We start from the raw sequence: 288,358 nt of genomic DNA on the forward strand, positions 1-288,358 counted from the left end.
GACGAATTGATAACCTCCTCCTTTTGGAAGTCGGTTGAAAACAAATTAAAATGCACTAAAAAGTAATAAAAATAATTGCATATTTAACATATTTTTGAGAGTCCTCCCAGGTAAAATGAAATGAAAAATATTAGACTACTTAAAAGTCGATTTACGATTATATAATGTACTTATAATTATTGCTATATTTGGAGTCGGTGTCAGCCAACCCTATACTATACCTATCAAAAAACAATCCGAGAATACTTTAAGAAATGTTTCTTACAAATTAACTTTTATACGATATTATACTGGGTCAATCAAGAGGCTCGTATCGCTTCTTTCTTTTGACTGTTGAAGCGTGTGCCTGTGGCTGACACCATTTATTTTATTTATTTTATTTATTTAAAGCATTGTGAAACTTCAACATTTGTACAACGTAAGAACTAAATTAAATATCTTCGTAAGATTTTACATTGTTAAATTTGAAGTTGATTATTTATTAACAACTCGAACACATTGCTTACTGATGTAGTTATAGTTATTAATTTTTTTAGTTGTCTCAGACATACATATGTCTATGCCTTTGGTATTTAAGTTGTATTTTTATGTTACTGTGTCTACATTCACTCAGCATCACGAGTAAAGTTAGAATATAGAATATTTTAAATGTTTTAAGCTTATATTTTAAGGCCTCCTCTCTCTTCGAGGAGAAGGTTTGGAAGATGTTCTACCACGGGTTGGTGGAATACACATGTAGTAGAATTTCGATTAAATAAGACACATGCAAGTTTCCTCACGATGTTTTCCTTCACCACCGAACACGTGGTGGTGCTTTCCTGGATTTCAACCAGCAATAAACGGTTGAGATGCCTGCGTTCTAACCACAGGTCACTTCAGCTCTTTAAATGTAGTATTGATATGAAATATTGAGGCTGCATTTGAAGTCGATCTTTGACTCCAGACGATATCTTTATTGAATCAGAATGTGTTCTTTTGATCCCATTGAAATTTGAAGAAAACATTTTAAACTGTCTTTTCTTTTTTCGCTTTTTTCTTTACATATTTGTAGTTGTTTATTATCAATTCGTTTTTTATTAAGCTTTCAAATAATTCGTTCTGCTATTGTTTGTTCTTTATCATTTTTATTCTTGTAATATTGTGGTTTGTTTACAAATAATGTTTAAATAAAAACCAGCCAGTAAAATCGTATTGTTGGAAAAATATTCATTAAGATTAAACCTTATATAGTTTAGGAAATACGCGATATTCCTTAGCAGTCAATCTTAAACGCCATTACATTTGCTAAGCAAATATTTTACATGAAATATATTATTCTGACATTTCTAGTTTATTTTCGACGGTCTATTTGGCTGACGTCCCACATCGAGACATATTTCATGTATATGTTATCTAAAAATTCACTATAACCACGGCGTCACTGCGTCGTGGTTTTATCAGGACACGCCTGATCTCGATATACCGATATTTATTTAGGATTCCGATCCATATTTGGTTTGGTAAAATGTTGATTCGTTTGACATGTCTCTTCGATTTTGGAATGCATTAGAGTTGGAATGACGGATCAGATACCATTGGTCAATTTAGACAGAAATATGTAGCTCACCTTAATTTAAAAGGTACATAAGATATATTAGTTATAGTACGACACAACTTAGATGTGGCAACTTCAACATTCGTAAAACCGATCAAATCCGAATTAAGTACGCTATCCCAAATTATCAATATTTCTTTCTTGTGTGAATATGATCTTAACCAAATGTAATAACTTGTAATATCATATTACTTACGTCGATTTGCTTTCTCCAGTTGAACTGACGCGACAATCTATAGCGACGAATAGCGTCGAATGGCGCGATAGGGTGCCATTTCTATTGGTTGTGTAAATCGGTAGTAATCGGTTTTATTGAATTTGCCGATGCCACATCTAAGTTGTGTCGTAATATACCAAGGTTGCGCATTAGCAGTGTAAGCAGGCAGGTGTAAATTTTTTTAATGCTCATAGCATTGTTGTACTTATAGGTGACCTATTAAAACTAATATTATTTAAGAATATTTTCTTGTAGTATCATTTTAACAGTGTGTTTTTAAAAGTTATTATTTATCCTCTATTATATAAACATAAGCATTTTTAGGACATGTTGGTTTTGCTTAATGCATTTAATAAATATTCACAGTGACGTTCAGCGGATAGCTGTGGTCATATACCAGATGTGGTCATGTGGTCATTTGTTTTGTTAGTACTATTATGCTAGAGGTTCCATATTCAATTTTATTTGACGTTGCGTTTTAAATTTAAATACTAGACCGTCATCCAAACCACATACATATATATACATAAACGTGACATCAGTGGCTGTACTCCAAGTTAAGATAGTACATGTCAATCCAGATATCATTTAACTTTTTTGAAGGCCAGCAACACGCCTGCAAGCCCGGAATTGCAGATGTCCATGGGCGCTGGTAAGCATTTTCTATCAGCAGAGCCTTCCATCTATTTGTCATTTATACCAAAAAAAAGCCACTAGTTTTCTTTCCTTAATGTAAGAGTTATTCAAAACTTCACTGAGACATTTTAGAGAGAGAGATAGAAATATAATATTTGAACTGCAGTGAGACATTTTTAAGAAAGAGATAGCAGTATAAAAATTAAATTTATTCTAGAACTAAAAGGACATATGTCTGTTCTGTGATAAATCCAAACGTAACAGTCGGTAGTAATACGTACAGACGCATGTCTTCAACAAATATATCTTTCAAAAACAGAATATTTGATTATTTTTTCAGGAAATGGGATTTTCCCTCAAGGAAAAGGATTAGAAGCTCGCTCGCGGTTTTACATATCTGAGTATGTCTTCCGTAATGCAAGCTTTCACGCGATGTTTCCTTTCAAGATAGATCACAAGATGAATTGTAAATATAAATTATTAACTAGAAATCACAGCGAATTTTGGTAAGGAATGAATTACTTGATTCAGATAAAGGATTTGATGATTGAAAGATGATGATCAGATGGACTTTTTGCTTGTCCTCCAACTGAAGTCATAAAAATATATACAAATTATTTATTACATTAAATTATAACATATGGTTCAGTGGTTAGAGCGCGTATATTTTAACCGATCATTACGGGCTCAAATCAGGCCAACACCAATGAATTTTCATGGGCTTAATATGTGTTGTCAGATATTATTCGGACAATATTATTTTAAATTTTAGCTTATGTGTAATTCTGATGTAGTTAATATGCTAAATTAAAGTTTCATAAAAATCATTTCTGGAAATTTACTTTCTTAATTTAATTGTACTCCAGCTCGGTATGTATCTAGCTTCAATGTAATTCTGACACATATGTATCCACCAACAAGCATTGGAGCAGTGGAGGAATATGCTTCCAACCTTCTCCACAAGTGAGAGGAGGCCTTAGCACAGTAGTGGAAAATTTACAGACTGTTTCTAATTATTACTATCAAATATATGATTGCTTTGTTCTGTAAAAAATTTAAAAGTAAGTTGTTCCAATCGTATTGACTATTGAACTTGATAGTAATTTTCTATACGTCGAATTTATTTCATTAAATACAATACATAGTCAATAGCAATAAGACTAGTAGACAGTACATATACATATCAACGACCTCTATTATATTCCATAAAAATATAGTATTTCTCCATAAAAGAATCTTTTTATGACTTACATTGATAGCAGCGTTGCCAGCAATGCATTCTGAATCGTAATTTATATATGAGTATTGTCCGGAATAGAGAATTGGAATCGAGCCAGCGTCCGATAAGGGCGAACACACATTGGCTGACAGTTGCCTAAAATGAGAACAATGAAAGAAAAACGCTAAATTTGTCCAACTGATTAAACTGTGTTGAAAGTTTCACTTGTGATCTGTCTTCGCCTTAATTCGAAGTTAACATGTCTTTTATTGACCGACATAAAAAGGAGGAGGTTATCAATTGGTCTGTATTTTTTATGTTTTGTCGTCTTTTGGCTATGTGAAACGATTTTTTTTTTTTTATTTGAAATCTAGTGATTCTCGTGTGGCTCCAAAAATAACAATAACTGTAACTATATTATATAAATTTAATTCGATTTTTAAGTAGTCTAATAATGTTTATATTATTTTACTAAGAACAACTCTAAAAAATATTTTTATCATTGTTCTTAATGTTATGTTATGTTGAGTTAAATTTAAAATGTTAACATGTGAAGGAGTTGAAAGAGTTAATTATTTCATATTTTGATTTGATAATACACTTTAATAATCTATTTTATATGTCAGGGTAATTGGCTTTTTTGGCACTATTAACAGGCCTAAATGTCAGTTAGCCTATACACCTTCCTTTCTAATAAGGCAATGGTAAATATGTAAACATACAAACTTGATAGCCAAAATGTGTATAAATTTTTTTTTGTGCTACTTAATAGCTACCTGAGATGGCCCAGTGGTTAAAACGCGTGCTTCTTAACCGATGATTACGGGTTCATACCCAGGCGAGCACCACTATATAAATGTGCTTAATTTGTGTTTATAATTCATCTCGTGCTCGGCGTTGAAGGAAAACATTGTGAGGAAATCTGCATGTGTCTAATTTCATCGAAATTCTGCCACATGTGCATTCCACCAACCCGCATTGGAACAGCGTGGTGGAATATGTTCCAAAACCTTTCCTTAATGGAAGAGGAGGCCTTATCCCAGCAGTGGGAAATTTACAGGCTGTTACTTTACTTTTTTTACTAACCTAATTTAATCAATTAAGTATGTTCTAACCAATATAAATCTATACATATAAAAGCGAAATGCAACTCAATGATTAATCACGAAATCTCAGTAACTATAACACCTACAAATTAGAAATTAGGCAGGTAGGTTCCTTGATTATAACTATTGTCGGGACAAATCCGCAGGTTCAGCTAATATTTTTATATTTAGAGCCGCTTAGCAAAATAGTAATAATATTCATTTTATCAAATGAAATGTGAGGTATGGGGGGACTCATCAGTCACTCATCACTCACCAGTTATAAGTGGTAAATTGCGTTTCGAATGGTGTCGAACTTTTTAGTGGAACATTGAAAGTAAAATGAAGTTGAGTAGTATTGTTTAATAATAATAATAAGACGACCTCCGTGGTCGAGTGGTGTGTACACCGGTTTTCATGGGTACGCCACTCCGAGGTCCCGGGTTCGATTCCCGGCCGTAGATTATCATTAGTTTTCTATGATGTATTGTGTCTGGGTGTTTGTAGAACCGTTGTTACTTCTGATTTTCCATAACACATGTGCTTTAGTTACTTACATTTGAATCGGAGTAATGTATGTGATGTCGTCTCATATTTATTATTATTATAATTATATAATTATTTGTAGTGCAAACAATTCTTATATAAATTTTATACTAAGAAATACACAAAGTGGCTTAAGAATGGTTAAGTAAGCGGCTAGTTTAATTTGTTTCAGTTGATATCACTTATTTCATTAATAATTCGATACCTTAGCACAATAGTTTCAATTGTATATTTAATTTACAGGATTCGAATGATTCAAGATACTTTAAAAATTTAATTAACAAACTCTTAACGAACAGTCTTGAATATTAGTATGCTAAGCAAAGCCCTGTTCACCTTCAGTTTTAATTAAAACAGAAGAAAAAATGTACACGTAAAGCAGATAGTTAATCAATATCATTAAAGAAACTATATTAATATGTTTTTTTTATGGAATAGGTTTGCGGACGAGCATATGGGCCACCTGATGGTTAGTGGTCACCATCACCCATAGACAATGACGCTGTAAGAAACATTAACTATTCCTTACATCGTCAATGCGCCACCAACCTTGGGAACTAAGATGCTATGTCCCTTGTGCCTGTAGTTACACTGGCTCACTCACCCTTCAAACCGGCACACAACAATACTGCGTACTGTTGTTTAGCTAACCACTGGGCCATCTCGACTCTTCCTCGAGTTACTTTCACATTTATAATATTGATATAGATTATAACAAATAAAAAATAAACCTACCCTTAATTTGGTGTGTATTCAAATAACCTGAGGGTTTATTCGCGACCATAATTTTAACCCAAATCCCATTTAAACGATGAACGGTGACATTTTTTTAAATTTTATTACATTGTACAGATGAGTCTCATTTGTATTCTGAATACGCCCCATCGGTTCGGAAACATTTTTTACCAAACACTTCCTTTATCCACGGGTATTAAGTTACATTTAAAAACGGTTCATAAACGTATATTTTGCGTTTGTTCAGCCGAGCTAGACTTGTTGAAAACTGGCCTGATAAAAAAATATATATTTGAATTTAGAACGACTGATTTGAGTGAGACAGAATATACACGATATGACAAAGAGAATTGAAACTATAGAACAACAGCCGAGGATAATTAACCGTTATATTCTCCTAACTACATTAATTAACTACCTTCTATACAGTTATATAATAGTTTATCCTGGCTCACTATCATGGCATTGTCAAAACTACTATATCTAGAAACCTAGGTTTATTCTTTAATATTAGTATCTGTTGATAATGAATTTGAGGACGCTTGCAAATATTAATTTCAATTGGGAAATGGGAGGAATTAAATTTTCTTTTAAGGTAATCATTATCATTGTATAAAACAGACTTCCCTTACCGCTGTATGTCCAATGTATGCTCAGAAGTTTAAAATTCCGCAACGGATTTTGATGCGGTTTTTTTAAATAGATAGAATGATTGGAGAGGGATGTTTTGTAAATAATATATAGATAATATAGTAAAGAAACACTCATAATTTTAAAAATTTCTTGATACCCCAAATATACATATCAGTATAAGCATTGCATCCGTGCGAAACCGAGGCGGGTCGCTCGTGTATATAATAAACGTAAAATTAAGTGAAATTTGTACAAATGTAAATAGATGCATGCTGTGAAGAATTGTAGAGAGTAAAACACAACGGTTACTTTCTTAAATTACGTTCCGAACCGGTGGTAGCCTCACTTAATTGTTAAATGACGATTCAAAAGTGCTTGTAAAAGCCTACTTGAATAAAGTTTATTTTGATTTGATTTGAAATTGATTATACAAGTATTATTAAAAGTATACAAATCATACCGTACCTTAGTTCAATCAACATAAAGTGTTGAAATCTATTCAAAACTGAGAATTCGCAAAGTGAGTTATGCAACGATACTGTTTGCAACCGTGCAAACAATTTGCAATACTTAAGCATGATATTTCCCGTGAATAAGACCAAGTTTCGGTTTATGCTGGAAGTTCAACAAACAACCGATCATCACTCGAACTTCAGACGAAACTATGGGAGACGACTTAATAGGGAACAGACAGTGCGATTACGAGGAATTGCAAAAGCAATTGTTTGAAATTGCGATACAGATCTGTTCAATCACAAAGACGCAGTTAACGCGAAATTATCAGTGTGCATTAACAAATATAATATTCTCTCTCCCTTTTTTTATTCCTTTCTTTTTCTATTCTCAATTTGAATAAAGTATATAAGTATTTGCTTCGTGTAGGACTTCGTGCAGGACTTGTAGGTAGCCCGCTTAGATCATATTCTACCGCTAAGCAGCGATGTTTAGTATTATTATGTTTTGGTTTGAAGGGTGAAAGAGACACGCACAAGGGACATAACTTCTTAGCTCCGAAGGTTGATGACACATTGTTGTGATGTAATAGCAATAATAATAATAAGGAATAGCCAATATTTATTCCAGCGCTAATGTCTATTGGCGATAGTGACTACTTACCATCGTTTGACCGGCTACCTATACCATAGATTATTTAGATGAATTTGGTTTGGGGACAGTTTGAGTCAAATTAAAAAATATGTATACATAAAATTCGCATGATTAAAGCCGCGTTTTATACATAATTTGCTGTCATTTCTAGTGAAAAATATTATTTGTAAATAACAATAAATATTGGACAACATCATCAACAATAACATATTATGTATAATACATAAGAATAAGTTTGATATGGGGATAGTTTGAGGGGAAAGTTAGGCTATTTTATTTCAATATATAAAGTTATAAATGTCCGACGAGTAAAGCCGCGTTATATAAATATATTCAGGTAATTTTTCACTCGTGACAAATATTATTTATATCTTAGTTACATTTTTAATATAAATTTAAAAAACAAAAGTTACTTTTGCCCTTTCCGTTCATTTATTTTCGCTTCGTATACCTAAAATAATGCCTCGTGAAAAGTTAATCTTATTTCATTTGATTTTCTGGTCGGAGAAGTTTTTAGAATACACTTCTGAGTCCGAAATTACAAAGACGAGAATAATTTTAGCCGCGAACCTGATTCTGTTTTAGTCTCAGATTGTTTAACCAACGCTGATCATTTCTTAAATTATTTAGCAGCTTATTAATTACTAGCGATCTTCCCCGGCTTCGCACGTCTAAAACTGTCAGTGTTTTTTTACTATATTGTGTGAATCAAGTTATGTGTTAAAAAACTACATCAAAATCCGTTGTGTAATATTAAAGATCTCAGCATACAAAGGGACATACAGCGGTGAGTTTTATACAATATAATGAACAAGATACTTTGAAACCGATATAGTTGTTTCTCCTTTATTGTGTTATCATTCTATACATGACTGTTTCTACATTTCTTGCATTTAATTGTTACAACAACTACATGTACCCTCTCTCTTTGTTGGGGACGTTAGGAGCACATTCCACCACGCTGCTCGAAAGCGGGTTGGTGGATTAACATGTGGCGCAATTTTTTGAAATTAGACACATGCAAATTTCCCTACGATGTTTTCCTTCACCGCTGATTACGAGATGAATTATAGATACATATTAAACACATGTAAATTTAGCAGTGCTTCAGGCAAGCACCACTAAATTGGAACCGATGAAATTAGACACATGCAGGTTTGCTCACAATTTTTTCCTTCATCGCGGTGCACGAGATGAATGATATATAAACTTTGTATTTAAGCACATGAATATTAACTGGTTCTTGCCTGGGCTAGAACCCGCAATCATTGGTTATGATTTACCACTAAGCCATACTGTTACTTTTATTGTTATCATCATCACCATTGAAGGTCACCAGTTCAAACTTAATCAAACTGAGGCTCACATGTTTCAATATTCCTTATAAATCACTCATCTTAGTTCTGGAATAAGATAAGAACCTTGTCTTTATAAAGAGAAAGCCTGCCCCAACAGTAAAACACTTAATAAATTTAATATAATAATAAGACAAGGTTCCTCAATTGAAATAAGTTTTGCAATAAATAAGTGTAGACATTTAATATCTTTGCAGTTTTTTTATGAAAAACTTTAACAAGCAACGTGACGGAGTTCAATGTATTGTGACGCCTTTCATTTTCGTCTTTTATGTAAATTTAATTTTTTTTTAGTATAAGTTTGACAATTGAAAGTTCATGAATATATTTGTATCAGATTATTATATTAGATTTATTACAAGTCAATGCTCCCCGATCAGACGTCATAAGATAGCATATACTTTATGTATTAACTTTTATGTTTGTATTTTTTTGGATTTATTCTTCTATAACAACAATAGTCTATAAATTTCCCCTAAGGCTATGTGCTAAGGCCTCCTCTACCTTTGATTAGAAGGTTTGGAACATATTCTACCATGCTCTTCCAATGCGGGTTGGTGTACACCACACAGGCAGCAGAAATTCGATAAAATTCGGCACATGCACTTTTATCTTTACCGCCGAGCACGAGATGAATAATTCATTCATAATTATTATGAACACAAATTAAGCATATGAATCTTCAGTGGTGCCTGTATCTGAACCCGCAATCTTCAGTTAAGACACACGCGTTTTAACCTGGACCATCTCAACTTTTCTCTATACCTACTTTTTATTTCCAACCTCTTTTTTATATACAGCTGCTTATCCCACTCGGAATGTCACAGATATTGTTATACATGATTTTTTGCAAAACATTGACCGTTTACCCAACGAACGCAAAAGAAACTCTCAAAAGGAAATTTTCTTTACTCTTTTTTGCAACATTCTTCATTAATATATCACTTCTATTTAACGTAGCATGTTAGTCTGATAGTCATGGTAGCCTTTCTCTTTAAATAGACTATATAATTATACGCATAGTTCTTGATTAGCGCGTTCCACCAAGCAACTATTTTATTTTATTATATCATATTTTATTTTATTTAATCAACTTTATGTTTAAATTTTTTTTTATATAATATTTCCATTGTTACTTCTGTTGGATGTTCTGAATACATAAACAAATACATTATATACATAAAGATACATTTTTTATTACATATTTACACTTATCTTTTTTGGGTAAAATACATTAGAAAGGGGGGATGAGAGAGAGATAAAATCTATGTCAGCCAAATCAATCGTGGAGATGAGAGAGAGTGGAGAAAGTTGTACGTAATTTCTTTTTTAGTATATTATTCAAATTATAGGAGATACGCTGTAATTTTTGCTAATTAATTAACACATTTTATGCCTGTATTCTATAGTATTTTCAAGAACTGCAAAATTTCGTTTCATTAGAACTCAGACCGATTTACAAAGAATTGCTCTGGGAGTGAGTCGCGATAATACGATTGCATACCCAGAGCAATTACGGTGGAGCGTGATCCAAGTACATTTTAAACTTAGTTACATTCTCTGTTATCCTATTGATAATAGAATTGTATCTACTATAAAATAGTTTGCTATCTAATGGTACATGAAACAAGAAATGCACACGGCATTTTCTGTTGGTCTAGAAAACAGACTAGCTTAATCAGACACAAGGCGCGGTCTCAATTTTAGGAATTATTGATATTCCCAATAATCTCTCATAAAGCTTTTGCTGGGAGGGTGTGCGATAGTAGCCAAGTAGGATCGAACCTGCGAATAGGCAGCCAGTAGGTACCAATGCGTTATTGACGCTTGAAATCCCAACCTAAACAGTAAATAATGGGTTACGACTATAATTGCGTTAGACTTGAATATGTCGACAATTAAAGAAAGAAACAAAAACAATAATAGGTCTCCCTTTAAGGAGAAGGTTTGGAACATATTCCACCACACTGTTCCACGCTGTTCCATGCTGTTCCAATACCAAATTAGACACATGCTGGTTTCCTCGCGATGTTTTAAAGACAGAAAACTATGATAATATTTAAAAGTTTACAAGTAATTGACTTGTATTTTAATTAAAAATTCATTGTTAGAGATATTTTACATTTGCCATGCTTTATAAATTTTATCCCTGTTTCAAAATGGCGCACAAATTGCTGACTAAATGGTCTACGGATTTCTTTTGTTATATCGAAGGATTTAAAGACTCAGTGATGTAGGTCTGAGCTTTAATTCTCGAATTTCGGATAAGATCTAAGTAATCTATCAACAGAACCGCCTCGCATCAGATTCATACATTCATATTATAAAAGAATAGAGAGTAAAATGCCCTTATTTGTAATACTCACGTTAGACAATGCTTAGATTAATTTCGTAGGATATTTTACATGCTAATGTCTGCCTAATATTTCATTTATACGTTTATACTTTAGTAGCTAACATTTCTAAAGTATATAAAACTTAAAAGTTAATATTACTTACTCCAAAACGAACACCAAATAATTGTAAATTTATGTGTGATTTGTTTGTTTTTTAATACTAACGGCCTGACCCTGCTTCGCACGCCTGCAAAGCTGTAACTAAATATTGTACATATATTATACCAATTACCACTGCAAAACCATGCAGTAACGTAAACCTACACGATTTTATAGTCTAAAAATATGTCTGAAAATTCTCGAATTTCTATTTTCCCTTTTAATAAATAACATAAGCGTTGGAGGAATAATATTAGTTATGTCAGACTTTTAATGATGAATATTTTATTAGTTCTACAATTGCATATTTAATTAAAATCAAAAAGATTGACGATGGCACTAATTTTATTTCATTTTCTGATATGATTATGTTAATAACCGTTTAGTAAGCTGCCATGCTTTTTACACAATACATTGCTGTTTATGATATTATTATGATTAATTTTGACGTTTTTACAGGGCGATGTATACCGAGCTAGTATTGTATATCATTGCTAGTTTAACATTTTCGTGACCCAGAGATAGGACGTTTTTTAATATCACTTCAGAGGTTCGAGGGCTTTCCATCTAATTGCTAAAAGTTTTACTTTTCTGTCGCGACAGGCGTTCTTTTGTTTTTCGCAATTTTATGGACGTCAGTTTTTTAAGTAATTTGAGAGTTTTTTTTAGCAATACAAAGACCTTAAAAGTTTCGTAATACTTATTTTTAATTAAATACTTGGCTCTATAACTGTGAGTGCTAAAACATTACCGTTTAATGTAAAAACTATCGATAAAAATATCGTTACTAAAGTTGGCGGACGAGCATATGGGCCACCTAATTGTCAGTGGTCACCATCATCCATAGACAATGACGCTGTAAGAAATATTAACTATCCCTTACATCGTCAATGTGCTACCAACCTTGGGAACTAAGATGTCATGTCCATTGTGCCTGTAGTTACACTGGCTGACTCGCCCTTCAAACCGGAACACAACAATACTGAATACTGTTATTTGGTGGTAGAATAAATGATGAGTGGGTGATACAGACGGGCTTGCACAAAGCCCTACCACAAAGTTACTTATAATACAGAAGAAAAACGCTAATAATTCTAGATATACAAAATCAAATGCCAATACAAAAAAATCCGTAATGGTATACGTATATCCCTAAAGGAAGAACCCACAACAACCATTTTTTAACTTTTAATTTTCACGAGAAATAATGCACGATTTAGGAAAGTGATTTTAAATAGCACAATATTCATTATTAGTTATTTAACATAGACTAATATAGCACTTTGGAGCAATTAAATTAAATGAATATTTTCGAAAATATCAAAGATTTCAAATGCAGGGACATTACGGTTTGTATTGTCTAATGAAAAAAATGATGAGAACATTGTATATGAAAACATTCTGTAGGCTATTTTGTATCAGCATAGCACCCGTGAGCAATACGGGGCGGATAGTTAGTAGTGTATAAACACAGGTGCACTCTGTATATCCTCACTATTGGATCGCAAAGAGCTTACGTGCTTAAAGGGAAGGTGCGGAGACATTTTAAAATTACAAAACCAAAGCATTACTCAAAATTTTCATATATTTTTCCATCTTACTTATATTGGTAACTAACTTATCCACAAAATATTATCCGATTCATCAAGCATGCAACTGACAGTCACAAATTTGTTACCTTACCACCTTGACAACCCGAGCTGAATGTCCATTTTTAAAAAAGTAACAATTTGTAAATTACCCATCTAAGGCTCCTCTTCCATTAAGAAGAGGGTTTGGAACATATTTCAACACGCTGTTCCAATGCGGGTTGGTGGAATACACATTTGGCAGAATTTCGATGAAATTAGACACATGCAGGTTTCCTCACGATGTTTTCCTTCACCACCGAGCACGAGATGAATTATAAACACAAATAAAGCACACATATATATATATATATATATATATATATATATATAGCGGTGCTTGCCTGGATTTAATCCCGCAATCATCGGTCGATGCACGCGTTCTAACCACTGAGCCATATAAGTTGTTCAAATTACTTCCATATCTTTCGTGTTATCGAAAGAAATTATGTATTACATTTTTAATCGGGTATATTATATTTATATTTAAAATAATCTTTTGTATGATACTGGTAGGGTTAATGGGCTACTTGATAGTATATGGTCACCACTCCATACTAGATATACAGTGGCGCTATACAGAATTTCAACCACTTTCAATTACCAAAGCGCGGCTACGCTTAACAAGTAACTATTACACTTACAAATAACATCTTCATTATTATAAACACAAATTAAGCACATATATATAGTGGTGCTTGCCTGGACTTGAACCTGATATCATCGGTTAAGATGCACGTGTTCTAACCACTTGGCCATCTCCCTTCGTTTTACTGTGTCTGAATGGCGACTTCACTTCCTTGACTACATCACTCGTACTACAATAATATATTAGCCACCAGCGGTTTTCACCCACGTGTACGCAAAGTTATGTTCTAGGTGTTATGTGTCTTTGTCAAATTATATCCAGATCCATTCTTTGATTTATAAGACGTTTAGTTAAATATGTTGTTAGGAAGATGTTTTGTGATAGATTTGTCTGATAGTTTATTTTTAAGAAATATTCAATTTATATTATTTTGTAATTTATTTAAAAATTATTGTGTTTTTTTTTTCATTTAAATAAAACAATTTAAAGTCTACTGGAAGGTTAAATTCTAAACGAAAACACACAGATTAATTGAGAAACAAAAAAATGTTTGATTACAATTTTTCAAAAAAAAATATTATTTTGAAAAATTTTCAATATTAGAAAAACAAACTTGAAGTAATTTCTTTCCTAATTCTGTTTCAAACAGATTTATACTTCCTCTAAACAACTTCCTGTGGTCGGAGCGGCCGGGGTAATGACGTCACATCCGCCCTGTATTGCCCGCAATTTGCTTTAATAAATCAACTTGCATTGTAACAATGTACCTTGTTTATGCTATAAATACCCTGATAGCAATATTTATTTCAAGTACACTTAGACTTTGTTCGTCGTGTGGTACAGATACGTATAAAAGGAACATATATTTGTGAAAGAACGAAAGGCAATAGCAAAACCAATTTATAAGTAAGCAAAGTATATTTAATAAAATAGTCGATAATTATACTTATTTCTAAACACTGATTACAATGTCTTTGAATATAACAGAAAAAGTTATTGTAGCCTAAGTTACTCCCTATTATATCAGTTATCTGCCAGTCTGAAAGTCCCGTCAAAATCGGCGCAGCCCTTACAGAGATTAGCCGGAACAAACAAACAGTCAGACGGATAAACAGACAGACAAATGGACAGACAGAACGACAAATATTGTAAAAAAAATTATTTTGATATATGTACCTTAATATACATACATTATGTATATATCAATAATACGTGTTTAAATCAAATTATTTTATTAATTTTTAGAAATCACTTTGAAGTCGGTGTAATTTTAAAAAAAATATATTTTATTTAAATTACATATAGATTATTGGATATTTGCACAACCACTCTGTGGAAGTAACATTCAGCAGATATGACTTAGGAACCTACAAGAATATATCTGACTCTTTACTTAATGGCGACCTACAATGCACCTTAAATCCATCAGTAAAAGGCACTTTCCAGCACCCCACTCCACACTTATTTTCCTATTATTTTATTTAAAAAAAATTAAGTGTGTTGATTTTAGATTTAAAAAAAGTCAAAAAATATTCGTTGACTAAAATATATGTTTAAAAACCTCATATGCTTATTTCAATTGCTTTTTTATTTTAATTTTCATTTGAAATAGCATTTACGGAGCACGTTTCCTTTGGATTAATATTAAGTTACAGGTTCATTTAATTTGATTGAAATTATTGCCCAATATTTTAATTAAACTGTACTTGTTTACTCTTTTTTAGTTTAGTTATGTTTATTAGTCATATCTCTAATATTATATATGCGACTTTACTATTTTTGTCTTCATCGTAAGCTACTCTTATATCACATTTTTATTGCAAGTGCGCACACATGAACTACATATGAAAAAACTACGAAACTACACACTAAAATCAAAAGTAAGGTTACATATAGTTTTAAGATCTCAAACATTTTCGATATATTTATATGAAGAGAAAATTTATGCTACACAACACATGTATCTCGCCATTTGGCCATCATAGTGTGCTGCGTGTATTTTCAAAATCTAAGTTGCCTTTGTTTACAAAATTGTATGAAATTTAATTCGTTAGTTTAATTTGAATAGAGATGTATATAATTATGATGAAAAGCTAGCTTAGAATCATGGGATCATCTCATTGCTGCACTTTCTGAATTAAAAAGGCGAAAGCGCCTAAAAAAATATTTTTATCCTCCTATGTTATGTGTTATATTGAAAATATAAACAGCCATATTATTCGTAGGCATATTATTCGATACAAGATTTTATAGATGATAAAAAAGCGTGGAGTTAATACCTGTTGACTTCCAAGCAGGATATATTAATTTAAATAATTGTATTTAACTAACGTGACTTTGTATTTTTTAAATCTTGAAAAAGAGTAACTACTGAGTTTCTTGCCGGTTTTTCTCGGTAGAATCTACTTTCCAAACCGGTTGTAGCTTTACTTAATTCAGTTGTTAACTGTTTACTGTAAAATGACGATTCAAAAGTGCTTGTAAAAGCCTACTTGAATAAAGTTTATTTTGGTTTTGATTTTTGAGTCCTGATTTTTCTTATTTTTAAATTTATTTTTTTACGCAGATTACAGTACATTGAACTGGCAGTAATTGTCAAGCAAGGAAAAGGCGTATGCACCTTCCCGGCACACGTATTACTTAAATGCAGTCTTTTTGCGTTCGTGCTCCGATATTTAAAAGTAATGTGGATTTCATTTTGACTATTAATAGCTTTTTAGCAAACCGAAAAAAGAATTCCGTTATTAATCCTATCATATATATTTTTTTTTCTATGTTACCAATACTTTTCTGCTTCGAACATAATCGAAATATCAGGATGTTTTATAACCAATCCTGATATTTCGATTATGATCGCTAGAATAACATTTCAGAAAAAAATATTTATTTTGTTATTGGTGGAAAACGAGCAGGAGGCTCTCCTGATATAAAGTGTTTGCCACCGCCCATGGACGTCTGCAACACCAGGGGCTTGCATGAGCGACAGCCTTGTTGCTTGTTATAGATAGATTGCCTATAATGATATATCATTGGTGATTATAAATCAATTGTATAGATTACTAAATAAAATAAAATAGCCATTATTTCAAATCCCATTTTCCAATTTACAAATTGCTTTCTTCCTTCGCTAATTTATAAAATACCAATAAAATTAATTGAATTAGAATAACCAAGAGTCCATACATTTAATGTAAGAGATTCTAAAGATATACAAATAGTAGTTGATTTTATTACTTTATTAAGAAAAAAAGTCAAATTAGATTGGGCGTCCAGTGTTGGACAAAGGTATTCTCCTTTTATCGTTTAATATTTGATAAAAAATAAAGCCGATAAAGTATTTAGTTTGTGTTAAGCAGTTCTCAATCGCCGTCCGGATTTATGAAGTTAAATGTTTCACTTCTGTTTTGGAAAGCTATTAGGTAGTCTTAAGCCTGATCTAACTCTGATGGTATAGTAACTTTACTTTTAAATGTAAATCTTTTCATATATGTAGCTATAAGTGTACATTGCAGCCGAAATTCGCGTGTGAGAAGTGAAATATATTGTATCAATTATCACCTTAACTTATTTTATAGATTACTAGCGAATCGCCCTAGCTTCACACGGTTGCAATGTTGATGCTAAATATTCTTCAGAATATCTTACAATTTTTACAGTTTTTCAGACATTCTCTACTATATCGTGCATGTATTATATATCTATTAAAAACACTGCTTCAAAATCCTCTGTATTATTTTAAAAATCAAGCATATGAAGGACAAACAGCGGTTGACGACTTTTTGTTTTATATTATGTAATGATAATAAAGTCAGTTTATTTGTAAGCCCCCCCCCCCCCCACTTTCAATAGACAGAAACTAGTACAGTGATACATTCAAAGCTTAAACTAATCTTTGTAGGTATGTAAGTAAATTTACCTCGGAATTACCCCGTACCATAATCTTGGAAATGCGGAATATACATTATGCCTAAAGCCCAGTACTAACTAACAAGGAAGCGACTAATTACGTTACTCGCTGTACGAGACGGGAACTATGTTCAATACGGCGTTGTTAAATCGCTTAATTAAAAAAAGAGGTTTTTAATGGTTGAGCAAAAAATATTTTTGCGTCATATTTACTCCAACAATATACAGCAACAACAACAACAGCCTGTAAATTTCCACAGCTGGGCTAAAGGCCTCCTCTCCCTTTGAGGAGAAGTTTTGGAACATATTCGACCACGCTGTTCCAATGCGGTTTGGTGGAATACACATGTGGCAGAATTTCTTTGAAATTTGTCACATGCGGATTTCCTCACGATGTTTTCCTTCACCGCTGAGTACGAGATGAATTATATATCTATAGGATAATTATAATTATTCAACAATATATACTATGTATAAATTTTGTACTAAAATTAGATCGAAGAAGTTTCATTTCAATAAATAAAACAATAACAGCAGCCTGTCATTTTCCCACTGCTGGGTTAACACCTCCTCTCCCTTTGAGGAGAAGGTTCGGAACATATTATTTATTCCACCACGCTGTTCCAATGCGGATTGATGGAATACACATGTGGCAGAATTTCTTTGAAATATTTTTCACCGCCGAACACGAGATGAATTTCGGTTCTTTCCTTCCTTTAAGATGTATGTGTAAGAGGTTCCTTCGGTTAAGATGCACACGTTCTAACTACTGGGCCATCACGGCTCTTCAATAAATAATCTGAGTTTCTGCGTTTAGAAAACATAAACTTAGCAAGAGAAGCGTCTGTAGCTTGTACAAACATTTTGTCATGATCGAACCAAGATCGTTTATGCAGTAGCTAAATACTTCAAAATAACTAACCAATGTTTTCAATGTTCGAGAAAATTATATAAAATATATTGTAATATATATGTATAAATATGTAATAATATATTTAAAAATAAATTACGATATATGTATGTCAAAGAACAGGTTTATTCAAATTTCGAATTCACATTTACATTGGATAAAAGTTGTGAATTGTGTTATTAACTTACGGCTTTGTTATTTTAAGCCATACGGCTTCGTGCAAGTCAGCCTTGGTTAACCATCGGATATACTACCGACAAACTATAATATTCAATATGTTGTCGTCCGTCTTTAAGAGTGAGTAAGCCAGTGCAACTTCTAGTATGAAAACCTCTTCGTTTCCAAGATTTTATCTTAATATATCTTTATAATCATCATCAATCATCTCGAGTTCGGTAGTGAGAAAACCTGCATGTGTCTAATTTCGAAAATGTACGAACAGCAAGGTGGAATATGTTCCTAACCTTCTCTTCAAGCAGGGAGAGCCTTTTACCATTTAAATTCTTCGAATTAAATAAACTTTAATACAAATATTTGTAAAGGATATGTTTCTAAAATCTACAATAAACAACTTATTCCACACAAAATATCACAGAGAACGTTGTGATTACTAGCTACATAATACACATTCAATTACAATCTTTACTAGAAAAAGGAGACATTAATCAAAAATCAACTCTATTCCGTTACAATAGGGTATAATTTGAAGTGAACAAAAATGATGTGGTACAGCAAAACCAGTGACATAGTTATAAACAACCACGTACAAATAGCGACTCTTGGCGTCGCGGCCTTTTTATGGCGTGTCGGAAATAAAGCCAGGAAACGCTTCCGCGCCGATGATATTGTATGTGGTCCAAGTATTGGAGTATATGGGTGGCTTTATTTGAAGTCTGTGTGAAATTATTTTATATTTTTATTTTATTTAGCGAAATTCTAGATTCGAACGAGCTCTTCTAATTTTCACATATTCTTATGTAAGCCAATGGTTGTCAGTTTATTTCATAATTTTATTGGTGTTCTGTTACGTGTATCATCTCTCCACGTTTCCGTACTATCTGTGGGCGTTATTTCGCGAAAAAGGTTGGAAGTGTGTTACAGGAAGCACGTTCAAGTAATTTTGCCCATTGAGCACGTGATGTACAACATTTGGTCGTCAAATGTGTTTTGTGTTGCTTATAGTGTGTGCTTTAGTGTAAGTTCTGGTTGTATCATGTTTGTGTGCATATGAATAAATAAATATATGATAGCAGCTTATTTTCTGAGAGGGTGTGATGTTAATGTTGCATTTTACCAAAGTCTAATCAGAATAATATGATGAGATGTAACTCATCCTATGAATCTACGGATAATCTCGTTCGTTTTTTTAATGATACAGATAGGTAATCCAATGCCTTAAGAGCTGAGTATTTTGCCATTTGTGTCTGTAGTTACACTGATTTATTTATTTATCTAAATAAACTATATAAACGATACTAATTACTACTATTTTGCGGTAATCTTATGCCTGGGTGGTACTTATCCAAACAGACTGACACAGTTCTTAAATATGCAATAAAGTAAATTTTAGAAAAGTATATTCTTAAATTTTTTTGGGCACATGAAAATCATCATCGTTCCTATCTTATAAGGCTTTTTTTGTTTTGAAAAATTACACACTGCATTCTTAACACACATTGAAAAGAGTATTCACTACGTGCGTAGTAAATACTCTTCAATCAGAACTCACACCAACACAAGTGTTTTCTGTGACATTTTTATTGAGCTGAGACATTCATTGTTAACTCGAATTGAGCTCGCACTTGCCCAAATTCGTACCGATATTCTGCTTAAAATACTCTTATACCATCCGCCTAGTCTTTGTGTATAATCTATTGGAACATTTGGTATCTGCTTCGGCTTCAATCATTTGGATAAAATAATAACATTTAATAGCTTATGATTCATTTAACACAAGACGACGACCTCCGTGTTCGAGTGGTATGTAAGCCGGTTTTCATGGGTACACCACTCCGAGGTCCCGGGTTAGATTCCCGGCCGAGTCGATGTAGATTATTGTTAGTTTTCTATGTTGTTTAGGGTCTGGGTTTCCATAACACACGTGTTCGCTACTTAAATTGGGATCAGAGTAATGTATATGATTTTGTCTCATATTTATATTTATACAAGAATATCATCCGGTTCATTTATCTAATTAAAATCGTAAAAGTCCAAGAGCCAGTAATCGGCAGACTTACGTTATAGTAGCAAGCAATAACTTGCATAATTATTAACATTAACATGCTTGCAAGTAGCATTTGAATATAGTATATAACTGTGAATAGTACACAGTGGTATATAAATCGATTTTATTTCTAGACGTTTATAGTTAAACGTAATATAATCGGATGGTGGTATAACAAGCCTCTGGGTAGGTATCAGCTACTCATCATATATTCTACAGTCAAGCAACTGGCGCGTTAGCCAGTGTTACTACAGGCACAAAGGCGTAACATCTTAGTAACAAAGGTCGCATTGGCAATGTCAGTAATGTATAAAATTGTTTAAAGCGTCAATATATATGTTCACCACTGGTGGTGGTGGTGACCACTTACTATTAAGTGGCTCTTATGACCAACCTTTATTACAATAGTAAGTAAAGTAAATTAATCTTTTTTTTATGGTATAGGTTGGCGGACGAGCATATGGGCCACCTGATGGTAAGTGGTCACCATCACCCATAGACATTGACGCTGTAAGAAATATTAACTATTCCTTACATCGTTAATGTGCCACCAACCTTGGGATCTAAGATGTTATGTCCCTTGTCCCTGTAGTTACACTGGCTCACTCACCCCTCAAACAGGAACACAACAATACTGAGTACTGTCATTTGGCGGTAGAATAACTGATGAGTGGGTGGTAACCTACCCAGACGGGGTTGCACAAAGCCCTACCACCAAGTAAATTCAAATTAAAATCTTTTATTCAGCCTATTCTTTAAGACGGTGAGTGAGAAAGTGAGTGTTGCTCTGTCCTTCTTTAGCAGAGAAAAAATGAAAAAAATAATAATATAAGTGACAAAGTGAACGAAAGTAAATCTATCAATAATTTAAAAAAAATGAACTAAAGCCGACAATCTCAATTGCAAATATTAATAATGAAAAATTTAATTCTATAAAGATATTCAACATTATGATATAATTATAAATAAAAGCTATTTTAAAAATGGAATTTTATACTGAAAATAGGTTAGCGAGAAACATGCCAAGGTTACACTTTTGGTTTTAGTGCCAAAGCAGGCGATGTAATGTTAGCCAATTTGGCAGAATCAAAGGCGGATTTAGTGCTTTTCTTCATAACTACGATGCGGTCTCTTAAGTATTTCATAAAGTACGTAATTTTGGATTAAGTTTAATCTTAAATTATTATAAATAAAGTTTTATTTTTATAATAAGTAAAGATATACTTTCTTCGAATAAGGATTTGCAACTCGAAATTTTGTGAGATAAATTTAAGTCAATCGTTTGTTCGGAATGTAAATTAAAAAAAAAAAACAGTTATTATTTTATTTATCAATCATATTTGGTATGAAAATCGAACAATCCTAATTTCTATCATGTAAGTATACTAGCGACCCGCCCCGACTTCACACGGGTACAATACTGATACTAAATATACTACCGAATTTATTTATTTACGATATTACATTATAAACTTCTAAAGGTTGGCAACGCACCTGCTAGTCCTCTGGTGCTGCAGATGTCCATGGGCGGTGGTAGGCACTTTCCATGAGGTGACTCTCCTGCTCGTTTGCTACCTATCACATAAAAAAATATATCAATGTTTCTTTACTATATTGTCCGTGTATTATATACAAAAACCTTCCTCTCGAATTACTCTATCTATTAAAAAAAAAACGCATCAAAATCTGTTGCGTAGTTTTAAAGATTTAAGCTTACAAAGGGGCATAGGGACATAGAAGTTGTTTTATACTATGTAGTTATAAAATTGTATGCACTTAGTTTGTTCGTATATTTTTAAACATGCATATTCAAATAAATATATCGATAAATGTACTAATAGAATAGAAACCCTTACACAAAGGTGGATTATTTATAGACGTGTACAAGTTTTTATAGGCTTGACATATAAAATAGATACACGTAAGTGTATCTATTTTATATGTAAATAGATACTACACGTAAGTGCTTTTTACGATACATTATCGATCAAGCCTTTTTATAGCATCGGTAGGTGGACGAGAAAATGGGCCACTTGATGGTAAGTTGTCAACATTACCGATAGTCATTGGCACTGTGTTTAAGCGTTTCTCAGATAACCAATGCACTAGCATTTCGGCGAACTGACATTTTATATCAGTTGTGTCTCTAGTGAGTTAGTGAATATTCATGTCCTTAATTTGTGTTTATAATTCATCTCGTGCTCCGCGTTGAAAGAAAACAACGTGTGGAAAACTGCATGTGTCTAATTTCATCGAAATTCTGCCACATGTGTTTTTTTACAGGGAGAGAAGGCCTTTTCCCTGCAGTGGGATATTTGCAGGTTGTTGTGTAAAAAAATGTGTCTCTAGTTATACTGTCATCTCTGAATTACTACTTAGTGCTACGTTTAGTGGTGAGTGCGTGGTACCTATTGACAGCACTTGCTTTAAAGTCAAGATGCTGACTTTAAGTGTTAATATTGTATACGCTGTCAAACAATAATTGTCGCAGCAAGGCTTTCATTTTAGAGCTATGTGAGCTGTTAAGTAATAAAAAGTTCTGTCTTTTCTTGGTTCAAGGTTGGTTTATACCAAATTTCATTTTGTTCTGTGGTTGTGAAAGACATACGCACAAAGTTACTTATTTTCGTTAGAATTTGAATTCAGAATAGGCGCCAGATATTTATTATTATTGTATAATTAATTCGAAAATAAATTAAGTAACAGATAATGAATCATGTTATTTTTTTTAAACGTATTATACAATTTACATTTTTTTTTAAATGTTCGAAATGTGATAAGATATTTGAGAGTTGTTTTCTTTTAACTTGTACCAACAAAAGACGCCCAAAGAATTGTTATCGAAATCACAATGTTTCCGTATCTACGCTAAAGGAGATGATTGTTTACCAAACACTAAATCGAGCCCCTGAATTTCATAACAGAGGTCCTTCATTTTCGTTTATATCATCGATTTCTTTTATAAAATTGGATCGGGTTATCAGTGATGCGGTTCGAAGGCAAACTCAATTTAAAATAAGAATTAATTTGAAAAAGAATACGGCGTTTTTTGGCCTCTTTTCACGGATTTCTAAATCTTTATTTCTTAAAAACTAACTACAACAGAAACGATACTGTTGTAGCCTAAATTACTCCTCAATACATTAACGTGCTTGTAAAAGTCCTGTCAAAATCGGTCTAGCAATTCCAGACATTAGCAGGATTAAACAGACAGACTCACAGACTGACAAAAATAGAAAAAAAGTAATTTTGGTATGTGTACGGTGTATTACATATATATGTTTTTAGACAGACAGACACTCCAATTTAATTATATGTATAGATTAAGAGTAAAGGAACGTTATGTAAATATTTCTTTTTTATATTAAGATTAAGCTAATTAAACCACATTGGTGACTTTTTTATAATTCAACACGTGCTTCATATTGGACAATATCATGTACTAATCGCATGTACTATGTACTAATTTGATTCCAGTGTAAGTAGCTAAAGCACTTGTGTTCTGGAAAATCAGAAGTAACGACGATACTTAGAAAAAATATGGAAAATATGGAAAACTAATAAACGTTGCCTACGTAGACTCGGCCGGGAAACGAACCCGGACCTCGTAGTTGCGTACCCATGTAAACCGGTGTACACACCACTCGACCACGAAGGTCGTTATGCTTCCCTCAATATTTTCCTTAACGACAAAACGCAATATCAAATAGACATAAATTAAGCTTAAGAACATTCCGTTATACTAGGATTGAACGCAAAGTCAACGGTGAAAATGAAGGCGTTCTAACCACGGGTCAATTTGGCTTTTCAATATAAGTTGTAAATCTATTTAGCTGGATATTATGAAAATGAAAAATAAAATTTAAAATAAGATAACCCATGCAAAGTCAAGGCGGTTTATGAACTCGTATAAATTTAGACAAACTCTGAAAACTGCAGACGTGTTTATTACGACGTTTATATAAAGGTTGTTTTTAGCAGAATCTCTATTAAGAATAATGTTCTTTTATTACGCTTTATTAGAAAGTTCGGAGTCGGTATCGAAATTAGTACGAGAATTACGAAGTTCCTAATTCTATATAAAAGTCGTTCACTGATTGGACAAAATATTTATTCAGTCAAAGAATATTGGAAGAATTACGAATATGAATAATATGATTATCATTTAATATTTCTGAATTGCTAACATTAATTAGGGAGGGATTGTCAAGCCTGATTTGGGAAGATTTTTTTATTTTTTATTTTTAAGCTGTTTAATTTTTTATGATGTATGATTTCATAATAATAATCTATGTCAATATTATAAATGTGAAAATAACTCTGTCGTTCTTTTATGAACAGACCGCTGAACCGAATTTGATGAAATTAAAAAAAAATGAACATGGTTATGCTATATACTTATTTATTTTTACTCGTATAATATTACATTTTTAAATATAAAATACAAACATATGTATAGAATATATTTAAAAATATAAAATACAGAGGCCAACCAGTGGCGGGAACAGGGTCCAAACCACCGGTGGTCAGGGCTCCAAAGAGAGGAACTTCCTCACAATACGCGCCGTGCCGAGGAGTACTGCCTTCTGCATCAGGCCCTTGACCCAGCTGCCTAACGAGAGCATCTTAAGATGTTGGTCGAGGCTCTTGGCCATTAGGCCATTCGCTGAAACAACTATCGGCACAATAAACATGGTTATTCTTATTATTAAAGTTATTAATTTCGGGATATTTACCATGTTTTTTATTTTTGTTAGTGGAAGCTCGATATTTCGACATTATCTACGAATGTCTTGTTCTCGTTATTTCGAAATTAATAACTTGATGAAATTTGTTATGAAACATACTTGAACTCCAATAAAGAACCTAGGCTACTCTTTCTGACTAACACAACATGTGATAATGACATCCAATACTATAAAACAGTGAAGCCGCGAGCGATTAACAGTTAGCGTATAAGAACAAACTATGTTAAGTCTTATTTAACTAATTGAACGATGAAGGTTCTAATGTATTCCTTTGTTTAGTGATGCAAAAATTGTAACAGTATTATTTTTCAGTCATCATTTTCAGACCTAAGATCTGATATAATTATGTTTCTTATAACTTAGCAAAGCGAACGTGCTTTACCCGTATTTGATTTATAGAACTTTACCTATAACACACAAATCGTAACCCCTCTTTTTTACCCTTAATGGATGATTTTCATCTCATGTTATTCCCACACTAAATTTCATCGAAATCGGTTCAGTGGTATAAGCGTAATAACAGACGGACTTACATTCGCATTTATAATATGTATTGATTATAAATATTAATTGAACGCTTTTTGCAAAGCAAGTACAGTACAAAGGTACCACTTATCATTCAATGATACTTGTAAAATGTCGATTTAGTGAGTTTGTAAGATTTTACAATGTTATCGAATTTTAAAATGACGAATAGAAGTTTGAGACCCGGAGGCAACCGAGGCGCTTGACACAAAGGGAGTGGCTGGTTGTATTTTCTAGTACTTAATTATAAATTTCGTCGCTGTAAATGAGTATACTGTTTTTTTTTACAAATTTTAAATTCAGAACATCAATTTTAGAACGAGATAAAATTTACAAGACAATGCACGGGCGCACAACCATTCCAAACCTTATAATTATGGATAGAACACTACAATGAATAAAATCTTATGTACGAAGTAATATATATTCGGTAACAAATTCCATTAGGATGTTTTTTTAAAGAACAAAGAAATGAACAAATTTTTCAAAAGACTTTTCACATAAGCCCGTTTAGAATATGTGACGTGTCTGTGAGTGGTGAGAAGTGTGTCGGGAATCCAGCACAGCGGATATTTGGCAAAAGAGAGCATCGACACGCTTTACCTCATAATGAAAACACATTTGGATCTGTGCCTAATTTTATTAGCTGAGACTTTCACGGTCGAATGTTACTGTTGACAGTTCGTCGCGATACCCTCTGATAGCGATACATACGCTCTTTATATGTGGTAAGGGTACGACCGCATGTGTAGTGGATTTAGAGATTAAATATACGAAAAAAATTATAAGTTATGACTTAGAAAAAGTTTACTTCAAACATCATTACATAGTTATAGTTACGTACGTTATAAAAATAAAGTCGCTTATCGCATCAGTCCCTATGTTTGCTTAGATATTTAAAATAACACAACTAATTTTGACGCATTTTTTTTCAATATAGATTGATTAATCAACAGAAAAGTTCATACGTATGTATAATACATGCACAATATAGTAGAGAACCACTGGCTATAAGAGGTTTCTGAAGTGATGTCGTAAATAAACACATTATTTATCCTTATGCTAATTAAGTGCCTTAAATACATTGTGCGTTTAATCTAAGATCAATATGCCCTTTAAAATATATAATTTAATCGAAAATTTCGAAGAGATCACAGATTTACCCGGATTACCCAGTATTGTACCCGTGCCGCGTGCGTAGCCGGGGCTGCTTGCTAGTTACACATATAGGTGAAAGCGGAGATGACTTTTAATTTTAAAAGTAGCTTTAGCTGTGGAGGTTAACAAATATGTCTATGGCGTATTATTGTTTTTCGACTACGTATAATTATTTTTACACTTGTGTGTGTTTCTAAAAAATAATTACCTTGTTTTACGTGAATACAAAAAATAAAATATTACTTTAGGAACGCAACTCTTTACAGGTTATTTAGAACCTAAGTAAATTATACGTTCGGGTAACATCCCTGTATAATAAGAAAATAATCTCATTTTTCGAATACGAAAACAACATATTTCTATATAAAATATTATTCAGTGATCGTCATAAATAAAATCGCGGTTACTTGCACATTACCTTACATTTAAACAGTTATCATATAGTAGAACCTCCTTACACATTCCATGTTATGTGATAAGGGTTTCGCATTATAGTTAATCGAGTTATGTGATATATTTTACGCCAAGATTTTTTATTCTGTTAATCTGAGTTCAAACCCCAGGTTGGGGCAAAATAAAGTTATCAAGAAAAAATGTCAGTAACAGATCGAAGTATATGGGAGGAAAGTGTATATGCCACCGTATAGACAAATAATATAGTGAACTTTCGAATGATTATGAACCGAAACTTCTCACTTTTTTTATGGTATAGGTTGGCGAAGCATATGATCCACCTGATAGCAAGTGGTCACCATCACCCATAGACAATGACACTGTAAATATAAACTATTCTTTACATCGTCAATGTGCCACCAACCTTGGGAACTAAGATGCTATGTCTTTTGTGCCTGTAGTTACAATGGCTTACTCACCCTTCAAACCGGAACACAACAATACTGAGTACTGTTATTTGGCGGAAGAATAACTGATGAGTGGGTGGTACCTACCCAGACGGGCTTGCACAAAGCCCTACCACCAGGCTATGTAAGTAAATAAGTATACTATATTTATAAATAACGACTGTCCTATATATCATTAGATCGTAATGTTGCACTTGCCCTATCACCAAGTAGCTTGCTTATAATTTAACGATAAATTCGATAGATCTAATAGCTAATTAAAGTTAAATTATAAACTACCGGCTTTCGTATGTTTTATTGTAAGTCATTAACAGCGGTGACTTGCCGAAATCGTTATTCTTGACACTCCCGTGCTTTGGAAAAAAACGTTAATCAATTAATTGTTTTTGCCTGCACTGTTTCTTGGCGTTATATTTACGAACTCATCGGATTATATGTAAAATAATAGAGAATGCCACTCTTGGAATCCAGATAAACGACTGACGGAATACTCTGATTTGTTGTATGTGTCCTTTAAATATTAATCAATACCAATCTCTTGTTTGACCTTGTTCTGCAAGTTGATCTTTTTTATCTCTTATTTTTATCAACTGTATTATCTTTGAAAAAGGTAAATATTTATTAAGTTTGAGAGCTGAGATGGGCCAGTGGTTAGAACGCGTGTATTTTAACCAATGATCGCGAGTTCAAACTCAGACAAGTACCAATATATATATTATATGTGCTCAATTTGTGTTTATAAATCATGTCGTGCTCGGCGGTGAAGGAAAACATCGTAAAAACGGAACGGAATCGTAAAATCGGAAACCTGCATGTGTCTAATTTCATCGAATGCATTGGAACAGCGTGGTGGAGTATGTTCCAAACCTTCTCCTTAACGAAAGAGGAGGCCTTATCCCAGCAGTGGGAAATTTACGGGCTGTTACTTTACTTTACTTTCTAACAAGTTTGATGTTGAACAAAATTAAGTGAAATATGACTTTTATCAACTACAATTTATAGTCATTTCAATTATAATAACTAATAAAGAACATTCATTAATGTCAATATTTGATTTGTAAGGGTACAATACTTTCAATGGAAGGCTGGTTTATATTTCGGTTTGTGAATCCAAATGCAACTTCATCAATGTAAAACATTTCGATATAATCATATTTAAATTTAAATTTCAGATATGAATATGAACAATAGTAAATAAATCATATTTTAGATTTATCTCTGTTAAATATAGACCCTAAATTTAATTGAATAAATCATAATTTTAAAGAAAAACAAAAATAGGGTTTAGCCAAACCCTCATCATACTACAGTAACGATTAATCAAAAACTCTATGCCGTATATTTAAATAGATATATGCTATAGAGTCTACAGTGTAGACTAACGATATATACACGTAATATGTTTTTTTTTTTAAATATTATCCTTGAAAAGATAATACTGCAATATTCTTTGTCAACAGAACAAATAGCTTAATAATAATAATATTATACTCCTCCAGTAGTTTCCCACGGCTTTGCTCGCGTTTTAGGGTGGTGGTTGTCATGTGTCAGGCAAAAAAAATAACCTATGTCCTTTCTTGGAGTTCAAGTTTGTTTCATACCAAATTTCATCAAATTCGATTCAGCGGTTTAGTCATGAAAGAGCAGATAGACGGACTGAGTTACTATCACATTTATTATATTAACTAGCTTTACCCGCCCGCTGTGCTGGGCATTAGTCGAAGTACATTTTAATTTTTCTATTGTTATTATGTTTTGATCATTACAATGTATAAATTAGAAGGGCATAGGACAAGCAATATCTGAGTTATAATTAAATTAAATTACTTAATTGACACCAATAAACTTATTTTCAAAAAAAAAATCAAATCTTTCTTTTATTGCATCCGGAAACAGTTGTGATTCATGGATAATATTATTATAGATTAAGGTAGGATTTTTTTTAGTCTTTTTAAGTTGCTTTCGATGATTTATCATTTGTAAAATATATAAAAGAAAATTAAAACGCCATACTAATACTATTGGTCAGGATTGTTGCATGAAATTCGAATTCAAGCAAAAACTATTAATCCGATTAACTAGGATTATTCATATTACAATAGATTACATTTTAATCTTGTCATAGGCTATTTAGTTTATAAAGTCTGTTGACGCGTTGGTGTAGTAGCTAGATAGAGGATATAGATTCTGGGTACAAATTCGAGGTTAGTTGAACAAAAATTATTGGGGTTTTCCGTTGGAAAATTCGCAGCAGCTCGAAGGTCAAAAGTTATACATAATAGCCCAAAAAAGGCCGTAAAGCTCGTTTGCCTGAACTGTTACTGGTCGTACCAGATTTTCCACCCCATTGTAGTGTGAGAGTATACAATAGATATATTATCATAATATGTCTAGCGTATCAGCCAGTAGGATGGTCTCACTTGAAATTGCCGTCCTGCAAAAATAGCATAGGACGTCATCAGTTTATATTAGGAGTACTTATTATTATAATGTCGTTAGTGAAATTGTCTGCCCAGGTGCTTTCAAAGAAAATATTTCAATATCAGATTCAAGAAAATTATGAACAGAATATTTTTAGAATCGTAATAGCTCTAATGATCTATTCACACGCGAAATCTTTTCAAGTAAACCTATTGATCTTCAAGTACTGAGCCAATTTAAAAATTATAAACGGTAATTTATAAAGCCTAAAATTACAATATATATATATATATATTTTTTTTATGCTAACGGTACATTGACTTGCAAATGGGCCACGTGTTGGCAAGTTGTACTTAAACGCCATATAAAATTATAAATTTTGGTATTGCACTGGAACATATAACATCGACAATAATAAGTAATGATGCTGTGGTGGTGGAATATTTTACTAGTGGATGATACCTATCCAGACAGGCTTGCATATGGTCCACCAAGTAAAATATTTTTAATTATAATAAAAAAAAATATTTAAATGTAAATGAAATGCCCTAAAAAAATATACATGGTTTTTTATTTTTTCGTATTTATTGAAATGCATAATATACATATATAGCGCGCTAAAGTAACAGCCTGTAAATTTCCCACTGCTAGGCGAAGGCTTCCTCTCCATTTGAGGAAGTTTGAAACATATTGCACGACGCAGCTTTACTACGGTTTGATGGATTCACATGTGGCAGAATTTCCTTGAAATTAGACATATCCATGTTCCTCAAGATATTTGCTTCACCGCATGCATGAGGTGAATTATAAATATAAATTAAGCACATGAAAATTCAGTAGTGTTTGCATGGGTTTGAACCTGCAATCATCAGTTAAGTTGCACGCGTTCTAACTACTGCGCTTGGCGTGGCTTGGCGTTTGGTGCGTCGCGTGAAAACGCTTCCTTGGAACGTTTAATTATTTTTTAATCAACTATATTAAAAAAATATTTGACTCACGCACACTAAGACTCTATGTAAGCACGAGCTTTACTTACTCATATTAATACGAAGAGAATATTTTTATACTTTGTAGTGTGACTCAGTGCTTCGTATATATTGTTTAATATTTGAAAAGATTCATAAACGGAAAGAACTTGGGAATTATGATATGTAAACACAATACAAGTAGAAATGTTACTAAGTTTGATACTAATTGAATTTTGAATTTTTTGTAAATTTCAACGTTTAAATTTACCATCGAACCTTTATGTTACTTAGCTATTATATTCTACGAGTAAGCTCTTTAGAATCGTAATTGTACAAGATGCAAGAATACTTACAAGATTTAATTAAATGTTAAATGACTACATGAGTTTTCCTTAAGAAATAATTTCATATCTAATTCGTTTTTTTTTAATGTAATAGGAGGAAGTTCAAATGTACCACCTGATGGTGACTTTTAACCATACCTTCAAATCCAAGATAAAAGCACCAATGCCCATGTGCCTGTAGTTACAGTGATTTATTTTTTATTTTTATATAAAAGATGGAAATCCGAAGTACCACCTGATCGTGAATGGTCATCAACATCTTCAAACTCAAGAGTACCAACGCGCCCCAATACCTATAGTTACATAGTATTACTCACCCGTAAAACCAAAACATAGCAATACTAACTAAAATTGACGGTGGTAGCATATCGGGTAATTGGATGGTACCAAAACACTTGTGACTCTATACAAACACTACGATACCCACTTACCAACAATGCTATGACGTCCGAAGATTTTGTATATAATTGATTTTAACCACTAATGTCCTCAATATTGTTACAAAACACTTCACCTACATCAGCTGTCAAAATTCGCGACCGAAGTTATAACTACCTCGTGTAACAAAGACACTTGCTCCTCTGTTAAGGCGGTGTAACTACTTAGCACTAATCCTTCATTTCGAAAACATTTCCTTATTCTAAAGATATATTCTGTTCCTAATAGATTAGATATTTTTAGTTAATATTATTAGTGTTTTTATATAAAAAATATACCTTATATAAAATTTATATTCGAAAAATGTTTTTATTCCTTAAGCTTAGTTAAACGAGGCGAAGGGGTGAATAAACTTAATTCCTAAGGTTGTGTGCGATTTCACTTAATTGTTCATTTGTTGACTTCCTAGCTGGATATATTACATACATGTATAATTGTAATTAACTAACATGACTTTGTGTTTTTTGAAAAAGAATAACTACTTGTGTTCTTGCCGGTTCTTCTCGGTAGAATTTATATTCCGAACCGTTGGTAGCTTTATTTAATACAGTTTCTTAAATGGAGATTCGAAAGTTTTTGTAAAAGCCTAGTTGAATATAGTAAATTTTAATAGATTGACTGATTAAGGACGAAAAGAATGATTATAATTTCTTACAGTGCCAAACTATAGGTGACCACTTACCATTAAGTGATCCAGTTGCTGTTCGCCTACCTATTTCATATAAAAGAATATTAAACAGTATTACACATACACAGACATATAACGACACACAATTTCAATGCAATTGCATCTGTCGGCTGCAAGTCTGTTTGGAAGATTTACTCACAGCTTATTCGAGAAATACTAGACACAAACCTTACGAACCGAACGGTCTAAATACTATTTATTACTGAATTCTTTAAATTGAAAAGCAATTGATTTGTTTAACTGGTAAAAGTATTTTGTTATTTTAAAATATAGTTTCGTTTTCAAGTGAAAAACTACTATAAATGATAAAATCCTGTATCGAAAATAACGAAATATGTGTGTTCTTGTTTTACAAACATTAACAGCCTGTAAATTTCCTATGTCTGGATTAAGGCCTCCACTCCTTTTGAGGAGAAGATTTGGAGCATATTCCACCACGCTGATCCAATGCGGATCGGTGGATTCCCAAGGTCGCAGAATTTCGTTCAAATTAGTCACATGCAGCTTTGTCCCTCACCCCCGAGCACGAGATTACTTATAAACAAAAAATTAAGCACATGAAAATTCAGTGGTTTGCTTGGGTTTGAACCCGTGATAATCGCTATAGAAGGACGCGTTCTAACCACTGGGCCATCTCACCATATTTTATGCACGGAAGCCTTTAATAGAACGACTTAATTAATAGGTAGTTCTATTATAGACATTTTAAGCATGTTTTCTATCTTTGTAATCAATATTTAACATCATTTTTTATTATGTATACTATAAATGTGAAAATGCTTAAAAATTTGTCTTTAACAAAGATAATTTTGTGTCATCCGAATATTTGATTTTGCTATTTATTATTAACGTAATATTCGAGAAATTTTCATACCATATGTACTTTCATAAGATACCTTAATGTAACTTTTTGTCATTAGATCTATTTAAAATCAGAACCTTGTTCATTTAGCGATCAAAGGGTCACCCGGCTTACTTTGGAAGTGCAAATAATTGTATGTGTGTGTACTACACACATTTGCATCTCTAATGCAATTGGCTGTATTTAAAGATCCATTAAGTGAATGAGTAATCGGCAGTCTGTTCACGAAATACAAATTTTATTTTTAAAGATATTTCAGTAAAATCTACATTAACATTTATTCGAAAACATTTCATTGTTAGATTGATTAGCATAACATATTAATGTGATTATTATGCTATCTTATAAAATTGAACGTTTATATATGTTTGAGATTGATAGGTTGATAGATTGCTACATCGTTTCACCATTGAATTTTCAATACAAAACTCTCTCGATATAGACAATTTAGAGAATTGTTTTTTTTTTTTAATTTTGTTGTAATTCATTCTTTTGCTATGGCAAAAAAAACGTATGGATATTTCTTATCCCTAAAGTAATCTTAAATATATATCTTATTATACAGTAAAATAAGAAATCGTATAATTGATTCTGACCTGATGGGTTATTGTTGTCTTCCCACTCCTTATATTGTATAATTTTTATCACTTTATTGTTATTATAAAGATTGTACAAGAAGTTTGCCAAATGACAAGGACCCAAGCAGTCTTCATTGAAATTGCGACATCTTTATATCTAGGCGGCCGTACCATTGCGCTATTGCTTTTTTTATTAAATGAAAAATATAATAAACTATAACATTTGGCAAACTTATAACGTGCTATCCTTGGACCATATAATCAATCAGACCATGAATATTAAATCTGTATAGTTAAGAAGTTAAGTTATACTCCAGCAGACACTTTGAAAGCTCACAATAGTTTGCACCCTCAAGAATGGTCACGTTCCCAAGTCGTTGCGTCCCTAATCGTTTGTCTGACCTCCCATGGGTATTACCTACAGAAAAGCTATGTATATGCGCCGTGATGTCGGTCAGAATTCATTAATTTTAAACCAAGGTTGCGGGTTCAATTCCGGCAATTTTTTTTTACTTTAATTTGTGTGTAAAATTTACTTTTTAAAATTTTCTTATGCAAGTAAGTAATACAGTTTACGCCTTTTTAACAAATGGTTTTATTTTTAACATGAAGGTTTAAAAAAATCTTTTACCAACAAAATGACAAAGTTTTAAAGTGATTTATTTATGGTTAAAATTAATATAACATTTATTTTAAAGGGGAATATGAAATATTTAAGCTACTATAAAGATTGTAACTATATGTTTGATCGTATTTTGTTTTAATTTGCTTAATAAATTTTCAGTACGGACAAGTTTTCATTTTCTACTAATAGAAGTCTCAATATAGCCTATATCACTTTGTTTTTTTTAACTGTCGTCGTTTTCTTCCTCCTAAAGTCGACGACGAGTCCCACATACCCCCTGTATGTGGGATTCGTCGACGCTAAGTGCGCCGGACATACAAAAAAACCACCGATACCCTCCGTCTTGTCACAGGCCATCACGTGATTGCTTGCTCATGCTACCTTAATGCTCCAACGATTAGCTCAAGTATGCCTGGCTGGGCCAATTAAGGCATCAAATCTAGAGGCTAATATCTGATCTAACCACAATTTAGAAAACTACTAACAAAATCTTTTCGCGTTTATTAAATTGAAAGTCAAAAATAAAATAAAGATATAATTTAATTAGAGTAGGCTCTTACAAGTACTTTGAATCTTCGTAATATAATTATACCGCTACACAGGCTCAAATTAAAGATTCTACCAAGAATAAACTCAGTAGGTAGAGGATTAAAGAATGCTTATAATAATAATTTGATCCGATGAAATGTATGTGATTTTAGTTATTCCTAGATATGCCCGCGACTTTGTACGCGCTTGAATTTAACAAAAAAATATTATTGTAGCCTAAGTTACTTCCTATTACATCAGTTATCTGCCAGTGAAAGTGACGTCAAAGCCAAATAGCCAAGCCGTTCCAGAGATTATCCGAGCAAACAAACAGACCGACAATAATTATAAAAAAAAAATGTTATTTTGGTATAATATGTACCGTATATACATATGCATTGAATAAAAAGGGTTATTCTAATATTACAAACAGACACTCCAATTTTATTATATCTATAGAAGACTATCATTGTAAAGTATAAACTAAACGTGAAATAATACTTATTCAATAAAACAATTGTACAATTTCAGAGATAGATTCCGTAGTGCTGAGCGATTACATAATTTGAGTTCCACAAACCATTAGGGCTGGCTTGATAATCCGTTGGGGTGGATGAATTAATTTGCTAGGTTGAGTTACCATCGCAAAGAGTTCAATTACAAGTATTTATTGACCATTATTAATATATTATCTATTAATTGTCGCGGTTTCTCTCGCGTTTTGAGTCAGTGAGGTATCAAAAAATAAAACCTCCTTGGGTTCAAGCTTGCTATCTTCTATCTATCAAATTATAAATTTGTTACAATGGATTGATCGTGAAAGCATGTAAGCAAATAAGTATACATGAGATTGTTTTTACTTCAATATTAAATAAGGGGCAAAGCTTAGAGCTATTTATTTTAACAACGATAAGACACGACTTGAGCTGACCCAGTGGTAGAGATGGCCCAGTGGTTAGAACGCATCTTTACCGATGATTGCCGGTTCAAACCCAGACAAGCACCCTTGAATATTCATGTGCTTAATTTATCTTTATAATTCATCTCGTGCTAGGAAAACATCGCGAGGCAACCTACATGTATCTAATTTCAGAGAATTTCAACCGACCCGCATTGGCACAACGTGGTGGAATATGTTCCAAGCCTTCTCCTCAAAGGGAGAGGAGGCCTTAGCCCAGCAATGGGAAATAAACAGGCTATTGTTGATGATGATGATGAAGACACTGGATGTAAGTAGAGCATAACGTGCTTTTGTGGACATCTTTGGGGAAGCCTTTGTGCAGCAGTGGAGGTCTTTCGGCTGATATAAGATAATGTATTCATTAATAAAAGCAATAAGGATTCACGTTTTTTTTCCGAATTTTAAGTTGTAAATATAATAAGTAATATTGATCCTTGATGTATGTTTGTTACGTTTTTTCGTTCTAACTACACAACTGCATTTTTGCATACAATTTAATAGTTACAGAGGCCCTAGAAGACTAGCACCAAATAATATAAAAAAAATCTATAAAAATATTGGGTACTTTTTATTCCTTTCAAATCTCTCGTATATATTTTTTCTGTCTATTATAGTTTTGGCAGCGTTCACTTGGAAAACGTACAAGCCGACAATTTTCTATCCGAAAATGTTGCCATAGCGAGTAATATCTATAAAGACAAACTTATGTGTAGCATTCATTTTATTAATTAATATTATAAATGTTCAAATGCCCAATGACACTCGAATACTCGGACGAATTTTAATCTAGCAACATTCTTAGACTGAACTGTTTTTTTATGTTTCAAATATAATCTACGCATATCGAAAAGCGTAATTACATTCATTTATCTATTGACGGTGGAGTGACGACTTACGCAAGACGGCTGGCAGGAGCTGGATGCGAGTAGCCCAAGAACGATCTCAGTGGCGTGCAATTGGAGAGGCCTATGTCCAGCAGTGGACGGAAATGGGCTGATGAATTGGATTGGATCTATTGCCGCTTGTATTTCAAACGTTATATTTTTAAATATACCAATTGTAAAATTAACTGTCAAGAAAATAAGTCTTCCTTAAAGACAACCCACCTGCAAGCCCAACGGTGTTGAAGATGTCTATGAGCGGTGGGAATCAGGAGTGCCCTGCTCGTTTGCCCCATAACGTAAAAAAAATACATTATTATTGAAAGATACTTTTCATTGACTGAAATACGATATACTTATTATTAATAAAACGGTATTATTAACTAAAACTAATTACTAAAAATCCAATATCATCTAGACCATAACTAACCGAGACATTTAAAATTTTACTGCTAGGCGGAATTTTAGAATTGTCTTCGAACTGCAATTGCTAGGAAATTGGAAGTGTCAGCTGTTGTAATGTTGTTAGGGTTGTCAGGTCTGAGAAAATACGTGGTAGCAAATTAAGTCGTTTTAATTCAGCTGTATATACTAATTATAAACAAACACAACCCTAACTTTTTATGTTTTGTTTTCACTTATTTACTTAGTTCCTGAATGTTATTATTATAATAACTCACATGTACCTAAATTTATATAGATTAAAAGTAACCGCTTTTCAATAGTTTTAATGAATAAAAATATTCTTTCCTTTCGAATTAGATTAAGTTCTTTCCACCGTGCTACACAAGTGTTGTTAATATACGTATACTTATAATATATGTATACTTCTTAAAAAATGAATTGTAAACACAATATAAGTAAATTAATTTTAGTCGGGGTACTCTATTTTCGTTTAAGATTCATGTTCTATATGCCTAAAATATTGCCTAGCAAAACTAAATAGGGATCTCGCGTTCAGTTTTAAGCTGTTATAAGTTACGGGGTTGGTTTTCAGTATAGTGGAGCCTAAAATTAATCAATAAGAGACAACCAGTCTGGTCGTCTATATTGTTAGAACTTAAAAATAAATTAAGAAAATAATTAAAGCATCAAACACTGCATTATGTTCTGTCCTTTTATAAAAGTAATCGAATTGAAATACACAAAAGAATGACAAACCATATATTGAGGGTACGCCGAAAGAATTGTCTTGAAATGAAGAAAGATCGTAAGTAACGTCGAAAAATTCAAAAGACAAAAATGATAAATAAAAATTAATTATCAGCCACTCAACGCGGGACCAAAATATTTTATTACATAATAGTTACGTAGATCGAGCGTTATTTGATTTTTTTATAGTATTCTCTCTGTTGTGATATAGATAGCCTTTTATATTTCCTTAAAGAATCCTAGAGATCGGAATTCCAATCAGTACTGAAAAACGAAGTCTCGATAGTTATCGCAAATGTTTTAAAGAAAATGTTCGTTAGAAATTAAAAGGTTAACCTTTTTTTTAAAAAGGACGACGAGCACAACTCGTATTATTTATTTCATATAATGTTCGAGTGTATATTTTTAATTTGAACTGATTTAAATAGTCTTCGTGCGTGGGGTCATTTAATTTGAAGACTACATCTAAGCCAATTTATTTTCTATATAAATTTTCTATTGATAAAAAGAAATCTTGTGACGTTAAATGTGATATTTTTAAAAATAATCTGAGCAGTGGTCCAAATAATAATAAAAAACAATGTATAAGTTACTTATATTTTACTTTTAATCATACGTCACTGATCAAACATCATAGATAAAATAATAATAACAAAAAACACTTAAAACGAACTAAGATACACTAATTTATGATTCATTATTTACTATTATAAAACATTAATATTGATTAAAATTTTCGACACTAGAGTTATGCATGACTTTTTTTTAAAGTCAAGTCAAAAAACTTAAATTAAGTTTTTAATTTGAAAATTTATAACTTAATTTATAATCTGTTTCAAGATGCATACAGCCAGCCCTATTAACCGTGTACTGGATTGGGTTTCGTTATACCCAGTACAGCTTATTCGTGAAATATTCATGATAAAAGCCTCTGAGCTAAAGGATTCAACTTAAAAAGATTTTATACTTTACTTTAATTAGTCTTTTAGTTAGTAAATCATTGTTTTGGACAATCGTAGCTTGATGTCTAAATCAATACTAATTGTATTAATTTACTAGCTCTGCCCGCTATTTTGTAGGCGTTTGAATTTAACAACGAAAAATATCATTGTAGCCTAAGTTACTCCTTATTATATTAGTTATCTGCCAGTGAAAGTCCCATCAAAATTGGCCCACCCGTTCCAGAGATTAGCCGGAACAAACAGACAGACAGACAGACTAAAATTATAAAAACTGTTATTATGGTATATGTACCGTGTATATACATATGGATTGAGTAAAAAGGGCTATTTTTATATTACAAACAGACACTCCAATTTTATTATATGTATAGATGAACCGAGATGGTACAGAAGACGAAAAATTTAACCGATTGGAAAATCACTCTATAAATTTTAATGTGCTTATTCGATTATAATTCGCCTTGTAATCAGTTGTAAAATCTTAATTATTCTTTACTAATCTTTCACGGATTGAATGAAAATCTGCCACACATACATCCACTAACTCGCATTGGAACTGCTGAGTGTCGAAGCTGATATACTTTTACTTTTTTACTATGAAATTTTACTGTTGTATTAACTTATATTGTTTAATGTATGCTTTTGTCTATTTCATGCGAAACTTACTATATTGTTTTAAATACATGAAAATGGATATTTTTAAAACAGTGTAGCTATAATCATGTGTTACGAATCTGTGAAGGTAAGACATAAAGTTCATCAAAATATTTCCGAATGTTCACACATTTTTTTGTTTTTCATCTAGTGTCAAGAGGTCCTACTCGCTCTATTGTAGAGTAATAACGTTTAGACACTGCTACTAAAGTAATTAAAAAACCGCTACTTAATTATCAACGAAGGGACCTAAGATATTATCTGTATACAAATAATGTAGACTAGGAATATTAAAATTTAATAAAGGTTTTTTTTAGTAATTTACTTTAAATAGAAGAAAAGATCGCGAGAAAGGATGCATTCTTACGAGTATAATATTTTTCTTTTCAAGTCCCAAGAAGACAAAAGTGTACTTTCTATTGTCTATTTGTAAAAATGTTATTGAAACTTTTTGCTTGTATTTGTTTTTCTTGAATAAACAAATCTTTACAGAGGTGTTGTTCGTGTTTAGAGTCACTTTTATTATATTTCATTTACTTTGATATTAAATTTAACATTACGTTTTTGTTTACGAGCAGCATCAGCATATTCAATAATAATTACTGATGATGTGTTGTGCGACCTCGTTGGTTAGACAGCCTACACTATTTTTATATACAACAGCTAAACAGCCATACTTTTAATACTTGTAAATTTAGACGTATAACTTGAGGGAATTATAGGAAATTACACATCTACCTATGGTGGCTATATATAGTACCAGTGTTCTATACATATATTCAGGTGACGAACTTGTCAGATCAGTTGAGATATCAGGCCACTGAATTACAGTTTTTCTGATAGGGTTAAAATCTTCCATCCCCAAAAACATTGCATAATAACATAATATTAACGTTACACTACAATTCAAAACTATACTTTTGGTTATTAATCGAAAGAATATTCCATTTAAAGTTTTGTGGCCGATTCGATTTATATTATTTTCACGATTACGATTCTGAAATAAAAACATTAAAGCAAAAACAAAAACGAGAGTTATGAAATCCATTATCAGTAACTTACAGGATAAATAACGTAAAGTAATAATAAATCTATTTGACTTCCTCCCCACGATCACGCCGCTTTACTTTTTCGAGGACAAAAATTTCATTTCATAAACAGGAAAATGCCTCAGATTAGATCAGATAGATTTTTTTTTTCATCATAAATAGATGAATTAATATATGAAGCTCTTGAAAGTCATTGTTTTATTAATGGTTAATTGAAAAACGAACAAATAATATGACAATTTCATGAAAATTAATATCACATTTTCATTAATATGAAAAATGATTGATAGGAAATTCCTTTTTTATTGATAATATGAAAAAAAGCAAAAAACTTTTACTTAGAATATTAAGTTAAGTCCATCTTTAGTTCGGACTTGCGCGTTCCGTAGACCGACGTAGCAGTCACTCGTGCTACACCGAGCGCTACGCACGCTACCTCTACAAATGCTGCGAACAGTCTACGTACGAACTTTGTGAGAATCAAAACTGAGTGAGTGGTTTCGAAGTGGAAAAAATATCGTGTAAAAAATTCTGAGTGTATAAAGATGTGTGTGTGTTTTTTTATTTACAATGTTTTGTTCGTATCGTTCAATTTACAAAGCGGACCAGCGTTGACCTTTTCATTTTACAGGTGAGTTGTGTATTTTTAATTAGGATGCTGAATTCGGTTGTTCAGTCTTTGGTCTGGAAATTTTTACTTATAATTTGTTTGTTTCGAATATCATTGTTTCCAGCTTGATAATGCAGAATTTTTAATATGTTGATAATAAAAGAAAAGGGTTTCGAATTAAAAATAAAACTATTGGAGTTTTATATTAATATTTATGAGTATCATATATTTTTAAGAAAAAATGAAATAAATATAATATGTGTGCTAATGTGTAGTGCTAATATTATTATTTTACATTCTGATAAAATAGTAAAATACAGATATTAAAACGGTATAATTAAAAAAAGAATATTAATTCATAATTTTATGGAGTTCGTTTAAAACAAGCGTAAATCATATTTAATTTTAACTAATTATAATATGATGAATTATTTCATAAGTAAAGTTTAATAATCTACAAACGCACGGTTTTATTTTTAAATTACAACCATTATTTGATAAAACTCGGTAAGTCTTGGCCACACAGCCCACAGCTTCTCTTCAACTCAGCTTACTTTTGTACGAGAGAAGTCCTATCCGCCCTAAATCGCTTTAGTTCCCGAGAATATCACTTTAAGTTCGGACCAAAAATTTTTTAGACTGTCATATATATTTTTGAACACCAACTAACTGTATGATTATTCGATAGCCTTAGCAATCAATATTGAATGTCATGGATTATCGCTTCTCCTGTTTAAGTGATTCAAACTTGAGATTTTGTCTGTGAATCTAGGAAATTGATCGGCTTTGTAGAAGTTCGACAACGCAGGTTCTATCTAAATAACATAGATTCTACCATCACTAATAATAATTGATCTTACTTAACATTACTAATGATTACTTTTTTTAATTAATGGTAGCCACTTACAATCCCGTCCCTACCAATGCTTAAAAAAATGACCTGCTGTCATAAAAATCATCAATAGTTGATTGTTTTAAGATTTTTCTCAATTTACCCGAATCCTCTTAATGATTTTCGTTCGCGTTTTGAAACGTAGAGACAAATCTGTAATATTTAAATTGATATGCAACTTTTAGTCTTGACATTTCATATGATATGATTTAACACTCGAATGGATACTCGTTTGTTTTATATAGGTTATGTAAATATCATTACTTTAATATGTCAACGCGTTGAGAAAAAAACGCAATTATATTAAAAACTAATTACTTACTTTTTAAATATCAATTTCTCACGATAGATTTTACATCCCTCATTCTGTATACAGTGTTAGTCTAATATTTAGTTGAACTATTTCATTTTTATACTGCACCTCAGAAAATTATGAATATAGTATCTTTGAGATAAAATGAAAAACAAAATGTTTAATATATCGATATCTCCAATGTTTATTTAAAATTTAGATCGACTATTATAGCTGATTTTGAATTTACTTTCTATTCTACTCATAATTGTATGTAATACTTATAACGGATGTTATCTAGTCTTATCTTTTCTATAATTTGAATATAGATAAAAATCTATAGTAATGTTACAAACTCGAAAAAAAATTCTATTTTTTGGTTACGCTTCTATAGCTAAGTCATTGAATATATTATATTATTCATAAATTGCCCATTTAAAGGGATGAAGTTTTGAATTGATATAGATAGATATCTAGATAATATAGTTATATTTTTTTATAAATCTAAGGTGAAAGTTCAAATACCAAATATTAAAAATAGGATACGAGTATATCAACAATATATAACTTTTATAACGTTTACGTATACATAATTCCTAAGGATAATGCATCTATTGTCAAAATAAACACATAAAAATTTATAATAATCAATAAGAATTTACGTTCTTCTCACCGATCTTTCCTTAATCTCCTCTCTTTCGCCAATAGCGTAGCAATAAAGAATTGTGCTCAAAAGAACTCAATAAGTGTTGGACAGTTAAGTCCTTTTTTTAATTCTTTTCGTTACCGTCTTTTTCATTAGTCGTCGCTTTAAAAAGAACGTGAACGTTGAAGAAAGTGGTGAGGGAGTGTTTTTGTTCCCCTAGACATAAATTTTAGTCTATTTTTATTATGAAACACACTAGGATACCCCTAAGTATCTTCGTACTATGGCAATCAAAAACGAAATCAAAGTATTTTTGACTCAAAAATTTTACAAGCATTTTTAAATCGTGATGTTTGGTAAACTTTATTAAGCGAAGCTAGTAAGGGTTTGGAATGATTCAACCAAAAAGGATCAGCATAAAACTCAATAGTTACTTTTATACAACATTTAAATTCTAATAATAATATCCTGAAATGATGAATTGAGTTTACGAATTCGCAAAGTTAAAAATATCTACGAATTTGAGTATCGTAAATTTCAATTATATAATTTAAAACTTGATATAGTTGTGTACTATGTACTAGTAAACGTAATATGTCAGTAACTGGCATCTAACTTGAAAATCTTTTTGCGGAAGATAGAAGTCCTTATTGGAGTAATTTATAGGGTATATAACTTCACGATACGACCCTTTGGAGCGGATCCGTAGCCATAAACGTCACCTGATGTGGGAAATTGTATGGAACAGGCGTGAACTTGTACAATCCAACATGGGTTAACCAGCTTAGCATAGCTAGTTAATCAATACATATAATAAAATGGGAGTGTCTGTTTGTAATATTAAAATAGCCCTTTTTACTCAATGCATATTTATTTTAGTACGGTACATTACCAAAATAACATTTTTTTCAAAATTTGTCTGTCTGTCTGTCTGTTTATTCTGGCTATTGGCTAATCTCTGGAACGGCTGGATTTTGTAGAACTTTCACTGGCAGATAACTGATATAATAGGGAGTAACTTATGTTAAAATATATTTTTTTTGTTATATTCAAAGGCGTACAAAGTAGCGGGCACAGCTAGTAGGTAATATTGTATTGTAATACAATATTACCCGTTCGTTTTCGTTTGATTTGATATTGTATTTACAATGGCTTACGATTTATACAGAGCAATACAAAGCAACGTTGTTTAGCAATGAACTTATGACCTTATTCAAGCCTCCGTATTAGTACAAACTGGGTTGTTGTTTTCGTACTATTGAAATAAAATTGATTTAACTTTAAATTATGGTTTATATGCAATTTTAACCCCTGCTTACTTATATGTAAGGAAATAAATATAATAAACAAAATTATGACAAATTATGATATAGCTTTAAAAAAGGTAGTTATTATTAAATTAGTAGGTACGAACATACTTATCGCACATAACTCTTATCGTTCGACCATTTATGTAATTAAAATATGTTAATAATACATGTGACTTGTGATAGGTCAGCATATTTTATTCATATTAATATTAAAACTAGCTTTAAAGATTGTCTTTTAATAATAATTATATCTAGTCATTGGTCTAATTTGTAGCTAATAATGTTGCAGTTATTTTATAAATTTAAAAGCTAGCTTTCATTTACCAGTTTTCATTGAATAGCACTCCAAACATGAGAAATTTAACAGTATCTCGTGCCTCAAAAGACATGCCCAGATGTTGGTACTGTGCCTGATCTAACACAAGTCACAGAGGATTACCTTTAGAGTGGATTATGGGAGTTGAAGAAAATCTATCAAGATCTAATCAAGATCTGTCCTGCTTTTATCGGTCGCATAGTAAAAATTTCGTCTGGACAGACAGCTAAAAAATTAAACATTATTAGTTGTTGACGTAGTTATTTATATAAGAGAGGAAATGAAAAAATAACGAATAACAATCGTATACACAGAAATATCATTAATATTTATCACTTAGTATTAAGGCTGTAGAATAAACCCAACACAGTAAACAGGATGTCTGTGACTTTGCTGTATTTCGCAAATAATGTAAACTTTATGATATGTCGGTTCTTAATATTTATTTCGTCATCGTCTATGATTCTCGGATATGTATGTGACTGGAAAGTTGTAGGGACCGTTAGTTTATGATACGTCTTGGAAGATTTTAAGTTGTCAAAAACATATAAAGGGATATTTCAATTTATGATAAAATGCATAACATTTAAATAGTTTACAGTAAGACTAGTGTCCTTTTAATTTTTCCAAAAATTAGCGCCATTATTTTGTTTTAAATAAATATGACTATTTAAATATTAGCAATAACCAATAATAACATTTGATTCCAATTTTCTCAATAAACAAGATCATTATCTTGTTCTGAAAATAACGTATATGACTTATTAGAATAAGTGAAGTCTTCTCGCGCTGAAAACGCATTAAGTTCCAACATTCCACTGACTAAGCCGCGAAGTTGAATGCTTGTAATATTACCAATAAATAAATGCCAAGTTTCTCACTCTTTATTTATGGCTTGCAGTCGATTTTGATTATTTATAACGTCTGATGCTTGTGTTCATCCATACTTGATTGTTTGTAAAAAGATGCCGCAGCTACTTAGACCATGTCTACTAATTTTCACCTTGATAGGAATTTACTGAATTTTATATGCTGATTATTATCGGTAGTTTCTTTACATAGAATATAATCATGAAACACTAAGATGTAAATCTGCTGATATTTAACTGGTTATGAAACCAGAATTTTATTCCTGAAATGTGAACAAATAGACGATTTTGTATGTTTGAGAAATGCACTTTTATTGAACTTTAAATGCGGGAAGTATTCTTCGGAAAGTAAAAAAGGAGTAGTTTTGCTGTTCTTTTTTTATGATGATCAAAATTAATGTGTGATGTTACCACTGAAATTATTGATGGTAAGGTTTTGCGTAATTATTTTTGGGTGGGTATGGTACCCTCAGTTGCCATATATTCTCCCAAGTAGTATTATTATGTTCCGTTTTAAGAGATGAATAACCCAATAAACCTACAGGCACAATGGACATAACATCGTAGTTCCTAAGATTGATCGCGCATTGATTATGTGAGGTTAGTTCCTATTTAATTTGGCGCATGTGAATTGGTATTGGTGACCACTTTTTATCAAATGGCCCATTTATCAGTGAGCAATTTAAGGGAACCAGTTATGGTGGTTGGTTCTGGAATCACAATAGAAATATTTATTGAGTCATCTATCCCAACCAGTATATAAAGCCTTTAAATGCAACGTAATTCCAAATACCCTTCTCAGTATTTCTATAGGCATAACATTGTAACTAGATGCATATTTGGCGATGTGCCTTCAAGGTCGAAAGCAGGTATTCCCATCTAAAAAAATATTTAGTGATCGTATAGCACTACTCTAGGAATATATATAGGTTATTGAGTAGGAGCACCTATCGTGACCTATTGTAAGGGGGCATTGCCCTCCCCATTCTCTTTTACAGAGGAAGTTGAGATATTGATAAATAATTCCTACGTTACTTTGTATATATTACATAATTGATGAAAGAAAATTTATAATAAAATTTTATTATATTTCTATTCCCTGAAAAGCAATACAATAATATTCTGCTTTGAATAAAATGAAGCTTAATATCCTACTGTTAATACTCGTATGCAAACGACACTGTTTCTTTTTATACTTTCACAACGTATAACCACAGATTTAAAGTAGGCTAGATACCGCAAGCCTCACTATGTGTGCTCGAAGTTGGTGCTGTGCACAAACTTGGCATACTTCTACTTTATCTAGCGTTCGATCGTTCCATTGGCTAGTTGTGTCATCGAGGATATAAAAATGCCGTTATAAACCGTAAAAGCTGTCTCGAATCGAGTCAATCTTGCCGATGGTAAAATTTGGTTTAAATGAAATAATTTATTATATATGAGACAACATCACATACATTACTCTGATCCCAATGTAAGTAGCTAAAGCACTTGTGATATGGAAAATCAGGAGTAACGACGGCACCACCAACACCCAGACCGAAAATAACATAGAAAACGCACGCACCACTCGGCCACGGTCGTCAATATTATATTATGATGTTCAAAGGCTGATGTGACGTCATCATAGGTATAAAAAATATAAAACGCTCGGTTTTCATGCTCTCTGATAAATATGCGTTATCTAGTCGGCTCTTAAGTCCTTGGTATATACGTTAACGTTACGAGTATAATTAGAATGCTAATACTTCACTTGCGTAATGTAAAATTCTTATACGAGTCACATCACAATAATTGTATAGTAATTAATTAAGATTTTTCTGCAGTCTTTTATATATTTTTCCCCGTTCTTAATTTAAATATTTGGAACTTTAATTATTAAAAATGTTTATTTGTGCTACGTTTACGGTTTATGTATGTATGCATGTATGCATGTGTGGGTTTTTTATTCCGCCATCACTTTTCAATGCCATATATATTTTTAATATAATATAATAAACATTGGACACATACATTGCTCCGACCCCAATGTAAGTAGCACTTGTGTTGTGGAAAATCAAAAGTAATGACACCACAAACACTCAGACGCAGGACAATACAGGAAACTAATGAACTTTTTTTACATCGGCTGGAAATCAAACCCGGGATCTCGGAGTGGCGTACCCGTGGAATCCGGTGAACACACTACTCGACCACGGAGGTTGTGTACTGTGTAGCGTATTTTTTTAATTATAGTATTGTTATTTTTGAAGTTTATACCAAACTTCATTGTAAATTATATATAACGGACTTTAGGCTTAAATCCAATATTCAACTAATGTTGATAACATAAAATCATAGTGATTTGCAAAGAATTATTAACACTTTAATTAAATTCAAAGTTCCTAATAAAATGTCCAATGATCGATTAAAGTATCAAGACTTGTTCGAGCTTTAGTAGTATTTTATTTGAGATTTTTATTAAACCAAATCTATGGTAATATTATAATTATGAAATTAACTCTTTCTGTCTGTCTGTCGGTCTTTTACGACCAACCAAACCATTGAACAGAATTTTAATGAAATTTGAGGAACCAATATGAACTTCTTGGAAGGAGCCTAGCATATCACAAAAGCTATCCCCCTAAGAGCGAGCGCACCCGCGGTCGACAACTAGTTGTATATTAAGTATATTAGCTTTAGTTCATGTATTAATTACGCGGAGGCCACTAAAGTCAGTGGCAGGGTAATCATGCTAGTTATAACTAAGAGGCTATCTGTGTGTGACGTCACGCCATAGCGGGCACACTCGTACAGCATCCATTTATTGGTAACGAATTTAATTTACTAATAATGTTTGTATTTTAGTCTTAATTTAATATATTTGTACGTTAATTAATCTCTTTATTTATTTAATTTGTCCAAGCGTTATTTTTAAGTTAATTACTAAACTGTTGCAATTAAATTGTTTGCTTACTTTATCTGCAATTAACTGTCACAAATAAACTTGTCTTTGAGTTTTTAGTTTCTTAATTCATACTAATAAATAATAAAGTTTTTTTTTTTATTTCAATAAACTTGAGCATAAAGTTGGTCTATGTAAAGACATAAATATATTATTAACGATATTACATTTTTCTATTTACTACATAATAACCGTAACTAAAAATTAAAACGCTATTATATAATTATACTTGGTTCGACGCTTAGTGCCGCTTATAGATGTCATATAATATATAGGCGGATCAGCACACTGGTGTTTGATGAAAAAAATATTTAATTCTCGACCTTGGAAAATTAGATTTTATGCAATGCCTGTAATTACACTGGCTCACTCTCGAAACCGGAACATAACAATGGCTTACTGCTTGGCGGTAAGATATACAATGTTGGTGGTACCTACCTAGACTTGCACAAGGCTCTATCACGCTTAGACAATATTTTATCATAATTATTAATAATTTATTGCAATAAGAGATCATCAGACACAAGTTGCACATTCCTTGCACATTCAAAAGATCTTAAGCGCCCATTAAACTAAAGCGACATGAAATTATATCAATTACTGTAAAATAGGTCATATTTATTTTTTATGTTAAATAAGTAACATGTTTGATTTTAGACCTAGTTTATATATGTAATGGAGAGCCGGCAAGATTGTTTGGTTAAGTTTCATCATCTTCGACATTCAAATTCAGGGAATAATACAACAAAACTATAGCCGGATTCGTATATTGGTTTGTTACAACCTTTTTTATAACCCATGACACCATCCGTCATCCTTCTTTTTCTGCCAGCTGTCTTTTTTTTCTAACATGATTCTCACTGGCCAGAATCAAATCTCTAAACTAAGAGATTTCATTCAAAGTATGTAATTATCTTATACTCCGACACATAAATACCAAGATAGTTAAGTGTATTTTAAGAAACTATTATTCTAAACTATTTGGAAGAGTTTGTTTGATTGAAAGTCTCATAACAAAGGCTCGTGTATTTATGTATTCAGGCATTACATTGAAATAACTGAACAGATATGCATTAAAGAGAATTCGATATAACACGTACATTAATCCAAGTGGCATTCGCTATAAGTATTTCATTAATTCATTCTGAGAAGTCTTGTTTTCTTATGTAAAAATATATTTTATGTATTCTTATTTATCTCACGCACACTAACATACATTACCTGTGTTACTGACCTTTACTAATGCATACCAACAAAATAAAAAAGTTCATAGCTGTATATACATATATTTGACTCTTATATTACGTTTTAAAGCTAATACGTTTGTGGAAATAATTCGGGACACTGTATTCAATTTATTAATTGGAGATATTAAAAATGCGAGTCAACAATGAAGGTCATTAATAATTTAAAGTCTCCTGTAGCACAAGACTTCACATCTGCCTCAGAATCAATAGCAGATGGAGAAGACGAGTTCTTGAGCGGAAACCGCGCCTCAACAAACGCGAGAACTCACGTTAGGTGAAGCGATGACGCATTCAAAATAGTTGGGGCGGTTTGAAAGTGACGAATATAGGAATTTAAAGCATTTGAGAAAGGCTAAAGGAGAAAGAAAGAAAATTGATGTTGATAAAACTACGCTGCTCTATAGTGACGTCATACACACCGATTACATAATAATGTAGCTAAAAGAACTAGCGCGCACTGGTAACTTTTGTCACGGTGACTGTTTCGTCACTCTTTTCAAATCCGTGAATATGTTCAGATGCAGACACAAATGTCACGTCGTAATGTGCGCGCACCTCCATACATATTCATGGACTCGACAAGAGTGACGAAACAGTCACCGTGACAAAAGTTACTAGTGCGCGCTAGTTCTAATAGTACATATAAATATGATCGGTTGAGTAGTTTATCAACCGACTTCCAAAAGGAGGAGGTTATCAATTCGTCTGTATTTTTTTTTTTTTTTATGTTTGTTACCTCATAACTTTTTACTGGGTGGACCGATTTTGATAATTTTTTTTTGTTTGAAAGGTAGTGCTTCCCGTGGGGTCCCATTTTTTTTTTATTTTTTTCCGATGATGGTATCCGTATGAAAACGACATAAGTCTTAAATTTGCATTATGTATATGCGCGACAAATAGGTGAATAACTCAAAATCACGTTAACCAATTTTGATGATTCTTTTTTTATTATAAAATATATACTTCAAGGGTAGTTTGGTAAGATTCTGAGCACAGGATCCATGACAAATTAAGGGAACGGGAGGGAACGGAACAATTCTGAGGAGCACGTTAGCAATACTCGGTCGAATCTTTTATGTATGGGTTACTTGGATATTTAAATCACCTTCCGGAACGTGGTTATGTTCATGTAATTGTCATAATCAAATATTATAATCAACTAGTGACCCGCCCCGACTTCTCACGGGTGCAATACTGATACTAAATATACTAAAGAATTTGTTTATTTACGACATCACATTGCAAACTTCTAAAATTGTCAGTGTTTCTTTACTATATTGTTCATTTATTATATACACAAACCTTTCCCTTGAATTACACTATCTATTAAAAAAAACCGCATCAAAATCCGATGCGAAGTTTTAAAGATATAGGGACAGAGAAAGCGACTTTGTTTTATACCTACTATGTATTGACGGAACTCCTAAACGGCTTACAGTTAGGGTGCGATTTGGGGCAGAATTTCTTACTGTCTTTAATCAAATTTTGTGTATATGATGTGATGTCATATGATGTACGACATATCATACGAATAGCTCTTTTGCAAAGTTTTTTTACTGAGGTCGATTACAGCTCATTCGAGGGTGGTACCTTGTAGTTTATGCCGCATGACGTATTAAAGCCGCATTTTCGAAAGTCTTTCTGATTCATATAAACGGCACGCTTAATCTATCCATATTAAGAAAAAAATGTTAGTCTACATCAGCTTCACTTAAAATCCAAAAATAAATAAAATTTTAACAAAAAGAAAAACCGACTTCAAACAAAACAGTATTTTAAAACAAATTAAAATGCACTAAAAAGTAATAAAAATAATTGCATATTTAACACATTTTTGAGAGTCCTCCTAGGTAAAATGAAATGAAAAATATTAGATTACTTAAAAGTCGATTTACGATTATATAATGTAGTTATAATTATTGCTATATTTGGAGTCGGTGTCAGCCAACCCTATACTATACATATCAAAAAACAATACGAGAATACTTCAAGAAATGTTTCTTACAAATTACCTTTTATACTATATTATACTGGGTCAATCAAGAGGCTCGTATCGCTTCTTTCTTTTGATTGTTGAAGCGTGTGCCTGTGGCTGACACCGGCTCTAAATATAACAATAACTATAACTACGTTATATAATCGTAAATCGACTTTTAAGTAGTCTAATATTTTTCATTTCATTTTACCTAGGAGGACTCTCAAAAATGTGTTAAATATGCAATTATTTTTATTATTTTTAGTGCATTTTAATTTGTTTTAAAATACTGTTTTGTTTGAAGTCGGTTTTTCTTTTTGTTAAAATTTTATTTATTTATGAAACTACTAGTTACATACTGCGACTTAGCTCGCGTTTTGGTGGTCGGTTGTCAAGTGTTAGGACAAAAAGTAGCCTATGGAGTTCAAGTTTGCTTCATAATTTCGTCAAATTCGGTTCATTGGTTTGGTAGTGAAAGATCGACAGACAGATATACAGACAGACACAGCTACTTTCACATTTTAACTACTATTAAAGAAGTATAGAAAACAAACTAACTGCGACATTTCTCAAATTTTACAACAGCAGTCTGTCAATTTCCCACTCCTGGGCTAAAGCCTCCTCTACCTTTGAGGAGAAGGCTTGGAACATATTTCACCACAAATTACCACCACACGTGGAATGCACACGTCGAAGAATTTCTATGCAATTAGACATATGCAAGTTTTCACACGATGTTTTCCTTCATTGCCTTGCCTGGATTTCAAGTCACAATCGACGGTAAGGATGCACGCGTTCTAACCACAGGACCATCTCGGCTCTAATGTTAGTTAGGATTAATTAATAAAAAAATAATACTTAAATTTTAATTTACTCATAGCGAAGAGACCACGTACTAGATAGTAATAACATTTTCCGCGTCTGTTTGAGTGCGGATTACGGAAACTTCTGGATGGATTTTAATGAAACATGCATAGCGGCTTATGTCTGGAATAAACATACATAATTCCCGTCATCTCAGTAAACGATAAAGTTTCTTTAGTTATTCAACAAGGCTCAACAAAGACGACAAGGTGATTATTTAAATTGAAGCTATTAAAACTTATAAATAACATATATTACCGAATTTAACACGAGTAAGTATGTTCGGAGAAATTGTTCGGATTAATTTCGGCTGCTGTATTTCACCTTCGGACATCTCGTCAAAATTGAAAGTTTCACCCGCATCACCTTGATGTTTTTCGAACAAAAGCGAGATTTTTAAGACTTTTTCTGTCTCGGACAACCTTGTAGAATCAGCTTTCGCTGGCAGTTTTTCTGAACCGGTATGACTCGAGAACCTTCGAGAAAAGAATACTCCTTCCTTAAAGAGCGGTGGTAGTCACTTTCCATCAGTGAGCCTCCAGTTCGTTTGCCCTCTATAACAAAAAAAAAAATATAACAAAAAAAGAAAAAATGACGTAAAAGTTTAGTTATTGTAGCGCGTACTGAAGATTGTTTAAAGATATTACATCACTGTGGCACAATATTACATGCAGTGCAAGTAATGATACAGTTCATACCACACTCATCAATCTAACTTGCTTATTTGCTTTGATATTTTTTTAAAGTGTAACATCGCGTATTATCGGCCCTATTAGTAACAGAAGTCGCGATATTAATTAAACAATTAACTAACATGACTGTATTTTTTTAAATGTTGAAAAAGAGTAACTACACTAAGATGTTATGTACCTACCCAAACGGGCTTGCACAAAGCCCTACCAACAAATGATTATCTAAATGACTAACAAGATAACTATAAATCTGGTATTTGAAAGTTTGTAACAAATAGAACTATTAACTAATTCAACGTGAATATTTCAAAGTACTAGATCTTGCGTAGCGTTATCTTAAGACAATAAATCTTGTAGAATTGATATAGGACTACAATATCTATCTTAATAATTGTTATTGCTTTTGAACTAAAGGCATATTTGACACCTGATCCTCGATTATGAAAGAAATAATGTGTGTGAAAAACTTTATTATATACTTTTGTTCTTCAAGCTTTTTAAGGTACGTTTATGATACTTATTTTAAGAATATATGAGAGAGGCGTTATGTACATTTATACTTATTTATATTATTTTATAGGTTAGGTGTGTAGAATCGACGAGCTGAGATGTCCCAGTGGTTAGAACGCCTACATATTAACCGATGATTGCGGGTTCAAACCCTGATAAGCACCACTGAATTTCATGTACATAATATGTGCTTGTGATTCATCTCGAGCTCGGTGGTGAAACATCGTGAGGAAACCTACATATGAAAAACTTCAATCAAAGTCGTGAAGGAGTATGTTCTTAACCTTCTCCTCAATGGGAGAGGAGACATTGGCCCAGCGGTGGGATATTTACACTGCCACTTGTATAAAATCCAACCACAAATTTTCTTTAATTTAACTGATTGTAATGGTACAAATGTCATAACATTTACCGAATTTTCAGCAGCTTACCGCGTGAACGAAGATGTTAGGTAAGGAAATGTTAACGCCAGTTCACGCTTCTTTTGGCAAAGAGTAAGAAATGGGCGATTACTCTCTCTTTGGGAACCTACTCTCTCTCCGATCCATGTGGAGGATGCCGCATATATTATAGCATAAGATATTTTATGAATAATCATATGGAAAGTTATATGTTACAAACCAGGTTATAATTATACTTATCATCGCTGTTAAATAAATTACATTGTAAAAGTATACTTGGATTATGTTATTGTGTAATATAATTTTAACTTTGATTCTTTTACTGTTACATTTATTTATTATAATTGCAAAGCTAAAAACTTTAATAATAAATAATTATACTCTATTTATTAATTTATAAAAAAGATTACATAAATGTGACTATTATAAGTTAATTAATATTTAGTTACTAAAATCCGTACAATAAAACGTTACTCAAATATGAATAAATAAAAAACTAAAAACCGCTACAGCGCGCAGGTACTTTCAAGTTCTATATACACAAGCTCTAATGTTAAAATTGAAACAATTTCACGTTAAAAATAAAACTGGTTATAACCGGTTTAATGTAAAATTACAAACCTCTTTATAATAATTTGTTGTTTTTTTAAAGCATTTCTCGAAGTTAAAAACGAAAGTTCTTAACGAGATATAATATTGAAAGTCGTAAAACAATTGCGACGGCGAAATTCGAGTGTTTTTTTTATAAAGTTACGAACGTTCGTGTCATAAAGTTAGGAAACATGATACAACCATATAAAAGTTAAGGACCGCTTCAATAATTTTAAAGTTATTTGTTTTTGTTATTATTATATTCTAAATATAAATATATGTGCTCTTTGTTATACTTCTGTATTATAAAACTGAAGATATAGTAAGTTTTATGAACTCATGTTATGAATTTACCTTGTATTAGTAAAATTTGTGAATCCGTTTGATTACTGTTATGATCTGTTATGATCAGATATTCTTAGAGTAGCTAATATAATAAAAAACAAAAAATATTGGACAACATCACATACATTAGTCTGATCCCAATGTAAGTAGCTGAAACACTTGTGTTATGGAAAATCAGAAGTAACGACGGTACCACAAACGCCCAAAGCCTAGACAACGTAGAAAATTAAGAACCTTTTCTCTAGACCTCGGCAGGGACCTCGGAGTGGCGTGCCCATGAAAACCGGAATACACACTATTCCATCATGGAGATCGTCAATAATTATAAATAATTCCATAACTCGCCAATATGGCATCTTAAGATCCAAGATGTTATATCCTTTGTACCTGTTACATTTGATCACTCACCCTTGAAATAAAAACACAATAATATAAAAGATTGCTGCTTGGCGTTAGAATATTTGATCACCGGGTTGAACCTACTTAGATCAACTTTGCACATAGTCCTACCTTCGAGTATAATATTATATTTTAGATTGTAATTTATGTATTAAGTTAGAATCGACTTAAAATATAGAATATGTATAAAATTTAACGTCTCTACATAACAAGAATGTCCCCTACGGGCCGTTTTCCAAAATGAATGTCGTGAACACCGACCCAAATTAAGTTTTTTGTTCTGGCATAGAACTACGAAGTAGGTATACAACCTTGACCTTAAAAAGTAGCTTCTTATAAAGAAGTTACACATTCTTCGACTATTACGGAACACGTCGTTTATTTCCTCGTATATTTTCTACTCGACGTTGATTTTCGTAAGTGACAAGTCATTTACACCTATCCAGAATAGAAGCATTGTTTGTGAGTATGGAATTTTCTTGGCACTATATATTTTTGTATATTATAGGTTAATGGGTTATCAGATGGTAAATGACCATCAGCTTCTAAATATATCGGTACTGTAAAAAATGTTAATCAACACTACATAGTATGAAACAAAGTCGCTTTCTCTATCCCTATATCTCTATGTATGCCTAAATATTTAAACGCAACGGATTTTGATTTTGATGCGGTTTTTTAATAGATAGAGTGATTTGAGAGAAAAGTTTATTTATATAATAAATGCATAATATAGTAAAGAAACACTTATAATTTCATAAGTTTGTAATATGATGTCGTAAAAAAACAAATTCTGTAGTATATTAAGTATCAGTATTGCATCCTTGCCAAGCCGGGGCGGGTTACTAGTTACTCATATGCGCCACCAATGTTACGAACTAAGTAAGTCCCTTGTGCCTGCACTTACTCTGGCTCTGACACCCTTCAAACTTCGACAAAACAATACCAAGTATTGCTGCCAGGTGTTAGAATACACGATTATTATTTTTTGCACTATCCTGTTTCTGCTTTTGCAAATCCTTTCACCAAAGGTTGTCTGTTAGAGATTGCTTTAGCAATAAGACCGCCTTTGCACGCTCTTATTTTCTTTTCTTTGTTGTAATTGTTCTCTGTATTTGTATGTCCTTTCATTGTGTGTGCAATAAAGTAAATAAATAAATAAATAAATTAGCGTGTGATACCTTATATTATTAATGCGAAAATGAGTATGTTTGTTTGTTTAGATTAATTCACCCCTTAATTATTCAACCGATCTTGAAATTTTACATATATATTATAGCTGAGTTAAGGCCTCCTTTCTGTTTTGAGGATACGGCTATTCCATCACGCTGCTCTAATGCTGTTTGTTGGATATACATGTGGAAAAATTCCATTTGAATTTGTTTAGAAGAATAAACAAGGATAGCATAGAAAATTATAAATACCACTTAACATTTAAATCTCTACCCCGTAGGTAATGAGGTGTAAAAAGTTTGGTTTGTGGACGTAGCTAGTAGTATGGATCTTTCGTATGTACTTCTTACACATTAGAGTCTACAAATTTATTACACGTCACTTCACAATTTATAAAATTTACTACGAAATATTTTTTTTATGAACAAGGTATAATGTAATCGGACTCAGAAATCATTTAGCTCAAATTATATTCATAAAATCACTACATAGTATGAAATAAAGTCACGTTTACTGTCCCTATATCCCTATGTATAATTAAAACTTTAAAACTACGCAAGGGAAAAAGAATTTTTTTGTGTACAATACATGGTCAATTTCGTAAAGAAACACTGATAATTTTAGAACTTTCACTATGATGTCATATCATTTCATCCGTGCGAAGCCGTGGCGGGTTGATTGTAAATAATAATTTAATTAGTATTCTTTGACATTCGATAACATTTCATACTCATATTATATAGTTATATAAATATGTATAAATATAGGCAGCAGAGATGGCCCAGTGGTTAGAACGCATGCATCTTAACCGATGAGTTCGGGTTCAAACCTAGGCAAGCACCACTGAATACTCATGCGCACATTAAGCACCACTATATACGTATATATGCTTAATTTGTGTTAATAACAAAAAATCGTGAGGAAACCTGCATGTGTCTAATTTTATCGAAATTCTAACACATGTGCATTCCACCAACCCGCGTTGGAATACCGTGGTGGAATATGTTCCAAATCCTCTCCTTAGTGGGAGAGGAGGCCTTAGCCCAGCCGTGGGACATTCAGAGACTTGCTGTTACTGTACTGTACTATTACTTCACAATTTATAAAATTGACTGCGAAATATTTTTTTATAGACGAGTTATAATGTAATCGGACTCAGAAATCATTTAGCTCAAATAACATATATTGATATTCTATAGTTTATGTCATACTCATATTATATGATTATATATTATGATGTCTATACATTAAAATATTAGTGTGTATATTGCGCTACATCGTATTACAAATGCGCTGTCAATACTCAGCAGCAACAGTCATTGATCAAAGACGTCTATAACAGACGTACATAATTACCGTGTCATTTATAATATGTATAAAATATATATAATTTATTTGATATATGACATAAGACACACACAGGTTTCCTAAGATAAATAATAAACACAAATTAAACACATATATATTTACATATATATAGTGGTGCTTGCCTGCACCACTCGCAATCGTCCGTTAAGATGTACGCGTTCTAACCACTAGGCCATCTCAGCTCTTCATATCCAACAATCTAAATCAGATATAAATACTATGTTAAATACCATAAAATAACCCAACTTTAATTCAGTATAATTAAAGTATCAGTGCTTATTAGGCACGAGAAATTCAGTGGTGAAGTTAAGAAATCGGTTTAAATTCCGAATTACCTCATCTCTTGTTTGAAGTCCGTTAAATATTTAACGCTATGAATAATTTGCACGTCTGCGAGAAAGTCTACTGAATTCGTGTTAAACGTGGAACGGAAAACCTGAGTAGCGCTTTATGCATCTTTATTAATTCCAGAAATAATATTCTGAACGAACGTTAAATAGATAATACGATTCAGCGGCTTGAGAGTAAGTATTTTTCTACTTCTTGCTGAGTAAGTTGTTATTTTTTTTATCCATCAACCTGCATTTGAGCAGCGTGATAGAATATGCTCCGAACCTTCTCCTCAATTCCTGGTGTGGGAATTTTACAGACTGTTAATATTATATATGTTTTAATATTGTTTTAAAGCGCTAAAACTACATATTAATGAATTCAAAATTCAATTAGTATATCAGTACAATATGAACTCAAAAAGTACCAAACATATTTTGATACGGTTTTTACGAATGTAGGGATTTATGAGGAAGGTTTAAGTATATGAAAAATAAGATTTCCTGTTAGCAGTGCTAATGGTACTAACGTTTTATGTAGAATCTTATTCTTCGGCGCAATTTCGTTAATATATATTAAGGAAAAGATGCCTTCTTCTCTCAAGGAGAAGTGATCCTTGTAACTCCGGCCACGCTTCTCAACGCGAAGTATATTACGTCATTTTCTAAATTACGTACTATATTTTTTAAACAGTTTATTATTAAATGACCTGACTTATAATGGAAATGTGTAAGTGATTTATATATTTTTGAGATAGTTAACTCCTTAATCAATCTTCATAACATTTTGCATATATGTTAATTGTAGTACACTATAGGGTATAGGGTAGCTAATACCAGTTGTTGTGCTTTACCCTTAAAAGCAAACGAAGCCAAGGGTGGCTGTTTTTATTTAATAAAGTTTATAAATAAATAGTTTATTTGTTTTTTATAATTATGTTCGATTCATTACCGATTCAAATAATATGTGAATATAAATACATGTTTTACAAACGGTTATGTTTCTCGTGCTAATTTACAAAGATATATATATTGGATATAGTTACATATTACATATAATTCATTTTAAATCTGAATAATATTTTATAATATCTATTTTATGGAATTAACTGAATACACTCTTATATATTATTGGGTTTCAAAATAAATATAACTAACTTTATTAATAATTATAAACCGATTGAAATGAAATGATGTGTTACCTCAAAAAAACAATGAATACACTGTCTGCAATGTAAATAAAGAAACTTTGATACTAATCTTTCCTACACATTCAATTTGGTTTTAACGTTTTACGTGATGAAATTTGTATATATACAGATTTTTGTGACATATGTACATATATTATAAAACGATTCCGTTAGATTCACCCAGACAGTCTTCAGTTCGAATTGACCTCACAAAGATCATTGTTTGTGTAAATAAGCCGCTCTATTTTCTAAGTTTGTAAATATAGTTATTTACATAAATTAAGTCAGTTTACATTAAAATAAATAAGTGTTTATTTTTTGTTACTCTATTTGCATTTAAAAGGATTCAAAAGTCGTCAGGGTTCCTTTCGTTTCTGTCAGATTCGACACGTATTTATGTAATATCAAATTTGAGTCCTCTTTCAATTGTAATAAGGGTTGTTTTACATCACTCGGTAGGAATGGCGCAATCTTCAATTCTTCAAGCAGTTCACACGAAGTCTTGACTTCCACGCGGCTGCATTCCTTGCATTCTACGCATTCCGCTCCACCTTTGCTCTTAATCTTTGCATACTGGGTGACATTTCTAAGCTTTGACGTCGCGCCCGCCTCGTAATTGCTACTCGCTTGGGTTTTGAACGCAGAACCCAAAGAGTTGTGACATACTATATGCATTTTATATACGTAGTCATACAAACTTGTTTGTAATACTATACAATATTATAAATGCATTTTTTTATGGATTAGACTGGGCAAATGTAACTACTGTCTATGTATATAGACGATGTTGGTGCTTTAAAAATATGAGCCTTAGATATGCTCCTTACTATTGTTGTAACTAAGAAATTTCTGTCACTTACGCTAACCCACATTGGAGCAGCTTGGTGGAATATGCTTCTTACCTTCTCCTTAAAGAGAGAGGAGGCCTAATCCCGGCAGTGGGAAATTTATAAGCTGTTACTAATACTGTAGGTAGTGTCTACCCAGACGTCATTGCACAAGACCTACCACCAAGTAAATTCCCATCACGAAAGAGACAAACTCTCCAGTTTTAATACAGAAAAAAACATCTATTGTTTATTTTTATTAAATAATCATTGTAAATACGTATAACGAGATTGTTGATTTTGTTTGTCTGTTTGTTTCGTTTTCCCATTCTAGCTACTCCGTGGTTCAAAATGACACATTGCCAACATATCAGTAATGGATACCAAAAATTCGTATAATGGATACAAAAGGAAAGCCTCGTATAGTACGACACAACTTAGATGTAGCATCGGCAAAATTCGTAAAACCGATCACATCCGAATTAAGTACACTGTCCCAAATCATCAATATTTATTTCTTATGTGAATATGATATTAACACAAACTTGTAATATCATATGACCTACGTACGTCAAAGTGACGTTTGAAATCAAATCGTATTTCCACCACGACTTAGCGTTTTCATTAGAATCGTATTACATTAACGTCTCATCGAGGGAGAAGTTTGCTTAACTCAACCCTTAACTTAGGAGGATTTCCTAAGCACATACAAGTTGGTAAATTAGAGCGAGTAATTGTGTTATAACTTCAATGTGTTACTTAATGATTGTGAGGATTTCTATGTACTTGTTTATTATTTGTGAGGCAAACGTTGTTTCTAAATAACACGTTATTCAAGATTTTGGGGAGATATCAAATGGGTTTCCATTATAATTAATTGACCGAAAAGAAAATAATATTATTGATTTTTTTTTTTAATTTTGAAAACTGTTTCCATTTTCAAAATATTTAAAGAAATCTCTTGAGCCAATACCATTTCGATAGAATACCTGCAGGCTCATAGACACTTACATGTGTCATCAACTACTGGTTTTGTGATGTTATTTCCCTTGTGCCCATAATTAAATTGGCTAACTCACCATTTAAACTGGAACGCAATAATACATAGTACTTCTATTCTATTCTAGAACGTCTGTATGGTAACCATATAACGTATGAATATAAATTTTATTTTTAATGTCGAATAGAAAAGGCTGGTTTCCAAATTTACTATGTGTTATTTATTCAATGGCAAGGGATTATTTTGTTAAATTGCATTAAATAAAATTATAAATTTAATTTATTATCAAAGCATGAATTCCTTTTTGAATTTCATATATACGTTTATATTCTATGATATTTCTAATTACTATCTGTAATTTAATATGTATACCAAAATATTGTGTGCAATATTTTTCCAATTTCACTCAAATATTATTTAAAATACATATATTGTGGCATAAAAGTATAATAAAAAAATTTACACTAAGTTTTTTACTCATGTATTATATATTATCATTACATAGTGTATAACAAAGTCGCTTACTGCTATCTGTCCCTGTGTATGCTTATATATTGAAAATTACGCAATGGTTTTTATGCGGTTTTCTTTAATTTATATAGTGCTTCGAGAGGAATTTTTATGTATATAATACCTGAACAATATAGTTAACAAACAGCGATAAATATATGTAGTATATTTAGTACCAGTATTGCACCTGAGCGCAGCTAGGGCGCATCGCTAGTATACTATATAGTCTAGATGCTGTTTACGATGTTCGCAGCTTAACAGTATCTTACTTCATACTTAAATCAAAAATTGTGTGTGTTCATTTGTTTTCTGGTTTCACGTAAACTTATTTCAAATGATAATAAACTTTCATATTAATTTAGTTCTTGGACGAATAGGCATGTTGTTAATATCTTGTAAACATAGCTCTATATACGAACATAGTTGGAGAGATTCTTGGAGGGAAATTCTTGGCCAAGGTGCTTTGATGCTAACATTGCCACATAAGTAATACATACATAAAAATAATAATAATTTCCAAAATATCTACATGTAACTGAAAGACCGTATATTACACACATAATTGTTAAGTTTAATAAAAAAAATATTTAAGAGCCGAGAGGGCTCAGTGGTTAGAACGCGTGCATCTTAATCGATGATTGCGGGTTCAAACCCAGACAAGCACCACTATATGTATGTGCTTAATTTGTGTTTATAATTCATCTCCTGCTCAGCGGTGAAGGAAAACATCTGAGGAAACCTGCATGTGTCTAATTTCATCGAAATTCTGCATGCATGTGCATTCCACCAACCCGCATTGGAACAGCGTGGTGAAATATGTACCAAACCTTCTCCTTAATAGGGGAGGAGGCCTTAGCCCAGCAGTAGGTAATTTACACGTTGTTATTTTACTTTATATAAATTTTAAAAGTTTTTTCGTAGATATGTTGTACATACTTTATGCATTATATACGTTTATATTTTCTTCTACGATTCGAACAAGAAATTTAATAAATATTACGATATATTTGAGAATCACGTGCAAAACGTGGGATGTGTATGATGTATTATTACAATACTGGATAAAATATCTTATATTAATATCATCCTTATTTCACCCTTACGGAGTTGGAACAATTAGGTAGGACCATGTGGCGTTTACGAATAGACCTGATGGTCCAGTGGTAAAGTAATTTTTGAATATTGTTTAAGAAACTTAGGCATGCATTGAATTCAAATCATAATATATTCTATTCGAGTAGCCTTTTACAAAAACTTTAGAAGCGTCATTTTACAGAATTGTTTTAAACGTGAAGCTACCACCTTATTGTACTGTAGATGCTACTGTGACGAATCAGCAAGTAACAGTAATTACTTACTACCAACATTTGAAATACAAAGCTATGACAGTTAAATATAATTATATACAAAAACCTTCCTCTCGAATCATTATATCTATTAAAAAACACATCAAAATCCGTTGCATAGTTTTAAAGATTTAAGCATACATAGATATAGAAATCGAGAAAGCGACTTTGTTTTATGCTATGTAATGATATAAACTTGTGTTCAAAAATAATTCTCAAAAATGAAAAAAATCATAACAAACGATTTTAATTTATGAATCATCAAATTTAAAAATATGTGATGTCTTATTATAGAAACCAACACCCTGTAGCCCAAGAAGGATTTATTGACATTGCGGATTTGGAAATTCGTCGTTAATTTTAGGCTGAATTTTCACGTCCTTGATTTGTCCTTGAGCCTTAATTAACCTCGAGCTCAACGATAAAGGTAATCCCTACTAAACCTGCATATATCGGATATAATCTGACACGTGTATCCGGCTTGAGCTGAGACGGCCCAGTGGTTAAACGCGTGCATCTAAAGATTGCAGGTTCAAACCCAGGCAAGCACCACTAAAATGTTCATGTTCATAATTTGTGATTATAATTCATCTCGTGCTTGCCGGTGAAGGAAAATCATGAGGAAACCTGTATTACTTTTATTACTTGTGTCTAATTTCATAGAAATTCTGCCACATGTGTTTTCCATCAACCCGAATTGGAACAGCGTGGTGGAATATGCTCCGAACCCTCCCGAACCTGGGAAAAATATAGGCTGTGATTCTTGTTGTAACCGCGTATATTGTAGGAACATGGTTTAAGTAAATTTTAGCACAGAAGTGCGACATGCTTAGCTGTTGACATTAGCAATGAATGATATTGGCGTATAGGATGCCAGGATAATCTGATTAGACTATTTCACAGTCATCTCAGTCCAGAGCGGCAATTCTATGAATGTAGTCATTATCTAACTTGCCCTTAAAGTTGGATATCCAGTGAATGTTCAAAGCTATGCAGCGCTATTTATCGCTCGTCAACGGCACCGGTATTATTGTTTTTTTTTTGTAAGTATTACATTTATAAGATACGACGACGATGTTCAGTAAAAGCTGGAAAATTGTATATTTCTTAAAGTGTGTCTAGACAAACTAATCAAAGAGCATTTTTTACATATTTTTGGTTTGCTACAGTAATACTTAAAACTTTATAATGGACACTTATATACCATACATAAGTAATGAAATATGTACTAATATGATAGGCTAATAAATATTCTAAAGGTATAAACTTAAACCTACTAATTACATTTACATAGTAATATAAAGGCATTATATAACAATATTGATTTATACGGCGCTAAGTAAAGTTGTCACTCGTATGATTATTTTTTATATCTTCAACAATCAGATAATCTTAATTAATCATTTACTTAAACCTTCCTTTAAAATAACTCTTTCGATCGGTGATAACTATATTAAAATCAGTTCGATTGTTTTTAGTTTAACGCGTTAAGCATATACACAGACAGAATAAATATTCCTTATATCAGTCTCCAGAAAATATAATTTATTTATACATATTTTGCAAACTTCTTAAATTTTTGAGACAAAAGTTTTATAAAGTACTAAAAGTAACGACATGAAAAAGCTAACTTTGTAATTATAGCTCTCGCTTCGCTTTAACTGGACGCTAAAACGGCCGGCCATTGTCGAAGTTGCGAGACCACCTCGTTAAAGTAATGCTTGTAGTGAATTGCCAAATGTTTGGACTTCCTCTAACTAGCCGCAGTGGTTTTGTGTGGATATAACGGCATGTTGGTTCGGATCATTTAATTTTACAGTACGAGAAACTTTACAATGAAACAGTTATATTTTTATGTTTATGTTATATACGATAACATACATATACAATAACAACTTACATAATGGTTTCGATATGGAAACAGAATCAAGTATTATTATTTTTATATCATAAATAAATAATAAATATTGGACAACATCACATACATTACTGTGATCCCAATGTAAGTAGCTAAAGCACTTGTGTTATGGAAAATCAGAAGTAACGAAGGTACCACAAACACCCAGACCCAAGACGATATAAAAAACTAATAAAGCGTCTTCATCGACTCGGCCGGGAATCGAACCCGGGACTTCAGAGTGGCGTACCCATGAAAACCGGTGTATACACCGCTCGACCGCAGAGGTCGTCTATATCATATAGGTCGGAATGGCAAATGGGATAAATGATAAGTGGTCATCACTGTTTAAAGACTTATATCGTCAAAACCCCACCAACCTTGGAAACGAAGGTTGTTATGTTCCGTATTTCTATCGAAATTAAGTTTTATTTACACCGGATCACTCACTTTTCCAATCAGAACAATTTAATTCATCGTGTTTTGGCGATAGAATATCTGATAAATGAGTTATACTCACTTAGATACATCTATTATACATAATAGACATACATACATGTATACTATACAATTAGTTACAATAAATAAGGCTAATAATGTCTTATTATCAACTCCAGACAACAGATTTTTTTACATTCTTGTTGTTATGTTTGATTACAAATGTGGATGTAAAATAAAACACTGAAAACTTTAAGAGATGTAACTCGATTGAGTCCGCAATTTCCAGTGGTTCTAGCTTCTAGACCACACTTTGACAAAAGCTTAAAAGGAATTAAAGAGCGTGCCACATAGAACCTTTTCATTCCACTCAAAAGTTTCGTAAAGTAAAGATTGCAAACAAATCTAACCTTGACATTTTATAAAGCTTAATTATAATAAATTATGTATGTGCACATCCAATATGTTCCTCTCTGCCTTTCTTTAAAGAGTTTCTCAATATCAAATTAGCTGCAGCCAGGAGCTACTAAAATATAAAGTACTTTCCTCAAATGGTCTTAAAATTTCATATGTTTTAATGCAACCTATGCTTATCTGCAATACTTAAAAGCAAAAATCCACAGATATATAGTACAACTGTCTTTATATCTATGCACCGAACACTTTTGCCAAATTTATAACCAAAGATGATGGCTGGTTACTTTTCAATACTCTATTATTTAAAGTTTTTTGTTTCTTCCTATTATTATTAGTGAATATTAATAATTATTTTATTACATGAATGAAGAAAATCTGAAGGTTGAAACCCTAATAATTCTAGTAATTTTGTAAATATCTGGTTAAAATTTTATGTAATGTGTATTATTATATACAAATAAAACCAAATTCGTTATTATATAGTAAAATACTTGACACAATTTGGCATATGTTAAAAACATCCACTTTGCTTTTATGTGCTCGAGTCAACACGTCGATTACTACTTGTAACGTAACACACAAAGGGATACGGCGAAAACCAATAGGCCTGCCTATAGTACGTAAACTTCGCGGAATAGAACTCCAAACCGAATTTCAGCCACACTGACCATTTTCAAAGCCCAGGCATACTAGGTCATATGATAGTCCATAATTATTGTGCACGCATCTATCTACTACGTTTATTTTAACTCGCTTTCAAATCCCTAGGAATCAGTCAACTAACGATGGCAGGTTTGTTCAAAACAATCAATATCTTTAACTATCCCATCTTGGAATTGGAATGGATTTTGTATCTGTATAAACTAGCTTCTGGATAAACGAGGCAGAAGAGTCAGCTCGCTGTACTGACTACGCAATTGCTCAATGTAACTATACGATCTAATGATATAAGGGCAGTTGTTATAAATATACTTTATTTATTTACATACTATCATGAGATAGATGTGAGCTAGATGTATTTAAGTGATTTCCATCTCATTAGAAGGAAATATTATGAAGGTAGAGAAATAAAAGACATATACTATCATGAAAAAAGATAGATACTTATATATTTAATATTTTTTAGGTATTTAATACAATACAAGCAGGTTCACAAATGACCAGGTAAGCCTATATATTACGAGTCGACATGACTCCGTGGCTAGAACACGTGCATCATAACCGATGATTGTGGGTTCACCAGAGAAATATTACTGAATATTCATGTGCTTAATTTGTGTTAATAATATATCTATAGACGGTTAACGAAAACATGAGGAAACCTGAATGTGTCTAATTTCAACTAAATTCTGCCCCATATGTATCCAAATCTGCTTTGAAGCAGCATTGGGGAAAACTTAAAGAGAGAGAAGGCCTTAGCTCACTAGTGGAAAATTTACAGGCTGTTATTGTTGTTGCATGTTTCGGATGAAAGTCTGCCAAATGTGCACTACTAACACGCATTGGAAAAGCGTGGTTAGAAAAGAGAAGAAAAGTTTAACCTAACAGAGGATATTCATAGCCAAGTACACTTAAATCAACAGAGGATATTTAGGCACAGAAGTGTCATTGCATTAAAATCAAAATATTTATCTAAGTATTCCAGTGAATGTCAATGACATGGAAATTATATTTTTACATCTATACTTCTATACTAATATTATAAAATTGAAAGTAACTCTGTCAGTAGATTTTTCACGACCAACCCAATGAAGGGAATTTAATGAAATTTGGTATGAAGCAAAAAAGGACGCAGGCTATTTTTTGCTACGCGAACGAAACCGCGGGCGACTAATAATATTATAATCCCTCCTGCAGTTATCTATTTATAATTCAGAAGGCTACCTGTGACAGTTAAGACACAGTTTTAGTTGTTACGGTAACTACCGTAGAATATTCTGGGAAGAATTTGAAAGTGTTATGACGTAAGTCGTTTAGACTTAGCCGTTTCAAACTTTGGTTCGTGGGTTTATACTTAGGCTGAAAACTTTTAACTTACCTAAGTTAAACTTTAATGGGCACCGTGCATTTTCAAACAAAGAATGTTATGAATATAAATTCTTTAAGTGATTTAAAACCCTTATAAATAAGTGTTGTGTGTTTTTAAAATTAATGTACCGTTGTTTCTACTTTAGAGTCTTTAAGTAGTCGGTACACAAAGTCCGAATATTTATATTTTTATTAATGATTATTAAATCGTTATTATAACTAATCATTAACGTTTTAATACAAGCGAACTTTATGCTAAGAATAAATGTTCAATTGAGAGAGGATGTATTTTAAATGATTGTCCACATTATAGGATACCTTTGCAATTTCGTAGTGTAATAATCATAGTAAAGGAATTATCTTTTGGTGCTGGTATATTAAACTTGGAATTGAGATGTTTTTTTTTCCGTGGGCCTGTAGTTACACTGCCTACGGATAATATTACTGTTTAGTAGTAGAATATCTGATAAATTGATAGTATCCTAAATTGGCATGTGAAACCCTATCACCAAGTTTTTTTTATGGTATATGTTGGCGGACGAGCATATGGGCCACCTGATGGTAAGTGGTCATGATCACCCATAGACAATGAAGGTGTAAGAAATATTAACTATTCCTTACATCGTCAATGTGCCACCAACCTTGGGAACTAAGATGTTATGTCCCTTGTGCCTGTAGTTACACTGGCTCACTCACCCTTCAAACCGGAACACAACAATACTGAGTACTGTTATTTGGCGGTAGAATAACCGATGAGTGGGTGGTACCTACCCAGACGGGCACAAAGCCCTACCACCAAGAACATTGTATTATAGGCAATACATATAACAGTGATCGTTTACTCGTTACACTAAGAGGATCAGCTAGTTTAATCGCCAAGGAAAAAAAAGACATTTTATCTTTTTGTTGTTTTGAATTCTAGAGAACTTATTTATCTTCTGATTTACTTAATCAATTTCAATAGTAAATATATATTTGAAGAAACAATATGAAACAATATGTACCCGTACCTGAGGCAATATTAACGATGTTTCAAGTCCCTGGATTATTTTGACCTCGATCATTGCTTTCAATTAGTAATGAATGATTGAGAAACATTCTAAAATTCTATACCAATAGATGGTCGCAATAACCTTGTTTAACGGAAACCCCTCAAAATACAGACGCTTTGAAACGTTGATTGCAATCAATACCGCAGAGTAACGAAAATTAAAACTGAAGTACTGCTGGGAAAGTTTTCTGTGATTGGTAACATCGAGCTTACTGGACTTGCTGGTGAATTATTATTTTTACAAACAACAAATCGGTTTATACTGGCTTTATTGTTAAGTAAAACCTTGGATTAAAAATAAACCAACTAATAAGACAAGATAATTATATTTGAAGTAATTTTATCGCTTACATTTTTAAACAATCTTTGATTGGGATGTAATTTGTGATCAACTCGGTGATGTATTTTTATACCGCTGTGCTCATGTCAATTACTTCCTAACAATACGTCAATATTGAATAGTACTAAATAAAGTAAAGGAACAGTCTGTACATCTCCCACTGCTGAGATAAGGCTTCCTCTTCCATTAAGGAGAGGGTTTGCAACATATTCCACCACGCTGTTCCAATGCGGGTTAGTGAAATGCACATGTGGCAGAATTTCGATGAAATTAGACACATGCAGGTTGAACACAATCATCGGTTAAAATCATCTCAGCTCTTTTCATGATAGTAATATATAAATATTTCATATTAAAAATGTTTCAATACCAGTAATTTGAATACAAAAATATTATTAGAACTTATAATATATGTTCACTTTTTTTTTAACTTATACCATGCCATAAATGTGATAATTAGCAAGTCTTTTAAGTCTGTGATGTTTGTTTGATAGATCTATACGTCAAATATTGCAAGATTAATTGTGATAACCATTTCTAATTGTGGTGACGTATTCTTAGTAGCCACAATTAGGTTCACTTCCCGAACGTGATCAACAGACATGCAATTTCGAATACCTATTCAGTTTCTAAAGCATTTTGAAAATGGAATAAAATATTTCCTTTAGGATAGGATTCTAAAAGGGCACTACTAAACGGTCCACATCCTAAACACCAAATTTTGTATGTGCATATAATTAAAATAGCCCGTTCTAATGTCTAGCATAATTTAACAGTTTCGGTTCTCATTATTTAGTCAAAATATCTGCAAATATCAGCAAAACGTAGTCACGTTCCTGAAATACGTAGAATATTGCAAATTATTTAGTAATGGACTTTCGTAATCAAAATGCAGGGTAATACTATCAACTACACCATTGTCTATTTAGGCTCAATGCTCTTTGTGGAAAAGCTCATGTTGCTTTCTCCTTTTTTTTAAATTGATGATATGTTTTGATGGATGAGCAAATGATCCCTTTTAAAGTTGATGATATTGTTTGTTGGATGAGCAAACGCATCACTTCACGGTAAGTGTTCATCGCAAATTAATTGTGTTGTTAAAAAATTTACCGGTTCTCAATGTCACCAATGCGCCACCAACCTTGGCAACTAAGGAGTGATGCCACTTGTTCCTGTAGTACACAGTTCAAACTGGAACACAACAATACTGAAAACTGCTGCTTGACGTTTGATAAGAGATCGCTGCCGACGTAGATGGGTTGGCACAAAGTCGTACCACTAAATAAAACCCATTTTTCATATATTTTACTCTTTAATTTATTAAGGTATTTCTTTCCTTAGCCAGTTATTATGTTATTGTTAGACATACGCTTTCTTCCCCTTGTGGAGAAGGATAAGAGCATGACGCCGCTTCGGAACAAAAATACTCAAATGGCTAAATTTAATTTGACACATAAACTTACAATAGTTACTTAAAATAAGAAGACCTTGTTAGATTAGAAAGTACTTCCTTCGTTTAAAATCCGTGTGCTCTATTTACTGTGATATCTAGGCTTGTCAAGAAATAACCAATATATACTTTCAAAATTTCTGAATATACATATACACATATTGTATTCGGGATTTTATCAAGGGAAATACCAAAAGGAAAAAGTGTAATAACTACTAAAGCCAGGCAATTTACATACAAACGTACATGCATCCTTCTAAGAAACGTGTAATCGAACTATTTTTTTTTCTATCGAACTATTTATTGAAAAAAAAAATACCATAATAACTAACTCATCAGATATTCTACCGCTAAACAACACGCAGTATTGTTGTGTTCCATTTTGAAGGGTGAGTGAGCCACTGCAACTACAGACACAAGGGACATCTCATCTTAGTTCCCAAGGTTGGTGGCGCATTGACGATGTAAGGAATAGTTAATATTTCTTACAATATTGTCTATGGGTGATGGTGACCACTTACATCAGGTAGCCTATATGCTCGTCCACTAACATACTCCATAAAAAAGTGCCGAATGGAAAAATCCGTCTAAATATTTTAATCTAACAAATAAACTGCCTTCAGAATATTTTAAGAAAAAAGTTCCACGTTATAGTTCGTCGAGAGCGAATACTAGTTTTACTTGTAGATAACGATAGTTCGATAAGCCAATCTCATAATGCGACCGAGCCCAGAACGACCTCTCGGTAATCTAGATATTGTAGAAACATCTGATTTCTCGACCTGTATTGAAAGAAAAGATTTTAAGTTGGATTTAAGAATTAGAGATAATACAATGAATTTTCTTGTACATTTCTTTGTTCTAGCAAACATTATTGGATTTAAGAATTGTCTGACAAATATATAACAATATACACAAGATACAAATTGATGTAAATGGTTTATGTGTTCTTTAATACATAGAGTACATGCAAGTACACAAGTTTTTATTAATATCGGTGAAAATTGTAGGCATAGATCTGAAGATAGATAATGAATAATGAAATATCTCTGTTATGACTCAATTAATAATCGAACCGAAATTTAATTAGGTTCTTCAAGTGACAATGTGAGTGAGCGAGTGTAACAACGGGCACATGGGACATATCATCTTAGTTCCCAGGGTTGGTGGCGCTTTGACGATGTAAGGAATAGTTGATATTTCTTACAGCGTCATTGTCTATGGGTGATGGTGATCACTCACCATCAGGTAGCCCATATGCTCGTTCGTTTCGCTCGTTATTCCATAAAAAAAACTTCATATTACATTTGTGAAAGTTTGACAGTGGAATTACAATGATGTGCCATTTTGATACGTGCATCCTATAAATTTTATAATTATCGAAGTCAATGTCGCTTATAACGTTCTGACATTTCAAACTCGTGTTCTGCTTTGACTATCGATTTTATTCTTACACAATAATTCTAAAGCAAGGGAACTTTAAAATATCATGGCATCTCACTAGAGAAATGCTATAAACTGATCTATGGTGATACTATTTTTTAATGCGAATGACCTTTAAATGTTATAGTTATTCTAGTCAATGATATGACACTCTGACGAGCCACCGTCATGTTCAGCTGAGCGCTTTAAGGTTTTTCATCTTATTTCATATAATACGGACTGATAAATAGACTATCTGATGGTAGGAGATAAATCCTGTTTATAGACTGATACTTAAAGCAAGATTAAAAAAAAATCATATAACCAATGCGCTACGAAACGTGGGAACAGAGATGTCCCTTGTGCCATTCGTGAACACGGAATACAACAATTGTAAATACTGTTTGACTCTAGAATGAATGGGAGATATTCAGATAGTTAAAACTCCCTAACAAGTTTTTTTTTAATATATAGCATCGTATTTTACTATATTTTAGATGGCGTAGAATCAGATACGACTGAAAGATATATTTCGTATAAAGTACCTGCAATACACTCTCATTTAAATCTTTATGTATTTTCTTTGCGCAGGTGTATTCTTACCTTTTGATTGATTTACGTCACGTTACGTCAGCTCTTCTTTGTCAAAGTATCGTCAATGTTCGGTTTCAGGACGTTCCGGTGATATTGCAGAACATGTGTACATATAATAAAATTGGAATATCTGTGTGTTTGTTATACATTTCGGTACATATACTAAAATAACAATTTTTACAATTTTTGTCTGTCTGTCTATCTGTTTGTTCCGGCTAATCTCTGGAACGGCTCGACCGATATTGACCTACCAATATACCTTATATAATAAGGAGTAACTTAGGCTACAATTTTTGCTTTTCTTTTTTTTTTGTAAAATTCAAACGCGTACAAGGTCGCGGGCACAGCTAATCTTTTAAAAATATATAAAATAGATACTAAATTTGAATCCAATTAATGTGATTTTATTTTATTGATTGTGAGACGTAACTACTGTTTTTCTTGTCCTGGCATAATATCTATTCATAACTGGTAATTGTCTTATATTTTATTCAATACGTATTTGGAGGGCGTACTTTTAAGGCATATTTTGATTTTTAATTTTTGCCTTCAGTGTAAGGTTGCCTTAAGTAAATGAATAATGCCCTAAACATATTAATAGTAATCTTAACGATTAAAATAATTCCTTGAAATTATTAAGAAACTCTTCGAAATATTAAAATTGAATCTTTTCTGTCGTCAAAAATGTCAAAAATGAAAATTACAAAAAACACAGACTTAATTAGGCATCAATATGCTATGGACAAAATGCTTTATAAATGTTACAACATGTTATAATACAGATTATTTATTAAGATATTTTTATACGATTGATACGAGGTTGGAAAAAAGTTTTCATCTGATTTAAATATGTAAATTAATGTGTAAGGCTTCTATCACATTAAACTATTTTATGTGATATTTTTAGTCTAAACTAAACTTAAACATTTGCATGAAAAGCGGCAAAGCTCGCCACTGACTTCGCGGTATCACGATTCGTTGCGTATAAAACGTTATAAAAGAACTTTGTAAAAACCGCAACGCTACCGCGCTCATGCCGTTGTCTCTTAGACGGCACTATTTATAAAAACTTTGATACACTTTCGCTGTTTATATGTACGACCAATATATAACATAATACGACCTTAGATCTATTAATGAATTCGAATTTCGAAATAACGAAATTCGGTCAGTATTTAAAGATAAAACTCCTCCTCAAGGTAAAAAAACTTAGAATTTTTAAGGTTAATGACCCGTTGCTGAGCCTCAGCTCAGCTTAGCTTACCTAAGCTTGCTAATTCTACTTCAAGCTAAGGCCTCCTCTCTTTTGAGGAGATAGATTGGTAGTTATCCCATCCCTCTGATCTAATGTGTATTGGTCGATACATATGTTGGAAAAATTTAATCGAAATTATACAAATACGGGTTTTCTCAGGGTATTTTACTTCAGTTATATTGTAACGTGAAACGTGAAAATTCAGAGATGCTTCCCGCAATCGTCGGTTTGGATACACGTATTTTTAGCACTGGGCCATCTCAACACAAAAATTATTTAGTATTATTTAAAAATATTTTATTTTGTAATACACTAAGTATTCTTAGTAATCTTATAACTTATGTATATAAGTTATAAAATCGGCGTCATCATTACTTTATCTAATATAAAATACACTACATATATAAGAAAAAATATAAACTTGCATGATAAACTATTGTACATTCGACATAGAAGTGAGCACATTCTAACTTTTATAAGTTTCTATATACATATGTGTATACATAGACCCCCACGTATACACCTATTTATGAAGCTTCGTAATAATAACACATCTATACCCATGCACTCACACAAATAATCTAAATAAACATTCTAACACACAGATAAAAAACAGGAAAAAACATCAACACTGAATACTACACGACTATGTACACGCATTATATTTACATGTGTGAGTATGCAAATTAGTATTACGCTAACACCACATTGAATAATCAAGGGCGTACCAGCTCGAACGGGCGTTCTGATCTGACAAAGCTTTTTGTTACGCACCATCACCGCTTGATAATTACGTATGTAATGTATTCGCTTTGAAAGGATTAACGAGCCTGACTTAAGAGCAACGGAAGGTATTTGTCTGAAACGCTCTAATTTTCATTTATCATATTATACAAAGCTAAGCGGAAAGCTGAAGTGGCCCAGTGAATAAAACGCGTGAATTTTAACTGATGAATGTGGGTTTAATATCAGAGGAGCACCAGTAATTTTTATCACTCAGTGGAGAAAAAGGTGATGAAGTCTGACCGCGATGTGTGTCGGATGAAATTTGTGACGTATCAATCATATGTGTGTCCGTATTGGGAAAGTGTAGTGGTAGGTTATTGCAGAGTGAAACATTTACTGCCTGTTATTAATATATTTACCTCATAGTAAAGTTTTTTTTAAATAAATAACTTTTGGACAACATCACATACATTACTCCGATCCAATGTAAGTAGCTAAAGCACTTGTGTTATGGAAAATCAGAAGTAACGACGGCACCACAACACCCAGGCCCAAGACAACATAGAAAACTAATGATAATCTACATCAACTCGGCCGGGAATCGAACCCGGGACCTCGGAGTGGCGTACCCATGAAAACCAGTGTACACAACACTCCACCACGGATGTTGTCAAATATTCTACCGCTAATCAGCAATACTTAATATTTTAATATTATTGCGTTACTGTTTGAAGGGTGAGTGAGCCAGTCTCACTACAATCAATTAACATATTTGAGGAGCATAGAATATGCTTCGAACCTTCCCCTCAAAGGGGAAGAGGCCTCAGCGCAGAAGTGGGTTATTTTATATGCTGTTAATGTAAAAACATATTATGTATGTCGCCATACTATAAACGGGTCAGGGCACGTATTTTCATTAGGATCCGACTACATGTGTACCGAGCAATAACATCAATATTGAGTTATTGGTTAACTTTTCTTAAATATATCAGAATTACACGCATTTTATAGGTACCTTGGTGCTCTGATTATAAAATGTTTGTTCCAATATCTGCGCCCAAGTATAAGTAACTATGACATCATACTTTTTTGTGTTATTACTTTATATCCACTGACGTTCGTTCATGGCGTTATTGTATCTTGTTCTTTTTTATGCTATATTTTTGTGGACGAGTATATGGGCCACATTAGCGCTGTTGGAAATATTAAATATTCCTTACATCGCCAATACGCCACCAACCTTGGGAACTGAGATGATATGTCCTTTGTGCCTGTAGTTACACTGGCTCCCTTACCTTTCAAACCGGAACATAATAACACCGAGTGCTGTTTTTTGGCGATAGAATATCTGACGAGTAGATAGTATCTACCCAGACGGGCTTGCACAAAGCTACCACCAAGTGATTTAATTTACAATTAATTGACGATAAAATTGGTTATTAAAATGTTTGACAAAGACTACTTCATCACACTTGCGTCCAGTATTGGGACTTGATTCTCGAAGAAGTACATAAACTTACAATCTTACAAAAGTAAGAATATCATTAAACTCGTAAAACAAGCTGATCGAGTTAAATTTCTTTAACGTGCAAAGTTTTATGACGGATTGGCGTAAAAGAGTCTGAAAGTGACTTCAGTGGTCAGGAGTTGTGTAAGTTCAATCTGAGTGGATTTTTCATACTTTCATGATTTTTTTTGAGGTTTAATTATTTGTTTTGACTGTATGTATTTCCTGATTACATACATTATTAAATAGGGATTCTGTTTTAATTTAATTAATTCATTATATCGAGGATTTATTGGATTAGAACATTGTACAAACATTTTTTTTTGGTCACCATCACCCATAGACAATGAAGCTGTAAGAAATCTTAACTATTCCTTACATCGTCAATTTGCTACCAACCTTAGGAACTAAGATGTTATGTCCCTTGTGCCTGTAGTTACACTGGCTCACTCACCCTTCAAACCGGAACACAACGATACTGATTACTGTTATTTGGCGGTAGAATAACTGATGAGTGTGGGTACCTACCCAGACGGGCTTGCACAAAGCCCTACCACCAAGTAAACAAAAGTATAAAGTTATAGTTATTATATTCGTGGACTTTCAAACAACTATAAATTAAATTTAAATTTAATACGTTATAAATTTTTGTACCGTATTTTTTTAAAGATAATCTACTAAATTTAGATACTATGTACGTGACTTCTTAAAAAAAATATTATTGCTTTTGGAATCATTGCTTAATATGTTATTCTTGATTTTCCCAACAATTTTCTCACACGATTTTGATTCTATCGCACAGTGACAGGGTCGTATATCTTGAAAATAAAACCTCAAGTCACGTTCAATGAATAACATTGCTCGTGAAAGATGCTCTATTACAGAGATTACTTCTGGGTAACAAATCTCGTTGAATCCTTTGTATTGGTTCGTGATGGGAATTGTAATTAATGAAAGGAATATTAAATATATTCCAACATTATGTAACATTTTCTGCCTCGCAAAACCACTATGTGGTAACCAATTTTCCCGGCAGTTTTACCAAACTGATACTTGGGAATCTTCAAGGAAAGAGCGTACTCCTTCCTTAAAGGCCGGCAACGCAGCTGCAAGACCACCGGTGTAGTAGATGTGGGCGGTGATAATCACTTTCCATCAGGTGAGCCTTCTGCTAGATTGCCACCTATAATAATAAAAAAAAGATCGCTGTAAAAAGATTTAAGGAAAATGGACGTTTTATTATAATGCGTATACCATTTGCCAATGAGGCTCTTATAAACCGCGTATTTTAGATACTAATATATTGGAAATTTAACCATTTTCGACAAAAACCACGAATAACACACAATAAGTAATCAACGATTTATGTATATTTATAGTGACAAATTGAAATTTGTTGTTTTTGAAATAGAAAAAATAGAATGTTTAAAAAGTACGTCAATTGACCAGCTTATTGAAGGCATACAAGTCAAAATTTAGTATTAGATTAAATTTGTATTAGATTTTTTTTGAATAATATTTGATTAATCTCCTAGCAGATGTTGATATGTCTCGATTGACTTAATATCTTGAGGGAATCTAGTGGAGACGCACAGTATGTATACCAATACTAGTACACTCTTTATTTCACTCCGATAATTCGATTGTATTGAAAACCTAAACACGACCAGAGATATAGCAAACACATGACTAACGGCTGTACCTATTTTGCGAAGTCGTGCAAATTATAGCAGTGACATTTTTCATTCGTCACCTTATACGTTTTTATTTGAATATATTACACAAACAAATTAAGAAGTATCAAAAAAGAAATAAAAAATAATATATCTGGAAAGTTTTCACTTGAAATATTTCAAATAAAGAACGGTATTCACTTATAGGTCGTTTAATAACGTGAAAATCCCAAATTATAAATTAATATTAAATAACGATTCCAATAATATATCATTCACTTAATAAGATCACAAAAACAAATAATTTTCTTTACCATTGAAAACAATTTTCAAACCGTAATATTAATAAATTTAACATCGTCGAACAATCAATTACATTTTATTGGTAACAAATAATAAATTGTAAAACTCATACAAATTATTTCTGTTTTAATAAAGGAACGCGTTGCCATATGACTTCTACTTTAATTACTTTGTCTGTATAGTTCAGTGAATAGAGAGTTTGAATGTTAACTGAGGATATCAGGTGTCAATCTTGTATACTCTAAGTACAGTCAGAGTGAGAAAATCTTCGTCAGTTTTCAAATTAATTCCTTTATCTAGTCTTAAATTTTTAGTACCTTTTGAATCTAAGCATCAAATCATTGCGACGCAATATCTCATTCTCGATCGACAAACCACATAATGAGCAATCGAACTATCTTCGATCTTAATGTGACGAACCTTTTCTTACCCTCAATTGTACATTTAATTGGTTAGTTCTTGCAATAATTTATTTCATATTAAATGGCAATGGAAATCATTGTGATGTTTGCGTGCATTGGATTAAATTATGTTGCAGTTTGTATCTAACCATCAGAACGCTTAGAATAGACTCAAAACACTATAGTAAAAATCTAATAAAATTTGGCAATTTAGAAACAAAAATTTATATAAGCAGTTTCACTTGGGGTTACGTAAAGCATCGAAAGAAACTACATACATACAAATCTGTACAGACATCATACATACACGGATTCTAAAAGCATTACGCTTCTTTTTTTGAAATTAGAATGTTCTATATTAATAATACATTGGCTTAACTCCCAGCAACGAGTAAAATAATACAGAGTAATTATACATTGCAGAAGATAATTTGATAAGTTCATAGAATTTATTACTCCAACATTAAGAATTATTTCACAAACGTTTATTGGGTATAGAGTCGAGATGGCCCAGTGGTTAGAAGGCGTGCATCTTAACCGATGATTGCGGGTTCAAACCCAGGCAAGCACCGCTGATTTATGTGCTTAATTTGTCTTTATAATTCATCTCGTGCTCAGCGGTGAAGGAAAACATCGTGAGGAAACCTGCATGTGACAAATTTCATAGAAATTCTGCCACATTCCACCAACCCGCATTGGAACAGCGTGGTGGAATATGTTCCAAACCTTCTCCTCAAAGGGAGAGGAGGCCTTTAGCCCAGCAGTGGGAATTTACAGGCTGTTGATGATTGGGTATATACAAAGTAAGTATATGTTACACTTACTCTGTACGTCGGCAATTATGAATGTTGAAGAGCGACACTTATCCTAGGTGCGAGGTTTTATAATCTACACTTGAAGCTACTGAGATGAGCAGTGTAAAAGAGCGAGATATATCCCACTATACCTCAACTTTACACTTATATAGTACTTTACCTGGATTTTATCACACGTTCTTAGTGACTCGACCTAAATCTTTGAATAAATATAACGAAATCTTGGATATCTAGTTTTACTTACATCATTTTATTTAAGATATTGGTACCATGCCAATATGCCACCAATTTTGGAAGTTTGGACTGAGATGCCATGTCCCTTGTTACACTGGTTCACTCACCCTTCGAACTGGAACACAACAATACTAAATAATGCTGCCTGGCGCTAGAATATCTGAAGTGGGTGGTAACTACCCAGATGGGCTTGCACAACATCCTACCATCAATCATTTTTTTCCAGCAAGGTTTTTACGTGTTTTTCGAGGCAAGACTCCAAGCCGTGGCTGAGAATATTACGATCAGAAAAACTTAAAAACTTTTTATCGGCCCAGCCTCCGTGGCCTTGTATCTAGCCACTGAACCAAGAAGACAGTCAAAAAATATTATTACAGGTTGTACAACATTTTAGTAACGTATATTATCGTAATGAGCTACCAACATTTCAAGTTTCATTAAAATGAGTTTATCGATTAACGCACGCACAATACCACTATAACAAGCTGAAACCTTTTTTAAAAATCGAATTCACAATTTTCAAACATAGACAACGGATAAACTTTTTAAAATATACGATCAGGTCAATGGGGCACCTTATATTAAGTAGTTAACATTGCCCATAGATTTTTAAACCATTCCTCAATCTTAAGTATGATTTCGTTTATTTGTTACAAATTGAATTCAATACAAATTAAATAAACATATTATACTTGTATTATTATAACATCATCTCACCACATTGTTTCCACTGTTGACAGGAGGACCTAGATAATAGCATTAACGAGACACCGGCGCCATTTTGCTAAAATTCTTGCCACAATTTTACTCAATCATCTGTAAACTAAAAAAAGTCACTTTAAAAAAAAAGATACAATTATAAATGAGACAACATCACATATGTTACTCTGATCCCAATGTAAGTAGCTAAAGCACTTGTGTTATGGAAATCAGAAGTAACGACGGTACCACAAACACCCAGACCCAAGACAACTTAGAAAACTATTAATAATTTACATCGACTCGGCTGGAAATCGAACCTGGGACCTCGGAGTGGCGTACCCATGAAACTCGACCACAGAGGTCATCAAATATAAGAAACCTGCGTTTTAGATTCGAATTCAAAGTGTTATGTATATTGTGCTTAATGGTAAAAGAAAACGTCGTTAGGACACTACAAGTGTCGGAAAAAAATCTTCCTAGCGTTTGTTTCACCAATTCTCATTAGATCTCCAAACAGAGTAGACTTAGCCCTAGAAGTAGGAAATTAATAGGGTATTTATTTTTCTCTAAGTAAACGGACGTTGACCGATCACAACTAAGTGATCCCTTTGCTCACTTACATTTTATATATAAAAAAAAACATGATAATCGTCATTCAATGCTTATAAATGTTTGATTATTAGACATGCACGTTAATTACACAATTGATTGCTTTCTGTTCTTATATATTGTCTTCATCTTTGTTTTGGTTAATATTGAATGTTTAATATCTTTGACCCAAAGTGTTCTAGTTAATAACAAACGTAAATTATCACCAAAGATAGCGGTTTCAAATCGGTAACATTTAATAAAGGCAAGGGTAATGGTCGTTATAATTTTCAAATGAGGTTATTGTTAATTTTCCATTATGTGTAATATGTAAATTAACTTGAAAACTTCGAAAGCGGTATTAATAGTATTCACTGGTCGGTTTACTTTATGATAGACAGTACAGAAGGTCTGAAATGGCTCATTGATGCACGTAAATTTTGATCGAATCTAATTTTTGAGAGAATATTTCCATATATATATATATATATATATATATATATATATATATATATATATATATATATATATATATATATATATATATATATATATATAATCTATATATATATATATATATATATATATATATATATATATATATATATATATATATATATATATATATATATATATATATATATAATCTATATATATATATATATATATATATATATATATATATATATATATATATAGATTATAGGTTATTATAATGTGGGTTTTGCGGCTATAAATGCTTATTTAAGCGTCAAAATTGTTTACCCAAATATTACAAACGAAAAGCTACACCTAAATTTAATCTTTAATTTTTTCTTCAATACTGTTCAAAGAAATTCCACTTAAAAATAATTCAAGTATAAATCTCTGAACCGGCTTATGAAATTATGATTTCAATGCGAAAAGTGCTTTGAACTGATAACTAACTATTTGAATAAAGAACTTTTGATTTAGAATACGAATGCCCTTAATTAAATTAACGAAGCAACCTCGAGCAGTACAGTGATTATTTTTATCGAACACTTTCATTACGAATGTTTTGCGGATAAAAAGCAACGTTCGTGTAGTACTTGTGAATAAGTTATGAAACGAATATAGTCTTATCGATCGTTCTGTCCGTTACTAGAGCCTCGGCGGCTAAGACTGAAGTGCGATGACATCTTATATGCCTGTTTGAAAATAACGCTATAGACGATTAATTCTTGCAAGCAGTGATTGATGAAAAGTATGATCTATTTTTTGGCTTGCTGATCTTTTTCAGTATAATATTTATTTTGAAACAGTGATAGCATAACATTGGATTGGTATTATTTAAATATGATGATTCAAATCGCTTTATTGTGTAGTTTAGTTGAATAAAATTTATTTGATTTGATTAAATCGAATCTTGTTAAGTGATGATACATCAATGATTGTGAATTCCTGCCTTTTTTAATAAACATCAAATGGGTTACCAGGTGGTAAATGGTTACCGCAATGATACTGTAAGAAATATTAACCACAGAAAACATCGCCAATGAACCCTTGGGAATTGAAATGTTATGTCCCCTGTTCCTGTAGATACAAATGGCTCACCCTTCAAACCGCTACACAGCAATACTAAGTACTAAGTATAAATCTGATGTGATGATCTGATGATGAAATGGTATCTACGAATTTGCACAATACCTTACCAAGATGAACTTTGCTTAAAAAGGCTTGAGATTTATATCTTATCAAATGTTCATATCCCTCTTTCAATTGAGTTTTTGGTAATAAAACTAAGGGATTGATTGATTGAACGATTGACGACCACAACAAAACGATAGACAATGTCTGGATACTTGGTCGGAAGATGTCTGATAATGTAATGAATTACTTGATACGATACTCCCTTTTTGTCGACTTACACTAATATCTGGCTACTCTCTCGTAAGCCGCCAATCACACGCTTTCTTTTATTGCCAATTGACAACCCTAATTAATCACTTTTTCTAGAGCACTTTGCGAATTCTTGTTCATAATTACACTACAGGTTTTTTCTGAGGTCAAGGACAGTTGGTTTAAATTGTATCCTTGTAAATTTTGTGTCTTGTTGTCATGACTTGATTTGTTTTATTATTTGCACCCTTAGATTGTTCTATGGAAATTGTAGTTCTAAATAATAATAATAATAAAGCATTTTTTAATTCCTACAATTTAAACATATTTTTTAAAGAAAATACTTATATATATGTTAGTGTGGTATTGTGATTATTTCTGTTTTTTTTTTTTGTTGTTAAAGTATACTATAGGAACCTCTTCGTAGGGTATGGGCCTCCTCCAATTCTTTCCATTTTTTTCCTATTCTATGCTAGGTATTATAATTAGAAGAATAAAATTCTTCTAATTATAATACCTTATGGACCGGAAGCAAAGGCAATGAGGCCGCATCTTGAATATTGCCATAATATTTTTTATTAATATTTGCATATATTTAAATTCGGAATGCCTTAATTTTTTTTACTAAATACCTTGTATTAATTTTGTAAAATATCTCAGAGGAGTTAATCGATTTACGATTTTTATTCATTTCATTCATTCCATCAATGTTGTTTTCCGATTTGACAATTGAATAAGCTTGGGTAATTTCCCGCAAGGGACGTTAAATAATTTGAAACGTTGGTGTAGCATAAAATATATTATAAAGAACGGCGAATGTTTCTTATATTCAAATGCCGATGAGAGGTGAAAGCTTACATTAAATTGAACATTTATCGATTTACCTGCTTTTGTTTAACAAAAGAATTCCATTTCTATTGTAAAATGTTTGTCGATGTGTGAGTGTTTTATAAGTGCCTTTTATATTAAGTCTAGAGCGATAAAGCCACAGATTCCAACGTGTTATCCTGACTTCAAACACCAATTCAGTTGGTCCTGGTTTCAGACACCAAATCGGTTGATAAAATATTTGTTTCTGTAGAAAAATTCACGGTAGTAACACTTAGGCTGAAATTTTAAGTTAAGTAAGTAAGTATGTCCCGTAAGTCCGAGTTTCGAAGGAGTTTCGAAGTTGATAGTGTGCGCTTATCCTATGCCTAACTTTGTCCAATCGTGTCGAACTTTCATCCCATCAGATAACATCCCTGCACCGTAACGATTGCTCAGATTACTTTAAATATATTAAGCGAAGTTAAGTTTTTATATGACTATTTTAAGAGAAAAAAGGTATCAATTTCATCACGTTTAAAAGTTATTTGAGTCAATCAAAAACAACTCGTAAATATTCCATTACCGAAAAAGCGATCTTGTATGACTATTAATTATAACATAGGACTTTATTCAATCACACGGTTTCAGGAAAATTGAGGGCATATTACGCAAGAATTTATTACTATAGTGATATAATCGAATACGTCATACGCTAACGATGATGCATTTACCATAAATAAATATATTTAATGATTTAATATGATACCAGGCCACATCTGTAATCAAAGGGGATGATATCAATTTTGGGACGCGGTATTTATTTGTACATTTCATACACATGTATCATCATTAAATGTTGTCATTAAATTTATACGTATTATGTGGAGAGGAGTGTATGTAACTATACAGCTGTTGCAATAACATTCTTTTATGTATCTATCTGTCTATATAAATCTGTGTGAAAGAGGTTATGTTCTAAATTTAAAATTTAAGAACAATTCGTAACACGATTTATAAAACATATTTGCACCTTACTTGGTGGTAGGACTTTGTGCAAGCCCGCCTGGGTAGGTACCATCCACTCATCAGTTATTTTACTGCTTAACAACAGTACGCAGTATTGTTCTGTTCCGGTTTGAAGAGTTAGTGAGCCAGTGTAACTACAGGCACAAGGGACATAACATCTTAGTTTCCAAGGTTGGTGGCGCATTGGCGATGTAAGGAATAGTTAATATTTCTTACAGCGTCATTGTCTATGGGTGATGGTGACCACTTACCGTCAGGTGACCCATATGCTCGTCCGCCAACCTATTCCATAACAAAAATCGTTATTGAAAATTGTAATAAAATAAATAATTTCTGTTTTCTAGTATGAACATTATTTATTAATGGCAACACTTGAGCTAACCTTAATCTATAACGCTATGGTTAATATCGACGTCTCGAAATTGACTGCCATAGATCGTTTACTCGCGAAGGCGCGCACCTCTACAGTAAAATATAAGCGTGCATTAGTATGAGTGGAGTTCATGCGGATAATATGTCTTAGTGTGCGTGAGATGATTAAAGTATAAATATATGAAAAAAAGATAAAAGAGCCGAGGTGACCCAGTGGTTAGAAAGCGTGCATCTTAACCGATGGTTTCGGCTTCAAACCCAGACAAGCACCACTATATATATATATGTGCTTAATTTTTATTTATAATTCATCTCTTGCTCGGCTGTGAAGGAAAACATCGTGTGGAAACCTGCATGTGTCTAATTTCATTGAAATTCTGCCACGTGCGCATTCCACCAACCCGCATTGGAACAGCGTGTAGTAATATGTTAAAAATCCCTCTCCTTAATGGGAGAGGTGGCCTTGGGTGGCAGTGGGTAATTTACATGCTGTTACTTTACTTTGATATGAAAAAAAAAAAACAAAATATTCCGTGTGACTACTACGTATTATACTACGTATACGTGTACTATAATATTTGTTAGCGCATGCCGATAATTTATCATGAACGGATGTGTTTATGTGAGTGATCAAATCTATACCGGTTAAATATTTAATGTATAATTCATTGATATAAAATAATAATTGATATTTAAATTAATAAGAAGTTATTGACAATTGTAAAGTGTGACAAACCAGTATAAATATAAATATGAATATAAATATTGGACAACATCACATTCACTACTCTGATCCTAATGTAAGTAGCTAAAGCAATTGTGTTATGGAAAATCAGAAGTAACGACGGTACCACAAACACAACATAGAAAAGTAATCATCTTTTATCTACATCGACTCGGCCGGGAATAGACCCCGGGTCCCGGAGTGGTGTTCCCATGAAGACCGATGTACACACTACTCAACAACTGCGGTCGTCGTCAACCTACATAACTTTTGTTTTATTTGTAGTTATTTTGACAATCGTGAGCGGGTTTGTAAAGGTTTGTTGGTATGCTAGTCACGTGGGAGACAACAGGAGACAACAAGGTGGTAATCAAAGATCTAGATTGGTTACAGCTAGAGTAACAGACAAAACAATATACCACATCTTGGCGCCTAGAAATTACGAAAACCGTTTACAGAAACGAAAAGACATAAAAGCCAATGAAACACTTCACTGTTTAAACACTTTACAGTTCAAAATAAATAACATTAATCTCTTTACGATTATCATTATACATTTAAAATACTAATATCACATATTACTATTTTAAATGTTATAGTAGGTCATTAGTCCAGTCTACATGAAATTCCTTGCTTAATAGAAGACAGGTCTACTAAACTCAGATAAGTTAACTAGTCATATTAACACACTCATTGGCTTTGGTGATGTAAAAATGTGAACCATTCCTTTGGACGTGGCTAATGCGTCATCAACCTTGTCGTCATCAACTGGGAAGCTATGCCCCTTGTATTTTTAGTTACACTGGCTGGATCATCCTACAAACAGGAACGTGATAGTTACTGTTTGCTAGAAGAATATCTAATGAGTGGTACAATCTAGTATATAGTAAATATGTATTCATATATGTATATACTATTCTAGACATATAATTACAGGTAAATCAAAAACTTCGTCATTAAATTTAGGCGATATCATTGCCATTGAATACGTTATGCTATTTCTTTATTTGAGTATTAATGAAGTTGATATGTTAAATTATATAGGAAATATTTCCAATACAAATAAATATGTATATCTAAACTATTTACAGTATATATAGCACAGCTATTAGTAAATTGCATTGAGTATGTAAATCTAAGGTTTTATATCCTTATATTTTCTGCGATCGGAATAGGCAATATTCATCCTTTTCATGGCCTTAAAATATCACTTACGAACCTTAGTTACGACTTAGCTTTGTCGTAAATTGAGGAATTTTTACGTGTATGCGTTAACTATAATCATATTTACATCATTACATGAACACTGTGAATTTCCCACTGCTGGGCTTAGGCCTCCTCTCCCGAGAAGTTTAGAACATATTGCACTAAACTGGTTGGTGGAATAAACATCTCACTATGTTTTACTTCCTCGCTGAAATTAAGCACTTGAAAATTCAATGGTGCTTACCTGGGTTTGAACGCGCTATCATAAGTTAAGATGCACACATTTTAACAACTGGGCCATCTTGGATCTTTAATACTATGATTTATTTTAATAATTTATCAATACTGTCATATGTACCTGTAACTTGTAATTACATAAGGTATATACTTATTATTATAATATATTATATTACAATACTCTATTAACAAAAATATTGAAACGGGAAAAGTAACCGCAACTGTTACTTGTAAAAAACTACCAACTGATCCAAAAAAGATCACCTACTTTTACTTTCCAGATTAAGCCATAAATAAGTTTCTTAAATAAAGAATGACTCTACTTAAAGACTAATGTAATTAAAACATCGAGCTTTTTCTTCGTGAAACTTTTTAAGTTAGAAGTCGAACGATGAATCGGCATAAAACTTGCCTATTCATGTTTGCTACGTTCATCTAGTAGACATGTCTTATTTTATCTTAGAATGAATGTTTTATTCGATACTAAATATCAGCTGAGCTATAAATTGCTATTTATTCATTTATTGTAAAAGTTACAACATTAATTTATCACTAAACACTTAAAAATAATATTTAATATCGGTAACATTCAAGGTGATACATATTTATAGGTGAAAACAAGATTCACCTTCAAAACCAAATTAAAATGTAAAGGTAAATTTTAAACTAAATTATATAAAAAAACTAATTTCCGGCTCGGCTTCGGGTGCAATACTGATCATAAATATAATACAGAATTTGTATTTAACACATCACATTACAAACTTCTAAAATTATCAGTGACTCTTTGCTATATTGTCCATGTATTATATACAAAAACTTTCCTTTCAAATCACTCTATCTATTTAAAAAAAACACATCAAAATGCGTTGCGTAGTTTTCAACCGACTTCAAAAAGGAGGAGGTTATCAATTTGTCTGTAATTTTTTTTATGTTTTTTACCTGATAACTTTTCACTGGGTGGACCGACTTTGATATTTTTTTTTGTTAGAAAGGTAGTGCTTCCCGTGGAATTTTAATTTTATTTTTTTTCCGATGATGGTATCCGTATGAAAACGACATAAGTCTTAAATTTGCATTATGTATATGCGCGACAAATAGGTGAATAACTGAAAATCACGTTAACTAATTTTGATGATTTGTAGACTACTTAAAAGTCGATTTAAGATTCAAATTTGATGAATCGTAAATCGACTTTTAAGTAGTCTAAAATTTTTCATTTCATTTTACTTAGGAGGACACTAAAAATATGTTGAATACGCAATTATTTTTAACAATTTTTAGTGCTTATTCATTTGTTTTAAAATAGTGTTTTGTTTGGTAAGTCGGTTTTTCTTTTCGATAAAATTTTATTTATTAAGATTTAGGTATACACAAGTAAAGCCATAATTAAGACAAAACATAAAAGCAAATAACAATATTTAAACTTTGTCTGAGGAGTCCGTTTGAGGTTTTTGTAACCGAGAAGACTGCTTTACGGTTTCGTTGTGATGGTCCAACAGATTGTGTCACTTATGTCTAGCGACAACCTAATAAGAGACAGCCTGTATGTGTCCCACTGCTGGGATAAGGCCTCCCCTTCCATTAAGGAGAGGGTTTGGAACATATTCCACCACTCAGTTCCAATGCGGGTTGGTGAAATGTATGTGTGTCAGAATTTCGATGAAATTAGACACATGCAGGTTTCGTCACGATGTTTTCCTTCACCGCCGAGCACGAGATGAACTATAAACACAAATTAAGCACATATATATATAGTGGTGCTTGCCTGGGTTTGAACCCGCTATTATCGGTTAAGATGCACACGTTCTAATCACTGGGCCATCTAAGCTCAGCACTGGGCCATCTCAGGCTCAGCTAATAAGGGTAAATCCACAGAAAAGTATGGAGTTAGTATTCATTGATTATCACGATAAGTAATATTTCAATTATTAAAAGAGTATCTTATTATTGTCGGTTATTCTCGGTACAATTTACATTCCGAACCGGTGGCAGTTATAAATGCAATTTAATTACGTAAAGTGATCAGAAGTACTCACAAGAGCCTACTTAAACATTAATTAATTAATTTTTTGATCGTGCATTCAAAAGCATTATTAAATATGCACTAAAAAGTTACAAAAATAATTGCGTATTCAGCATATTTTTTAGAGTCCTACTAAGTAAAATGAAATGAAAAATTTTAGAGTTTTTAAAAGTCGATTGACGATTATATAACGTAGTTATAGTTATTGTTATATTTGGAGCCGGTGTTTCATCTTCAAATTATCAAAATCGGTCCACCAAGTAAAAAGTTATGACGTGTCAAACATAAAAAAATACAGACAAATTGACAAACTTGTCCCTTTTGAAGTCGGTTGAAATGCAATCAATATACAAAAAAAAATGTTGTTATTATACACTCCTATAAAATATGTCAAAATTAACGTTCTAATATATATAATGAAAGTAATGTACTGTTTTTTAAATATAGGTCAATGACTTTTAGAACAATAATGCTTTTTTCCAAGTACAAAAATATATCGTTATTTAATATGTTAATATAACTAAGTGGAATTCTAATTATTTGTACTTAAGCCACATAGATAAAGTAGACCGGCAAGCATACGTGGTACTTGTTGGTAAGCGGTTACTTTAGCCTATAGACATTTGCGTTGTAAAATAATTTAAATATTCCTTGCAACGCCAACGCGTCACCCCTTTCCCCACAGGGCGTATCTGCGGCGGAAGTCAGCGGAAGTATGTGATATGAATATTAAATGTTTCATGGAGAAGAATTCCAAAGAGTTTTATCACAAGAAGTATTTATTATCTATTTCAGTGCATCAGAGACATAATTATCGATGCGCAATTACTTTCCAAGTTTGAAATACAAGATGTCGATGATTCGTATCGGGCTACAGATCATGTATGACGTCAACAATCTTGTATCTGCGATTTATTGGTTATTTGCTCTTCGTGGTAGCGTTCCATATTCAAATTATTATTTCTATTTTTACAAAAAGTCGTATAACCGTTACCGCGTTATTCTCCTAAAAAATAGTAGTGTATATATGTATTAGTCTTATTATTACATACTATGAAACAAAGTTGCATACCGTTGTCTGTTCCAATGTATGCTTAGATATTTAAAATTATACAATGGATTTTGATGCGTTTTTTTTAATAAATATAAATTATTCGAGAGGTAGGTTTTTATAAATAACACCTTGACAATATAGTATAGAAACATTCATAATCATTATAGAAGTTGCTAATGTGGTGTAAGTAAACAAAAGCTGTAGTAAATTTAGTATTATCATTGCATCCGTGAGTAGCCGGAGCTGGTCGCCAGTACGAGTATAATACTAGCTGTTACTCGTATAAAGGGAAAGATAAATGGAATAAAAAAAACGAATAACCCAAAATCATTGGACTATTCCGCGTCGATAGCTCACGTAGTTTTCACATATCTTATAAAAATAGGAACATTCATTACTTGTTATTATAAAAATAAAACTTTGTTTTTTTTTTTTATTGCAGAATTTTGATTACAGGAGCGTAGCCGTAAAAAGGTTTTATATGCGGAACGAAGCTTATGCGGGAAGAATTTAATAAAGATTTTCGATGCAAGAATGAACTGCCAACATATATAGTATGCACATAATATATGTATATATTATACATGAAACATATTTGAAGTATACTTAAGATATATTTGGTAAAAAAATAGTATCTCGCTGCTGGAAAGTCTTTTCTCAATTGTTGATGAGATTTGTAATTAATTTCACCACGCTGTTCCATACAGGTTGGTAGAGAATACACTTACATATACACTACTAGCAGATTTTGATCTGACCCAGGCAGATTTCCTTGCTATTCATTTATTTGACGGATTAGTCTAATATTTACTTTTTTTATTTCAGTCTGTAAGAAACTTATGGTTACTAAAATAAAATGTTATTATTGAATATTTGGTTCAACAGATTCAGATTTATATGTTACGAAGAAACTAATCTTTATTCATAATATTATTGTGTACGACTCGGTCCGCGCGGTCCACACTTAAATACATTTTATTGTTATAGCATAAAACATCCCTTGTTATAAGTAAGTAGTTGTTTTCAATAATCCTTACACTTAAATACCATTTAAAATCCTTCTGCTAGCATTACTTTGACTTCAATAACATTGGACTTTCATACAAACTATAATCCCCTTTTTTTTCTTGCTGGAAAAACGTATAACCCGTACCCCCCAAGTGACGGAAAGTAGGGGGGTGTTTGGTACTCCCCGGTTCCCTGGACGCCGAGTGCACCGAGGTCCACAGGGTTTACCCACTAAAAACCAGCGGTACCCTCTCCGTCTTTCGGCGGGCGCCACGGGACCGCTTACGCATGCTACCTCAAACGTGACGTCAAACTGTAATTCCCTGTTTTAACCCCAAAAGGTTGATTTCTAGAGATACATTGTAAGTATATCACACCATCTATAGAGCATACATTTAAAATATCAAAATTGAGATTTTTTATAAAAACTTCTAACAAGCGTTTTAGCCTTTTAAGGGTGAAGTTTTGTAAAATTCTTAGCTCAAATAAGGAACCTGCCCAATTTCGATTTTGTAGGTGTTATAAGGAGCCGAGATAGCCAAGTGGTTAGAACGCGTGCATTTATATGATTGCAGGTTCAAACTCAGGCAAAGATCACTGAATATTCATGTTCTTAATTTGTGTTTATAATTCAGCGGTGAAGAAAAACATCGCGAGGGCATGAAACATGAAAATCTGCATGTGTCTTATTTCATAGACATTTGCCACATATGTATTCTACCAACCCGCATTGGAAAAGCGTGGTGGAATATCTTCCAAACTTTCTCCTCGAAGGAAGAGGAGGCCTTATCCCAGCAGTGAAAAATTTACAGGCTGTTGTATGTTGTCCTTGTTGTTTTATGTGTTATAGTCACTCAGATTTTGTGTATAGACAGTGAGAGGTAATTTACTTTTATATCTCATATTATATAAAATAAAATTGTGATAAAATTTATTATTTGGATCCTGCGACTGAGCATCAACAAACGACTCGGCAGACCGCATCGATCGTCATCAATTAACATGAATTATGTTCAAATAATAAATTAATTATTGACTAATGCATAACAGAACGCGCGTTAATTTCACGAGCGTACAATCCGCGGTGGTTACGTATTTTAATCAAGTAAATATTAGTAAAATCTATCAAATGCTAGTATCATTAAAATTATAATGAACAAATTTAACTCTACCAGCAAGCCAGGGGAACAGTTTTACATAATATATTGAATTTAGCAAATGCATAAATGTTTTATAATATGAATAAATAGCCAGCGCATGGCTGCCCTAGAGAGCTAGATTAAATTTCATTTCAATATTTTTCAGTTATTTCATTTCTGAAATTAAATTAGCTTATTCGTTTATTTCTAGTGTTCTCATTAATTATAAATTAAATTTTATATAGGTTACTTCGAAACTATTATGTATTTAAAATTTAATTTTAATTATTAAAAATCGTACATCCCACAAATTAGTTAAAAGTAATAGCACATGCTATATATATCCTAGCTGGCGGCCATAACTTCGCCGCGTATTAGCGGAAGGGGTATTTTAGAGATGTAAAATGTAGCCTATTTCCTTCCTTAAGGATTAATCGTTCTTAGATGTGTGTTACGCTTAGTGGTAACCGATAGAGTTACTTTCTTTTTTTATACAGATGTATTGTGTATTTCTTCAAGTTACCTACCTAGGCTAGACAGACCTTAAAATATAAATGCTACTATTATTATTCTATAATTCAACTCGTTTCTCATTAGTGAAATATTTTATTAGATATACAAAAACCTTTATATACCACAGACTGAAGATATATATAATAAAGATATATTTGACGATCTCCGTGGTCGAGTGGTGTGTACTCCGGTTTTCATGGGTACGCCACTCCGAGGCCACGGGTTCGATTCCCGGCCGTGTCAACGTAGATTATCACTAGTTTTCTATGTTGTCTTGGGTCTAGATGTTTGTGGTACCGTCGTTACTTCTGATTTTCCATAACATAAGTGCTTTAGCTATCAATCAAGGATCAAAGTAATGTATCTGATGTTGTCTCATATTTATTTATTATTTATTTATATCTAAACGACAAGACCCGATGATGCTGCAAAAAAATATATTATCAGTCCGTCTCTTATGGTAGGGTTGTAAATATTAAAAAAGACGTATGTACATTGTACAAACGATACAACGTAATATATATGATAATACGTAAAATTATCATACAATGAATATTAAAGATGTTAACTCACATAACAATACGTTACTGCCCATTTTATTGCCCCCATTGGTGGCCTATCTCTATTATCTCATCCGTGACCTTGAACTTGTGACAAACAAATACAAACGGAGAAGGAAATTTTTTGACTGTGTGAGTGACCAGCTCTTTGCTTGTGTTGGTGTTTTATTTTTATTTCCTTATTTTTATATTCGCAGTTTATTTGTGTGCGTTAGAGTACACTTACAGGAATTGAATTTAGAACATGATATTGAATAATCTTTTTTTATGGATTAAGTAAGCGAACACTATTAATGATAAAAGTCAGCATTTTTTATGGAATAGGTTTACATAGACGATGACGCTGTAAAAAATATTAACTATTCCTTCCATCGTCAATGCGCCATCAACCTTGGGTACTAAGATGCTATGTCCCTTGTGCCTGTAGTTACACTGACTCACTTACCCTTCAAACCGGAACACTACAATAGTGCGTACTGTTGTTAAGCGGTAGAATATCTGATGAGTGGGTGGTATCTACACAGGCGGGCTCGCACAAAGCCCTACCACCAAGTGAACCACTGTTGTCTACTGTCCACTTTTAAGTCAGCTTTTCCTTGAATCTCCAATTCGCCACCATCTATGGGAACTTTGGGATTTAGCTCTATGCCTGTAGTTTTATTGGCTCACTCATCCTCAAAACCAGAACACAATTTGCAGAGCCAATTCGCTTAAAATAAATGAAATGATACTATACTACTACATATAGCTGTGTACACGTCTACATATATATTATGTATGTGTGTAGCATATTTATATGTGTGTGTAGATCACCGTGATAATGAGTCTATAAGAGAATTGTACCTTACACACACAAACAAACAACAAATTGCGAAACTTATGCCAGTGTGTGTGATTGTATTGTACGATTGTATCTCAGTTGAAATCGAACCTATAACTTTATTATTGCTATGTTGAAGTGTTGTGATTTAAAACCACCATATGCGACTTCAATCGCCAAGTCTCCTTTGTCTATGAAATACTTTATTACACTGGCTCTCAAACTTTGACTATTATTAAATAGTAGAGAGTTTTAGAATATAATGTTACAAAAATAAAATAAAATCAAACATCAAAATCTCGCCTCAGTATTTATAGTATTCTTACTTTGTGTAAACTTACATTTACATTTCGTACTCAAACGTGCCTATTGTTTTGTGGCACACTGAACTTTTCACAATGGCATACGCAATTACATCTCGGCTGGTTCCGTAGTTACCTGTGCTATTACTATTATAATGTGTTCGGTGGTACAAGTATTGGAGGTTAAGATTTTCGATTTTTTAACATTGTTAAAGAACTGCAAAATCAAAGACTCAAATCATAGCGAGCCAATCACGAGGCTTAGAGTATACAACGTATAAGTTTTAACAGTCATGACGTCAGCACAAAACGACATGATAAAGTCATCTAGAACGCAAAGACGTTTACAGTGTAAACTTACTACATATTCTATATTTAAATAATTTATTTGTTAAATACGAAACAAATGATTTTATTACTGTCTTCTCTCTGGGGCAAACATTTAGGCATTTGTCATCAAGCTGCGCTAATGTGTTTGGTGAAAGTTACTGATTTTCATCAGGCGCATTTTTTTATAATGTTTATCTTAACCAGTAAGGACGAAATGTGGTCGTCATTGTAATTTAATGAATAAAATATGTTTTAAAGTTTTATAAATCGATGAAAACAATATATGTATATGTAACTCTTGAGTATATTTTTCCATTGCAGTGAATTAACTTGAATAATCTAAATAAAACCAGTTCATGCTTGATACATAGAGGTTGAGGCGACCAAATGAAGTATCGGTGGTATTCTAATTTCTAGTTTTTTGAAGTATCGGAATATAGTACCGTCTGTTTCTCTCGAACGAGTCCTCTATATATTTAACTATAATCACGAAATATAAAATTATTACAAATTAATAGACAGAGAGAACCTTAAGGGTGTGGATATCAGTTAAGAACTGATTTTTACAAATCTCCACCCATAAGGGGCTAAAACGGGCATTGGAATTAAGCCGCAGGGTCAGCTAGCTTAATACAATCGTAGAAAAAGAAAGAAAGAGAGAGAAAGATTGCCCGGAGGAGGGAACGCTTTTCCTTACGTGACATTTCTGTCAGTTTATCGTACTATAAGTCGCGTTAAAGAACTTCGTTCGTAACATATCACTTTTATATATTTTCGTTTTCTACGCTACAAATAAATGGCGAAGTTACACGAACTATCACATGTCAATCATAATAAAAAATATTTCGTATTGGAGACAATTTAGATTGGCATTTTTTTTTTCATGACTCGATGTTACACGTTCAAAGGCAATGAATAAAAGGTTTAGAAATATAAATATAATATTTTTTCATCAAAGGCACATTAATTTAAAAAATAAAATATTGATATCTCTTTGAAATTAATACACTTTGACAACGTTTGACTGATTTCCATGAAAATTAGATTTATTCAATATTTATTTTCGTCAGAAATTTTTGTATAGAACCTAATTTGTTGTGAATCGCTGTTAAGTGGTATAGAACACAAGCTGATAGAACTGTCAGCGATCTTTATAACAATAGATAATGTACTGAAATGTAATGGATATAGGTAGGAAATCTAAAGCAGAGTTGACTCATGTTATTTATAGATGCTAGATAGAGCTGAAATGGCCCAGTAGTTAAAACACGTGCATATTAACCGATGATTGCGGGTTCAAACCCAGGCAGGCACCACTATATATATATGTGTGTACACCTGCATGTGTCTAATTTCATAGAAATTCTGCCACATGTGCATTCCATCAACCCGCATTGGAACAGCGTGGTGGAATATGTTCCAAACCCTCTCCTTAATGGAAGAGGAGACCTTATCCCCGCAGTGGGAAATTTACAGGCTGTTACTTAACTTTAGATAAGGTTTGTTATTTCTTTTGCGAGATTTATCCTACAATTGAAGGTAGTGTTTATGCTAATTTGTATCTTAATTTATATCACTAGTATATTCAAACAACAATACATACATCCTGTAAATTTCCGGAATGGATTAAGGTCTCCTCTCCCTATGAGGAGAAAGTTGGGGGCGTATTCCACCAAACAGAAGAAGTCATCAGGCTTATTTTGAACAAATCTAAAAACACACAATGGGACACTTTTGCATAATGCATATCGAAGTTAAAATTATAAGAAATAGTCACCTCTATCACCATTTAACGGGGGTACGCCGAATTACCAATCACCCTGTATGGGTAATATCTACTTCAAACTAAATTATTGATATTTATTTAAATTACTCATATATAATTCTAAACCTTACATATTACCTCAAAGTAATAAATATTACTCTAAAGCCTTCTTCATACTGTGCTCGTAACACGTATAATTTTCCGCTAATATTTCATGCCATGTACCAGTCATTACCGTTCCCATTTGCTTATCTGCCCTGCGTTTGCAAACGCTACATTGAATGGCATTCGAGCATCATATGTCACAGTTGCCTTCATTACACCTCATAATGTATACGTCAGATGAGGTTCGTTTGATGTTTAATTGTTTTACCGACACGTCTGAAAGATTTTTAGTTTCTAACTTTAAGTAATTTTATGTCTATTGGTTTGTGTGATGATCCCTTTACATGATGAGATTTATTACGAATTAAGAACACTTTATAATCATTTAAGAATATTTATTAATTTATTCGCTGTGTTATTAGTTAGAGTATTGTTCTTGTAACAGAACCTGTCATATTATGAACTATCATATTGTCTGTCACCAATGCACATGGAAAAATCAAATCAAATCAAAGTACACTTTATTCAAAGACAAAGTCAACCTCTTTGGTCTAGTGGTGTGTACACAGGTATTCATGGTTACACCACTCCGTGGTACCGGGTTCGATACCCGGCCGAGTCGATGTAGATTATCATTAGTTTGCTATGTCTTGGTCTGGGTGTTTCTGGTACCGTCGTTACCTCTGAAGTGCTCAAGCTACTGACATTGGGATAAGATTAATGTATGTGATGTTGTCTCATATTTAATTATTTATAAAGAGGCTATTACAAGAAATTTTGAATCGTCATTTAACAACTATGTTAAGTGAAGCTACCTCCATTTCGGAAAGTAGATTCTTCCGAGAAGAACCGGCTAGAAAATCAATATGTACTCTTTCTCAACATTCAATAATAATACAGTCATGTCAGTTAAAATACAACGTAATGTAATATGTGAATGTAATATGCCTGGAAGTCAACAAGTATTAATTCCACGTTTTTTATTGCCTGTATAATCTTGTATTGAATTAATGTGGAACTTTACCAATGTATTTTTAGCAAATGATTTGAATTAAGGAAATGACAAAGATAAATATATTTTTTAAGATATAGCAATCATTCCTTATACCACTAACTATGAATACGAACTAAGATGTTATGTCGTGTCTTTAGTAACACTGGCTCACTGACCCTTCCAAATTGAACAATAATTATTGCTATTGACTTTAACATTTATGACGTGTTGGGTGATAACAACCCAGCTTGCACGAAACCCTACCATCAAATGCTTGAATTAAGTAATTATGCATTCATGAGCTTGCAACATAAGAAACAAATGCAATCTTTTTTTTGGTGCGTTTTCTTTTTTAAAAACCTGTAAATGAGTTGTACTGACAACAACTGAAAATGAAATTCATTAGGATGCTTTACCATATTTTTCAAAGTTTGATTTAATTTTAAATATTCAAGTAACATAGTATTAATAACAGAAGAATTTAATATTCAAAAGAGCCGAGATGGCCCAATGGTTAAAACGCGTGCATCTTAACCGAGGAATTCGATTTCAAACCCAGACAAGCACCATTATATATATGTACTTATTTTATGTTTATAATTCATCCCGTGCTCGGCAGTGAAGGAAAACATCGCGAGGAAACCTGCATATGTCAAATTTTATCGAAATTCTGCCTCATGTGCATTCCACCAACCCGCATTGGAGGAGGAGGGGGCCTTATCTCAGCAGGAGGAAATATACAGGCTGTTAATTTACTTTTTTTTTTACTTTTCATCTTCAATCAGAAATTAAAAGCAACTTCAGTTTTTGGGAATTTCCGAAAACATATTCATATGTATAAATACATACGTAGGTAAGAATATTCTTTGTGTATCACTGAAACTTATTAATCATATTAAACTCAAAAGGAGTATGTATAAAATTTGTGTTGCATACATTGCTCGATATATTTAAGCTAGAGCTGTCATTATGACAGTGCAATAGTATGAAATTTAGGTTATTAAATCGAAAATCCATCAAGAATATTTTATTAAAAAATGTAATACATAATATCAATATAATGATATATTTCCTTTTGTTTACAAAGAAATGATTTTCTCATATCTTATATTAGATTTTCGTTTACACGTTTCTTGATTTACGAGAAATAACGAGATTTACTTTCGATATCTTCATTCAAGCTGATATGAAATTATTCATGCTCGATTTAACACTCAGAAATCCAGGAATCGTGCCAATATGAAACTGATTAAGTGCGACTTTAATCGTGCATACGGTACGCACATTTACACACGTATATATAATCTGTAGTTCAATGTTTATCTCTACTTCTATTTACGAGATCCTTCAATTTAGAATTCATTATGTACACATTTAAGAGATATTATGCTGTAATCGAATGCTTCAAATAAAATTTATTTTATTTGTAAAATAAAAACGTAAAGTAAAGTAACAGCCTCTAAATTTCCCACTGCTGGGATAAGGGCGCCTGTTCCATTAAGGAGAGGTATTGGAACATATTCCACCACGCTGTTCCAATGCGGGTTGGTGGAATGCTCATGTGGCAGAATTTAGATGAAATTAGACACATGCAAGTTTTCTGACGATATTTTCCTTCACCACCGAGCACGAGACGAATTATAAACACAAATTAAGCACATATATGTAGTGGTGCTTGATTGGATTTGAACTCACAATCAACAGTTAAGATGCACACGTTCTAACCACTGTGCCATCTCAGCTTAAATAAAAACGATCTTTATACAACGATATTTTGACCGGTGTCTACTTCTGAATTCAGTTGAGCGAATCAGACAAAATAAATATAAAACACACGACAAATTTCGATCATGAAACATCATTAAGTTGTATGCTACATTTAAAAGTCTAAATATATAATCATTGCAATCATCAAAATAGCGTAAATGAGTTGGTTACTTACTTTACTTTATTCTTTACTAGTTAGTAGTCACCTGCGCGCGTTTAACTGGTAACGAACACCCGTTACCAGTTAGGCAAAAAAGTAGCCTATGTCCTTCTTGGACTTCAAATTTGCAAAATTTCATCAGTTTAGCCTTTAGACCGTGAAAGGGCGACAGACAGGCAGACAGAGTTATGTTTACATTCCTATATAGAATGAACAAAATACATTACCCGATTAGGTTTCCGAAACGAATTCTTACACACACGAGTGCTATTCTACTGACCAATAAAAGTATCAGTACAAAAAACCTAGGAATTAATAACAGTAAAAAAGGCGTTATGGCGTTATTAGTTTTCTTCGCTAAAGTTAAAGTTAATAGTTCTCTTTCTTCAACGTTGCTTCATACAATATCATGGGAAATAACATACGAGCATTTCCAAATAGCGTGTCGTCATTGTGTATTGATTTCACATAAATATAAGTTAATGTCTCGAATAAACTGTCCACTGATTTTATAGCGCTATATAGCGCTATATAACACTTCATAATTAACTAAGCTTGGTTTTTCATATTTTATAATTCATCTCGTTCTCGGCGGTGAAGGATAACATCGTGAGAAAACCTGCATGTGTCACATTTCATAGAAATTCTGGCATATGTGTTCCACCAGCCCGCATTGGAACAGCGTGGTTTGGTACATAATCCATGTTCTAAACCTTTTCCTCAAAGGGAGAGGAGGCCTTACCTCAGCAGTGGGAAATTTACAGGCTCTTTTTCGCTTACATTCATAATTGATCGTTTTTGAGTAAATTATTTCCTATAACACGTTTTTATGTGACATACTTGAAGAAGTTCCAACACGTGTATTATAGCACTGCCTTAGGTTTCCGCCTCGTAGATACCAGTGATCAAAACGAATCATATATTGAATATAGTAGCCGAATATTAACATTCAATCAGATCATTTTATTACTAATGTGATATCATTTGACGACCTCTGTGGTCGAGTGTTGTGTACACCAGTTTTCATGGGTACGTCCGAGGTCCTTTGTTCGATTCTGGGCTGAGTCGATGTAGATTATCATTATTTTTCTATGTTGTCTTGGGTCTGGGTGTTTGTGGTACTGTCGTTACTTCTGATTTTCCATTACACAAATGCTTTAGCTATTTACATTGGGATCAGAGGAATGTATGTGATGTCTTATATTTATTTATTTATCATTAAATGCTTTAATAGTCACTATAGTCTTGAGTGACTATTTTAAATTATATGTGGTGAACTTCCATTTGAGTGGAGCTCTAATGATGCAAACTTGAGAACGTTTATTGTTCTTCGCACATTCTACAAAGGTTCTGGTGTTATTTATTCGAAAAGTTATCTTACAAGATACCATTTAGAATGGTTTTTGTCTGAATATATCGTTTCCTTAATGCCTTACAAAAGAGTGGAATAAAAATTATTCAGGTACCAAATATATTATCCTACGAATATACGTATGTATGTCGCTTGTTTTAATCAATATTCCAAATCTTTTACTCTTTAAATGTGTTCCATATCCAATCTAAATTGATATAATCGTTGTGTGGTATCCTCACCAAACCGATATAATTATGAAATAAATTAACTATCAAATTAAATTCAATGAATTTAAAATTTGTCTCATAATTATACGTCATCTGAATCATTTATAAAGCCTGTGGTTTATATAGCAAGGAGTGCTTATTATGCCTTGCTAAAAAAATTGGTGGTACTGTTTTGTGCAAGCCTGTTTGGTTATCTGATATCCTACCGCTAAATCATGAGTTCTCAATATTGTTGTATTGGTTTGAAGGGTAAGTTTAACTACAAGCAGAATTTACATAACATCTTAGTTCCACATTTGGTGGCGCAGTAGAAATGAAAGGAATGGTTAATATTTTTAAAGGTCTCAAGATCTAATGGCGCTGATCTCTGATTACCATTAGAGCGCCCATTTTCTCGTCCACCAAGTATATCACAAAAAATCAACTGTGACTAAACATGATTAAAATTAAACATGATAAAACATTTTACAGAATAAAAAATGGTGAGTTTACCCATAAATGTGTATTATTATAGCACTGGAGTGAGCTATATAACGTTATCGAGAGGATGGTCCGCCTTATGAATGCGTGATGGGAAATACGAGACGATATAAAGTTATTGCGAATTTGAACCATATTTTGTGAATGTCACGTTTTTGAGTTATAAAAACGCAAGGTGTGCGTGATAAAATATTTCTTGTATTTCGAGTAGTATCGCAAAATATTAAGCAGTTTGTTATCTATTCTATTTTACTATTAAAAATGGAATTAAGATGTCAACTTACTAGCGTCAACATGTATGTTAGAATAATAACCGATATTGGTCAAAAAGCTGTATTACCTGAGTTGTGAATCGAAGATGTAGTCTTTGAAGCCCAGGGGAGCAATTCTGAATTTTCTTCTATTTCACTTCATATGCTTAACCTGCGTATATAATACATCTTGTGCTCGGCATCGAAAGAAAACAATTTATAAGCTCGTATGTTAGATAAAAATCTAGCACGTCAAAAATCGCATTGGAACAGTATGGTAGAACAAAGCTGCAAATCCTTCTCCTCAATAGGAGAGTTGGTTAGTTCAGCGTTGGCAGACTGCTGCTTATATACCTACTGCTGTATTTACAATTTTAATATAATTTTAGAAATTAGTTAGCTGTTCAAAATAAAGTTCTAGCGACGTATAATATAGTTTTAGATATAGCAGTTTTTATAGGTTTGGGGATGTAAGCTGTATGATAGATTGATGATGAAAATGAAATGGCTTACATCTATTCTCAGCTTAATGGCATTTCCATTGTGGTAAAAGACCATGTCACGGAGAAGAAAAGGAGCTGATTCTGATGGAATTTGCAGCTTTATTCTGTAAGGAATCACTTTGAATCTCACTCGTGGAACATTAACATTCGATTTTGCTGAGACGGTTTTTTTTGTTATATGTATCCTGTAAGAGTTATCTTCACGAGAGTTAGTGTTACATGAATTTTTCTCACATTTAACAACAACGATTCAACATTATCATATCTATTTTTTTTTACTTTGAGCACGCCAAACAAAAAAAAACACAGATGGTTAATCCCGGTTGAGGAAGGCCACAGTTAAATCAAAATCTTTAAAAATATATAGAGTTTCATTGACTTTTCAGTACAGTAGAAAAACTTTACTCATAAAAGCTTTTCCTCTTAGAAACTTTAACGTTCTTTGATACAGATAATCTCAATAAGAATGGAATAAAAGTTTGAAATGTCGTTTCTGGAATTGTACATATCATTGAAGATGATTTCATTTGTAATCAAAATTATTCGATCGGTCAACTAAAGGAATGAGACGCTAAGTTTAATTTGAATCTACGTTTTTTTAATACGATGTCAAATAAAGACAATTATGATTGTCATTTAACTTTCATACTTTTTATTGCATAGAAGGTCTAGGTAGGCAAATGGGAGACCTGGTGGTACATTGTCAGCAGTACTTTGACATCCAAAAAAATTAACCATTATTTACAACACTACACCGACCTTGGGAACTGAGATTTTATGGTCCTAGTCATTTTGGTTGTTACACTGGTATTGTTGGGTTCAAATTTGAAGCCAACAATACCAAGTATTTCTGCTTGACGTAGAATATAAATGGGTAGAAAATTAGAAAACCACATATATCCTATAAAGCATTTCTTGTTCGTTATCGTACTAGACTTATGATTATTTTTAAATGTCAAGCTTCTCTGAAACCTGGCTAAGAAAAATAATTATGTGACCTAAATGTTCACAAATTCCCTATATTTTAAAAACTAATATAAAATGATAACTGTGCGTATAACCGAAAAAGCTACAGCCATGTAGGGTGAGCCCGTGTCCGTCTGTACCAAGCACAGGCTACATAATGTTCATAAATCAGTTGGCTTTGATCGTTTCGCGTAGAAAAAAACGCGTGTTATATGACAGTACATTTCTATGATCCAGTTATAACCGGATTTATTCGGTTTATGAATAAAGTGGTTTATCCATTGAATATTTGATTTCGGAGCGTGTGAACATGTGGTGTGAGAGCGTTAAAAAATGTTTTGTTACGCACACAAATATACTCACAAAGCTGTTTCGGAAAAAAATAAAATACTCCTTTATTTAACGGAGGCAATGATTTTTTTTACTATAACATAGGGCAGTTTTGTCTGACAATATGTTGTTGAATATTATTTCGTTGAATTTTTTCAAATCTATAATATCTGTCGGTCTAACAGCTTGTTATTAAATTTACTGATTACGAGGCTCTGATTTTCTATCAGGGTTTTAGTTGATAAAAGCCACTGGGTATCACTCCGTCACAGAAAATCTTAATACTTGGTGGTAGGGTTTTGTGCAAGCCTGCTTGGGTAGGTACCATCCACTCATCAGATATTCTACCGCTAAACAAGAGTACACAGTATTGTTGTGTGCCGGTGTAACTACAGGCACATGGGACATAGCATTTTAGTTCGTGGGTTAGTGGCGCATTGTCGATGTACGGAATTGTTACAATTTTTTATAGCATCATTGCCTATGGGTGATGGTGACCATCAAGTGGCCCATATGCTTGTCCGCTAACCTATTCCATAAAAAAGGAGATATAATGTAACGTTCATCAAAGATGTATTCTAATCAATAAAGAAGACCATCATATTCTACCAGTAGTTTCTAGTTCTGATGATCGATGTGAAATTCTGACAAGTCTTTATGAAAATCGAAATCACTTCAAGCACTTTTGAATCGTCATTTTACAATTAAGTGAAGCTACCACCGTTCGGAAAGTAGATTCTACCGAGAAGAACTAGCAAGAAACTTGGTAGTTACTTTTTTTCAACATTTAAAAAATACAATCATATTAGCTAAATACAGTTATATATGTATGTAATATAATGTAAAAACTGAAACATATTGAGCAAACTAAAAAGCTTTGATCGCTTCTTATTATGGTAGATTAAGGTGAATTTTAGATGTCAAGCTTATACGAAACCCAATTTGACTAAAATAATTAAGTTCGAATAAAAATTATCGGTGAGGTAAATGTTTAATCACAAATTCCGTATTTTCATAAAATAATATGAAATGACTACGGAACTAAGTACTGGTACATCGGACCGATAAGAAGTTATTGGTATATTGAACTTTGGAACTTCGGACTATGTGTCTCGGAAAGTATGTAGAGCCTTCAGTCCTGTGTCTACAGTCTTCCCAGTCGTGTCTAATTATGCCATCTCAGAATGCAGCAGTGATTACGCAACTTGGAAGCCGAATACTTTTAGGACACGTTAACTATCATCGTTTTTTTTTGTTTATATTAAGTTAGTAGTTATAATTAGATAATATGTTTTTATTTTTGTTGTTTTTCTTTTTCTCTTTCTTTCTTTTCAACATGTACTACGTAGTTGCCTATTCTCTCTTGAGTTTGGTCACTATTACCGATATCGGTCAGGACGAAAACATCGTGTCAAACTTTAATGTTACTTGACTCAGTATTACGAGTTACAGGAATCCATAAAATCTTACAAGACGGAAAACAAACCTCTTTATAATACGAGCACGATTATTCCAACTGTACTTGAAAAAAAAAAAAACTCAGCTAACATCGAAGAAAGTTTAAAAGTAATAATACGTTATTAACCAATAATGGGGTCGTAAAACTTTGACCATTTTTCTTATATGACGTCATAACATCGAATAGGTTTTCAAAGATATTGCGTTGAAAGATTACTTCTTTATTTTAAGTCTAATAGCGTATAGAGTCTATAATCTAGATTGATTTCAAAGTTCAGGTGTTGGTTTTATGGTCTGTATTATAATTTACACGAGCTATTGTTGCTAACATCGAAACAAAGTTTGTTCGTGGAATTATGGGTGATTGTATATACCAGACGGTTTTTGCAAAGCCATTCATTTTTTATTTAATAAAGGTATGCGGACTGAAAAATAGGATATGTGATATGTCTCTCTATGGAGCTGTTCATGTATTTGGAATTGTTACAAATATTTGATATTTTTTGTTTTGTATTTTTGTTGTTAATACTTTATTCAAGTAGGCTTTTACAAGCACTTTTGAATCGTCTTTTAATATGTATATTAAGTGAAGCTACCACCGGTTCGGAAAGTAGATTCTACCAAAAAGAACCGATAAGATAATGATCAGTACTTACTTAATTTTTTTTTCAACATTTTGTGTCTGGAAGTAAATAAGTATTAATTCCATGGTTTTTTATCGTCTGTATAATCTTGTATTAAATATTATAGCTTATTTACCAATGTGTTATTTACAATCTATTTGAAATTACGAAATGGCAAAGTTAATAATGTCTGTTGAATTTTGTTATAGAAACGGAGACTTTATCCCAATAAGGATTTATTGACTTTATATTAGAATTGTTTATATGATTGTATAATAGTGTGTGTATGTGTAATAGTATTTTTAATGCATATCACGAATGCGTCACAAATCTTGGGAATTAAGATGTTAATGTATGACCTGTAGTTATCCTCAAAACCATAACAAAACTATACCTATTATTGCCGTTCAGTAGTACAGTCAGAGTAAGAAAACCTTCGTCAGTTTTCAAATTCAATCCTTTATCATGTTTTAATCTCTTAGTACATTTTGAATCTAATCATCAAGTCATTGCGACGCAATATGTCATTCTCGATTGGTAAAGCAGATTATCGCTCATACTGAGCACACGAAAATAGATCTTAAGGTGACGAACCTTTTCTTACCTCGATAAGTGGCTTCTCAGACAAGCTTGCACACATCACTACAAAATTATATTACAATCACAACATGGTTAAAAAACGTAAGAAAAACAAAGTTAATTTGATGACTATAAATGGAAAATAAGTTTCCATTTATAGTCATCAAATTAACTCTTCATAAACTTTTGCATTATCCTATCCATATAATATATTCCAGTTTTAAACGGTTTTGTACCTATTTTACAATTTATGAATCCCTATTTTAATCTGTTCTATAATTATGACGTGTTACTCTATCAAACGGAACAGTCACACTATTACAAATTTAAAATTATAGGGTAATTTGTGTACACATATGACAACAAAGAATTTTTGGACCAACATTAAATAAAATGTTTTGATATTTAGTTAGCCGTGCCCTCGACTTTGTATGCGTTGAAATTTAACAAAAATTGTTGTAGCCATATTTATTCTTATTACATGAGTTATATGCTAGTAAAAGTCTCATCAAAATTGGTCCAGCCGTTCCAGAGATTAGCCGGAACGATTATACAGACATACAAAAATAATGTTTTACGTACATATGCATGTAGATAAATGCGGTTATTTTAATATTACAAACAGACACACCAATTTTATAACATGTAAAGATCTTCAATGTCTGAGTACTGCATAAAAACTTGAACACTTTTTTATCCAAATATAAGCAACAAAAAACCAGCTTTAGTATTAAGTAAATATATAATTTAACATGACAGAGAGTTATACACGTCCTTTGGTGAGACATCGTTTTAAACGCGATTAAGATGTCAGTTTAGCCGGAATTTAGGATGAAGGTTATTTTATAAGCGAATCGGGTGAGGGTGAAACTATACTTGTTTGTAATCTATACATATAATAAAATTGGAGCGTCTATTTGTTATATTAAAATAGCCCTCTTTTTACTCAATACATAATATGTATGTTTACACGGTACTCATATCAAAATAACATTTTTTTACAATTTTTATCTGTCAGTCTGTTTGTTCCGGCTAATCTCTGGAACGATTGGACTGTTTTTGATGGGACTTTCACTGGGAGATAGCTGATATAACAAGGAGTAACTTAGGCTATTTTTTTTTTAATTTAAACGCGTTCAAGTTCGTGGGCATAGTTGGTAAGAGAAAAGTTTCAAAATTAAATTTTAAATGATGTAATAAATTCAAACGAGTAGTTATTCAACCAATTAGAATTATGTTTTACAAAAACATACAGAAAAAGATCAATGGACACATCGCCGAGTTTCAAATAATTATTATCACTACATATTATAAAATAAAGTTTCCCAGCCGCGTCTGTCTCTCTGTAGGTTTACGATAAACTCCAAAACTACGAAACGAATTACCATGTGGTTTTCACTAATAGATAGGTTTAGCTATGTAATTTAAAGTTTTTGTGTAAATGAGTTGAATTAGAGCGACAACTGTTTAACATGTAAAGCAACAAATATATATAATTAAAAGGTAAAATATTTAAAAAAAATTATGTCCATCTGTGCGAAGCTGGGGCGGGACGCTAGCTATTTAAAAAAAATAAAGTAAAGTAACAGCAGTAAGTAAACAACACACTGTTCCAATGCGGGTTGGTAGAATGCACATGTTGCAGAATTTCGATGAAATTAGACACGTGTATGTTTCCTCACGATGTTTTCCTTTCACGAGCACGAGATGAATTATAAACAAAAATTAGGCACACATATATAGTGGTGCTTGCCTGGGTTTGGTTCTAACCACTGGGCCGTCCCGGCTTTTAATAAAAAATTTTTAGCTATTTATACTTGGCAATATTTATTATTCTTTTATACTTTATTAGATAAACGAACATAAATTATTTAAACAAGGAACAACATAACATTGTTAAGGTCAATTTAATAAATTTGTGGAAACGTTTTGCGAGGATGATATTGCTTCAGGCGTATTAACAATGAGATTTAAACGGTAATTCCAGATTCAAGATGGCGTGTACAAATATCAAGAGTACTTATGGGTCTCGTCTAGAATAACTTATTACGTTGACTTATAATATTATTTTGAAGAATTGAAAATTTCATTAGTGTTTTAAGGCTTTCGCGCATCTTGATGATAGTCTACGAACATATTTTACTACAGTACGTTGCGAAATCAAAATCAAAATAAACTTTATTCAAGTAGGCTTTTACAAGCACTTTTGAATCGTCATTTTACAATTAAGTGAAGCTACCACCGGTAGCTTCCTTCAGTAGCTACTCTTTCTAAATATTAAAAAAAAAAATACAGTCATGCAAATGATGCATAATTGTATCTGACTTACGCCTGGTTCCACATACTATCTTCTTCTTCTTAAACTTCTATCTTCTTAAAAGTAAATAGTAGTAATCTTTTATAGATAAGCATATCAATTAATTTCAATGGTACTCACCCAAGTATATACTTATGGAATTACAATTTTCAGTTAATATTCCCCTTTTCGAGCCAGTGAACCATCTTGTGTGAGCCGAAATGGTTCACTAGAACACATAATAACCGATGATTACGGTTTCAAACCCAGGCAAGTACTACGAAATTTTCATGTCTTTCATCTGTGTTATAACTTACATCGTGCTTGGCGGTGAAGAAAAACATCGTGAGGAAACCTGCATGTGACTAATTTCAACGATAGTCTGCCACATGTGTTCCAACCCGCATTGGATCAGCGTGGTGGAGTATGTTCTAGAATCTTCTATTCCAAGGGAAAGGAGGCCTAAACCCAGCAGTAGGGAATTTACAGGCTGTTAAGAGTTATATGTTGTACAAAATGTCTTTGGTTAACAAGCTCTACTTTATATCCCATTTATTTCAATTATCTCCCAATTATTTAATTAAAAATATATAATAAAATGCACCAGACTTTTGAAATTTGTGAGACAATCTGTTATTTCCAAACGTAAAAAAATAATTATATTTTATTAGTAGTCATTGTTGTTATTGTTCTGTGCTTTTATTTTGTTTGTTCAATCTATTTTTATATTTGAAAATAGAACGTGTGTTATTTTATTAAATTCCATTTATAGCATTTCATAAAACACGTACACAGATTGCAGAGCTCGGATAATTGATATGAAATTCTCGTCTTGTCAAGATTTCAGATTTATGACAGCAGAAAGTGCTTATTTTATATAATAACAGTTTATTTAGTAACAAGACCAACTCCATGGTCGATTCATTGTACATCAGTTTTCATGAGGTGCTGGTAGTCCAGGGTTCGATTCTGGGCCGAGTCGATGTAGAGCATTTCATTCATTAGATTTCTATGTTGTCTAGGGACTGGGTGTTTGTGGTACCGTCATTACTTCTGATTTTCCATAACACAAGTGCTTTAGCTTTACTTACATTTGGATCAGAGTAATGTATGTCATGTTGGCCAATATTTATTTTATTTATATTTAGTAGCACATGACTTACCATGTTACTGACAGGAATATATATGTTTTATTTTCGATGAAGGACGTTTTGAATAACTTCGGTAAGTTATTCAAAACGGCACAGTCAGCTGACGTGCACAAGCAATGTTGAAACCACCAATTATTTGTTGCCAAACAAGTTATTTACATTATGTCATTAATCGAATTGATTTCAATCGTAGGCTTCAATCAAGTCAATGGGATTCGATTTGTGAAAGAATTTCGGTAATTTGGTTCCAACAGGCAAACGTACCATTTGATAGTGAATGTTCAAACTCACACTCAAATTCCTTTATTCAATACAGAAGGATTACATTTACTCATTGATAGTCAAAATACACTGACCTGAGAAGAACCGGCGATAGAAATTCAGCGAGTCTCTTTTTGACAATTTAATGTCACCACTGTCGTGCGATAACGATTTTTAACCATTTCTTACCTCATACATGCCTCACCAACCTTGGGAACTAAGAAGGTATGTTCCTCGTGTTAGTAGTTACGTTAGAACACAATAACACTGACCACCTAGCGGTAGAATAAGTGAATTGTACCAATTATTACTTTCTTCTTCTCTACTCTAACTCTAGCAAATATTGAGTTAGTAATTTTATTTATTTAGAGGTTTCATAAATATTTTAAATAAAACACTATACGAATAAGAACGAGGTTTCACTTCAGATCATTTAATTTCCAAACAAAACATCTTCGTCATTCAATTTCAATTGCATTAAACATTTAAAAAAACGTACACGAAACGGGGAACACGATATGACTCCCAAAAGACAGTCAATAAAAGGATCACCTGTCGCAATAAAATATCAATTTCCCGAACAAAACAAATGGTACATGTGTCATAAACAATTTCCCGTGAGATGTTAACGAAATTAATCAATCGTATCGAGGGAAATCAGCTGAATAATAACACAATGACATAAGGTTTGCTGTGAAATAGCTTCGTATCAAAATAAATAAAATATGTATACACTATCTTTGTAATAACTAGCGACCCACCACGGCTTCCAATATCACAGATTTTTTCTTGTTTCTTTACTATATTGTCCATGTATGATTGACAAAAACCTTCCTCTCAAATCAATCTATATACTAAAAAAACAGCATTAAAATCTATTACGTAATTTTAAAGATTTAAGTATACATAAGGACAGACAGCGGTAAGCTACTTTGTTTGATAATATGTAAAGATATGTATGTACCGTCAATCTGAACAGCAGGTGATTATGAAAACAATATTAATAGAAATATTTTTATTGAATTTTTAATCTTCTGTTGTAGATTTGTTACACACAAACAAATTAAAAAGATAATTTGTTTTTATTTCGTTTTTGCCATTTCTTCTCGTTTGAACAACGCGGTTCACTTTACCCCCTACAAGTGAGAGGGTTTATGGGACATACCCTACGCACGTGTAGTGCAGTTTCTCCATCTCTTCTGGTCACTGTATCAATTTCATGCTACCGTGACAAATTTATTCTGACCTAATCCAAACAATACAACTGTTCCATGATCGGAAGGTGTACTGGCTGAATGTCATTCCGGTCACCGTCGGTACGTTTAGTATAATAGGCTTTTACTTAAAAGTCTAATAAAGCCAATTAGCTGCGACGTGAAATAATAAAATAGCATGGAATTAGTATTTCTTCATTTCCATATACGACACTTACTTGGTGGTAAGGCTTTGTGCTAGCCCGTCTGGGTAGGTACCACCCACTCATCAGTTATTCTACCGCCAAACAACAGTACTCAGTATTGTTGTTTTCCGGTTTGAAGGGTGAGTGAGCCAGTGTAACTACAGGCACAAGGGACATAATATCTTAGTTCCCAAGGTTGGTGGCGATTGACGATTTAAGGAATAGTTAATATTTCTTACAGCGTCATTGTCTAAGGGTAATGGTGACCACTTACAATCAGGTGGCCCATATGCTCGTCCGTCAACCTATACCATAAAACAAAAATTGTAATTTCATTGGTTTCTCTTAGCACAACATACATACATACATTTATTACACATGCATAAATTTATTAACCAGTGTTAGCTTGTATTCTGTTTAACCAGTTTTTATTAAGTGTATTTTTTTATATTTGCAGGCTGTTATTGATTTTTTCTTTTTCACAAACATCATCATCACTCACCCTCCTGCCTTTGTCCCAATTTATTTGGGGTCGGCGCAGCATGTCTTCTCTTTCCACACTTCTCTGTCTGACGTCATCCCACAAGTAACATTCTTTCTAACCATATCGTCTTTCACACAATCCATCCATCGTTTCCTTGGTCGTTTTCTAACATTTTTTTTTCACAAACATAATGACTAATTTTACCACCTTACTATACATGAAACTCTATATATTCATAAAGAATATAAACTTAGGGAAGGAATGTGAAAAAGTTTGTGAAAATTTGATAAAGGAAAACTGAAATTCAATAAAGTCGGGAAGTTAAAATAATACCGTATCCACTCTCAAGTAACCGAACTCGAAACAAACTTTGAATCACATTTTCAGAATACGAATTTAACTGTTAATACTATAAATCTGAATTTCATTAGAAGCTGTTACAAATAATTGTAGTTTGAAATTATTACCATAGATCTAAAAACATTTTTAAACATGACATATATATTATATCGGAGACACATCATTCTTGGAGCTGAGATCGCCCATCGGTTACAACGCGTGCATCTTAACCGATGATTTCGGGTACCAATATATATATGTGCTAAATTTGTGTTTACAATCTCGTGCTCGGCGGTGAAGGAAATCAACGTGAGGAAAATTGCATGTGTCTTATTTCATCGAAATTCTGCCATGTGCATTCAACTAACCCGAATAGGAACAGCGTGGTAGAATATGTTCCAAACCCTCTCCTTGATGGAAGAGGAGACCGTGGCCAGCCGTGGGTAATTTTCAGCCTGTTACTTTAATTTTTTTTTTTACGACATAATTTTTATCGAAATCGTCGTCTATGTTATACAGTATTTTAATTAAAATATAATCAACAAATTAACACTTTGCCGAGTAACAACAACGAGCAGCAGGTTCAGGGCACCGATCTGACCTTTATAGGCAATCTTCTACACTTTTCTAGATTCCAACTCGATCTGTCTCCTTTTCCAATCAAACAAAATGTGTACGTCAACTGTCTCAATCTCTGTCAACCAGATGGCACATCGACCCCGCTCGAGGCAAATGCTTCGCTCTGATTGGTCGTTACAAAAAATAGAATATAAATAACTTTTAAAAAATAATATGGTTTATAACTTTAAAGAAAAATGTAACAAATCAAATATAATTAATAATTAATGTAAACAAATAGTATTATGTGTTATTGACTCATATCTTCTTCATGATATATGAAATACTTTAAATAATGTCATTTCTAATAATTTAAAGTCTGTGATTTAATTTGCTACAGTTTTGATTTGAGCTGAAATAGGAAAAAAATATAATATTATTATTTACTTTGACTAAAAAGACAATGATCGTAAACATTTAATGAATTTTTACATTTACCCTTACTACACCACAATTCAATTTGAAAATCGATATCCTAAAATCTCAAAGCGAGACACTACAACGTTTCGATAGGACATGCAGCAGCTTTTAGCGGATTTTCGTTTTCTTTTAAATTGAACATGACTACATGAACGTTTTCACAAAATTGAGCCAGTGATAATCAACCTTTTAAAAAGATTTTATCGTCGAAAACATTTTTGAATTTTGTTTTTTTTTTTGTATTTAATCTTGTAAAAAACAAAATAGTGATGAATGTAAGATATGATCTTCGATATTTTTAATTAAAAAATGCAATCACACTAAATAATGTGAAAGAAAATTCTCAGTTACAAAGACGTTCTATTCTGTCAGTTTAAAAGTATTAAATGAAGATGTCTCGTTGAAAACCTCGAGAAAAAATATTTCATTAATTTTTCACGTCTCCACAGGATTTTTTTATACGTCAAAAAATGTATTCTCTGTAGAAAATAATTTATAAACTTAACACGTGGCTCAGTAGCCACGTATCAGTATATATCAGTATATAGGCGGTGTATTCGCGCGTTAAGCCCCCAAGGACTTGTATATTCTTATTCAAAATACGTGTTTTATCTACCATCATTTCTAATTCAGGGGTCGTGTGACGTCGCATGATCTAAGGAATATTTTAAATTGAACATAAATTCACCGAAATATTACATAATGTGAACCGTTATGTTATTTTCTATCGAGAAATATTATAGCTGAATATTATTTAGAGACAAGCTGTGCCTGCGACCTTGTACGCGTTTGAATTTAATAAAAAATATAGATTATTTTAGCCTAAGTTACTCCTTATTAAATCAGTTATCTGCCAGTGAAAGTCGGACCAGTGCCCGTCAAAATCGGACTAGCCGTTCCACAGATTAGCCGGAATAAATAGACAGATATACAAAATTGTAAAAAAAAATATTTTGGTATGTGTATCGTGCATACATATACATGGAGTAAAAAAGGGCTATTTTAATATTACAAACAGACACTCCAATTTTATTATTTGTATAGATTATGGTAACATAGAGTTATGCAACAATAGCTGGCATTAATTTATCAAACAATATTGAAAACCTAGAATAGGTAGTCTGTATTATGCTTATAAACAGTTTTCTAAAATTAAATTAGAAAAATCACAAGCACGATAGTAAATCTCTTATTTGAGATAAGAAATATACGTGATTGTCTTTGAACATTTGTCTTTCTAGATTTTTAAAATGTTTTGCACCCCTGACTTCAAGATGGCCGCTCGGAGTTGTCACCAACATGCGCTCTTCTCGTTTATATCATAGATAATGACAGTTTCAAAGCCCGGTGTCTTTAAGATTATTTTTCAAGACATTCCTATTATCTTCACCTTTTCGACGACTATTTGGCTCTCAAAGGAACTCTTACTTAAATCAAGATTTATTTCGACTCGGTCGCAGACAATAAGTAAAAAGGTTTACTATAACTGAAATAAATGCTAGTTTCTCAAGTTTAACGATGTGACTATTAAAATGTGAATGTTTTATAGATATGTTTTTGTAAATTAATGTGTTACTATATGAATGACAATAATCGGACACTTTTAATGTTATTAATTCTTATGTTAATTAATGACTTGACTATTTTGTATTATATACATATTTTATATATTAGTAGCGTAAGCCTATTTTGCTCCCAATGATTTTAAGAGTATATGCACGCAGAAAATCGGTTATGGTCTTATTTGAAATAGCTCTAGTCATGTGCAGAAAATAAAGAGGATTCTTGATTGTATTTTACTAATTTTATGCGATTTAAAAAATTACTGGCCGCCTAGAGAGCCTACGGTTGTATAAAAGAAAAACGTAAACAAAATTAAAGAAAATTGATATCGACAAAGTCCATTTCTTTTTAATTTTCGTGGGGGATCCAATAATACATAAATAATAGCGAAGGATGGCCTTCAAACCGTCATATAGTCGTAAATATGTTACAGTCAGCAAATTCACTGTTAAAAATCAAAAATCAAAATCAAAATAAACTTTATTCAAGTAGGCTTTTATAAGCACTTTTGAATCGTCATTTTACAATTAAGTGAAGCTACCACCGGTTCGGAAAGTAGATTCTACCGAGAAGAACCGGCAAGAAACTCAGTAGTTACTCTTTTTTAACATTTAAAAAATACAGCGTCATGTTAATTAAATACAATTATTTCAATTAATGTATCCTGCTTGGAAGTCAACAGGTATTAACTCCACGCTTTTTTATCATCTACAAAATCTTGTATCGAATAGTATGCTTTTTCTACCAATGTATTTTTAACAAACGATTTGAATTTACTAAACGGCAAAGTTAAAAATTTCTGCGGAATTTTATTATAGAAACGTATACCTTGCCCCAAGAAGGATCCATTGACTTTGCGGAGTCGGAAACTTGGCGTTATAAGTTTATCCTTACTTCTAGTGCATATACAATGATTATCACTGATTTTATCAAAGTGATCAATGTTACTGTGAATATACATGATATTGTTGTAAATATATTGCGACGTTACTTAAACAATTCTCGTAGTACCAGCAATAATACAGTAGATATCTAACGTCAGAAATAAAATAATGAACAAAACCTAGATAAAAGCAGGACCTATGCCTTGAGGTGCTTTTTTAAGGAAATCATACACAAAAATGCCAAACCAAATTTACCATCCTGATTCTAGAGCCACTACTGAAAAAGTCTTAAAGAAAAATCTTCATAACTTTCATCGAATCAATTCAGCTTTTGATTCCAGAATCGCTTGCGCTACGGTCTTATAATCTACATTTCTTTTTTACATGTTACATTACTACTCTGTAAATTTCCCACTGCGAAGCTAAAGCCTCATCTCCATTTAAGGTGAAGGTTTGGAGCACACTCCACCACCACCGTTGCCGGATTCACATGTGGCCGAATTTCATTTAAATTAGACACTCCAGGTTTCCTCACGATGTTTTCCTTCACCGCCGAGCACGAGATGATTTACAAACACAAGTTAAGTACATAAAAATTCAGTAGTACTTGCCTGGATATGAACTCGCAATCATCGGTTAAAATGCATGCGTTCTAACCACTGTGCCATAGCGGCTCATATAATCTATTCACTTGATAAACAAGGCATTCACTAACATGTGCACTTTACGAAATTAGTATTCCAACACTCACTATTATCGTCGAACGCTTTTATCTCAAATCTTATTTTTGTGATTACTCCTTCTATGAATAACAAATAAGTCGCTTTCTGAATTTTAAAACCAACATTTAACTATCCCATCGGGGTTGAAATGGGGTGGTCTTGTAAATCTGTTCGGTCGCATTTTGGTAAGCGAGCTCTTGGCACAACTTGAAAAGTGACCTGGTTACATACGAATGTCGTACTTTAGGTAATAAATTCTTGACTAAACCTGTGATCAGTGGCGAAAAGATTATTTGTTAACAGTATTGTATATATAATATTCCATATTAAATTATAGAAAAAGTAAAAGGTAAGGTAAACTATTACAGGTATAAATTCGTGTGAATTTTAAAAATTAAATTGAATATTGAATCTATATTTAAGAATGAAAATTTGTGTCATATCTATCATCCAGTATTGAAGCAGAGTGTTGGAAAAAGCTTAAAAGCTATTTTCAAAAACGAAAGAGAACCGTACTATTTACTATATTTTTCGACAGAACCAAATAAATTAAAAATATTTCATTTTTGTAAAACATAAATAAATCATAGCCATAATATGTAGATATGAACATAACAAACACAATATTTTATTTTATAAATAAATAATTATAACTACAAAGGAGAATGAGTAATTAATTATACGTAATCTATTATTTTATATAATAACTATCATGTTACTAAAAAGCTGAGTATATTTTATTCTCCAAAATGGATATTGCTGTAAGCACTGGCCTTGAAGTGTTAACCGTGGCATTAAGATTCTTTGACTTTTATGGATTGCGTTGTTTGTGATTGATATACCCAGTACAGGAGTTTAAATCGTACTTGCTGTGCTTTTATAAATTTTATTATTTATCAATCATCAACCTATACTTATATCATAAATGTGAAAGTAGCTCTGTCTGTCTATTGCTCTTTCAAAACCAAACCAATGAGAAATTTGATGAAATTTGGTAAGAAACAAACTTGAACTCTAAGAAAGAGCATAGGGTACCTTTATTGCTAACTCATGACAAAACGCGAGCGAAGTCGCGGGCGACAACTAGTATCTAATAATTATCAAACAACAACAACAACAACAACAACAGCCTGTAAATACCCACTGCTGGGCTAAAGGCCTCCTCTCCTTTTTTGAGGAGAAGGTATGGAACATATTCCACCACGCTGTTCCAATGCGGGTTGTCGGAATACACATGTGGCAGAATTTCTATGAAATTTGTCACATGCAGGTTTCCTCACGATGTTTTCCTTCACCGCTGAGCACGAGATGAATTATAAAGACAAATTAGGCACATTAATCAGCGGTGCTTGCTTGGGTTTGAACCCGCAATCATCGGTTAAGATGCACGCGTTCTAACCATCTCGACTCCTCAATCATCAATTATCAAAATACAATACAAATTAATGTACGTATTGAAAATAATCACTAGTTACTTGAACGTTGACGGAACAAAAGTAACATGCATACCAGTATGTCGTTAAATAATAATCTGTATGTTATCGTCATTTCGGGAACAAGTTTAAAATTCAACGGGAGTAGAATCGAGTCTGTGTTATCCTCTTAGAATAACGATGACTCCGAGCGGCACTACGTCTTATTTTTATGTCTTTCTTGTTACAGAATTAGGATTTAATATTTTACACGCTCTTCATATAAGCTTCATACATTTCAAGGAAATATTTTATTATGAAAGATTTTCCTATAACCAAACTTAACTCAAATAACGATAGGAAATGATTACCAATGTTATTAAAATGTATTGCTGTGCGTTTATTTACTTCCTTTATAACAACAACAACAGCCTGTAAATTTCCCACTGCTGGTCTTATGCCTTCTCTCGCTTTGAGAAGGTTTGGAAAATATGCCACCACGCTGTTGCAATGCGGGCTGGTAAAATACACATGTGGCAGAATTTCTAAGAAATTAGACACATGCAGTTTCCTCACGATGTTTTCCTTCACCGCCGAGCACGATATAAATTATAAATACAAGTGAAGCACATGTATATTCAGTGGTGCTTGCCTTGGTTTAAATCCGCAATTATCGGTTAAGATGCACGCGTTCTAACCACTGGACCCTTTTGCCTCAACTTCCTTTATAATAGATGAGCTTTTTTTGTTTTTTTTTTTTTTTTTTTACTTCACATACATTACTCTGATCCCAATGTAAGTAGCTGAAGCACTTGTGTTATGGAAATCAGAAGTAACGACGGTACCACAAACACCCAGACCCAAGACAACATAGAAAACTAATGGTAATCTACATCGACTCGGCCGGGAATCGAACCCGGGACCTCAGAGTGGCGTACCCATGAAAACCGGTGTACACACCACTCGACCATGGAGGTCGTCAAAGCACTTTACAATTATCTAGTGTTTCCTAGTAACTAGGAAAATGTCCGTTCCCATTAAATACAACAGTAGTTAAAGTTGATAATTGCTATTGGAAACTAGGCAGAGCATTCCGACATGAACGCCTGCACACTAGTAATCAATTACGAGAGGCTTTTTAGGGTTCCGTAATCTACTAGGAACCCTAATAGTTTCGTCATGTCTGTCCGTCTGTCTGTCCTGGCTTGTTCTCCGCCGTTTCTGCACAGACTGCCATGAAAATTGGTGGAGAGATTTATATTGGTAATCCAAAAATTGATTTTTAAATTATCGAAAATAAATATTTTTAATCATCGACAAATAATTATTTTTTAGCAGCGGTGCAGTTACCCTAACTAAATGGTAATGTATGAAAAAAACTACCTACAAACTATGAAAATAAGTAGGAATGTTACATACATACAGAAGTGGGTCAGGGTAGAAATAGAGATTGCTAAATTTCCGTCTTATGGCCCATGTAATGGCTACGGAACCCTTTCATGTGCGTGTTCAATACGTTCTTGGCCAGTTTACTATTTACATACTATTTTTAATGACAAAGTAGGTTAAGTGACAAATGGATCACATAATAGTAGGTGGTGGTATTGGCCTTGTGCCTGCAAGTATAGTCAGACTATCTACATTTCGTAGATACACTTAGAAATTAAGAAAAAAATACCCCTTAGGCTGTTTTAGATCTGACAAAGCAAAGTTTTTATTGAAATGAAATCTAAAATATAAAAGATCAATTTGACTTTGAAATCTTAAGAGCCAATACATTCGTAAAAATAACAGCATAATGCGATCGTATAGAAGCATATATATTCAACTCTTTTATTTGGTAGGGTAGGACTTTTTTTGCAAGCCTGATATAAAATCTTTGTTCCCAAATTTGGTGTCACACAAGAGATGGTTACTATTTATTTTATACGTATTATACATATGTATGTGGTAGTGAACACTTATTATTAGCTTACTTTTACGAAATAAAAAACAAACACACACATATAGATTTAACTATAATGATACAACGAAACGATATCAAATACAAAAGGCTAAAAAGATAGATAAAAAGAAATCTCATCCGACACATGACAGACGGCCTCCTTAAAACTAAAATAAATTGTACATCACAATACATTTCAGCTATAAACATTTGAGGATAAAAGAACTATTATTGTTAACAACTTAAGCGAAATAAAAGGTTCTTATCACAAACATTTCCTTAACGACTGTGGTACCGTTCCGGTCTTAAGTGTAAGTGTGTTCTAGTCACTACAGATACAAAAGATATAACTTAGGCCGCTATTTTGTAAGCATGATACTTCCAACTTTGCTAATGTTTGTTGTTACTTATAAATCTTACGTAAACTGCTGAATACATTTTTCTTGCAATGAATAAAGAAAAGAAAAGGTTTATTAATTTTAAATTAAGAATTATCTGAAAATAAGATAATAATAAAGATGAGACAATATCACATACATTACTCTGACCCCAATGTAAGCAGCTAAAGCACTTGTGTTATGGAAAATCAGAAGTAACGACGGTACCACAAACACCCAGACCCAAGACAACATAGAAAACTTATGATAATCGACATTGACTCGGCCGAGAATCAAACCCGGGACCTCGGAGTGGCGTACCCATGAAAACCGGTGTACACACCACTCGACCACGGAGGTCGTCAAAAGATATAAAAACTTTTTTTATTTATGATGTCGTCATAACCTATTTAGGGCATGGTGGTTAATCTCGAGGATGTAATAAAGAAGCACTCTCTATTTCTTAACTCTTTACTTCCTTATCTGAGAGAGAGTCAAATCCGACATGATCGGAAGGAGTTTTAGCGAAGGACCAACGACTTTACGTGTTTTGTGAGGTACAAAACTATAATCACTGCTAACTTCCAGACTGGAATTATGAATCAGGATATTTTATCGTCGATAATTCGATCCTACCAGAGATGACAGCAGACGATGGGCTACCATAAAGTATCACTCACCTTGCTGAGCACATCAAACTTTTTAGGTGGCTTCACAGTCCAATTAACCACGTATGTGAAGAACGCCAGAAATATCGACCAACTATTTAAAATGCTTTTCATCTGTAAACGCAAACTTTGGCTTTTTTTGTAGATTAACTAATATGCTCTTTATTTTTTACACTTTTTGTAAGTGTAACTTTTATTTCTTTCTTTCTTTATAATGTTCAATAGCTTAGCTCTAACTAGAAACACGCAAGGGTTTCAATATTCCGGTTACTGCCCGAGAAGTGTCAAGTGCGCCAATCAGCCGGTGAATCATTGATACCATCGTGCGGCGTGAGAGAACGCTAGCGTTCTAATGATGACACATTTGCAAAACATATATCATTGTATCTATTATTTCAAACAGACTTCGTTCTAAGTAACTATACCAGCTAGGTGGGGTGAAATTGTCATGTTAAACCACCTTATGCTCTCCTAAGCTACCTTTTTTTTTGATATAGCTTGGCGGACGAGCACATGGGCCACCTGATGGTAAGTGGTCACCATCACCCATTGACAATGACGCTGTAAGAAACATTAACTAATCTTTACATCGTCAATGCGCCACCAACCTTGGGAACTAAGATGTTATGTCCCTTGTGCCTGTAGTTACACTGGCTCACTCACCCTTCAAACCGGAACACAACAATAATGAGTATTGTTATTTGGAGGTAGAATAACTAGTGAGTGGGTGGTACCTACCCAGACGGGCTTGCACTGAGCCCTACCACCAAGTGAAGTACCTTTTGTTCTCTTTTTATTATCTACTTCTATATTAAAAATTTTATATTTTCTTATTTATTTATTCTTGAACGTTTTCAATTTATTTTAATATTTCTCTTTTTATTCCATTGTGTTTATTTCATACCCAATATAGCGAAAGCATCTTCGTTCCAACCAGGTGACCCGACACCTCTAGGTATTTTTTGAATATATTTATCATCCCTTGAAGATGACAATGAAAGGGACAGTTTATTTCCTTTCTATTTACCGAAGAATAGATTGACCGAAATGTATCGGTGTATTAAATTGGAAGAGTTTTTTTATAAAAGGAAACAATTTCGTTATTATTATTACGTTTTGGAATTCGATGGGTCATGTTTTATTTACCTCGTAGCTCGCTTATGTATTTAGAAGCGGATTACAAAAGGTGTATGTATACTTTACGTGGTATCCTTTAACAAGCTCTTTTGAATCGTCATTTTCAGTTCTTTAAAATGTTCGACACTTCATGACCTACCACTACCATCAAAGAGCCGTCAACTACTATTCGTTGATTATTATTTCACATATGTCATAAGTTCGACGTTTAAGACTTACCATCACCAACAAAAAGCCAGCAACAACTCTTAACTATTCTTTGATTTCCACATGTGTCATAATTATATTTTTATACTTTTTATCTTTTGTTTATCTATGTTGAGATGTATGTGAGTAAGTCCGATTCGGACGTTTTTTGAATATCTAAGTTCAAATTATACGGTTATAACGAAGTTTTAAAAAATATAACGTAATTTGAAGTAACAACTTTAAGTCATCTGATATCCATTTTTTTAATTTAATATAATTCTATACCAATTTACGTTTTCGATAATAATATAAAATAAATATTTTACTTTTAAACGCAAAAAGCCTAATATAAATTTAACGTTAATGTTTTACATTTTATAGCGCTTTGAAGTAACCAATAAGGCTGTATTTTAGATATCGTACTTGATTAGAAGCTTAAGTGTAATCCTCACTGTTGATCATCTTTAATGGGAAGCTGCACACCATATGCGGTTAGAAGGCTTATACAATTAAATGATATTGATATTTCTCCATAGGTATGGTAAATAGCTTTTAGAGCTATATACATGCTCTATATATAATATATTACTTGTTGTTGTACAGCGTAGTGGAATATTTTCCAAACCCTCTCCTTAATGCAGAGGAGGCTTTATCCCAGCAGTGGGAAATTTACAGGCTGTTCCTTTACTACTACTTACTAACGATGTTTGTGGGACGTGGTGACCACTTACCATCAGATGAATCTTTGCCATTCCACCTTCCTATGACATAAAAATATACAAGTATATTTTACTGAAATAATTAGATAGAGAATCACTATTCCGATCCTTCAAATAATATTTTGTCGGATTATTTTTAACGTCTGAGTTCGTGACTATTCGGAATAAATGCTAACAGTGACCTCAGAGCATATTTAAAAGTTCAATCAATTGAAAATAGTATTGATATTTGCGATAAAAATAAAATGTATACTAAGTTTTTTTTAGTATTGTTTTGTTAACCACAGATATGAAGGTAAATTTATAATACCCAGTTTATGACTCCGCATAGTCTCTGGGATTCAATATCACCGAGTAATTTTGAATCTAACACTAAAAAATTAAACATAAAGTATCTTATTCTATACAAGACTATATATTATATTAAAGTATGACCAAAATCGTGGAGTTAATATCTGTTGACTTCCAAGCAGGATATATTAATTTAAATAATTGTATTAAGTAACATGACTTTGTATTTTTTAAATGTTGAAAAAGAGTTACTTCAGAGTTTCTTGCCGGTTTTTCTCGGTAGAATCTACTTTCGGAACCGGTGGTAGCTTCATTTAATTGTAAAATCACGATTCAAAAGTGCTTGTAAAAGCCTACTTGAATAAAGTTTTTTTAGATTTTGATTTTTTCTGTGGTGTTAGTATTAGTTAATATAAGTTGAATTATATATTTCTCATGCTCGTTGGTCTAGCAGCTTAAGGCTACAGATTTCGAGGGTCTTGGTTTCAATCCTAGGATGAGTTTGGATTATCTGGCGAAAGAATGTACGTCACAACCCGGAGTCTAGAAGTTGCAAGTATGTACACACCCTTACTTCGAAAAGCACTCAATGCCAGAACTCTTTCTTTGACATAGAGTGCATATTTGCTTGCACACACACTTGTCTACTATAGTAAGGTCCTACACAGCGGGCTTAACTCTCTTTGGATTTGAGATTGATGCGTTTTTAAAGAGGTCTGTACGATGCAATCTTTGTTAGTTGTCGAAAAGTAACTAAAATTAATAATAGGGAGATTAAATATGTATGTATAATAAGTTCATTAGTTTCCTATGTTGTGTTGGGTCTGGGTGTTTCTGTTACCGTCGTTACTTCTGATTTTTAATAAAACAAGTGTGTTAGCTATTTACATTGGGATCAGATCAATGTATGTGATGTTGTACAATGTTATTTAAAAATATATATGTTATTATTATTATGTTATTTATGAAAAATCTCTCACAATATATAATTTAGATCACCCTCTATTTATGTCTAGTGTACTTCGTAAATATTGAAATTTTTTTTTTATTAATAATTCTCGAACATTTCTACAAAATATAGAATGGTATAAAATTATGATTAAAATAGTTAATTATACAAAAACTGTCATAATACTGGGCAAGACCATTACAAACCCCGGTATCGCTTATCAGAGATTTATATCTATCGGTAAATGTATTAGGGTTGCCCATTTCATTGCTTCTAAAAGCTTCACGTAATGCCAGATATCCAGTTGCCTTCCTAATATATATCACGGATGGTTGTTAAGAGATTTAAATTACATGTTTTAATAAGGCTCGATGGTTTAGGAAAAGAAAACAATTATCAGGTGGACATATACAACGGCTTCATGACGTGCTTGTCAAGGCACGCGACAGTCTAAAGTGCCAACTGTCAAACTTGCAGCTAATCAGAAAGTTATTAGATAAACACAATTACGTATTTAACATTCCAGGGCATGGCAACACTTTTTGGTCAAACGGCTGTCCCTGAGAACTAAAAACTATTTAAATCATTCTAGATTGGCGCACAATATCGAATCCAATATGTCGTGAACAAATACAAATAGATACATTTTCTTCAACCATTTAATTTTATCGATAAAGCATTTTTATCCAATTTTCGCCAACCAGGAGAACTTTGCGGATCCCCTAGGCACTTGCCAGCACTATTTGATAATCTGCCTCTACTTACCCACGTGAAACATTAAGCTAGAACACAGTAATACCATTTTTATTTATATACACTTTATTGCACGCAAATATAGACAAAAATAATAGGAGTAAAACAAAAACAAGGAAAAGAAAAATGTACAATAGGCGGCCTTATCGCTAAAACAGCGATCTCTTCCAGGCAATCTTTGGTAGAGGAGAGAGACAGGATGGTAGGGGCGTACAGATTATTTATTACCATCATCATCATCAGTCTGAGTTTGTCCACTGCTGGACATAGGCCTCTCCAAGTGCACGCCACTGTGGTCTTTCTCCTACTCGCATCCAGCTCCTACCTGAATACAGGAATATTAAATTTAATAATGTTTGATAATATAGGTTGTATTCGAAACTGGTTGATAGATAACAGAAAGATCGACGTATATGTTATATCGATTGAATTCTATTGTTATGACAGGAATAATAAAAATAAAACTGAATTTAGTAACGATACACCTTAGTGATTTCGAAGAAAGTATTGCGTTCAGTCGTTTGCGCCTAATGGACGACCTAATAGCGGCGATACGTGATACAAATGGATAAAAGTCTTATTTTTCATGAAATAATAAGATAAAATTCTTTTGAATATTCTTTCGTAATACTTTGTTATGTTAATTCGATAGCTCAGGTTTATCCTACTTTGGGAATTGGAACGAAGCGATCAAATTTCAGCATCCGATGAAGGTACTTATATGTGTTTTCAAAGAAATTCATTTTACTGTTCAATGGAATATAAAAAAAAATATTAAAAAAAATAAAAGTCCAAGAGTTTTAACAGAATATTTAAAATTATTTTCAAAATGAAACTCTACGGTTTTTACTCTATTAGACGAATAGTTGATTTAAAATCTTTGAAAATGGTTTTAAAAATAAAATAAAATAAAAAATAAATAAAATAAAAATAAATTTATTGACATGAAAAGTTAACATAGTCGCAAAACATCCAGTAGTCCCGCACTAGGCAAGCCTGTGTTGCGGGTACCAGCTACCGGTTACAATTTCAAGTTATTAACAGGAGCTCGGACTATATTCTACGATCCCATATCTAATTATATAATAATACATCATATATATAAGAAATAGAAAAATATGTAATACCCAAAAAATGAAAACAATAATAGAAACAAAAATAAATATTATATCCGTATTATAATCCGTATACCTAAAAGAGAGCCCATAAAGAATAATGTGCAAGCGTTACTGTACCAAGAATGGAGCTTAAATATACTCTTAGTTTATAAACTAGTTTATAGGTGCCAAAAAATGTTCAACCTCGTCGTATGTCATCGAATTTAACCATTCAAATACTTTTTGTTTTGCTTCGCGAATATTCAATTTTTTGATATCACATACACTGTTAAAAACTAAAGCATGTGTCCAATTTCAATGAAATTCTACCATATCTTTCTTAGGGGTAGGTCTTTGTGCAAGCCCACCTGAATAGGTTACCTAATATTATACCGTAAAACAGTAGTTAGTATTGTTATTTTCTAGTCGAAGGACGAGTCAGCCAGTGTAACTACAGCAACTATTCGGAAAGTAGATTCTACCGAGAAGAACCGGCAAGAAACTCAGTAGTTACTCTTTTTTAACATTTAAAAAATACAAAGTTAAGTTAGTTAAATATAATTATTTAAATCATCATAGAATAAGTTAAATCCTTCTCTTCAAAGGGAGATGAGGCTTTAGAAGAGATTCGGGATGTTAATAGTCTATTATTTTTACTTTTATTTAAAAACTATAATTGTTAACATATGTATACGTTCTTATCAAAATTATAATTTGTGCGAAATTAAATAAACATGCTGCTCTCACAATTACACAGTTTCACCCTGACTTCGAAGTGGATTAAATAATTAATTTTAAACACGTAATTACTTAGGAGTTAAGTATTTTGTATTCCAAATTACAGCAATATACAATCCCTGATCCAAATGCTTCTTAGATGGTCTGAAACGAGCGTCTCGCGTGATTACGAAGACTGCAATTTTGTTTAAATCTTTCTACGCTCTCAGCTGAGAAAAGTTACGCCGGTTAATGTTCTATCTTTTGAAATATTTTTACTATAATCGTCTCGAATAACATTTTGAAATATAATTTAAAATCATAACATCGAATTCGACTTGCAGCTTAAAGCAAAAGCTTTTATTTTTTAAATACTCATAATTATTTTTTATACAAGTATCAGATTCAGTCATTATATCATCAGATAAAATAACTGTAATATCTGTAATTTATTTTAGTTCTTGGAACGCTTGTAGCACATATTCCACCATTTTATCAGTAATATTTTAATGTACATACATTTTAAATATAAAAAATATTTTCACTTATTTACCGCGCTCAAATATGTTTTAATATATTATAGCAATATAATAAAATTAAACTGATCACTATTGTTTCAAATATATGTAACTAATCATGACTAATTTACTGCCTTACGCATATTAAACAAAATATTATATTTATTTATTACTACTTTACTTAAGGTCTACAAATATCAACTCCACGCTTTTCAGAATCCATAACGTTATTTTAAACAATATACTTACGTTTTAATGAATTACATATATGCATGTCATTGATGATAACAAAATTACTCACAATAGATACCCAGTCTCAGTGGTCATCTTTAGAAGACTATGACTATGAGTGAACTATGCAATTGATATAACGAAATTATTACAAATTCCAAATCTGCTTATAATTTATCAACCAAACTCAATATTCTACAAATAAAAAATGAACTTTATTATGAATCACATTAGTTCAATTTGAGATAAAAAAGAAATACCATTACATTTCCTTTTGCTTCTCTTCCACGCCGTTTATATCAGAACTGGAACTGATTCTTGGACCTCGAACTTACATGCTGATCAATACACCAACAAAGCAATCGATAAATCAGATGACAGATTAAAAAAGCAATATAATATATTTAGTTACAGACAAGCAATAAAACGTATTTAAATCTTAATAATGGTTGCGAATCATAATCAACGAATTTCACAAAAGCCTCTTGATGAATTTTGCCTTATCTAAATAACGTATTATACCATTCAAGATCATAGCTTAGAGAGTCACACAATTGACATTTAGAGTTTGGAGGATACACGAATTTATTTTCGATTCAACCTTTGTATTTTTCTGAACCATTATGTTTGCTCCTTGCTCCATTGTCTGTACGCGTTTAATTAAATTTGTAAACATTGTAACCGTGAAGACATAGTATCTATTATATTTTCATGTTATTTTTTTGTAAAAATTTTTTGGTAACATCATTCGAATATCCAAAAAAACTAACGTTGCTGATTTTAATAATAAAACGACTATAAGTTGTGAGCTCTACTGAAGCCCCTATACTCGTCAGTCATTTTATATTCGGTTCTCGAAAAAGCCAGTGAAATTACAGGCACAAAGAAGATAACATACTAGCAAAATTATATTTTTTCTGCGTACGGGCAGTATATGGAAAGGTTATTATTATTTAAATCGTCTATATGGAAAATATCAACATAGTATCAGATCATCTATGCATCCGTTCTATTTGAAATGTAGAACTGAAATTATGTATCTTAAGAACACTTCAACTTCGATTATTTAAGTCCATACTAAGTTTTGTGTCAGACACAAAGATGATCTCCGTTAAATCTATTGAGCTCAAACCAAAGTCACATACAATCATTCACTTATATAACATTTTTATATGATACAGTATTAAATAACTTATCGTACCGTAAATAAAACCAAGTTCAAACAACCAACACACTTATAATGTCAATAATCTAGACAAACCTTATATAGTCTCAATATTAATATCAAGTCGATATAATAATCTAAATAAGCACACGCCTGAAGGTTCGCGTCGAGGACCACAGAAAAATACATTATTATTTTCTCCAACTACTAATGAATTCTTGATTACTTATATAATATTAATACATTGATTTGGGAATATCCCTTTATCCGACCTTAATTATAATTCTCCCGGGCTTGGAGGTCAACGTTGAACTGTCAAAGGGAGTCCTATAATTGATATCATTTGATTTGATTGCAAACAAATTAAATAGATCATTTTAATAATGATTAATACGTCCTCGAGCTTGATTGCGGTCTCAAGACACCGCAGGAGATAAGAGCATGCATTCGCATCTTCCACCGTTATTTAATATAATGAAATAAATAAACATAGTCGAGATGGCCCAGTGGTTAGAACGCGTGCATCTTAACCGATGATTGCGGGTTCGAACCCAGGCAAGCATCGCTGATTCATGTGCTTAATTTGTCTTTATAATTCATCTCGTGCTCAGCGGTGAAGGAAAACATCATGAGGAAACCTGCATGTGACAAATTTCATAGAAATTCTGCCGCATTTGTATTCCACCAACCTGCATTGGAACAGCGTGGTGGAATATGTTCCAAACCTTCTCCTCAAAGGGAGAGGAGGCCTTTAGCCCAGCAGTGGGAATTTACAGGCTGTTGTTGTTGAAATAAACATAAATATTGATCAACATCACATACATTATTCTGATCCCAATGTAAGTAGCTAAAGCACTTGTGTTATTGAAAATCAGAGGTAACGACGGTACCACAAATACACAGACCCAAGACAACATAGAAAACTAATGAACTTTTTCTGCGTCGACTCGGCTGGCAATCGAACCCTGAACCCTTGAAAACCGGTGTACACAGTCGGCCATGGAGGTTATCAATTGTATTATAATGTAGAATACAAAAACGAGTGTTCGGATTGAATTGAGTATAGACTGCACAAGTGAAATCGAATGACAAACACGAGTCGATTGAAAAGTGCTTACCGAGATACGGGAATGTAAATACTAGGAACATCCAAAATGCTACTGAGATTTTTTAAAGTAAAGCTGCAACTTTTTTATTGATACGTCGTCAATTGTCATTAACATTGCCAGTGTACAAAATTCGTATGATCGTTTCGAGAAAAAATTTAATTCATTTGGTAGTACAGCGGGCATTGCGTGGAGGACATTTTTTTAATTATTCTTATTTTCATTTTTTGCACATAGACAATATATAGCAGTGCAAACAAAAAAGTAATGCTATTGCTCGCGAAAAAAAATCAAACTAGATATGTTTAATTCTTAGTTTAATGGCTTTCAGTTGTGCCGGCAGGGCACAGATTATTTCGCCAATAGATGGAGATCCGTAGGATGGAGAAGACACGGACAAGATTGATCGGTACGGTTGAGACACTAAACTCAATTGAATTTTAAAGCCAAGAATAGTAGTATTAATTTCCTTGTTAATTTTTAACCTAGAACAACACAAACATTAAGAGTTAATAATAGGATAATTAAAAATAGTTGTTAGTATTCTAAACTATATGTGTAATAAAATATGAAATTAAATTGGACTACTCACATCAACCTATATATAGTGTGCCAGTATTTTTAACATTTATTGAGAACCTTGTAATCCGTCTATCATCATTTTTATTCGATTTTCAAATCGACATCTTCAAATTGTCTTCATTACTTTAAATATCCGTTCATTCCATATTTCATTTTAACAAATGTCGAATTCATCACAATCGGTGCTTTAAATGAATCTGAGCTTTTTCTGAAAAAATATCGTATTACAAATCACATTTTTATTACGATGAAATGAAAAAATATATATATTAAAAGGCATGACACCTCATTTCGACTATATCGGTGACTAGAGATCTCTTTTCGTATAAAGAATTAGAATTATGATTTGGTCGGGTATAAAAGCTCACATAACAACTGCCTCTGAGATGATTTCACAATAATAATTTGGGCAATAAAGTTTGATTTCTTACACATTATTATTATTATTTTTACTTGGTTTTCGAATGTAATATGGTTGTTGAAAATGAAAAACATAAATGTTTCAGTGAACACAGCGCTGAAAAAAATGTACTGTTTGAATTGATGAACAGAATATTTAAAAAACTTTATTAAAATTATCATTATTGAGTAAACCTACAATCATAAATGTCAAGTAAATTTATTTTCATAACAATCATTAATATTATGCTCTTTTAAAATTAATCATTCAATTAATCACAAATAAAAAACAAAATATTAACGCGAAAGATAGGGAATATTACGAAATAAATTATAATAACATTTAAATAAAATAATAATTTTTAATTTACATAAATATTGTATATTTTTTTAATATATAGTTATCGGTTTGAAAATAAAACAATTTTGAAATATCAATCCGTTGATAAACGAAACTAAGTTATAAAAAATAATGGCATATAATTCATCTCGATATATCCGAAAGCTACTGGGCAAAAGTACGGACGATGTAATCTTATATCCTGAAACAAGATAAGAAATATGAAATTATTAGGAAACAAAAGAAGACAAAATACTATGTTTCAAATATTTATCAAAATATACACGAGAACGTATATCCATATTACAAGCAAACTCCTGAACTATGCTCTACTAGACACATCTATATATAGCCTTAGATCAGATACGTCTGTTCATTAATTAGGTATTAAATAAACAGCACCCGTGTATTAACTTTGACCTTGGAAACTCATTGCCGACTAACCTTGGAAACAAGTTAGCATTCTATTAAGAACTTCTAACATTTGCCAACTCAGCTCAGACGCTTGCAATTTATCTGAAAACTTCAACCTACTTATTACTTTTTGTAAATTTTTGATGTTTCAATATATTTGATAATGACGCTAACCTGAGATGGCCTAGTGGTTAGAACGCGTGCATCTTAACCGATTATTACGGGTTCAAACCCAGGCAAGCACCACTATATACATATATGCTTAATTTGTATTTATAATTCATCTCGTGCTCGGCGGTGAAGGAAAACATCGCGAGGAAACCTGCATGTGTCTAATTTCATCTAAATTCTACCACATGTGCATTCCACCAACCCGCATTGGAACAGCGTGGTGGAATATGTTTCAAACCCTCTCCTTAATGGAAGAGGAGGCCTTAACCCAGCAGTGGGAAATTTACAGGTTGTTATAATATATTTGGTTGAAAACATTATTAATTTTTATAATTTGGTCACTGAATTAGGCTATAATTTCAATATTATTATTAAATGGTTTTTACTGTATTATGTTCATTAGTAGGGTATATTGAAAGATAATATGATTAGGTTGTCGAATTGTATATACAGAGAAAACATTATCTTCACTATGTATGTATATGTAAGTAGTAAATATATTATAAAGGTACAGTGAAGTTGAAACTGATGGTCCAGTATAGAATATTCCAAAACAAATCGTATTGCGTATATCCACAGCCAAAAGTAAAGCGGAATCCTTTGAATAAGCAAACGCATGGTAACAAGAAATACAGAAAATAATATGTTATAAAAATCACAAGAAGAATATTCGCAATTAGAATTAAAATGTCATGAATGTGAATGACAAGCTTATGAAATGAAAGGCGTAAAAGTCCTGGCATTTTTCTGATTAAACGAGTTTTCGATATGGTAAGGCTTTATGCAAACACTTCACTTCACTTGGTGGTATGGCTTTGTGCAAGCCCGTCTGGGTAGGTACCACCCACTCATCAGTTATTCTACCGCCAAATAACGGTACTCAGTATTGTTGTGTTCCGGTTTGAAGGGTGAGTGAGCCAGTGTAACTACAAGCACAAGGGACATAACATCTTAGTTCCTAAGGTTGGCGGCACATTGACTATGTAAGGAATAGTTAATATTTCTTACAGGTTCATTGTCTATGGGTGATGTTGACCACTTACATCAGGTGGCCCATATGCACGTCAGCCAACCTATACCATAAAAAAAATCTGGGCAGGTATACTTACAAGATTGCGGTCCACGAGCATACGAGATGTAACATCCTAGTCGCCATGCTTGGGATATTATCGATGTAAGAATTGATTAACATGTCTTACAGTGACAATTTCTTTTGGTAGTGTTCGGAAAAATCAAAATCAAATAAATAAAAATAAACTTTATTCAATTAGGCTTTTACAAGCACTTTTGAATCATCATTTTATAATTAAGTGAAGCTACCACCGGTTCGGAAAGTAGATTCTACCGAGAAGAACTGGCAAGAAACTCAGTAGTTACTCTTTTTTAACATTTAAAAAATACAAAGTCATGTTAGTTAAATACAATTATTTATATAATAATCTCTGCGGATGTTGTACATGACATGTACCATTTCAAATCAGATGACTTAAGTAACGTTGAAGAAAACTAACATATCATTTCATTATAACATGTTTCTTAGGAGAGCAATTAAGGATTTCAATGTAGAGTAAATCCAATAAATCCAAAAGAATTAGTACTGGTTATAAATTATTCCGTAAATCGCTCGCCTTTACTGATTAACAATGAAATATTTAAAAACATTTCGTTCATACGTCGTGAGTTCAAAATACAAATTGAAATACGAGATTCATTCGTCGCGGGAATTAAAAGGATTCTGATAGTAAAGCACGGTATTACTACAACTAACATTGTCCATCCCGAATCCCCAACTCTTTGCATTTTGTATAAAAATGAGAAATGAGACGAAAATCCGAGCTTAACTACTAGGCGAGCATAAAACTGTTGACAGCATTTTTTCGTTATAAAAGATTTTTTTTACTGCGAGGTGTTTTATCATGACGTAGAGAGTAGCGTTTTTTTTTGTACATTGAAATGTTTAGATGTTTCTTAAAGTCACTATGAAAACTCACTCTATTTTCTTATTTTTTTTAGAATTTTTAGAATTATGTATGTAAATGGTAAAATCCCTATTACTAAGACTCCATTGTCTGACCAACCGGGCTTCATCCCATGAACTATAATAGTTAGATACTTGATATTTTCACAGATGATGTTTTTTGATACCACTACAACAAAAAATACTCAAAACCGAATGAAAAAAAAAACATTTAAGGTTTTCCCATACAATAGTAATTTTTTGCTGTTTTATAAAAATAAGGCTACGGAACCTTTCTTTTGAAGTACTATTCGCCCTTTATCGTTTTTTCTCTATTTTTATTTAAGCATATTTTGTTTGCTATTCATTATTGCTAGCTTATTCCGCTTATCTGTTTATGTAATAGGACACAATAGCAGCATTGATTTTCACATAAATTAGTGATACGTGATGTTCCATAATTACAGTTGTTTGCTGTGATATAATAGTGGATAATACACGTGAATTGTAACTGAATATAGCAAATTCAAATCCGAGTACTTAGAGTACTCGGATTTGAATTTGAGGGTTATTTTATATTTTTTTGCTTGGAGATGAAGAAAAACGTTAGGAAGAAAACTGGATATTGGTCCATAGTCTAACTTAGCCAATAACCTAAATTGGAACGAAGTTTTGGAGTGAGTTCCTAACCTCCTCTTTAAGAGAGAGCCTTAGTCCAGCAGTAATATTGTGAGTTAAAAAAGTGTTCTTAATTCAAAAATAATTCTTAACAGAACAATGATAAAGTTGTTTATGTTTATTTCTGAAATAGCGAGTATTACCTATTTAAAAAGGATCCAAAAATGTAAGATTTACATCAAATACAAACTCACAATCAACATCATATAATAAAAATAAATAAAGAATCCATCAAAAGTACCAAAGAACAATGAAAAGAAGAAAAACTTAAAGCAGCTCAATCCAGTAAAAACATTGTCAAAATCCTAAAAATCCCGTTGGCGCGAAACGGTTTCAGATACGACAGAGCAAACGGCGGATGGAGTTTGGAATTTGCTACGGACATGAAAATGTAATGGAGATTAAACCTTTTAAAATGCTAGACGTATTCGGAAAAATGCAACGTATTCATTCAACCGATAAACCTCTTTCCTTGTGTAAATGAAACAGAATATATGCTTCTTTTTTTAAATATCACCAACGAACTTTTTTAAATTATTTAAGGGTGGTATCCAAACAACCAACCAGCAATTTTGTGATTTTTTTATATAAGATTATTAATAAAGGAGAAGCACACTATTTCTCATCAGTACGCTGATAATAATCAGACAATACTATTACAATAATCAGTACACGTTTACATATTTAATTGAAATGATTTATATTAAAATATTGTTGTATTTTATTGACCTTATATATATATATATATATATATATATATATATATATATAACGAAACGTTTTTATTATTAGATCAAAAATATATGTACTAAGATAATAAATGATTGTTATTAAAGCTACTAATTTCGGGACATTAGTAAATATCCCGAAATTAATAACTTTAATATATGTACTAAGTTGCCATCTCATCAAATTGCTTGTTTTCCGTAAGGAATATGCATATGATATAGAAAAAAAAAATACCGGAAATATTAAATGTAAAAAGTATGTAATCGTGTTGGGCGATAAAAAACATACAATTTATAATACATTCGAAACATTGTACGTTCGTGAAACGTTGCAGAAATTCTCATTGTTGACCATTTCTGTCGAAATACTTAGTTGCTTACGAAACAGTGAGCTGAAACAATTATTGCTTTCCACCGAAAATTTTAATTTCCGCAAACAGCCGCGGACCTACGAATCACTTTTAGAATGTTAAAATCCAAATATTTTTAAAACGCGGTCGAGTGACACTTCGCCGATGACTTCAGGGCCTCATAGCGCTCTCAGAGCCACGAAAAAGTAAAAAACTATCGAGTACTCCTCCAATTATATGGGCCATAAAAGTTTGGTTCCATCACTCGACTTGCACTTATTTGACTATTTTTATTGAAACTTTTAAAAAATATTTATATAAAATGAGTTTAAGGGCAAAATGGTCTGCTTGCTTTTAAAACTAGAACGGCGTCTTAATTTTTTTGGTTTTTGTTTTATAAAAAAAGAATCAGACTAAATATTCCTTTCCAATCTCCATAGCTTGGAAACTTGTGAGTTGATCCAATTCCTTACTATTGGGTATTTATCTACTTCTGACACAACTCTTTATAGGAGAAAAACGATCAGTATTAGTTATTTTCGAATCACAGGAATTATAAAGTAACAGTTTGAAGATATCCCATAGCTGGACAAAAAGCGTGTGTACCACACATCGTTGCAGCACTTCTACTTCTGATTCCTCGAAAAATTAGTGCAAAAGTGGCTCAAATACAAAATAAGACTTTTTAAAAAAAATATTGAAAACGTTACTCGTATTTTCAGTAAAATATATAAATGTAGTCTTAAAATTAGAAAGTCCCTTAGGGGTTTTTAGATACTGATGTTGATACATTATCTATGTATCATTGCATAAGATTTCATGCCTTACCCTTACCCTTCCCGCTCCGATGGGCATTAAATAAACCCGAAAAAAGGGAAAGAAATATCCTATACTCATCTATGGATGATACAAGTCAAATTCTCATAACGATATGTTTAATAGTTTGCATGCAATTGACGCTCCAAATAAATGATTGAGGCAACACTGATTATTATGTTTATTTACTTTGATCGATGAATTAGAGTAACTACATTTTGGCCGATTTGTTCGTGCAAGTACATGTAGATAAGTAGTTGAGACATAAAAACATTGTAAACTAAAGTAACAGCCTGTAATTTCCCATTGTTAAGATAAGGCCTCCTCTCAAATTAAGGAGAGGGATTCGACCATATTCCTAAACGCTGTTCCAATGCGGGTCATATGTAGCAGAATTTCGATGAAATTAGGAAAAAACATAGTAAACAAACTAATTTATAGAATCAGTTAGGACGTCATTTTCGAATAAGATATAGGTCCAAATATTTTGTCAAGAAGAATTTATGATAGCTTTAAGTATCATACAACATGGTTTCAGAAAACGCATTGTCTAAGAGGTAACAGAAAGATAATCAGTGGTAGTTGTGTCACTGACGACTAAGGCTCGTTTACAAATTAGCTTAATAAAGATGCCAAAAATATTTCATTACCATTTCTTAAATATTAGACCTTGAAATATCAAAATGTGATATACGACATTGACTTTAATAATTATAAAATGTATAGGATACACGTGTCAAAATGGCACATGGCTGTAAATTAGTTGTCTATATTTCACGAGTGATATATGAAGTGAATTCTTACAGAATCACATTACTGCTCAGTTGAAGCGAAGAAACAAACACTGTTCATTATTTTGGTAGTTTTCAAATTATAATGAAATCAGTACAAATCTTTCCAAGTTATGTAGGTCGTCAAATTAAAAAGCACTTGGACTCGATTTCCAATTCCGAAAACGAAAACGTAATAAAACTCAAGTATAGACATTCTAATTTCATGGTTAGGGAATCCGTAATGCAATTAGAGTGCTTCCATCAGTCAATATTCAATTCGGTACGTCCGAAAAAGTTAGTACGTACTGATTAGTGAAGGATACTCGTATCGTAAGAAAAGATCCCGAGGTCCATTAATCGCAGTGCGTGCACGGATTAAGTAATATATATCGTTGTCTCTTTCTCTCTATCGAAGCTGAGGCGAGATGGCGATAAAACGTATTTATTACCTAATACTCTATGCTTCTGTAATATTTAGATCGAACACGCCGTCTACATATCAAAGAAATTCAAGATTAAAATAAAAAATACATTGCCTTAAATTTGTTTTGCCGTGAATACAAATATGAATTAAATTTTAATAAATAAATAAATATAAGAAATTGTAATAACAAATGAAAAAATAATCCGTCTCGATTCTATTTTATTGGTGGATCAATTTTGTCTTTGGCAATAATTATCAATGTAGAATTGATTACTACGTATCTCTAATAAGTTGATGAGAAGGCATCATGGACTCTCCCTACTTAGAATGCTTACTCGCTTTACTGGGAATGTTAAAATGCCAACCACCAAAATTTCTGATGGTTACTAAGAATTTCATACAGAAAAAACAGATAAAGGTACGAACACAGGATCTCGAGATCTCCTTAAAATATCATCGGCTTATAAACTGGCCACTAGACAAATCTTAATAATAGTTTGAGTTTATATTTAGTGTAATTGAGTTTCTTTCCGAGGGAATTACCGAGGGAATCCGATTCTTTCCGAACATGTGGATCATTCCTCTTCAAAATCTTAGTACCATTTTTATCTACAGACTTTAAATAGTAATGAACGAATTTACACCGTAAATTTAAAATTTACATTACATTCGATTTAAAAATCGAACAATTTTTTGTTTTATTTTTGTTCTTAAAACTTATTTCCGATATATTGAAAGTAACAATTGAAATTTCTTAAGTCATTGTTTAAATAGTCGTAAAACATTCAAACCGAACTTACATAGGAATTTATCTTATTCAATTCCTTTTTGTTTTAATATTTCTTAAATAGCCTTTGAGCACTGCAGATGAGCTGTAACTAAAGAGAGTTTAATTTTAGAAGTTTCAGACATTTCAACTGAATCAAGAATTGTTCGTGAGTTTATTTTTGCTACAGTTTGTATGTTACAATCTTATAGTTTTACTTAATTGCTTTATAAGAATAAAATGAATCAATGTATTCGTGACCAAATGTTCAAAGCCCTATAAACGCTTCCAATTTACATTTCACAAGTAAACAAAAGTACAAGAGACAATCATACATTACTATGAAAAACAAATTCGCTTTATCTGTCCTTATATAGGTAGGCGGTTTTTTTAATAGATAGAGTGAATCGAGAAGAAGGTTTTTGTACATACATGGATAATTTAATAAAGAAACACTAATTTTAGATCTATCTACAAAGATGCATTGCACCCGTGGGAAGCCGGGCGTGGCGCTATTGTAATAATAAAAAAACACGCATCCATAATGGACTTTAGGTTAAGGCATAAATTGGTGTGATAATTAAATTCATTTTGACATATAAAAAATATTGCCATTCTGACATCCCATAAATATCAACATCAATTTCTCGAGCTGAAGCGTATGACGACTAAGAGATCACTTCCAAGAAATAGTCCCTTCAAGAATAAGAGCCCGCACTTTGAGGTCAACTTAATATGGATCATATAGCTGTTTCAAGAAACACATAGTAAACAAAATAATATATTAAAGTGTCTACAAACCAGACCTATCTCAATAATTAAACATTCAGTACCATAAACAATAGTTTTTATTGATTATAAACTTTTTCTAAAAAAAAAAATAAAAAAAAAATAAAACGTGTTCTAGAGTGGAGACCGCGTCTCGGCAAACGTAGTGTAGGACGTCCTCAGGCACGGTGGAGTGACGATATACGCAAGGCGGCAGGCAGGAGCTGGATGCGAGTAGCCGGAGAAAGACCACAGTGGCGTGCACTGGGAGAGGCCTATGTCCAGCAGTGGACAAAAATAGGCTGATGATGATGATGATGATAAACTTTTTAATATAGTTCATTCAAAAACACACCATGTGCAAAATATTTAGTAGTACATTTATGTTTCAAAATACTACAATTTCGATTTTTGTCAATTACGAACATTTTTGACTAAAACTCACCTGTGACTTTTTTATTTTAAATACTTTTATATGGAAACAGAACTTTTTAGACGTTTTATACATTTGGAGCAATCTACACTTAGGGACTTTAAATTTATGAATTTATAATCATGTGAAAAGTTTCGGACGGCTGAATTAGCATCCCACAGGTATCCTGCCTAATAAACGGTCTATGTAAAATTTTTGTCAGTTGATAATTGAAATATTTCTTAAAACATTAAAATTAAGACAAATTTATTCGAGTATTCTCTTACAAGAAACTTGAATCGTCTCTCTTTAAGATTAATTAAACATAAAGCTGTTATGAAGGTTTTAAATGTAGATTACATTTAGCAGAACAGTCGAGAAAGTATGTAGTATGCGGGTTGGTGGAATGCACATGTGGCAGAATTTCTATGAAATTAGACACTTCACTTCACCGCCGAGCATGAGATTAATTATACACACAAATTACGCATATATATATATATATATAGTGGTGCTTGCCTGGGTTTGAACCCGCAATCATCGGTTAAGATGCACGCGTTCTAACCACTGGGCCATCTTAGTATTATAGTAAATTTCCCACAGTTGGGATTCTTCTCGCTTGAAGAAGAAGGTTAGAAGAATTTTCCACAACGCTGCTAAAACGAGGATTTTTGGATTCACTTGTGGCAGAATTTCGTTGAAAATAGACACATTCAGATTTCCTTACGATTTTTTCCTTCACCGTTGAGCACGAGATGAATTATAAACACAAATTAAGTATTGGTATTCTCACTGGCTCACTCACTCTTCAATCCGTATCATAACTATATCAGACATTACTACTCAGTGGTAGAATATATGTATATGCGTATATATTACCTACCAAAACGGGTTGCACAAAGCCTTACCATAATTAAAGGCTAAATGACTTCGTTGGCTCGCTGAGCTAGTTTATAAAACCGGTATAGCCTGAGTTGAAATGTTACCTCTTTATATTATTCAAAGATTTCAAACTAAATGTACACACAATTATATACAGTATTATATTTTCAGGGAATTCAATCAGTTAAAAATATGATCCCGCTTGGAAACATAAATTGGTTTAATATTAAATTTAACATGAACAGCGATTAATCTCCAGGAGGGCAAAGTTTAAGAGTACTCGGTGTTTTATCGGTATGGTTTCTTGAGCGTAAATTCCATTAGATTTTTTTGTTCGAATTAAATATTTTTAATGGAATTTTCTTAAATCCTTTCTTTGCCAAGCAAACACGATTTATAAATTGAACTAATATTATAAATCTGAAGACTTTTTGTTGGCTATCAATTTCAAGTTCTACTATCCACAATGATATACTTTATTAACAAAGATTATTGAGTATATCGCGCTATGAACCACTGCAGAACTAACTTTGTTTGAAGCAAAAGGAGCTACTAGTCTTAACTAATACTTTAAATGTGAAAATGAGCGTCTAAAGTACTCATCCAATCAGCATAGATTGTTTCATATTTTTGAAAGAAACATTAAAGGTACCCAACGTTTCCCTCATTTCGCATACAAGCGAAGCCGTGAACAGCAACTTGTATTATAATAAATGAACTTCGACTGTCTGCTCTCTGCTCAAGTTTTCCTTTGATAAGAATTCATGTTCTAAATTTAAACGAATCCATTTGGTCTGATTAATATTCAAATTAAAATCCATTCGGTCTAGTCGATTAACGACGTAACTTATTTATACAGTTGGACTTTCTGCTCGTCTGGGTACCACCCACTCATCGGATATTCTACCGCCTAGCAGGAATACTTAGCACTATTGTGTATAGGTTTGAAAGTTAAGTGAGCTGGTGTAACTACAGTCACAAGAGACTAACACCTTAGTTCCTAAATTATGGGTAGCTATTTAAGAAAAAAAATCCTTAGCGCTTCTCCTACTTTTCATTAGGTGGAGGTCATACATTTTTTGGAATTTTCTAAAAGTTTATACATATAATGAATAATTATTATTTCTTTAATTTGAACTGGTTCATGTTTAAGACTACTAAAAATACATGTTGTTCACGAATGAGTTATTGTCATTTTTACCATCAATTTAGCGCAATGCTTCGACTCTGCGACTCTCTTGCGACTCCACAAAGTCAATTAATCCTTCTTGGGGCAATGTATCCGTTTCTATAACAAAATTCCAATTTTTAAATCCAATTTTATATAAAAAAAATCGAAATTTTAACTTTGCTGTTTCATAAATTCAAATCGTTTGTAATAAATACATTGATAAACAAATCATATTATTCGATACAAGATTTTATAGGTGACAAAAAAGCGTGGAGTTAATACCTGTTGACTTTCAATCAGGATATAATAATTTAAATAATTGTATTAACTAACATGATTTTGTATTTTTTAAATGTTGAAAAAGAGTAACTACTGAGTTTCTTGCCGGTTCTTCTCGGTGGAACCTACTTTCCGAACCGGTGGTATCTTCACTTAATTGTAAATGACGATTCAAAAGTAAAAGCCTACTTGAATAAAGTTTATTTTGATTGGTTGATTGATTGGTTTACTGGGCATAACAATAGTACCCTGCAAGCATATTCATTTCAGTCATATTTAAATTTGGAACTCATAATCATCGGCTGAGATCCAATATGTTCCACTGAACTTTTGGCTTTACATTAATGTAATCTTAGTATTATATGCCTTCATTAATTTCTATTTAACCTTAATGTCGACAAGCTCAGAATGCCTTCAGGCATTTAGAGCGCCTTTTGTTCGAACATTATATTTGTGTTCGTTATTGATAAAGTATTTTGTATTAAGTAAATACTTGGTAATATATATCTTATTAATAAATATAATTTCCCTTGGATATATTATTCATAAATCGAAGACAAGGTTTAATCAAGAATACGTTATGTTTTGTTTAATTAAATTAAATTTACAGCGTTACTAATAAACGTATAGATCGTGAAATATTTGAAAATGTTACTCGAAATGGACTTTTAAACATAAGTATAAAAGCGTCAAAATAGCGTATCAACGTTAGTTGACTTACATCGCTTTACTGGTGAGCATCGAAGATAATTGCTACAGGATAGCACGAACAAGATGACGGCTGTTAAGTTACAAAATGATTTCAGATTTTAAATATTTTTAATATTAAAAAAAAAATTGATTCTTTATTGTCTAATTAAAAACTACAACGATCTCCGTGGTCGATTAATGAATACACCGGTTTTGACGGTCCACACGAGGTCACGGGCTCGATTTCCGGTCGGGTCGATTAAGAAAAAGTTCATTAGTGTTCTATGTTGTCTTTGTGTGTATTTGTGGTACCGTCGTTACTTCTGATTTTCCACAACACAAGTGCTTTAGCTACTTACACTGGAATCAGAGTAACGCAGGTGATGTAGTCCAATATTTATTTATTTATTATTATCATATTTTGTAATTGCATACAGAGTTCAATGTATATTGTCCCCAATATACCTAATCAAGTAGATTGTCTATATTTGACGTAGCTTCTATAAAATATCGTTGACAAACGGATGACCGGCCACTATAAGTCATTCTCGCGGAGCGTCACGGCCCATTGTAGCGTAGCGTCCATCCGACGTTTGACACTGACGTTTGGTATTGAACGACACCAATCATGCAACGAATTGCTTTACATTTACATTCATATCTTAACACTGATCTGAGAATTTGTACCTGATAAAATATACATGATTACCCATTATTTTTGAGATATCATTATTTTGGCAAGAAGGACATGGACCACTCATCAGTTATTCTACCGCCAAATAACAATACTCAGTATTGTTGTGTTCCGGTCTGAAGGGTGAGTGAGCCAGTGTATCTACAGGCACAAGGGACATAACATCTTAGTTCCCAAGGTTAGTGGCACATTGACGATGTAAGGAATAGTTAATATTCCGTACAGCGTCATAGTCTATGGGCGATGGTGACCACTTACCATCAGGTGGCACATATGCTCGTCCGCCAACCTATACAAAAAAAAACACCATGGACATTGGTGCTCTAAGCAATATAAATAATTCCTTAAATTGTTAATTGGTTCATTGGAGCTAAAATATTTTTCTCATGTCACTGTAGGGATAATGGCTCGGTAATCCTACAGCAAAATAATTGTGCATATACACAACAAAGGAACAGGGTTTTTACATTTGCTGCCATTCGAATATTAAGTTTTTTATACATGGGAATCAAAGTTATCTGTGGAACCAACTATCGCCGGTGATTTTTCCATATAACACATAAGATTTGGGAACCTTCGGGAAAAAATGCTACTGATTTTTGAAAACCCAGCAACGCATGTGCAAGCCCCTCGATGTTGCCAATGTCAATGAATGGTGGGAGCTAATTTTCATCAGATGAGCCTCCTGCTCGTTTGCCAATGAAAAAAAACCCGCATTCGACCAGCATGAAATAAGGTACAATTCTTCTTCTAAAGTATAAAGAGGTGGAAAATTTAGCCCTACCTATTTACTTCGTAAAATTCTCATTGCGATAAGATGCTGAAACTATTTGTGTAAGGAAATTTGACAAAGATAAGGAGCTTCTTAAGAACATACCGAGACGGAAATATAATTTTCTCTAACAATTTCCACTGTATTTGGAATATTCTGACTAAAATTCTAGAATTTTGGGAGACTTGTTAATTCAGATATTAATGTACGGATGTAGGAATTTAAAATAAACGAATGAAACCTTAGCTCTTCTGAAGGTATTAACGGGTCATAATTACGGCTGTGGTGTAAATTACGGGACGGGACGATTTAATAAATAATATTTTTTCTCTTTCAACTAGTTCTAAAGGATAAACTAAGTTTTATTATATTAGATTTAATATTATTAATATTAAATCAACTTATGCTAAATAGTATATGTATATATTATATCAGCTATCGCATATTATAAAATTGGTAGTAGGCTTGTATATATATGTTACTATTTTCCGCCCTCAGCCATGTGTAACGGGAGGCTAGACGAGGTCAAGTTCAGATACTTTTTTTGTACTTCTGATCACTTTTACTATTTATCATGATGGCTTTGATAGTGGAGACGTAAAAATGTAAGAAACAAACATAAAAACAAATTCAATATATAATTCATAATAATAAATTATCCATATAAAACTTAAATAAACTCTTTAGTTTTAAAACCTTAAATTATTTTAATGCTGTAGAACATGGATGAACATTAAAAAAAAATGTTTGAAATTTGAAGATTTTCTTTCGTTCCTTAAAATATTTAAAGCCAGCCACCACGGAATGACGACGCATTCCCCGCTTAACGGCCAAGACGAGACACAATTATACGCGTAATCCGTGAGACTCCTGTCCCACTAGATAATACCACCCGTGTCACTAAACCCTTGATGATAGGGCCCCGAATAGCCGAGGCACGAATAAATTTGCATAAATACATGTATAATCTACTAAGGCAGGTACGAAAATAATATTTATCAAAGAATCGCGTTTCACAAATTGTCAAAACTTTTTTTTTCACTTTACGAAATAAGTTATGAATTATGCTTTTTTAAAGTATGTACAAATGGGTCGTTTGGTCCCGTGAAATCGTTTGAACATAATTTATATTTGGGGTTAATGTTTTACACTTATATGTTTGTATATGCAAGCACTCACTCTGTGGTATATTTTTGAGGCGCTTGTGTGTTATGTTACTCGTTAAATATTGAGATCAGTACCAGTTGTAGTTGTATCAGTATAATTGCAAAAAAGGCATAATATTTTAGATATGGTTAAGAGAGAACCACTAATGATAAGTCGTTCATGACCTTTTGTCTTGGGTATCTTAAACGAAACACTTAACCCAGTTTGACAAATTACCGTGAATTGCGATGGCCCCGTGTCAACACAAACTTAAGAAGTTTGTAGGTTCAGCATAAATATATATTTATCCGTTATGTCCCAATCGTTACAATATTAAATTCATGATTGAATTTTTATATGCTTAGTTTTTATAATTCATCTCGTGATTGGTGAAGGAAAATATCGTAAGGAACATCGTACCAAATTTTCTATGAAATGTACCTGAATTCGCCATCCATTGACACATTTTGGCATTGAAGCAGCGTTGTGGAATACGTTTCAAACCTTCTTCCTAAGGAGAGGAGGACTCAGCCCTGTAGTCGGAAATTTAAGCATTTTTTTTAACGAAAATGAAAGATGTTCAAGTAAGTTGGTAAATATGTCCAGACAAAAAATACCCATTATATAATGGGTGCTTTTGCACCAATGTTTCTTAATTTTGACATTATTTAGTCACTGAGATCATTATGTATTCCTTTATATACTTCGACACTTCTGCCTCTTATATTCTTTTTAATATTAAAATTTTTGCTTTTAAATTCCTTTGTCTGATAAAATATACGCCAATTATATGCCATACCGTAATGGATTTTTACGATAGGACATAAATATTTAAGCAGAAAATAATGTTGTACGAGGATTTTTGCTCGATTTATGAAATAATATGATTTTATTAAAATATTCATATATTTTTGGTGTTATTTATTCTTGTTTAGGCTCATTTCTGCATTCATTTTGACTCATTACTGTATCACTGCTGATTCATTCATTCACACAGAGCTGAGATGGCCCAGTGGTTAGAACGCGTGCATCTTAACCGATGATTTCGGGCTCAAACCCGTTCAAGCACCACTATATATATGTGCTTAATTTGTGTTTATAACTCATCTTGTGCTCGACGGTGAAGGAAAACATCGTGAGGAAACCTGCATGTGTCTAATTTCATCGAAATTCTGCCACATGTGCATTCCACCAACCCGCATTGGAATAGCGTGGTGGAATATGTTCCAAACCCTCTCCTTAATGGGAGTGGAGTACTAGCCCAGCAGTGGGAAATTTACCAGGCTGTTACTTTACTTTACTACTGAATCACTATATTTTAGACATATAACAGTATAAGGTTAGTATATAATATATAGCTTGTTGGGACTTTGTTTAAGCTCACCAGTGTGGGTACAATAGGTAGGTAGCAATATTAACTCAGTATTGTTTATATTCTCAAGGGACATAATATCTTAGTTCCTTACTTGGTGGGGCATGTGATATACGGAATTTATATTTCTTACAACGCCTATAGTTGGTGGTTATCATCAGATAGTACCAATTGGTAGGCGGATGCATATATTGGCTAGTAAATAAAAATACGGTAACCAGTACAGAAAAACACTTATCGGTAAAATATAATGGTTATTCATACAATGACATCATCCCATCATTTTGATAGAACGAACGGCATTTATTTTATAAACACAAGAAACAAAGATAAACTTATAACAACAAGTTATTGACTCAATAAAAGTCAATAAATCTTTTCTGGAGCGAGGCTATTCGTTTCTATAATAAATTCTTGAGACATTTATAACTTCGCTTATTATTAAAGTTTAATCTAAATTTAGCAATACTTTTTCAATCAAACAATTAATTAATTATTATTCGTCGACAATTAAAGAAACTAAAAATGAATTGATAGTATATTTATTACATAGCTATTTTAATTTTTTAGACGGTAGTGATGGAGATTTTTGGCCAGTGAAAGCAACTGTTAAAAGATTATTCAAAACTGTTAACTGTACAAAAAATGTGTAATATTCATTTCTTAGGATTTTGTAAATCAATAATTGTAATGCAAGTATACTTTAATAGTATAATAATTAAGGTCAATATTGCATATCAGCTATACATAGCTTTATAAAATATTTAATATCAATGAACTTTTGATATTGACACTTACGATAACGAAAAGTGACAAGCTATTTTGATACGTGTATCATGTAAAGCTTGCAATCATTGAAGTCATTGTCGCAATCATACTGACGTTTAACGATCGAGTTTGTTCCTGCAGCTATATTTATAATACAACTGGCTGAATATGAAATACTATTAGTAATAATTAATTTTTTCTTCGCTGGAAAACGCTCTTAAGCGTAAATATACACTTGTCTTAATTGTCAACTGACTGGCATAAATCCAATATTGATGTGATATTTATATTGTTTCAGATTATGAAGCCCCGTATCGGGCGCAGCCTTGTTCAGGCGATATGTGGTGTGTGGGAGTGTACCTTTTCACTCAGATAGTTGTTTGCCAATTCACAACGGGTACGTATTTGATCCTTTATTTTAAATGCAAAGAAGTGGTTAAAAAAGAACCACCGGAAATAGTTATTTAACATTCATGAAATTGTTTTCATTTGGCAGATCTTTTTATGGCTTTCAAGTTTGAAGTTCCCCACCTATAAACCACCTTTATTAATCATTAATTATATTAAATAATAGTATTTTCGATACAACAATGTGGCTTACGGAATTTTGTAATATTTGAAATTTTGTCGAGCCAATTTTCTTTTTGCGGTAGTATATAATAATAACTGTGAGAAAAATTGCTTGTGGCTAAGAGATTCTGAAACATACTCCATGGAAACAAAAAGTAGATTAATGATAAAATCTTCCATTAAAACTATATATATAGTAGTTTATACATATGACGTATACCCTCAATAGTTGATTGGAAAAATATGTTGTTTAATGTTTACAGATAATCTGACATCCACTACAGAAGAAGACCAGACTGTGACACCATTTTACGCTCTAAGCACAGGAATCGTACCAGCGCCAGTAATGCTCCGACTTGGAAACTCAACAATCGACAGCACGAAATCATTCAAAGTACCCCAACCTTCCCAAGAACCAGATACTGGGACACTCACCGTTCAGCCGAATGTGGTACCAGATATGGTACCCCACGTTGTATCTGTTAAGAACACTTACTTCGATCATGATAGGAAATATGGTCCAACGTTTGAAGATTCTCAGGATGGTAATGTTACCAAGATAACCGTACAGCTCGGCGATGATGCACACCTGAATTGCAGAATAAGTCTCCTCCAAGACAAAACGGTAAGTAAATGTTATGTATATCTATATATACAATAAAATTAGACTGTCTGTTTGTTATAGTAAAATAAATTCCTTTTACTAAATTCTTATGTATGTATACATTTACGAAAATAATATTTCATTCAATTTTTCTCTCTCTGTCTGTTTGTTACGGCAAAACTCTGCAACGGCTAGACCAATTTTGATGGGACTTTCACAGTCATATAAATGATGTAATAAGGAGTAACTTGAGGTACAGCTAGTCTGTAATAATGGTCATTAATGGCATCTGTCTTGTCGAGAACATCATTCTCGATATGGATATCCTTTGTGACAAATTACTTCTTTATTGCTGAGAAAACGGCAGTTACAGCAAGGCAGATTCCAAAACAGCATATAATTCGTACGAATCATTTGTATAATAAATCTGGTCACTCACGATGGCGCGTGCCTATTCGTTAATTTACTGCCGTGCATTAGTTTGCATTGCGCTCGTGTTTAACATATATCTTAGTGTGTCTGAGATGACAAATGTACAAAAAAAGCAACAAATAGAAATGACTTTTTATTTTCTTAATACACAGCGATAATTTAACGTGAAGGTGCGCGATTTCGCAAACGAACAAATCTAAGGAAGTTTTGTGAGATATTTTTAAAGGGTAATGCATTCACAACGATTCTCTAAGGAGTTATCCCAACATTGTGATAGGAATATATCTCTCAATATTGTTTTCGGTTGATGTCTTATTAGCGAAATATTTGTTTTTTAGAAGTTTTTTCTAGCTGATTCCACCACACTGCTCCAATGTAAGTTGATGCATCTACATATATCAGAAACTCATCGAAATTAGGCACGTAAAGATTTTCTCACAATGTTTTCCTTCAAACAAGAGATGTATTATAAATACTAATCGAGTAAATGTAACCAGTGTAACTACAGGCACAAGGGACATAACATCTTAGTTTCCAAGGTTGGTGGCGCATTGACGATGTAAGGAATAGTTAATATTTCTTACAGCGTCATTGTCTATGGGTGATGGTGACTACTTACCATCAGGTGGCCCATATGCTCGTCCGCCAACCTACATCATAAAAAAAAATGAAAATTCAGTGATGCCTGGGTTTGAATTCGCGATCATTGGTTAAGATGCACCTTTTCTAACCAATGGATTATCTCAACTCGTCCCTTTGGCTTCTCTGAAACATAAAAGTTAAATGATGGGTTGAGATTTATCTCGGATCTCGATAAAGTATAAAATATTTTTCATATGGATTTGTGAAAATTTTAATTCAAAACAGAAACATCCAAATATCATCAAAACCAAGCAAGAACGTTTTCCAAAGCCCTTTGTAATTTTATTGTAACGATTTATTTTATTATTATTACCTTTTATAGACTGGGTTTACTTGGCATATTTCAAAAATTTCAAAGGTTTAAAATCAGCAGCTCGGCGTGTTAATATGAAACCTTCCATCAACAATTTTCCTAAAACCAAGATAGTCAATAACCACAAACTTACCTTTCATTTCGTTCAAACAAATTCAATGTTAGTTTTAATTCCTTTTAATACCTCAGAAAATAAGAGTAAAATAAGAAAAGCGAGTAAAAGCTACTGAGTAGTACTACTTGTACGAAACCAACTCACACTTGACCGGTTTCTTTTGTTCCCACAATAACACGGAGCGGCGAGCTGTGTCTATTTATAAAACAACACTTACTGCTTGACAAAATTTCTTTCGTTCGTGTTATTTTGTTTTAATTCATATTTTACAGAGTTAAGAAACAACTGCATCTCAAATTTTAATTATATTTGTTGCTTGTAGCTTAGTTCACGTTTTGTGGTCTTTTTTTTAGGCTTAAAAAACAATCCATGTCCTGTCTTAGAGTTTTAGCTACCTCTATAATAAATTTCTTCGAAATCAGTTCAGTAGTTTGGCCGCGAAAGAGAGACTTTTACTTGCGCATTTATAATATTAGTATAGATTGTAGAGCAGTCTTGGATTAAAAAAAAAATAATTTGAAATAATCCGTAGCGTCATAGTTTGACTTCAACCATCATTAATTAGAGTAATTTTTATGACTGAATTTTGACTTACCAAGAAAACTTAGTGAGTAAAGTAACGTACTGATGATTAAGGCCTTATCGTCACTTGGTCTAGGATAAGGTGTGGGACTTATCAGCCGTGTTGCGCCAATATGTAGACGAGAATCATACAAGACAACATCTGACAGATTTCTTTCAAAGACAAGCACAAAATTAATTTAACGCCTAATGTTGTCTTAAATTTTCGCGATTATTACACATTTAAATAAAACTAATTATAACGGATGAATCGCGTATATTAATTATTTTTAAACATCCCGACGTTTCGAGCACTTTGCAGTGTTCGTGGTCACGGGTAGACTAAGATGACATTTGTCTATTTGAAGAACAAAGGAAATATTATTAACAACTACCGCCAACGATTTCTCAATTGATATCTTGAGTAACGTTCCGGTTGCACGCAGAAGGCACTAACTGTATCTTTAGGTCTTGCAGTCTGTTGGATTTGGGATTTTAAATTTTTAATAAGTGGATCCCAGGTGTTAGAAAGTCTCCAACCATCTTCTCTATTGAAGTTCGGATGTTTTTGAATTTCAATAGCCTCGCGTATCATTCTAGGAATGAATCTGTGTTCTCTAGCGAGGATCTGTGGTTTATCAAATCGGATAAAATGGTTAGGTTTATCCAGAGCATGTTCACAGACTGCAGACTTAGAAGAACGCCTATTTTTGACATCTCCTATATGTTCCTTGACCCTGGTACCGATGCTTCTCTTTGTTTGGCCTATGTAAGATAAACCACACTCACATTCGAGTTTATATACTCCTGCAGTTTGTAAAGGGATATTACTCTTGATAGGTCTCAAGAACTGGCTCACTTTCTGATGAGGCTTGTAAATGGTTTTAATCGAAGCTCGCTTCAAGATGTTGCCAATCCTGTCTGTAACTCCTTTCACATATGGTAGAAATGCAGGTTGTCGCTCAACTGTGGGTGGCTTGATACGGCTTCTGCGATGCTGGCGAGGCACGGGCAGCTTGTTCTGGTGGAGTGCAAGCTTGACCTGACGTAGCTCGTCCTCTAGGTGTTCAGCATCGCAGAGATGGTGGGCTCTCTGAAACAAAGATTTGCCAACGGTAGCTAACTGACTAGGGTGGTGGTGCGAGTCACCATTGAGGTATTTGTTTGTGTGTGTGGGTTTCCTATAAACTGTGTGACTTAATGTATTATCAGGATTCTTGATAATAAGGATGTCAAGGAAAGCTAAAGAATTATTTGCCTCTAATTCCATAGTAAATTGAATGTTCTTATTTATAGAATTAAGATGTACTAAAAATGCAGATGTCAGATCACTAGGTAATATTGTGAAAGTGTCATCTACGTACCGTTTATAAAACCTAGGTGTTATTGGTCCGGAGCGAAGAGCCCTCTCCTCCAGGTCTTCCATGAATAAATCGGCGACCACGGGGGATACTGGAGAACCCATGGCTACCCCGTCGACTTGTACATAGAATTCATCATTCCACAATAAATAACCTGATGTGAGGCAGTGATGTAACAGCTCTGCATATTCAATAGGCATGTTGTGTGTCTGTAGCTTCCTCTTAACAATTTCGATGCAGTCTTGTATGGGTAAACATGTAAACAATGACTGGACATCAAAACTAACCATTGTCTCGTTGTTGGTTAATTTAAGGTCTTTGATTTCACCAACAAACTGGTAAGAATCCTTGACATACGCCGCAGTGTGTCCTCGGAGGGGTGATAATATCCTTGCTATGTGTTGAGCCAATCTATATGTTGGTGTATCGATTTGGCTTACAATAGGACGCAGCGGAGCACCAGTTTTATGGATCTTAGGTAACCCATACAGTTTTGGCGGCTTTGCACATGTAGGCACGAGTGATTTTTTGTCCAGATTTAATTTCTCTTGATGTTTTGATATTAACGCGGATGTCTTTTTAAGAATATTATTTGTAGGATCTTTATTTACTTTTTTATAAGTTTTAACATCCGATAAAATCGCGGAAATTTTCTGGTTATAATCACACGTATCCATCACAACGGTGACATTACAGTCCTCCGAGCAGATAAGGGAAACGCGACCGTTGTGATGGATACGTGTGATTATAACCAGAAAATTTCCGCGATTTTATCGGATGTTAAAACTTATAAAAAAGTAAATAAAGATCCTACAAATAATATTCTTAAAAAGACATCCGCGTTAATATCAAAACATCAAGAGAAATTAAATCTGGACAAAAAATCACTCGTGCCTACATGTGCAAAGCCGCCAAAACTGTATGGGTTACCTAAGATCCATAAAACTGGTGCTCCGCTGCGTCCTATTGTAAGCCAAATCGATACACCAACATATAGATTGGCTCAACACATAGCAAGGATATTATCACCCCTCCGAGGACACACTGCGGCGTATGTCAAGGATTCTTACCAGTTTGTTGGTGAAATCAAAGACCTTAAATTAACCAACAACGAGACAATGGTTAGTTTTGATGTCCAGTCATTGTTTACATGTTTACCCATACAAGACTGCATCGAAATTGTTAAGAGGAAGCTACAGACACACAACATGCCTATTGAATATGCAGAGCTGTTACATCACTGCCTCACATCAGGTTATTTATTGTGGAATGATGAATTCTATGTACAAGTCGACGGGGTAGCCATGGGTTCTCCAGTATCCCCCGTGGTCGCCGATTTATTCATGGAAGACCTGGAGGAGAGGGCTCTTCGCTCCGGACCAATAACACCTAGGTTTTATAAACGGTACGTAGATGACACTTTCACAATATTACCTAGTGATCTGACATCTGCATTTTTAGTACATCTTAATTCTATAAATAAGAACATTCAATTTACTATGGAATTAGAGGCAAATAATTCTTTAGCTTTCCTTGACATCCTTATTATCAAGAATCCTGATAATACATTAAGTCACACAGTTTATAGGAAACCCACACACACAAACAAATACCTCAATGGTGACTCGCACCACCACCCTAGTCAGTTAGCTACCGTTGGCAAATCTTTGTTTCAGAGAGCCCACCATCTCTGCGATGCTGAACACCTAGAGGACGAGCTACGTCAGGTCAAGCTTGCACTCCACCAGAACAAGCTGCCCGTGCCTCGCCAGCATCGCAGAAGCCGTATCAAGCCACCCACAGTTGAGCGACAACCTGCATTTCTACCATATGTGAAAGGAGTTACAGACAGGATTGGCAACATCTTGAAGCGAGCTTCGATTAAAACCATTTACAAGCCTCATCAGAAAGTGAGCCAGTTCTTGAGACCTATCAAGAGTAATATCCCTTTACAAACTGCAGGAGTATATAAACTCGAATGTGAGTGTGGTTTATCTTACATAGGCCAAACAAAGAGAAGCATCGGTACCAGGGTCAAGGAACATATAGGAGATGTCAAAAATAGGCGTTCTTCTAAGTCTGCAGTCTGTGAACATGCTCTGGATAAACCTAACCATTTTATCCGATTTGATAAACCACAGATCCTCGCTAGAGAACACAGATTCATTCCTAGAATGATACGCGAGGCTATTGAAATTCAAAAACATCCGAACTTCAATAGAGAAGATGGTTGGAGACTTTCTAACACCTGGGATCCACTTATTAAAAATTTAAAATCCCAAATCCAACAGACTGCAAGACCTAAAGATACAGTTAGTGCCTTCTGCGTGCAACCGGAACGTTACTCAAGATATCAATTGAGAAATCGTTGGCGGTAGTTGTTAATAATATTTCCTTTGTTCTTCAAATAGACAAATGTCATCTTAGTCTACCCGTGACCACGAACACTGCAAAGTGCTCGAAACGTCGGGATGTTTAAAAATAATTAATATACGCGATTCATCCGTTATAATTAGTTTTATTTAATTTAACGCCTTTTTAAACTGACGACCTCCGTGGTCGAGTAAAGCTGTGTACACCGGTTTTCATGAGTACGCTACTCCGAGGTCCCGGGTTCGATTCCCGGCCGAGTCGATGTAGATTATCATTAGTTTTCTATGTTGTCTTGGGTCTGGGTGTAGTGGTGCCGTCGCTACTTCAGATTTTTCGTAACACAAGTGCTTTAGCTACTTACATTGGGATCAGAGTAATGTATGTGATGTTGTTCAAAAGTTATTTATTTATTCATTTATTCAAATAAAAAAAACCTTAGATTTAAGTGTAGCGACAATTAGATGATTCCTTGTTCTCCAAAGTCCTCAGTTAAGATTTTGTTATAAATTCTGTGTCATCACGACTGAAACACACAGTAGAAATAACAATATTTGTTAAAACGTTACTCAGGAAATAAATTACCTTCTTAGAAAATATACTTCTTTGATTAAAAATTAAAGTATACAAACCTAATCAAGACATAATTCTTACAATATTAAACCTCAGTCTCACGAGCCAAATTACTTTATATAATATTAAAACAAGTTCAATATTTTTTTATTTACATAATACAAATTGGTAATTTAAATATTCTCTAAGGAAAATAATGGACAATGAAAGCTCTTTGATCTGAAACATATTTAATTCTAGAATATAATTAAGATTACTCCTGTCTTCTTTACAAATTCATAAAGATAATTCAATTAATATTTTATACCTTTAATAAGAATATTCTATACATAAACAAATAAAGACAATAATTAGTATGTATCAACTTTTATTTCACTTGAATCAAATTATGCTAATTATGATATATACATATATAAATATATTATTTTTTTCATTACCAATTTTAGCAGCCTGTATGTGTCCCACTGTTGGGATGAAGCCTTCTTAACCTCACATTTGAAGCTATTCCTAAACAAAACTCCGAATACAAGATGATTTATTAACACAAATTCAGTAGTGTAACAACATGGAAATTCAGTAGTGCTTACTTGGGTTTGAACACGCAACTATTGGTTAAACACACGCATTCTAATCACTCAACCAACTCGGCTCAAATTGAAGAATTAAAAAATTAGAAATGCAAAAACATTAATTCTATCAATGAAGCTTATGATTCGATATGAAAATTCAATTATACTTGCCTAAATTTAAACTAGGTCAGAATAAAAGGTATTTTTATTAGTATCTGCTTGAACATAACATCCTAATTAGCCAAGAAAATCGAGGACCGTACCAAATCTGTGGTCAAATTTAATTATTAACATTAAATATACGAGCAATCAAAACCCTCAATAACGGTAAAAACCTTCATTGTTTCTGATCTCTTAAGATAATTACCGAAATTGTTACGATCTCTGTTAAATTGGCTAACGCAAAACTCTTGAGGCCAATTACAAAGGATTCGGTAAATTTTCGTTGCGCTTGTTGGGATAAGAAAGAGATGTTATTTAAGAGTACAATACGGTTTTCACTCGGCCGCTTTGTAACGAACTGAATAATTCCAATCCAGATTTATTAGGGTAGGGCAAAAGAAAGTATAAAGAGGACGGAAGAAAAGTGTGGAAATTATTTATGATTTTCATATATTTTCTGACTCCACGCCGTTTTGCGTTGTTCTACATTTTAAATTTATGAATGTTATGTTTATATAATTGTCAATATTTAAAATGCGATTTATTACTTTGTGGCTGACCATTTTTTATAATCTTTGATATTTTTTTATCAGGTAAGTAGGCTGATGCGCAAATGAATCATATGTTAATAGGTACTAAACTACTGGCGATAGATGTTATAACTGTAAGAAATATTAACCATTACTTATATCGCCAATATGTCATAAACCCGCAGTTACACTGGCTCACTCACCTTTCAAACCAGAACACAACAAAACTTAGTGTTGTTGCTTGGTGATAAGATATCTGGCTGACGAGAAACCTATTCACCAAATAAAAATAAAATGTGAAAAAGGGTTATTAGTGAATTATTTCGCGGTCAATTTCGTTTGAATTTGAAACCAGTGATAGTTTTACATTTTAAATAATCTTGTAAAATGTTCAAAACTGCTCGAATGCAGTACATTTTAATTTATCTTAAAATACGCCCAACATTTTATCCAATGTTCCATTTTTCGAAATACCATTCTAGTCTCAAGTGTATTGTTTGAAAAATAAACAGTATAAAATAGTGCTGACTGTTATTAAGGTTCTGGGTTATCTGTGATACTTTACGCCAGTCATGGCTAGACTTTAGCCAGTATAACTTGATTGCCAGACTGCGATATCAAAGCGTTCAAAGTTCAAAAGCGGATTAGAGCCGTGTCTTCATTAGAGTATTGCGTTGCTCAGTCGACCGCTTATATTAGGAGTCACTTTGTTAAGAGCTGAGATGTGTGTTTGGCCGTAAATCATAACAAAATATGATATAGTATTAACAGATATGCCCAATTAACTCTATATGTATGTCTTGCTTACAAAGTAGCTATTCCTGGGTCTGGTCAGTGAAAAGATGGGATCTTTTTCCAAAACATTTTCACCAGTCCAGAAGGCAGACGAAGAGACATTGGTCCAGCTCTTTCTGGTCGTGTCGGATTTGCCATACCGTTGCATTATGATTCGTGGAACGTACATGGTTTTAAAAATGCAGCAAATTGTTATAATTTCTTAGTTCCATATATTTGATCTGATCGTGTAGTAAGTCCATTTCCCTTTCCATTATCCCGCATTTAAAAAACTTACCTCGTGTCTTCCTTTGTCAGATTTTCAAAAACGTATTTTTTCTGATATTTCAAAAGGTTTGCGTTAACATTACATTTTATATATCACTTTTTCAATTCAAAATTAGCTAACTCCAAAAAAATCCATAAATATTGGAACACGTACCTACCTACAAACAATAAAGTTAATCAAACGTTCGTTTGTCCATTTTTCCACAAATAATAACGCACAAATACCTGACTATGAATACCAATAAATCCTAAATTCCTACCCACATAAACAATAAAGTTATAAAAGTAATAAACATTATTTGATTTGAAATTTTTATGTTGTTAGGTATCTTGGGTCCGTCGAAGAGGCAGAGATGAAATTCCAGAACTCCTAACAGTTGGAGCTGTTACTTATGCAGCTGATAACAGGGTATCGGTTGGGAAGAGATACCCTGGTAATTGGAGACTACTAATTAGGGAAGTCAAGCCTGATGATGAAGGAGTTTACGAATGTCAAATATCAACACATCCCCCTAGAGTTAGTAGGACTTATCTACATGTTAACAGTAAGTACATTACTGATCTTTATACTTCTAACCAGTTTTGCCATTGGGTTGTACCCGATAGTTGGGTTGTACCCAATAAAATCGTTATTTAATCGTAATAATACCAATGGATTGCATTTAGAATAGAGAGAGTTTTTACCCTGATTTAATATATAACCTACCTGATGCCTTCTATCACTAGGAGCTCACAAGTAGAATTAAGTATAGTTAAATAAAGGATGTATTACAGTGTACTAACTGCTTAATAAATAGGTTACTCAGTGACGCATAAATTATCCAAAATCAGCCTGGTAAGACGTTCATACAAAAAATATTTTCAGCATTTGAAGTGTGATGTGAATTGCTTCAATTAAAGATTATTATTATTATTACTACATTTTGATATCACAATAATTACATTAATAGATGAAGAAAAGAAGTTTAATAATAATGTAATATCAGTATCGTTAACCTTTGATCAATTCTATACCAAAAACAAATAAATATACTTCAACTTTGTCTTATATAGCTCCACAAGTGTGGGTAGTCGATGAAGCAGGTGGTCCGCTCCAGGAGAAATACTATGAGGCTGAGTCAACATTAGCGTTGGTGTGCAGAGCGCGCCACGTGGAGACACCGGCTGTGCTTACTTGGCTACACGAAGGAAGGGCACTAAATGCTGACACTACAAGAGGTGGAATCAGGTAAATATTGTATATATTACGACCCTTTTTAATCCCAGATACGTTACTTTTTTAATATAATTTTTTTGGACCGAAGTTCTATTACACGGTTTACAATATAGAGAATTGGCAAAAAACGTAACGTAAAAAAAGCTGAAGGTAAAATTTTATTTAGAGAAAACGCTTAAATTTTTGTTGTTGATGCTTGTAAGGATTAATATTGGGCGAAAAGTTAAACTAAAATTTGTTACTAATGTGGTTGATTTTTAAACATAAAAAATTTTAATTAACTTTTATTTAAAGATACATAACATATCTATAAACTCAAAGTTAAAACTTTAAATTTCATTTCTTTTCTAGTTTTGTATAAAAGCATATATGTATATATTTTCTTTTACATTCAATATATATCAGAAAAAAGTAAATTATTTTCGTAATTGTCTTTAAAAGACATTTTTGAAGGCATATTCTTAAGAACCGATATGGTTTCGTGGCTGTAATACGTTAATCATAATTAAAGATTAGAGCTTTGACTAAATTATAGCAGGCAACACTGAGATTTAAACAATTAGTTTTATAACTCAATTCTGACTGGTGAACGAAATTACTGATACATATTTTGTACCGTAAAATTCACAGTGTGATTAACAACAAATCTCTCTAATCAAGCTTTACTATTAAACAGCATGTTGAATATTGATGTATAAAATTAATATTTCTCACTAAAACGCTCATTCAAGAGCTATTATAAAAGGAAAATATCAGCTTGACAGTTAACCTCGTCTGAAAAGCGAAATATGTTTATAGCGTATTTCTGGTTCAATGTGTTCCAACGTTGATAGATGATCCTCTCTTACCCCCAAAGAAGCTAAAATATATTTTCATATTATATCAGGTACTTTGAAATGTGATATGACATTGCTAAACCTTTTCGCACGTGCACAGAATAAATGAGGTTATAAATAAATAATGGTTTTATAGCCGCTTCATGACACAACATGACACCTTCATAAATTAGCCTTAAAGCCTCAATTGTGTCGTCTTGTGACGGTTTCAAGCTTTCACTACAAGACATGTTTTATTTAAAAACAAACGTGCTACCCTGCCTTCGCACGGTTTGAATTTTTATTTTGTTTTAGCTATGCCCCAAATTATTTTAGAACTTACTGCTATTCCTCATCACTTGTGTAAGGGGTGGGTACGAGAATAGCCCAAGGGGTCAGGATTCGATCTTTTGACTTTTTACATCGCTAGGCAGTCCATTAACCAGTACCCTTTTTATGTTTAATGTATTTAAATGTATTGTATAGTACACGTTTTATTTATGAAGTCAATATCGTTCACGAATAATGTAACTTTCTTTCAGTTTTTTTTTTTTATTTTTAGTTCCGGAGATACTTACACCTAACATTATTTTTTCTTTTTAATATTAACGTCAAAATAGTGTATGCCGATTCCCAACTTATTGTTAGATCATTCCGCACCCCCGTTATTATTTTAAATATACAAATAACCGAGATTGCCCTGTGGTTAAAACGCGTGCATCTTGACTAATGATAGCGGGTTCAAACCCAAGCAAGCATCACTGATTGTTCATGTGCCTTATTTGTATTTATAATTCAGCTAAGCGGTGTAGAAAAACGTTTTGAGGAAACCTGCATGTGTCTAATTTCATAAAATTTTTGCCACATGTGTATTGCCACCAAACCGCATTGGAACAGCGTGATTGAATATGGTCCAAACCTTCTCCTCAAAGGGAGAGTAGGCGTTAGCCCAGCTGTGGGAAATTTACAAGCTGTTGCTGTTGTTGATGGGATGACAAATCCAACACGATCACAACGAGTTCAGTCCTCCCATGCTCTCTGAGGTTCAGGAGTATACACTCCAACTTTCAGACTTCAGTTAATGAGAGTTTGTCGACGGGAAAACCCTAATAACTTTTATCCATCCCATGAGGTGTTTGAACCCAGAACCTGCGGCCTTACCAGACCAACTTGGAACAGTTAACAGTTTATGTTGTAACTTGTTGTTTTGTATCGTTTAAGTTTCATTTCTGGCGTGTTATTATTAGTTTAAGTTATATTAGATTTGAAAAAAATACTACTCTACTTTTAGTCTTATATTTAATCTTGGATTCGTGTTTTTTTTTTTGGTTTAATAACAAGATTATTATATTATATTCTTAATATTCCATTGTATAGACTTAAGAGACCAAAGTTTATTTTTTCTGAAATATAGGAGTTTACTTCACCGCGTTGCTCCAATCCAAAAATATAATAGTGCTTGTCCGAATTTGAACCTGCATCCCGGTTAAGATACACGAGTGTTACTGCTAGGCCATTTCACCTTATAATTCGATTTATAATTCTTTTTATCTTCATATTTTTTACAATAATGATACCAAATAAAATAATTTAAGTTCTTTTTTATGAAGAAAATTCGTTTCTATAAATCAAAACATAAGCAATAAATTTCATCACATTAAAAGTATTATAACTAAGTAATATCTTTGTTCACAGCGTAAAAACAGAACAAGTGCCAGGCGGAGCTGACAGCGTACTCAGATTGGCCCGCGTGAACAGTAGCGATGCTGGAAATTACACGTGCGCTGTGCGCGGGGCGAGGCCGCATACTGTGTCTGTACACGTGCTTAACGGTAATTAATTACTTACTGATAATAATATTCTCTTACTAATGAATCGCCCCAGCTTAAACGTGTACTACAGAATTGTTACAGTTAATGAATAGGGAATATTTACCATGTTTTTTTATTTTTGGCTAGTGGAGATATTTCGATATCATCTTTCAAAGTGTTTATTATATAGGTGATAAATAAGTAACTCATACTCTTCCAGTCTTATTCTACATTCTGAACCAGCAGTCTTACGATTCATTGAATCTTGTATAACGACTTGGTTTAAAAGTACTTAGTAAAACCTCTTTGAATAAAGTTAATATCGATTTGAATATATTTCCGATTTGTACTTATCTTTATGTAATACGTGATGACTAAGTAAGTAAAATTTATATTTATTTAATTTATGACACTTCAACAAAATATACACACTAAATACATATTTTTAAAATAAAACAATATAATGGTTACAAGCTCTATGCTCCTTATAGGAGACCACAGCGTGGAAAGCAAGTAATATTTTAAATACAATTAGTATAAAAATGAAAAAATATAAAAATAATTATAGCATTTAAAACACAAATGTAAATTAGTAACTTAAAATTAATAATTTTGAATTAAGAAGCCGATTAATTATTTTTTTTTTGTTTTATTTGTTTTAGGTTAAAATTTTAGTAGAAAAAATTCTGAATTCGGCTGTATAAAATATTAACCATTCCTTACATTCCAAATGCGTAACGTAGCTTAAGAACTAGGATGTTATGTTTTCTTTAATTACACTGGCTCACTCACCCTTCTTACCGCAACTCAGTAATTTTATGTAATGCATCAACCATTATTTGATTTAAATTTTTACCTAAAGCTAAAAGCTAAAGATTACCGAGAAAATAGAAATGAATGTAACTCAAATAACGTCATTTCATATAATACTCCACGCCTTAGGACTTGCGGAAAATGCAAGCAAATAAACGATGCGAATATTCGTCTCTTGTTTCAAATTATACCTTTATCCGTTCGCATAATTCTTAAACTTTGGACTTATCATACAATAAACTTAATATATACATATAATAAAATTGGAGTGTCTGTTTGTAATATTAGAATAGCCCTTTTTTACTCAATGCATACACGGTACATATACCAAAATATATTTTTTCAGTGGTTAGAACGCATGCATTGTAACCGATGATTTCGGGTTCAAACCCAGGCAAGCGCCACTACATATAATTATGTGCTTAATTAGTGTTTATAATTTATCTCGTGCTTGGCGGTGAAGGTATATATACAATATATGCATTAAGTAAAAAGCGGTTATTTTAATAAAACAAAACATAAACACCAATTTTATTATATATATAGATTTATGATCTAATTTCGGTATTTAAACGTAAATAATTAGCTTTGATGAAAGTTATTATTTTATAATCAGTTTTATATTAAACTAATATGATTATGGAATATATGTCATCGTGAATTCGAACTAATTATTATAATTTAAATTATAGTAATTAAATAAAGTGATTAGTAATTATTCTATGGTCAAAAAGCAATCATTTGTATCTCTGTGTTTCGGTTTAAAGAGTGAGTGAGACGGTATGATATGCTATCTCATTCTCTCATGTCAGCGAAGTATGGAATTATTAAATTCAGTTTTGTTCCAAAAATGTCAATGTCATCTGCCTTCGTTTAGGAAATTAAAAAAAAAGACGTAACTTTTTTAATATTGAGTAAATTGAAAAAGCTTTGAAATTTGTTATCTTGAAAAATTACTGAGAAAAAGTGGATTCGTTTTGGAAGTTTATTTTGATAGCGATATAAAACTGTCATTACTAACTGTTTAGATGAATACTTTCTCAAATGAAAGATGGTCAATATGCGTAATACTAAAGGTGGCCAGCGGCTCGGCTCGCATTCATGGGGGGAGGGCACGTGTTAGGCAAAAAAGTTGCCTATGTCCTTCCATGAAGTTCAAATTTGCTTGATACCAAATTTCGTCAAATTCGGTTCATTGCTTTGATCTTGAAAGAGCGACAGACAAACATACAGAGTTACTTTCACATTTATAATATTAATACAGAAATATAGATTCGCAGACCCACACAAGTAAAGTCACAGCCAGTAAATTTCCCACAGCTGGGATAAGGCCTCCACTTCCATTAAGGAAAGGGTTTGGAACATATTCCACCACGATGTTCCAATCCGGGTTAGTGGAATGCACATGTAAGGCAGAATTTAGATGAAATTAGACACATGCAGGTTTCCTCACGATGTTTTCATTCACCGCCGAGTACGAGATGAATTATAAACACAAATTAAACAGACATATATAATGGTACTTGCCTGGGCTTGAACCCGCAATCATCGGTTAAGATGCACGCGTTCTAACCACTGAGCCATCCCAGCTCAAACAAACAGATAATTATTTGAAATAAAAATCCGTACATTCATTAAATTAACTTCTTAGCATCGCACGTATATTTAATTAATGTTGACAAAATTAACACCTATCATAATTAAATTAAATGTTTCAAATAACATTATACAATTTAACACGAACCAGTAATTGCTTTACGTACAACTGATTTGAAAAGTGTCACTTGGTTCAACCCTGAGTCGAGAAAACACGACGTTAATGGAACATGCAGCGTGATTAATTAGCAACGTGTCTTCCAGACTTTTTTGTTTATTTGAAAGGAGAAACAAAAGCATCCCGAAAAATACACACATAAATATAAAGCATTAATAATTATGTTAGTGAGTAAAATTATCTTGTTTAGTGACTAGTAAAAGCAGCGTCGTGAAATAATCAGCTAATAGTCAGTAACTCCTTTGTAGGGCAATGTTCAAAATGCCTCTGTTGCCAAATTTAAAAAATAATTATTAAGGAACGCTTGTGTGCAATAGGTTATTATACAATTTATGAGTTTATTATTATTATTACCTTGGGAACGAAACGATCGCCTCCTGGCTATTATTTCATTTCATTTAAATTGTTTATATGATACATGAGACAAAAAAAAACCTCTGAGTTTCTTTCGCCGGTTATTCTCAGGTCAGGGTATTTTCTTTTCCGAACCGGTGGTACTGTTTCAATTGACCATCAAAAAGAAAGTGTAATACTTCTATATTAAATGAAGCAAATATATGCGTTTGAGTTTGAGTTAATCTAAACGACGACATCTGTGCTCGAGTAGTCATGGGTACGCAACTCCGAGGTCCCGGGTCCGATTCCCAGCCGAATCAATGATAGAAAAAATTCATTACTTTTCTACGTTGTTTCGGGTGTGAAACACCCAGAGTGTTTGTGGTACCATCGTTTTCTGTTTTTCCTTAATACGAGTACATTAGCTACTTACATTGGGATCAGAATAATGTATCAGATATTGTCCTATATTTATAGACATATTTACATATAATCTCTAAATGTTCTTTAGAGGAGTTTGATGGATACTTTATTTTTTATATAAAAAATACAAATGAGTCGAGATTATTCTAATCAATTAGCGAAACAGACTTTTCATGTTTAATTGACCCTGTAGTACTTTATAATAAATTAAAGCTAAGTATCCATACGCAACGGTAAGTGCTTAAAACAAGAGTAATGAAGTGAAATTATTCATGATTAATTAGTATTAACACTTGGCCTTATTGCCGTCACCGGATTGGTTTTTACACAGAGGATCGGAATTGCGATTCGGATCGGACCGGGAGAAGTAACAATCTCGAAACCATTCCACCCAGTCATGATTTGATAAGACAATGGTCACTTTGATAAGTGTTAATGGTAGTACACCAGAAGTAAGCATAATCTTATAACGCCAAGTTTTCGACTCCGCAAAGACAATAAATCCTTCTTGGGACAAGGTATCCGATTCAATAATAAAATGGCGCGGATATTTATAACTTTGCCGTTTCATAAATTCAAATTATGTATAAAAAATACATTAGTAAAGAAGGCGTATTCATTACAAGATTATTTACATGATAAAAAAGCGTTATACTAATATCTGTTGACTTCCCGGCAGGATATATTACAGACATATTCAACTAACATGACTTAACTTTTAAATGTTGAAAAAGAGTAACTACTGTGTTCCTATTCGGTTCTTTTTGGGAGAATTAGCATTCCGAACCGTTGCGCATTGGTAGTTTTACTTAATATAGATCGCTACTCGACTATACTTCTGAACCGAATTTAATGTAATTTATTTTGTGGCATATTTATTTTACTTATACTTCAAAGAAATACAAAGATTGCATATTACTTAATATAAAAGTACAAAGTCATACCTAAAAATATTTTCGAAAATAAAATGACAGAATTACAGGATTATATTTTTCTTGGAAGTCATTTAAAATAATGACTCTTAATACCAATATTTAATTCGAAAAATTAAACACATTTATATTAAATAAAAGCCCATTCGTATATTTCATGACGATGGTCTTTTTCCCGAGAATTATAAGCCTGACGGAATACCAGGGGCCGTCAGATGCAAAACGCACGTGGCCGCAATTTCGCGAATAATTTCATTTAAATTTCACCTTTAAAATTCACATCTGCGAAATTCGAGTAAAGAGTGCTACTGCATTCACACCGGCGAGTTCAAAAGAATTTTATAATTCTCTTTGTAATATTCACCTGTTAAGTAAATTTTTGTTTTGTTTTGTTACGGTGTGAAAATTGTTGTGTAATTACGGGTGTTGAAAGATGTAAAGTTTTTGTTCGTTGTATTTCGAACCTTGATAATTTGTTTTTAAGAATTATTTTTCCATATCATTATTGTTCAAGTTATTTATCTAACAATCAAAATGTCGATGTGTTTCGAGAAGATTACGTCTTCCAGCGTCAAAGATATCACCGATTTGTTTCGTTACATCCAGAGTACAAGAGCTTTGTTATTTAACGAACTCTAATCTATATTAAAGTCATAATGTCTTCTTTATTCGTGTGTTAACAAATACTATACTATTGGTTAATGCGTGGTTTTGAATTAGACCAACAATTTTTTTTTTGTTTAATATGTTGTTATTGATAATCAGAATTAATTTGTTTTATTTATAATACTAGTGTCGTTACATTTAACGTTATTTTTCGTTATTTTGTTTCGTTGAATTTCGTTCTATTTTCAAACTTATATTTTGTCGTCCTAAAGAATACTCGATGACTAATACTAAGTGCTTATACAACATCTCTACGTGTACAGAATAGCTAATGTTATGATTGCGAGGAACTTTTTGCTTACAACAACAGAACAAAATTTTCAACAAGAGTTTTAATATTACGTATACACAAAGCGGCAACTTTAAATTGAACTGCGTTATTCTTATAATGTAAGAAGTTTTTATTTCATAAACATTATATATTTTTTATCAGTTGGATCCATAATTACAATATAGTCGATAAGTCAGGCTACGATTGCTTTAACTTATTCTATGACTATTCTTGATTCTATTTATTTAATTGACGTGTATTAGCGCGCCTTAGGTATAATGCCTTGACAGGAAAACGACTCGAACACCGTGACAGCAAATGCTTGACGCTATTTTAATATTACCTACTGTCCGTTGCAGCTCTCTACTCGCTTGAATATTATATAAACTATACTCAATTTCTTCATTGCAAAATCAATGATAAATATTGATTTCTTTTTATATATAATTTTTACTAACAATTATATAACACAAAACACAATTACGGAGGAAGGTTTTGAGCACGGATGTGGATGGATAGAGGTAGAGGACGATGAAAGATGGATTGATTGTATGAAAAACGATATGGTTAGAAATAATGTTACTTGTGAGATGACGTCTGGCAGAGAAGTGTGGAAGGAGAAGACATGCTGCGCCGACTCCAAATAAAATTGGAATAAGGGCAGGAGGATGATGATGTACTGCATTAAATAGACACAATGAAGATGTTCAATTATCTTTTGTTTAGTATGTTCATATAAAACTCTTTTTTCTAGGAAGTAGGTATAATAAGTGTACATTAATTTACTTACTTTATCGTCCGAAAAGCCAAGTTATACACCAAATCGTCATGTCATTATGGATCGTAAAAATTGTATTTTATTTACAACCTCGTTAAAATTTGTATCAGCATCATTATATCTGAGTGTTAAGACTATATTGGAGTATGTCATTTACAACTTGATATGATTTAAATTTTAATGAATATATTATTGGTGCAAAAATTTCTTGCAACGGGTTTATTTACAATTATTTATTTCAGCGTTTAAAATTTACGCAATGATTTTATTTTGTAATTACTGTAATTACCGTGCTTTATACCTTTATATGGCTATTAATAATTGTACCAATCTTATGTAGATAAATGTTAAGTAGCGTTTAAATAAAAACTCTATAAAAATATTATCCGAGAAAAATGTATACTTCATTTATACAATTATACAATAAAAATGTTTTCATATTTAAGTACAAAAGGGTACAACAATACCGCAAAACTGTTTATTCGGTTTGTCGATAAAATAATTATCGATAAAATTATGAACACGGACGCGAGCAACGTTTTCCAAGCAACTTGTATGGCTTGTACAATAATTACCCGTAATACCCTGGTATACTATCTACGATACGATCGCTCGCCGAGCAATTTTTGTACCTACATACATTGTTTTATATTTTATTTACCTTAACATCAGCCTCGTTAGTTTTATATGGCTTATACGGTTTCGAAGAATAGATGTTATATCATTTTTCTGACGTTAAATTCTCGGTATAAGCTTGGAGTTTTCAAATTCTGTATTCTCACTGGTCGTATTGGATTATTATTTCATCAGACTTTGATGGAAAGGGCTACAGATAGGCTCAGTAAAATAATGACTTTATTTTATATTCTATTTATAATAAGCTACTTGAATATATAACGTTAATTAGATACCGCGTTTAATAACAGTAACGGGTAACGAAAATTAGATATTATAAATTTAATTTAATAGGAGTTTTGAACTAACGGTATGAAACGATAAATTTGATAATTATGAAAAACATAATATGTAATTAAAGAAAAATCAATAAATGTAAGACGATAAGAATTGGGAACCTTCAACAAAAAAAAACCTTACACATTTCTAGCCCCTCGGTATTAGGCGCGGTTGTAGTAACACTTCTTTTTCGTTAATTTGCTACCAATACCATTAAAAATATTGAGTAGTGTACGCACACATATAAATTAATAAGATATTTTATATACACGCCACAAAAAGCAAATTGCAAGCCCCTGGTGTTGCAGATATCCATGGGCTCGTTTGCCACCGATGTCATAAAAAAGAAACAAGTAAATAGAGACCGATTTTGGAAAGGGGGTAAAAAGGCATAAGAGAGTGTCATGACGTTTGCCGTCACGGCTTACGAGTCAAGACCAGCCAATAAAAATGTGCCACAATAAAATATAACTATTAACAATACCTCTATAAAGTGACATTATAGCAACGTTAAGGAACAAGTTTACTGAGCGTAATAGCAATAGCATTGTTTAATGCAGATTTCATTTGAAAAATGAAAAAAAGCTACTAAGTTGCTTGCTAGGTAACCGCCATTATACATTTTATTGAATTATATAACACAATACCTTAAAATAACTTGAAAGAGCCTACATGAATAAATAATCTTTCAATTTTGATTTGGTAGTATAATAGAAAAAATCTTGGTTGATAAAATATTAGGTTAATTTACGTATTCTAATAAAGGTATAATTTCGAATATTCAATATTTGATTTAACTTTTGTTTAAGTACGAAATAAAATCTTAATATGAATTTATTCGTACTACAAATGCTACAGGCCGTAAATATATTAAATTATGAACGCAGGCAAGTAACAGCTGTTCCATCCTTTAGCAAAGACCTCTCGCTAAGGATTGAAATCCAAAGCTTAAATTATGTACAAGCGTTATTAAAAATGTTTTTATAAAGTAATATATTTTCGAATAATAAATATGTTTATTATTATATAAACAGTGTACCTATTTCGAACAATATTACTTGTGTAATTTTGGTTTAGTTAAGTAATCATTTTATTCTTGATATATCACTCACTTTATTCCTATAGTTACTACAGAACAGTTTGGTTTTTCATTTAGAGGTTAAATCTACTGCTATGTTATGGTATAATATTCCCTGGCCGGTTCCGATGGATATTTTTTTGCATCAACAGCCTGTAAATTTCCCACTAATGGGCTAAGGCCTCCTTTCCCTTTGAGTAGTTCTTTTTCCCCTTGAGATGGATGTTTGCGCAATATAAATGAAACGAATATAAATTAAACACAGCTAAAAATGTTCCTAGAATAAAAGCTGCAACTTAACCTTGAAAGAAATAAACAAAAATATTTAAAAAAAAAAAATAGGATTCGAGCCCACGACCTTTATAAGAGCTGAGATTTTATAAATAACAACTAAAAAAAAAAAACAGTCAACTAAATCAAATAATGATTACGAAACAACTTTATAAAGTTCAACTTACTGCTGACTAATTTATTTCTATATATAACCATTACGTACATAATAACTCAAGTCGTGGCCTGGTGTAATTACAAGCAAAGAATATTTAACTTTCAAATCGATACGAATGATTATAAATAACTAAGATACACAATACAATACTTTGTTATTATGTCAACCTAATACATATTTATTTGTTCCAGCAGAAAGCCTAGCTGAGCTACATGCCGGAGTGTCAACGGTGCAACCATCGTTAAAAACAGTAACGACGTTATTTATTGTAACGTTTATCGTTACGAGATCACCGTTACTGTCAGTCTCTGTCGTGTTACCAGCACTAACTCGTAGTATTAGCGCCAAAGGCGAAATAAACGAACATTTTAAAGTAATATTATTGCCTACGTGATAAAAATGTGTAAATAAATTAATGATTTTAAAGATTAATATTATAAATAGTTACTTGCAAATAAATTTTCTTTATAATCCGCTGTTTTATTTTGTAACCTTTCTTATTCTACGCAGATTAAAAAGATATATTTGCCTTTTTAAGTGTATCTGTTAAGTGGAGACTTTTTGGATTTGTTATTTTGAAGTTATTGAAGTAGCCCCTTTATTCCAAAGTCATAAAACTATCCTGGATTCACATAGACGCAATTTATAAAGAAAAAAGAGAAAAGTATTTGTCAAGGAAATATTGAATTGGTATAATTATTTATTAACGTATATATATATATGTATTTTTAGTTTATAGAAGTATGTCATCAATGAATATTTTTAATAGTACAATAAACATAAAAACCACGATTAAATGCCACGATGCTTAAAAATTCAAATTTCGATAATTTTAAATGTCAATGTCATCATTTTATTTTACGGCCAGTTACCGGACGCCGTTTCGTAACGAACGATGATAACGATGCTAACCTCTAGAGTTTTCTTGTTATCTTTTTTAAAGTTTTAGTGTGACAATATAAATATTTTTAAATACATCCCCATTCAACTAAAGTTTGTTTTTTTTATAATAGATAAAATTTGTTATCATGATTTCACCACGATAGACACATATTGTCTCGTACTTTGAAGTCATGTTAGTGTACAAAAACAGTTATTATTGAACAAAGTAAAGTCATAGTTACAATGGTCTCTCATTTACGTTATTTTTTCCTATTATCACATAAAAACCGTTGCCTGATTAAAAAATAAACGGACATAGATAAATAATCAATAAACGACTATTATAAATTAACCGTAATAATTTCATTTATCAAAATAATGCTAACATAACGAAGTGAAACTTAAAAAAAAGTAAAAAAAAAAACACTTGATCACAATCCAAAAGAGTTTGATGTCAAGGAAAAACTCGAAATGAGAATTTCATTAATTAAATTACGTATGATATCATCTAAGCTGAAACGAAATATAAGGGATATTTCGTTAATAAAGCTTTATGCCAAATGACTTGATATGAACAAAAAGGCCAAGACCATCAAACGACATATATCCATTTTTCGTTCCAATTTTAAAATAGTTAAAAAAAAATACCCGTTTCTCTGCTTAATATACTTTTATATTGTGTGTGTGTGTGTGTGTGTGTGTGTGTGTGTGTAGTACATTTATGCATGAGCTCAAATACAGTATCGGGGATGCTATTATTGAGAATACTCTATAAGTCCGTAATTAATGTACTATTAAGTTCTGATCGAAAACCAATAACGGTACGACAAAGGTACATAACAGTTATGTATATGTTGATGTAAGCTTCGATAGTTCTTTATTTTTCTGGAAATACTTTTCTTTGTAATTGGGTTAGATTAAGTGACATTTCATAATATACATATATATATATATATATAGGTATAGGTCTTGCTTTATCAACATACCAAACTTTTTTTTTTTTTTTTCGAAGACCGTTGTGACTAAGTTTCTATAAGATCAGTCATTTTTGTTTAAAGTGCACGCAAAGTTATAATTGATATTACTTTGCCGGGCAAAGCTTAGACTATATTGGCGAAATATTATAGTTTATCTATCAACCATTCGGAAAAAGATTTCGCAATTACATTCGCAAAGAGCGGAAGTATTCAAACTTTTCCGAGAAAAGTCATAATTACAATAAAGGCTTACTTGTTTATTTGGCAACTCAGCCAGTAATTTAATTAGCCTTGGCATTAAATTTTAAAACAGCGTTGCAGACTGTTGCCCATGATCGAAAATATAATCTCATTAAAATTTAATCAATCAATTATTTCCCAACTCGGTGCTATTCTAAAATTAACTTAATCGACCTTTCTATCTGAAACTAATATTCGAATTTAAAAAAAAAAAATCGCAATTTCGCAAATACAAATTCTCGAATTTTTTCGCCTACCCAATATGGGTGTTTCAATAACCCTCTCAAATACCTTTTATAATTATACCTAATTACTCAGATCGTTGATGTGTTGCCAACAATGAAATCTATTAAAACCTTTCATTCAAAAAGGATTATTCACCTTTTGCAGACACAACAAAGAAATATGATATTACTAATAGTCGTTATAATGTAATTCCTACAGGTAAGGGTATTATTATCATCATTCATCATTAGGCAAGCTTTTAAGGCTGAAGCTCATTCCGACATTGGTCCTAGTTTTTTATATATATTATTATACCTATTCTGTGCAAGCCGTTTCGAATTCGTTTGAGTAGAAAAAATATGACATTAATTTGTTAAAATCAGTCCCATCAAAAAAATAAATGTAAAATGAGAGCCAAGTTCAGTATTATGGAATATAAGGTATATTGAAATTAAGGTTGTTGAGTACAACGACAAAAGAAGTGAGATCTAAGTGGGTGCCAAGTTCCATTATCCTCCCTGAAATTCATTTAATACCACATAAAATAACATTTCTTCTTATAATTTAGAATAATGTATTGTAGACTAAGGTCTGACTCTTATTATAGCTATCCTGTACCAGCCGTTTCGAATTCGTTCGAATATGATATTACTTCGTTAAAATCAATTCAGTGACATATACGTACATACATAGATATTATATACACATCTTCACTTCTTCACTTCCATTATAATATAGACTCATGCCCTAAGGCTTTTACGTGTTTTCCGAAGCACAGTAATGGAAACTGCCGACTTTCTAACTCCGTACTGCGACTGAGAGTTTCTCAACGAAAAATCACGATTAAATTCATTGCCTTACTACTCGAGCAGCTTTAGACAGAACCGCTTAATCGAACTCTGAAACCTCATTCTTTGATTATAGCTATTTTTTCTATAAACAACAACAACATGTAATAGACTGTAAATTTCCCACTACTAGGCTAAGGCCTTCTCTCTCTTTGAGGAGCAGGCTTGTAAAACATTCCACCACGCTGTTCGAATGCGGGTTGGTGAAATACACATGTGGATGAATTTCTATGAAATTAGACACATGCAGGTTTCCTCAAAAAATGTTTTCCTTCGACGCTGAACACGAGATGAATTATAAACATAAATTAAGCACATGTATATTCAATAGTGCCTGGGTTTGAACTCGCAATCATCGGTTAAATGCGCAAGTTCTAACCACTTTTCCATTTCGGCTCTATAAATCGAATGTCATTTTCCTGTAAAAAAACAGTTGAATGTTATATTTTTTCGCATTAAAAGCAGGCTAAAATGTAAAATATCGACAAAAAACTTTTAGGTGGACATTATGAGTTATATATAGATTGAATTGCGAGTCAGACCTTTTGCTAAAACTTTTGTCTCTGAACGACCCAGCGCTTGTTTCGTTCGCTTCGAGTTTGAAATGGATACGTGACGTTTTTGACTATTCCCTAGATACACTCTCATTTTTCAGTACATATAAAATTTTCATTTTTAGCACTGAGTCTCGGAATTGCGTTTCAACGGGTAAGCTAGCAATCGTACAATCTTTTCACGCGCTCATGACTTGTATTGAAAATCATTGAATTCTTGTCAAATTTCGATTGACATTTTAAAACTATATTTGCTTAGCTGAACTTGCTGTTATAGTCTAAATAAAAGTAAGACAAATTTTAATTTTGACGACCTCCGTGGTCGTGTGGTGTGTACGTCGGTTTTCATGAGTACCCCAGGTTTCCGAGGTCCCGGGTTCGATTTCCCGCCGAGTCGATGTAGATTATCATTAGTTTACTTTGTTGTCTTGGGTCTGGGTGTTTGTGGTACCGTCGTTACTTATGATTTTCAAAATCTTTTTTTCAAATCTCAAATTTATTTATTTTAAATTAAATTTTTTGTCAATTATAAATAACTATCCTACTCATGAAGATTACCTAATGTGGCGTTCCTTAATCGTAGTTCCTGAAACTCATATTGATCCATAATCCTGTATGTCTGTTTATCAGACCCTATTTCCTCGTAAGAGGATGTAATATCTAACATTCCTACTAGTATAGAGCTTGATGACCCAATAATAGATGTATAGCATCAATAAATAAATTCTGATGAAATATGTCTTTACTCTGCAACATAAGGGAAATACTAATAATCAAGGAAGTGAAATGAAAAGTTAATTTGAAAAGTAAGTAATCTATTTTATTTCTGATAAAAAAAGTCACCAAATCTAAAATTTTTGATGGAAATTATGTATACCCAAATCTAAGCAACAATATTAAAATTCTTATCGATGACAAAAATATTGATAATGTGACAATACAGATAGATAATATAGCAAATAATTTCAAGCAGTTGTCGTAACTTAAATTATAGGTGTTGTGGTATTAGTTACACTATTCATCATCATTTCAGCCGAAGGACGTCCACTGCTGGACATAGGCCTCCAAAGATCGCCACAACGCCCGGTCTTGTGCAGCCCGCAACCAGCGGATTCCCGCGACCATCACCAGGTCGTCGGACCACCTTGTGGGGGCCTACCCACGCTGAGTCTTCCGGTCCGTGGTCGCCACTCGAGAACACGTCGGCTCCATCGGCCGTCCGTTCTTCGAGCAATGTGTAGTTACACTATTAGTTACACTTTATTAAACATAGAAAAAATATATATTAGATAGATTGATATGAACTTGTTGATTTTATCTGGCTATCAAAATGACGTCAGTAAGGCAAAAATACAAACACACTACAAGAAAATCCGTTAATAAATTAATTGCTTTAAATAAATCGGCCAAAACAAAAAAAATGGGAAATATTTAACAATAACATACGTATGTGTTCATTTTCAATTTATATAAACTCCTAACTGGTTTTAACTGGTGTTACGAAACCATTGCCAGCTAAAACACCCAGAAAGTCGGCCAGGGTTAATCCCATTCCGTCCAATGGCTCCCAAATCGAGCATTGTGTAGTTCGCCTAAAATAAATTTCAATGTTACGACTCTACAGTTTTTTTTTTTTCGTTTTATCTGACTCAATCTATCCATTTTTTTTGGAAAAATAAAATGATACATATTATTCACATCAAAATTAAATCAAAATATGCTTTCTTCAATGAGGCTTTTACAAACGCTTTTGAAACGCCTTAATGTAGATTTCGAGAGGAACCGGTAAGAAAATTATTAGTTACTTATTTTCAACATTTGAAATATAAATAAAAAAAATTAAAAAGCAAAGTTATGTTGGTTAAATACAATTATATATGTAATATACATACATCATGCCTGGAAGTCAATTAGTATTCATCAAATTATAAATGAAACAATAATATGCAAAGATTTTACTTTCCGTATAACCTTATGACAGCTGTTTGTGATTTTAATATTAGGTCTGGAACAAGTTTTATTTACATAATCTGTATTACAAATTTTTAACAACCACGGGCTCATATTTGCCCGTGCCTTTTTTACATATTATTGTAATACGTTTTGGCGTTTTAAAGTCTAATGTTACTGAATAGCAGATCTTTGGTGGATTTAAATATTTACGTCAAATTTCCCACTCATCATATTTTCTATTAACAATAAATAATTCTCAGTTGTGTTCCGGATTGAAGAATGAGTGAACCAATATAATTACAGGAACAAAGGGTATAATAACATATCAGTTCATAGAGTTCTTTGCGTATTGTCAATGTAAGGATTGGTTAATATTTCTAACGCCACCAATGTATACTCGTATGCACATCGGCGTAAATGATCTCTTCTTTAAATCAAGATTTATACATAAACCATTTTTAATTCATTTTTGTTGACTTAATAAAAGTAATTTTTATGTAATGAAATTACATGTACATATATAAATAGGATCGTTAGAATCTACACGTTTATATGAAATTCTATCACATGAGAGTCGCAACAAAAAATAATAAAAATTGTATTTTATATACATAACATAAAAAAATAAGTAACTAAAAGTTAATAAGAACCTCGTCGGATCAGACCTAAGAAACCTCGTTAGTTCTTTACGTGTTTTCATTATACAATAGCTTATGATTATGCCTTATAATAAAACAAAAAGTAAATACTTTAGCACCAGAAAAACACATGACTCTTTTCTTAGATTCAAATGCACGAAATCGATTTTAATTCCAAATATTCCATTCTAAAACATTGGTTTATTCCTCATCATGATGTTCAAACAAATAATATTAACAGAAATTCAACAAACAACAATATTACTATACCAATAGCTATTAATTCGAAGCTCCAAAGCAAACGTTTGAAATCCCAAGCAAACCTACGCAAACCGAATCACCGACCACTCACGAAATTGAAGGAATTATATTATTATTATTTTAACCAATGAAATTTGTTTATTTATAAATTATATCCAAACAAACGCAATAACTGCACGGCTACTTTTATTTTCACCAATGGAAAAAGAAAATTATCACGTGATAGTTTTAGTTTGCCCTCTAATGTAATCATGCATCAATATTTTTTTCTCATTTTCTATATCAGTTGAATTGGTTATTTAATTACACTAGCTATACCCGCAACTTTGGGCTCGGTTGAATTTAACCAAACAAATATTTTTGTTGCCTAGGTTACTCGTTATTACACCAGCTATCCACCAGTGTAAATCATGTCAAAATCGGTCGAGCCGTTACAGAGATTAGCCGGAACAAGCAAATAGACAGACAAAAATTAAAAAAAAATCTTTTGATAAATATACATAAAAAAATAGTAAAAAACTCCCATTTTATTACACATATGTATAGATTATAATGTAGTGATACACAAATATTGCATATATATTTATTTATAATCTGTGTTTCAATATCTGTATGAATATTTTTTATTAAAAAATACCAGTCCACATTGATAATACAGTACAAGACTACAGAGTAGATTACAGTCCCTTTGTCGTCTGGACGCTTTGATCTTTTAAGCTACGTAACAAAATTTAATGCAATTTTCACAAATAAACAAATTTACTTCAGAGAAACGTAGAAACTATATACATATATAGCATGTATATTATAATAGAAAATAGCCTAGAGTTGCAATTGTCCATGCCAAAAAACAACAAGATTTCTTTATCATATTTGTTCTAGATAAACTATCCTAGCCTAGTTTTATTGTACCTGTGCAAAGCTCGGATACGTATCTTGTAATAATATACATAATTTCAAAAATATATTCCAAGTACTAAAGATTTAGAATTGTAGTCCAAACATTCTATTGTAGGATGTATTTTATGTATTTTTGAAATGTTGAAAAAGAGTAACTACTATCCGAACCGGTGGTAGCTTTACTTAATTGTAAAATGACTATTCAAAAGTTCTCGTAAAAGCCTTTTTTTTTCTCGTTAGCAAAACGCATTACGCGCTTCCCCCACGTGATGGAAAGTGGGGGGAGGGCGTGGTACTCCCCAGAGCCCTGGACGCCGAGTGCGCCCAAGTACGCTGGGTTTACCCACTAATATACCAGCGGTACCCTCTCCGTCTTTCGATGGACGCCACGAGATCGCTTACGCATGCTACCTTGACGCCCTGCGGCGCCCATTGAGGTGGTGGGAGAAGGAGCGCGTAGCGCCTTTTCCTCCGCCCCGGTCGTCTTCTGCGGAGCGAGTCAGCGGCGGCACTCTCTTCTCGCTCCCGCTCCGCGGCTTTCTTCTGCGACATGACATTTTCGCAGAAGGGGAAAATGTCATGTCGCAGACCAATTCTCGTAAAAGCCTACATGAATAAAGTTAGAACAACATATTGTTAATAAAGATTTAAATTATTGGAAATACTCATATCTTCCGTATTTGTACTGAACATTAAAATATATATTGTGTCACGCCTCAGCGAAGAGAACAAATAACAAAAATGATTGACATTAATCTGGTTATAACTGGTTATCAATGAGGACGAACAAAATATGTTATTACTGTGTAAAGACGACAGTAAAAAAATACTCAAAGGAAAAAAACAAAATTCCAACTGAAAACGAAGTTTAACGTTTAAGAATTTAAAACTAGAAAGATTGTACACAAGTAATTCAATTAGTGCAGAACGGCCATTTTAAAACTACCAAGAATCGTAGTCATTATTTCGTTCTCGTTTAAATTATACAAATTGGAAACAATGCATCGAAACTACGCAACAATGAATGAAGGACCGTGGAAACGTTCGCTATGAAGTGGTTTAAACCACAAGCTTTGGAAAATGTTTGCATTTGGTTTGCGATAGAATTTGTAACTAATTCAAATTTAGCGAATTATTTGGATCAAACGATGGGACGAGACGTGATGTTTTTATTATTATAATCATGCCATTTACTGGGTGGTAGGGTTTGTGCAAGTCCTTCTGGGTAGGTACCACCCACTCATCAGTTATTCTACCGCCAAATAATAGTACTCAGTATTGTTATGTTCCGGTTTGAAGGGTGAGTGAGCCAGTTTAACTACAGGCACAAGGGACATAACATCTTAGTTCCCAAGGTTGGTGGCACATTGACGATGTAAGGAAAAGTTAATATTTCTTACAGCTTCACTGACCACTTACCATCAGGTGGCCCATATGCTCGTCCCCGAACCTTTACCATAAAAAAATGCCGTTGTGTCATCATATTCCTGTTACCAATTTCATTAAAGTAATCTGTTGCTGGTTTCAAATAATACATTTTTCTTTATGGAGTTATTATTGAAATCTCTGGATAAATTAATAAACTTCGGTCATCATCATCGACCTAATCTGATCAATCCGATGTATAGTTATTCAAACGCTTGGAATATTCACGTTTTTGTGAATTGAAGAACTGGCAGCCAACGTTGGCCAAACAAAAAGACCAACGTTGGCTGATACGGCCCATGTTTTGAACATATACATTAATATGGGTGTATGTTAAGAGCTTATGATTTTTTAAATCAAAATTTTAACATGTGGTATTTGGTTTCAAAATTTTGATACGTTAACATGCACTCATCAAATATTAAACCGCCAAACATTACTGTATTTTTAGTAAATACTTAGTTTCTTGCCAGTTCTTTTTGATAAAATCTACTTTCCAAACCGGTGCTTGTAAAAGTCTACTTGAATAAAGTTTATTTGTTTTTATTTTTTGATTAGTACTCAGTATTGGGAAAACATCGGTGACCGTATGAAATAAAAACCTTTTCTTAGTATATAGTTAGTTACCAAAATACCTATTTCCCTTCCAATTAAACTATATTACTAAGTAGTGGAACTTCAACGACCTAAAGTTTTTATAAATTAAAAAAAACCGCCTTCAAAAATGAACTAAAAAGAAAAAAATAATCAGTTACATCCATATCCAATTTACGGTTTTTTAATCACCTCTCAAAGTCGGTGCCAACATTGCTATATATGCATATAGGTACATAATACATACATACAAAAACTAGATCTATTTATTGTATAGATGACACCATTAGACCTTACTATCGATACAAATTAAATGATTTCAATATAGGAATTTATTTACTTTGTTGGCACCGCCTTCAAAAGGTGATTAAAAAATCGTAAATTGGATATGGATGTAACTGATTATTTTTTTCTTTTTAGTTCATTTTTGAAGGCGGTTTTTTTTAATTTATAAAAATTTATTTACTGCTTTTCAGTGTTGTTTTGTTATTTATAATTACAATTGGTAGTGTTTGTCATTCACTTTAATGCCGTTAATCATTGAGGAGTTCTCCTGGTAGTCCACCATCAGCTAGACTTCATCATAGGCATTTTTACTAACATCAATTGCTTGACGAATATCTTAAAGAAATAGAACTAAGCCCGTAAAATAGTTACTTACTAATAGGTTCTGATTACTAGTTGTGGTCTTCATCATCAGTTCCACTTCATCAAATGTCACTTTTCGTGAGCATATGACCAAGGCACTTTGAATAAAACCGAAATCACTATAGGTGTGCCTATAAAATTTGAGGAGTTCCCTCGATTTCTCCAGGATCCCATCATCAGATCCTGATCTCCTGACAATGGGACCACCTGTAAAACATGCCCTTTCAAACAAAAAAAGAATTGTCAAAATCGGCCCAGCCATCTTCGAGTAATTCGGTAACATACATAAAAAATAAAAAATAAAAAAGAGCCCCGACGAATTGAGAACCTCCTCCTTTTTTTGAAGTCGGTTAAAAAGTATCAGCGATTTTCACAATGCTAAACCATTTAAAAAACCGCTTCCTCGCGTTACTTATGGCACTTTCATAGTTAAACACAGCATATATTTACGCATTTATGTAGCATGTGTACACGGGGAAGGCATAAATTGTTCCCAAACCTCTTATAAATTGTTTTGAAACATCTAATCCTCAAATCTCGAAGTAGTTTGGGGATCTTATATCATATGGGACGCTGTGTTACATATACAATATGATAACACAAAATCATATTCAGTTTAATTTAAATAGACTCAAGATCGAGATAAAATGACTGTGCTTATATTTTCTAACTAAAGAAGAAAGGAAGAATACTTTTGAAAAGGATTTTCGAATATTGGAATAGTTGAAAAACATTATTAATCTATATACATACGTAATAGTGAAACACCCCTCGCTGATTATTTACGAAATTTAACACATGCAAATTTAAAATTTGGCAGGTAGATTCCTAATAGGTTATAGACACCCGCTAAGAAATTTACAAAATTCCACCCTAAGGGGGTAAAACAGGGGTTGGGAGGTTGTGTTTGATAAATTTCGCTCGGGTAAAACCGCAGATTTAGCACGTGTAACTATATATAAATCTACATATACATATTTCACCGCTGTAATTGTCATAATATAATATTTATAAACTATTAATAAATTTTTGCCACTGAACAAAAACTCTTGAGAAAAAAAGAAATCCAATAAACAGCGATATAAATACATTTGTGTCTTAAATCTCTGAAAACGGCTGGTGTGCTTTTTACCATGAAATGAGTAGCACGTGTTGTTGAGAGTACGGCTTCTTATTTAATCCATCAATCTCCTCACGTCTAAACGGAGAGGATAAATGCGAATGTAATTTGCAATTCCCCCAAAACAGGTCTTACGTCGCGAGAAGCTCGCGTTAAATATATGAGTATGGCTTTGAAATAGGTTACTGTTGGAATAACTAAAATAAATACAAAATTAAGTAACGAAATACCGAGATACGGAGAAAACGTCGAATAAATAATGATGTAAATATTAAACGAGTTTGGATATTTTTTTTTAATTTTTGTTTCAAATACGCCACCTAAAGTAACTCTGTCCATAAACATTGGTACTGTAAGAATAATTAACCACCACAGTGAACCGTGTAAAGCAAGATACTGTCTCCTGAGTTCTAGTTATACTAGCTCACTCGCTTTTCAAATAAAACACCAAAGTGGATATTGATTTGGATGGTACCCAGATGGGTTTGCAGAAAGACCAGCCACCAAGTGAATTATTGGAAGTTGTGATTTTACGGACTTGTTAGTTTAGTAGCTAGCTTATTATTATATTACGCTACAAGATGTTTGCAGTTCAAGCTGATTAATTCGATCATAAAAAATATGTAAGTGAGCAATAAGTTGATGAAAGTAAAACGTCTAATTGGTGGAACGTCTAACGTGGAATTGGTATTTTTTATTTCTAGGCCGGATATATAATTTTTTTTCTGACACACTATGCAATTAAAGTGATGGAAAAGAGGAGCGGTTGTCTTGCCGGTTATTCTTTATAGATTCTTCTTTCCGAACCGGTGGTAGCTCGACAATTAATTCAACACTACATATAAGATGTTCAAAGATGCTTGTTTGTGGTAACATTAACAGCCTGTAAATTTCCTACTGCTGGGTTAAGGTCTCCTCTCCCTTTGAAGAGAAGGTTTGGAGTATTTTCCACCATGCTGCTCCAATGTGAGTTGGTGAATGTACATGTGGCAGAATTTGATAGAAATTAGTCACATGCCGGTTTCCTCACTATATTTCGATTCTCCGTCGAGCATGAGATGAAGTATAAATACAAAATATGGACATGAAAATTCAGTGGTGTTTGTCTGGGTTTGAACCCACAACCATCTGCTCGTCTAGTCGCTGGGACAAAAGATGCTTTCATGAGTCAGGAATAAAAATTATTATGTTTTTGAATTTTGCACGTGATTTCAATAAATCCTTCTTTGAGCAAGGCATTCGATTATATACTAAAATTCCCGACATATTTTTAATTTTGTCGTTTCATAAATTTATATCATTTGTAAAAAAATACATGAGTAAATAAAGGTATATTGTTCAATACAAAATTATATAGATGATAAAAAAGCGTACAGTTAATACTTGAAGACTTTCAGGCAGAATGTATTATACACGTACATAACATGACTTTAAATTTTTAAATGTTGAAAAAGAGTCCTCTGATCTTTTTGCCGGTTATTCTCAGTAGAATCTGTATTTCGAACCAGTAGTAGCTTCACTTAATATCATTTGTTGAATGACGATTTAAAAATGTTTGTAAAAGCCTCCTTGAATAAAGTATATTTTGATTTGATTTGAGATAAGAACGACTCGTATGCCGTGACGGAAAATAAAATGACGCTCTTTTATGCCTTCATGCCTCTCAGCCACCGCTCTCAATTATTTTATGCGTGTGTATGTACATTCAACTCTTTGTCGTTATATATTATTTCCAAACGACTTTAAAAAAGGATATCTATTCGTTTTCGCCATGAAAACCCTACAATATATCTAGCAAAAAATAATACGAGAATACTCAAAGTAAGATGTTTTTACAAATTAACTTATATACTATAATATAACGTGTCAATTAAGGGACCCGTATCGCTTCTTTCTCTTGATTGAGGCGCGTGCCCATGGCTGACACCGGCTCCAAAAATAACAACAATTGTATCTATAATAATCGTTAATTCACTTTTAATTAGTTTAATATTTTTCATTTCATTTTACTTAGAAGAACTCTAAACAATATTTTGAACACGCAATTATTTTTAGTACTTTTTAGTGCACATAAATTTGTTTTGAAATAGTGTATCATTTGTAGTCTATTTTTTTTTTGTAAAAAATGTTTGCTTATTTTTTTTTTATATAAATGTCTTAGTTTCCTTAATCATAAATTATAACAAAATCCATCGATTTCGATGTTTCTCAGCTTCCAGGAAACATTTTCAAGCGACTGAATATTTCCTTTTTAACTTATTTAACAAAGTTTTAGATAATGAAGGTTGGATGTTTTAAAATATATTTTGAGAATATTTCAGGGAACAAGCTTAAGGCGTGGACGTATTAGCACTGAGTGGGCTGTTATGGTTCGGACGGAATTTTTTGGGTGCTATTTATTCTTTTGGTAGTGTACGGTTATAATATATATATTATTATATTTATATATAAAAACATTAAATGCTTAAATATATATATACAAATATGAACTAAAACTAGTTACTGTATAAATCTTGACCACGTGGAATGGTGGCAAGAATGCTAGCAGCATTTCCCCGTTGAATCGCAATTCCGATCCTCTGGGCAAAAAACGAACCAGCCCTCCTGTCACCAGTGGAGGCAATGAGGCGAGGTGTTATACTTTTGATGAAGCTTTTTGCTATTTATATATTGGTATACTATAACACTCCATGATTAAAATCTAATTTTGTTCGCTTATGTCTTTGTCAGCTATTTTATACGAACAATTATTTTAATAAGATATTAAATTTATACTTAAGGTTTTAGTGTTAACAATTCTTATGTATATCAATAAAATATAATATACTGTATGCCGAGAGTGTACTGTAATATGATGAATAAAATTATGATTATGATGATGAGTGATGTGTTGTTAACGAAATTCGGGCTCGTTTCCGAAGACACATTCTTCTTGGGAGCGCTCCCTTGATCTTCACACACTTGAAGAACACAAGCGAAGGGATAGGTGATATTATTTAAAGGATAGGAAGGAAATATAGAAGGAATAATAATTCATTACACTAGCTAACTGTTAAACGAGGCACACTCACGATGCACACACGAGAAAGGAAGTAAGTCACATGACAAAATCATACCATGGACAAATGACAACGTTAAAATGTTTGCTTTATTCCTAAATACGCTACATATACCATTATCAATATAGGTATATAAAAGATAGAATTATAAAATTCAGATTGTACATGTGTATATTGCACATAACTATGCACTATAATATGTTCTGTGTTCAGCTGATCTCCCTTGAAATTTGATATCGATCAGGATGACATCATAGAAACTCCGCCAACCAGTTCAAAGCAGAACCCAAACAACAATTTGAAGATCAGTTATATGAGAGCGCTAATGATATTAGTTTGACACGGTTCTTAAAGGGGAAATAAAAAAAAAACAAATTATAACCGGTTAAAACCAGTTATTCCATTTATAAAAAAACTAGAACTGTCAACAGAATACAAACTTAGTTTTTTCAGGAAATCCCTCAATTACGTGGGACGTGGATGGGTCGCTTGGTAGGGATCTTATAATATTTTTCATATCATTTTTCTAAATCCAAGCTTAACATCGGATTCAGTACACCGTGAGATAATCACGGAATAATTTATAATTCGAGGACCTTATTTTATAAGCAGTTTACTCAAACATTATATCGTATATTCATATTAAAATATAATTTGTATTTGTATTTGGATAGGTACCACCATCAGTTATCCTACCGCCAAATAACAGTACTTAGTATTGTTGTGTTCCGGTTTGAATGGTGAGCGAGCCAGTGTAACTACAGGCACAAGGGATATAACATCTTAGTTCCCAAGGTTGATGGCATTGACGATGTAAGGAATAGTTAATATTTCTTACAGCTTCATTGTCTATGGGTGATGGTGACCACTTAGGATCAGGATAATGTCGAAATATCGAGCTCCACCAAACAAAAATAAAAAACATGGTAAATATTCCGAAATTAATAATGTAATATCACATAATCAAAATTTGTATTGGGATTACGCAAAAAAATAGTAACTATGCTCAACAAAACTACCGTGAGATGAAAAGCCAAGTAGTTTCATAATATTATAACATTTCCAATAAGTCAATATGCCACTGATGTGACCTCGAAACCTGTAGGCATATAACTTTTGCAATATGACGAGAAATTTCACGACAAAGCCCGCTGTATACTAGAGCCTTCAAAAGCATACGACTGAAGTTTACTTTAACACATTCCTTTCACATGCACGCGTTTTGGAAACATACGTTTATATATTTGGATCATTACTGTTCGTTTTTTAGTTTACATACACCGGTATTTTATTTAATATTATTTGATATATAATAACTTACAGCTTATTTATTAAAAACAATAACTATAACTGATTCCAAAGATAAGTGATTAGGCAACTTATTCAGTAATTCTTTCACAAGTTGATAAAACGTTTGTAAGCACAACACTCGTATTTGAATTTAATTTTCCTTAAAAATTATTAATAAATCTATGCTTTTTATATGTAATAGGTAGGTTGGATAAATGACCAGTCTGATTGTAAGGCACCATTGTCTATAGACATTCTCTTTGTAATAAATATTAAATGCCAGTTTTGGGAACTGAGATGTTACGTTTCTTGTATCTGTATTACTTATCTTGTATTACACTGGCACAAAGTTAAACCCACCATTAGTAAGATATTGCTATTTGACGTGGCATTGGACCGAGTCATGAGTGGGTTTTATATACATATACAAGCTGGCACCAAGCTCTCCCACTAAGTAAAATTACAATGTAAAACTAAAAGTTACTTTTCATCAACTCGCAAATATAAAAAAACGCTCGTTTTTTGCGGAGATTTTTATTCGTGAGTTTACAATATATGGAACGTTTGGCGTGCCTCACGTGAATACTTAGCTCTATTGAAGTAGCACAATATCGTACTTAAATCCCAAACTGTGACATATGGCCTCTGTAACATGCCACTCGGGCTTCATATGTATTTACACTATAACAGAGATTACCTATATGTGCCAATGCCCTTAATATTATAACGAATTAACATTTAATTACTTACCGATAGCACAGTGATTAGAACACATGCATCTTAGCATAAATTTGTAGATTCAACCTAGATAAGTACCACTATTTTCATGCGCTGAATTTCATTTTGTAATGCCTCAAGCGCTTTCTGGTAAACTGTATTTCACAGTAACACACACTGTAATCGCCTGTTAGTATCCCACTGCTGGGCTCCTCTGCCTTTGAGGAGAAGGTTTGCAGCTTATTACATGACGTTGCTCCACTACGGATACACATGTGGCAGAATTTTGTTGAAATTAGACACAAGCACGTTCCCTCACGATGTTTTCTAAATAAATACGAATTAAGCATTTGAAAACTCAGTGGTGCTTGCCTTGGCTTTAGCCCGCAATAATCGGTTAAGATCAATGCGTTCTAACCACTGCTCCATCTCGACTCGTCAAACTATATATGTCGGATGAAATTCTATTATGTGTTACCTATTAGAGCAGCCTAGATGAATACGGAGTAGAGTATAACCCCCCTTGTTTAATAAGAGAATGCTTTAGCCCAATGGTCAGACTTTTAAATACACTATTTGCTATTTTTCTTTATGTATACATATATAAATTGTATTACTTTTTATAAGTAGCTTCTTATCTTGTTGCAAAGTTGCAATGTCGAGTTATTGAAGTCTTAAAGCGTGATATAAAAGCTGAGTGTGTAAAATATTAAAATATAGCGCATAGGGGACGGATATACTTGCATACAATCTTGGGCCAGAGCGAAATGAAAATGAAATCATATGGGTGTAATACTAACCTTTTTTAAAACTAGAAACAGATTCACTTGATTAAATAAATAATAGCACGAAAATGGCCTTCCCCTCCTTTGTTTATCTTTCTTGATAAACTCAAATATGACTGACTGGCTTATCAAATTTTGGTTTCGGATATTATTGGTTTAGATATTAGCATTTAAATGATTGATGTAGATCCCATTAGTGCAAACACCGGACAGTTCGTTCATAATAATGTTAATAGTACAAAAACATTGAACGAATAAGATGAGGAATAATAATACATATGACAACAGCATTCAAAGAAAAGTTACTTAAGTGACATTTATAGTTTTACAAATAGTTTTTTTTAATTACATTAACAAGAATATAAACAAATGAATACGTTTATATTGAATTAATGTTCATATGTATAATGATAAATGGGATCGGTATGGATTAATAAAAAAATGGCGATCAAGTTGTTATCGGAATTAAAATTAAAGCGAATGTAGTTAAGAGGAATAGTATTGTATCGCAAACCAAGATTATTCAAGAATTGTTAGTAGCAGACAGTATAGTACCATATTTGTCGCAGAACAGATAACCGTTAGGGAAAATGTGTTCTACAGTGGAGACAGAGACAGCGTCTCGGCAAACGTAGTGTAGGACGTCCTCGGGCACGGTGGTGTGACGACTTGCGCAAGACGGCTGACAGGAGCTGGATGCGAGTAGCCCAAGAACGATCTCAGTGGCGTGCAATTGGAGAGGCCTATGTCCAGCAGTGGACGGAAATTGGCTGATGGATTGGATTGGAGAGAGTAGTAGAGATAATCATTGAAATATATGAAGCTTATGCATTAATTTGTGTGTTTACTACTTCAATTGGATTTAAATATACCTATTATAGGACTTGTGACGTTTATTAGTTCATTGGTTCATTTATTACAAGATGTCATTGTCACAGGAAAGTGGTAAATATATTTATATGTCTATTGAAAACAAAATGTCTTCGACGGAGTCTCTTTGAACACGCACCGCACTGAAGAAGTAAAATTCGATCACATCACATCATGATATCGAGTTTTAGTTTCTCGAACGTTACGGGGTCTAATAAGCTACGTACCGGTATTATAACAGTTTTATTACGCGGTCTAAAACGCAGGAATGGAACAATAAAAAAATGATGCCACTGCCAACGTGTTGAGGATGTATTTAACAAAGTAAGAATACTTTCATTTGTGTTACAACAATGTTATCTATATACACAGTATCATAGAATACATTGATAGCGTCTGTGGTAATGATTGTATGAACGCGAGAGTATATATATGTATAGAGTATGTATAGCAAGGATAAGGTTATAACGCCAAGTTTCCGACTCCACAAAGTTAATAAATCTTTCTTGGACCAAGTCATTGCTTTCTGTAATAAAACATCATAGAAATTTTTAACTTTGCCGATTCATTCTTTAAATCGTTTATTAAAAAGTTTTTATAAATAGTATTCGATTCACGAAAGTAATTTGTGTTTAAAAACATATAATACTTATTGACTTGTAGGCAAGTTATTTTTTTATGTAATAGGTGGCAAACGAGCAGGAGGCTCACCTGATGGAAAGTGACTACCACCGCCCATGGACATCTGCAACACCAGGGGGCTTGCAGGTGCGTCGCCGGCCTTTAAGGAAGGAGTACGCTCTTTTCTTGAAGGTTCCCATGTCGTATCGGTTCGGAAAAACCGCCGTCTTATATAATAATAGGTTGGGGAAAAAGTTTCTTCGTATTTTATATGAAAATTCAAAAAGTTTTTTTTATAGTTTATTTACATTTGACTAAAGTATGTAGGTGCCATTTTGTTCCATAACTTTTTGCCATCTTGTTGGTAGTGACATGATCCCATTGCTGTAAAAATTTTAGGGCTTCTGATCGAAAAACTGCGACAAGTGGTTTTGGCAGTGCTCTCGTGATGTTAACCTGACACTGCCTAAGGAATTCTGCAGAGACCGAAACAGATGAAAGTCTGAAGGTGCAAGGTCAGGACTATACGGAGGATGCATTAATACCTCCCAGCCAAACTCTCGTAATTTTTGTTGAGTGACTAAAGATGTGTGAGGTCTAGCGTTGTCATGGTGAAAAACCACACCCCTTCTGTTGATCAATTCTGGCCGCTTTCTCTCAATTTCTTGCTTCAATCTCATCAATTGTTCGCAATACAGTTCTGAATCGATGGTCCTGCCGGGCGGTAACAGCTCATAATGAATGACGCCCTTCCAATCCCACCATACACACAGCATTACCTTGTTGTGAGTTAATCCGGGTTTTGCCACAGTCTGTGAAGCTTGACCGGCCTTTGACCACGATCTTTTTCGCACGTTCTTGTCGTATGTGATCCAGTTTTCATCACCAGTTATCAGCTTCTTCAAAAATGGTTCGGTTTCATTACGTCGTAATAAAGAATCACAAATGAGTACACGGTTCATTAGGTTTCTTTCAGTGAGTTCATGAGGCACCCATATATCGAGCTTTTTTGTGTACCCAGCTTTATTCAAATGAGTCAAAACCGTTTTGTGGTCAATTGCCAGTTCTTCAGCTACATCGTAACTACTAATATGCCGATCTTGCTCCACTTTTTCAAAAATGGCATCAATTTGGTCCGTAACAGGGCGACCAGAGCGAGATGCATCTTTTATATCAAAATTTCCGGCTTGAAAACGCTTAAACCAAACTTGCGCTACTCTCACAGATACTGCATTAGATCCATAAACATCACAAATTTTTTTCGCGGCTTGAGTTGCATTTTTACCTTTTTTATAGTAAAATTTTAAAATGTATCGAATTTCTTCTTTAGATTCACTCATTTTAACAACAACAAAAACAAATGAAAATCACACAAATTCCTTATTTGAATTTGGAAGTGCCTTCTTTAAAATTAAAACTTTTTAATGATACCAAAACCAGCCAGATACAAATGGTATAGCCAAAGAGATTTTATTACAAGTTCATACATACTATATGCGAAAAGACTTTTTCCCCAACCTAATATATAAGACAAGACGAAAAAAACTTATAAGTTTTATTATATTTAAGTGACATTGCCTTATTTAAATATTGTAAAAAAGTGAGTTTAATGCCGTTACTTCTCGATAGCATCTTCATTCTATCAGTCTTTGTATGTTTCAAAGAATTTTGACTTGGTTCTAGAATTTTATTGATCTTTGATAGAATTTATACTAATAAATAAATTCGGGTTAAAATAAGTATTTCCTCTTTATTGTCCATTGTTGTCGATGTTTAATATAAAACGCACAACACTCAAATATTGGAGATTACAGTGATGGAGGAGAGGGGTTGTGATGACGTCATACTTTACACCGTGACGTCAGACAAATCTATCTTAATTTCAAAGTACACTGGGGTTCAGCTGAGCTATTGAAACACATTATATCTAAATATCATACATTGCTTGTATATATAGATAGAAACGCAAAATATGCGATACATTTCTGAGTATTAAATATAAAATCGAACTGTTTTATTAAATTTTGTTAAATTAATTCAATATTTCAATAGTTTTCTATTGAAATAAACTCAAATAAGGCCAACAGTATTAACATTTTGTCACCGAGTTCTAAAGTTTTGTAATATGAGCAAAATAATATTTGTTTGACGTCTAATGGAATTTAAACATTATTCTTATGAACAATAAGTTCAAATTCGATTGGATATATGCCGGGTTTTTATTTACAGCGATGTCTGTAATAAACCTCATTAGCGATAGTATGTTTCGTATGTCATTTAAAAAAGACACATTACGTTGTTTTGAAGATATTATTGAAAGCATAAATTATAATTAGGGAATGAAATTTTGAACTGAGATTTACAAATGGTTGGGACGTGGATCTTAAACAAAGTTTTTATAGACTTAATATACCTAACACATCTCATGCTTAGTGGTAAATATAAAAATCGTAAAGAGAAAACTCGCACTGTTTGGGAGATAATTCCATATATGTATACAAAACTATATTGGAGCACTGTGAAATATACTGATTAATATTTGAGATTAATAGATTTCGTTATCATTTTGAACAATCACTTTAAAAGTTCCGAATATATATTTTATAATCGGAAAGGCTGAGATGCTCCAGTGGTTAGAACGCGTGCATCTGAACCGATGATTGCGAGTTCAAACCCAGGTAAGCACCACTGTATGTATGTGCTTAATTAGTATTTATAATTCATCTCGTGCTCGGCGGTGAAGGAAAACATCGTGAGAAAACTTGCATGTGTCTAATTTAATCGAAATTCTGCCACATGTGCATTCCACCAACCCGCAATGGAACAGCGTGGTGGAATATGTTCCAAACCCTCTCCTTAATGGAAGAGAAGGCCTTATCCCAGCAGGGGGAAATTTGCAGGCGGTTGTTTTACTTTAATTTACTTTAATCGCAAAGGTAAACTATCCACATTTTTATGACACTTTAACGTCAAATATCGCGGTTAAGGATTGTTCGAGAATGAACTGGAATTACTGTCTCAATAATATATGGAAATACTTCTAAAACGCTAACAGCCAACCTTCAGGAGTGTAAAGATACAGAAGAATAAGGAGACGCATAAATTGGTTATATACTATGTCCATGTCTTTGAGTCAGGCAAACATCATCCACTGTTGGATATAGGATTCTTTCAACGCTCATGTTATTTACATAATGATTTATTCTTTACCATTATTGATATCATATTACAGACCCAATAAGTATATATTACATTAAATGATTTGCTATACCTTTATAACAAAATGTACGAACTTTTTACCTTGGAAAATTTTGTTCATGCTACTAAATTAGGAAGCAATGCAAACTATTGAGTTGATAATAAGTATTTGTTTCTCAAAGATATAGCACTGTAAGAAATATTAACAACTCCTTACATCGTTAATGAGCTAACCATGGGAACTAAGATATTATGCCCCATGTGCCTGTAATTACGTTGGCTCACTTACCCTTCAAACCATAATAAGCAAGAAGGGATAATTGAATGAGTATACTAAGAAAACACAAATACCAAGCAAAAATGTAAAGGCAAAATAAATTTGTACAGAGCTGAACTTTAAATATCATGAAAAATATTTAAACTTTTGCGCATTTGAAAATTTGTATACACTTCGTATACATTTGTACACAAATATGATTTACTCGAAAGTTGTTTTGTGGGTTTGTATTTCATTTGCAATAATTATTATTGATTTTCAGTTTTTATTATTACATTTCAACCAAATACGTAAACGTATTACATCCTCTGCTTAACATAGAGTAATAATAGAAAAAAAAATGCTTCATTGGTAATATCCATTTACTAATTATATATTCTTACATTACATAAATAATTAGTATTATTGTATTCCAGTTAGTGTGAGTTAGCTAGTATAAATAAAGGTAAAAGAACATAGTTTTCAAAGTATAAATTGACGGTAATCACTATTCTAAGAATACGTCTCTAAAGAATAAGCCCTTCAAGAGTATGTACTTTAAATTTTATTCAATAATAGCTGTGACCGCGACCTTGTACGCGTTTGAATAAGTATTATTGTAGCCTAAATTACTCCTCATTATATCAGTTATCTGACAGTGAAAGTCCCGTCAAAATCGGTCCAGCCGTTCCAGAGATTTGCCCAACAAACAGACATACAGACAAAAATTGTAAAACATGTTATTTCGGTATATGTACCGTATGTATATACATATGCATTAAGTAAAAAAGGTCTATTTTAATATGACAAACCGACACTCCAATTTTATTATATGTATAGATAATCACACGACATCGTAAAGAGAAATAAAAGATGAAAATGTTTGCACAAACTCACACCTTTATTCTAGATTTAATCGCATCAAAAGCAAACGGATCTTTACAATTTTTCCTAAAGAATTACCTACAAATCGATTTAGCCCGCATGCGTTCCTATTTTGCGCTCTATTGATGAGTGAAGCTCGCTTAAAAATTAAAACCATTTCGTTTAAATAATGATTCAAAATAAATTACAAATTATATTATGAAAGTTTAACTGTTAACGGTTTTGATGTTAAAGCTATCCCATGTTAATGTATTGTATTATAAATTTAAACAATGTTTAAATAGATTCTATGTCATCAAGTAAAAATACTTTATTATAATAGTGTACAATAGTAAGGGACTTTTGGATTCAATATCGTTGATCCTGATAAAGAAACAAAGAAAAAAAGATGAACTGGAAAATAGTGATAAGTAAAGACTACTCATTATCATATCATTCTACTGCAGTTGGACGTAGACCTTTTTTTTTCTCGCTGGAAAAACGCATTACGATCTTCCCCCACGTGATGGAAGTAGGAGAGGGGGACTCCCCGGAGCTCCGGAGTGCGCCCAGGTACGCCGGGTTTACCCACTAAAAAAACCAGCGGTACCATCTCGTTCCTTTTGGCGGGCGCCACGGGATCGCTTACGCATGCTACCGTGACGCCCTGACGCTCACGCCAACGCCTAGGTGGGATTCTCGGGGTACAGGGGACCCCCCCCCTGGTCCCTGCGGTGCCTATGAAGTCGGGGAGAGTGTATTTCCTGTGTCACCCTGAAGGTGAGTGTGCCCCTCTTCTTCTCTATACAGCGACTCAATTGGGGACGGATCGCCTCCACTATCGCCAGGCCTATGGGTGACCCCAGATCCTCCTGCCATCAGGCGACTGAACATAGATGGATATCCCCAGCGTCACTGAACACGATCTTCAACTCATCTTTTCTACTTCCTACCATCGTTCGAACATCAACGCTCCATCCTACCATAAAGCATCCTCCAATAGACTTGTCAGTTCGCGGTCTCCAATCTAGAATATTCTTTTATCTCTATAATTTTGATGTATTGTGTACCCTTCGTTATCATTCAGCAGGCGCGTACAATACGACCTCCGGTGCTCCAATACCCTTGCAATTGAAAAAGCGATTGAGCAGAATTAGGGGTCTACGGTATTCATACAATCTCTTGGAAGGAGCCACCAGGCGAAGTTGACCACAGCAAGTGGAGAAGTCGTTTCTTCCAAGCTGGCAGTACTTTCGGAAATAGACTTCTATGGCCGATTATACGCATCGCATGCATCTCGATCTAATCCCGAAAATGAGGATTCTAGAGCTACATTAACACGTCATTTCTCCGAAGACCTGCCTGAAGTCAGTATCATCAAATCGAGACTGCTGACAGCCAAAAAATGAAAAAGCCCCTGGAGAGGGCGGCGTTACCATAGAATTATTAAAAGCAGGAGGTAAACCGGTACTTAGGGAACGCCCGAAAGATTTTTAAGTCTGACCTCTTCGAAGAGAGAACTTCGGAGGCATGTGGTCATCCTGTTCTTCAAAAATGAGACAAAACCCAGCTGAAGAACTATCAGCCCATATCCCTACTGAGCCACGTCTATAAGCTGTTTTCAAGAGTAATCATGAACCGTCTTGCGCGAAGATTCAACGAATTCTAAACCCCGGAACAGACCGGGTTTCAGACCGGATACGGCACCATAGACCACATCCACATAGTGCGGCAGATTATACAGAAGTCCCATGAGTATAATCGGCCCCTGTGGCTGGCGGCGTTTGACTCGGTTGATATCTGGACTGTTCTGTAGTTATCATAATATAAATATTATTTTTATTTTAAAATCTACCCACTCTTTTGAATATTTTAGAGAAGTTACGTTATGCCATTATATTTTACATTATTTGTGAGCTTTGCAATGCTGGAATTACTAATTTCCAGGTATATCCTAAGATATTTTACATAATGATACGCTAATGCGTTCATTGGCATGTCATTATCTTAATAAATAAAATCATCTAATATACACTAAGCCCATAATCAATAAGCCAATCACAGTATATGTCACGATAGTATGTTAGCATATTTATAATTTTAATATATTTCATCAATTAAGATACTTCCTTTATACTCGTATATGTAATACATGTCTGAAGCGAAGTAATGAAAACCCAGGTATCAGTTTGTGAAATTTAAAGTTCTCACTAGTCAAGACAATTAGAGCATAACCTTGGAGCGACCCTTCGCCCGGCGCATCAGGTATCAACTCGCCTTAGCGTGACCTTGAAAAAGTCTTCAAACATGGCCGACACTACAATATCAGGATAGGGCCGACATCAGTCTGAAGCAGTTGAGAGATTTCTGTGTGTAGTTGACCCAAACTTCCTTCGTGTATAATGCCTGGCAATATGATTAAAATCCACATATTACTGTATCTTAATTTGTTTGTGGAAGTTGATTAAGAAACGAACTGAATATGATAGGGTTTTTCCCTTAATTCAGACTATAGGAAAAATATGAATGTCGAATTAACTGTCCATGTAATTACAGTGGTTCGTTTAAACCGCATTACAGCAATACCAAGGATTAATTTATAGCAGTTTGGAATCCTGTGGAAAAAATCTTTTTCCTTAAACTAAAATAATTAATTATTAATTTTATCAACGCCACATTCAATTACTTATTTTTTCGTACTATTCCAATTAAATTTATGTCTAAGTTTCGAACTCTAAAAATCTATAAAAAGTAACATTTTTTCGATCTGAAAGGGATAGAAGATCGCTAAAATTTATAAGAAATCTTATTAAGACAAAGAAAATTGATTCACAGAGACAGTTTCATAGAAAATGTTAAATGAATAAATGAAGTCGACGAGCGTTCGATTTTGGTTCAAATTTCGCTTTCTTGCAATTATTGGCAACACTTTCCAGTCATAAATTAGAAAAGACTGGATAGAACATTATTACGTTCAAAAAAGTATAATCTTCGGGTCATCTTTATCAAACTCGATTGATAAATAATACTTCCTTTTTTATCAAAGCAAATCGCCAAATCATAAGTATTTTTTGACACATCCAAAGAAATCCCAAATATGATTTGGCATTCGATTTTAAAATTTCATGAGCGTAAAGACAAAAAAACAAACCAGCTTATGGACGGATGCCAAGGGTTAAAGTCACTTACGAATTGGCAGCCGACAATTTTTGCTCCACAATTTGCCCTCGTTTTAAACGGTAATTTTTTGGAACCCACCTTTCTGTTAATGTTGATTAAGTTGCCATAATAGGGAACACTTCAAATAAAGACTAATTATTTTATTCTTTTATATTTTTATAATATATCTTCCAAGTGACTCAAAAATTTTTAGTGAGTTCAATTTTAGTTCCTATCAAAAAATGTATTAACGACCTCCGTGATCGAATAGTGTGTACATCAGTTTTCATGGGTACGCCACTCCGAGGTCCCGGGTTTGATTCCCGGCGGAGTCGATGTACAAAAAGTTCATTAGTTTTCTATGTTATCTTGGATCTGGGTGTTTGTGGTACCGAACCATCGTTACACCGTACCATTTATTATGTATTTTACCATAATAACAATAATTTACCTTCCAAAATTATTATATTCCTGCGTTATTAATAGTACCTCAAAGAAGATCAAAATTCCCAGTAGGAAAAAAATTATCAAACCCTGGATCACTCCTGGCATACTTAGATGCATTCGCCATCGTGATAGGTTGCACAAAAGATTCAGAGCTGATCCAAATAATACTGTGACAGAAATTAGCTATAAAAGGTATAGAAATTTTTGTAATTTACTAATTAGAAAACTCAAAATCCAATACGACAAGTCCTTAATTCAGAACGCTAGAAATAATAAGCAAACTTGGTCTGCTCTCAAAGCCATAGTAGGCAATTCGAATAAAAAAGTTTCATCTAAAGAACTTTTACATAAGTATGATGAACCTTCTAAGGCTGTTACAGCTGTAAATAATTATTTTGCAAACATCGGCAGTAAGTTAGCGAGCAACATTGAAAGCCCTCATACCCTAACAACTCCTAAAATTCCGCACCTACCTAACTCTATGGTCCTCTTACCGCCAGATGAAGCTGAAGTTGAATCAATAATTAATAACCTTAAAACAAATTGCGCCGTTGGATATGATATGATTTCAAGTAAATTTTTAAAACTGGCTAAAAATATCATTGTTCCTCCTCTTACAGCCTTATTGAAGCTTTGTTTTGAACAAGGAATCTTTCCCAAAGTTTTCAAGAGGGCTCTTGTTACCCCAGTCCACAAGGGTGGGAGTCGAGAGGATGTCACAAACTATAGACCGATCTCAGTGCTTACATCTCTATCAAAAATTATAGAAATCATTCTAAATAAAAGACTTATGAACTTTTTGGAAAAATTTGAAATCTTGTCTAATAATCAATTTGGCTTTAGATCTAACAAAAACACTTCACACGCGGTACGTAATCTAACTGATTATGTTACCAGTCATATCGATTCCGGGGATAAATGTATCGGTATCTTCCTCGACTTAGCAAAGGCTTTTGACACGCTCTCGATAACAGCCCTTGTGGAGAAACTGGAAATGATTGGTATACGAGGTACTTCTCTGTCCATGTACTCTGGTTTTCTTACTGGTCGTTCTCAGCAAGTTAAAATTGATGATCTAGTTAGTGATATGGTGCCCGTCACATACGGAGTCCCACAAGGTAGCGTTCTGGGTCCCACTATGTTCTTGATTTATATTAACGATTTGTGTCAAACAATCTTAACTGCTGGTAAAATTTTTGCTTATGCTGATGACACGGCTGTTGTATTTTATGGAGCAACTTGGGACGAAGTACGGGACAGGGCTCAGGAAGGGTTATGTAGGATAACTGATTGGCTACAGACAAATGGTTTAACTTTAAATATTAATAAGACAACATTTTTACAATTCACTACTGCTAAAATGAGTATCCCTAACGTCGAAATTAGGGTTCACACATGCCATTCATCGACGACTGATTCTTGTGCATGTTTGTTTATCTCTAGATCCTCTACGGTCAAATACTTGGGTGTTGTATTAGATGATAAACTTGGCTGGCAGCAGCATATTGAATTGTTAGCAACTCGCACTCGCAAACTTATCTGGATTTTTAAAAAACTCAGAGACGTAGTTGATCTCGATATTTTGCGTGGCGTTTATTATGCCCTAGTGCAGTCGATTTTAAGCTACTGCGTTGTTGTTTGGGGAGGTGCCGCAAAATCTCATATGATACTAGTTGAGAGAGCCCAAAGATCCCTGCTTAAAACAATGACATTCAGTCCTTATAGATTTCCGACTGTAGAATTGTATAAAAAATGCTCAGTATTAACGGTTAGACAATTGTTCATACTACAGTCTATTGTTTGGCAACATCAGCACACCCGGTACGACCCTATTATAAATAGCGGTAGGCGAGTAGTTAGGAATGTAATTGTGCTTCCAAGGACTCGCACTGCTCTGGCTAGGAGACAGAGTAATTATTTGTCCATCTACATATATAATCAGGCTAATAAAATATTAAACTTCTACTCTCTATCCCTTAAAGAATTAAAAGTGATTGTTCTGAAGTGGCTGTCCTCGCTAGACTACCAAAAAACTGAAAAGCTCCTACAGCCATAAGGGGGTAGTATGCGCGTCTCGTACAATCTATACGCAAACATATATACATATATATACATACCTCCTTCCGCACAAACATCAAACATACAACTAACACACAAATTTACTCACTTTCTCTCTCTCACACACACACACACACACACACACACAAACACACACACACACAAACACACACACACACACACACACACACACACACAAACACACACACATACACACACACACACACACACACGCACACGCACATTCACGCGCGCGCGCGCACACACAAACAGACACGCATTCATTCTCCTTATCTTTTATTGTTTTTATTTCTTTATGTATAATTTGGTTACGTTCTCACATGTATAATTTACCTTTAAGAAGTTAATAATGGAAGAGCACACTGGTTCGTTGTGGCACAGGCTTTTGCTTATCACAAGAACCAGGGAACTCATTTTAATCTGTAAATTATTTGTTATGAATAAAGAATATTATTATTATTATTATATTATTATTTTTTTTATGTGTAAATTTTACTCGGCATAATTTTGCCGGATTCAGTCGACATACACGGGCCTAGGCCAAGTGCACATCTATCTTAGAGTGGGGTATTTGATTGGATTGGTGGGGTATTTTGGGATAGAAATTTTCTCACTATTCTGCAAGTATTTAGTATGCTAGCTTTCTGTAACTGGATGAATGTATTTTTAGGCAAATCTAAAGTTTTTAAGGACTGGTGAAGCTGTTTTGGTATGACTCCTGTTGTAGATAAGACTATTGGAACTATTACTGCGTTCTGCAACCTCCACATCCTTATTATTTCATCTCTGAGCTCGTTATATTTGCTGAGTTTAGTGGCAATTGTGTCTTGTATATTGTGAGTATTTGGTATTGCAATGTCTATTATCTGTGCTGTTTTGTTTATTTTATCTACAAGTGTTATGTCGGGTCTATTGTAATGTGTAGTCTTGTCTGTTAGGATTGCTCGATCATAGTACAACTTGTGAGTGTTATTTTCTAATATAGTCTCCGGATTATACTTGTAGTAGGGTTGAGTTGGTTGACCAGATGGTAATAAATTGAATTTTAGAGCCAGTTTTTGATGAATAATATTTGCGATTTGATCATGACGATGCTTATAGTCCGTCTCTGCTATACTTTTACAAGCTCCCGTGATGTGTTGTATTGTCTCCGAAGCACTGTAACATCGTCTGCATATGTCAGTGGGTAAGTTTGGTACTTTAATGATATACCTCTGGTAATTTCTGGTCTCTATAATTTGATCTTGGATGGCTATCATGAACCCCTCCGTCTCTGGGAAAAGTTCGCCTCGTATCAACCACTCGTTTGACGCACTCTTGTCAACGTTAGGTTGGTTGATATCGTGGCGGTGTCTCCCATGAAGAGATTTCAGGGTCCATTCTTCTATTTTCTTATTATTATCAATTACAGTTTCGTTATTTTGTCGTAATCTGTCTTGTAAATTTAAAGGAGTAAGTTTTGTATCATTTTGAACTATTGCATTATGTAGGGTAGATGCTGTTTTATTGTGGAAGTAGCTGCGTAATGATGTGATTTGTCTATTGTGGAGATTTGTTATATCAATCAAACCCCTGCCTCCTTCTTGTCTAGGTAATGTTAATCGTTGTACGCAAGATCGCGGGTGGTGTTTACGGTGCTTTGTAAGGGAAGTGTTTATAATGCGTTGTAATTTAGCTAAATCTGTTTTGGTCCAATTAATAATCCCAAATGAGTAGGTTAAAATAGGAATAGCATAAGAATTTATTGCTGTAGTCATGTTTTTTGCATTAAGTTGTGTTTTTAATATTGATCTGATTCTATGTTTAAACTGTTTTATTAACTCTGATTTGGTTTCTTTAAAATGTATGTGCTTAGACTGATGATATCCCAAATATTTATATGTTTCATTTAATTCAAGTGATTCTATTTCCTCTCCGGTTTGTAGTTGGTAACAATGTTGGTGTATTTTTCCTAGCTGTACCGAATTAATTTTACATTTATCTATGCCAAAATCCATCTTTATATCCCGTGAAAATGCTTCAGTATAGGCGGCTAAACTTTCTAAGTCTTGTTGGGTGCAAATAATTTAATGTCATCCATGTACATGAGGTGGTTCAATTTAAAATGTAGCTGATTATTTGAGTCATTATCTGTTCTCGCTATGTTTAATTTATATCCAGCATTTAATGAGTTTAAAAGATTTGATAATGGATTGATAGCCAAACAAAACCACAACGGGCTGAATGCATCGCCTTGAAAAATGCCACGCTGTATTTTAATCACTTCAGTTAATATTGTATTTGAATTTGTGTTAAGTTTTAATTGCGTTTGCCATTTAGGTAAAATATTTTTCATGAAGTTGACAATTTTTGGATTAATTTTATAGATATCTAAAACTTGTAAGAGCCAGTCATGAGGAACCGAGTCAAAGGCTTTTTTGTAATCTATATACATGCTGTATAGATCTTTTTTCATCTTATATACTTGTTTCATAACAACAGCATCTATTATAAGCTGCTCCTTACAACCCTGGCTAAGTTTTCGACAACCCTTTTGTGCTTCAGTTAAAATTTTGTTGTTGTTTAAATGATCGTATATTACCTGTGATAAACATGCAGTTATGATTTTATAAAAGGTTTGGAGGCACGTGATTGGTCTATACTTAGCGGGGTTGCAAGGATCAGTAGGATCTTTTAAAATCATATATGTTACTCCTTCACAGAGGTAGCTTGGTATTGTTTCTGGGTGTAAAATAAATTTATTAATATGTGTATGAAGATAAGGATGTGTTTGTGTAAATTTCTTATACCAAAAGTTGTGTATACAGTCCGATCCAGGAGCTTTCCAGTTATGTAATTTTGCAAGAACTGTTTGAAACATGTCTATTGTTATAAATTCAAATGGCATTGTCGTAACGTTTGAAAATTTTTCTTTTTCTTTAGCGATCCATTCCGCCTCGTCGTTATAAGTAACAGGGTTCTCCCATATATTGGCCCAATAAGATTGAAGGTTCTCTGATGTTGGCATAATTTGGTTTGTTGTGTTAAAACTTGTATTATTAGATGTAGAATTTTTCAAGGTTCTGTAAAATAACCTCTCATTTGTACAGAATTTTCTATTTTGTGTTTTCCGATCAGTGCAATCTTTGTATCTTTTAAGTCTACTGCTAGTAACATTTAATTTTTGTTTAAGGGTATCTAGAAAGTGAATCAATTGTGTGTTGGATCTGTCGTGTGTTGAATGAATTTTATATTGTTCAGTAATATTGTTTATATGTCTTTGCAAATTTCGATTTCTATTTCCGTTGATGTATTGCGTGAGTCTTCCTATTTTAGCCCTGAGGTCTTTTACTTTATTTTCAAGTCTTACTTGCCATTTGGGTTTATTAGGTTCTTTCCTTTTTCGAATTTCACTCGTTTGTGACATAGTTATATTGGAGCCGTTTAGTTTGGCCACTGTCCAAGCAGCGCAATAGATGATAAGTTGCATTTGATCGTACTCAGTTTCATTGTTTAAATACTTCGGTAATATTGAGTTGTTAATATAGTGTAATAATTTTGATAATTTCTTTGAAGATTTTTGTTTAGGAATAAAATTTCTGTCTGTAGGTTTTGTTTGTTTATAGAATTCTAACGCTTTTATAAAAGTCTCATCTATCTGTTTAGCATAATTAATATCATAATTTTCATAATTTAACGTTGGCGTGTTTAACAATCTTTCCGGAATTATATTATCTATGATATTGTTTCGGGCTACTCCTCCTATTGACGTAGTTGGATGTATAGTATGTGCGTTTTCACCGCTAGAACTTTGATTCAAAGCCTCTTGATAATTGTCTTTTTCTGTTTGTAATTCTCTTTTTACTTCTTCTTTAATATTTTTTAGTCGGTTAGAATCAATGTATTTATTTAATATAATTAAACGTCGTTGGTCAGCTACTCTTTGTTCAGTTATGTTAGATAATTCAGGGAATTTTTTAATGAATTCTTGATGTAAATATTTTCTATAAACTGTTTTATTTGTTTCTAAATGTGTTATTTTGTAGTACGCTTTGATAATTGTCTCATTTTGTTCATTAGACCACCTCATACGTTGGCTTGTTTGAGTGATGTTAGGTATTTGGGTGTTGAGTGTATCGCGAACTGTTTGGGAGTTATTACCTGCTAGTTTGATGCTGACTTCCCTGTAAATCGTTTCTATTACCTGTTCAGAAAGCAGTTTTTTGTTTATTATAGCCCTACGTTGGTCTCCTATTCTTTGACGTGTAACATGCATGGTTGGAAATCTTTCTGAAAATCTGGTGTGTAGGGGAGTAAGATAAGTCTTAGTGTCTGTTCCCAAATTTGTAAGTTCCAAGTATGTGCGTAAGATGTACTCATTCATTTCATTACTCCATCTCTTTCGCGCACGTTTTGAGCCAGTCATGGATTCCGGGTCGTCGGCAGTTGCCTCCGGTATAACATTAACTGACACTGGAGATATAGTTGATACTCGGGAATTTGACCTTTCGTATGATTTGGGGGAAGAGTTAGGAGACGGAAAAAGGCTAAAAGCTGATGAGATTGATGATGGTGGGGAGGACGTCAAAGAATCAGTGCCTAATTTTTTGGGTATATAACTACCGAGAGCATTTGGTTTGCTCTTGCTTGAAGTCGCAATCGGTTGCTGGCGACTTCGTAAATTATATCGTTCATTTGGTTGGTTTAAATTTCTCTTCATTTTGTTCCCACGAGCAGCTAGGGTAAACTAAGGTCGGTCCCGGCAGAGCCCCGCTTGCCGGGATAAGAGCTATAGACCTAATGTAGGCTACACCTGGAGTTCGCCCTGGCTCCAGGCGTGGCACGCTTATGACCGGACTCGCCCCCGATCACGCATCCCTCGGCACGGCAGACCTTGGATTGGCGGATGTTTGGGACCGTTGGTTTGGGAAGAGTAGCAAAGTTGATGGTTGCTTTTTTGTATCTCCAATAACAGGGTCGAGCTCAGGATGTTCAGGCTCTGTTTAAGGTTCTGTCCTGCCTTCCCGCAAGCCCCCTCACCATGACAAGGTGGTCCCTCGAGGGGGATATTATTATTATTATTATGTTTCTCTTCTGTTTTTTCTCCATTTTAGAGGGGTAGTGGAACTGATACACGAGCCTAAGCCAAGTGTATCGGCCTTTAAATTAAGGATCTGATAATGCTAAGAACTTACGAGTGAGACGGCAAGTGTTGAGGATAACTGCTTTCTGAATGAGTCTGATGGTGGATGAGGGCATTTGCAGGGCATTTAGGTTATTCGATAGAGTTTTCGGGACAACGCCCGTTGTAGATATTACAATGGGCAAGATTTTTATGTTATCTACTTGCCATTGCCTTTTAATCTCATTAGCCAGTTCTAAGTATTTTGTTATCTTTTCAGTGTATGTATTAAGGAGATTGTGTGTGTTGCATACTGCTATGTCTATAATAATTACTATATTTTTATTTTTATCTATTACTGTAATGTCCGGTCTGTTATAATTTATTGTCTTATCTGTAAATATAGTTCTATCCCAATATATTTTAAATGTGCTGTTTTCTAATACGGTGTCAGGTGTATATTTGTAGTAGGCAACCTTTTTAGTTATTAATGAATGAGCATGAGCTAGGTTCTGGTGGATGATTGCTGCTACTTGGTCGTGTCTATGTTTGTAGTCAGTTTGGACTATGGATTTGCAAGCCCCGGTGATGTGTTGAATGGTTTCAGAACTACTATGGCATCGTCTGCATAAATCAGTTGGTAAGTTCGGTAAGCGGATGATGTGCTTTTGGTAATTTCGAGTATCTATTACTTGATCCTGAATGGCGATCATAAAAGCCTCTGTTTCTGGAAAGAGCTCTCCTCTCCGTAGCCATTCGTTCGACGCATCTTTGTCGACGTGTGACTGGCCAAGATCGGCTAGATGCCTTCCGTGTAGAGACTTTTGAGACCACAAATCAATTTTTTGTTGTCTATTAATTAACTTTGGTTGAATACTTCTATTGCTTAGATTAAGAGGCGTTAATTTTTTGTCTATTTCGATTGCGTGCTTGTGAAGTTGTGAGTGATCAGCCTTAGAATAGAAATAGGTGCGTAGTTTGTCTGTTAAAGTGTTATGTAAATTTTTAATATCAATTAACCCTTGTCCTCCGTCCTGACGAGGTAATGTTAAGCGTTGTACGCATGACCTGGGATGACGTTTTCTATGGTGAGACATATGTGTGCTTATCATACGCTGTAGTTTTAGTAGATCCGTTTGAGACCAGCTTATGATCCCAAAGGAGTATGTGAGGACCGGGATTGCGTAGGTGTTAATAGCTTTCACAGTATTACGAGAGTTGAGTTGCGTCCTTAAAATCTGGTTCAGTCGAATTTTAAACGCCTTTATCAAATCTAACTTAGTTTGTTTCTGCTCTATTTGTTTTGACTGGTGAAATCCTAAATATTTATAAGTGCTGTGTTCATCCATGTATTCTATTTGCTCACCAGTATCAAGTATGTAAGTATTTCTTTGTGATTTCCCCTTAATAATTGAGTGTATTTTGCATTTGTCTACCCCAAACTGCATTTGGATGTCTGTCGAGAATGATTGTGTGATGTCAGCTAATTTTGTGAGTTCGGCATTGTTTTTTGCATAGATTTTTATATCGTCCATATAAAGTAAATGTGAAAGGGTATGATATGAGTCGTTATGTTTCATTTTTATTCCCATTTCAGTTTTATTAAGTAACTCTGACAAAGGGTTTAGCGCAATACAAAACCATAATGGACTGAGCGAGTCTCCCTGGAAGATACCTCGTTGGATTTTAATTGTTTCAGTAGTAAGTGATGTATTATTTTGTATTAATTTTAACTTAGTCTGCCATTGAAGCATGGTAGCATGTAAAAACGTTATTAAATTAAGGTGAATTTTGTAGTGTTGCAGAATGTAAAGTAACCAACTGTGAGGGACTGAATCGAAAGCTTTTTTGTAATCTATGTACATAGTGTGAATGTTTATTTTCTTTGTGTGTGCTTGTTTCATTACTATTGCGTCTATTGTTAACTGTTCCTTACATCCTTGACTATTTTTCCTGCATCCTTTTTGTTGCTCTACTAGTATGTTATGTTTATCAATGTGTGAATAAATTAAGTGACTGATACATCCTGTTATTATTTTGTATATAGTTTGAAGACATGTAATAGGTCTGTAATTAGCTGGATTTTTGGGATCTGAACCTTTCGAGACCATGTAAGTAATTCCATGAGATATGAATGAAGGCATAGTGTGTGGTGCATGAATAAATTGGTTTATGTGGCTGTGAATGAATGGATGTACACATGTGAGTTTTTTGTACCAATAATTGTGGATGTTATCAGTCCTAGGTGCTTTCCAATTGTGTGTGCGTTTTATAATTTGAGTGAAGGTATCTATGGGAATATTTTCAAAATCCATAGCGATAATATGTCCTGTGTTTGTTAATTTTAGGAGCCACTCAGCATTAGAGTTATGTTGTACTGGGTTTTCCCAAATACTTGCCCAAAATTGCTGAAGGCCTTGAGGTGTTGGAGTGTTGGAGTTCTGAATAGTATTTTCTTTATGATTAGTATTCATGGTTCTGTAAAACTGTTTTTCGTTATTTATAAAAGTATGATTCTGTTGTTTACGTTTAGTGCAATTTAAATATCTTTTTAATCTATGTGAAGCTGCGTTTAAATTCTGTTTCAGTGTATCAAGAAAATGTTGGGGCTCTGTATTGGGTTCTTCATGCTGTGAATGAGTTTTGTGTTTAATTTTTATTTCATCAACAGTTTTTATTATTTTGTGACTTCTATTTCCTGCTATGTATTGTGTTAGCCTACCTATTTCTAGTCTATATTTTTCTATTTTATTCTCAATTCTCCTTTGCCATGTAGGTTTCTTATTACGACTATTTCTTACCGCATTTTCTGCTGCATGAAATCTAGTGCCATTACACAGAGCTGCTGTGTACGCTGCTGAATAAATTATTGTATGGACTGTGTTGAAATGTTGGTCATGATTTAAATATTTCGGTACTACTGTTTGTACTGTTCTGTAATATGTGATAGATGTGGATATTTTTTTACAAATAGTTCATGCATTTTTTTTCGGTAAGTAACTAAAAAATAACATCTAATAATTTCTTCATTAATTTCGTCCGTCCATTTCATTCTAGTAGTTGTAGATTTAATTTGCGTTAAAGTATGTGTAAAATCGAAAGGACTGTTAGTTTTGCGTGAGTGTGAATGATCATGTGAGTCTGTCTGTATTGGTTGTTTTACTTCACCACGTACATCATCAAGCGTTCTTTGTGATAGTAGTTTTGTTCTTAGGATTGCCCTTCTTTGATCTCCTAGTCGTTGTCGACTGGCCTGCATTTCGGGGAACTTGCTATCAAACTCTTTATGTAGGGAGTCTAAATAGGTATTCATACGAGTCGTCTCACACTTGGTTATTATTAGATATGTGCGCCATATGAATCGGTTCATATCTTGAGTCCATTTTTTTCGCGCACGTGGGAGATCAGCAGTGGGTACAGGTTTGGTGGCGAGTGCCTCCTGTACAACAGTTGTTGACCTTGTTGATCGTAATGAATATGAAGATGATGGTGATGAGTTTAATGAACGAAATAAACTATGAGTGGAAGAAGGAGATGGTATATTAGAGTAGGGTGAGTGCTCCGAGGTTGAATTGGATGATGTTGAGGATGATCGTTCGGCTGTAGTAGATTTTTCGAGGGAAACCCGCCTGCTCAGTCCCCCGTCGCCAACGGTTCGCATGCTGTGACATCCAGCGTTAGCTCCAGATGTGCCCCGGCGACCCCCGGGCAGCGGCCGTAAACTATATATCTTATTTCGACTTTCCATTGTTTTCTCCATAAGATGGGTTTGGGATCGGTAGTTTAGGTAGGTATTAAATTTATTGGTAAGATGTTAAAACCAAATAACTAGTGCCATGTACCCGTAAGCCCCCCCACCACGACAAGGTGATCCCCTGGGGGGTTATTATTATTATTATTAAAATTCAATTAATTGTATTCTGCATAATCAGTGACAATACCTGAGACATTGTCGATAACGATCGATGGTGGAAAAAAATGTTAGAGATAACCCTCATCTAGAACGATCATCGTCGTTACCGTAAACATCTTTAAAGTTGACATAACATTTTATGGTACCTACATATAGTACAGGTACAGCAACTCTTGCATCACGTTGAAATTATGCAACCGTGGCTGAAATTTTATATAACCTCAAACATTCACGATGACCTCCGTGGTAAGTAGTGTGTCCAACGGTTTTCTTGGGTACACCACTCCGAGGTCTCGGGTTCTATTGCCGGCTGAGTCTATGAAGAAAATTCATTACTTTTCTATGTTGTCTTGGGTTTGAGTATTTGTTGTACCATCCTTACTTCTGATTTTCCATAACACCAGTTAGCTACTTACATTGGGATGTATGTGATGTTGTCCAATATTTATTTTTATTTATCCACCAGTGTAACTACAGGCACAAGGGACATAACATCTTAGTTCCCAAGGTTGGTGGCACATTGACGATGTAAGGAATATATTTATAATATATATAATAATATAATATTTCTTACAGCGTCATTGTCTATGGGCGATGGTGACCACTTATCATCAGGTGGCCCAAATGCTCGTCAGCAAACCTATACCATAAAAAAAATCTCTTATCACATTATTAGGAGAAGTAAGTGTGGCATACTTACCTAATAGTTAAAAATCCTTTCAACATTTCACGTCAAAAATTATCAAACATAATTTATATGGAACATTATAATGAAGTGCCTATTGACCTGCAAACTGAAAGTGGATAATGGTTTTGAAGTTGAGATCATAATTTTAATATAATAGCAGCCTTTGAGTATTCGCTAATTGATAATTCAAATTAAGCTCAAAAGTCTACCATGTAATTGTATATTTCGTCTAAATTTAAATAAGCCTACTAATTATAATAATAATATATGTATACTAAAATTATAAATGTGAAAGTAACTCTGTCTGTCTGTCGCTCTTTCACTACCAAACTAATGAACCGAATTTGATGAAATTTGTTATGAAGCAAATATGAACTACAAGGCATAGGGTACCCATTTTGCCCAGCATATGGCAAACAACCCCGTTAAACGCGAGTGAAGCCGCGGGCTTCAACTAGTAATAAATATTTGATAATCCAAACATAGAAAGTACATTATAATTTGCAACATATAATATATTATAAGCATTGTTATTTTCGTTACGTTTCGTTCGTTGGTAATCATTTCTTAGATTAATGTATCCTAATAAGCATTTAATACTAAAATTATTTAATATGTTTTCTAGTTCAATAGTTAGTAATAATGGGTCCCTACCCAGCAAATGAGCCACATGGTACTTGTACATAAATATTGAACATGTAGGTAATATAGATCATTCCTTAAGTCGCCAATGTCATTAACCTTGGCAACTAAGAATACATATATGTCGTGTTACTATGTACACAAGCAGACTCATCCTACAAACCGGAACACAACAAAACTAAGTACTGCTGATTAGAGATGGAATACGTGGATTAATTGTGTGATATATATAACTCTCATTTATAGAAACATAAAATGTCAACCGAAACTAAATTTTTACAAGAAAAAAGAAGACCATTAAATACGTTTATCGGGCTGTAAAAACTTGCGGTGTATTCTTGGATGCCGTCTCGCCGATGACGATACGGAACACATATTATGCAAGCTGCTGCCCTTGGTTTTGTTCGCGTTTTGGTTGGTTGTCCTGTGTTAGGAAAAACATGTAACCTATGTCCTTCCTTGAAGGTCAAGTTAGCTTCATACTAAATTTCATCAAATTCGGTTCATTGGTTTGGTAGTGAAAGTGCGACTGACAGACAGAGTTGAAATCAAATCAACAGCTAGTCAATTTCCCGCTGCTAGGCTAAGGCCTCCTCTCTCTCGAGAGAAGGCTTGGAACATATTCCACCACGCTGTTTCAATGCGGGTTGGTGGGATATAGATTTACTTTCACATTTATAATTTAATATAAAATATAAATTATAGGAACTCATTTTTTTAAAATAAATACATATATACGACCTCAAATCTAACCGCTCACTAAAACTCCAATATACATGATATCCCACACAATAATCCACTAAAAAACACTGGAAGTCAAGAGAATTACATATGATAACATCAAGAGGTTTTTTTTATCTCGAGATAAAAAGGTGTTACCCTAAATGGGGAACGTGATTTATGCGAGTGAAAAGAATTTGTTTTATATTACAGCGGAGCTGAAACGCTTTGCGTAATTGCGGTTAAGTTATGTTATAAAATCAAGTGTTACGAAAATATTGCGCATTTTTCAACATATAAAATTAAAACCAGTTGAAATTTGTGTATCGTTTTAAACTTAGATTTAATACAATAGTGTTGATAATGGTTTCTTTGTTGACTTTGGAATTTATATTATTGTTGGAGTTTATTTTATAACCATGATGAAGTATTTCTTTTCTTATATTCGGCTGAGAAGCAAATGGCTGAACTAATAGTAAGCGGATACAACTTGGCGCTAATATTTTAACCATTTATCGTTGTGCCACTAACCTCGGGAACTGAGATGTTCCGTCCATTGTCTCGGTATTACATAGGTATAAATAATAAATATTGGACAACATCCCATACATTACTCTAATCCAAATGTAATAAGCTAAAGCACTTATGTTATGAAAAATCAGAAGTAATTTTTTTTTTATTATGAAATAGGTTGGTGGACGAGCATATGAGCCACCGGATGGTAAGTGGTCATCATCACCCATAGACAACGACGCTGTAAGAAATATTAACTATTCCTTACATCGTCAATGCGCCACCAACCTTGGGAACTAAGACGCTATGTCCCTTGTGCCTGTAGTTATACTGGCTCACTCACCATTCAAACCGGAACACAACAGTACTGCGTATTGGTGTTTGGCGGTAGAATATCTGATGATTGGTTGGTACCTACCCAGGCGGACTTGCACAAAGCCCTACCACCAAGAAGACGGTACCACAAACACCCAACATAGATAGACCCAAGACAACATAGATAACCAATGAATTTTCTACATCGACTCGGCCGGGAATCGAGCCGGGTTCTCGGAGTGGCGTACCCCTGAAAACCGGTATACACACTACTCAACCACGGAGTTCGTGAAAGTAGTAACATTAGGTCATTCTTCAAACCGGAATTCTAAACACAAAAACCATACGAAGCTGCCTGCTGCATAATAATTTATCAGGCGTTTGTTGGCAGGCCTTGTCAAAAGTCCTAACATAAAGTAACAGACCAAAACCAAAAATAATTACAATATATTTTTTCCAATTAAGTTATTTTAAGTAATTGTGCTTCTGATTTATATATCTAGCTCCTCATTGCGGCATTCATTATTTTCACCATTTTTATATCATATTTTTTTTAACGGACGCTCAAGTTTCAAAAATGCTGATATTCCAAATTTGGAATAGGCACGGTTTATGTAGTTTTAGTGTACATAGATTGATACTAGACCAACAGTTTTATAAATATATGTGTCCTTAATTACATTTAACAATAATTAATCAATATCAAATATTATTCTAATCAATACAGAACAGCATATATAGTTTAATAACGCATCCACACTGAACAATGACACAAAAAAGTAACCAACCTCCGTTATCGTATTTCCATGTAAACGATTTGTGCTAACATAGAAAAACTTTGAGATGCAAAATATTAATTGCTAGCATTTGTTTCATTAATGCACTCTTTTCATTTGTTTATTATATGTTTAATTAAGTTGGCAAACAGTTGCAAGTATTTTAAAAATTATGCGGAGTTAAGGCCAACTCAAAATTAATTACTGGAAATTATATCGTAAATAGCAATGAATTTGCGTTCGTATTTTATGTTTATCAGAGTTTAATTGAGTTGATCTATCTCTCTTAATATTAATGACACAAGACAAGTAACGTTGTGAAAAAGTAATTTGACGACTTCCGTGCTCGAGTACACCGGTTTTCATGGGTACGCCGATCGAGGTCCGTTTCGATTCCCGGCCGAGTCGATGTTTTTTTTTTTTTATTGTATAGGTTGGCGGACGAGCATGTGGGCCACCAGATCGTAAGTGGTCACCATCACCCATAGACAATGACGCTGTAAGAAATATTAACTATTCCTTACATCGTCAATGCGCCACCAACCTTGGGAACTAAGATGTTATGCCCCTTGTGCCTGTAGTTACACTGGCTCACTCACCCTTCAAACCGGAACACAACAGTACCGAGTACTATTATTTGGCGGTAGAATAACTGATGAGTGGGTGGTACCTACCCAGATGGGCTTGCACAAAGCCCTACCACCAAGAAAAGTTGATGGAGAAAAAGTTAATTAGTTTACTACGCTGTTTTTTGGTCTGGGTGTTTGTGATATCGTCAATCCTGATTTTCCATAACACAACTGTTTTATCTACTTGTATTGGGATCAGAGTAATGCATGGGAAAACAAAGTCGCTTTTTTGTCCCTATATCCTTTTGTACGCTTTAATCTTTAAAACTACTCAACGGATTTTGATGTGACTTTTTTTAATAGATAGTGTGATTCAAGGGGAAGGTATGTGTATATAATACATGGACAATATAGTAATGAAACACTTATAATTTTAGAAGTTTGCAATGTGATGTCGTAAATAAACATTAGTATCAGTATTGCACCCGTGCAAAACCGGGGCGGTATGTCTAGTTTATTTATAATTTAAGGTCAGCAAATTAATATATATTTCCATACTTATTAAAGCTTGATGGGAACAAACCTAAAATCTAAAAAGGTTCTTAATGCGATATAATTATTAAATAAGAAATATATGTAATGTTCGCTAGCTATGATTCATGTAAGATCCTTTGCGTGGGTTTAGTGTGCAATTAAACCTTATAACGAAGGCAGAGCAGGTGAATGCGGGCCTCTTAATGGACACCCATCCGTTTTGGTGAGGAATCGTAAATACGGCATAACGCGATTTAGTATATATCGCTCTTGTAAGACGTGAAATGTTTATAAATGTCGACTCAAAATCAAAATCAAAATAAACTTTATCCAAGTAGGTTTTTATAAGCACTTTTGAATCGTCATTTCACAATTAAGTGAAGCTACCACCGGTTCGGAAAGTAGATTCTACCGAGAAGAACCGGCAAGAAACTCAGTAGTTACTCTTTTTTAACATTTAAAAAATACAACGTCATGTTAATTAAATACAATTATTTCAATTAATGTTTCCTGCTTGGAAGTCAACAGGTATTCAGGTATTGTCTGAGTTTGATATCTGATAGTTTTCAACCGACTTCCAAAAGGAGGAGGTTATCAATTCGTATGTATTTTTTTTTTTTTTTTTTTTATGTTTGTTACCTCATAACTTTTCACTGGGTGGACCGATTTTGATAAATTTTTTTTTGTTTGAAAGGTAGTGCTTCCCGTGGGGTCCCATTTTTTTTTTTTTTTTCCGATGATGGTATCCATGTGAAAACGACGTAAGTCTTAAATTTGCATTATGTATATGCGCGACAAATAGGTGAATAACTGAAAATCACGTTAACCAATTTTGATAATTCTTTTTTTATTATAAAATATATACTTCAAGGGTAATTTGGTGAAAGTTTGGTAAGGTTCTGAGCACAGGATCCATGACAAAGTAGCGGAACGGAAGGGAACGGAACAATTCTGAGGAGCACGTTAGCGATACTCGGTCGAATCTTTTATTTATAGGTTATTTGGATATTTGAGTCACCTTCCGTAATGTGGTTATGTTTATGTAATTATCATAGTCGAATATTATAATCAACTAGCTACCCATCCCGGCTTCGCACGGGTGCAATACTGATACTAAATATACTACAGAATTTGTTCATTTAGGACATCACATCGCAAACTTCTAAAATTATCAGTGTTTCTTTACTATATTGTTCATGTATTATATACACAAACCTTCCCCTTGAATCACACTATCTTTTAAAAAAAACCGCATCAAAATCCGTTGCGTAGATTTAAAGATATAGGGACAGAGAAAGCGACTTTGTTTTATACTATGTAGTGATGGAACTCCTATACGGCTCGCAGTTAGGGTGCGATATGGGGCAGAATTTCTTACTATCTTTAATCAAATTTTGTGTATGTGATGTGATGTCATATGATGTCCGAAATATAGTTGGTCTTTTTCAAAGTTTTTTTGCTGAGTTCGATTACAGCTCTTTCGAGGGATCCTTGTAGTTTACGCCGCGTGACGTATTAAATCCGCATTTTCGAAAGTCTATTTTTGCTTTATTCGCAAGTTTCCTTTGAAATTGTCCTCGAAGTAGTTTCTGACTCATATAAACGGAACGCTTAATCTATCCATATTAAAAAAAATTAGTTAGTCAACATCAGTTTCACTTAAAATCAAAAAATAAATAAAAATTTTAACAAAAAGAAAAACCGACTTCAAACAAAACACTATTTTAAATAAAACAAATGAATATGCACGAAACAGTAATAAAAATAATTGCGTATTCAACATATTTTTTAGAGTCCTCCTAAGTAAAATGAAATGAAAAATATTAGACTACTTAAAAGTCGATTTACGATTATATAATGTAGTTATAATTATTGTTATATTTGGAGTCGGTGTCAGCCAATAAAATCGCACAGTATATCTATCAAAAACAATACGAGAATACTTTAACAAATATGTTTTTTACAAATTACATTTTACACAATAATATACTGGATCAATCAAGGGGCTCGTATCGCTTCTTTCTTTTGATTGTTGGGGCAAGGGCACCGTAGCTGACACCGGCTCCAAATATACCAATAACTATAACTACATTATATAATCGTAAATCGACTTTTAAGTAGTCTAATATTTTTCATTTTATTTTACTTAGGAGGACTCTAAAAAATATGTTGAATACGCAATTATTTTTATTACTTTTTCGTGCATATTCATTTGTTTTATTTAAAATAGTGTTTTGTTTGAAGTCGGTTTTTCTTTTTGTTAAAATTTTTATGACTTATCTATACATTACATATAATAAAATTGGAGTGTTTGTTTCTAATATTAATACAGCCCTTTTTTACTCAATGCATATGTATTTATACACGGTACATATACCGCAATAACATGTTTTACAATTTTTATCGGTCTGTCTGTCTATCTGTCTGTGTGTTCCGGTTATTCTCTGGAACGGCTGGACCGATTTTGATGGGACTTTAACTGGAAGATAAGTGATATAATAGGGAGTAACTTAGGCTATAATATTTTTTTGTTATATTCGAAGGCGTACTACGTTGCGGGTACAGTTAGTCATCCAATAAAATACATGTATTATACAACATGGTATTTCTGACGCTCTGAACTAAGCTCAGCTAAATAACCCAGCATTTATATCTCAACAAATGATACTTAATAAGAGATGTAAAAAACATTTTAATATTATTTTTGTACCAGTTACCACTTCATATAAAAAACTTATTAAACCAGTATACATACTAATACTAGAAGATACAATACGTATTACTTTCGCGACAAGATTGAATTAACATACAGAATGGTTATTTGTATGTGAAAATAATTTGTGAGATTTATTTCGTGACGTCACTATATCTCGTATGTAATATTGTTTTATATACGTCTTAAGCTGTCATGAAAGGTTCGCTGATAATCTCCGACATGAAGATGGAGGAGGTAAGCTTCGTACCTCAATTGACGTAATATTATAAATTCCACGTAAATTAAACTGCGGTTAAGTAATAGTAGATAATACACTTGGGTTATGGTCAGTTCCGACTGAATAGATACTACCAATATACATTCTACCACTAATGAGAAAAAAATGTGTAGTGTGTACCAATTACACTGGCTCACAAGAGTAAGTGCATATACAATAAACAAAATATCTTAGTGCCCGAGATTTGTCATCATTACATAGTATGAGACTAAGTCGCTCACCGTTGTCTGTCCCTATGTATGCTTATATCTTTAAAATTACACAACGGATTTTGAGTAGGTTTTTTTTCAATCCACTGTTTGATTCAAGAGAAAGATTTCTATGTAAAATACATGTACAACATAGTAGTGAAACACTGACAGTTTTAGACGTGCGGAGCCGGGGTGGGTCGTTAGTTGATAATATAAAGGATGGCAATAGTGCTCATGTCTAAAATTGGTATTATTGGCAACTTAAGGAGGTGCTAATAGTAAAATATGTAAAATATCTATAATAGTTATAGATGATAAAAAAGCGTGGAGTTAATACCTGTTGACTTACAAGCAGGATATATTCATTTAAATAATTGTATTTAACTAACATAACTTTGTATTTTTTAAATGTTGAAAAAGAGTAACTACTGAGTTTCTTACCGGTTCTTCTCGGTACAATCTACTTTCCGAGCCAGTGGTAGCTACATTTAATAGTATAATGACGATTAAAAAGTGCTTGTGCTAGAGCCTACTTGAATAAATAATTTTCAAATCAGAATAAAGTTTATTTTGATTTTAAAATTGAAAATGAAATTAGCAATTTCAAATATGAAATAAAATGTTTCTGTCCTACTGACCAATTTCGTACTGTCCAATTACCTATAAAGCTTGAGATAGTGTGTGTCTGTACCTACATAAATACATTATATAGGACAGGAGTGCATTCACCATTTCCCAAGACCTTTTTAACCATATGAAGCTTATATATGTATGTATATTTCAAACTTCGAGCTACTAAGGAAGATACTTTTAATAAAAAAAATAGTGCTAATTCATTGCCTTGATTCGGAATTTTAAATCTGAATATCTGCGGATGCAGACTTATAATATACCAATTATGCGTCTTAGTATAATCTTTATATGAAAACTTTTTCAAGTATAAATGGTGGCCAAATTAAAACTATAAGAACAGTGAAAATGCTCAAACAGTAAGTTCCAAGTAAAAAAAAATCTCTTCTGCGAAAGAGAGCTACGTAGAGATTATAAAAATTTGAGCACAATCGTTGGGATTAACGTTGAAAACGGAATATCATTTGGCACAAAATTCAATAGTTACTTGTAATGTAAAAAGATTTCAGAGAATAAATCAATTTGTTTAAAAACGAGCGTTTTTCTTTTGTTTAACGTTGAACAATCTTGTTACAATTTGATCCCTATTAACGACAGCATCAAATACGCTATTTAATTACCCATCATCTTTACTTGGTGGTAAGGCTTTGTACAAGCCCGTCTGGGTAGATACCACCCACTCTACAGATATTCTATCGCTAAACAACAGTACTTGGTATTGTTGTGTTCCGATTTGAACGGTGAGTGAGTCAGTGTAACTACAGGCACAAGGAACATACCATCTTAGTTCCCAAGGTTGGTGGCGTATTAGCTATGTCAGGAACGGTTAATATTTCTAACAGCGCTAAAACTCGTCCGCAAACCTGTAACAAAAAAATTAACATAATAGTTAGAATATGCTATCATACATCGCTATACATAGCAAATATTAATCACTTAATATAATTTTGCATTAATTATATTTAATGCTATCTACTTTTGTTAATTTCATACATAATTTTGGTTTTGTTACGTTACTTTTATTAATTGACTAGCGGCACCTGAGGCTTTACCTTTACCTATTGCTTAAGGTAAGAATTTAGCATTCGTAATATAAGTAGAGATAGTACGTATCAACGCTAATCTGATGCAATTTGTATTGTGCCGAAATTCAGAGTAAATTTAAGCACTTTGTAGTGAGCTCGTTTGCATAGTGCTTAAGTTTCTTTCTAACAATTAAATATATTTATATATATATATATATATATATATATATATATATTTCTGATGGTCAAATTTAATTTATCATCACTTATTAAATCGTGTAAATGCAGATTATTAAACATTTCTCCATCAAATATACTTTTAATAATAAAAATAAGCGAAATCCCGATGGCATATTAATGCTTCCCCTGACGAAACTTGATCCTTCTGATCCTGAGGCCGTGATTCATTATCCTGTGGAATCTCGTTAAACGTGAATCAAAGTGACAAGTAAATTTATTGTGAACGATGATTTCGTTTAAATTTTTTCCCACTCAAAAATTTTCAGGATTCAATATTCCTTTTTTATATTTCATTTACTTCCATAACATTTTGTTTGAGGTTTAAATCTGTGGTTATTAAATACAGGCACACACACGCACACATTCACACGGATTATTTATTCCTTACGATGATTATGGTAACGATAGACACAAACGTTAACAACACCCATCAAAACATGATACACACATAGAATAGAATTCTTTTTTAATAGTTTTATTTCGAAGTATTTAGTGAAGAATAATGTCGAAAATTATTCCATAGTTTAAGTACTATATATTTGTCGCTTCATTCGAAAATACAATTAACTAAGTAATCCTTTTAACTTACATTGTCGTTTAAAGAGTTTTATTTTCATGTTATACTGTTACTTGTGCTTGAGCTAGGAGGATGGCTCAGTGGTTAGAACGCGTGCATGTTAACCGATAATTGTGGGTTCAAACCCAGGCAAGCACCATTATATATGTATGTGTTTATAATTCATCTCGTGCTCGGCGGTGAAGGAAAACATCGTGAGGAAACCTGCATGAGTCTAATTTCTTCGAAATTCTGCAACATGTGCATTCCACCAAATCGCACTGGAAGAGCGTGGTGGAATATGTTCCAAACCCTCTCCTTAATGGAAGAGGAGGCCTTATCCCAGCAGTGGGAAATTTACAAACTGTTACTTTACTTTACTGTTACTGGTCACTTCTCTCACAACTTTGGTTGTCTAAATTAAAAAATAAGATTGCTTAATAAAGATACCAAGCTTAGACACTACTAGGGCAGGATATGGCACTTAACAAAGGTTATATTAATGATCAAAAAATATTAATAATTTTCTTATATATAAGTATTTTATTAAAAGTCAAATGCCATAGAGTTGGTGTACATGTATAATGACATTATAACGGAGGCCACTGTTTGAAACACATTAGCAAAGGAAGCATGTAATATATATCTAGTAGACATTTACGTACCTCGTTTGGGAGAATAAAACGAAAACGACTTTTTGAGACGGAAAAAGTTCTTTTTTTTAATTTTTACCAGTCCTTCCGATTTACTTTAAAAAAAAATCGACTTGAATGTAATAAAATAAATCAAGATCATGACAGACATTACAGAGCAGAATAGTCAGCTAACCCATAACAGTGTAAATATCAATAATACTTAAGAAATTTCTTGTCTATAAGTATATACTGAAAGGAAACGACTGCCAGATCAAGACTTGTCTGACCTCGAATCTTAATTAACGATTTTGTCTCATTTCCTTTAATTTCAGATATTAGAAATTTTTCAATACCAAATTTACCATGCCAATCCTTATAATTATGTCATTTTTATTATTTTGTGTTTATAATTCATCTCGTGCTCAGCGGTGAAGAAAAACATTGCGTGGAAACCTGCATGTGTTTAATTTCATAGAAATTCCGCCACATGCGAATTCCACCAACCCACATTGGAACTGCGTGGTGGAATATGTTCCAAAACCTTCTCCTTAAAGGGAGAGGAGGCCTTAGCTCAGCAATGGTGAAATTAAAAGGCTGTTGTTGTTGTTATATTATATTTAATTCCAATTCAATAAGGCAAAACTGCTTATAAGATTTAATCTAAGTAAAATTTAATGAAAATTTTTGTTACCAACAGGTTTAAACTGGTTTTAACTAGTTCTATCATATTTATTGAATTGCACTCACTAGTTTTTCCAAATAACCACGGAAACAACTAGTATAAGTCGGTTGAATCTACAACAGCATAAAAAGGCGGGTTGATGTTACATTTCATTATTTAGATCATTTAACAGACAATTTACTAATGTATTTTATTGCTGTTTCTTTATATTTATTTTGCTTTGTCTAAGGATAACAGTCATAAATGTTATCACTATATTACCCAGCGTTCCGGCAGCGATGTATGGGGATTACGATCTTTTATATAAGTGTATGTTTTATATTATGTTAAATATAACTTGGCAAACTTCACTGAAATATTATCCAGAAAGTGGCCTCACAGAATTAGGTCAAGACTAACTGGATTTAATTCTGCACTGGTCTATAAATGAATTTCTAACGTTGTTCACGACATTGTATAATAATTAGAATAGTTATATGTGTTATAATGAAATAATGCAAATACAATAGTACTATATAAATTTTATCAGATGAATGCAGGTTCAAATCCAAGCTTCACAGAATTTTTTTCTTAATTTGTGGACATAATTTTTATAATTCTTATGGAAATAAATATTATATGTTAGTAAGTATAAGCTGGGACATTATTAAAGAATAAATTTCTATATTTTTTTATGTTATATCTCGTTATAGCACAGTTATAGACCGACTTCTGAAACCGAATGTATAGTTGCGGTGATGTGGTATGTTAGCCACGTGATTATTATTCGATGATTTCAGGTTCAAACTCAGGAAGGATTCAATGAATTTTCGTACTTGATATTGTACTTTTGAGATTGATGGATGTAATACATTATGTCCTGACAAAGAATTCCTATATTTCTTGTATGAAAATCTATCACAAAGTAACAAAATAACTTATTCCAACCTATACAAAGTCCTGATGTGTTACTGTCACATAACCAATGCACTTGCAATAACTCTAAAACTAATACAGTAAAAACAGTAATATTTAATAGTTCGTAATAAATTAGTTGTAATTGGTAAGGTTCCAATTATATCACAGAGCTGAGATGACAGCCCAGTGGTTAGAATGCGTGCATCTTAAGCGATGATTGCTCGTTCGAACCCGTGCTTAATTTGTGTTTATTTATTTATTCATGGAAACATCGTGAAACCTGCATGTGTCTAATTTCATTGAAATTCTGCCACATATGTATTCCACCAACCCGCATTGGAACAGCGTGGTGGAATATGTTCCACACCCTCTCCTTAATGGAAGAAGAGGTCTTATCCCAGCAGTGGGAAATTTACAGGCTATTACTTTACTTATTTTACTTTTTATTCTATCTTCTTTTCTTTATTTTATTTTGTCATTTATTATAATTGTTCCACACTAAGTTTTACCAGAGACCCTGTAATGAAGACTTTTTCAAGAGCTAGCAATAAATCTCTCAGAGAGATAACCGATCTTACGAATTCATTGTATATACAAAAAAAAGCCCAAGGCATGATTGGAAATGTTTATAACACGAATCGTACATTATGTAGATCTGGTTTTCAAGTGTCGCCATTTTGTCTCGCTAGGGCCACTCTTATCAGATACGATAAATTTACAGAATCTACCCTATCTCGGTTTATTAAGGGTCGTGTGTAACATATTTTAAGAGAAGTTGAGAAATACTTGAATTTTATTCTGTGTTATCTTTAAATTTAAAATTGTATTTGCCTGAAGGCAAATTTCAACATCCTGGCTTCGCTGTATATTGAGTATCTTTAACAGATGCAGTAAGCATTTAAAGTTAAATCGTCCGTTTTACAATTTTACGGATAACATAACACATTTCATTAAGAAAAAAAAAAAACAAAATAAACGCTTTGTTTTAATTTACTTATAATTAGGAAATGGATACAAAAATATTTTATGTTTTAGTAAAAAATAAAATTGCTATCTCAATAGCCTCAAATAAGACGTAAAGTTTGTTTTAAATCCCAAATATTTATATGTTTGGTATTTTATATTATGTATTCTAAATTCGAATATTACATACATCCTGTGTCTGTATATTTTATAGATTTAAGCATTGACCAGGAATTTCTCGACGAAAAAACTTAATATTAAATGGCAAATACATCACGTGATGTTAAATGGTCACCAATGCGCCAACGACCTTGGAAACTAAAATGCTATCTGCCTAATGCCTGTTACACTGGCATACCTTCAAACTGCAACACCCAAAACATTGAGTGCATGAAACCTACCACAAAGCCCAAGGAGGTCGGCTCATTTATATTTGGCATAAACAGCATGTAATCTAACCACTTGACCAATACAGCAGTTAAACAAATTACCTATGTGCTTGTGGTATGTTTGTACACTTCGTCACGGTAGCATGCGTAAGCGATCCCGTGGCGTCCGCCGAAAGACTGAGAAGGTAGCGCTGGTTTTTTAGTGGGTAATCCCGGTGGACCTGGGCGCACTAGGCGTTCAGTAAACCGTCCCACCAACGCCCCCACTTTCCAAGAAAGTTGAAAAAAAGTATATTTTTTTACCCTTCCAAAGTGTTCCATATCTTTATTTCCAAAGTCTATGCAGTGCAGGAGATTGTAAAGTGAAATTATTAAACATTTCCTGTTTCTCTTTAATCTTTAAGATCGAGTTTCATGTTTGACTCGGTCTGCATCTAAGATATTCTGCACACAGAGTCTTCTATAACGGTACTATATACCTTAAATATTTCACTGATATTGGAAAGCGCTCCCGGAACATTTTGAGCTCCTTATCTCGACTGTAAATGTTATATCTTTGTAATTTAATATTTCATTTGTAAAATTAAGGTTTCATCTTGAAACAAACTTGAAACAAGTGGAAGAACGGGCTTCCTTCTTATTTTTATAGCTACTGGGTACTATCTTATTCACTATGACCTTAAAAAACTTGCATTTTCATGAAAACGATCCTGTGGTGCCCACCGAAAAGGCGGAGAGCGTACCGCTGGGTTTTTAGTGACTATTCTGGGGCTGGTGATAGGGTTGTCGTAACTCCTACTTTACAAAGAAGGAAATGCGTAATGCGTTTTTCTGTAAGAAAAAGGAGGGTTTTATATGTCATATACACCACAGGACATTCTTTATTAACATATTAATTATTTACATTCAAAACTTATTTTTTCTGTATATTAACATTTGATGAGAATATTGTATTTAATTTCCAAATTCAAATGTATTTAAAACATTAAAACATCGTAAAAACTTGCCTTCTCTCTCAGAATAAGTCACCCACCAAATTCTTTCGACTAACAAACTCGGTCGATTTTTCTTTGATAATATTTCTGCTGTAGCTGTGACGTCATCTTCTCATATTTGGAAAGTTTCTCGCCAATAATCCACAGTTAACAGAAGTTTAAATACCATTCTATTAACTTTAGTGTAAACAAATCTATATTAAAATAGCTACTGTATTAAACGTAACCGCCTTAAACAGTGAATCCGCAAGAATGCTAGCTAAACCCCGTTTAATCTCAATTTTGATTATTATCTAAGCATGAAGGAACCAGCGCTTCTATCGCTGAAGTGCTTTATTTACTTTGTTCATAATATTTTGAATAGACTACAAAGTTTATACATTAACAACAAATATACTGAATACTTATAATAACAATTGATGGCTTATACAATATATGTTGGAGTTAAGATTATGTTGATTTCGTGTTAAATTAATAAACTTTATGATATATGATGTAAACTTTTTTGTATAGTAGTAAGCGGATAAGTAAATAGGTCACTTGATAATGAGTGATCAACATTGTCATTTGTTTTCGCGATTGTGACCTTCAATGTGATACTCATGCTAATAGCTCAGCGAAGCCCTTCTCAGGGGGTAAAGGTAATCTGGTACTCCGCACTCCTTGCTAGTGCTAACGTATTTACTGTGTCCGGTATAGGGCCATCGATATGAAGAAAAATGTCCGGAAACTTCAAACTTGTAACATTACAACAACAAACAACAACAGCAGCCTGTAAATTCCCACTACTGGGCTAAAGGCCTCCTGTCCCTTTGAGAAGAAGGTTTGGAACATATTCCACCACGCTGTTCCAATGCGGGTTGGTAGATTACACACGTGGCAGAATTTCTATGAAATTTGTTACATGCAGGTTTCCTCGCGATGTTTTCCTTCACCGCTGAGCACGAGATGAATTATAAAGACAAATTAAGCACATGAATCAGCGGTGCTTGCCTCGGTTTGAACCCGCAATCATCGGTTAAGACGCACGCGTTCTAACCACTGGGCCATCTCGACTCAACTTGTAACATTAGAGAAGCGTAAATCCATTGATGCTTTAACATTTCTGCGTAAAATAATTTATGGTTTAAAAGACTCGCTAAAGTTACATTCTAAAATTGATATCAATGTCCCAAAAATGATTCCGCGACACCCAATCAAAATGCCTTCGCTTTATATAATTATATCTATAGATTTCGTATATATATAGGGAAGTTTTATCCTATGATCCAATATGTAAGTAACTATAATGACATCATGACATTGATAACGCGATAATAGAAGTAGTTTTTTAGATAATCTTAACCTCTGTGCTTAAATACTGCGAGTTGTTTATGTTATATAGATTTATTAATGTAAGATTGTAGTGTTTAGTTTTATGTTATTTAAAATGTATAATATAAACGGCAGAGTGTATTATACCGTATGACATTTTGTTTCCTTGTTAATAATATTTGGTGGAAATAGTATTATATTTCTAAAAACTATACATAAATAAATAAATTCACATAGGTATTGAGACAGCGAAGGCTGTTATACTGGCTTAATCCAGTTAAACCAGTACAACTAGCACACGACAATACAATTATTATAGTTCTCCGGTAATATGTGCGATCTGTATACTCAGATGAGCTTGCAATATAACCAATGACCCCTACATGAGTCGAATGATACTCTACCATGAGCATATGTATATTATGGTATGTGTAATTTGGAGTAAGGTTTATACCTTCCCTTCCGTCTTTTATACAGATAAAAATGTGACTATCTGTAAAATGGACATCTATTCCAAAATTTTCATCTTCTTTTTCGTTCACAAACATCAGAGTTGGAGCTTAAAACGTCTGCTGATTATTCAAAATAATTCTACAAACGAAATAGGAAATGAAATGAATTTTAATGAATGAATTTTAAAAATTCGCTACTTCACGAACACAGTATGCGATCAACAAAACGTACACAATTTGGGTAAACCAGAATAAATCAGCGAAAATATTCATTACGAACGAGGAAATACGAAAGAAAATCGCTTGCATTTATTCAGTAGAGTTTCTAATTAAATCACCAGGTACTCAATTAATTGGTTAGGGGCGTAAAATTTTCTTTGTTAGCGGTATAATGAAAGTAACAAAGACTTTTTAAGATCGCGAGAATTCTACTTCTTTCTTTTAAAAGAAGTGATTTATTTCGAAACATTATTTTGCTAAGATTTTGCTGCCCATTCTTTTCAAACTTCAACTGAAATTAATGTATCGCCTTATACTATACTTACTGAGAAAAGTTTTTATGCGAAACAAAGTTACCAAAGTAAGCTAGACTTGTTGTGATATGATATGAGTACTTGAGAAAGCGTCATTTTAATCGTGAGTGAGTGAGTAGCTAATCCAAAACCTTGATACACGTTTCCAAATAAAAATTGTTATTCCAAACAATTATTGACGACCTCTGTGGCCTTACTTCTTCTTCTTCCTGTATATGTAATTTATAATTGTAACAGCCTGTAAATTTCCCACTGCTGGAATAAGATCTCTTCTTCCATTAAGGAGAGAGTTTGGAACATATATTAGCATTAGCATATATTAGCAATTAAGCACATATATATATATAGTGGTGCTTGCCTGGGGTTGAACCCGTAATCATCGGTTATGATACACGCGTTCTAACCACTGGGCCATCCAGTTCAATTTATAATTAACATGTTTTAAAATGGTAATTATAATGTTTGTTATTATGTGATGTTTATTTATAAATGACAGAAATTAAGTTAATTTCCTTTCTGAATATATAATACATTTTCTTTATCTTCATTTTTCATAATTATCGGTTGATCGGTATAGAAGTGCATAGTCATACATCAGCATACATTCAGCCGTTCTCGAGCTATATAGCAAGACGTGTCTGTATGACAGACAGATATAAATTTCAAAATTGGTAAAACTGATATCCGTCAGTCATAAAAAAAATACTTACGACGAAATTCTAAAAAAAATATGGGTACAGATAGACTCAAACAGAGAGATTAATATAGTAGTAAGTATAGAAATAGATTGTATCTAAATATTATTTTGTATCAAAAATCTTAACATACAATCATTTATGCAATCGAGGATTTTCTGCTCCAGAAATCATTGTTAATAATAATTATTTCAAAAATAATTTGACAAAGTTATGAAGTCCATAGTGTAAAGAACAAAAATATTCTGATGCAGTCAAACTTGGTATGGCAAAGTTGTATCTCAAAAGTTCCTTGGAAAGTCAACGGATACGTTATAAAGATAAAATCAGAGCATAAGTTTGAACTTAGCTATTTGGATACGAAGCAATACTCCTTTCTAATCTTAGTTTTGACTGCTTCATCGGACTGACTTATTTATAAGGCTGAAAGCCAAAAGCTCCTGGATTAAAACCCGGATGATTCCAACAAAAGTATTTCAACTCAACGAGCAAACGCTGCTTGCACTTTAGAAACCATTTCACGCGATCGTGACTTTTACAGTAAGTGTTTGAGTTCTGATATTATTAATACATTTTCAATAAAATATTTGACGCTACATAAAAAAGTATTCCAGTAACACTCAATATTAATAAAATAAAAAAACAAAAAAGGTAATGTTTTAAAAGGAAGTTTAGATGATAAAATATTGGATAAACATTTAACTGATCAAACTGCGTATAAATTATCATATATTTGAAATTTATACGTTAAAAATGCACTGTATTTTTTTTTTAGAAAATGGTAAAACAATTGGAACGAAACACGTTTGTACATAGTTATATAAAAGAGTTTAGTTTCAAAATTTACGCCGAACATTTAACAGTGTTTTTTAACAATTCAATCACTATTTTTTAATGAAAAAAAAATGTAACAATCCTTTCATCGGTATATAACCGTCAAAAAGACGGTAACGTAAAAATAAAACTTTTATTGTACACTCAATATAAAGCTATTGTATTTTGAGCTATCTTAGCTTAAGCTTCACAGTTTTATTCTGTCTTTATTGCTTAATAAGTGAAGATTTTATAACGATAATAATATTTTTTAAGTGTTATATGGCAAACGATCAGGTGGCTCACCCGATGGAAAGTGACGACCACCGCCCATGGAAATCTGCAACACCAGGGGGCTTGCAGGTGCGTTTGCCGGCCTTTAAGGACATGGTACGCCCTATTCTTGAAGATTCCCAAGTCGTATCGGCTTGGAAAAATCGCCAGTAAAAGCTGGTTCTACGGTAGTTTTGTGCAAGGCAGAAAATGTTTTAAAAATCTTGAACATTTTAGTGGTGCGGGTGAAATTTAACCAGATCGGAAAGGGCTTGGTTGTCGATAACTCGAGCCTCTCTAAAAAAGTTGGTACAAGAGAGCACACGCCAGAGGTGAGAGCACCATTTGCGGTCGAATTTGCGCCTTGTAAAGAAAATATTATAAATAATTTAATCAATGTATATACTAGTATAGATGCGTTTGGTCTATCGTTCTTCATTCATTGAGGATAAACATATACTTCTAAATTTTCTCTCGATTTTTACGAGAGAAACTATATTCCTAGTTGGTTATAATTTTAAAAATGCTGTTCCATATTTATAATTGTAAAATGTCAAAAAAGGTCTTCCTAATAATCGAAACTAATGGAGTAACATAGATTGATATCACAATTTCACTTAAGTTAGTATAATTTATCTGCAAGATTCCATGATACAGATCCAAATTTAAGAGCTGACTCTCGAAGTAAAGATATTAAAAGACGTGATACTATAGTGTTATTCCATAGAGACGTGACTTTAGCTAAAATAAAGACTAAGCTAAGGAATGTTGAACTACTAAAGAGCCCGTGGACCACTCAAAAACCTTATAGTGCCTAAAAAGCAACCAAATAAATACAGCAATAAAAACACAATTTGAATATGTCAGGCAGAATCACAACAATACAGATTACGCATTCTGCCGCTATCTAGATGATGATATCTCCGGTGACCCTTTTGCGATAACAACCTCCACGTTTTAACGACCGAATCAACGCGACACTAAAACGGTTTCCGCAGTCGGAAACGAAGTCTTGCTTGAGTCTCGACGACGGAAGTGACTGCGGCACGCGCTCCGCTTAGCGCTTCTTCTATTCTGACAACGTTATAAGCAGATGTGCATTCCCACAGAAATAAACTTTAGAATATTCAATCTACTAATCCTTCCGGAGTTTCAATATTGACCTTGTCAAGGTCAAAAAGTAATATAAGCTGCTGATATGACAATTTATAGTTTAGCAATGCATGCTTTCCGTAATTGGAAGGAACAAATGAGCCATCTAGTATATGATCACCATTGCCTGGAGGAATTGGCACCTGTGGATATTAAACATTCCACATATCAGCAGTGTACTATTACCAACTTGAGAATCCTGCCTATAGCTATATTGACAGTCACCATTCAAATCTGGACACAAGCTACAAGTATTGTACTTACATTATTTAATCATGTGCGACATATTGTATGGTCATATATATCACTGGATATAAACCACGTAGTTGTGGTACCACGGAGAATTAAATGCATGGCGTTTTCCATCAAAGCCATATCTTATCATACATATTTCATTGACTCGGCTTATTTTTATTTGGTTTATATAAACAGCATACAATTTACTTTGCTGAAGAAGTATACATTTGGAATACAAAAATCAAAATAGAATGGAGAAACGATAAATAGGCCGTAATTTCTCGACAGCTGATATTCCACAAAACCGGACGATGTGATTTGTTACTTCGTTCCTCAAGCGTAAGGCTGGGAAGTTAAATTCCCTTTTCGTGTCTGAAGGATCTAATGGCATCTTGTTGCGCAAGGAAAAATCATTACGGTTCAGTCGTAATGTAAAAGAAAGAGGATTTAGAATTAATAAGAATTCACCTCCACTGGTTGTACCAATAACAGCCTGTAAATTTCCCACTGCTGGGCCAAGGCCTCCTCCTCCACTAAGGAAAAGGTTTGGACCACCACGCTGTTCGAATCCGGGCTGGTTTTTGTATCGCGTCCTGAAAATTTGGATTATTAAAAATAAGTCTAATTTACAAAGTTGATCAGTCCGACTTGAAATGCTTTTATACTTGGCTAGGAAATGGTAGTTAACTTGACAATCAGCCACATCAAATATAACTCAAGATAATTTAATTTGACAATTGTAATTTAACAAAAGAGAAACATCTTGTGTAATTTGTCAAAACGTAGCGCCTATTTGAGTTTTTCATTAAACTGAAGTTCTTACATTTTAAATCACTTTCAAACTTTACAATAGAACGCCTGCGGTAAAAAGCCTCGTACTCCTTTCTGCGACAGAGACAGTAGTAGAAATTTGTCGCAGTAGTAAATTTAAGCTATCAATCTATTTTCAACCGACTTCCAAAAGGAGGAGGTTATCAATTCGTCTGTATTTTTTTTTTTTTTTTTTTTTATGTTTGTTACCTCATAACTTTTCACTGGGTGGACCGATTTTGATATTTTTTTTTGTTTGAAAGGTAGTGCTTCCCGTGGGGTCCCATTTTTTTTTATTTTTTTCCGATGATGATCCATATGAAAACGACATAAGTCTTAAATTTGCATTATGTATATGCGCGACAAATAGGTGAATAACTGAAAATCACGTTAACCAATTTTGATAATTCTTTTTTTATTATAAAATATATACTTCAAGGGTAATTTGGTGAGAGTTTGGTAAGGTTCTGAGCACAGGATCCATGACAAAGTAACGGAACGTAAGGGAACGGAACAATTCTGAGGAGCACGTTAGCGATACTCAGCCGAATCTTTTATTTATAGGTTATTTGGATATTTGAGTCACCTTCCGTAATGTGGTTATGTTTATGTAATTATCATAGTCAAATATTATAATCAACTAGCTACCCACCCCGGCTTCGCACGGGTGCAATACTGATACTAAATATACTACAGAATTTGTTTATTTACGACATCACATCGCAAACTTCTAAAATTATCAGTGTTTCTTATATAATATACTATATTGTTCATGTATTATATACACAAACCTTCCCCTTGAATCACACTATCTTTAAAAAAAACCGCATCAAAATCCGTTGCTTTGATTTAAAGATATAGGGACAGAGAAAGCGACTTTGTTTTATACTATGTAGTGATGGAACTCCTATAGGGCTCGCATTTAGTGTGCGATATGGGGCAGAATTTCTTACTATCTTTAATCAAATTTTGTGTATGTGATGTGATGTCATATGTTGTACGAAATGTAGTTGGTCTTTTTCAAAGTTTTTTTGCTGAGTTCGATTACAGCTACAGATTATTGTTATATTTGGAGTCGGTGTCAGCCAATAAAACCCTACAGTACCTATATCTATCAAAAAACAATACGAGAATACTTTAACAAATATGTTTTTTACAAATTACCTTTTACACAATATACTGGATTAATCAAGGGGCTCGTATCGCTTCTTTCTTTTGATTGTTGGGGCAAGGGCACCGTGGCTGACACCGGCTCCAAATATAACAATAATTATAACTACATGATATAATCGTTAATCGACTTTTAAGTAGTCTAATATTTTTCATTTCATTTAACTTAGGAAGACTCTAAAAAATATGTTGAATACGCAATTATTTTTATTACTTTTTCGTGCATATTCATTTGTTTTAAAATAGTGTTTTGTTTGAAGTCGGTTTTTCTTTTTGTTAAAATTTTTATTTATACCATCAATTATCTCATAGATAATTTATAAAGATAAAGTTCTTCATATTTTACTCATATTTGCTAAAATAATACTGGGTTTTTTAGTATACATACATATATTGTGCAGTCTATATAATAATTTAAATTGACATTTTGGTGAAATATATATTATGATATAGTTAGGTGGGTGGCCAATCAGCCGTCTGATAAGTGAACATTGGTGCTGAAAGAAATATACACCAAACCTTGGAAACTAAGTTATTATATCACTGTGTTACATTTTGCCTCGGTAATTATAATAAGGTGCACAGGTTCAAATTTGGTTTAAATCGGAACACAACTATGAATTGTTAAAAGTATGGAATATTTGATGAATGTGACTGTACCACTACGTAAACGCCAAGCTTACAATTTTCACTCATCGAACTAAATATTTCATCGTTCATCATTTTAAGCACTTTAAAAATATTATAACCCAATGCAGAACTGTTATAATTAACTTGACAAGCATTTTAAATTTAAGCCATATTTAAAAGGTGTCATTATAAAATAACTAACATTATAAAAGTTATTTGTTGTTGTCGTGGCAGAGAAGCTCAACCTTAAAAAAGTAAACCTGGCAGGCCTTTAAAATACGTTATACGTTCACATTGTTTTTTGATATATTTCGTGTTTGGAGTTGTTTGAAACGTATTAAACATGTTTACACGTGTTTCGGTATTCGAAATATTTTAAACTTTTGATACATTTATGTTGGTGGAAATTTTATTTGTTTTGAAATGAAAAAAAACTACGTTCATTATTGTTGGAAAATAATAAACAGGTCATATTCATAATATTAATTCATATAGCTATATTTTGAAAGGTCATTGATTGGCACCTCATAACGACATAGGCGACCAATAAATATGGAATATTAGTAAACTTGATAAAACAAAGGAACAAATTCCTTTACCAACTTATTATTATTAATAAGTCCTTTTCAAGCAATTGGACATCTCTATTTAGATAAACTAATATGTATTTATAATGAAAAAGTAGCCGCCCGCGGCTTAGCTCGCGTATTATGGTGTTGGTTGTCATGTATTGGGCAAAAAAATAGCCTATGTCCGTTCTTGGAGTTCAAGTTTGCTTCATACCAAATTCCATCAAATTCGGTTCAGCGGTTTGGTTTGGTTTTCGGTGAAGAGTTACAGTCAGTCAGTTTTTCTTGGTGGTAGGGCTCTGTGCAAGCCCGTCTGGGTAGGTACCACCCACTCACCAGTTAATCTACCGCCAAATAACAGTACTCAGTAGTGTTGTGTTCCGGTTTGAAGGGTGAGTGAGCCAGTGTATCTACAGGCACAAGGGACATAATATCATAGTTCCCAAGGTTGGTGGCACATTGACGATGTAAGGAATAGTTAATATTTCTTACAGCGTCATTGTCTATGGGTGATGGTGACCACTTACCATCAGGTGGCCCATATGCTCGTCCGCCAACCTATTCCATAAAAACAAAAAAAAATAGTCAGACGGACAGCAAGACAGAGATACTTTCATATTTATAATATTAATATGTGCTATGCATATAGATATAGATAGTGACGTAACCAGCATGTGTCAGAAGCAAATCTAACAATTGTGTATTCTAACACTTTTAGTTAAAAAACAAATGTTGCTTCTTTTTAGTATTAACGTAGATTCATATAGGCTTTCATCATCAAGATGCAGCATTAAATTAAATGAAAATCTGTTTCTCAGTTAAGGTTCTACGACAAATAATTAACAATCATCAAAAAAGAGTAACTTGTTTAAATATAAATTTATATACTTTAAATGTCTTCTTCATTTTCAACTGTAGTAAATTTCAATTTATTTTTAATCATCATTTACACGAAAAACGTCACAGTCCTTATAATCAAAGACGTCGCTAGAAAAAGCAATAATCTGCAAATTAAGAAGATTTACTGAACTTGTACTCGTTATTGATATTAAATAATCATTTCGAAACTTTACATATAATAAAATTGGAGTGTCTGTTTGTAATAACGAAAACGTATAGGTTTTACATATACCAAACCTTTCTTTTTTTAATTTTTCTCAGTCTCTAGTTTTGTTTGTTCCGGTTAATCTATGGAACGTCTGGACCGATTTTGATGGGTCTTTTTCTTTCTGGTTCTTTCTTCTTACGCTACAACAATAACTTATATATTTTGTTACATTCAAAAAAGTACTAAGTCGCGGGCACAACTAGTTACAAAATATATTTAAATGTTCCGATGGACTAAGAGATGATAGCTCATAAGGCCGCAGACTGAAATTCTGGCTTAAAATCCAATCGGGCTGATGAAAAAGTGAGATTCAGTCGAAAATTTCTTAGTAGTACTGGAGCCTCGCAATTGATCCCTCCAACTACACCCAGAATCTCACTGGTCGTGTCAAATTGTGGTGACTTTATAAGAGCATTTACGACACACACACCGGCGGTTTAGAAATTAATATAAAATTTACATTTACCCACGCATGCACTGTAGATGTAGCAATATTTATATTGCTTCTTATTTAAATAAAATCTGTTAACCATAGTTTTAGAAATAATTAAAAGTTAAAAAAATGTTGCCATTTAATTTTTACAAAATGTAGGTTCCACCGAGATTTGAACTCGGATCGCTGGATTCAGAGTCCAGAGTGCTAACCATTACACCATGGAACCACACGACCTAGCGTTCAAAATTAATAATTATATCGTGAGATTTAAAAAACGACAATGTTTTAGTAAAGGTCGTAACTACAAATCAAATAAAGACTGTTAAATTTTTGAAAAACAGAAAAAAATAGCTTACATTAATTTCAAGCAAATATATCCCCTTGAGATATAGAAGATAAATTTTCGATCACATTCATATCTGCAAATGAAAATCGAGAACCAAAACATTTTTTTTTGAAAATCAAGTTTAACTATTCATCATATATATTAGTACATCATTATTTTAAATTCATCGTATATTTATATACTTATGTACTATGTTTATAACATTAATTAACCGCTTTTACGAAGTGCATATGTATGTATTCCCGGTACACATACCAAAAATTTATTTTTTCTGATAATTTTTGTGGTCTGTTTGTTCCACCTAATCTATGGAACGGCTGAACTAACTTTGACGGGACTTTCAATGGCAGATAGCTGGGCTATTTTTATTTTAGGAATTACTAATAAAATTTCTTAATTAAATTCGAAGACAAAAAATCAATGCCGCCTTCTAGCTGCCTTAACTTCTGTGAGTCCATATTACTTAAATTTATTAAAAGGCAAAGTTAAGTCCCACAGGAGTGACGCAGTGGATTAGGCTTCGAACCCTTCTCTTTATCTATGGCATGGTGTTTCATTTCCGCCATTACTCCTTCCCTTGGGTATATTTTACCAATCAAACAATATAATTTAAGGTCACAAAACAAAATAAATTTACGATGTAATTTTAATACATTTTTATTTTTTTTATTTTTTAAGCTGATTTCATACATAAATAAATAGGTATGTTTATTTTAAATTCCATTCACTAACAACTAAAACTACATTTTATTAAAAAGAAAGTTAAGTAACAGTATTTTAATGTCCCCTTCCAGAGGCCCCTCTTCTCTCCTCTAAATTAAATTTTATAAAGTAAAAATAAAGTAACAGCCTGTAAATTTTCCACTGCTGCGATAAAGCCTCCTCTCCCATTAAGGAGAGGGTTTGGAACATATTCCACCACGTTGTTCCAATGCGGGTTGGTGGAATGCACATGTGACAGAATTTCGATGAAATTAGATACATGCAGATTCCTATTGCCGAGCACGAGAGGTACTTGCCTGGGTTTGAACCCGCAATTATCGGTTAAGATGCACGCGTTCTAACCACTGGGCCATCTAAGCTCAAAATTTTATATATTTACTCAACTAATAAGGATATTAATGCGGCTTCATTCGAGGGTATGGGTAGTAAGGCTATATGGTTAGACAGGGAATAGGCAATTAAAAATTACACCCAGCCATATAAACTTTCACACTTATAATATTAGCAGTAAAACATAATAAGAGCTGGCATAATATCCTGAACTTTGCGAGACTAAAATCAACCTCCCTAAAATTATTTGTATACGTTAATAATTCGTTTTTTACACCCACCCAAGGAGATACGTATTACCGAAAACCCACGCCTTTTTAGTATAATATCTTTTTTTTTTTTTTTTTTAAATCTTCCTTTATTATAGAGGGTTTGATCAAGTATGATCATGCCACCCTCATTGGAACATACATAGTCTTATTTCATCATGCAAAGTTATCTTCGCTTAATAGCTAATAAAACAAGTCTATACAACATTTGTGCCTCCTCCGATTGAGGAAAAGCCAAAATACTGTTACATTTTCCAACCTCATGTAAGTTTATTCCATTTTCAAATTTCATAAGAGACCTTTCAACTTCGTTCCGGACACACTCCACCATGACATGATAAGCGTCTTCTACTTTATGGCACTCCGTGCAATTAGGTGTGTTATTTTTTGCCATTAGGAATGCAAAACTGTTTAATGGAATATGTCCGGATCGAAGTCTCAAAGCAAGAACAATATACAGTCTGGATAAAGTGGAATCAGAAAACCAAGGAATTCGCATGAGGTGGGGTTGAATCGTTCTATACCATATACCCTTAGTCAAAGATCTCTCGTCAAAATACTCCTTCCACAGTTGTGAGCACATATTTCGAACAACGTATAGATGATCAGTGAATAAGGGTAAACACTGAAATGGAACTCCATTAGTAATAGCATCTCTTGCAAGAACATCAGCTTTTTCGTTTCCTGGGATGCCTATGTGAGAAGGTATCCACTGTATTTTAATAGTTTTATTATTACTAGATAGTTTCGAGATCGAATCTAATATGCTGTAGGCTATCGGTGTTCCTCGAAAATTCGAGGTACATCGAGCCAGGTGGTAAATAGCACTTTTAGAATCTGTTAAAATAACATATTTCCCATCCTCCAATGAATTAATATAAGAGATAGCTTCCGCAATAGCAATCAATTCTGTATACATAATTGAAATATTAGCATTAACACTTAACTGAATGTTTGTATTTTTCTGAGAGTCATAGATCGCAACCCCACTACCAAGATTTTTAATTTTAGATCCGTCCGTGTAAAGCTTATGGAAATCGTAATAAATCAAATCTAAGAAACTTTCACAAATTTGCTTAAGTTGCGTTAATTCATACTTCTTTTTATTCTTATTAATTCCTTGTATTTCTGGTTCCACTACACCTGAAAGATCCACATTGCTGACCCATGTCTGTAAAGTATACATTTCCAATTGTTTATTGGAGTGAAAGGACATATTTCTTAATTTATTATGAGTGAAAGCAAGTAGGGGCCTATTCCTATGTCTCCAATAATTACTATCCTGACATAAAGTACCTAATTTTTCCATTATTTCAACAATTCCATTGTCGTTAAAAGATTTGCTTTTTAGCCAAAACTTTCCAGCTAAATACAGCCTACGAAATTGTAATGGTTCTAGTGAGAGTTCATTTTCCATTATGTGTATAGCAGTAGTTTTTATAAATCCTCCGATTATACGCATACATTGATTTTGGATCTTATCTAGCATATCTAGGTGAGTTTTGCAACTATTTCCATACAAAAAGGAAGCATAATCTAATTTGCTTCTTATCATAGCGATGTAAATTCTTCTTAAATGAACCGGATGAATGCCCCAGTCCGAGCCTGCTAATATTTTAAACAAATTTATTAATCTAAGACAGTTATTTTTAAGTTCTTTAATATGTTTAGACCATCGTAGTGATCTATCTAGCCATAGTCCTAAATACTTCACATAATCAACAGTTTGCATCTGAATTCCATTGATAGATACACATACCGATTGTCTGCGATAACCTCTTTTAAAAACACATAATTTGCTTTTTTCTGTGGAAATTTCTAAACCAATAAATGTCAGTAATTCAGTAAATCTATTAATTGCTATTTGTAATTGTAGTCTTCCTTCGTGTACATTATCACACATAATATATAGAACGAAATCGTCTGCATATTGCGAGATAAATACATTATTTATAATTTTGCAGATGTTACTGGTAGCGACATTGAAAAGGAGAGGTGAAAGGGGATCTCCCTGTGCCAAACCGCAACAAGTATTTCTACAATAAGTAGAAGTACCTACTATAATTTTTAAATGTCTCTCTTTTAAAAAATTCCATACATATTTACAAATTTTAGTATTAATGCCAAGTTGCTGCATAATATGAATTAAACTAATCACATCGACATTATTGTAGGCATTGTTAATATCAATAAATGCAGCAATGCATGTCTGATTTTTTGATAGGCCGATCTGAATACGTGACACTAACTTACTGAGGTTATCTAAAGTAGAACGACATCTTCTAAAGCCAACGGTATCCGAAGACAGTAGTTTATTCCTTTCGATGTACCACTCCAGTCGTCTAATTAAAATACTATGGAATACTTTACATATACATGAGATGAGGGATATGGGACGTAAAGAGCCAAAAGACTCCGGATTTCTTCCCGGCTTTGGGATTGCAACGATGGTAACATCTTGCCACTGTGAAGGTACAAAGCTAATTGAATAAAAATAATTAAAAAATTTTAGCAAAATGGATTTTCCATTGACAGGTAAATGAGCCAACATCGAATAAGAAATATTATCACTTCCGGGAGATGTATCTTTGTGAAGCAAGCAATGTTCTAACTCTTGTCTAGAAATTTGTATGTCTAAATTATTTTTAATAACTTTAAAATAAGGTTCCTTTGGAGATACAAAATCAGGAGTTAAACTATGCAAAAGCTCAGTGGCAGCTGATTTACCCACAAAAGATCTTGGTCTTTTAGGCCCTTTTAACCAACTCACTTTATACCACATCTCACTTTGAGTTACCCTGCTATCAATTGAAGTATAATAATCGTTTCTTAATTTATATTGACACTGACGCATAATTTTTTGAGTATTACTAATTTTTTCCTGTAAAATCTTAAAGTTCCGTGGGATTGGGTTACGCCGAAAAAAGGAAAGAGCAAGCCGTCTCTCTGCTACAAGTTTTGATAACGATACATTCCAAAATGGTTTAGGTGTAAAATTACAGGTCGGATTACGGTTAATCTTAATAAATGGAATAAAACGATCACCCGCCGTATTAATAGCATTTAGAAAGTTATTATATAATTTTTGCGGGTCGTCAGTAACAAAAGAAAATTCACGAAATAATTTTTCCAAAAATTCTGTGTAGGATGACCAGTCAGCATTTTTATAATTACGTCGAAGAGGTATATTATCCTCAAACCCTTTTTCCCATTGTGTCGTTATCTTAATTATAAGATGATCACTACCTAAACTTTCATTTATAGTTCTCCATTTAAGTTTCATTGCAATGTCGGATGAAACTATAGACAAATCGGGGGAAGACTGTTGTATATTATTATTTACAAGTTTGATACGCGTAGGGCTATTATTGTCATTTAAAGTTACGAAACAACTATCTATAAGTGCATCATGAATCTGAGAACCGCGCAAATCTGTTTTGTTTGACCAATTACCATGGTGCCCATTAAAGTCTCCCAAAATAAGAGTATTACTATCTAAAAGGTTAAATAAGTTCTCCCAATCTGATTTGGAAGTTCGTACGGATGGGGAGCAATAAATGGATGCTATATACTTAACATGTTCGCAATTAAAAACTTTCACTACAATCATTTCTATGCCAGCATTCGTGCTACTATAATTATTCTTCAAAGTAGATGTAATGGAATTATGAACCAATATTGCTACTCCTCCATAAGAATCATCCCTATCCCTACGGAACATATTATAACCTTTTATTTTAAGATGGCTATCCGGTTCTAACCACGTTTCACTAAGTGCAGCAATGTGAATCTTTTCTTGAATTAACAATTGTTCTAATGTCAAAGACTTTGGACGAAGGCTTTGTGAATTCCATTGTATAATATTGAGCTTAATTAACTTACAACTTTCAGCCATTATTATTTCAAATATTCAATAAGTGACTTCAGCATTGGCCAATCTGACATATTTTCGACTATCACTAACATCACCCATTCTATACAACACTTAATGACACTTTGCACTTTTTCTTGAAATGACTCATCTTTTAAAAATAAAATCTCTTTTAATCTACTTAAAAGTTCACTAAATTTAATTTCTCTTTTCTTTTCATCTTTTTTATCTGTATTACTATTTAAATTTTCATCCAACTCAATAGAAAGATCTTCTTCGAACCCATTGTGTTTTCCTAAAGAATGAGACAATGTTTTTTTATTTTTTTTATTTTTAGGCGTAGTAGAGGTTTCTTTTACAATATCAGCAAATGTTGGGACTTCTCTGAATACTATTGGGGTAGATTCTTGTGGTAGAATGTCAAACATATTACTTGTGGGTTTATTATGTGAATTAACATTGGATTTATTATTTTCCAATTTATGAGACTCGGTTGGTACGTATAAGGTCAGAGCTTTTCTATACGTGCAGTTAAATTCCGCCATTAACTCCCTTAACCTCTTCTCTTTTCGATATGCCGGACAAGAGCGCAGCAAAGACATATGTTGGCCTCCACAATTACTACACTTAAATATTGTAGTATCACAATTAGGGTGGTTATCACCACATTTTGGACATACAATTTTTGCGTTTGAACATCGTTTCGAAGTGTGTCCAAGCTTCCAACACCGAGAGCATTGTGTTACCGGAAATACATAAGGTTCGACTTGGATTCTTAGCCCATCGACACATACATATGACGGACGATAGGATCCTTTAAAGCATAGACGTATGGATTCACTAGGTTTCCAGTCATCCCCTTCTCGATTTCGACGTAAAAGTCTATTTACAGAAATCAGTTCTCCTGCATTTGGACAAATAATACTTTTCATAATCTCTTCTTCTGACAATTCTATATCTACATTCTTAATCACTCCATAAGAAAGATTAACCTCCATGGCTCTCTGAATTCTCCATCCTAGATCTATAAACTTTTTACATTGTTCAATCTTATGTATCATAACTTCATTAACAACGTCGACTCTTATCTTAAATGGGTTAATGTATTTAATTTTCTCGATATTTATTATTCCTTCATTACAGAAAATTTTAGCTAAAGAGAACTGTTTCGGTAACTTTTCTCGGGATGATATATAAATTTCAAAGAATTCTTTATCGGTTCTAGATTTATACTTCTTTTCGTTTTTTTTTTGAACCAATTTCCATTCGTCTTCTTCATCTTCTTCTCTGTCCCTTTTGCTGGCTTTCTGTTCCTCGTCATCTTTACTTACTTCATGTGATGCCTCTAATTGTTTTGGTACTACTTCTATTATATCCGCTACCATCTCATTTTCGCTCAAATAATTAGATTGACGTATATTGTTGTTTTCATATTCATTCTCGTATTCATATTGTTCGTCCATTATTATTGTAATCGACGGTCAACAGATGTGCGCAAGGCGCCCGCAGGTAAAAACCTAGCGGGTACCGCGATAAGACGTACGTAAACAAATTAATAACAATGCGCGCGTTTACTACGATCGAGTGTCGAGCCGCGAGTGTATAATATCTTCGAAACCACAATACCCAAATCCGAAATAAAAACATTATTTACACAATATGCTTAGAACAAAGTAAATTATTTTAATAAGGATAAATACCATTACAAACTAATTAAATGAGGCCTACAGTTATGTTAATATCAAAGAGAAAACAAATTAAGAAAACCACCTGTTAAAAAATTCAAAGCATAAAATATCTTGTAAAATAGGTACATATTTATTTTTATTTCTTGATACAGATAGGCGGACGAAATGAGCCACGTGATAGTAGTTACACTGGCTCACTCACCATTCAAACCAGATTACGACAATACAATGCAGCTTGGTGGAGATATATAAGGAGTGGGTGGTCCGTGGTACACTACCCAGACGTGCTGCAATAATCCCTAATAACAATTAAATACCACTAAGTATAAATATGCCAGCCTGAAAAGTGGCTGAATTAAAATATATCCTGTATTGACTGACGATTCATCATCGCCTACGAAAACTAATAAAGCTAGGGTATAGAAATTTGGTGAGTAGGATCATTTTATTGAGTAGACACCCACTAAGGAAGGAATTTAGGAAATTGTATCTCTAAAGGACTGAAATAGGGTTTAAAATTTCGGGTAATATTAGCAATTTTCACCCGAGCAAAGCCGTGAGCAACAGTTAGTTAAATATAAAATTTATTGTATAAATAAACCCAAATAAACAAAATTAATTAACGAACTCTTGATTTTTAAAATACAACTTTAGTATATTTAAAACAAACCTCTTTTCTTCCTTTGTCAAATTTAGAAGACCTTGATCTCGACGGAACAATAAATTAAATCCAGAAGACCCTTGATTTTGTATTGGAAAATAATAAATTCGAACCAAATACGTCATTGATATTCAACTCTTGTTGTTACTGATTTATAAAAACAAATATATTATCCCGAAATACTGGTATGTGTTGACCTTTGAAGCTTACTAGAACCAACCAACTGAAAAACATGTTTTAAATGGTTATTAACATAAATTATGTAACTGCTGATTCTGGCTCTGATATTGATAGATCAAGAAAAAAATGTTTATTAAAAACATTTTGTTTCCGTTATCAATACTTAATATTATAAATGTGGTATTAACTCTGTCTGTCGAATTTGCTCAAATTTGGTATAAAGCAAATTTGAACTCCAGGGAAGGACATAGGTTACTTTTTTTCTAATATTTTTTTATGGTATAGGTTGGCGGACGAGCATATGGGCCACCTGATGGTAAGTGGTGACCATGACAATGACGCTGTAAGAAATATTAACTATTCTTTAAATCCTCAATGCGCCACTGACCTTGGGAACTAAGATATTATGTCCCTTGTGCCTGTAGGACTGTTGTTTGACGGTAGAATATCAGATGAGTGTGTGGAATCTACCCAGACGGGCTTGCAAAAAGTCCTACCACCAAGTAAAATAACATATAACAACCCCATAAAACGCGAGCGAAACAGCGAGCGATAACTTGTTTATTCTATGTTTGTTATCTTTTGATTGAAACCTCGATACATTAGCTACTTTTTTGAAAACATTGTCTTAATCCTCCTGATTGTTAACGCGTAAAGAATGCCTAATACTGATGTCATTGTCCCGATCCCGTTTGGCTCATTCAGAAGCCTAATTGCTCGTCAGTATTCCTGCTATAAATAAAGATCTAATTCTACGAGTCAAGCCACGTCGAACAGATAGCCTGATTTATCTCTTCACATTGTGACTCGTTTTGTTGCTAGAACAAATAAAACAATACATTTTCATCCCTCTTTAGATGTAAAAGGATGTGTAATACAAATTAATTGGAACTAGAGATAAGCATTTTAATCAAAAACAATAGAAAAATGTCGACGTAATCTGTACGATATTCAATTGCTATCGACTTTATTGTCGAGTAAATTGATTTTTTTTAATATCAAACGACGCGATGTTATGAAAAAGGTTTTTTTTTAAATATTATAGCTATATGAATAGTGACCCTGAAAGAAGTACTAATAATTCCTTACATCACCAATGCGCTATAACATCGTCGATCTTAAGGTTGGTATACGTTAAGATGTACTATTGTTTGGCGGTAGAACATCCGGTAAGTGAGTGGTAGCTACGGGTTTGCACAGAGCACTACCATTAAGTCAACATAACTACCAGCTAATTCTTATCCGTCTAATAATTATCATCTCAATGATAGCTAGGCTGAGTTTATAACCAAACGGATAAAACATGAGCATCAGATTAGCTCATTTAAGTTACTTTTTCAAATTTAATTTCAATAAAACTAAAAGTCAAACATCGCAAATACATATTATAACAACACTAAGTACGTAACGCAGTATTGAGCGTTATATATATGTATGTACAAATGTATCGTATAATGTACCATAATTTCATTCAAAGTGTCTATTAGTGGAAATGTGCTATAAAAGGCAACTTCACTAATACTTGTTTGCTATTCACGAGACAAAGACTTCTCTACAAATGCCCAATATGCGCAATTGTCGCGTAGTTTGCGAATCGATGTATCAGTCGCAGATGTGTCCAAACAACTACGGAGTTTATACTTTTACGAACTGTTTTTATGACATTTGTTCGAAAGGATTTTCTATATTGTGTTGCATACTGACCATTGATTGAATTTCATTTGAAATATATTCTTGATATGAAGGTGCAAAAAGATTTACATTTTGAGATCTTATTCGAATTCAATTTTAGAGTAACGTTTTTTTAAAGTCCTCCATTTTGACATTCGGCTAATTCCAAATTCAAAATCTTCATGCAATTTGTCCAAAAATATTATCACCTGATCAGCAACTCTATGGACACGTAAGGATACAACAACAACAACAACAACAACAACAACAACAACAGCCTGTAAATTCCTACTGCTGGGCTAAAGGCCTCCTCTCCCTTTGAGGAGAAGGTTTGGAACATATTCCACCACAATGCTGTTCCAATGCGGGTTGGTGGAATATACATGTGGCAGAATTTCTATGAAATTTCACATCAGGTTTCCTCACGATGTTTTCCCTCACCGCTGAGCACGAGATGAATTATAAAGACAAATTACTTGCCTGGGTTTGAACCCGTAATCATCCGTTAAGATGCACGCGTTCCAACCACTGGGCCATCTCGACTCATTATACGTAGTCGGTCCCAAAGTTCTGTCATATATGAAAATAGTGATAAAAAGAAAAGTACCAATCCGTTTTTTATAAATTATATATTATATGAAAGAACATTTAATAAGGAATTATATTAACTTAAAATTATTCAAAATGACCGCCCTTATTTTTAATACAGGCCTTTAGTCGCCGCGGCCAGTCGTCTATCGCAGCACGCACCATATTCATGTCTATTTCAGCGACTGCTTTTATTATAGCTGACTTTAGACTGTCCAAATTTTTATGGGGCTTAGCACACACCTTCCTCTCTAAGACTTGCCAAATTTTATAGTCCAGAGGATTAAGGTCCGGACTGGAGGAAGGCCAATCTTCATGTCTTATGAAGTCGATGTTTTGACGCTCGAACCAGGCTTGAGTGGTCTTGGCTATATGTGCAGGTGCAGAATCTTGCTGGAACACAAAGTGATGTCCTGAAAATAACGTGTTGGGCAGGTCTTTGACATGGTGATCCAAAACCGTCTCTTGGTACACTTTTGCACTGGTTTTGACCCCTTTTTCACAAAAATGAACCTCAGTTGGTCCGTAGTAGGGGACTCCTAACCAGACCATCACTGAAGATGGATGATGCCCATGTTGCACCCGCGGAACTCTTTTTGCTGCTTCTTCAGAGCTCCCAGCATACACTCTATCATTCTGTTTATGGAACTTTTCTTCGAAAATTTTTTCGTCCGTAAAGAGTATATCACGATGTCGATTTTTCGCGTACCGTTTCAACAACACCCGGGATCTTTTGAGTCTTATTGCTTTTAGACGAGCATTAAGTAGGTGTCCACTCTTTTTTTTGTAAGCTCGCAAATTAAGGTCTTCGTTTAACACCTTTTTGATAGTTTTTCTACTGGCCCCCATCTGCAATGCCATCAGCTTCTGTTTTCGGACAGGATTCCTTCGTATGCGTGCCTTGATTGCTTTGATCACTGCTGGTGTTCTTGCGGAGCGTGGCCGGCCAGTTCTTTTCTTATCCTCAACACTTGAAACTTCATTGTACCTATTTATAGTACGATACACAAACCTAAGCGATATTTTTAAATTTTTGAGCAACTTGAAAATGGTATTCGGCGAGTGCCCACAGCGGTGCAACGCTAAAACTGCTATTCGGTTTTCTTTCACGGTCCATTCCATCGTGAAAAATCGCGACAAATGATAAGTTTTTGTTTTTTAATAATTGACAAACATTCAAAAATGGAATGCAATTAAACTTTTTTTAAATCGTCTTCGAAATTGGAAAATAATGTGCCAGTGACAGAACTTTGGGACCAACTACGTATAAGGATATAACAAAGACGCTTCATATTATTAGGAATATTATGATCTAGAATTTCTGCCAACCTAATAGAAATTGAATTCCATCGTTAAGTAAATATTAAATATATAGTGAGCTAGACAAATAATTGGTTAGCAGATTTAAACTATTTGACTTATTGTTGTCTTATTGAATACCTTTAGTAATAAACAATAAACCTGTAAATCTATCACCGAACCCAAATCTGATGTCGAAGAATTTCAAACAATATTTACTCATCTTCAAAAAATTGCGCAAGATAGTCACTCATTTATAAAATTATTTGAAGAGCATGTCAATATGATAGACAAGACAATTCATGTCATGTAGATTTTTATTAGAACTAGCGCGCACTGGTGATTCTTGTTACGATGACTGTTTCGTCACTCTTTTCGAGTCCATGAACATGTATGGTGTTGCGCACACGTTACGACGTGACAATTGGTTGACATTTGTGTCCGCCGACCGTGACGAAACTGTCAGCGTCTTTTCATTGTCATTCTCTTCGCTTTCTTTTTCTGCCGAGTCTCACGAGTTCACAGAGAACGACCGTCTCTTCGAAATCCATAGTGGCAAATGACACTTCGATTTCGAAAATGTTTTGTCACTGTCTCTATTAATGAGCGCACTCCACTTTGGAAACGTGACGTGACAATGACAAAAACTTTAAAGTCACCGTGACAAAAGTTACCAGTGCGCGCTAGCTCTTAGAATAAGCGTAGCAAAAATATACAGCAATTGTATTTTTTACTTTGAGCCCACGCGAACTCAAATTCGTCACGTACACGTTGACCAAAAAAAAAATATTATTGTAGCCTGAGTTACTACTATATCAGTTATCGGTCAGTAAAAGTTCCGTCAAAATCGTTCCAGCCGTTCCAGAGATAAGCCGGAACAAACAGACAGACGGACCGACAAAAAATGTAAAAAATGTTATTATAAAAAAGAGCTATTTTAATATTACAAAGAGACACTCCAATTATCGTAAATATAATCTCACGCACACTAAGACATCTTGTAAACACGAGCGTCTGTGACGCTGCGTCACACATGGATAATTTAATGTAGAAGGGCGCGCCTTCATGAGTGAATAATTCCATACCTCTCAATCAGTACTTAACTGTAAAATAAATTTCATCGCGAACGAAGAAATTTAGCAATTCTTTAATTTGCCACACCGCTAAAAATGTAATCGGCGCGAGGTGAGGTGTGAAGAGGCATCTTACTGGTTGGCATGGCGAGGGGTTACCCTCAGTTAGTTAGGTTACCCTCAGTTAGCCCTGCAGTGGTGTAGTTCATTCTTCCTGACTGTATTGGCCCTTCTCATTTGGACTCCAATACTACTTACCATCAGGTGGAGTGGAGTCATTTTTCTTCCCGAAATCATCACCTAGTATAAAACAAAGTCACTTACTACTGTCTGCCTGGGTATGCTTAGATATTTTAAATTACACAATGTATTTTGATGCGGTTTTTTTAATAGATAGAGTGATTCAAGCGGAAGGTTTTTGTATATAATACATAGACAATATATTAAAGAAACTAGAAAAAAAAACTGTAGTATATATAGTATCACTATTGCACACGTGCGTATCCGCTACAGTGAGTAGTTATATACTACTAGTATATACTATAAAACGAGATATATATGACCACGACGTCAGATAGTTAAATTATTTTGAATCACTTAGTTTTGAGATATGATTCTGGTGCTAGTGAGGTCAATCGCTGTGTGTCCTATCAAGATGGAATGACGGATGGTGTCTTAGCCTATGAAATATCGTTAAAATCAATATACGATACTACAATTATCGATTCGATGTATTATTTCGTGAACGTATGACGAATATGGTGATCCCGAATATATACGAGTACGTATACTAGCGGCCAGTCCCGCCTTCGCACGGGTAGAATGCTGATACTCATTTTGTTTACATGTATTAAACTTCTAAAATTATCATTGTTTCTATTACATTGTGCATGTATTATACGTAGAAACCTTTGTCTTAAATTAATCTGTCTATTAAAAAACAAACGCATTAATATCCGTTATGTAATTTTAAAGATCTAAACATACATAAGGACAGACAGCGATAAGCGACTTTGTTTTATACTATGGCTATTTTTATGATATTAAAATAATGTAACACCGTTTTGAATATAGTGAGGTGACATTCAGCTGTCGTTCGAAACATCGATAATTACGCATTCGATATCCACAATTCCCGCAGTAACTGAATCGATAAGCGTTACTAATCGACGTGTCCGGGTCCCATTTGGACTGAGTTGTTTTGAATATAGGCCGTTGCAGGCTGAATATATCGCGTATAAGGCTACCAAGCATCCTATTTACGAATAAATCCTATTAAAGTGTTGCCATATATTTTGTTATTTGGGTAATATAGGACTTTATCATCCTAAATATCGACTAATATTTTGTGAACAAAATAAAACTAACAGTATATACAAAATGATAATAAAATTTAATATAATATATAAAAGTTAATTAGTTAAATATTTAAAAGTTAAATTATTTATATTAATATAAATAATTTAACCGTTGAGATAAGTAGAAATAAGTAGTTGTGAAATGAAAATAATGAATATTATTTGATTGAAATTAATTACTTAATTTTATTGTTAGTATAATTGCTGTTATATAATATTAATTTTGTTTTAAATACGCGTTAATTTTCCTTTATTTATTTGTGCTTTACTTTTGTTCATGGCAACCCTAAGTTATGTCACTGTCACTAAGGATGTATCGTCTATTGAAATACCTATAAGTGTGGTATGCAAATCATTAGTTCCAAATCGTATAAGCTTAAATGAACTTAAACGCTTTGAAATCGAAACAGAAATTTTACCTCATTCATTTACCAACTTGCCCGTTACTGTCTTTATATCTCCGAACTATGATTCAGTGATTTGAAAATCCTTATTGTATATTATAAAAAAGTAAAAAGTAAAGTACCAACCCGTAAATTTCCCAATGCTGGGCTAACACCTCATCTCCTATTTTAGAACATATTCTACCACGCTGTTGTACCAATGCGGGTTGGTTGAATGCACATGTGTCAGAATTTCGATGAAATTAGACACATGCTGGTTTCCTCACGATGTTTTCCTTCTTCTTTAAGACTTCTGCTAAATTATGCTACTGAAATAATATGAGATAGGTGTAGAACTTTTCTAATATATAAAGATATTTAAATTACCTACAACGTATACCAAGCATTATTGTAATATTTTAAGAATATTATTCATTAACCCGAGCAGGAATTTGGATAGAATAAATATAAAAATAATATTTCGTTAGACATGAGAATACATCTTAATCATCATCAATCACTAAGAATATTACACATTTTCGAGATATTAAATAATGTTCTAGTTTACTCAAGATATTTTATTAAGACTTTAGTGCATTATAAAACAATTAAGAGATAAACTTGCACACGTTATATATATACATAATAATTAATATTTATAATGTCATTCTCTATTCTAAATTATCTCTTACTAGATGTGCAAGCCCGTCTGGGTAGGTACTACCCACTCATCAGTTATTCTACCACAAAATAACAGTACTCAGTACACAGTAGACAGTGTAATTACAGGCACAAGAGACATAACATCATCAGGTTGGTGGCACATTGACAATGTAAGGAATAGTTAATATTTCTTACAGCGTCATTGTCTATGGGTGATGGTGACCACTAACCATCAGGTGGCCCATATGCTCGTCCGCCAACCTACACCATAAAAAAATAGAAGGCGCCCGCGTTTTAGGTTTTGTCATGTGTTAGGCAAAAAAAGCTTTCTTGGAGTTCAACTTTGCTTCATACCAAATTTCTTAAAATTAAGAGCGACAAATACACAGACAAACAGCCGATAGACAGAGTTTCTTTCACATTTATAATATTAATAAAATAATATAGAAAAATATAATATAGATTTAGAGATAAGCTTGCAAGTTTATTATATAAACATTATAATTAATATTAATAAGATTCAAGTATTTCTTATTTCATTAACAAGTTGAGTAGCATCCTAACATCAGTGGATAACTAAGTAAGCCTAAGTAATATTTTTTTCAAATATATTTTATGACGATTCAAAACAGCTCGTAAGGGACACTTAACTTTCAATCGTCATAAAGAATCAATTACCCAAATAAAGTAAGTTTTGACTTAATTGGATTTTTGGTACACATCAAACGTTTATAAGAGAATGAATCAAGGAAATAACTTCAAATAATACATTTTACGTTTAACTATATTTGATTTGTTAGGGATACGAAACCTGAGTCTCACTGACGTGGGTATTTTTGATATCAGGGTTAAGATAATAAATACAGGGTATAGAATTAATTTAAAAATTATTATTATTGGTTGGTTTTCGTAGCAAAGACAGTTAGTCTTAACATTTAAACATATTTATCGAAGTAGGGTAAACATGTGATTCTAAATCGAAGATTGCAGGTTAAAATTCGAGCGAGTACTGCTTGATGTTAGAAAATCCATAACAGCGCGAATTTTAAAAAAAAGTTCGCCTCGCACAACCACAGCTGGTTCCACAGGAACCAGCTTTCGTCGGCGATTTTTCGCAACCGATACGACTTGGGAACCTTCAAGAATAGAGCGTACTGCTTCTTTAATGGCCGGCAACGAACCTGCAAGCCCCCGTCATTGCAGATGTTCATGGGCGGTGGTAATCACTTTCTATCAGCTAAACCTTCTGCTCGTTTGCCACCTATAACAATAAAAACCTCTTAATATGCTTATATTGAGTTTGTAATAGATCTTTTTATGTTCCACATCAAAAAATATACTTCAAGTTTCAACAGACGAGAAGGCTCGTAGATGAACGAAATAACAGTATCAAATACAAAGCACCATATAATCGTAGTTGTTCAGGTGACGAAGTTTTGTTTACTATACATTTCGGACTCGTCGGCTAAAGAAAACATCTTGAGATAACTTGTGAGAATCGGAAAATATTTTTACACGTGTTGATGCCCAGAACAGGGTACTACCAAGGTCTCTTTATCTTATTTATCAACCTCTTGATACCCTACTGGTAGTTTACGTAGTTTTCAGTAAAGTACTTTAGAATGTTGCTTACTTAGATTTTATTCGCTATTACCAAATCACGATTCATATCGTAAGGTTCGTCAGGTTCAAGGACCTTTTTTATAAAATGGTATTGCTATAAATTACACATTATACCTGTTATTTAAATCAAATTAATATAAATTGATGTAAATATGAAAAAGTCGAAAAAAAGACCGTGATTTATAAATGGTGATTTGTAGGTATTGTTTAACTGAGGCATAAACGTTCAATAGTACCCATCATTTACGTTCGCTTTGAAAGTAAACGAAAATCTAAAAGTGACGTGGAGTCCAAAACGATTAAAGAATATAAAATTATATTCAAATTATCTTAATAGCTCTCAGCCTTTACAAACAAGGTTTTTATATAAATCGGCAATGTAGACAACTTTATCTTTTATCGGTATCTTCTTCCCTTGTGTTTGTCAACCGAATTCCTTTTTTCTCTATTTGGTATCTAATTAACGACCTTTAGTATTATCAATGAAAATAGGAATCCAAAAATAAAACATTCCAATTTTGAACATTCATGTTTATCTACAATAATTATTATCGTCAAATCTGACCATTGGGTATAATTGATTTTTTTTTATGTGATAAATTTGGACGTGCAAATGAACCATCAGATGGTAAATGGTTCCCATTGCCCATAGACATTGGCGCAGTAAGAAATAATAACCATATACAACATACTATACATCACCAACCTTGGGAGCTAAGATGTTATGTACTTAGTGCCTGTAGTTAAACTGGCTCACTCACCCTATAATAGATATTACTGTAAGGCGGTAGAATATCAAAAAAAAAATTCAAAATCAAATAAACTTTATTCAAGTAGGCTTTTACAAGCACTTTTAAATAGTCATTTTACAATTAAGTGAAGCTACCACCGATTCGGAAAGTAGATTCTAACGAGAAGAACCGACAAGAAATTCAGTAGTTACTTTTTTTAAACTTTTAAAAATACAAAGTCATGTTAGTTAAATACAATTATTTCAATTAATATATCCTACTAATAATAATATATACTACTTGGAAATCAACAGTAGTATTAACTCCACGCTCTTTTATCGTCTATAAAATCTTGTGTCGAAGTATAAAAATCGAATAATATGATTTTTCTATCAATGTATTTTTTACAAACGATTTCAATTAACGAAACAGCAAAGTTAAAAATATCTGAAGGGTACCTACCCAAGCTGGCTTGCATAAAGCCCAACCAACTATTCTTAAATTAACACTGAAACTTTCAATTTAGATTTATATGAATCGAAATAAAATATGTAATATTATTTTCATAACCGAATGAATATCCTAAATCTCCGGGAATCATTAATTTGACTAATGACAAGTGAACTGAGCGGTGGCGATACGTCATGTGTAAACATGATAGCTTTCAGCGCCTAATAGCTTTCGTAATTTGTGTAATACACAGTAGCGACCTATTTTGCGTGGGTAGAACTTAGCTTAGTTACTATTTATATCACTGGAACTCCTGACAGGAGGCGAGTTAGCCCAGTGGTAAGAACGCGTGCATTTTAACCGATGATTGCGGGTTCAAACCCAGGCAATCACCACTGAATGTTCCTCTTTTGTGTTTATAAATTCATCTCGTGCTCTGTGGTGAAGGAAAACATCGTGAGCAAACCTGCATGTATCTAATTTCTTAGAAATTCTGCTATATGTATGTATTCCGCCAAACCGCATTGGTACAGTGTGGTGAAATGTGTTCCAAAACCTTCACCTCAAAGGGAGAGGAGGCCTTAGCCCTGCAGTGGGAAATTTACAGGCTGTTGTTATTGCTGTTAAACTAGTGATGGAATATCAGTCCTAGCAATCACAAACACGTGAGGCATTACAATGAATAAAATTGAATTCACAGAAAACTATCTCGTCCTTTGCTGAGATAAGATAACGTCGTAATATAAAACGACCATATACAGGGCAAACTTAATGTTCTCACGAAATTCTATTGTGCATTTTTTACAGGCAAATACAACTAAAGATAAATTATTCGTTTTTCTTCTCTGAGCTGGTTTTTAATTGCTGTAAATAAGCTAACTATTTTTCGAGCAGGTTATACATAAAGAAAGGACCTCAAAGTTCTGAGAGAAGCTCAATAATGCGGTTTTTGATGCTCACGGATTTAGGAGTTTAAGGAATTGTTTATATAAAACGCATCCAACCCAACCAACTCATGAGTCGTTGTGCTGATTATGTCTACTGACTATTCTGTTACTATGTAATTTTGAGGGTAAAAAAGTTAAATAAGTCCACAATGATTACCTTCCTGAAATTTTATTTCATTTCCCTTTTACTAAGCAAGGAAGCAAGATATTACTTTATATTTGTATTTGATTCATGATTCACATCAATTAAATTAAGTAGGTGCGAAGATCAACATTAATATTGAAAGCTACCATCATAAATATGGACACATCCCAATAATTATATTAATATGGTCAATTTTAAATTGGATATTCTTCAGAATTTGGGCGCGTGGTGGAATTATTTCCAAATCTTCTTCTCAGCTGTTTCAAATTATTACGCCGTTTATTTACATACACCAGTGTGGCGTTGCATTAAGAATAAGGCACGTGTAAGCGCGTCAGCAGTTCTACACCTGCGTAATTTTTTTTTAATTTCATACATTTTTGTAGTGAATTTATTAGTATGATAAATGTTATTTCACCTTTTTTTTATTACTAATATAACTATACCTCATAAATTTATACATTCAAGTAATAATTAAGCGTCGTACGAAATTAAAAATTAAATTAAATTAATATGTTGTATAATTTTGTAACTAGTATTATTAAAACAGTAATTTTAAAAATTAATAAATGTCCATATTACTCCTCTAGTCTTCGTTTAGTGTTGCTGGTATGGTTATTTAATCTGCTATAATAATCAATTTGCTTATTTATTTTTTATAAATTTAACCCCTCCCTTTCCCCTCTATTTAGCCTGCTCTGCCTAGAACTTTTAAATCGCGTTTAACATTTTAAAAGTATATATTTATATTAAGCACAGTTTTACTCATAAAATATCTGAAATATGTGAATATTTAACAATGACAACAACAACAGCCTGTAAATTCCCACTGCCGGACTAAAAGCCTCCTCTCCCTTTGAGGAGAAGGTTTGGAACGTATTCCACCACGCTGTTCCAATGCGGGTATGGAATACACAAGTGGCAGAATTTTTATGAAATTTGTCACATGCAGGTTTTCTCACGATGTTTTCCTTCACCGCTGAGCACGATATGAATTATAAAGACAAATTAAGCACATGAATCAGCGGTGCTTGCCTGGGTTTGAACCCGCAATCATCGGTTAAGATGCACGCGTTCTAACCACAGGGCCATCTCGGCTCTTTAATATTTAACAGTCTATATTTAATAGTATAAATGTGAAAGTAACTCTGTCTGCCTGTATGTCTGTCACTCTTTCAATTTTTTTTTTCATGAAATTTGGTATGAAGCAAACTTGAACTTCAAGAAAGGCAAAGGCTACTTTTTGCCTTACACATGACAACCAACACTCTGAAAAGGTCAATAATGTATGTAGTTAGTAGATTGTTATGACCTCTGTTCACAAGAATATTCACAGTTTATCTTAAATTGATACGAAATTTGAGTGCAAAATGACGATACAAAAAAGTAATTTACAAAATATATTTACGGTTAAAGTTATTTTAACATTGAAGCGGACATGTACGTAATATAACAAACGAAATTCGACTGAAACGATAATTGTGCCCTGGATAATTCAATTTACCGTGGACAGGCCCGACAACGATCGTCCCCCCGGCATAATTCCGGTAGAATTCAGAGCGAATCGACGACGAAAAATTTACACTTCAAAGGCTGTGACATTAATTATGTAATCGTTGAATCATTATTGTAAGCATTTTTGTTTATTATCGTTAAATTGTATACATTTTATTAAAATTTAAACTCATTGTTATTTTTATTTTTTTATATCAACGGCCTGTAAATTTTCCACTACTGGGTAAATGCCTCCTCTCCCTTCGAGGAGGTCTGGAATATGGTTGAAATTAAACACATGCAGGTTTCCTCATGATGTTTTCCTTTAGAGTCCAGAGCAAGATAAATTATCTACATGAAAATTTTGTGGTTATTGCCTGAGTTGGAACCCGCAATCATCGGTTAAAATGAACGTATTCTAACCGCTGGGCCATCTCAGCCATTGCCTAAAGTAAATATATTTATGATAACACGTATAACCTGGTCTTCACTTCCACTTATTATCAGGTGGAGTGGAGTCATATGCCTAAACGGAACGTATAAAACAAATTGTATTTCAATTATAGCTGTCGATTTAATCAAAATTATTATTGTTATTAATTTTTAAAATATATCAAATTATCATGTTTATTGTTAATGTTTTTCGTTAACATCTTCAAAATTATCGTAATTGCTCAGAACATGACAACCACGCTTATCAGTAGAAGCATTCTATAAAAAGAGTATCGAAACTCATCGTAGTTTCGAATATCAGAATATGATATTGACTATAATAAGTTTAAAATTTATGGAATATAGGTATCAAAATGACGTAACAACGTAAGTCAGCTGTCAAATTTTCACAAGTGAGATACGAAATGAAGCTGCAAGTGAATAAACTGAAAGTAGGTGAATTGCGTAACGTAACTTACATATATTGTATTATTATACACTAAACCCTTCTCGGAAACACACTGTATCTTCTAGGAAAAATTATGAATATTTATTTACTCGTTTTTCAGTTGGGCATGACAAAACCAAAAGAATATTCTTTTATTATTATTTTTGTATAAACACTAGCTTTGTCTGCGAGTTCATGCGCGTTTGAATTTAACAAAAAAGTTATTGTCGTAGCCTAAGTTACTTCTTAATACATCAGATTTTTGCCAGTGAATGTCCCATCTTAATCGGTCCAGCCCTCCCAGACATTAGCCAGAACAAAAAGACAGACAAACAAGAATTTAAAAAAAATGATATTTCGGTATACATATCATGTTTTAATACATATGTATGTATTTAGTAAAAAGTGGTTATTTTAATATTACAAACAAACACTCCAATTTTATTTTATATATAGATTCGATGATAAGTTCTTACGAATCTCTGTTTCGATAGCGGGATATCTTTTTTATTTCAAACGTAAATGTTTACGAATAATCTCTGGGGTGACCCTAAACAAAGCCGGCGTCACCCCGAGGGAATGAATCCTTTACCCTGAAAATGGATTTTACCCTATCGACGATAATAAAAGAACAAGAGAATATTATCAAAATACAAACGATTATCAAATTACATTTATAGATGAAATAATGATTACGATTGTTAATATAAATGATAAATAAATAACAAAAAAAAAACATTCCTTGAATTAAATGCTCGACATATAGTTTTACTCGTACTCGTACATAATTAAACCAAAAAACTGTTTATTTTTATTGAATCGAACATATTAAATTACATGCTTTCCATTGCGCATTTCGTTAATAAAGCCGAAACTATACATCGCAAGAAGTATGCAAATGAATTAGAAATTGTATATTTATTAAATACTTTCGCTTTATCGAACAAGAGACGATTTGACTTTGAAATTACTTTTATATATCTCATAGACTTTTTTTGTATCATGACGCTGATGACACATGATTCTGGCAGAATAATATAATTATAATTCCTTTTTGTAAAACAAATACGTTTTTAATACATTTTTAGCAATAACCAAGTATTAATTTGGTAATGTAACAATCTAATAGTAGCTATGCGTTACAAGTAAAATCATAAAATGTATATTACAAAATGATTATAAAAAAAAACTCCTAACAAGACCATCGATATTCGTTTAAATATAGACTCATTATTGTTAAGAAAATATTAAATAAATCTTAACAAAAACAAACTTCTAAGAACTAACAATTTCCTATTAAGGCCATTGTCTCGGGGTCTTTGTAATACTTCCCTTTAGTTAAGTGGAATGGTACAATAGCTAATGGTTTTTGTTACCAACAAATTCTACCCGTTCGCGACATACCTACTTAGTTAGGTATTTACTAGATATCAACTCATTAGTCCAATGGCTCCAGATATAAGTGAGAGAGTGGGTTCAAACCCATAGCCAGCTCCAATATTTTCCAATATTTTTTGGAGTTTTTCTATTGAAACAGTCGTAATAACAGCAAAGTCTTGAAGGTGGAATTATGTGCAATCCCTTGCCTCAGAAAGCAAGTAAACTAGTTGTTGTTTGTGCGCCTGAACTCTTTCCATACCTGTCAGATTTGGCCTTCCAATTGGAATATGATCAGAATGAGGGAATAGAAAGTGCCCTACTGCCTTAAAACAACTACTTTTGCAGATCTTCAATTAAAATTTCCTGATAACTTGACCACATTTTAAATACACCATTTGTGTTATAGATATATTTTCTCAAATTAATAAAATAATGATTATTGTTTAAAATACTTGAAACGTCCAGTCATCTGCAAAAAAAGCCATAATTTTAAGGAAGTAACATTATTTTAATTAACGTTCTAATTAAAAATGTGAAATAATTTCGTATTTCTTCAGACTCAAGATACAAACAACTAATTTAATCTTGGAATCTTCGTGCGCTGACTGTACAATCTTTTTTACGGCTGTTTAATTCGTAATGTTTGGGAAAGTTTAACAGTTTTTACGACTCTTCAAACATTTTTTTTCATCACGAAAACAGCATAAGATTGATGTTCGTATTACATCGTCTATTTCCTAAGGGAATATTTTCGCTTCCGATGTTCATATCTCTAATAAAATTGTACGAGGAATCATATAGTTTTATTGGCTTATGTGATCATGAGGTTGTAGCAAGTTTATATTGATGACGTTACCAAATTTTATGACTGATATTTTTGGTCATTCGTTTGACATTGGGTCAATGTGATTTGAATTTATTTATTGGCAAAGCTAAATGTAATTATCCTTAATTAAAATAAATAATATAGTTAAGTAATATACATAATTTTAAAGGTCCTCCTTTAGTATAGAAAAACATAATCATAAAACTCTTAATTATTTATATCTAAAATTAATAATATTTAATAATAATTTTAACTTTGCCGTTTAGTAAATTCAAATCGTTTGTAAAAAATACATTGGTAGAAAAAGCAATTCGATACAAGATTTTGTAGATGATAAAAAAGCGTGGAGTTAATACCTTTTGACTTCCAAGCAGGATACATTAATTGAAATAATTGTATTGAATTAACATGACGTTGTATTTTTTAAATGTTAAAAAAGAGTAACTACTGAGTTTCTTACCGGTTCTTCTCGGTAGAATCTACTTTCCGAACCGGTGGTAGCTTCACTTAATTGTAAAATGACGATTCAAAAGTGCTTATAAAAGCCTACTTGAATAAAGTTTATTTTGATTTTGATTTTTGATTTTATAAAAAGTCTGTTTTTGTATGCGCCTCGCGCAAGATTTACAGGATATTTTGACGTGAAATTTGTATCACTTTATTTAAGCGTTTTTCAGTTAATGTTACTGGTTAAATATAATAATTATTTTACAAAATAATTAACCACCGCAACGCGTGTCCTGGTCTTCTAGTTAGTAATTTTTGTCGTAATCGGATGGAGTATAGAAAAATAGTTGATGATGCAGTTGTATCATGGTATCATTTGTATTATTTATTTTATACCCCGTTTCATGTACTGTTTTTTTATGTACAATATAGTAAAAGAACAGAAAGTGCTCCTGATGGAAAGAGAATACAGAAGCCCATGGATGTATGTAACACGGGAGGCGCTTGCAGGTTTGTTACCGGCCTTTAATACTCACATCGGTTCGAAAAGTTGGTTCCAAAGAGTACATATGTAAAATAAAAAAAGGTTGTGTTGAAGAAGTGTGATGATGGAAGTTTAATACCTAAATGACAATGAGTTTATTTGAAGTTTAGGATTTATGAATTAAATTAATAGTTTAATTGTAAAAAAAAAAAAGTATAACACCTCGCCTCATTGCCTCCACTGGTGACAGGAGGGCTGGTTCGTTTTTTGCCCAGAGGATCGGAATTGCGATTCAACGGGGAAATGCTGCTAGCATTCTTGCCACCATTCCACGCGGTCAAGATTTATACAGTAACTAGTTTTAGTTCATATTTGTATATATATATTTAAGCATTTAATGTTGTTAATTCTTATGTCTCTGAATAAATACAATCCTAAAAAACAAAAAAAAAAAAAAAAAATAAAAATAAAAAAAAATAAAAAAAATAAAAAAAAATGTAATTGTTAATTTATAATAATAAAAGAGACTCGAAGATGATAAAATATATGCGTTAATGAATGAACATATCATCAAGCTAAGTTTGACCGCAAAATATTTTCTTATTTACAAAACAGTACATGCAACATTGACAAAAACATTAACTTCATTATAAAACCAAGAAGTGGATAGAAACACGAAGTTGCATAATTTGTAAAAATAGAGAAAGAATAATTAAATAGGTCATTGACCTATAAAAATTTAATTTATTTAAATGCGAAAACACGACGCTGAAAAAGTCCATTACCATAATTTCTTCAGTGACATGCATCTTTAATATTATTAGAGTTTTTTCGCGCAAAATATATAATCTTTCCCTCAGAGTTCCTCTAAAACTGTAATTTAAAGATATTAAAATATCAACTATCTCTTCTCAATATATACATATACTATGTATATATTGAGAAGAGATAGTTGAGTTTATTATGTATGTTTGGAAAAATATAAGTATCTTTGTAGAAATTGTGATGTACATAATATAAAAATATTAATTTAAATAATTGTATTTAACTAAAATGACTTTGTATTTTTAAATGTTAAAAATCCCTTATCCTCTTCCTAGAATCTACTTTCCGAACCGGCGCGGCGGTAGTTTCACTTAATTGTAAAATGATGATTCAAAAGTGCTTGTAAATGCCTACTTGAATAAAGTTTAATTTGATTTGACGTACATAAATATAGCCTGTAAATTTCCCACAGCTGGGCTAAGGATTATTCACCCTTTGTGGAGAACGTTTTGAATATATTTCACGACGCTGCTCCAATGCGGGTTGGCTCCAATTGGGATTCACGTGTGGCCGAATTTCATTGAAATTAGACACTTGCAGGTTTTCAGGGTTTTTTTTTTGTCTGGCAATGTATAAACTTTTACAACCGGATCCCAGAAAACGTACAGAATTATTGAATTGTAAAATAAAATATTAATTATGCAACGTTTGTGTGTTAAAGGAAATTATTAAACTTCTAGAATAGATCTTCTAGAATAGAATGCAATGATAAGTAAGTCCCCAGGACATTTCAAATAGGAACATGAAAAATTATATTAATATTGAATACATATTTATGACTTCTGAATTTTGGAATTCCTTCGCCAAGAAAGAAATTATAACCAAGCTAACGACCTGTCATTAAAAAATCGATACAATAAAATTGACAATTGTGAAACCAAAGTACACGTATTATTCGAAATTCGAATGAAAAGATTTTATACGATAAAATTGAATCGTGTGCAATTAGTCGCTATACACAACGTTAAAAATGAAGACAATGGGATGACAATACCATTCAAACACACAAAATATTTAAGCAAACAATTTGGTTTCGCCTCAACGACGTGAGCCTTCTGCCAAATTAATGAGTGTCACTTTATTAATAAAGAAATTACAAAAGTTAATGTCGTATTGAAAAATACAAAAAATATTTATCACGATTTTTTATATTCAGTTGAATGGACGAGTGAAACTACAGGCACAAGGGTTTATTTAGTGTATGCCACTATTACCGCATTGTTTAAGTATGTCTTGAAAGATAACATGGAGAGTTACCACATAGAGTTTGGTCCACTAAATTTGATTTTGAGTCCCAGTTATATGATGTATATTTTTAAAACAAAGGAAGAAAGTTTTGTAATATGAATTAAACATTTTATCTAGAAAACCAGTAATATTTACAAAGATTATAATTAATGATAATTCAAATTCCCAAGCATTACAATTACTTTTTAATAGTCAAAACAAATACAATCGTTTTGGAAAAATATCCATACCTAAGATGAACCTCAAAATAAAATAAACTCTAATGGTAAATAATTAAGCGCCTTTACCGAGTACATTAATAGTATACGTTTAAAGACTTTGTCGAATTTGTAATTACATAAAAACATTAATTTAAACTTTTAACTTGTCATTTTATATGACACCAACAATATTATTAAAGTGCCTCACGCTGGTCACGTTTTAGCTGAATATTAGTCTGCAATATTCTCTAACATGTTAATAAAATTAATATTGTGTCGGCAAATTTATAATACGTCGTCTGTTCTTTCGCAGTTCGAATCAAAATGACTATTTACGTTAGGCGAAAAGTCTACTTAGAGGGCGTTTTTTTAATCAAGATAATGAATTTTATTATATCCAAATTATTGCCTAATTTCATTTTAAAATTAATCCCTTTTATCAACCGACTTCCAAAAGGAGGAGGTTATCAATTCGTCTGTATTTTTTTTTTTTTTTTTTTTTTTTTTTTTTTTATGTTTGTTACCTCATAACTTTTCACTGGGTGGACCGATTTTGATAATTTTTTTTTTGTTTGAAAGGTGGTGCTTCCCGTGGGGTCCCATTTTTTTTATTTTTTTTTCCGATAATGGTATCCATGTGAAAACGACAAAAGTCTTAAATTTGCATTATGTATATGCGCGACAAATAGGTGAATAACTGAAAATCACGTTAACCAATTTTGATAATTCCTTTTTATTATAAAATATATACTTCAAGGGTAATTTGGTGAAAGTTTGGTAAGGTTCTGAGCACAGGATCCATGACAAAGTAACGGAACGGAAGGGAACGGAACAATTCTGAGGAGCACGTTAGCGATACTCGGTCGAATCTTTTATTTATAGGTTATTTGGATATTTGAGTCACCTTCCGTAATGTAGTTATGTTTATGTAATTATCATAGTCGAATATTATAATCAACTAGCTACCCACCCCGGCTTCGCACGGGTGCAATACTGATACTAAATATACTACAGAATTTGTTTATATGCGACATCACATCGCAAACTTCTAAAATTATCAGTGTTTCTTTACTATATTGTTCATGTATTACATACACAAACCTTCCCCTTGAATCACACTATCTTTTAAAAAAAACCGCATCAAAATCCGTTGCGTAGATTTAAAGATATAGGGACAGAGAAAGTGACTTTGTTTTATACTATGTAGTGATGGAACTCCTATACGGCTCGCAGTTAGGGTGCGATATGGGGCAGAATTTCTTACTATCTTTAATCAAATTTTGTGTATGTGATGTGATGTCATATGATGTTCGAAATATAGTTGGTCTTTTTCAAAGTTTTTTTGCTGAGTTCGATTACAGCTCTTTCGAGGGATCCTTGTAGTTTACGCCGCGTGACGTATTAAATCCGCATTTTCGAAAGTCTATTTTTGCTTTATTCGCAAGTTTCCTTTGAAATTGTCCTCGAAGTAGTTTCTGACTCATATAAACGGAACGCTTAATCTATCCATATTAAAAAAAATTAGTTAGTCAACATCAGCTTCACTTAAAATCAAAAAATAAATAAAATTTTAACAAAAAGAAAAACCGACTTCAAACAAAACACTATTTTAAAACAAACGAATATCACGAAAAAGTAATAAAAATAATTGCGTATTCAACATATTTTTATAGTCTTCCTAAGTTAAATGAAATGAAAAATATTAGACTACTTAAAAGTCGATTAACGATTATATCATGTAGTTATAATTATTGTTATATTTGGAGTCGGTGTCAGCCAATAAAACCCTACAGTATATCTATCAAAAAACAATACGAGAATACTTTAACAAATATGTTTTTACAAATTACCTTTTACACAATAATATACTAGATCAATCAAGGGGCTCGTATCGCTTCTTTCTTTTGATTGTTGGGGCAAGGGCACCGTGGCTGACACCGGCTCCAAATATACCAATAACTATAACTACATGATATAATCGTTAATCGACTTTTAAGTAGTCTAATATTTTTCATTTCATTTAACTTAGGAAGACTATAAAAATATGTTGAATACGCAATTATTTTTATTACTTTTTCGTGATATTCATTTGTTTTAAAATAGTGTTTTGTTTGAAGTCGGTTTTTCTTTTTGTTAAAATTTTATTTATTATATTTAAAGTTTTGTAAAGGCTGTAGGAGAATATTTTAAATTATATTTTATAAAACAATATTAAATGTTGTGTTTAATTTTTCTGAAAGATTAATTGATTATACAGTAATAAGCTTAGGTTCCAGATACGGATTCAATAGAAAACCATGATGATGGCCCAGTTAGATCGCGTGCATCTTAACCGACGATTACGGGTTCAAATCTAGTCAAGCACCACTGAATTTGTATGTGCTTAATTTGTGTTTATAATTCATCTCGAGCTCAGTGATAAAGAAAACATCGTGAGGAAACCTGCATAAATCTAATTTCATAGAAATTCTGCCACTTGTGAATTCCATCAAATCCGCATTGGAACAGCGTGTTGAAATATATTCCAAACCGTCTCCCTAACGGAAGAGGAGGATTTAACCCAGCAGTGGGAAATTTACAGGCTGTTGCTGTTGTTGTGTTTATTGATTAATATTCCCACCGATGCTTGCTTATAACCAAGAGCACGGATGTGTTAGTTAGTTAAGTTAGTAATGAAATATACTTGCTAGCATGAGTTTTGATACCTTAGAATGAAGATTGGCCGTATCGTATTGTGCATTGGGCTGAATCAGCGAACCATATAATTATGCTGTTTCACAAATCAATTTTTTCTTTGCGTCATAAAGTGCGTCATTGTGTGCGGTGTCATATTTTGCTTAGCAACCGTCGTACCTGTTATTTATGAATCTATTATTTCAAAACACTTTATGTACTCATGAACAACATCAACATCAACAGCCTGACAATTTCCCACAGCTGGGCTAAGGCCTCCTCTCCCTTTGAGGAGAAGGTTTGGAACATATTCTAAGTATTCGATGTAAATAACATAGAGATGACTCCATATATAATACGAAATAAAATATCCTTTTTTTTGGTGGGAGAAAATCCTTTCCACCATCAAAATAGCAACTTAAATCGGTTCATTAAAACTGACCGACTGGCCATAGAGTCCCTAGTAGATGTCACTTCCCAACTCGTCGTTATTTTTAAAAGACAGATTGCATATACAGTTATGAACTTTTATGGAATTGTGGAAAATTTACACTAAAAATTAAAACAATTCGAATTACGTTTATTATCTTCCATTACTCTTCTTTTATTTCCCACAGTCCCATACTAACATTTTACAAATTAAAGTTTTGTGAAATACAAATTAAGCATTAATAATCGAAGTGATGAATAACTTTTCATAATATTTTATTTGATGATTATTAAGGATGTCAGTATACAATAATATAATACATTTTTTTGAAAAATGGGCCACCTCATCAGTGTTTAGATTGGAACTAGATATTGGCGCGGAAAGAAATGACAAATATTGCTTACATGGCTATATATAGGAAGATAATTATCATGCTGTTATTGTAGGACAGGTATTTGGGAGATCAAGTACTTTTGAATAAGATACTGCCAAGACTGTATACAGACAAATGTGATGCATTGCTGAAAGTTTAGTATGTTTTTAGAAATATTTTTAATTTAAAACATTTATTTCTTTCTTTCCTACTTATTTGTATATCTTAAATAATTCCAGTAACCATTATTCTGTACAAAGAAATAGAAAAAAATTACGTCAATTTAGGTAGTAATAAAAAATATGCATGCGCGTTATGTGATTTATTCGAACAGTACCTACTGATAAAAAATATCGATAAACGACCATTTATATTTCTGTTTATATCTTTGTATTAAGAAATAATACCAGATGAAACAAGTTGGTTTAAAAAACACAATCGAGTGTTATTTCTTTTAGAATTTAAATTCTTTTGTTACATGATTAGTGCGCACAATAGGATTTTTTTTAAAACAAAATCGCAATAGACATCTGCAGGGCAAGCATAACACATCTGTCAAATTTCAAGCATGCACGACACGTAGTTAGAAACAAGAGTGTGGACCATTAAAACCACCGACTTTTCCCCCTTCACGTCATTCCAGCGATGGATTTTATTTTTCTTTGAACTGACAAATCTCTTCAGACGTGTTTCTGTGTCTAGTGGTTACATTATTTTGATCGAGTTTAGTATTCGTGCATGTTTTAAATTGAAAACCACAATAAACGTACTTATACATCTAATACTATGTAATAAAAGCAGTAACAATATTATTATTATTTTTTTTTATGTTATAGGTTGGCGGACGAGCATATTGGCCACCTGATGGTTAGTGGTCGCCATCACCCATAGATAATGACGCTGTAAGAAATATTAACTATTCCTTACATCGTCAATGCGCCAACCTTGGGAACTAAGATGTCCCTTGTGCCTGTAGTTACACTGGCTCACTCACCCTTCAAACCGGAACACAACAATACTGCGTACTGTTGTTTGGCGGTAGAATAACTATTATTGTATTATGACATTCTCGAAACTTCTCGAAACATATACATTTACAAACTCATGTACAATTACTGACTTTTTATAGATATTGATTGGTGAAACCTACCCAGACGCACTTACATAAAGCTCTCCCACTCTTACTCTTTTTTTTTAATGTAATGTCATTGACCTTTATAAAGAGGAGTAAAACTGTTTTTTTTGTATATAATACTATAACTAGATAAGGTCAGGTAAAATATTCATATACCTTTCCCGAGTAAAGACCGATCTTTTATTGGAATCAAAGTCTTTTAACATGTTAAATAGTTCCCGCATTCCGGAGAAACCTTTTGAAGTTACATCGTTCGATAATATATTTATTGAAGTGAATAAATGGTTTGAAAAATTATTTCTAGTGAATAGTTCTCTGAACGTCGATGGGAACCTTTTATTTTTTATCACTAGTGGAAAGTCCTTCGCCTTTTGAGTGGACCCTTTAGTATTGATTTGTCAAGTTATGAGCTCCAATGGAAATGTTGAATTTACTGTAATACACATACATACAAATATACTGCGTACACACACATTCAAATCAAAATTCATCTGTAGTACATGTATGACCAATGTGAATAAAAGTACATCACACATACATAGTTTGTCTACGTGTGCGTGAAATATTATTCATAATATAATTCAAATAAATATTTGTATGTGTGTGAATTATGACTTTTTACATTCATAGATAATGTTGAAATTTTAGTTAGGTTGTCTGCGTACGGCAATGAAATTTAGACCACCAAAAAATTAACAATTCTCCTACATATGTGTCCTTCATTATAATTGTATGTTGTAGACCCTTATTCTATCAGAGGGAAACCAGGACAGGAAGCTAGTCGTATTATATAAATACGAGAAATAAAGGTAAACTTATATCACCGAGTTTCCGACTTCGCAAAGTCAATAATACATCCTTCCTGGGGCGTGGTATTTGTTTCTGTAATAAGATTCCGCAGGTATTTTAAATTTTATTAAGGCTTATTGTTTTATATTTATAAAATCTTATATAATTGATAGAAGCGCATGATGAGTATACAGTGTATAGACCGATAGTTTTTAATTGTTTTTAAAAATTGTGTTCGATGGTGAAAATATTAGAGATATCGGATAAAATCTATACAATATGTGTATCTAGGAATACGCATTGATACAGCAATATACGTACTGTGTTCGTCATAATCCAATGTATTAAAAATCCCAAAGCCTGGTATTTTCCCGGTATTTTGAAATAGTAGTCGAAAAAAAGCATTTTGTTCAAAATTTTATGTTCGATGGTGAAAATATCCGGAAATTTGAATGTATCGGATAAAATCTATGCAATATGTGTATCATGGAACCCGCATTGATGGAGTATTAAACTCCAAAACTTCTCAATAGCAGAGGATGCCGCAGTCCCGCGATGGACGATTTACTATTACGAACCAATTATGACTCGCCATAGCATTAAACATTGACAATTGAATAAAATCAATTTCATATCTACAAAACTAGTCTGATAGTAGATGACTTACTTTGTCGCATTGAATTACTTTTTTAATTAATTACCTTTGAAATTTGAAGCAGCTCAGTAAATGCGATGGAAATGAAACAAGAGATACTTTTGTATTTCTATATATTGTAGTTTTAACACGCAATGACTCATGAAAATGGAACATGTAATCAATCTAATCTAAGTATATTCAAAATTTGATGGACCATTCTCGACGTAGTGTTGCACTACAAAACATACTCAAGAACATATGTTGTCATCATCATCCTCTTCCCCTTATGCCGAGTTTATTTGGGGTCAAAAGTCGTCTTCTTCAATTCTTCTTTGTATGACGTCATCTCACAAGTAATATTCGAAACAATCCATTGCTAGAAATAGTAATATCGTCTCTCAAATAATCCATCCATCGTTTCTTTGGTCGTACTCAACCTCATGCTCAAGACCTTCACAACATGGTATTTAAGATCCTTACCATCCTTTATGAAGTTAGGAGATTGTATTTTACACTTTAGTTGTAACTAATCTTTGTAAGATTAGAATTATTAACAACATTAAATGCTTAAATATATATATACAAATATGAACTACAACTAGTTACTGTATAAATCTTGACCGCGTGGAATGGTGGCAAGAATGCTAGCAGCATTTCCCCGTTGAATCGCAATTCCGATCCTCTGGACAAAAAACGAACCAGCCCTCCTGTCCAGTATTATTTGAAATTATACTTACTATAAAATTTGGTTTCTCATTACTTAAGATGTAGGACACCGCACAAACTTTTTTAAACTTACGGTAACTTACGCCATAATACGTCATAATTTAAATTATTTTTCGACGTTATTTCTAATTTAGTTTGAAGTGTAATTTTAATATAAAAATGAATTTTCATGTCGAGCCTTTTCAGGTAAAATATGTTTAACTTAACCAAGCTACGTAATTTGCGTTAAAGGGAAAAGAATAATCAATCTTCCTTCCCTTTTTTTCTTCGTTTTATTTTTCAAGGTGGAGTAATCATCCGCAGGCTGTCACTTCTAAGACCATGATATAAGTCACTTCCAGTTTAGATTTCATTTTTGTCGATTTAATTAATTTTTAGTCGTTCCATTTACAATTTTTTATATTCAAATGTAGTTTAAATTTATCATCATGTAATTAAAGGATGTTGTTTTATGCAAGACCCGTTAAACCACACATTCGTCAAATATTCTATATTTAAATAGCAACTCACAATCTTTAAAAACAATTTGGAACATATTTCTCTAAGTAACAAGTCTGCGATGTTTAAAATAATCCACGTAAATTAGTAAAACATTACGGTATGATTCACATTATAAGGGTATTAGCTATGCCCTAAATATTGTAGACCACATTTGATTGACACACTGTGAACCCACGGATTTAGTTTTTGATATTACAGCCAAGAAATAAAAGGGACGGGTACAGTTTAATAGTAACGAACAAATTCAATCCAAAATATACAAGAAAAACACAACATTTTTTCAATTAAAAAAATTAACCTAACTGAAATCGAATATTACCAATTATCCAAGTACGGAATATAAGACCTTTTGTACAAAAATGTCGAGTAATATCAAATGTGATGACACAGACACAGGACGCTTATTATAGTAAAAACAGTTTTGTAAACCTGTTTATTTGAAAAGAGCAACTATACGAGTTACTTGCTGTTTCTTTTTGCGGGAGGCTGCTTTCCAAAAGGGTGGTAAAGTATTTAAATATCGACAATTCAGTAACGCTTAATTGTGAAGTTTACTTGAACAAAAACATTTTGATATATTTCAAAAAGGTTGCAACTTTCAAAGAAGTAAGAACTATGTCACATTAATATTATCATACATTAAATCAGCATTATTAATACAAAAGTATAGAATAATTTTCCAAATTTTCTATGAGTTCCATGTATTGGTCAGAATAGGAATAATACTGTTTGACCGTTACAAATCATTCCTTTATGATAAAGGACGCATAACGAACCCTAAAAACTTATTTTACGTCCCTTGGCTTCATCTTATTTACGTTATACTGAACCACAAGTTAAGTAGATCACATCGAAACTTCCCTCGATGGTAAAACGAACAAGCAAAGAACAAGATGTCATTTATACTCAACGATAAAAAGTCGTATCGTCAAGATTAAACATATGAGAAGTATAACATTTCATTATAAATGTAGTTTATGAAATTAAAAGGGATTTCGATAATATACAGACATAATATAAATGTAACTACAATATAATTTTGCCAAATTATTTAATGAATCTGCCAATTTCATTTCAGGCCAGAAATTTTGGCTGAAGGGAATAAATAAATTATTGTTCAAAATGTATTCTTCAAAAACCGCTCATCATATTTGCTCAATTTCAAAAAGTCTCAAGTTAACATTAAATAAGACTGTCACTTAAAATTAATATCGTATCGAATCGTCTTATGACCTTTTTCAATAGTTCCCAAGAGTATCTCTCCAAACACGCAGCGCGGTTAGCTCAGTTCTTACGACAGAAAAGCAATTCCAAATTTACTCACAGCTTTATTATGACTTTTCTTAAAATTAATAATCTAATTGAATTAGCACGAAAGTAAATCTGTTTTTATGATTGTTTCCTTAACAACAACAACAACAGCAACAACAACCTGTAAATATCCCAATGCTAGGCTAAAGCTTCCTCTCTCTTTGAGGAGGTTTGGACATATTCCATCACGCTGTTCCAATGTGGCTTGACAGAATACAGAATTTCTGTGAAATTAGATACATGCAGGATTCCTCGCGATATTTTCTTTCGCCGCTGAACAAGAGATGAATTATAAACACAGATTAAGCACAGGAATATTCAGTACTATCCTGTGTTCGAAACCAGTATCATCGGTTAAGATGCAAGCGTTCTAACCACTGGGTCATCTCGACTTTATTTACTAATATTCCACACCAACTAACCATCATAAAATAACTTAATGATAACAATGATCATTAATTCCTGATCTATGACCAATAGAAACTCTCAAGGAAGATTTGCCAATAAGCACACACATTGTACTGTGTTCGTTTCAATGTATGTGTGTACATAAATTCACTTTCACAATTCCATAGAAAACCATTACGAAACGAGTGAGGCGTATGAATAATGGCTTTATATTCTTTGCGAGGCACAGAAATGTAAATACTGCCAACATACATATAAGTCAGGCTGCTACTGAATATTTTTCTACGGAAATCTTGATAACATTCTACCACATCCGACTTTTAGATATGCAGCCTTATCAACCAGTTACTAGACAGTAATTTGCAGGCTGTTGTTGTTGTAGCTGATTAGATTAAATTTGATTGGTCTATTCTGTTTTTAAATTCATTTGATATAATTTAGAGCAAGAACTGAATTTTCATACACTTGATTTGTGTTTATAATTCATCTCGAGCTCATCAGTGAAGGAAAACATTGTGAGGATCTGCACTTATCTGATTTCAACTAAATTCTGCCTGGAAGCCCTAGCCTCGTCACGGAAAATTTTCAGGATATTACAATCTTATAATTAAAAATCATCAAAAATCGGATAGGATTTAACAAGCACTTTTGAATCGTCATTTTACAATTAAGTGAAGCTACCACCGGTTCGGAAAGTAGATTCTACCGAGAAGAACCGGCAAGGAACTCAGTAGTTACTCTTTTTCAACATTTAAAAAATACAAAGTCAAGTTAGTTAAATATAATTTAAATTAATATATCCTGCTTGGAAGTCAAATGTATTAACTTTACACTTTTTTATCATTTATAAAATCTTGTATCGAATAATATGCCTACGCTAACCAATGCATTTTTATAAACGATTTGAATTTACGAAACAGCAAAGTTAAAAATGTCTCAATCAATAAAATTAATAAAATCAATCAATAATATGAATAAAACAAAGAGTTTCGTTACTTAATAAAACATATTTGGAATAAGAGAAGAATATTTGCATCGTTCGTTCGTTTCATCTATCCGCTGCCGCTCCAGCCTTCAACATCAGAGTTAATAATAATACAACAACGAAGTACACATATACGTAAGCACCATGCATTAACGAGGGGCTTGAAATCACAAGTGATAACAAGACGGCATAAAAGAGTCACGCCATTTGCCGTCACGTCACACGTGCTACTCCCAAGGCGTACCAATAAATGTTTCACATATAAAGTACTTCGTATACAGACAAACGAGCAATGACAATTTCATTATGTAAAGATTGCATTATGAATAACCTGTGGAATCGTTCTAAAGGTGTCATGTTGTGGAACGTGGAATTCCTGAATGAAAACAATATCGTAGCTAGCGACCCGCCCCGTTTTCACATGGATACTATGCTGATACTAATCTACAGAATGTGTACAACGTTCTCAGTTTTTCATATAGTCTATTTTATAGAAACGTCCATGATAGTATATACTATTCCGGACTTTTTTGTACAAAAGCTTTTTTGGTCTATCTCCTAGAGTTTAGTCAGCGTTTGTAATGTATGCAGATCTGGCGGCACTGGAATCTTGGACTAATATACATAAACCTTCCTCTTAGCTTCCTTTATTTATTAAAAACAAAAACTAATCAAAATTCGCTGTGTAGTTTTAAACATCGAAGAATACACAGGGACAGAAAGCAAAAAACTACTTACTCAATATTTCATACTATGTAATATTAAACAACGGACACATTATATCAACACTTTTATTAAAATTTCCGTCTAAAAAAAACAAAATAGAAAGAGACAGAGATAAAGAAAAGGAAATGTAGCCTAAAGGGATTATGATGCTTTCCTCACGTGACGATTTTTTTTTTTTTTTTATATTTTCCACTAAATATGATTTCTGGCAAGACTCTTATTGTAAGCCGCGTAAAAACACTTCGTTCCAACAAACGACTTAAACTTTATTTCGTTTACAGACAAACTGTGTATGCGGTTTCATTATGTGTAAATTCTATCATATTCATGTACTTGTTTTACTTCGCTGTTTGAAGGCAATCAGAGGTGGGTCCACATTTTATTTTTCTATCTATAGGCTTAAACAAACAGTAATCTTATACAATAAAGATGAAAGTTGAGTGCAAGGGAAAATACTTCAGACAAATACTCGTATATATTTCCCGCGTCGGATTATTTCTTAACTACGTTACGCCGCAGTTCTTTATAATATTAAATACATATTCCTCTGAACGTTTTTATTATATATTTTTTTAATTCTTATTATTTAATCATTCAATTGTTAAATTTAACAAATAAAATGATAAAATGATGAAACTAAACAAAATGATATAATTGTAAAAATTGTTTTAATCTATCATCGTGAATCGGAATACCCGTCACTAAGAATCATTGAGCAATCAGCAATATGAGATTAACGTTGGCAGCGCATTGGCAACGTGAGGAATGCCGGTTCTAGTAGTGCCATGTTGCCTTGAGAATGTAGTTACAAAAAACACAATGGCGAGGGAAGTAGTTAGTATACTCCCTACTATAGTATAGTATAGTATGCTATTGGTAGACTGAGTCATGTACGAGAAAAAAAAAAAAAAAAATTACATTAATATATTATATACAGGTCAAGTAAACATTATGAAAATACGATAATTGATATTTTTAATTGCTTAATAATTATATAAAAACTATATTTTACAATTTAAATATTCATTAAATGTATTAATTGCTCTTCACAGATTTACAAACCACACATGTTTGAAACAATATCTTAAATTTAACACGACAATAATTAATTACATCGTGAATATATTAAACCAAAATTGTTGTCTATCAAAACATACAGACTAAAATAGTTGACTATATATACAAAGATTGTATCGCGAAGTCAAACATTTACTCTTGGGTAATATGTCTCGTATGCAATGTCAATACTGCTCGCATTATTTACCAGAGCCATTCAGTCTCTTAATGGCTACCCGGCCTAGTGCCAAAATCTCTATTTCACTTATTTATATTGTACTCGTAATGTCCCGTGGATATGTCTTTGTATTCTATTTTGAAAGGCAGATTGCAAAAGTAATATCAAAGTTAAAACTTTTATCAAATATAGATTTATCGTTCGGCTTTAAAAAACTCAAAAAAATAACTATAGGGCCTGTAATAGCTTATGTTAACTTAATATTAATAATTTAATCGGTGCCATCTCTGCATAAATAATAGCAATAATTAAAAATTATAGATATTAAAAAAAAAATAAGTTAACAAAAGTTGTTAAAGACCGAATACAGCTAAAAAGTAACATTCTCACCCCGATGCTGCGGAATGTGACTTGGACGCAGATTTTCAGGCAAAGCTTCACGTGACATACTGACTACGAAATAGTTACTGAAAAAATATTATAAATTAAAGGAAACAAAAATACACTGAATATTTGAACGCCTGCTTCGATCTTATTAAGAACAAATTTGGAAAGGTGCATATTAAATATACGTTACTTAAAAAAGATAGTCATTGAACTCATCATATTTTAATAATAATTTATTAATGTTCGCGCCTGCGATTTTTATTTAAATTATATCTATATTATATAAACATTTAAATGTATTTAATTTTAATTAACATTATTTTGCCATATATAAAACCTTTTTTTACAACATTAAAAAAGAAAAAGTAATGTGTAAATGGAATGTTCTGCGAACTTCTTTTGTTTTTTTTTTTATTCACTTACTATTTAGCTACTAATGACAACGAAACAATATATAATTATATTACAAGAATATTAAGAATAAACTATTTTTAAAGCAATTTTTTGTTTAATTGAGTTCGGTTTATTTGAGTTCGGACTCCAGTGTCTAAGTAATAGATAATTAACTATAAATATAATTTTATGATTTATTATTACGAGTTTATTTACTATTTATATACACAACTTTACGATTTATTATTAACGATACATTATATATTTTGCATTTCAATGCAAGCAAATGGCAAATGACAAGCAAAGCACAAGCAAATGAAATCTATCTGTCCACTCACTCACCAATGAATTTGAGATATGAACATAACAAAAACGTAATTTCGATTACAACTGTTTTAATAACCGCAGATAACATAAATGGTCCAACATTTTATATCCCAAGATGATGGTTCCATATTAATGCCTGGTCCAACCCAAAACGTCATATTTCGTAAAAATCTCTTTAGCTGATTCATGCGGGCATTGACAAGACAAATGGCGTCGCGAAATTGACGACGAACAAAGTGTTCTCAATGACGAGGGTCAACAATATGTGATACCTCCGGCCATTCCTTATTGTCATCTGACCTCTGTCTTGCGGTCCGCGTTCCAGATTACAGCCTGAAGTTAGATAAAAGCATAAACGTTTGTGACGTTATTATAACCTCTATCACGATGGAATAAGGTTTACGCAATATAATTTTATTAATGCTTTGACTGTCATGTGGGCACAGATTTCATGGAAATCTTGTTTTTAATTTGGGGTTTCCATTTTATTTTCTTCGCAGTAAAAATATTAAAATCTAGTGAATTCCTATGTGATTTTGAAGACTTTGAAGACTGAGAATATGAAGAATGAGAATCATTCAGAATCTTCACCGACGATTGCAATTAAAAAGCACGATTGTGGATTGCTGTGTCCTGTGTCAGTAATTATAGTATCACTGAAAAGCTCGGTATTTTAGGAAAATATGTCGGATGAAATATGAGGAAAAAGAAGGTTTTAAGTTTCCACCAGTTTGATCACAGATAGAATCCGAAATTCTGTCACAAATTCCAACTCGCATAGGAGCAGCGTGGAGGAAAATGCAACTAACTTTTTCCACAGAAAGGAAGGCTTTCTGCATAATAAGACATTTTAATAGCTCTTTTTAGAATAGCAAGAGACCTCACCTACACATTTTGTCAAGCATTGTAAAATCAAGTATCCCAACCAGGTTATATCTATAAATCAACCTACCAAAAGCCGTATATAAAGCTTGATATAATTTCTGTCTTCATATCTCAAGCAGCTTTAATTGCACTGCATTATTAATTCACCGCCAATACCTAAGATCACATTACAAGGTAATGTCATAGACACAGTTACCGAGAAACCGCGTCGTTTAATACCACAGACTATATAATTACAACTTACCTTTAAACATTCAACGAAGATGAAAGATGATGACGTAGGTCCATAAACGAAGATCATTAAAAACAAAAGAGAAACGAGAGACTAGATATTGAATTGCCTCCCTCTTATTTATTACAAGAAATAAAAGAAGAACAAAAAGAGATGGAGAAATGTATTAAAGTTTCAAGATATTCGGTAAAGAAGCAATGGATTATAAAAGAAAAATATAAAGTTTGTTTTGGTCTGAAACATTAATTTAGACTAATAAATGTATTCAGTGATAAAAATTTCAACGAACTACCTAAATATTTATGAATTTATATTTGGGTAGTATAGCGTCACTATAGACTACCCAAGTATCTGCGATACCTGCTTAATTATCTGCTATATCTGCAAAATTAAAAAAATATCATATTATAATTCATCTTGTGCTCGGCGGTGAAGGAAAACATCGTGAGGAAAGCTGTTGACAGATATATGTATACATCCATTTCTTATATCACTAATGCGCTACCAACCTCGAAAGCTGAGATGATATATTGTGCTCTTGTGTCGTTAGTACTGTTTAGCGATAGAATAGGTAATAAATTAGCCGTACCTACACGTACGATCTGTACAAAGCCCTACCAAATATTAATATAAATAAATGATAACACTTGTTGACTTCCGGCTAGGATACATTACATGCATATATAATTGTAATTGACTAATATACTTTTTATATGTTCAAATAAAAGAAATGTAACTACTGAGTTCATTGCCGGTTGTTCTCGGTAGAATCTACTTTCAGAACCGGTTGTAGCTTCACTTAATATAGTTGTTAAATGACGATTCAAAAGTTCTTGTAAAAGCCTACTTTGATGAAATATATTTTGATTTTGATTCATCTCTAGATAAATCTACTAGACCCTAGCCAAAAATTTTGGCGCTATAATAAAATAGTCGATATTCTAACCATTTTTTAATTTATTTTTGAATGAGCAAAGTTGCTAATTATTCGGCAATGTCATTACAAAGGAGTTAAAAATACAATACGAAACATTATCATTCCAAACAACCGATAAGCGGACGAAGAAACTCGAGAAATGCAAAACACTAAATAATTTTACGACTTCAGAAAGTTGAATGAGGGTAAAAGGACGTAATTGGTTTTAAACCGTTTAAAACGTTCAAGATCAAAGTAGAGACCGCTTAAAGTGACACCACAATGAATCTCATTAAAAAACCATCAACCACAAGCAATGAGCTTTACTAACTACATAGGGATTTCATTATCAACTATTACAGCTTTAGCGAGCCATTATTAAATTATAAACATACAGGTTAAATAGATTTTAAAGTTATGAAAAATAATAATAGATAGTAAAATGCTGGCTTATATTTAATAATAAAAAAAACTGATTTTTATAAATGCTTTAGGTTATGTACAAAATAAAAAAATATTAAGACTATTTTTTTTAAATATTTCCAAGATTCTTTGTAACGTGCCCTATTAATTTAGGTGTAATTTATATCTTAGGAAAAAATATTTTCAACCGACTTCCAAAAGGAGGAGGTTATCAATTCGTCTGTATTTTTTTTTTTTTTTTTTTTTTTTTTATGTTTGTTACCTCATAACTTTTCACTGGGTGGACCGATTTTGATAATTTTTTTTTGTTTGAAAGGTAGTGCTTCCCGTGGGGTCCCATTTTTTATATTTTTTTTCCGATGATGGTATCCATGTGAAAACGACATAAGTCTTAAATTTGCGTTATGTATATGAGCGACAAATAGGTGAATAACTGAAAATCACGTTAACCAATTTTGATAATTTTTTTTTTATTATAAAATATATACTTCAAGAGTAATTTGGTGAAAGTTTGGTAAGGTTCTGAGCACAGGATCCATGACAAAGTGACGGAACGGAAGGGAACGGAACAATTCTGAGGAGCACGTTAGCGATACTCAGTCGAATCTTTTATTTATAGGTTATTTGGATATTTGAGTCACCTTCCGTAATGTGGTTATGTTTATGTAATTATCATAGTCGAATATTATAATCAATTAGCTACCCACCCCGGCTTCGCACGGGTGCAATACTGATACTAAATATACTACAGAATTTGTTTATTTACGACATCACATTGCAAACTTCTAAAATTGTCAGTGTTTCTTTACTATATTGTTCACGTATTGTATACACAAACCTTCCCCTTGAATTACACTATCTTTTCAACCGACTTCCAAAAGGAGGAGGTTATCAATTCGTCTGTATTTTTTTTTTTTTTTTTATGTTTGTTACCTCATAACTTTTCACTGGGTGGACCGATTTTGATATTTTTTTTTTGTTTGAAAGGTAGTGCTTCCCGTGGGGTCCCATTTTTTTAATTTTTTTTTTCCGATGATGGTATCCATGTGAAAACGACATAAGTCTTAAATTTGCATTACGTGTATGCGCGACAAATAGGTGAATAACTGAAAATCACATAAACCAATTTTGATAATTCTTTTTTTATTATAAAATACATACTTCAAGGGTAATTTAGTGAAAGTTTGGTAAGGTTCTGAGCACAGGATCCATGACAAAGTAACGGAACGGAAGGGAACGGAACAATTCTGAGGAGCACGTTAGCGATACTCGGTCGAATCTTTTATTTATAGGTTATTTGGATATTTGAGTCACCTTCCGTAATGTGGTTATGTTTATGTAATTATCATAGTCGAATATTATAATCAACTAGCTACCCACCCCGGCTTCGCACGGGTGCAATACTGATACTAAATATACTACAGAATTTGTTTATATACGACATCACATCGCAAACTTCTAAAATTATCAGTGTTTCTTTACTATATCGTTCATGTATTATATACACAAACCTTCCCCTTGAATCACACTATCTTTTAAAAAAAACCGCATCAAAATCCGTTGCGTAGATTTAAAGATATAGGGACAGAGAAAGCGACTTTGTTTTATACTATGTAGTGATGGAACTCCTATACGGCTCGCAGTTAGGGTGCGATATGGGGCAGAATTTCTTACTATCTTTAATCAAATTTTGTGTATGTGATGTGATGTCATATGATGTACGAAATATAGTTGGTCTTTTTCAAAGTTTTTTTGCTGAGTTCGATTACAGCTCTTTCGAGGGATCCTTGTAGTTTACGCCGCGTGACGTATTAAATCCGCATTTTCGAAAGTCTATTTTTGCTTTATTCGCAAGTTTCCTTTGAAATTGTCCTCGAAGTAGTTTCTGACTCATATAAACGGAACGCTTAATCTATCCGTATTAAAAAAAAATAGTTAGTCAACATCAGCTTCACTTAAAATCAAAAAATAAATAAAATTTTAACAAAAAGAAAAACCGACTTCCGACTAACCGAGTTATTGGTATATTTGGAGCCGGTGTCAGCCACGGTGCTCTTGCCCCAACAATCAAAAGAAAGAAGCGATACGAGCCCCTTGATTGATCCAGTATATTATTGTGTAAAAGGTAATTTGTAAAAAACATATTTGTTAATGTATTCTCGTATTGTTTTTTGATAGATATACTGTAGGGTTTTATTGGCTGACACCGACTCCAAATATAACAATAATTATAACTACATGATATAATCGTTAATCGACTTTTAAGTAGTCTAATATTTTTCATTTCATTTAACTTAGGAAGACTCTAAAAAATATGTTGAATACGCAATTATTTTTATTACTTTTTCGTGCATATTCATTTGTTTTAAAATAGTGTTTTGTTTGAAGTCGGTTTTTCTTTTTGTTAAAATTTTATTTTAGATGAAGAAATGGAACAAGCATTTTCAAATAGTATTATTTAAAAATGCCAGTATATTTTACACGATTCGAAAGAGGTACCACTTCAAAATTGAAAACCAAAGTGCCCGCTGCGCTTCGACGTGTTAACATCTGTTGGATTATCTGGCTAAGTGAATACCTAGTCAAGAGTGTTTGGCGCAATTAGTATACTCAATAGTCGAGTGACTTCGTTTGATTAATCTGCTTTGACAAATTAACAACTCCGTTAATTGTTATCAGCCGCAACACCTCAACAATGCCAGACAGGGTCAGATGAAGAAATTACATGGCAATGTTATGGCAAAAAATGACGGTCAATTTATTAATTATTTTTTTTATGGTATAGGTTGGCAGACGATCATATGGGCCACCCGATGGTAAGTGGTCACCATCGCCCATAGACAATGACGCTGTAAGAAATATTAACTATTCTTTACATCGTCCAACCTTGGGAACTAAGATGTTATGTCCCTTGTGCCTGTAGTTACACTGGCTCATTTACCCATCAAACCGGAACACAACAATACTGAGTACTGTTATTTGGCGGAAGAATAACTGATGAGTGGGTGGTACCTACCCAGACGGGCTAGCTAAAAGACCTACCACCAATCAGTCAATTATATTATTAATTAATATAATACATAATACTGCATTTTTTTGCAATTATTTTCACTTCATGGTACAACACATACGTAATACAGAATAATCTTACTAAATATTATATTTTTCTTTTTAATTTTTAGGGAGCAAACGAGCAGAAGGCTCACCTGATGAAAAGACTACCTAATGAAATGACTACCACCGTCCATGGACGTCTGCAGCACCAGGGGGCTTGCAGGTGCGTTGCCGGCCTTTAAGGAAGGAGTACGCTCTTTTCTGAAAGTTCCCATGTCGTATCGGTTCGGGAAAACTGCCGGCGAAAGCTAAAACCATAGTGTCTGTGCGAGGCAAAAAATATCTTAAAAATTGCGCTGTAGTGTGTGTGTGTGTGTAGATTTTCGGATATCTAGGTAGTGCGCGTGAAACTTGGAATTTTTAGTCTCCTATAAATTATAATGTATGTGTAATAATATATGCATTCGTAATAATGTAGAAAAAGAAAATTGTGTAATGATAAATTAAAAAAAAAAACTATAAGTTACCATAGTAAATTTAACATTGTTACTTTTTTGTACATTATACCCGCCATACGTAATAAAATAGAGCATTTTTTATTTGATATTGAGTTATACGTTACAAAGCTCGCAGCGTAAAAAGTTTATAATATAATAAGCTCCCTTTTTTAAAACGTATTGTGTTATCATACCGAATATTTCTATTGTGTATTCTGTTTCTGAGCAGTGGATAACATTTTCACGCACGCAGAATATACTGTTTTTTCTGGCAAGTAATAAACAAAAAACGAATTATTTTCAATACATTTATGTAGGCACAACAACTAGCGCATTGATACACGTTCGCACAAGCATACGAAAACCCGCGCTGGCTCAATCATAGCGCTTGTAAGCACCGCCCCAGATTTATCTTTGCTCAAAATAGCGGCCCTAAGCGCTTTCTATCGACTGTATCACGGTGACTGATCTGAGGAATTATTCTCTTTATTTCCTGCCCATCACAAGTCGACGCGTGCTGGGGCGATTTCACCATCTCAATGTGACATCAATTCAATCGTGCACGAAGTAATTTCGAAACTCTTCTTTGTCGCACCGTCAACAAATGGGTTTCTCTACCAGTACACGCATTCCCCTCTTCAAACAACCTGGGTTTCTTTAAACGAGGCATGAAGAGGCATCTTGCAGACCGTCATTGATAAGGTGACTAGTGTAGGTCATTATATCTGACTGTACTGGCCGTCTTTGCGTTTAGACTCCACCACCACTTACTATCATATGGAGCCAACCATCTACCAAAAAAATATAGTTTATAATTCACTAAACAATTGATGTTATTGTTATACATTAATGTTTTATAATTACAGCTATAGCGATGTGGTAAATGTCTGTCCAAATTTTACTTTAACTTTAGTACGAGTTTTTAAAAACATCATTTTTACTTGTTAAACTGAAACACCGTTGCCTAGAACTGAATCTAGTTTTAAAACGGGTGAGTGGAGAAAGGATAGAAATCCACTGAACCACTCAGCTCTTTTCCTCTAAAGTACTTTAAAAACAAAGTTTATCTGTGACATAGAGGTCGAAAGAATAGGTAGTATCGTTAAATCGGAGTGGCTTTCAGCTCGGTGACATGAAAAGCGAATTGCGGATCATGCTGGCTGCAGATAACTGATGATGGGATGAACTCGTGCTAACGCCTTTATTGATGCTCGGGATTATAACATTTATATCAAATTTCGGCACAAGGACATTTGCCATCGTGCTGTTTCTCATTTTGTTTTTTTAAGCATAATTTACGATATGCCATCATGGATCATAAAGAAAGATACTTATATAAATGTATATAAGTATCTTTTCTACATATCATAAGTGGGTAGAACGGCAAATGGACCACTTGTTGGTAATTGTTCACCACCATAGTAACGTTCTAAAAAATATTAACCATACCTTACATCGCACTAATGCGTTGTGGGAGCTAAGATGTTATGTCCCTTGCACCCGCAGTGACACTGGCTCATTCACCTGCAGAATGACCTATAAAATACATGATGAATAATGGTATCCACAAAGTCGGGCTTGCACAATTTCCTACCTAGTATTTCATGTACCATGTGACGTAATTTTTTTTTCAATAACTGAAATAAAAAAAGGTTCGTTCAAAAATGAAAATGTCCTAAATCCTTTAATGAACAACGAACGTCAGATATGACTGAAACTTGCATTTATTTCAAAAGCGGAAATGAAAGGATTTACTTCGATTTTTACGGATATTCACCTAGCTATTTATCTATACCGTGAAAGAGCATAGACATATAGAATTGTCATAGATAATAATTATATTTGACAATGCTATATGATTAGAGAGAATTATCTCTGACAATTCTATATGTCTATGCTCTTTCACGGTCAAACCAGTTAGTAGAATTTGGAATAAAATTTGAGCTCCAAGAAAAGATATAAGCTAATATTTATATCTCTTATATCTCTTATACAACCAACTGTTAAACACGAGAAAACCCATGGACGAAAACTAGTTACTTAATTTATCAGATTAAATTTCTTGATTTCAGGAAATTCATGACAATGAAAAAAAAATTAAGAAAAGCTTAGTGTCTATAGAATAGTGTTATTTCTAAGTTGTGGTGTATGATACTAATACCATACACGAATGACATTTGATGATGAAATTTATCGATTAATGATATGGCAAAGAATTCGTTACTTTACTACGTACTGTGCCAGTGGCGGCGTAATGCGTGGGTGCCCAAGGCCTCGCGGTGCAAAGGACCTCGCGCCCGATATTTGAAAAAGTACGGGGTCAGAGTACTGTAAAAAAAACAGGGCTTCGCAAACTGTATCTTGCCCACATTAAAATTCGATCTTGCGCCGCCACTGTACTGTGCAATAAGAATCGAGGCTATAAGGGCGAAGAAAAGTATAATTAGAGAAATAAATTAAACAAATTGTATGTTTGTATAAAACGAAAAAATAGTAGGTCTTATAATTAAAAGTCTTTTATTTTAACTTTATTCCCGCACGCTAACATTCCGACGTCGAGTCGCAATTTACCTGTAAGCAAATGAAATAGAGGCGTAGGAGAACAACCAACATTTACATAAGAACGTGGAAACCGTCCGCTTTTAAACGTAATACTTATCTTTTATCTAGAAATGCGTTAATGATAAAGTCCTAACAGAAACGTTGAAATTTTAAAGGTATTCTTACTAAATACGCCGAGTGCTCGTAAAACGAATTTGTATATTTAAGATTTATTAAATAGTAATTCATTTTTTTTAAACTATACCAAATTGTACACTTTTTCCTGTTTATCCTAACTGTGATTGAGTAAGATATTTGATTTGCAGTTTTTCCAATATAAATTATAGACATATATTTCCCACTACCCTTTTTCTCCTCAACGAGCCCATTAGCCCACTAAGGGCTCCCTTTGGTGATAAGATTTTTTGGAACATATTCCACCACGCTGTTCATAATGCTGGTTGGTGAAATACAGATGTGGCAGAATTTTCATGAAATTATGCACATGTAGGTTTCCTCACGATGAGTTGTCTTGTCTTGTTTGGGTTTGAACCCGAAATCATTGATTAAGATGCACGTGTTCTAACCATCTCGGCTCCCATATAGACATATATATAAAAACTAAGAAATTATGTCTCGTGCAGTGACCAGGAAACAAACCGGCAACCGTTAGCTCACTAGTTAATCATAGTTCCGGGACTATGCCAAGCATTATTATGGAAAATAATTCCATTCATTACGTTTCAAATTAAGCTAACTAGCATTAAAAATAAATGGATAGGATTTTACTCTTAAGCCTCTTAGCACAAGGACGCATTCGCATTCGATTGCGATATGATATCTCGCTCTTTCTTGCAGCATTTGTATAATCTTGTCCTTTTCGATCAAGATTCATAATTTTAGTTATTATAAAACATAAATGGAATAAGCTTAAACTATGTATAGTACAAGTTGCAACATTATTTAAGCAACTCGAGGCTCTAGAAGATAGAACGTTTTTGGAAATGTTAATTTGAAAAAAGAACGTTCCATTTTTAAATTTAAACAATGAACGTTTTGTACGTATGTGTATACATGTACCTATTTGAGAAGGGTGGATAGCAATTACGATACCACGCGTTCAATGCGAATATTTCTTCAATATCTTCGTAATTAGGGGTCAACAACCTCAATAATCCACATTTTCTATATTTATTTTGCTATCATAACTCCATATTTAAGTATGTTATTGAATTCTTACAAATAAAGGTTGTCGCTAATTAAACAAGCGCGCAGGTGTAAGTTCAGAACAAACATCTCTGTTCGTTTTGTTGACATGGCCGTATCTCAACAAAGATATAACAGAAAATGGATACGAAATAATTAATACTGTAAAATATTTTAAACAATTAATTCTAAGAAGTATTATGTATTTTATAGGCCGGCAACGCACTTGCAAGCCCCCCGGTGTTGCAGATGTCCATGGGCGGTGGTAATCACTTTTCATCAGGTAAGCCACCTGCTCGTTTGCAACATGCAAACGTATATCCATCAGGTGAGCCTCCTTCTCGTTTACAGTATGCTTTGTTATGACACAAGAAAAAACCTAAAAAGAAGACTTTAAATGTTAATGTAATGTTCATGCTGTAGAACGCTGAACAGTTCCTTGATATGGACCCATTTGAGTATAGAATACAACGTATAGTATGACACTACTAAAATGTAACATCGGCAAAATTCGTAAAACCGATCACATCCGAATTAAGTACACAAATCACAAATTATCGATATATATTTCTTATGTGAATATGATCTTTATGCAAACGTAAATAACTTGTAATATCATATGACCTAATATATTCGTTAATTTGACACGTCACTGACGCGAGAATCTATAGCGACGAATAGCGTCAAATGGCACGATAGGGAGCTATTTCTATTGGTTGTAAAAATCGGCAGTAATCGATTTTATTGCATTTGTCGATGCTACATCTGAGTTGTGTCGTACTATATCTAACTCGAAATTTTTTGACTTAAGTAATCCGAAAATACGATACGTTTGTTCTATAAATATTATAATTATAATAGTCAATGTCATATATATTTTCCGCGTTTCGAGTTCCTCCGCTATATTTCCAATATGACTATGGGAACTAAGATATTAAGTCCCTTGTACCTGCTACACTGGATCACATACTCTTCAAACTGGAACAAAATATTACTTAGTATAGCTGTTCGGCGGTAGAATATCTGATGACGGGTGGTGCATATCTAAATGGGCTTTTTTTTCAAAATCAATTATGCGGACTTTGTTTTTCCATGAAGTTTTACCTGTTACAATTAATTTGTCCTTAAAAAAGTCACGGGTATATATGATGCCGCATCCAAATTATAAGATTTCTAGATTGGGGTTAAGCAGCGTGGCGAAATTTCATATCTTTCATCCATCTTTGTTCTTATATCTTCGAAGTACTCGTATGATGGAGTCCATTACGAAAGGGAGCATTAAAAAACATATTAAATAATTTAAAGTATTTATCGATGACCAAATTAAATAATTTATAACAGAAGAAGTAATAAGGGTATTTCCCGATTACCCGGGATTTTTTTTCCTGGTAATGTGGCCTTACCGTCATAATTAACAGAAATTTAGATTATTTTAAATTTGGAATAACAATTTTCTATTTGGTGCTGTCTTTTGAATGACGAAAATAATTTACTTCATTCATGATTCAAAAGTCTTTAAGAGCCAACTTGAATTAAGAATACTTTAATTTTGTAGATGAAAATCTTGGAATAAATATTCTTTGATCTTCGAACAGGTTATAAGTTTTAATTAATGAATGTAATATGTATTAAAATTAATATTAAACGGTTGGTGCTGAGTTGATTGCGAGGTACACGAATAAAGCAAATCCAGACTTGATATTTTTATAGAAAAACAAACAAAATTATTAGAGTTATTTTTTACACATTTTTATAACTATAATTTATTAGAATAATTTAATTAATAATATGTCGATTGACTATTTTTAGAATATGTTGTAATGTAACATTTTAATTTTTCACGATTAATACTGGCCGAATGTATAATACTGGCCGGTAAAAAAAGAATGTCAAGAAATCGAACGCGGCGACAGTGTTTGGTTATAATGCTGATTAATTTTAGAATAATGAGAATTATAGGCTAGACTTAGATATAGAATACGGGATGTATTGTGAAACACGGATTAGTAGGCAAAATAAATATGAAAATAGTGTTAATAAATGAATCTGGAAGAATATCGTTATTTAAACTCGTGACCATCCTAAGATCATGTATTAAAATTTCTTTTCAATCATTTTTATTTCAAGTCCTTGACATTTTATTTCAAAGCACTTTTACTCAGAAGTACAGAACTATTTCTGCATTTGAGTATTTTTGCATTACCTGTGCAATCGAAGCGAGATCAATTCGTTGAATTGATTATCTGTCTGTTAACCGTCCAATCGCCGAACTCACTCTTGAATGTATACCATTTCGGGAGCCAATTAAAGTGTCCATTTGTACATGCAAACATAATAAACTACCCAGTGGTTAGAATACGTCATTCCTTCCGGACGATTACTGATTCAAACCCAGGACTGCACTGATTATTTTTTTATGTACTCGTGTTGGTAGAGCTGAGATGGCCCATTGGTTAGAACGCGTGCATCTTAACCGACGATTGCGGGTTCAACCCTAGGCAAGCTCCACTACAAATATGTGCTTAATTTGTGTTTATAATTCATCTTGTACTCGGCGGTGAAGGAAAACATCGTGAGGAAACACATGCAGGTTATATGTCTAATTTCATCGAAATTCTGCCATGTGTGCATTCCACCAACCCGCATTGGAACATTGTGGTGGAATATGTTCCAAACCCTCTCCTTAATGGAAGAGGAGTGGAGCTTAGCCCAGCAGTGGGAAATTTACGCGCTGTTACTTTACTTTACTTCTATCTACTCGTGTTTATTCATTCGGCATAAATGGCTTTAAATGTTCGTCTGTTGGTAGACTTTAGTATAAGTATAGTAAAAGATCAAATTATTTATTTTTTTAATTTCGAATTAATAAAATGTAAATGTTTATTAAATATTTTAGGTAAATAATTACTCAACACACTCAAACAAATGATATAAAACTTATTTTGTAAAACTTCACATTTATAAATCCGATTAAGAACAAAAAAACAATGTCCAAATAGGATGAACGAGGAGGTAATTCGCCGCTAATTATAGCGGTGTTGTTCAAGATTTCGTTCAGAGAAATCCCTTTTTTGCACGTGACTTCTAATTTTGCTTCTCTCGAGTAAATAACGCATAAATTTTTAATAGTCTCTTAACAAGCTTTGAGAGTCTGGAATTAAAGAGAACATTCGCTTTTATATTTTAGGATAATTTGACTACAACATTTTATTTCGTAGCTGTATGGTGTGAATACTTAACTTGTGGTATTTGTACTGCAAAACTTTTATGTTTTTCTTAACGTATGTACATTGTGCTACTTTATAATTTATCTTCATCTAACAAACATTCGACGACCTCCGTGGTCGAGTGGTGTGTATCCCGGTTTTCATGGGTACGCCACTCCGAGTTCCCGGGTTTGATTCCCGATCGGTGTAGATTATCATTAGTTTTCTATTTTCTCTGGGTGTTTGTGGTACCGTCGTTACTTCTGATTTTCCATAACACAAGTGCTTTAGTTACTTACATTGGGATCAGAGTAATGTACCTATGTGATGTTGTCTCATATTGTTATTATATAGACTTATTTTATGTATAACATTCCTTACGTTCCGACTTTATTTAAATTTGACTCAGTTTATTTCGAAGAAAACTTGTCAAAAACATTAAAGCCTTTTACTAGGCATTTTATAGCTATAAATATCATAATCGAAAATATTTTTGCTACACAAAAGCTTTTAACAGAGTACGTCCTACGCAGCCAATTATTTATTATCTGTGACCAAAACTTATCAAGCAAAATGGATTCTAAACAAACGGTACCGCTAGAAAACCTGCTCAAGAGCTACTTCACATTATAGAGAGTCCCAGCAAATATCAGAAAAGGATGACTTACTATTAAAATAAGAATAAATATATAAATTATTTATGTTTACACAAACTTACGTATGTGCTTTAGAATCTTTGATTGTACTTATAAGCAAATCGTAGTGTCCTCTATCTAAAATGTCATTACAGTCTTTCAGTCAGTATAAGCATCAATAACGCAATCGTTTTAGAGCCGACTAGTGATGCAAGAAGTCGCAGGATTAAACCTGACCCGTTAAGCCATTATCCCCCTCCTAAGACAAGCTCAAATTAAGAGGTAAATAGGAATATTAGATATTACTTAAGTAATAAATTTACTAATGCCACTACGACTGACCATCAAATAGAGTGGATACATATGCTTACCTGGATAATATGAAATAAAGTAAACCAACCTCGAAAACGCATAGTTTAATGATTAAAAAAACATTTATGAATTTTCTAAGAAAGGGCATGCTAAAATCATAACAAGTATTTTAGTTACAGACAAAATAATTTATATTTTATCTCATGTATCAAAGGCTTCTGATTGGTAAAGTGTGACACGTCAAATTAACACAGCATCGAATGCAAGTTTCTCCTGTATGTCATATAAATGCAAGTTTTCCAGTGGAATAATAAAATAGCGTATCATCGAAACAAATGTCCAATATGTATTGTACTAGAAATTATTAAAGTATATTTACAATATTAAATATTGTCGACCGTTTGGAAGGTCCTAGGTTTTTATGGTGTAGATCAATCAGGTCATGCTGACCATAAAAATTAATGGCCATCTGAATTGAACTAAAATATATGTAAATTCAAACTTCGTAAGATAAGAGACATTATGCTATGCTATATATTCCCCTAACACTAATTACACAAATAACGTTTTTGTTACATTGTAAGTTTGTAAGCTTTTTATAGGACAGGTCAAAAAATCAAAATCAAAATAAACTTTATTCAAGTAGCCTTTTACAAGCCCTTTTGAATCGTCATTTTACAATTAAGTGAAGGTACCACCGGTTCGGAAAGTAGATTCTACCGAGAAGAACCGGCAAGAAACTCAATAGTTACTCTATTTTAACATTTAAAAAATACAAAGTCATACTAGTTAATACAATTTGTTGTTAAATCCACGCTTTTTATCATCTATAAAATCTTGTATCGAATGCTTTTTTACCAATGTATTTTTTACAAACGATTTGAATTTACGAAACGGCAAAGTTAAAAATATCTGCGGAATTTTAATATAGAAACGTACGTAGGTGAATAAACATTGATCTTGTAAGAATCATTAACTATCCTTCATATAGCCAATGCCTAGGGAACTATGATGTTATATTACTTGTACCTGTAGTTAAACTGGCTCACTCACCTGTTACACCAGAATCCAACAATTATTTAGTTTGACGGTAGAATATCTGATAGGTTGGTAGCGTCAGGCATAAAGCGCTCCCACCAATTTTATTTAGATTTGTAAGAAAATCAAGGCCAAACCTTGAAAAAATGTTTGGTGAAACATATCCATAATATATTGCCTTCGACGTGATTTCAGTGCGATAAAATGTGCCTTATTTATTTACATTACGTTTTGAGAAGATGCCGTTTTTATTACACCTGCCTGGCATCTCAGATAGGTGTCACTTCCTAGAAGCGTCAATAGATATTCACACACATTCACATCAAACCAGCGCAGTCGGAATTCGTCTTTTATATGTATCAAGTTTCACTTGCAAAGCTAATACGAATACAAAATAACTATACGTAGGAAACCACGTAGATGTTATTTAGAATGAACTTTAATATCATAAAATTCCTTTGTTCTGCACTCAGATGTGCTTGAATGAAGTCTCATGATATGCACTTAAGATCCAATTAACGTTATGTCGTAACATCCTTACAATAAGAGCTATATTACAGTGGCAGA

General features: G+C 32.9%; 1 protein-coding gene and 1 non-coding gene across 2 annotated transcripts; one reads left to right on the top strand and one right to left on the bottom strand.

Annotated features, from left to right (window-relative positions):
* The first annotated feature begins 41,702 nt into the window (after nt 1-41,702).
* On the top strand, nt 41,703-170,691 carry LOC124534783. The gene is made up of 7 exons (XM_047110791.1): nt 41,703-41,912; nt 148,379-148,477; nt 148,914-149,275; nt 158,270-158,489; nt 158,998-159,172; nt 161,671-161,807; nt 170,454-170,691. Exons 2-7 carry the CDS (start codon nt 148,420-148,422, stop codon nt 170,651-170,653), a joined length of 1,152 nt encoding a protein of 383 aa, XP_046966747.1. The 5' UTR covers nt 41,703-41,912; nt 148,379-148,419; the 3' UTR covers nt 170,654-170,691.
* A 62,491-nt stretch (nt 170,692-233,182) lies between these two features.
* Nucleotides 233,183-233,254, bottom strand: Trnaq-cug. The gene has a single exon. It is a non-coding gene; the product is annotated as a tRNA-Gln (tRNA).
* Nucleotides 233,255-288,358: the final 55,104 nt, after the last annotated feature.

The sequence above is a fragment of the Vanessa cardui genome, chromosome 13 (assembly GCF_905220365.1).
Source record: "Vanessa cardui chromosome 13, ilVanCard2.1, whole genome shotgun sequence".
Lineage (NCBI taxonomy): Eukaryota > Metazoa > Arthropoda > Insecta > Lepidoptera > Nymphalidae > Vanessa > Vanessa cardui.

What these genes read in the sequence shown, in the direction of transcription:
- LOC124534783 (XM_047110791.1), top strand. Translation starts at nt 148,420, where the DNA reads ATGTGGTGTGTGGGAGTGTACCTTTTCACTCAGATAGTTGTTTGCCAA. An exon ending in GACTTATCTACATGTTAACA is followed by an intron (nt 158,490 to 158,997) that starts GTAAGTACATTA and finishes TGTCTTATATAG; the next exon opens with CTCCACAAGTGTGGGTAGTC. An exon ending in GTCTGTACACGTGCTTAACG is followed by an intron (nt 161,808 to 170,453) that starts GTAATTAATTAC and finishes TTGTTCCAGCAG; the next exon opens with AAAGCCTAGCTGAGCTACAT.